General features: G+C 37.2%; 1 protein-coding gene and 1 long non-coding RNA gene across 51 annotated transcripts; one reads left to right on the top strand and one right to left on the bottom strand.

Moving 5' to 3' along the window:
- Nucleotides 1-4,909: 4,909 nt before the first annotated feature.
- Nucleotides 4,910-125,982, bottom strand: CNOT2 (CCR4-NOT transcription complex subunit 2). 50 transcript variants are annotated; one of them, XM_081589678.1, is made up of 19 exons: nucleotides 125,935-125,982; nucleotides 80,084-80,226; nucleotides 64,117-64,247; nucleotides 63,931-64,003; nucleotides 44,446-44,568; nucleotides 34,438-34,504; nucleotides 24,970-25,117; nucleotides 24,035-24,217; nucleotides 21,746-21,825; nucleotides 19,053-19,178; nucleotides 17,116-17,240; nucleotides 16,024-16,144; nucleotides 15,771-15,927; nucleotides 14,845-14,906; nucleotides 14,706-14,755; nucleotides 13,859-13,959; nucleotides 11,953-12,097; nucleotides 9,119-9,207; nucleotides 4,910-6,061 (listed from the first exon to the last, which is right to left on the bottom strand). In XM_081589678.1, exons 4-19 carry the CDS (start codon nucleotides 63,931-63,933, stop codon nucleotides 6,034-6,036), a joined length of 1,608 nt encoding a protein of 535 aa, XP_081445804.1. In that variant the 5' UTR covers nucleotides 63,934-64,003; nucleotides 64,117-64,247; nucleotides 80,084-80,226; nucleotides 125,935-125,982; the 3' UTR covers nucleotides 4,910-6,033. The 50 variants fall into 50 exon arrangements, with proteins under 50 accessions (XP_081445804.1, XP_081445799.1, XP_081445807.1 ...); XM_081589673.1 differs by lacking the exons at nucleotides 63,931-64,003; nucleotides 64,117-64,247 and adding exons at nucleotides 55,530-55,587; nucleotides 83,281-83,398 and having other exon boundaries at nucleotides 11,962-12,097; XM_081589681.1 differs by lacking the exons at nucleotides 9,119-9,207; nucleotides 63,931-64,003; nucleotides 64,117-64,247 and adding exons at nucleotides 55,530-55,587; nucleotides 83,281-83,398; nucleotides 87,863-87,945.
- A 77-nt stretch (nucleotides 125,983-126,059) lies between these two features.
- LOC145545359 (uncharacterized) lies at nucleotides 126,060-128,335 on the top strand. Its single transcript, XR_014082022.1, has 3 exons — nucleotides 126,060-126,105; nucleotides 126,497-126,594; nucleotides 127,393-128,335. It is a non-coding gene; the product is annotated as an uncharacterized LOC145545359 (long non-coding RNA).
- The last annotated feature ends 160,023 nt before the right edge of the window (nucleotides 128,336-288,358 follow it).

A 288,358-nucleotide genomic window follows, 5' to 3' on the forward strand; every position in this document is an offset into this window, starting at 1 on the left:
ATACAAATGCATGTCAGCAGAACATTATGTTTCAGGGTATGCTTATGAAAATTCAGAGACTAGCTCTGATTCATAGTAAAAATGTGTTTTCCTCAGCTAGTATCCTCAGTTGTTGCTTAAAGGAACTACCATGTGGGGCACAGGCTATTTTATCTCACCTTCTCTAACAAAAATGTCAAAATATATTTGTGGTGTTGTAGATGCCTACTCAGGCCTTAGAAATGAAAACTTAGTTTCGCTATAGAGAAGATAAGTAGTTTATTAGCTAAAGTATTAAATATTTTGGCAAATGCCAAGTGGTGGCCATAAGCTGTTAAGACTATGCAATAATTTGGGTTTTCAACAGATACAAAATTATGACAGTGAAAACTACCATTGACTTCTTGGCATTTTCAAGAAGTTAAATGACTGGATTAAAAAAAATTTTTCAGTTGATGGACATAGAGTTGATAGTGCACCTAACTGCCCTTAGCAGTTTTTACGCATATAAGTTAAAGTGGCAATCTAAGATCTAGCAAAAATATCCCAAGGAAATAGCTGAGGCTGAAAAAAAAGAGAAAAAGCATCTTTGCTGTGTTGTACTTGGAAATGGATTTAACTCCCCTCGTACTCTGCTCTGATAAACACTATTGTTAACAATGCAGTGTCTGTACTAGAACACTGGTTGATGCCCCCAATACACAATAATACATTAACCCAAGATCAACTTAGTTTGAGTTTCACCAGGATCTGAGGATTTTATTCTAGTTAATACTTATACAGTAGGCATAGTATAGTATAAGTGGTAGTTCACTAACGTCAGAAATGACTTGTGGTACTTAACTAAATTTTGTCTTGTCCTCTCCGTAGATATTCAAAAATCAGAGTATGTAAACATGAGACCTAAAATATATTTTTTAATATGTTCCCCAGTTGATTCTTGTGCCCATCCAGTTTGAGAATTACCTAACTAGATAACTGGTGAGTTCCTGCAGCTGTCTCAATCCAAATTAAGCTTTCCATAATCAAATGTAATGATCAGTTTTATGAATAAAAAATAGGATTATTGCTTAATCAAATTTTTGTGATCACCAATGTGACAGAAACAGGAAATTGTACGCTAATATGATGTATAATTACAGGCTGAAATTCACCTCAAAATTTTAAAACTCTTTTCCAGAACTAAATACAAACATAAATAAATCTGGGGAATATACACATACACATGATTTACTAGTTCTTGGGCTTTATTGTTTCATGTTCCTACTCCAAAACTAAAAAAGTTGTCTTTTTTGATTAAATCTTTCCAAAGATATTGCAGTAATTTAAAGTAAACCTTACCTATGACTAAGAGCAGAGCACATTTTAGACTAGATCAGTGTTTTCAGTATGTAATTTTTAGCCCTGATGACATCATGTTCTTTGACTTCAGATCAAGAAGAGTATCAACATATGAAAAGAGCTGAGGTTATCAAATCCAACGTTTTACTCAAAAAGATAGTTGCCTCAACAGCAATTCTGACAGTCATCTAGTTTCTGTTTCGACGTTTCTGTTGATGGAAACCTCACTTCATGAAGCATTTACTACTGTGGGGATAGGCACCTTAATATAGAGAACAAAAATGTGTCTCAACTTCCACCTGCTGGTTTGAGACTTGCCATCTTCTTCATTTAAATCCTTCTTCTATTTGAAGACAGCTATCATGTCTCCCCATCGTTGTCTGCTCTCTCCTCCGAGGGCTGCATCTGATCAACTCAGTTTTTCCCACACATGACACCTTTGAAACTGCCAGGCATTTTGAAATTTGTGATTTCTCTAATTGAACTACTTTTGTTCCTTTGTGAATACAAAATAATGGTACCTTAAAATTGTTGGCAATTAGGTTTGCTGAAATACAGTACTTATCCCACTTAAACATGTTTTCAGTCAATGACAGAAACTCAGTCATCCAGTTCAATTCCTTACCTTTTACACAGAACACTGTCCAGCCAGTCTCTCCTTGGTTACATCATGTGAAGTTTAATTTAATGCCTTACAAATCAACTCTTTTCAAAATCTCGTCTCAGTTACATTTTAATATTGTGCTGAAATCTCTATCGGTTGTAGTTCTGCCCTTCAGTTACACAAACGAAATTTGTCTTTCACTGACAGCTCAAGTTTGATACCTGAAGACAGATTATTGGTTCCAAAGTTTATTCTCTAATGCTAAACACTCCTTCTTCCTGGTGGGTTTTTTTTTAATGATATTTTAACATATGAGGATACTCAAAAACCTTACCTCTGATGCTATGCTTAAGACGAACATATTAATCCATGTAAAACACTTAAGTGTGTTGCTTGGTAGCTAGAATGCACATCACATTTTCTCCTGCCTTACCTAGTCATGGTAGCTCTTTGAATACATCAAACTCTCCTATCTTGTTCTGAGCACTGTACTTGTGTTAACGTAGTTGAAGATTACATTAGTATTTTTGGGAATAAAATAACAATTTGATCTACATATGAACTTTTAAGCTGTGGTATATCCCACCAGCCTTTATTCTTTTAATAGCAACCAAAGTGCAAAACTAAGTAATTTTTCTGGTGCAATGTAACCTATTTGATGTAATTTTAAAAGAGTACTGGGTTAGACTGAGATTCCAATTTTGACTTTTAATGTGTTTATTTGCTTCATCTCCTAGATTTGTCATTTATTCCTGGTATGATCTAATTCATTAGTGATGCTGTAACACTAGCAGCAAAGAGAGAAACTTGACATGCCACTATGATCTACGTTTTAAAGACATTGAGATATGTCTGGCTTATATCATTTTCCAGAGACTGTTTTAGAACCAGTTACCAGGTATTCCTGTATCTTCTGTGTTAACTCACAGACAAACCATGGTTAAGAGAACGTTAAAGACTGACATCCCCTTTCTTTACACATAAACACATTTCGTTTTTCAGCAATTTTTTTGCAAGATTGATGCTATTAAGCAAATTTAAGTTAAATAAGTGAGTCCTCCTTTGCAGCCATGCTCAGGTGCAAAAGAATGGAAGATCTATGGTTTTGGAATGAAGGAAGATTCAGAAGGATTAGCTAGAGTGGGAAAAATTTGAAACTTTTGAGAATTAATTGAAAATGCTTAAAAAGATTCTTTTTAAAATGGAACTACAGCAGAAAAGTTATTTCAAAAGCCCACTGCTTTATTTTCAAATTGGAATCGATTTATACCAATCAACATGTATTTATCAAGCACCTACTGTGTCCCAAGTTCAGTGGCAAAAAGGAAAAGACCAGACAAATGGAAACTGGAAAAATTTACATACTGTGAGAATTAAAAATTTCATTTCTTAATTAAAATGTTGTATCCAGTGAAAACTATCTGTGCAGTGAAAAATCTCTAAAGGTGAAATTTATCATATTAAAGTATTACCACAAGCAGCACAGAATATATCTGAAACTCAACAGCTGAAAGGACTTTCTTTTGCAAGTAAGTAGCTTTTGTTTCAGAAAGCCAATTACAGTATAATCACAAAACTTATTTAACAAATGTACGTGTCACTTGTTATAGAGGGAAAAGTTAATAGATTTAAATCTAAGGCAACTGGAAATATTAGTTTAGGTCAACTTCTGTCCATATGTAACCACAAATTATAAAACCAAGGAATATAACAGTGTGTTATATTAAAGAGTTTAATATAGTATTTTAAAGATTTCAGATAGAATTTTAAAACTTGAATTTGAAGAACATGGTAATTACTGCTATCAACAAGTTATAAAAAGTTTGTTTACATGTAAGAATTTTCTCATTTTGATGATTCAGAGTAAAAAGGAACTCAAACTGGAAAAATATGCACTTAAAACTTTGCATATGGCAGTTAAAACACGCAGAGAGCCAACAAACCACTTGATGAGCTATCTTGTTTTTGTGAGTTATTCACACAGTCCCAATCGTGATAGTGGTTAACACTTGTTATGTTTACACTTGTAAGAATAAAGATCCCCTTCCATTTTTTTCTACCTGTTTCTTTTGATTATGTAGGAAAAGTTACATTTTACATAGTATATTATTATGAAAAAATGTAATCCACTTTTAAGAAATTGATTTCTGGATTTAATTCTTATTTATGTCAAGTTAGGTATGTGTTCTGTGCAGTTTTTTTTGCACAAAAGTTAAATTACATAAATACCATTTTCCGACAGAAGAGATGCTTTGGTTTAAATCTAAATATTATAAAATCTTGATATTTTTATGTCAGTTTCTCATATCTCAAAATACATAGAAAAAGGTAAATCTTGAGTCATTTTATATTCCTGATATACAAATAAGTTTATATGTTTCATTTTCAAACATGATTTAGTAAATGTCAATAAACTTTCATTCTTCATAGAAAAACACAGGTTATAAATGAAAATTTTAAAGAATAAAAACTCATTGCTTTAAAAAAAAATTTCCATCTCTAGTTCTGCTTTCATGACTTCAATATTTATCTTTAAATGGAAAAGAATCCATCAATGTGTATGTGAAATAACCAGGCAAGCAAACTGAAGGGAAAGATGATTCCACTCCTCTTTGGCTTAATTTGTACATTATTTAAGATATATCTCAAAGGTCTATTAAATTTCTTATACACTTCTCACAAAAGCAAAGTGTTTTGATTGGGTGTCTGGAGTGTTCAGAAGTTTTATTTCTAATGCTGTTATTATTCACTTAAAAAATGGTTTTCTTTGTTTAGACTTGGTTAACACCAAGAATGTCTACATTTTTAACCTGCAAATGAAATGGTATATGGTTCCATTAAATGAGCTGTCAAAAGCAAAAAAGAAAAAAAAAACCTGCATTTTAAATTGTTCAGTCATACCATTCAGTTGTAAAACTTTTTCTTCTCTGTTTTTTCATGTTGAAGAAATAAGTTCACAATTTCAAATCAAAGTCAACACTGCAGTGAGGAGAGCTTTTCTACTTTATTACAAAGAGAAGAAGCCTTTATGTGGTCAGAAAATACAAGATTGATCTTTTTTTTCTCTTCCTATGAAACGCTGCTGTTCAAACAGCCAGAGTGAATTGTCTCAGTTCACTTCTTTAAGTCCCATCACATTCACTTGGGTATGGATGTCCTTGGCTGCTGAAAATCTGGCCCTTTAGTGCACAGGGCGACAAAGTCCCCTGACCAGCAGTTCCAGAATGTCCCATTTTCATATATTGCATCCATGCACACCTCCTAAAAATGAGGTACAGCAGGGCAAACATTTTCCAAAATAGATGTCATATATATAATATATACACATTCGTACATACATACCTTTATTCATGTGATGTCCAAAAATTTAAAAAAAATGTACACATTTATTACAAAATCGTAACAAAGACTGGACAGTGTTTTGCTCATTCTGGAAAGATGAAGCTCAGTAATAACACAACCCTGGAAACCATCCAGAGATTGTGGCAATATCTTTCTTCTAAACAGTCAGATATTCTTGCGTTAAGCTTGGCGAAACTGCCTTTCAAAAACAGAAGGGGAAGTAAAATGAAGGAAGCAGACCTTGCTCATCTTTCCAAATGAAATACGAGAAGGATCTTCACATAAAAATGCACAAACATTTGTTATTTTATTACCAATAGTGCTACAATGAACAATGCAAATTTTGTGGTCTAATTCTGTTGAGTCTCTTGTGGGTTTTCTTTTTTTACATTTTAGAAACTAAATGGTAAACTTCTGTCAGTGTACTTGCTTGTCTTTACAGACCCAAGTCTGTCTGCTGGCAAAAAAAAAAAGAAACTAAATGAAAAAAAATTCAGACCCTGCTCGAACTAGAGAAAAACAAATTACAAATTTAGTTGTTGGGCAGCACATAATTAGTAAGGCAGGACCTCAAATGGTGACCCTTTGCGTAAGCCAATTGCCAGATCCTCAAGAATTAAAACCAGGGTGCCTGAGCCACATCAGTTCTGCAGTTATGTTGAGTATTGTGCTGAGACAGCCATACCCCAAGAAAAGGGAAGTCTTTTTTTAGAAGGCTTGCTGAGCAGGGTTGTAGTTGAAGGTGGATGGCAGGTGAGGCCGTTCTTCTAATTTGTCATATTCCAGATGGAACTCCTATAAAACCAAATTTAAAAATTTAGATGATTTCCTCTCCCTCTAATCTCAAATTTTTGTCAAAATATATTTTATTTACTATATGAACAAATAAAATACCTACAAGGTATGTGAATGAAGAGATATACCAACTCTTTTTTTCCCCAGTAAGTAAAATATAGCTTGAAGAAAAATAATGTGCTGTAGTTTCTATCTGATAAAGACAAAAATGTAGACTTTCTGCATAAAAGTCAGAGACTAGTCATGAGCATCTATTTTATGACACAGAAATTTTATGCATTTTTTTTGCTCAAAAATAAAATTTGAAGGGAGCAATTACTGTATTGCTAATAAAAAGTATTAAAAATTATAATTTAAAGTAAAGCTACCTTCAATGAAGTATAAAACTTAAAAATCTTTTTTTCATGAAAAAAGTTTAGAAATAAAGGATTTCTCAATTTGTCTTATCACATGCTTTTTAAAAAACAAACATTAAAGTTATTTTAAGCTCATTATCTGGGGAAAACTCACACCTCTCCAGACTTTTCATTTCACAATCCTCAAATCCTGAAAAGATGTAACTGCCACCCCAAAACTGACAGTGCTTTTGCTACAGGCACATCTGAAGATGAACTATATATAGTTCATTTTAATTAAACTTTCAAAACACTACATGAGCTTTAAAATTTAAGAATTATATAGCAAATTCTTCATACTTCCCCAAGATCAAGAGAGATGAAGAATATAACTTTGTATATTAAAAAACAAAACAAAACACCTTTTTAAACCAAAAGGCCAGAGGTTCTAAAATTATTAATTCTACAACCTGCATTCAGGTAGCACAAACCATCTCAGTTAATCCCATTTAAAACATTATGAACCATTATATGTACCACACACTAAAGAAAGCCAAGTAATGTCAGTACCATGGCTTAATATATTTTACCTATTTTATTTCAAATTAATTCCATGATAGATATTTCCATTATTAAGTGAAAATTTCATTATTACAATGAAAACCTAGGTCATGAGTTATAAAACCAAAGATTTAAAATTTTGGGATATTACAATAAGAATTATAGAAATAGCAGGTATCAGAAGCCTAGTCTGTGTCAAAACTAGAGACAGAACTAATTTTGTTCTCATCTTCATAACTGTAAAGTAGACATCATTATCTTCATATTTGCAATGGAGGAAAATGAAGCTCCCAAGTAAGCTGCCCAAGTCATACAATAACTGGCAGATTAAGGATTAGGACCCAGACCTGTAGGACACCCAAGCCCATGATTATTCTAGTATAACACATTATTTTTAGCCCAAGACCCCAAACTAGTTACACTCCTATCCAGAAATAATGTTGAAAAAATTCAGTCCAGTGACAAACGTCTGTAAGGAAGGCACACTGTGATGACTTTTTTAAAAAGTTCACTTTAGAGTTAACTAAGGCACAGAGCTTATCTGCTTATCAGTAAAACTTAAGCAAACACCAGCATCATCATCACAATCAACATAGCCTCCCTAATGCTTTGTGTAGGCACCTCTCCCTCTCTCGATACCCTGTTTTAAAATAATTTATTGCCTGGCTAAAGATAAGTATCTAAATTAGTGGAGAAAGTATCTTCCTGTTGTATCATTCTTTAGAAATTAAACTTGGCTAACTTTAGTTCCAAAATATGTGTAGTTATTGGGTAAAAAGTGTATTTGTAGCTGACAAATCATATACTCCACTATCTAAGATATAGAAATTAAAATTTTGTTCCATTGTCCTGTCCTCATCATTGTACACTGGTGAATTACACTGTATTATCAGAATTTAAACTAGAGTAACTTCATCATATTAGAAGATCAGTCTAAACCTAGGGAGTAAATATGATAATTAAAATCTCAAAGACTTTATATATCAGAGATTCAGAAATTAAAAAGATCAAATTTGGTCTCATTTTTAAAATCTTTTTGTCTTCTATGTATTTTTATTTTTCTTAAAAGACATAAAGAGTTCACACTTTTTCTTTGTTCCCTAACTTTACTGATATCTTTTTTACATGTTTATCTTACATGTACATACGTACCACACACCACACACACACTTTTGTATAATCTGTAGGGGCAAGAAGTGTGTCTGTTTTGTGTATCACTATCTGCTGCCCAGAATACCGAGAATACTACTGAGTTGCCAGGCTCCCAGCAGGTGTATAATTAATGGCTAATGAATAAATGAACATACATTTTCATTTGTTTTAGGAACAGAACACTTAAAAATTTTTAAATATTCAAAGATTAAGTATCCGAAGGTCTATGTATATAATTGCTTTAATGGAAAAAAAGATTTGTAGATGACAGTTAAATGGTTTAAAGACTAGAAAGAGTTCTAGGTACTAAAAATCACATTTATAGTAGGTTATGATATGATAAAGGATCCTAAACATTAAAAATCCTACTCAGTGTTGGACCCATAAGGTAAAGTCAGCCTGAAAGAATTCTGACACTAAGTCTTTATAGTTTGAGAAAGCTATTTTCACCTAACAATTCTCCGTGGATAAAATTATTTTAAAAATCTTACTCATTGAGACTATATATACTATAACAAATTTTTAAATTAATAGGATATTTAATAATTCCAACTTAATTACACAGGACAGATCACACAGTGTGTCAACAAATAGATTATCTAAAAAAGAATAAGCAAATATGGTGTCAAATTTTTTTTGCGTGTGTTCTTTTTTTTGGTTACAGTGTCAAAATTTTTATGAAAATACATTATTGACATATAGGAAATTCTTTATATAAATAATGGGGCTGTATCCTAGAACTCACAGAAAATTTTAGGGGAGAAAGTATACTTCTGATTTAAATAATCTAATCTCTTACTTGAAATTATAGTTCTTCAGTTCTCTGAAAATATTAAGTGATTTGCAGAAGTGAAAGAGAGAACCTCATACAAGTATGACTGAAAACCTGATTATGGTCTCGATCAGGTCAATACTTTTCAATAATACCATGATAACATCAAGCTATTATAATATTAATTCATACAGAAGGCTTCTTATCAGTTGATGCTATTAAATTCATGTTCTTTACCTGTGAATAATAAACCACAACCACTTTACAGATGGGGACTGTGACTTGGGACATGGCACATCAATGGATTTTCTGTAGTTTGATGAAGTCTGTTAATAAATATACTATGAGATTCTTAATTCCTAATCCAATTTCTAGAAAAACAGTGAAAACATCCTTAAAAAAAGAAAACCCAGAAGCCTTTGTGAAAAGTTTATTCTGTGAATATAACATAGTTTTAAGTCCATGAATTTTTTAAATAGAATCAAAAGAAGAGAGCTGCATATTAATACTTGATAGAAACCAGTATTTCTGCTTATTTTCATCACTATGAAAATAATTTTGTTGAAGAATATCAGTGCAAGCGGCCAACAAATTACTTTAAGAAAGATTTCTCAAAAATAGTTTAATAATGATATTTCTCAAATTTTATTTTTCAACTTCACAGCTAAAAATTTTAAAGGTAAAAGTTAAGGCAAATGCTTAACTTACACAGGAGAGATCAGACAAACTGGGTAAAATTATTACTTTACATACACACACACACATATATAATTTTCTTTAAAATGACATTTACCTGAGGAATTGCTTTTGTGGGAAATTAGGGGACTTATTAATGTTCAAGTTGTTTCTGAATATTTCTCTTCTGGAAAACTGATTTTTTTTTCATGTAAGTTGATTTCCTCACAGATTTCAAACTAATATTCAACTCAAGTTACACATCTACTGATGCAAATATCTATTTCTTTTTGCATATGTTTGGAATAATTTATGATCTTGAGCAAAAAGCTTCAAATGAATAGAACAAACTTCAGTTATTTACTATTAGAATTTTTCCCTTCCAAAGATACTCCTCCCATAGAACCAGGTTCTCTAACTATGGTGCCAAGGACCAACACTATCATTGGCATCACTTGGGAATTTGTTAGCAAAGCAACTTCTCATGTCCCATCCACAGACCTACTTGAACCAGAAACAAAGCTGGTTGGCCCAGCAACCTGCCAGATGATAAAACAAGGCCTCCAGATAATTCTGAAGTAAGCTAGAACTGCTGACCTAACAACAATCAGAATTTCTCCATCTTGGAATTACGGTAATAATCTGTAATAGTAACACTGATAAAAACAACAACAACAAACTACCACAACTACTCTCCTACATCAAATACCTAATGTATGCCAAGCAGTACACTCAGTGTATATGTGTGCCTGTGTAATCTCAATTAATCTACATGATAATCAGAAGCAAAAATCATTTTGATTTAAAAGATAAGGAAGAGAGAGAGAGAGAGAAGTCGCTCAGTCATGTCTGACTCTTTGCGACCCCCATGGACTGTAGCCTACCAGGCTCCTCCGTCCATGGGATTTTTCAGGCAAGAGTACTCAAGTGGGTTGCCATTTCCTTCTCCAAGGGATCTTCCTGACCCAGGTATCGAACCCAGGTCTCCCACATTGCAGGCAGACGCTTTACCGTCTGAGCCACCAGGGAAAGGAAGCAGGTATGGAAAGGCATCTAGTACAAGGTCAAAGTATAAACAGCAGAAAGAGGAGTTAAATTCAAATCCTGATACAAGAGTTATGGTTTTCTACTTCACTGTATTTATTAAAGAACAGGTAGTATACATAATGTCCTGTATACTATTTATAATTAATTATTTGTATTTAACTAAAAGGTTAGGTCATGAATCTACCTTTTAAAGTTAATAGGTGCATATTAGAATTGTTAAAATTACTCAAGTACAGTGTAGAGTGGTATCTTGACTTGGACTAAGAAGCAATGACATTTACCATTAGAGAAATACCCCAAAATAATAATAATGAGAAAAGGTTTAACCTTTTGTATGTGTAGTCGTCTTTTTTTTTTCTTGAGCTCACTTTTTCTATTTTTTGTTTCATGTTTTATATGAAGTCTTTTAGAGATGTAAAATTTTGTAATAATTATCTGGTAAGCATCTTCTACTATCTTTTAAAAATGTTTTACTCTTCAGTTTAGTAAAGTTGGTTAAAAAAAAAACAGTAAAAGATTATCCAATGAACAGTCAAGAAATAGTTTTTTCTGTTTAAATTTAATAAAAGCAACAAAACTAACTTTAGTTTTTAATCCTTAGATTCATCAGTGGAAAGAACATTCAGAGAAATCCTGAAGTTATGAAATCAGACACTGTGAACTATATTTTCTACTAGGTCGAGTAAGTACATACATAAGGAACTAAACACAAATGTGTAATATGCTACAGCACTGATGAAAATTGCATGCGGGACAGTTAGAAAGGTGTTTTTGTGAGGAAAAGTTGCAAACCAAAACAACTTTTTCCATTGGCCTCTTTCCCCCAGTTATTTCACATACTAGTCACAGGAACAATCATGACTAATGCTTGCAATTTTCTTTCTTTATATTTACTTGCAAATAAAAACTCAACTATATTTCCTGCAATGAGTGCAACCGTTTAAAAAGTCTATGTCTATTTATATACTGGTTTTAGGAAAAAAAATCTCATATTTGCTTACTTTAAAGTAATAATAATGTAAGAATACATGACCGGGATTGCAAGAGGGTCTCTTTATTTTACAACTGAGCAGACACAAAAATATTTCAAATGTCACCAAGGCTTGTGAAAAATTACAAAATTTCTTACCAAGTTCAATCATTTTCCTAAACTACAGGTAAAATGAACTACTTCCAGATACTCTCCCAGAATTTAAAACAAGCCAAGGAGGTGGAGACAACGGACTCAGCAAATATCGGGCACATTATTAGAATGGATGTACTGGTACATATAAACAGATAAAAGAGGACACTTCTTATTAAAATCTAGATTTATACATTTACACATTTGCACATGGAAAAAAATATACCTTAGCTACTTTCCTCCAGTTAAGACAGTCAAAGAAGTAATATGTTCCCCTCTCATATGTATTGGTTTTCATTGTTGGCTCCATGCCTGGTGCCCTGGTAATCCATACTCGTTCTTCTTTGTGGTATCTCCAATCACGGTTAAAACTTCAATTTTTAAGAGAAAAAGACAATTAATTTTTTCCTGTGGCTCACATCAAACATTTTCTACATCTTGTAAAACACTTTTCAGAAAATAATCAACACAATAACTATATGAATATTGATGCTTCTTTACCCTGATTTTTATTGTTATTAAATACAAACCTAGTAAAATAAATATAGGGAAAGACTTTTTAAATTTCTCCCAAAACCTCACTCTTTAATTAATACACACATCTTTATTTAACTGGAGAAATTTTTTATGCAAACAAAATGAGATCTTAAAAGCTCTATGAGCAATGTGATAAAAACTTTGGCAGACCAAATAAAGATCCAGTGTTCCAGAAACTTCACTCCTTTTTCATTCTTAATATTCAATAGAAATTGAGATATCTATTAAAACAAACAAAAATCTCAAATATTTGTGTTATTTTGTAAGAAACTAAATGCAAAGCTTATTTGAATTAACTAAATTCACATAAAATTTGTAACTAATTTCAAATTTAAAAATATTTAGAAAATTCTTAATGAGTATATTACTTTTATTTTTTATTCAGATCTCATTGATCCTAAATTCTCAATAGCCCAAAGGATATCCATTAATATTCACATAAGAATCAATGACAGTTTACACCACCTGTAAACCAGGGAAGTAACATCCAAAGGAGGTAAATGTACCACAAAAAATGTCTCTGGTAGGACAAACCTCCATGCAAACAAATTCCTTCCTATCAATACAATGAGGAGTTATTTTAGACATATATTTTATATATGTTTATATATTTTTAGACATAAATAAGATATGAGACAGAATTGCCAGTGATGGATGAATGAATGACTGATGAATTTATTTACGTATGGAGTAAATCAAAAAGAACAAGTAACAAATGCTATCTTACAAAATATGAGGGAAAACATGGAAAAAAACCAAATTCTCAATTGAGAAATTAAAAACAATTTATTACCAATACAGTGAATTTTACATTTTAAAAGTATCTGATCCAATGCCATTTATAGAAATATTAATAATGTTAAATAATATGTTAAATAAAATGTTAATAATATAAAATAATTAACTCTATAAAAAGGTCTCCTAATCATTACGTCGTAAGTTTTTGGTAACAATTCACTTTATAGTAAACACGATTAATAGAACAGTCTATTGCTAACAAAATGTTACCAACTGGACATATAAAAAAATGACACAAAATTTTTATTCTTAGAGCATCAGGTAAAAACAGAAATGCTCAGAAAAAGAATATATTCAATGGACCAATTTCTCAATACTAGTTTATTTAAGTTGGCCAATAGGCTTCTGATACTAACTATGGAGTTCATTTTATCAATACTTCAAAATACACAGGAAATATGCACAGTGCCTTGCCCTTGTAATGCTCAATATGATGATAATATATAATATAATATAATAAATGATGAAATTCACTGTCATTAGCATTAAGTGGTTCCACAAGGAGAAAGATGACCCACAGTTATGAACCATATCTTATACTTCATTTATTTATAAAAATCAGATTTATCAAATGCACGAATCAAGCTGATCCTGACTTCTTACAAATTTAGGGTTATTTAAGTTTGAAAATGCTTTTTATGTTTACAGCTGAAAGCAAAACAACTTAAATTTCTTGATGAATATTTCCATTCTAAAAACAAAGAGAAAAACTACAGCCATTGTCATTTAAAAAAAAAATCTTTTAGAATAAACAAGGTCTACCATAATACAAGTTTTTAAAAATACTTTGAACATACAGCTCTACTGCAGCTAAAAGTTGTAATACGTCTCCTCCGTTCATGTAATAGAGATAGAAAAGAAGGTCTTCTCCGTATCGGCCAAGTTTTATTGCAGCCAGCTGGAAAAGATAAATTATTCTGAAATGTAAAATGAGTTTGAAAATCTTAACATATAACTGATTCCATTAAAGTAAAAATGTAAAGATAAAACAGAACTCCTCTCTGCAGCAGATAACTGCCATTACATGATTACAGAGGTAAGTTATATAATTTTAAAGGGGAGTTTCATCATTTGAATGCCTAAAGTCACTGAACAATTCTTTCTGATATATCTATTTTACCTATCAACAGGAAGAAAAAGCTAAATAAAACTTCTGAGCAAGCTCTAACGCTCTAATTTAGGTAATTAGAAAATGAACCAAAAAAGTCAAAGATAATAGCTTTAAAATGTATCTTTTTCATTAAAAACATTGTATCTGTAGTATTCATAAAGAAAAATCTTTCTTATTGATACATACATAAAATGAAAATATCAGGAGGAAATTTATCAAATTTTCCATGTTACTTTGTTCCCATCAACTGTGGTTATGGTTACACCCTGTTATTAACAACTATAAAAAAGATTTTACTGGTCCTAACATTGTTTCTAAAGTATTTTAAAAATATAACTCAGACCTCATCAAAAGACAAGATTATAAACAAAAATAGAAATTAAATTGTTACATATAACAAAATGGACATACAAAAACATACCCCTGAGATCACTGCTAATTATTTCAAAAAACTATGCTGTCAGAATTGAAAACCAGCACTTAAAAATAGATAAATTCATGCTGACTGAGTAGAATAATAAAACTACACTCACCTTATCCCTAATGTGAATGTTCGTTAAGTACTCAGATGGAACATGGAAGTCTGGATAATAAAATGAAAAAAGCCTTATTAACTGATTCTCAGTTACAAATACATTTTTTAAACGTCTAAACAAAAACAGATTATCCTACCTATGTCTTGAGGTCGACAAGGTGAAGATGCCCAGGGTGATGCAAATTTGGGGTAGAGATTTCTGAATAAGGGGAAAAAAAACCATTCTGAAGTCCAAAGTAGAAAAAGAGATTTCTAATTTTATTTTAGGAAATCAAGAAAACCAATGACTTAATACATTAAGATGCGCATTCTCAAACTTTCAATTTCTTTTCTTGGTTTTACTATGACTTACATAGCAGGAAACTGAAGCAAGGTTAAAAAATATACACCCATATATGCACATTTGCATATATAAATTACTACTTCAACTCAGAATGCTTTAAATTCATTAATACTATGTCTTCAAGTAAAATTACTTTCCCATTTTTATAGCCAGAAAAAAAGTAATTATTACAAACAAAAGTTCAAATTCAGCAAACATTTACAAAGTATCTATTATTATATACCTGGCACTAGGTGCTTATACATTAGCAAGCATAACAAAGATCATCAACAACATGAAACTTATTTTCTGATTGAGGATGGTAGATTGGAAGGGAGACAGACAAAAACAACTGAGAAATGAAAAACATGAAGTGGCATGGCAGCACAGACAATCTTACAGACAAACTGAGGTTATCAAAAATGACAAAGTCAAAGGGATGACTAGAGGTGAGCAGCTGAGGTATCATGAAGGGTAAAATTTCTGGAGGAGAGAAATTCAAGAAGCTGGGATTTCAGGGTTTAGGAAACACTATATATAGTGTATATAGAAACTGCCAAATTATAAGAGGAATATTACTATAAAGTGAGAGTGATCCAGCAACTAACATAAGAGGAGATGACCCAGAGTCAGCAGATACCAGCAACTATGAGTGGTAGAAGATGATACAATTTGAACACATACATTAAAAACCGTAGGGAGGTATTATACACAAATATAGAAGAAAAGAAAAAAACTTACTCGGGAGAGTTCAGATTGAGGCCTAATGTTGTTAAGTCACTTCCTAATGCAAGATGTACCATTCCTGGGTCTGTCTCTGCTGCCCTGATAAATGTTAACAGGCCAATCATTCCAAATTGGTCCGTCACCATCCCTTGGGGAATGTTAGTAACCCGACCTGGATAAGAAAAACACAGTCGTTTCTATCTTTTAGGAAAAAGGAAATAAATAAATAAAATCTATAGTATCTTTGATATATTCTATAGAGTCTCACCATCAGGTAACACCTGGATCCCTTTTTTCTGCTGGTTATTATTTTGTGTCGTTGAACTTTTATCTCCAGGGAATTTGGGTCCATCTGTACTTGAAGTTGTCTTGCCAGATGTATTCAAATTCTAACATGAAAAAAAGAATTAAATGTGACGTTAAAAATCTGTTAAGTGTAAAAATTTCAAGTTCATATAGTAATACTTTTTTACTCATTTATTATATTTAAGTTGGCAGTAAATTATTACCTGTTTATCAAGTTCTACATGAAATTTTTTGTCTCCACAACTGTCCCACGGTATACAAATAAACCCTGTATTATATACACCTTTGAGTATTTAAAGGACAAGAAATATATGGAAAATATTCTTATTTATCTCAGATATTCAGTCACAGACCAAAAAATCCATCTCTCTATCTTAGAACTGTTTGTTACAGGATACACTTGAAGTTATATTTCTTAATATGTTCATTTAGAAGACAAACTAAACATAGTATATTACCTAAAATAGCACCAAAAAAACCTCCGAGGTAAATCAGAATACATGAATCTTTAAAATTCATATCTATTTTAATTCTTACCCAATAATCTTCTTTATCAATTATTTAACAATATACACCTTCCATCACACACACACACACAAAAAAGCACTATTTTCATTGAAATGTGGAAGAAATAAACACAATAGTTAAGTCAGAAACAGGAAGCTGAGTTGGTTGAATCAACACAGGAATAAAAATGTGTATAAAGATTCTTCAAGGAGAAAACTTACTTAAGAAAAACACAGCTCCTTAGAAGGCTATAATATCAAACTTCATGGGATCCAGCTGACAGGGACTACAATAAAAGTCTACATTAACTCTGAGAAGTTCAACAGAAATTTGCAAACCTATATGAAATAGGAGAAAAATAGGCTATCTTCTAAGTTACAACGGTTTTCCACAGTTTTCAGAAGTTAGATTACTACAGATATTCAAAATAAATAATTTTCTAATAGTATTTAATATGTCCTTAATATAGACTATAAAACTATTAATATAAGAGAAATCTAAAGGGAATAAACTATGTAACTCACATAGATAATTCTCAGTTACTTACAGATTTACTGTCATCATTACTTGATGTTGGATCTTTATAACTGGAACCAGGCAATGCTGGAAAATCTTCATTGTGTATTGAGAAGTCCTGGGATTGCTCATTTGCTGGTTTTGTTACCATTCCAACTACATAATGAAAATAATCCAGAGAATTGCAATTGATATTTATGATATTTTGCTACAAATTATAAAAAGTTAACTTTCCTCATGATAATATACCAAAAGGAATTTTTTTTTATTATGCTATGAAAACACACTTCAAAAAATTAGTATTCTGGATAACAATGAATAACTAAATTCTTATATAATTGATTAATAACTAAAATATACAAAATAATACAAGGGAAATAAGTGGCAATCCCATAATTCTAATCTAACGTCACACATAGATGCTGAAAAAACATAATCTGATATTGGTAACAATTATTAAAATTTTTTGTTTAAAAGCTTGCTTTAAATATTTGACTAGTTACTATGAATACCAGTTAATTGTCAAATAACAAATGAACAGAATAAATTTTAAAGAAAATGTCAGTATTCTACTTGAAAGTGACTTACAGAGTGAGCAAATTGCAATCAATTATAAAACAACTCCATATTATTTCAGATTTTCTTGGACTCCATGTAATAGATGTAAAACATGCAAGAACTGGGAAGTAATCCTCCCACTATACTTGGCATTAGTCAGGCCCTTATTGGAGAACAATATCCAGTTTGGGGCTCCACAATTCAAGAACGATATGGAGAAACTAGAGATGGTCCAAGGAGAGCAACGGGAATGATTAAAGGGATGAAAAAATGGACCTATGAGGAAAGGTTAAAAACATTAGAGTCTGAACTGAGAATCAAGTAGCTAGGTACTCAACTTCCAGGGCAGATCATTTTTGCTTTTTTGGTGGGGAGGAAGGCTAATTAGGAAACATTTGAAAGTGAATAATAAAGTTTTCCCTTCTTCACATATTATTATTTGTATTCATATTCTGAAAGCAACATAAACCCATGTTGGTTGAAAATGGGGAAAACAGGTATCTTAGAACTGATGAAATGATCCCTTTAAGTTCATTGTTTTTGCTATTAGTCTTTATCACATTCTACCAAAAGGAAACAATTATGTGCAAAGGATACAAAAAAATATGGTTACACTGCTATTACATAATTTCCATGTCTAGTTCATTTAGCCTCTGTTAGCTAAATCTCTCACTTATTAAAGATAGTGAAAAAGGGTATTAGTGGTGACCAAGAGCCTACATAAACTATATATACATGACCCATAAGCAGTTCTCAACAGGAGGCGATTTTTTGTTCCCATGAGACGTGTCAACATCTGGGGTTGTCACAATGGCTGGGGGGTGGGGGGGGAGCCGCGGGTGAGCAGAAAGGGTGGGAGTAGGGGTGGGGGTGCTACTGGGCATTCAGTAGGCAAAGGGCAGGAATGGTGATAAACATTCTGTAATGCACAGGACAGCCTCTCATTTACAAGAAACTATCTATTCATATGTCAGTAGTGTGGAGGTTGAGAAACTGGCTTAGAAAAAATCATCAGTGTCTGGTTAGTCATTATTAATTTATACTAGGAATGTGAGAATGTATTCTTTAAAAAAAAAAGTGTGATGAACTGAACAAAGGCAAACCATAGATAAATATTAAGGTGCACTAAGGCAGAAAAGCCAGAAGAAAGTAACTTCTGAATACCAATGAAGACTTCCTTTTGGGGTTTCTATACAAATTTAAGTTTTCCCATTTAACTCTGCTATCATGGTATTCTGGGGAGAAAAAGCACTTTGCATTTATCGACTCTGACAAAGCTACATTACTCTGATTAGAAAACACATATATACAAGTGTGTACACACACATGCATGCAAATATACACATATATGTGTGAGTGTGTGTAACAGAAAATTTTCACTAGCCATCAATAAAAAGCTTAATTAATTACCATAAGGAGCTCTTCCAGCCAAGGGGTTTATTAATGGAGTTGGGTTACCACTTCCTTCCCTTCTGTTTCGGTCTGCTAATGCTGGAAAATCTGAAAGGTCCAATCCTGTCACATTTTCACTTCCATCTAAAGAAGAAGAAACAAACTAGTTACTGCTCTACAAACATTTTAAAGAGATTATTACTAACTATAAAAAAATTTGAAATGACAGTGTCTTCTTCCTAAACAATGTACAGCACTGTACTTGGTATATGTAAATGTACAATAAATATCTGTGGATTGACTTCATGTGAAAGAATTTATGAACAACTCAGCAAAGCAGTATGTACCTACTACGTAATAAAAATCCCAAATCCTAGAGACTTAAGATAGATAATAAGGAGTAAAGTGGTACATTATTTCCCCTGTGAAAGACGGTACTCAAGTTATAGGTTGCTGATTAGTAAGAGGGGAGACTGTTGTGATAAAATTGCTCTTTTCACTATATTAAAAAACAGAGGTTGTACCTGGAATGCTTGGAGCTTCATTTATAACACTGGTGTGATATGACAGTGCCTCCTGCAAATGGTCTGAATCATATTTGAGGCACAAGCAATGGGAACACAATCCCTAAGGATATTTTTGGTTTATTTGGCCTATTCCATACACAAATGTGTATACATGTGAGTATGTGAGTGTGTGTGTTTTGCAGTTGAGAGTATAAGTAGGGTGGAGAACGTAGGATACATGTAGAACTCCCATGTCTGGTGAGTGAATTGTATGAGAATATGACATAAAGCCCAGAAGTTTATATTACCTATTACACAGTAGGCGCTCAATAAATTGAATAAATAAAATATCTGTTCATTTTGAATTTTAAAATATCAGTTCCTTTCCTTTTAAAAACTAAAATTTAATCCAACATTTCTACTTTGCCTATTTTAATTATTACGTTGATCTCTTCTCAATGTGTTAATTATTCTAATATTCTAATAATCTTACATTCTTAATTTTTGAAGAATTTATTTTCTACCTGACTGTTAGTATGCACTATAGTTTTTCTTTGTCTCATCTAGTGTATTATAACCATTTTCAATTTATTTGTCCCCTCTTTTAGTTTATTTTAATTTTTCTCTAATTTTCATAACTAGAAGGATCTCAGAAAGAAACAACTCAAGATTACTCTGTTCATGGAAAACAGTTACATTCCAAGTCAGGTGACAATTAAAGTTATGAAGGGTAAAAGATAAAAAATTCAAACCCATTGCTTTTAAAGAAACTGCAGCTTATGAATTCTGAATTCTAGACAGGCATATATAAAAAGGCAACAATACATATCAATAGCTTATATAGTATTTAAAAAGTAATCTCTCTTGAATTACTTGATTATGAATTCTAACTATAAACTTACAGTAAGCACCAACTTTTAATACACTTCTTCAGGTCCTCTAAGATGGAGTTTAAAATTGGCACATATTATTTAAGAATACCTAAAAACAGAATAACTCACAAATTTTTATTTTTAGGGTAAGACTTGGAAACAACTTTCCTAGTGTAAAATATATTTAGTTAAAAATGACTTAAAAAAATTGTAAAATTTATGGAAGTGTATAAATCATATTTCAGAATATAAGATGGCACTGTGAGACACACTGTCAACTCTACAGTTCATTTAGGAGGGAAAAAAACCTCGCTAATTAAATTATGATATGCATCCTAATTTCAGAGATATTTAAATATGAAAAAAATATGCATTTGAGAAACAATGGAATATGGTACTTCATATCAGAACACAAAACTTTAAGTGCAAAAAACTGAAATTCTGAGGTGTCACTTGGTCAATCCAGGCTGCTACTAAACATACAATAATGTTGAAAAATTAAAAACTGATAGCCAGAACTATCATTTCAATTGCTAATCTTCTCATGCTTCCACATACACCCCGTTTCACTGATCATTCTTTCACCTTCCACTTCCTTTACTGTATTTCTCTCTCAACAATCATACTCATTTTTGCTCCTATGACTATAACAACATCCTTCATTTACTTTCTCAGGAAAGGGTCTGGAGGCAAGGGTGGAAGAAGGTAAAACCTGAAGCAGAATGGTAACAAAGCCTCCTGTTCTCTTTTGTCTGAAGCCAGCTGATAAAAGAAACCAATAGACGGCAAAAATTCATTACTGTCAAAATCAGAATTGGCTTTCCATGTACTTAAATTTTGAATTTTACACATAAAACTGGATTAAAAATTTATGTTAAATGCAAAAATTAGTATTATTAAAACTATTAAGAAAAAACTGTAAGTGCTCCATATAGTTTTAAAGGTTTCTTCAATCTGGGTCTCTATAGCCAGAATGCCACAACGCTCAACCTAGTTTAGACTATAGTGAAAGGACTGAGGATAAGAAAAGCTCTTGAAGCAAAAAGATTCTGAGGCACAAATATAGACTAAGTTAACGTTCATGCTTTCTCCAGGTGTTAAGAAAACAAATCTGAGGTTATAACACTGCTATTACCATGCCAAGTGAAAAAATAACTATCTTTTAACTACTGACTGAATTAAATCCTATTTCCTGTCAAATTCTCCCCTAAATTAAGTTCTATCATTTAAACACAAAAATTCCTTTAATTATTTTAAGACTAGTATGTTGAACTGCTTTATATGTCAAGATCTATCATATTTTTATAGGGTACTAGCTCCAGAATAAGCTTACCTGTTCCATTAAAAATGTTACTTGATAAGGAGTTATTCATTCCAAATGCCTGATTCCTGTTCATTCCAAATCCAGACATACTGGGTACATAGAAAATAATTTTAGATATACAGTAAGAACACTAACAAAAGTGTTTACTTTTGATCTCCTCATATAAAACAACATGTCTAAAAACAAACACTAGTTTTATTTTTGAGTTGAATATTTTTATTTAAAGGTTCCCTAAAATCCTTCCATGAACAACTGAGAACCAAAACGATCAGTTAAAAAACAAAAAGCAAAGAATTTATATAAGGCTTGAGGAAAACAGATTAAAGGTATCATTCTGTGTACTTGGCAAGTCAACTTACTGAATATACTGAAAGAAGTAACTAAAATCAAAATAGGTGATTTAGTTTAAGACTATTCTTGAGTATTTGTTTTTCTTTCACTACTGGTAAAATGTGCTATTATTATTTTTCATAAAAGATCTTCATTCATACAGTTTGTCTTTTCCCAACTAGAATGGACAGAGTTCATGTCAGACACACCTTTGCATCTCTTTGCCCTTAGCATTCAGGAGGATACAAAAGGCACTCAATAAATGTTTAGCTGACCTGAATTAAATGGTGCTTTTCTTTAACCTAATTCAGTGTTCTAAAACACATGATTCTTATCAAGTGTATCTTTTAGTTAATTTTTAAAAATCTCTCCATAGTTCCCTTAATTCTAAATTAAGGTACTTGGTAAATAGTTATCAAAGCCTCCCTTTTTTGCACAAGCCTAAAGATGGGAAAACAAACAAAAAATAAGGCTGAATTTAAAGTGAGGTCAGAGTAATTAAACACATCAAAAAGAACTGTTAATGCAAGTTCTACAATGAAAGAATGCATTTTTAACATCAAATAGTCTGATAAAAGACAGTTGTATTAGTGTTATGAGTAAGGTTAAATTGAAGATGACAGGAGTTTTTTTTGCCTAGATTTGGAAAACTAACTATAGCCAAAGCCAAACAATATATTCATAAAATAATGCAGCTGGTGAAACAATACTCTAGAGAAGAGCAGAAAAGTCAACAGAAAGTTTTGTTTAATAGCATGTTAGAACTGCTGACGATAGAGGTACCCTCAAATATTGAATAAGCAGTAAGAGATGAAAACATTCCATAATACATACATCTTATCAATAGTACTAAGCAGGGCTTTAGAGACCCACACTTCATTGACAATTTGTAAGAAAATTTACAAGTATTTACAACTAGAATGTGAAAAAACATGGGAAAGCAAAAATTTAAATATACATTCAATGACATACTACAAGAATGCAAAAAGATGTGTTAAAGCCCAAGAAGTATTACATGATTAGGAAACTGTCAAGGAGATGAGTCTTGAGAACCCTTTATAGAAATAACTTTGGTAAAAGTTAAGAGCAGACAAAATTATAAAAGAAATGCTCATACAAGTCTTAAAAGTAAGAACTGGAGGTTATGGGATGAACATTAAATTGGAAATGTGCTAATAACCTATTTTTATTCAGAATTTACAAGTACTAAATAAGAGAAGGTAAATTAAATGGGTATCATGATAGCACCTACATCCTTTACCCACTATGCTGCCCATTAAAAAGAAGATCAAACTAAAATATCACTTTCACAGTAAAGAAAGCCCTGTATTACAGACATAACTGACATATAAATTATCTGAACAGCTTTAAAATCCTAATAAAATATGTAACTTTTTCATATTGTTAACTATTATTTGCATAGCAGTATAACAGTGCAAAAAAAGGAGTGAAAAGCACAAATTCTTCTTTTTGTTTTAAATCCCAAGACATGACACTATTTCAAATACCACAGAGGTAGTCTTCAAAAAGTCTCTGGTCAGTAAGTTTCCAAAGAACAAAACAGAAATTCGGTTGAAAAGGAACTTAACCAAAGGATAAATGAAGCAAGGCAGTAATAATCATATTTCCAGTGCTATTCGTAAATATGGAGCTCTTACCACACAGGTGACCAGCCTCATTTAATAGAGGAAGGACATTTCAACAAAAATTTTGCTGGTTGGCAACCTAACAACAATCCTTTTCTAACAACAGCAACAAAAAGCAAACTGATTCTCAAAAGAGTAAGTCTTTAAGTTTGGGAGTTTAAATTGCTATGTGTAACAAAAAGAGAAGCTTTGGTCAAAATATATGATGAAACACATTTATGAAACAGAAGCCAAGACTAAAGAAAAGAATGTTGAATATGAAAAGGCAAATTTGAAAATACCCAGAAAGAACAATTATACACAGTATCAATAAATATCTTACCTGTTCACAGTAAAAGGTTGTCGAGAAGGCTGCTGCTTTGGCATACATATTATGCTTGGCGAGCTTCTGTTGGGGCTACCTAACCCTGAACTGCTCATGCTATTTGTCCTGCTAGGAATTCCAATGCCCTGACCAACCTGGGAGTGGTTCATCATATTCCTAGGATTCATAGGCAAAATACCCCTGAAAAAGAAGTCCAGTATACTAAATAAGGTCTCTATAATCACTCATTAAAATTCTCTGTAAATAATCGATTGACCTAACCCTAGAATTTCAGATATACGTTCAAATTGCATTGTAAATTTGTATTCATTTAATTCTTTTGTCCGGTCATTTGAAAAGAAAAAAAGCTTTCTGAAAAGTCAAAGTAAACACACCAACAAGAAAGGGCAAATTATAGAAGAATATATGGTGATAGCAAAGATGAGAGAACTATTGGTGTGACTATCACATAAAATACAAACATATTTCACATATATATTTTGAATAATTTCATTCCAAATGTATGTCATTCTATCTTCTTAATACTAATATGCATCATTTTTGTGATCTGCTTTATTTTATTCTCACTAGAACAATGGATGTGTGGTGAGGGAGCAATAAATAGAATTATCTGAGGAGTGATTTGAAATTGCACATTCTCCTTTGAGGAAGAGAGTTTGCTTTTCTGAAAAAAGCTCCCCAGGTGGTGATTAATCCTTGATACCCATCCCAGCTGATAACCAGTATGCTAGCTGCAAGATAAAAGCATCTTACACTATACTTATCAATTTGCAATGAAATTAAATGAGCATAGGGCATCAACTTTCTTTTCCTCAGTGAAAGGCACTGAACCAGAAAATCAAATAAATAGTTACTTTATTAAAAAATTAAAAAGCTTGCTTACTCTACAAAGATACATTTTGAGAAATATTCTGGTCCATCAATATAAATACCTGCTTGGAGATGGAGGCGTGTGAAGTGACATTGTTGGTACCCCTGTTGTTGGCGTGACGTGGCTCGGTAACTGAGTGCCTTGTGATAAGCTGCGATTTAACTGAGGGGTATTGTTGCTCATCCCCCTCATTGGAAGGCCTAGTGCACCTATTAAAAAAATTCAGAAGAAGGAAATTCATTGCCATCAGGAATGAAATTGCTATCCATCTTCTGGAGTTGGTAATTTAAAGCATTTAAAAATGACCTAATGTAAAATAATATGCAAATTTTAAATGGAAATATTCAATTCACTCCAAATGGACTCTAATCTGATTTTAACAAAAATGTTTGTCTGAAATTTAATATTATGAATTTTCATATTGCTTCCATTTTTCTACTTTTTCTTCTTTGCTTTCATCTATCTTCTTTTCATATTTCTATTTTACAATAAACTACGTCTGCCAATAACAAATTAGATGACTTGTTTCAATAAAAACATTTTGTACAAATATGCCTTTAAGAAATTTGCAATCTTGTGTTTTTATGTTTTAAATCATAACTGAGTTACACAGACATTTAATCCCCACTTTGCTGAAGTAGTTTAAATTTTTATTTGATCCTTTCTAAATGCATTTAAGAAGTAGTTTATTTACTACTATTTACACATACATATTTCTCAACATTACAGTTTTTATAAACACAATATGTCAGCAACTGTTAAAAACTCAACCTGATATAGCTATGAGACAAGAATGCATAATATTGCAAAAGATTTCAAAGTACGGTGACCTTCTATTTATCTACCATTTATGGGGCCAGATGTGAGGTTAGATGTGTTCAAATATGTGTACTTTTAAAAAACTATCGAGTTTACCACTCAGAAACAAAACATTAAAGTAAAAATCAACCAACTGGGATAAATCGTTTCCTGCCTTGTGTTAATATAAAATGATATCAATTATTATTTTCTGAATAATTCAGAATTATCATAGATATTTAATGTCCTAGATGCTTTCCTCCCCTTTTATCCCTCAAAAGTAAGGATGTTCAGCTATCAGTTATTTTGTCATCACACCTGCCTATGAAAGCCAATATGCCTCCTTTCCTCTATCCTCATACTTTTTGATGCCTTCTGTTTGTAGTCTGTTGTGGAATGGCCTATCAGTCAACCACACTTGTTCTGAACTGGAGATTAAATAAAAATGGCAAGATAGAATGAAAGTTAATGAATAAGAGGATTTTAGCACAAAGCATTAGACTCCCTCCCCCTCTTTCTGGTCTAACTTTGGGTTCAAGAATTTCAAAGACCTGAATATTTTGAAACTATGACTTCCAAAAAATTGGAATATATTGTATATGTTCTGAATATTTTCCTTCAAATATCTCTGCAAATTTATCTTCTGGCATAACAGTGTACCACTTTGTAATTTGGGATACCAGTGAATCCCGAAGATTAAGCTGGAATCTGTCAGCTTCAGTACTCAGCTTGTAGCCGAACTGCTTCTCAGCTGAATGAAGCCAACAAATCCAATTTAATATAAGTACTACATTCTATATATACTTATATTCCATGAAGACCTGAGCTTGATCCTGTTATTCTTTAAGTCACATACATAAAGGGAACTGAACTAGATTATATGTTGGTTTAGTCATTATATGTCTGGTTACTACAAGTTTTGTGACCTTGAGTATACCACTAGCTACAGCCACTTCCTCTAAATTTAGGATAAAATAAGGAGGAACAAGAGATTAAAAACCAGCCTACACAAAATTTCTTCACAAGTCGTAAGTCTGTGCCTTTTCTCAAGTACACTAGCTTTCCTCTAGATGCTTCTCCCATAATGAACCACCAATGTGACACTTTTCACATCACTTACTGAACAACCATCTATTGAGTGCCTAATGTGTCAAGCACTGTGTGAGCTGCTGGTGATAATGGCAGTGAAAAAAACAGAAAAAGCTCACATCCTTTTCCCTAAATATGCTGTCCTAAAGTCAGCTATAGCGGCAAATTTCCCACAGGAATGTGTTTCTCACAGTTACTGACCACCAAGAAACATACAATTTTAGAACCTAAAGGGACCTTAGAGATCACCTAATCCAATGTTCACATTTTACAGATGAGGAACCTGAGCCTCCGATAAGTTAACTGACTTCTCCAAGGTGACTCAAAGAACTAAGATGAGAATTTAGATTTCTTAGCTCCTGGTGTTCTTAATTGGAACCCTATGGGAACCCAATTAAACAGTAAATGAGCACCCTTGTGAGTACTTACTGACTTGTAACACCCTTTATCTATTCTATTTTTTTTCTCTTGCTTTCTTTTCCTGAACATGTTTACTTCTCTTCAAACTTTTTCTAAACCAACGTATCTTATCTCTCCCCTCCATTTGCTTTCTCATCCTCTCTGTATCTGTCAAGTTTCCTTTTCCTCTAGATTTACTTTCCCTTCCTATTTCATTCTCTTTATACCTTCATCATTATAAATACCCATACATGTTCAAAAGAACTGCACCCTTTTGGCTCTTCAGGAAGCTCTTCTAAAGACTCATGAGATTTGTTTACTTCAACCCTTCATATACTATGCTGTACTATGAAAATATACAACTTGAGAAACATTGTAGAGACTGCAGATTATCTGACCATTATCAAACTAACTTCTGGAGAAGGAAACAAGAATGGGTAAAGTCATTTATTCAATTAATTTTAGATATGCACACTTGAATTAACCTATAGTGAAGAAAGCAGAGGAAGACAGTATGAAATAAAGAACTCAAAGATTAGCATTTAATTTTATTTCTTCCTGTAACATTTTGATGTCATGAAAACAGCTAATAAATTCAAATAGTCTGAGCTGCATTTTATTGAGCCAGGTGGGTAGGGGAAGAAAATCAAGAGAAAAGAGAGGCATGCATCAATTTGAAACTGGATCAATAATCCCTGAATACTTAATAACTGAGTTACTTTAAATTCAACTGATTTCCTTTAAAACACATAGAATTAATACCACTGACTAGAAACAGAGATTTATTTTTAGGAACAAAATACACAGTCATTAAATTTGAGTTGCTTGAGTCAAACTAATAATATTACAACGGGGTAGGGTCAAGGTAGGGAAAATTTTACTTTTACTAGTAAAATTAGAAACATCACAAAAAATCATCTCTGTCCATGAATCTCCAGGCAAGAATTTTGGAGTGGGTAGTCATTCCCTTCTCCAGGGAATCTTCCCCATCAGGGATCGAACCTGGATCTCCCACATTGCAGGCAGATTCTTTATGAACTGAGCCACCAGGGAAGCCCAAAATGTTATACTGGAAGACATATAAGCTGAAAGGGGAATAAAATATCCAGCTCATTAAAAAAAAAAAAATCTGACATGAAATAACTACAAGTAGAAAATGTTAAATATGTATACATAAGCTTGTATATTGGAAGGACAGCAGAATTAAATAAAATATATCAAGCACCTAAGAACTACGTGAAGCACTATGCTACTTCATCTCCTTATAAAGGATTATACTGAAGGTATTTATCCCTTTTTTACAGATAAGAAATAAAAGAACGAACTCCTCCCCCCACAAAAAAATACCAGTTAAAAAGCAGTTTAAAAGGTTATAGATCTGAAGCAAATTTTTCTTTAATCTGACAGAGATAATAAAGCATAATACTGTATTAGAAGAAATACATGAACATATTCTAAGTAGATTCCTATTATTTGGCAGGGTGCTAAACAAAAAATGAATTGAATTCTTTATTGATCATTTTTCAGAAATCCAAAATATCACCTAAGAAATGTTTCCATGAACTACTTCCACTGCACAAACTGGTTAACAGCATATTCCTTAAATAGTTATGGCATGATATGTCACACTTTATTCAATCTTTTGCTAAAAATTAATAATATTAATGACATAAGTAATAAGAAAAAAGGTAATAGCAACCAAATTCTTGAATACTCATACTTAAATAGAGTCTCCTGAAATCTTTAAAGAAAAGGGAGAAAACTTAATTGATGCAAGAGGTCTTCAAGTATCCCCTTTCCATTCCCAAAGCAACTGGCTTCCTTAACTCACTGTCCTGCCCACACATAAAGGGCAACCATCTTCTTACCTCCTACCTGTCCCCATATCCTCTTACCTCTAACTTGTCCTGCACGTAGCTGGTTAATCTTCTCTGTATACTATTTCATTATGCCATTTCCTTCATTAAAATCAAAGAATTTTAGAGATAGAAAAGTCTCCAGAGTATCCAGTTAAATTACAGATGAAGGTCATTCAACTTAATTTATAGATGAACTAACATTAGGCATTAAGTGACTTGCCCAAGATCACAAACAATGAATAAATATACTGATTCAATTTGTCTCTAATTTCAACCAATCACACTTTCTGCTTCCTATAGTAGTTGCTAACCTTTGCATCATATGGGAAACTTTAACATCCGCGTCCCTGCCCAGAAACTGTGACTTAGTCTGGGTCTAGCAATTCATAGGCAGTGGGACTTTTTTTTAACTCTGTGGGTGTTTCCAGGGGGGAGCAGTAAGGGTTGAGAAAGACTGTTGTATAGTTAAATCCAATCTCAGTTTGTTTACTCTTTAAAGTGCTCTGTCAAGACCAAAAAAATTCTTCCAGTCTTTATTTTTCCCAGCTTTACTGAGATATAACTGACATAATACTTTTCCAATCAACTTAGTATTTTACTCACCCAACACAAACTTTAGTTTCTAGACACCACATACTGACTTACACTCTTCTTCATAATTTCCCTAGTCTTATCAAAATTTACCCCATATTTTTACTCATATCCTTCTCCCCACCTAGAATTCTTTCCCTCCTATTGTTCTACAGAGATAAAAGATTATTTAAATCAAAAACCCAAAACCCAAACTGCTATGATCAAGGTGTTTATATGCAGTATATGTACAGTGTACTTGGGCATATACAGAAGGTGCCTCTAACTCAAGACATGAAAGCAGAATGAATTTGGGATCAGAAAATGTTTGCTAGAGAATAGTATACATTAGCTGAATAAAGAAAGAGCCCTAGTCAGGCATTTGGTAGTGGTGCTAGGAGTTGGGATGGGGTGGGGGGTGATGTAAAAATGTCACAGCAGTTCAATCTGAGAAAACTGCAAGATGTGTGAAAGTGAGGACAAGAGATATATGCCTGGTGGAAGAGTGGGCTTGCTTCTGAGCACTAGATATATGAGAGAGGCATGGATGAAGTTAATCTGGCTTCAACATCCTCAACTATGAGAAGCTGCTATGTTAGAACCCAGCCACAATTCTCAAACAATATTTGTCTGGATCTTCACAGCAGGTGGCACTCTATCTGTGGAATAAACTGTGTCAATCTCCTACAGATACCTTACACTCCTCCTCAACCCAAGTTTGCACAACAGATTAGTGGCATGTTTTCACAAAGTAATGCAGGTCTTAAACCTTAGAGATCACCCTTGATCCTTCTCTGTTCATATTCCATATCCCCAAATCATATTAGCTCTATGTCCAAAATATCCCAAATCTAACTACCTCTCAACATCTCCATCACTAACCCAAGCCACCCTATTTTCTTGCCTGGACTGCTGCAGTAATTGCCCTTTCTTTTTTTCTTATCACATGGCCCACTTCCACTCAGTCCATTTTCTACATAGCAAGGTGATCTTTTAAAAAGGAAACTATCTTAAATTCCCTCCCACTAAACTTAGAATAAAATCCAAATTCTTTATCAAACCTTTACAAGACTCCATGATCTGACATCTGCTACCCATTAACCTTCCACTTTCTTTGTTCATTATACTGGCTCTCTCATTCATCCTTTAACACATGAGGTTCATTCTTACATTGTCATGAATTAAGAACGTTTGCATTCACTGTTATCTGTACCTGAAAAATCTCTTACCCAGATTTTTCCAAGGACTTCCACTTCTCAACAGTCTGGTTTGCATTCAAGTATTACCTTGTCAGAGATACTCTTTGCCTACTTGAACACTGTTAATCCTATCCACTCATCCACTAATATGGTTAATTTTTATAGTACTTATTACCAGAATATTATCAGTTTACTAAATGTCTGCATGCTTATTCTATGTCTTCCTTCATTAAAAGAAAAGCTCCATGAAAGCAGGAACTTTGTTATTTGCCACACTCTTCAATCCTGGGATAATTCTTCACTCATGGTATAACACAATAAATAAATAACTGCTATCATAATTCCTTAGTCAGCGGACTCTTGGAGTCTGTGGATTTAACATTTATAGTTTCTACTATGTGTAAATTGCCCTCCAGGTTCATGACATTCAGTAAGTAATATGTGGCACCCAGGTTTCAAAGAAACTCATGTTCGAAAAGTTAAACGTATAAAGTAAGGCAATCTTGGCTCTACCACTTACTATCTTAGGCCAGTCCCTTAACCTTTAATAGGGTTATTGAATATCTTAAAATAGGGAAATTAATTTCTGGTTCCCTGTTCATTCCAATCCAGTACACAGCTTCAGGGAGCCCAGGGGTCTTTAAACCTAGACAATGTACCTAAAATATCACACACTGGTAGAGAACATCATGTAACTTTAATACAAGATTCCATTCACCAGCTTCTACAGTTACCACTTGTTGCACAGCAGTCACACAAACCCTTGGATAAAAAGTTAATTACATATTTGTACACATTTATACTAAACTAGAACCCATGATCTCACTAGCCCCAAGTCCAGCGTTTTCTGGGTACCGTTATGTACTACACAATCACTTCCACCCAAATCTGGCAAAATGTGCCTTTAAGCAGCTCTGTATCCATTCTCTTGTTTAAACTCAGTGAGTCTGAGGTTTGGAGAGGACACTCTACCTTCTTCACCTTTACTACCTCTAATCTCTCTAATGACCAAGAACAAAAACAGACAATAGACCTTCATTTTAATGGCTCAAATTCCTACTGAACTTTGCCCATCTGAATAAAGAGTTAATAGTGGTACTCAATCCACTTGGGAGGCAAAAGAACTGCGTTGTATCAAGTCCAATGCACAATTAAAATTAGCTGCCATAAGAATAGCATCATCAATCTATTCCTACCTACTTATTCTATCTCCCCATCCTTTATTAAGGTCAGCCCCTCAAGTTTTCTCTTTCTGACTTACTTGTACTACCGAAGCTGTGATCCTCAAGTCCTAAATGGCAGCTGGTGTTCTCTCTGACAAGGTGTATGTTCAAACTACTTTGGCCCTGCTAGGTCTATCTTAACAGATAGAGCCCAGGAATTCAGGCTCTGTTTTATTTTACTTTACTAGTTGTAGCTTCCAGGCCTGTGCAATAGAAAGAAATAACTGTACCCTGACTCGAGACACGTCAGTTCCAGGTGACCTATGGTTCACTTTTTTATAAGCTAATACCTGCAATGTCAGTTAAAAGAATAAGCCATGCATTGAAAATGCTGGTTCTTCATTGCTACAGTAATATAGCCATTTATTATTTTAAGCTCCAACAGGAAATATTTGTCATATATGACTTCTTTTCAAATTAATAAGTACCTTAAAATACTTTCCTAATGAAAATAACTTTCCACATTTATTAATCTTTGTAAAACTTTAACTATCAGCACAATCATGTACACAAATTAAGAAGTCAATAAATGTTTATCATACTAATGAAATAACTATATTCCATACCTAGTCCCAGAGAAGGCAATGGCACCCCACTCCAGTACTCTTGCCTGGAAAATCCCATGGACGGAGGAGCCTGGTAGGCTATAGTCCATGGGGTCGCTAAGAGTCGGACATGACTGAGCGACTTCACTTTAACTTTTCCCTTTCATGCACTGGAGAAGGAAATGGCAACCCACTCCAGTATTCTTGCCTGGAGAATCCTAGGGACGGCGGAGCCTGGTGGGCTGCCGTCTATAGGGTCGCACAGAGTCGGACACGACTGAAGCGACTTAGCAGTATACCTAGTCCAGGCTCTAACTTAGCTCAATTACAATTTCACATTTGCAGGTTAAAAAAATTAGGTCAGATTTTCAAAGTCCATACAGCTGATAACGCTGTAAAATAACTGACAATCTCCTTCATTAAATAATCTTGGCTTCTCAAATTTAACTTTTTCCTTTCCATTATCTACTTTCTGCCGTGATAAACTGTGGGCTTTAAAAGGAAAACAATTTAAGTTCTTTGTAGTGATTCTATAGAAATAAAGGGCAGCTTTAAAATAACTAGATATTTCCAATGTAAGGGCTACCAGAAAAGTGAAAGTAGTAGATTTCAAACAAAAACAGTCCACACAAAACAAAACAGCTAGCTAATAATATTCCCTTAATAATGAGAATGAATATTTGCTGATAAATAAGCAACATCTTTTTTGTGTAATAAAAGGTTTTAAAAATGTTTTCTACTTAACTAGAGGAAAACTGTTAATACCAGTAAGTGATTAATAATTTTCCTTACTAATTCTATATTAACAAAAGTAGGCCTATGAAACAAAAGATGGAAAGAAAAAAATAAGATGGAAATTATATTTTTCTAACAAAATATGCTATTTCCCCCTACTGAATTTCAATATAAAATTGAAGGGTCAAGTGGTATGACAAACTACTCTGATATCTATCAAAATTTGCCTTTTATTGGGAAAGAGTTCAAAATGAAATATCTGAGTTTTATTTGAAGTTGGTTAAATTACTTGGTCATCATATTATCTGCTTCAGTTACTCTATTATTCTGTAATTTTTCATGGGAATTTATATCCCTTTTAACACTCCCCTCCCACTAAAGAGATGAGAAATCAGCAGTCTCTGACATAAAGAGAGATGATATACCTTTTTAATATATAACAGTTTGGAAAATTAATTTGAAAAATTGGTGAAAATTTTTAATTTAGTTTTATAAAAATTTTATGTCATAATAATAGGTAACATTTATTGAGCGCTTACTATGCGCTAGGCACTGTGCTAAGCACTATAAAAGTTATTATAACACAAAATAAGAAATAAAATCTTGTATATGGAAAAAGTATTGAACTATGAGTCAAAAACAGAGATTATATATACCTAGACTGGGCTACAGTAAAGAAGTATTTGCTAAACAAAGAGAGCATTTCACAAACTGCTAGGTATGGGCTTACATTAATAATAAGGCCAAAAAACATAAGCAAAACAACCCACTTAACTGGCCAATCAAAAATCCTTTAACTTCCTCTAATAGAAAACACAGAGGATATCTATTTTTAATTTGTTTAGCAAATCTTCTCCAAAACTAGTGCAAAGGAACATACAGATATGAAAGATGCAGAAATAAATTTTGATCTACCCTATATCCAAATGATTTTGAATTAGAAAGGTCTGAAATAATGAGGTTTTGCTAACTAAGTAAAATAAGGAAAACTGAAAATTAAATATCCTTCCTTTTAAATCCTAGAATAAACCCACAAGGGCAGTATTATTCTTTATTTGATAGTTACTTTTTTCTTTAAATAAAGTATCCCAGAATAAATACAAAATTCTTACTTTGTTGCCCGTATAAACTTGCCCCAAACTGAGACAGCTGACCTGATGTAGATGGTGATGCCAGCATCTAGAAACAAATTAATTATATTAGAGCATAAAGAAAGTACACAGAACATTGCATTGACACTTTACATACAACATATCATAGAATGTGAGTCAAATCCACATTTCTTCTCAATCTTCAGAAAAACATAAACATTGCATAGTGAATTCCACGTTAATTAAGAGCATATCACACTGGATGACATCCAACTATGCAAATAAAATCAATTTTTGATCACTACAAAGTGTTTTTCCTCCAAATTACTCTAAATAAAACTATGACAGCATCATTACTTAAAGAACACAAAAGCAAACTAGGCTAATAAACACATGAAGATAGTACCTTAAGTCAATCTCTATAAATTTAACTCAAATTACCTGATTCTTACATAATATATTAAGCTAAGTTCTAAATTCAGTTTATTAAAGTTTATTATTTTATTTATTGAAAATAAAATTATCTAAATAGAAAAGCTTTGTATTTTATAATAGCTACTGATTTTTATAGAGAAATAATTGATGTGTATTAAGTGGGTAGAAAAATCTAACAGTCATACACACACAATCATATACATAGAGACATGGTACAACACCAAAGGACAAACCCAAAATACTTACAAAAATATTTATACGTGGTATAAAATGTACATTGTATGTACATGCATGGCATTGTACACAATGCCCTTCAATCTACTGCATCATCTTTTCCCCCCCCAGAATAAAATTCTTTGAAGGCATGTTATATTCATGGAACATGTCATATTCATTTTTTATTTCCTCATAGAGACTAGCACTGCATGTAGCAGTGCTATAAAAAAGCTAGATGCTTAAACTGAGTAAATGATAATGTGTATGCATAAGTGTATGTTTGTGTATTCCCTGTCTTATATTAAGCAACCATAAAAACACCTTAATTAAATAACATGAGTCATGTCATAAAAAGGGTTATAATCTAGTGGAAGAACAGAATGAATTACATTAATACAACTAATTATGTTCCAAGGCACAGTGCGGTAAATGCTCTAAAGGAAGTATAAAGCATCACTGGAGGGAAGTATTTCTAAAAAAGGGTCGAATACTTTGTCGAGTGTTAACATCTGATGTGGGTACAGATGAGGGGTCTTCCAGGGAAAGAATATGCAGCGAGTGTGATAAAAGCTAGTGACATGATTAGAAAACAAAATACAAGAAACAACAGAGACGGAACAATAGAGTAATTAGGGAAAGGAAGTAAGGCCCACCCTATGCACACTGGGGCACAGAAGAATGGGAAATAAAAAGAGTATGATGGGGCCAAATGTAAATGGTCTTCTTAAATGCTGTGCAAAGATGGCTACTAACTATGGCAATAAAGAGAAAAAATAATTTTTAACACTTTCTTCGGGACCACACTGCGTGGCATGTAGGATCCTACTTCCTCGAGCAAGGATCAAACCCAGGCTCCCTGCTTTGGAAGCCTGGAGTCTTAACCACTGGCGTACCAGAGATATCCCCGCAAAAATAGTTTTAAGCCGGGAAGTGACATGATCAAACTGTGTGCTTTGGGAAGATAATTCCAATAGCATAACTCGATGGAAATAAGATACTAAGTTAGAACAGAAGCAGGACTAAAAGGGAGCCCTACTGAAATGGCTGAGGTAAAGGGGAAAGGAGGTGGATGGAGACTCATCAGACAGGGAAGTATCAGAGGCCACTCTGGTTTCCAGTGAAGAACGGGGTCGACACTGACCACATTAAGAAAGCCAGGAGGAGAAATATTTTAACAGTAGAGTCTTATACAATATACATTTCCTGCTGTCTTCATGCTGAAATTCTGAATTGTTTTAATTATTCTGAAATTCAGGAAAGTTTTTATACAAAAGTAGTTTTAAACTAATGACACACAGGAGACTCTTCTGGGGTATAGCTAAGTTCACACTAAACACTGTATTTAAATACAGCAACACATTTTCTAAAGAAGCATCAAACCTTATAAATTTCCTTCTGAAATCTGAAGGGTAAACAATATAAACAATTAAACTAAAAGAATATGCATTTTATGCCTGACCAAGTTCTTTTGTTATGTACAATTATTGTTACTATTACCAGATAGCCGCAAATATTTTAGCACATTAAAAGTTTGTTTCCAACTTGCAAGAAAAAGATCAAAGAAAATGTATAATGAAGCTTTAGTTGGTGACAGAAGGCCTTAATAATCATGATTTTCTGTTATCATTATAATTTATAAAGAAAGGAAAAGAGAATAGTTTCTGCAGGCTTCACATATAAGATGCTGGCCAACATGAACCCATGACTTAGACTGATACATAATGTAAATATTCTAGAATGGACCACTGAAATTTTACTTTTCCCAGAAATGTATATGCTTACTGTGTACATAACTCCAAAGAACAGACATTTTATCTACTTTCTCACAAAGGTTACACATTCACAAGTGAGTTACAGGTATCACTCCTCTCAGCACTGAGAGATAGAGGAGGAGATACACCATGAAGGTAAAGGAAGAATAGATCCCTGGGCCAAAAATACTTGAGTCAAAGAGCAGTAGGGTGACCCAACTACCAGTGTGACACATTAAATATTATAATTTTCTCTATGTATGAGTACATGAGGAATGTTAGTAAATGCTGCTTTACAGAAATATGCAGCTGCTGCTGCTAAGTCGCTTCAGTCGTGTCCGACTCTGTGCAACCCCATAGACGGAAGCCCACCTGGCTCCCCCGTCCCTGGGATTCTCCAGGCAAGAACACTGGAGTGGGTTGCCATTTCCTTCTCCAGTGCATGAAGGTGAAAAGTGAAAGTGAAGTCACTCAGTCGTGTCTGACTCTTAGCGACCCCATGGACTGCAGCCTACCAGGCTCCTCTGTCCATGGGACTTCCCAGGCAAGAGTACTGGAGTGGGGTGCCATTGCCTTCTCCTCAGAAATATGAAAGCAGTTTAATAGTTTATAACCTTACAACCATCCAAGTAAAATAAGCATTGATCAGCTAAACATATATTAAAATGACTTCAAAATGTGTCAAAAATGCAAATATATAATTTCTTATGAAATCAATCCTATTGGTCTGTGTTAGTCGCTTGGTTGTGTCCGACTCTTTGCGATCCCATGGGCTGTGGCCCACCAGGCTCCTCTGTCCATGGAATTCTCTAGGCAAGAATACTGGAGTGGGCAGCCATTCCCTTCTCCAGGGGACCTTCCCAATCCAGGAATCAAATCCAGGTCTCCTTCATTGCAGGCAGGTTCCTTACCGTCTGAGACACCAGGGAAGCCCAAGTGGTATGTATTTTTAAACTCTGAAAGCATGCTTCATGAAACATATTAGTGGTAAAAACAGATTTTAAAATAGATTTAACACACAATGAAGGAATATGGGGTAGAAATGGTATTTGTAAGAACAAAAAAATGTTCAAGAAATGTACACTGGCACAAATAACTATAACTAGCAGACAACAGAAAATTTACATAATTTTTTTAAACGTTGAAAGTTAACTATATACAGATAAATGTCTTAAAAAAACATAGAACTTTAGATCAAGTGACATACTTTGCTGTTGTTTAGTTGCTAAGTTGAGTCCAACTCTTGTGACCTCATAGACTGAAGCCCGCCAGGCTCCTCTGTCCGTGGGATTTCCCAGGCAAGAATACTGGAGTGGATTGCTATTTCCTTCTCCAGGGGATCTTTCTGACTCAGGAATTGAACCTGCCCCTTCTGCATTAGCAGGCAGGTTTTTTGCCACTGAGCAATCACTAGTACCCTAGTCACTTTTGCCTAAGAAGAAAAGTTTACCAAACTAATTCTAGTTAAAATGTCACATAATCAACCAGTAAGTACGTTACTGTGTTCCCAGTCTAAAACCATCATAACAATTATATTCTTCTTCATTTCTCAGTCTACAACACACATTTCAGTCAAAAAACAACACTAAAAACCAGGAACAACTAGGGGAAATAGTAATGTAATTCAAATCATTTCCCTCACTCAACAAAGAGCTCCTTTATCCTTTTGCTCAATATACAGAAAGCCAAGGAAATCAATAAGTTAGAAACTGTGTTTTTAAGTCATTTCCACTGTTACTAGATATAATTCTGAAAATCATGACCAAAAAAGTCTAAAATTATTTTGTTTTACAAAATGTGCATTTGAAAACTTTATAATAGGCAAATCTGGCTCCTTTGCCTACTAATAGGCAAAACTGCTCCAGCAATCCATAACAGCAAAGAAGTGTTAATTATTCTGTCCCCCTCATGCTTCCCAACAGTGACCACCTCTCACAAATATTCCCTCCAATAAATGTACCTTCAGTCACAAAACCTATTTTAAGAAACATTAAAATGAATTTGGTCAAGAAATAATTTTCTTCATAACAAATGACTTCAAAATGCAGCAAAGTTTTATTAAATAAAAACTCCATGACCACAAAAGCAATTTAAAAGTGAAATAAATTTTTAAGCGTTCCTTAAAAATCCATTGTACAATAAACTTAAAGGTATGGTGACAATATAATTCTATCATTGTCATTTTTTTCTAGGACAAAAACAGCAAAGATATATGACTCTGACTATATAATATCTACAAACAGAAAAAGAAACAAAGGGACAGAAAGTTTTAAATCTAGAGAGAATCTGAACAATATTTTAAAATTAAAAACAGTATACTTAAAAAATAAGAAACCACTGAATCAGAATGAAATCTAGCAAACAAAAAGAAAGACTATGAGAAAACAATATATTAAAACAAAAAGAAGAACGGGACAAAGGAGGATGCAGGCAGAAAATTAAGTCACAGGGCCTCGGTAGTTTATAAACCACAAACCAATAATTATGAGTTTACCAGGCATTTCAAGCAATTTTGATTAAAACATTAAGTTTTCAAGTATAACATTTTTAAAAAGTATAATATATGCTGAAATAGTCAATGTAATACATTCCAATGGAACATTTAACACTTAAAATCTTTACTAAAAAGAGTATGGTAATGAACATCTTTATATTGTCTAAATTTTACGTGAGAGTCAAAGCACAAATTTATAGAAAGGCATGATAAAGGCTCTTAATATATGTACCGCTAAACCGTTTTCTACAAAGTTTGTATTCATTATGCTTCCACAGCAAGTTACTTCAATGTTCCCTTACAGACAATGACTACTCTTACACTTAAAAGCAAACAAAGAAAAAAAATCAAAAAACAACAAAAGACCCTCTCTACCACTATGACAGAATGAAATGGTATTTTCTGACTATGGATTTTTATGATTGTTATTAATGAATAAACATATTGCAATTATTTTTGTAGATATCTCAAAGTTTGTTACACCTTTTAAGTGTATCATTTTAACTCCCTTTTATAAAAAGAACTTTATCTTTAAAATACAGTCTGAAGATTATTTAAATGTCAATGAAATTGAGATTTTAGAACATTCCCTTCAAATGATTTGATATTTAATTCTAATTTCTTTAGAGTCTGATTTATTTACATTTAACTCTATTAGGTTACTGCTGTCATATAAAATTCTGACATATTTATATACATTCAAATTTTCTATTAAGGTTTTAAAGGTTATTTTGAAAGATTTTTAGGTAAACAATCATATCATCCGCAAATAACATTAACTTTGTTATTTTCAGTATCAACTCATTTCCTTCCCTTTCTCCAACAAAGACTCAGTAAGAGCCTACTATCTCCTAGGCCTTATTGTAAGTTCTAAGAACACAGCAGTAAACAAGAGAGGCAAGCTCCCTGCCTTTGTTAAACGAATTCTACTGCAGTAGACAGGATAACAAATAATTAATAAACACATACATGAGGTAGAGATTGGTGTTATAACTGTTAAAGTGCAAGAAAGAAGTTAGAAGGTACAGCAAGAGTAGTACTGATATTGTACAAGACTACTTAGGAAAAGAGTGATCAGAGAGGCTTCTCATGTGAAATATTTCAGCAGGTACATGGATGGAGTGAGAAAAAACTATGTGAAAAGTGCAAGCTCCTGAGACAGAAACAAATTCAAAGAGCTGGAGAGTGAGCCAGCATGACTCCATATGTAATGAAATACTAATCATGAAGATGACAACAATAATGGTGATAGACTGTATCCTTATTTTAGGCTAGATTTTAATAAACTATCAATTATTAATTGGCCCGAGAGAAATCGTAGGCAATGCCACCCCACTCCAGTACTCTTGCCTGGAAAACCCCATGGACAGAGGAGCCTGGTGGGCTGCAGTCCACGGGGTCTCGAAGAGTCGGACATGACTGAGCGACTTCACTTTCACTTTTCACTTTCATGCATTGGAGAAGGAAATGGCAACCCACTCCAATGTTCTTGACTGGAGAATCCCAGGGACGGGGGAGCTTGGTGGGCTGCCGGCTATGGGGTCGCACAGAGTCGGACACGACTGAAGCGACTTAGCAGCAGCAGCAACACAAGTATGAAAGGTAGGAGTTCAAAATGGTTGCTGTTTGTCAAAGTGGGAAGTAGCTTACTCTAATAGGTTTTAAGAGTTACTTTTTTAAAAGTAAGGATGGATAGGTGCTACATTTTGTATGTCTCTACAGTACATATTAAAACAAGGAAAAAGGGGTTCCCTCAAGTTTGTGCTTCCAAAATGCTTATGCTTAAGTTATCAAATGAGTGCAACAAAGACTTAGATTAGAAAATGTGAGCAGTTTATTACACTTATTACAGATACATTTTTAAAGAAACCCTAAATTGCTTAGATTATATTGTCCCCAAAGAGTTGTCTATTATGTCTTATATGAATATTTTTCATTTTCTGTAAGTTCCCCCTGCCACAACTGCCGAAAGCCCCAGAGCTAATAAATGGCAGCACTAAAATTCAAAAAAGGGAAAGGGAAAAATCAAGCTCGCATCTGCCTATGATTTACTTAATCTTGTGAAAACATTTAAGTAATGTGTCTACAATATTTATAAAATTACTTTTATACCTAAAAACCAGGAAATTCAGCATTCTATAAAAGGACACATACACGTACAGGCATCTCTTGAAATAAGAGATCTTGGAAAATATGAAGTAGTCCTAAGGAAATACTTAGCAATTTAATCAGCACACAATCTTACAAAGAACAGTTTCCCAAATACTTCTACAATCATGCATATGATGAAGAAACAACCTGCATTCCAATTAGCCTAAATGAATAGTCTAACTCAGGGGTGGGCAATTTACTGAATGCAGGCCAAATCCAGTACAGTGCTTATATTTATAGGATGCATAAATTAAGAATGGTTTTCCATGTTTTAAATGGTTGAATAAATACCTACATATTATCCTTTATTTAGCCTCTAGGAGAATGAACTGGCAATCCACTCCAGTATTCTTGCCTGGAGAATTCCAGGACAGAGGAGCCTGATGGGCTGCCGTCTATGGGGTTGCACAAAGTCGGACACGACTGAAGCAACTTAGCAGCAGCAGGCCCACAAAGCCTAAAATATTTACTATCTGGCTCTTTATGGAAAAGTCTTCTAACTTGTGACTTAAACTATAAAAAAATGTTTTGGGACAACTGAATACCAGATACCCTTAGTGAGTATGGGCAGCAAGAGGGTAATCTGGCACCACAAATTCACATCTCTATACCAAATACATTTCTAATGAAGTTATATGTGAAGAACTAAGCACAAAAGTGCTAGAAGAAAGTAGTTGGGAAAAGTCTTCCGGAGGTATGGCCTCTAATACAGAAATCATTAAAACCATAAAGTCACCCAAAATGTATGAGTCAAATGCAATAAAAATGATAAATATTCTTATATTTAAAAAAAACACAGTCTGAAAGCAAAAAACTGAAAAAAAAATTTGTGACAAATAACAGAAGGTTATAATCTTAATACATGGGCAACACTAACAAATAAATAAGACCTATCATTTCAATAGAGAAATAGAAAATGGCATAAAAGCAGTAATCCACAAAGGAAGAAATGAAAATGGCCAATTACACAGAAAAAAAATACCACTGGTGTGTGTGTGTGTGTAAATTCAGCAATATTTTAATGCACATTATATTAAAACAATAAGTTTCTTTTGTCTACTGGCAAAATTTAAAGGTAACAGATGGTATTCTTAAGGGCACAGAGAGTGCTGATGACAGTAAAAATTTGTACAAACTTTCTAGTGAAAAATATGTCAATATGGCTCAGAGATTCAACTAAATATATTTTTAAATAAAAATATTTGAAGTATAAAATCAAAAAGTTTAGCAGTAAATTACTCCCAACTGGCACCATTACAGGTAATTTCTCCTCTTCCTGCTCCATGCATATTTTCTAAAATTTGTGCAGTATCTCTGTATTGTTTTGAAATGAAAAAAGATTCAGCAATAGCAGACATTCATAAGTAGCCTACAGTATTATTATCTCCATTTTCAGATGAGAAAACTGAGGCTTAAAGAAGTTTTTGCTAATAGGCAAAGCCAAGACCCAAACTCATATCTGTAATGTGTTAGAGCCCAAATTCTTAATCCCTATGTCTTACTACCTTCTTTATTAATTTTTAAAAGACGTTTTTTTGAAGCAAATCATTCTGTTATTTCCGTGACAAACAAGTAATCTGGAGTAGTAACCAACATATATATATATGCATGTATATAATAATTCTGACTAAAAAATTTTGACATACAGTATTTCTGTTCCTTAGAAGACAAACATCTCCGTCATTCATTCTCTGCAAATGCTTTAATAATTTCAGTTAGACAGCTTCTTATCTTCCTGATCAGAATGAATGCTTTTTATCAATAAGCAATAGTGCACCACCATTTTTGCATCAATCTTAACTTGTACTGTACAATCACAGTAACACACCACACAAATCAGTTTCTGCAATGATGCTACCAGAAAGACATCCCAAATTATTAATTGTAATATCAAAACTTAACCTTAGAAATTTATGTAAAAAAAATTTAATTATAATTTACATCAAATAGCAAATAGCTAGAAAGGCAGTAAAATAACAGAAAATTAATCAGATGACACTATTCTGTGAGCTACTCAACTACACAAAGAAAACCACCAAACACTGAATTTGAAGAGTCCTAATAATGCATTTAATGGTTAGTTGCCAAAATGACACAACTGTCAAATAAACAAAAAGGAGTAACATCAAAATAGAAAAACAAAACCAAACCCCATCAAAATTCTAGCTTAAACCTTGAGTAAGCCTATTTGTAAAATTCTAAAAGATATAGGAAGTAATTCACTAATGATTAACTTTAATGAAAAATGAGGGCATTTGTTACATATCTTAGAATTTTGTAAGTGTTTTAAAACATCAGTAAGAATCTCATTAGGTTAAAACCTAGAGTAAATTGCTATACTGATAGGGAAATTAGAAATAACAAGTTTACAAAAGTCTGAAAGGGGAGGAAAAAATTTGGCAAGTACAAAATGCAAGAATGGGTTCGACTACAGTATACAGTATATAATTTAAAGTAGCTTACCAGAATTTGAAAATAACAATGGATTTTATTTTTAAAACTTTATCAACTTGCTAATTATGGCTTGGCTGTGTTCAGATAGGAAGAGATGTCTTCCTATCTGAGGTCTAGGATTATAACCAGAATATTACAAAGCAAAGGAAGTTTCACTGAAGCCTGCCATTAAAGCTTTATATCTGTACAAATCAGCTTTCTGCTCTTTATAAAAGTGCTGCTTTTAATAGGAAAACTTATTTCACAAATTTTAAAAATCAATGATCCAGAAGTAATATCATGTTTACCTCATGTCTTGAACACTTCCTAGCACAGTATTACCATATCCCAACCTGAGAATCATATGACATTTTGTCTCCAATTAGAATGTTAGAAAGTTCATCATCCTGGTATCCCAAGGGCCTACCACTGTGCCTAAAACAGAGTCACTCAACCAAAGACGGTACCCTGCAGTTCATAAACTGCTTTCCAGGAATCGGAAAGAAACAGACATACACTATGTAAATACAGCTTAACCAGTTAACTTACATCTTTTTCTGACCGATGTGGAAACATAGAAGACTGGCTGTAGTACATGTTTTCGTCATGGTAGTCACTGTCGACCCCCTCTACAAACTTCTTTCTTGAAGCACCAAACATGCTGTTTGTCACCTAAACAAAAATATTACTTTTATCAAGAATAATATTTTGGAAAATGTCAAGCTTTACCTTACTCCTATGCAAAAAACATAAAATGAAGGGAGTATTGCTAACATAAAGAAACAGGTCAACTAAGGATTAAGGGGACAGGTGAGAAACTCGCAACAATGTAGTAGTAAATGTTTACTTGCAGGTCCTGAAAGTAAGAGGAGAAACTTAAAGCTCTGTTGTATGCAAAGATTCCAATTCCTTTAAAAGAAAAAACATTACTATTCTTGAAAAACAGCAACCCAAAATATTTTCCCATACAAAGATTTTTTAAAACATGTTTGGGTTTAAACATTCAAAATCTTCACATGCATCTTCAATATTATTCAATATGAATAATTACTATTCAGTATGAATAATCCTCAAGTATCTGAGGATTCTTATTCATATCCAGGAGTGTCTCTGACATCACTATATCTACTTTCTAAACTAGCTGTTTTCCAGAGTATATCATCTTCACTGATAAGCTAAGTTTATTGAGATAAAGCACTTTTTGAGCCCATGAATAGCATACTGGAAATTTTATCTCAAGTCACAAGCTCTCACTCATGTTAACAGTAGGATAAATTTTTCATTCATCATCCTAGTGTAAATTTATGATCTTCACTAAATAACCTGCTTACTCTTGTGTTTTAAGTCTTTATCACATCCAATATTAGTAATTTTGAGCACTCATCAAGGTAATTGCTAAATCTGTGCTAATTTTTCCCCCCAACATGATCTCGATAAAACTTCCAAAACTGACAGGTTATTTACTTAAGGTCAATGTGTCTATCTATCCCTAGTAGTACACTTTGTAATTCAGAGTCAACTGAAATGTCACGACAGGAGAGATTTGTAAAGACTTGAACACACAGGAACTACATGCTTTCACCAAAAAATTGAGGGGAAAATTCATCAAATACAACATCCATCTGGTACACTATGAATAAGTGTATTTTTTTGCCACTGTAAGTAAGAATAAACAATTTCTTCTCATTTCAGAATAAAGACTGTAGTTACTACCATTTACCAGTAGATAGGGTAAACTGATAGACTGCAGGCTTTAAAGGCCAAATGTGATGTGCAAGCCTGTTGAAATCACCCAAGCTATTTAATAATCACTTAATATGTCAAGTTCCTTGTTAAATTTGTAGGAAACTGAGATGCTACATATTTGTGTTTTTTCTCCCTCTGGCAAACACCCAGGGAATCTGGGCAAATTTGGTATTGAAGGAAGAGGAACATTTTTGTCTTCTTCTGTCTAGGCATTTTACACGTTTAGTTTTGCTTTCAAAAGAGTAAAACCTCTTTGTACAAAATTCAGTTAGGTTCAGTTCAGTCGCTCAGTCGTATCCAACTCTGCAACCCCATGGACTGCAGCATGCCATCACCAACTCCCGGATCTTGCTCAAACTCACGTCCATCGACTCAGTAATGCCATCCAACCATCTCATCCTCCCTCTCATCCCGTTCTCCTCCTGCCTTCAATCTTTCCCAGCATCAGGGTCTTTTCCATTAAGTCAGTTCTTCGCATCAGGTGGCCAAAGTACTGGAGCTTCAGCTTCAGCATCAGTCCTTCCAATGAATATTCAGAGCTGATTTCCTTTAGGATGGACTGATTGGATCTCCTTGCAGTCCAAGGGACTCTCAAGAGTCTTCTCCAACACCACAGTTCAAAAGCATCAATTCTTCAGCACTCAGCCATGTTTATGGTCCAACTCTCACATCCATACATGACTACTGGAAAAACCATAGCTTTGACTAGACAGAACTTTGTTGGCAAAGTAATGTCTCTGCTTTTTAATATGCTGTCTAGGTTGGTCAGAGCTTTTCTTCCAAGAAGCAAGCATCTTTTAATTTCTTGGCTGCAGTCACCGTCTGCAGTGATTTTGGAGCCCAAGAAAATAAAGTCTTTCCATTGTTTCCCCATCTAGTTGCCATGAAGTGGTGGGACTTGATGCCATGATCTTTGTTTTTTGAATGTTGAGTTTTAAGCCAGCTTTTTCACTCTCTTCTTTCACTTTCATCAAGAGGCTCTTTAGTTCTTCTTTGCTTTCTGCCATAAGGGTGGTGTTATCTGCATATCTGAGGTTATTGATATTTCTCCCGGCAATCTTGACTCCAGCTCGTGCTTCATCCAGCCTGGCATTTCACACGATATACTCTACATATAAGTTAAATAAGCAGGGTGACAATATACAGCCTTGACATACTCCTTTTACAATTTGGAACCATTCTATTGTAGAATGAGGTTTTTTTATTCTGTACAATTAATTTTAGAATTCTAAGAGTCTATTAGTTGGTTTTTATAACAAATGTTATATCAGAATTGTCAAAAGAAGAGTTCACTCTGCCTCCATTTGAGTTAACTTATGTATGTAAAATTGATGAGAGATATCCTGGTACTCTCCTGAATTTTTTTTGAATTCTGTAAGTTTCATGCCATTTTCCTGTGTTTTTCCTTTTTTAGAATTAGATCTCAGTAGTAATTGTGATTTAAAGGGAATTAAATGTATCCTTAAGTTTTTCAAAACAAATCTTTTAAATCTCATGTGTAAAGAGTCTTAATTTGCAGACTATAAAGTGTTTTTTTCCACTGTCACCTTGCTGAAACAAAACTCATCTAAAAAAAAAATTTCTTTTTCCTGTTGGGACTATTTAGGCGGTTGGTGGATAGGTGTATGGGATTCTAGCCCTTAAAATTACATTCAGAGTTACAGAATAACTTCATCAGGGAGTCTGCTGCCCAAAGAAGATTAAGTATATTTTAACAAATTAATAGTTTCTTTAAAAGTATCTTTCTATATTTCACACGTCAAGAGATTTATTCCCTAAAAACATACAACAAAGCAGAAGTCATCTTCAGACTGTAGTTCATATTTAGCTGAGTAGCTTTTGCTCAGACTTTAACAGGAAGTAGTAAGGTCAGCTAATTAAACTATCAGGCTTGTACACCGAAAATGTTGGTTCATGTCCTTCCCTAACTAATAAACCCAATCATCTTCATTATTATTTTATCAACTATAATACTAGGAACTATCATTGCTATAATTAGCTCCCATTGACTACTCATCTGAATTGGATTTGAAACCCAGGTTCAGTCCCTGGTCGGGGAACTAAAATCCTGCAAGCCTCACAGTATGGCTTAAAAAAAAAAAAAAAAAAAGAAGAGGATTTGGGGTGCGGTTTAAGAGTGACATAATTTGGCATATTTTCTGTAAGTATACATTTAATATAACTGCAGCTAAGCTGTAAGGAATGGACAAGAGGGGACAAGAGGAGGACAAGAGTGGAAGCAGGGAAACAGGTTGGTGAGAGACGATGGTGGCTCACAATACAGTGGTATGGTAGAAGTGATGGAGAAATAGTTAAAGGGTGTATTTTGAGAGAGTGCTGACACTAATGAATATAAGAATGGATGGATATGAAAGGGTAAGATATTCACATTACCCCCTGGAAGAGAACAAGGAAGAATCAAAGGAACCTAGAAATCTACTTTTTTAACAAAGGGGATATGTCAACACTAGGCCAAAATATATTAAAATTACTGGTTATACCATATATATAGAAGTCAACTCAGTAAACAGAAATTTTAAAAACTAACTTAAAAACAATATCATGCTTCACTATACATTACATATAAAATTTGTTCAAATATTTGGTACATATAATTTTCAGCTTTCTTCAAGCAAACATACAAAGGGTTTACATCCATTTTACCTGACCACCTTCTTCCTCAACTGTCATACTAGATATTTTAACAAAGGAGAAGCAAAAGTTGAGATTTCACCAAGAAAAACACATGAAATACGTAACTACCAAAAGCAATGTTTCTTAAGCCTTTTTGAACTCAGATCTAAAACAGGTAACTAAGACATTTTTTATTTGCTTTGATTCCATAAGCGCTAATCAGAATATATATATACACACATACATACATACATATATTACATAGGTTAGCATACACTAATTCTATCAGCCTGACACTCACCCCACTGCAAGAAAAAAAGAGAGAGAGTTGGCCTCAAAATGTAGTACAGAGGAATTAAACTGAGAAGCGGAAGAGAAGCACTAAGTTGGCTGGATCTTTCCAGTAAATATATTCATTACTTAATTAGGACTGGCCATGAATTCCTAAGGTCTAACATTCCTAACATCTAAATATAATATTTCAAAGCCAAACGCAGTTAAGTCAAAATAATCATAGAAGAATTCACAAAACCTCAAACTCGAGATAATCTTAACCAACAAACAACTTCAAAGACTGGTAAAGTGGCCCCTGATCCAGGTGGGATGAATGGTAATTACAAAAGGGAAGGAAAAGGAGAAAAGGCCTGGAGCTTTTTAAATGGTCACAGAAACAACACTAGAACAATTTACAAGTGAAACTTTAAAAATAAAATTTAGATAGATGAGAAACAGTAAAAAACAGACCATATCCAAGGTAGGTCAGATGATATTTAATCTTGCACAGTTTTCTTTCACCAAGACCTCTGGGAGGAACTTACTCTAAAATCATTTACTGTCCGTACGCTGGAAATGTTGGCTCAGGCATGGAATCCTATTCCCAGGGAATAGAAACACAATCCATGGCAGAGTGGTCCTTTTCCTGATAGCAAACAAATGTAGTTTGATTTTGAAATCTGTCTCCCAAGGTTCCAGCCGCATATTTTAAAGTGCAGCTAGGACATTTCTATCTGAGGAGAAGCACATTTTAATCAACAATATTTAAAACTGACTTTCCAAGTTGTTCTCTCCTTTGTGCATATCATCACGTTCCATCCATTTTTCACATGGTTTTCACGTTTTCTGCCATTCTTCCTATCATCTTCTTAGTTTAAGCTTCGGACTAGTTTTTTTTAGGCCCCTGACTGATCTCTCTTTACATTTCAGTGAACATGCTAAGGATTTACTATATGAATTATGCCAAAAATTGTGCTAATGAACACAAAAGCTGAGTAAACAGCTCCAAGTCTTGAACAAGCTTACATACAGTCTAGCTAGGAAAAACACCTGTAAACAAAAAATTGTTCTAAGAAAACCTGTATAGGTGCTTTGGGAACACAAATAAGGAAATATCTAACTTAAACTGAGGGAAACAGACTGAAAGATCTTATTATAAAGTAATATGTGAGCATATATTTAAATTTGTTAATTTTTTTTTAATTACAAAAAACACAAAGTGTGTGGGGTGGGTGATGCAGCAAACTCTGGCATCAGAGACAGCATGGATAAATGCTCGGAAATGAGAGAAAGTCCAAGAAACAAAAAACTTTTAATATAATCAACAAGGAGGATGCCTGGAAGGACAATGATAGGTGGTAAAGAAAAGTAGGTTAACTTCCATTGCCAGGTTAAGAGGGCAAGCATACAGACAGGAAAATCAGGTATAAAAATCTAGGTGAAGACTTCCCTCAACCAATATTTTACTATGATGTCACATTCATAACCACTACACTGAATCTGTTACTTTCTTACTCTCATATCTCTTTTTAATTTTCCTGTATCCTAAAGGATACAGACCAAGATTCCAGAGATCATGACCTTAACACACAATTTTGCTGTAGTAATTTTCTCAAAATTCAACACAAACCTTATGCCTCAGCTTGATTTGGTTCCTCTTTCCTTTCTGCCATTAATGGGTAGATATGTGGGTATCATCCACATATCTGAGGTTGTTGATGTTTCTCCCACCTATCTTGATTTCAGCTTGTAATTCATCCAGCCCAGCATTTCTCATGATGTGCTCAGCAAATAGGTTAAACAAACAGGGTGACAGCAGACAGCCCCGTTGTGTTCCTTTCTCAATCTTGAACCAATCATTTGTTCCATACAGGGTTCTAACTGTTGCTTCTTGATCTGCACACAGATTTCTCAGGAGATAGGTAAGGTGTGGTATTTCCATCTCTCTAAGAGCTTCCCACAGTTTGTCAGAATCCACACAAAGGCTCTAGCATAATTGATGAAACAGAGATAGATGTTTTTCTGAAATTCCCTTCCTTTCTCTATAATCCAGTGCATGTTGGCAAATTGATCTCTGGTTCCTCTTCCTTTTCTAAACCCAGCTTGGACATCTGTAAGTTCTTGGTTCGCATAATGCTGAAGCTTAGCATGCAAGATTTTAAGCATAGCTTTACTAGCATGGGAGACGAGTGCAACTGTCCAATGGTTAGCACATTCTTTGGTACTACTTTTCTCAGGGATTGGGATGAGGACTGACCTTTTCCAATCCTGTGGCCACTGCTGGGTCTTCCAGATTTGCTGGCATAATGAAAGAAAAAACCTTGATGGGATCATCCTTTAGGGACTGAATAGTTCTGCTGGAATTTCGTCACACCCACTAGTTTTACTAATAGCAATGCTTCTTAAGGCCCTCCAGAATGTCTGACTCTGGCTGACTAACCATTAAGATCTTTTTTATATACAGGTCTTCTGTGTATTCTTTCTGTCTCTTCTTGATCACTTCAGCATCTACTAGTTCTCTACCATTTTTATCCTTTACTGTGCCCATCTTTGGGTGGAATGCGCCCTTGATGTTTCCAATTTTCCTTAAGAGCTTTCTAGTCTTTCCCCTTTTGTTGTTTTCTTCTATTATTAAGCACTGTTCATTGACGAAGGCCCTCTTGTCTCTTCTGGCTGTTTTTTGGAACTCAGAGTTTAATTGGATGTACCTTTCCCTCTCTCCCTTGCTTTTTGCTTCTCTTTGTTCTTCCGCTATTTGTGAAGCCTCCTCAGATAACCACTTAGCCTTCTTGCTTTTCTTTTTCTTTGGGACGGTTCCACCTCTGGACCTCTGTATAAGATGATACCTCTGCTTAGAATGCTCTTTCTCCCATTCTCTGAAACTCTCACACCAAATCAGGACCCCTGGTTCACACAGTCACTGAAAATACTTTATCGTAACTATAATTACATAACTTTTATTGACCACTTACTATATGTCAGGAAATACATTCTAAATGCTTTAAAATGTATTTATATAATCTTCATAGTTTACTTAGTAGTAACTATGTAACATGTATGTAATCCTCACATATTCACTTATTTAGTCTTCATTTTTAGATGAGAAAACTGAGAACTGCAGAAGTTGGGTAATTTGCCCAAGGTCATGTATCTGATGCGTCCAAGGTTTTATATCTGATAAGTGCCAAAGAACGGCCATGAACCCATATAATTTGCTAGAGTCCCCCATTTTAACCATGATAGTACACTGACTCTCAGACATACAACTAATAATTTAATGTGTGTATTCTCCCAAAACTATAGCTGCATTATGGGAGAAGCAGTAAAGGGCAAAAGAGGGTAACGGACTTCCTTTGCAGTAAACAATGGTAAGTAGAGGGTGCCACATCAAATATGTGTGCAAGTCAAAAAGATCCCTTCAGCAGAAGAATGACAATGAACTGACTAGAGGTATGCGAAACAAAAGCTAGTCTCTATCAGACTGATCTCTTTAGAGAAAGAGACAATTTTAGAATAAAATTATGCTTAAGAGAACATTACTACACCAATTAAAAAGTAATTACTGTTTCATATTCCAAATTAATATTTTTACTTACTTTCAAAATATAATGAACATAATTCAATCATTCAAGGAATTAAAATGGTTATATAAAACTTTATATTTTTATTATAAGCTACTAAAATAGACACTGTAGCATTAAACAAGTAGAATACATTTACCAACTAGGTTAAAATAAGAACAAATACCTAATGGCAACATTTTCTTGGGGATTTCATTTCTAAAGAAGCTAGGAGTTTTACTGTTAACATGCTGATACTTGTGACCCATCACAAAATTAACTATTTGACAATATTAAAGTATGAAGACTTTTCTACAGCCAACAAATTTTCACCTTTAGCAACAGAGTCTGTACTCACCTTATATTATAAAGGACAAAGAGAGCCAAGTATAGGTAGTGGGTGTGAGTAACAAGAATGTTTTTTACTCCTGATTCCCTAATGGAGACTTTACTAATTCATTCTGATTGCTGAACACAGAATTTGATTTCTAGCCTATTTTGCCCTCCCAATTTCATATTCACTATCAGAAAACATTTCACACACATGCATATACACTGAAGTTCTTTGTTATCTATAAAGTAGGCAGAAAATTACTTTAAAAAAACACAGTCAATTGCAATTAACATTTATCTGCCTTTATCAAGATGTAGTAAACCAAACTGAAAACAATCACAAGAAGCTAAGATATCTGAAATCTAGTTATCTTCAATACTGGCCTTCAGGAAAAGTTGATAGGTCAAACCCATTAAGACACTGTCCAAATTCTACGAAACCAGAATACTGTGCACCTATATCAAATGTATACTACCACCTAGAAATATTTATAACCCAAGGAACTTCTGTTCTAGTGGTATTTTTTGGTAATAGGATTCTGAGCTACCAATCCTACTTCACAACTGTAATAAATAATACTAATTTTCATTCCTAGAAAACACTAAAAAAAATTGAAATGGGATTAACTAAAAGGAGAGAGAGGCACTAACATTGGAAAAAAAAAATCTAGCTTCTCAAAGAACAAAGAATTTAATATCTGGAAGTCCTTAGGAAAAAAACAAATGATCTTTCCTTCTATTAAAAAAAATAAACTACTCTCAAAGTCCTACTAGCTCTAGAACACTGTGGCTTGATACTATAATATAAATAAATGTATAATGAATAGTTTAATAATCTGCTTAGGATAGATCCAAGAAAAGTGAAGATTTAGATAAATTTTAAATTAATAATTTCTAAAACCATCAACTTAAATTGATATGGAAATAAATAAAAGCAATTCATTTCACAGTTTTAGTAAATGCAAAAGGCCTGATACTGATAAATGAGCAATAAAAGCCTTAATGAATTCTGAAAAGGCAGCACAGGAAACTCTGGCTGGAAACATGATTCAGCAGAAAACCAGAGACTTATATGAACATATCCACAATCATTATCTTGGAGAGTAGTTAAATATTCTGGCACAAGATTTTTTACAGGGGTTACAGGAACACTTTGTAAGAGGTGCCATCCCCCACAAAACAGGGTAGCTCACATTTCATAGAAAGACAGAGAGGGCATCAAGGGGAGATGAATACACATCACTCTTCCTAATCCAACACCTGTTACTGAAATCTGGTATCTGAAGCTGCCTGAGATGACATCTCATGTCTGGTATGTACACCATATCTTAAGATGTGCCCCTCCCCCAAACCTACAAATTCTGTAGACTATTACCAAAAAGTCTGTATAAATGCTCCTATTGGTCTGACTTTGATCTAGGGAGGTTATGTTGTGTATGCTTCAACTTGAAGAAAAACCGATTTTGTGGTTTTCCAAAATCTTAGTCGCTTGTATCAATATGCCTCATACAGATTCAAACTTTAACCATCAACATATAAGCTTTAAAAGATAATTGTATCATCCTAAAATCAAAACTCTCCAATTACTCAAAAAGTGCTAACCATTAAAAAAAAGCACACAATCATATATTATATTAACTAAAGAACCAACTATAACTGGTAATGCCTTACCAGCAATAAGATTTGAGAACTCACACAATATGGACTAAAATTAAAATAAGCATTATTTTATCCTTGAATACAACTGGAAGAACATATAACAGTAAGCCTGTTAAGTTCAGAATATAAAACAAATATGAAGGAAAGTTTTCAAATGAAGGTGGATATCTTAAACCAATGTTAAACATGGGATTGGATGTAGGGAGCTCTAATAAAGGGGAGAGGAAGGGAATTCAGAAGATACTGGACATATGGTCTGCTTTGCTGGGAGATAGGGATGTCTATAAGCCTCCTAGTAGATTTAAGAAACCCTGGAACTTGAGACATACTGTTGAGGATTCTGTATTTCAAGACCCTGCTCTGAGATGCGAAATGCCAAATACTTGGTGCCCCAACCTTTTTAAACCTGACACACTTGCTTTGAAGAAATGTTAGCAATCACAGGCCAAATTAATTTTATTTTTCCTGGGTATAATTTTGCACGTCTTAGCATGTGCAAAAGAATTTAGAAATCACGTAAATAAAAATCATGTGGTATAGATATGAGAGAACTAAAGAACAATTTTTGAAGGCTTTCTGAGAAGCAAAAGCCCAAAATGATAATCAAGTGCAGACCCAGGGCTATACTGCCACAGAACTATTTCTAAAAAGTATGCATTAAGAAAAAAACCTGCATTGTTAGATCATGATTTTAGATACAAGAAAGACAAGTAGAGAATGTCAAGAGTGTTGGCATTTTATACACACACACACACAAACACACAAAATTTGGTGGACTTGCTCACTCAAGTGTTGGCTAAATTTTGTTCTAAGTATTGTGCTGCTTCTATACTTATTTTTATTAACCTCAAACCTAGAGATGGGTAGAAAAGTTTCAGTCTTCCTGTCTAGATTTCAAGGAAAAAGATGTTTCAAGTTTCTATTCCTGCAAATTTTAAAAATATACAGCTACCTGACTAAAACTATGGGAAAGGGAAGGACAGCATGTCTTACAGCTACCAGAAGGAAACTAAAATTTGCCTTCTTCTGATACCAAGCTAAACATGGCAAAATTTTAACTCTGTGGATTTATGCTTTCCCTGACTTCTCTTAGCTTCTTTTCTGAAAACCAGTTTTTTGGTCCTGCAATACTTTGTGAGAATATGAAGTTTAAAACAATCTAACACCGTTCCTTTGCATTATAATATTTATGATTTATTCAGTTTAAGGTTTTCCCTCTTTCACATCCAATAAGAAAAAATTATTTCTTAGAACACATTAGGATTTTATTTAATAATTTATGAGGTAATTTCATGAAAAATAATTTATAAGAAGCATCGTATTTTTAAACTAACAAAATGACTCATTGGTAAAATGGCCCAACATCCACCCTTAAAATACTGATGACAGTACCATTTTTTCCCCCAGCCTTTCCCACCACATACTTACCTGTGCAACTTCTTTCAACATTTGCTACTCTGGGGATTGGAAAGCTCAGAGCTGGAGGCTGAAGTGAAGAAGGAAAGGTTGGAGGGTGAGCCATGGCACCAGCCCCACACTAGGAGCTCCCCTGAGATACTACAGCAGGGTTGACACCATAGCTCTGAAGTTCAAACTCCAGCAAACGATAAGAAAGGAGTCCAACCAGAACATGATAAACGATGGGATTCTTCTGCTCTTTGAAAAATAAGGAAATCATGCTATAAAGATCTGAATGTCCAGTTTCAACATTATGACTCCCTGTTCACATCTTCATTATTCCCCAACCCCAGATTCACCTCTCAGACTGATTCAAAGTGCTCATCAAAACAGAGGGTGGGAGGCGAAGTCCTACAAACTTGTACACAGAAAATGAGGATAGGGCTTACCTGGCCAGCATAAAAACATCCAAGACAATATGTTAAAATACTCTGCCTACCTGCCCCTTGAATACTTTCTTGCTCTCCTAAGCGTTCAACATTTAAGGCTCTCAAACACATTAACACCATCAACCAGCAATATGACAGCCGGGCTACTTAGATGTATTTAAATTCCTAAAAGTAGACTAGTGACCTTTTTAAAACCCAGGGATAACTTTTGGTATAAGGATATTCCTTGGAGGAATTTCCTGGCAGTCCAGTGTTTAAGGAGTCTGACTTCCACTGCCGGGGCCCCAGTTCTAGCTCTAGTTGTAGAACTAAGATTTTACAAGTAGTGCAGAGTGGCAAAAAAAAAATTCCTGGGAGGAAACTAAGTTCTTAAAAGTGTTCCACTCTGATAAAAGCAAATAAGGATCCCCCTTAACTAATATAACTCTAATCAAACGAGATGATAAAAAATTAGACTTTTAGAGAAATAAATCTAAATATAGGACTTAAATGTGACTTTTATGAGAATATGAATCCTCATTTTATAATATAGAAAGTAAACTATCAATTCAAAGGAAACTAGACTCTGATTATTATGACTAATAAAGCTAATAAAAGAAGATATTCATTTAAGTTATTTAAAGATAACATCTATTTAGTAACATAAATATTACTGAAGGTGGCAAATACTATAAAACCGTAAACCAGAAGGAAATGGCAAAACACTCCAGTATTTTTGCCTAGAGAACCCCATGGACAAAAGAGCCTGGGGGGGAGGGGAACCCAAAATTGTAAACTAAATTCACTGAAGTATCAGAATCCCAAATTATTTTATATGAAGCAATTAAAAATGAAAAGTATCCCTTTAACAAAGGAACACAGGACCTTTAAAATACTTCTTGCTTGCAATATAAATTAACTCAGTAAACATTATCCAGTAAACATCTACTATGTGCTAAATATTTACATTTATACCCTTATATACTTTATCCATTAGATGCTCAGAACAGAGAACATCATAAATCAAAGTGAGTAAAGAAGAAAACACATTTATAGTGCTCCTGTACTACTCTGGCCTCCAGGCCTTAGTGAACTTACCCTTCATTACCTCTAACCTCCCACCATTCCGCCACACTGCCCTGCTCCCCTTGATATTTCTCAAACTCAAGGGCATACTGCTGACTTCAGGCTTTTGTATTGGTATACTCCAGGAAAGCTTTCTTCTTAGGTAGCTACATGGCTTCGGCTCACTTTATTTCGGATACTGAGCCATCCTAGTGAGGACTTCACTGTCTACTCTATTTTAGATTATACTATCTCTTGCCCTAATCCCTTGGCACCCTTTACCCCTTTTCCTGTATGTGTCAACATATAACATACAATGCATTTTATCTATTTTGTTTAATGTCTTCCTATGCTCTAAAATATCACCTCCCTGAGAATAGAATTTATTTTATCTCTTTGTTCACTTCTGTCTCCGCAGAATCTGGAACAGTGCCTGGCACTGAATAGGCCAATACCATGCACGTGTCCTCTTACTCCACACATGCTGTTACCTGTGTTATTTGACAGGAATCCATCAATGCAGTGCTTACAGCACATGTGAAAATTTTATGAGGACAACAATTATTTTAAAAAGTAATGGAATTATGTCAAAAATTAATTTTTATATTTCTGACACATACGAATAAAATGGTTTTATGCCTTTTTCCACTGAAATTGACAACCACTTCCAAAATACCTAATAGACACCTTCAGTGGTTAGAATGCCATACCATGAGAAGTAAATAAAAATTTCAGCATTTAAAATTATTTTTCTATTTCTTAAACTTTTTCTCAAGTTAGATTATCTTCTTAAAAAAAGTTGCTTCATGAGTATTTCAGATTTATCAGTTTAATATGATGAGACACATCTCTTTTCTAAAAAAAAAATAAAAAATAAAATTCCCCTAGAAGAATTATACTACTCAGAGCCACTGGGTTGCACTGTAGTCCATGGGAATATATACTCCCTAAAGTTAGCTGAACCATTTACTGCTAGAACAGTCTAACACAGTGGGCCTGGTACAAATATGCACTAACATGTACTGAGTGTTTACTAAATGGTAAGTACTGCTCAAAGCACTTTATACGTATTACCTCATTTAATCATAACAAAACCTCTATAAGATGTACTCTTACCTCAAATTGAGGCACAGAAGGATAGGGTCTACATACTCTCATCAGACTGAAAATATTTCTCTATCACAGTTATTATGAATACCCAGTTCTTGCAACTCAAATAAGACATGAAAGGCTTATTTTCCAGAAAAACCCAAGTGGATAGACTCCGAATTTTAGAAGCTAGCCAAAGTATAGGTAAGGGCGAGGCACTGGCTTAAAAATTGAGAGATGAAGTAAAGACCCACATTCTGAACTGTGGGATCCTCAGCTTTCTTTCCTTAACTTGCTTACAGAACACTGTCAGATGTAAGAATCACCCCATCCACTGCACCTTGATACTACCTGTGGAAAAACTGAATTGCTACAGAGAAACAAATGCCACACACTAACAAAGTGAGGTCCTTCCCAATGAAAAGGTTAACTCAACTACATGTTAACACACTGTCCACAAACATCGTAATCACTTCACTTTTTTAGAAATAATTTTAGACTCACAAAAGAGCTCTAAAAGTAGGACAGAGTTCCCATATGCCCCATTTTCCTCCAGAGGTAACATCTTGTTAGGACAAGTATCAAAACTACTATTAGCTATTAACTAACAACTTCACACAGATTTCACCAGTTTCCCACTAATGTCCTTTTTCTGTACCAGGGTAGACATTATATTTAGTTTTATGCTTCCTTAGTCTTCTGCAACCTCGGACTTTACGTCAGTCTTTCACAACACTGATGTCTTCAGTCATACCAGTGTAGCTACAGTACAGAATGTCCTGCAACTTGAGTAGGTCTGATGTTTTGTCATGACTAGATTGACGTCATGCATTTTTAAAGTCACGTTACCACAAATGTGACATGTCCTCAAACGCACCATATATGATGGATATACTCCAATACATGCATGCATGTGATGATAAAATGTCTTATTACAAGTGATACTAACCTTGATCTTGGTTAAAATGGTGTATCTGCCAGTTTTCTCCATTGTAACTCACTATTTTCCTTTTTAAAACAGTAAATATCTGAAAAAAGTACTTTTAGAGCATGCAAATATCTGTCCTTAAATTTTTGGCTAACTAATTTGAGCATTCATCCATGGATATTACCTACAGCACCTATTACTATGATGGTTTAATGATGATTTTCTATTTTCTTCATTTCTTTTACACTGTATTTGTTCATCAAAATGTTTCTGTAAGTAGACAAATCACCTTTTAAAGATCTCATTCTCAAACATGAATAAAAGTGTCAAAGATACAACCTAACTGACCCAAAGTGATATAGACAGAAAGTGAAAAATAATGTCTTAAAACCAAGAGTCTTTTAATCTATAACAATACATTCTTTCAGTTTCATTATACTACTCTTATCCCAGTAGAAAAGAGCACTTTTAAAATTTCATATGCCCCCAACAGTCTCTATCAGTACTTCCAGCCCTAAATAAGAAAAATCTTTTCTTTTTCCTAAGAAAAAAAAAATCTTCCTATTTTCATTACTATACATGATTATACACATTTACTGTAATACCTTTAATCTACTGAGGTAGGTTAAACAATGAAGAGATAATGTAATATTCTATGTGACAAAATAAGGAATACTAATTAGTAAAATTATTACCTCAGTTGAGAAGATAAATGGTCATTGTATTTACAAGTCTATTGGGCTTCCCTGGTGGCTCAGTGGTGAAGAATTCACCTGCCAATGCAGGAGATGCAAGAGACTTGAGTTTGATCCCTGGGTCAGGAAGATCTCCTGAAGTAGAAAATGGCAACCACTCCAGTATTCTTGCCTGGAAAATTCCACGGACAGAAGAGTCTGACAGGCTATGGTCCATGGAATTGCAAACAGTCAGACAAGACTGTGAGACTAAGGACAACAACAATATTTATAAGGCTACTAGATTCCAGGGAATCTTAAGGGAGGGAACTGACGGGGAAATCGTTCAATTTTTAGATTTAGGTAAAATAGAATTGCAGCTCTGATGACTCCATATATGAATTGGAAGTTATTTACTGACTTGTACGGTTTGATGTTTCTTCACAAATGACGCTAAGTGCTGAGAACAAGCCTGGTATTTCTTTGGATTGCATTTCACATAGTGTCTTACACAATAAAAAGTATTCAAGCCTTGACTGAACACTAACTTAAAAGCTTATTTTCTCAGTCTCAAGAATGATTTTTCATCCATCTTCTCAACCAAAATAAAAATTTTTAAAAGATGCAACCTTTTAAGATTTAGTAGGACTTCTACTTCCAACCAAGATGGAAGAGTAGGGCTCCCCTTCCTCCCATGTCACCTGAGACAACTTTTAAAATGGCTTTTAAAAAATGGGTAAAATATATTTACCAATGGTTTTCAGACACAGGACATAAAGTGGTACAAAACAAGAACCCCTAAAAGAAGAGAAAGAACTGATATGACCCCTACAACTGATCCTGCTTATTGAATGGGGGAGTTTCCAAGTTATAATACCAAGTTGCAATACAAGGAGAGGGAGTCGTGGTGAAGGCCAGAAATTTCTGTGAAATGAGGAAGTGTAGCTGAGAAGGCAGCTAGAGCACCAAGTAAGAGAGAGGGGCAAAGAGAAATTAGAGAAATCTGGAAAGGGTTCCTCTTTGGTCGTCTGTGCATATGCATGTATGCAGAGGCTGGGAAAAGAGAGAGCACAAATAATTTCTAGGCTCACATAACTGTTCCCTAAGCCAAAATAGAAAAGCATAATTCACAGGGTATCAGATAGAGTACTCAGAAGAGTACAGTCTCAATATTTGGGAAAAATTAACCCTAGACTAGAAGTCCTTTGTAACAAAACTTACAATTAAAAGGGGGGTGGGGAAGGGAGAGAGGAAGAATGTCTCAAAGGGCTCAAAAAGCTTCTAAGTAACTAAGAAAGCTCAAGAATACTAACAGAAATACAAAAAAAAATTAAAAATGTATAGCACTGAACAGATTAAAATTCTAAGAACTGGCATCCAAGCAGAAGTTTCCTGGCTATGCAAAGAAATAATAAAATACATAATGGGGAACCATGGAGAAGGAAATGGCAACCCACTCCAGTATTCTTGCCTAGAGAATCCTGTGGACAGAGGAGCCTGGTGGGCTGCTGTCCATAGGGTCACACAGAGTCAGACACGACTGAAGTGACTTAGCATGCATGCAATGGGGAACCAACAAGAGAATGGACCCAGAAATGGTACAGGTAACAGAATTAACAATGACATTATAGAGCTGTTATGTTTTGTATATAAAGGGAAGAATAGCTGGCATGATGAAGAAAAGACTGGTGAACTTTTAAAAACACAGATATAAAACACCATCCTAAATACATGGAGAAAAAAAAACATTTTAAAAACTGAACAGAGCAACAGTAAGTTGTGGGACTTCAAGTGATTTAATATATGTATAATTGGAGTCCCCAAGGTTGAACAGGAACAGAGTAAATATATACAAAAATAGAATAAAAATCTCAACTGATTCACTTTGCTATACACCTGAAACTAACACAACACTGAAAGTCAATTGTACTCCAATAAAAATTCTTAATAAAAATCCCAAATTTGATTCAAAGACTTATAAATTCACAAATTTAGAAGGTTCAATGAATCTCAAGCATGAGACATGAAAACTATACCAAGATATATCATAGTTAAATGTGCAAAACCAATGACCAAAAAAATGTTAATAGTAGCAAGAGAAAAAGTTACAGTGTGCAAAGAGAGCCAAAGATAAAACAACAGCAGGTTTTTTGCAGAAATGGTCTAAATTAGAAAACAGTGGAGCAAAATCTACAAAGCATTAAAACAAAAATCTGTCAACTTTGAATTCCACATCCAGCAAAAATTTTATCAAAAATAAAAGTGAAATAAAAATTTTTTCAGATAAACAAAACCTAAAAGAATTTATCACCATCAGAAATGTATTACAAAGTCTATCCATTGGGACAGACTTTGACTTTTTTAGGTCAACGTCTATCCCAATGGAGTTTTTCTATAGATTTACATTGCTGGAAAATCCTTATAGTATAAATATGTGGTTTGTTTTACTGATTTGTAGGAAAGAATTATAAGACGAGATGCTACTAAAAGTATGAAAGATGCGGTAGTCAAATTTTTTTATCTTAGATATTGGAATATCCCAAAGGTCTACCCTATGATAGGATGTGATTAGGGTGAATATGACTTGAATTTATACTTAGAGGGCATGGGAAATTAATAACCAGGTCGATCTATCGATTCTGACCCTAAAAGTTGCCCTAAAGTAAACTGCTTAAGAGTCCCTTGCACAGCAAGGAGATCAAAGCAGTCAATCCTAACGGAAATCAGCCCTGAATATTCACTGGAAGGACTGATGCTGAAGCTCCAATACTCTGGCCACCTGATGCAAAGAGCTGGCTCACTGGAAAAGACCCTGATTCTGAGAAAGACTGACGACAGGAGGAGATGGGGGCAACAGAGGATGAGATGGCTGGATGGTCATCACTGACTCAATGGACATGAGTTTGAGCAAACTGCAGGAGACAGTGAAGGACAGGAAAGCCTGGCATGTTCATGGGGTCACAAACAGCAGGATACACTCAGTGACTGAACAACAAACTGTTTGAAGAAATTAGATCATAAAGATTATAGGTAGGGAATTTTTGAAGTCATCAGTATGTTAATATTCAACTGGAGATCAAAGAAGCTCAACTGAAAGAACTGTGAACTAACATGACAACTGTGGGTTAGGTGAACATTCTTTTAAAATGCAAACTTTCAAGGAACTAAGGTAAGATGAAAGGCAGTAGAAGGAATCACAACATGCAAAATTCCTAAAAACAAAAGTTTAATGACTTTAATTTTGCCTGTGTTACACAAAACTTAAAAAGCTTTAAAAATTTTTTAAGTCCTTCAATTAGAAGGAAAATAATACTAGAAAGAAGTGAAGGAAAAAGAATAGAAAAGGAGTCAAGGAAGGAGGCAAGCAAGGGAAGGAACTGGAAGGAAAAGGAGAGGGCAGAAAAAAAAAAGGGAGAAGGAATGGAAAGAGAAAGAACACGATGAAAATGGATCAACAAACTGGTAATAATAAGAAGCAGAAGTAACGCTAACCCCTTCCCACCAAATTACAGTAAACCATGAGAATATGTCATAGAAATTGAAACAAGAATTGTTTCTCTTAAGAAGTGAAATTTCCACTGAGACCTAGAGAATGGTAAAGAAATATGCTTCTGGCAGTAGAGCAGACTATTTAAAAAAAAAAAAATGCTCCCCTCAAAACCAACTAAAAATGCTCCACAAAATACTCAGCCAACAACAAGTATTTATTAAGCATATACCAAGCATTATTCTCAGGTAGGAATACAGTGTAAAGAAAATATTAGTGAAAACTAAAACAGAGATTACATTCTGATTTTTAAGTGAACTTTGAATGTGGAAGATGGGGAAGAGGGAAATTCAGCACCCTAAAACAAAATGCTTACATTTCCAAAAAGGAATTCCCTCAAGGTAGAAAGCTATTAAAAGACTTCTCATAAATCAGGCAACTTAAAACCCCTTAGTGAAGAATGCATCAAAAATTCTTGATGGTCCTAAATCTGATGCTGGTAGAAACAGGTAAAGGAAATCTCTTCTGAGAATCTATAGCCAAAGCAGCCCAAATTCACATTACCTGTGTGGACTACAATTTCAAACCAACATTTTATCGTGAATTGGGCCTGGATCTGGTAGTGCCTTAGGCACTGACAGAAGCAAATGCAAATCCTCTTAGGAAAAATGTTTTTTCACCCATTCCTCAAAGAAATCCCACAGATTTTTAAGGAACATAAAATGGTAACTTACATACAAATACAAAGAATCAAGGTTACCATAAGTGAGAACCAGCAGAAACAAGAAACATTAGCGTGTTCTGTGTCAACTTTCAACTGCTGGAGTCAAAATCTAAACAAAAGAAAAAATAATGGTAAAAATGTTAATAATGATGATAAATACGCAGGTACAAAAGATATGGACAAGATTAACAAACTTGGTCTCATGGAAACAGAGCAATATACCTGCCAACTGGTCAATATGCATTTTGTTCAAGTGTATCAGTTCAGTTCAGTTGCTCAGTCGTGTCCAGCTCTTTGCGACCCCATGAATCGTAGCATGCCAGGCCTCCATGTCCATCACCAACTCCCGGAATCTACCCAAACACATGTCCGTAGAGTCAGTGATGCCATCCAGCCATCTCATGCTCTGTCGTCCCCTTCTCCTCCTGCCCCCAATCCTTCCCAACATTAGGGTCTTTTCCAATGAGTCAACCCTTCGCATGAGGTGGCCAAAGTATCGGAGTTTCAGCTTCAGCTTCAGTCCTTCCAATGAACACCCAGGACTGATCTCCTTTAGGATGGACTGGTTGGATATCCTTGCAGTCCTAGGGACTCTCAAGAGTCTTCTCCAACACCACAGTTCAAAAGCATCAATTCTTCGGCACTCAGCTTTCTCTATAGTCCAACTCTCACATCCATGCATGACCACTGGAAAAACCATAGCCTTGACTAGATGGACCTTTGTTGGCAAAGTAATGTCTCTGCTTTTAAATATGCTAGCTAGGTTGGTCATAACTTGCCTTCCAAGGAGTAAGCGTCTTTTAATTTCATGGCTGCAATCACCATCTGCAGTGATTTTGGAGCCCCGATAAATAAAAGTCTGACACCGTTTCCACTGTTTCCCCATCTATTTGCCATGAAGTGATGGGACCAGATGCCATGATCTTAGTTTTCTGAATGTTAAGCTTTGAGCCAACTTTTTCACTCTCCTCTTTCACCTTCATCAAGAGGCTCTTTAGTTCTTCTTCACTTTCTGCCATAAGGGTGGTGTCATCTGCATATCTGAGGTTATTGATATTTCTCCCGGCAATCTTGATTCCAGCTTGTGCTTCTTCAAGCCCAGCGTTTCTCATGATGTACTCTGCATAGAAGTTAAATAAGCAGGGTGACAATATACAGCCTTGACGTACTCCTTTTCCTATTTGGAACCAGTCTGTTGTTCCATGTCCAGTTCTAACTGTTGCTTCCTGACCTGCATACAGGTTTCTCAAGAGACAGGTCAGGTGGTCTGGTATTCCCATCTCTTTTAGAATTTTCCACAGTTTATTGTGATCCACACAGTCAAAGGCTTTGGCATAGTCAATAAAGCAGAAATACATGTTTTTCTGGAACTCTCTTGCTTTTTCAATGATCCAGCGGATGTTGGCAATTTGATCTCTGGTTCTAGTATACAAATAATTGATATTATACTGAACACATTCTCTAGCTACAGTGGAATACATGAGAAATCAGCAATAGGAAGATAATAAGAAAAATCTTGTAAGTTTGGAAAATTAAAAACACTTAAGATTAAAGAACAGTAAAACAAGCCCTAAAAGAATAAAAATAAATAACTTAGGAAAGAGCATAAACTGATGAATATAAAACAAAAAATAAATTTAAAAAACAGGTAAATGAAGCTAGAAGTTGATTACAAAGTTACAAACCCCTAGTAAGGGTGACAAATTAAGAGGAAAAGGCACACAATAAAAAATCTTAAGGATAAAAAAGGTGTTAAAGAGAAAAAATTTAAATAAGAAGGTAGCATTATGAGTAATTTCTTAATCCTAATAAAGCATATCTACAAAAAAAAAATCCTGCACCAAATAACTTACTTACTGACAACTTAAAGCTTGTAAGACAAGTAACAAGAGAAAAGATTTCTACTGTTAACACTTCTATTCAATATTGTATCAGAAATATAAGTGAGTTCTGAAAAGATATCTAAGTCATAAAAAATACAAAGTATCAAAAATGTAACCTACAGATGATATATTTATTTACACGAAAACCCCCCAAAGAACCTACAGATAAATGATAAGAATAAAATTTCAGTAACATTAATGTTTACAATAATCAAGTTTAAAAGTCAAATGTATGTAAATATAACAGTAACATCTATAAAACATAATTCGAAAATATAATTTACCAAAAAAACAACAAAAAATACTTATGTATAACCCTGACTAAAGATTTATAAGTCCGTTGCTTAAAAAAATTCTTTTAAGAGAAATAAAAATTTACTGAGAGAAAATATAGAAGACCTCAGTGTATGAATTCAGAGAGGAAGAGTATCATAAATATATCAATTTTGCCCCAAATAAAAATGAAGGTAATAAAATTCCACTTGTAAACACAACACTTTTCTTTTTAATTCTAAATCTGTCATTAAACAAAGGCTAAGAAAATTAAGACAATAATAAAAACCAAAGTGGAGAGACAGACACGAAGATCTGATGCAAAGCTATAGTAAGTAGTTAAGAAAATGGGATACTGGTGCATGCAGAGACAAACACATCAAAGGAACCAAATAAAGATATAAGACACAGATCCATGAATATAATCAAACTGATTTATAGCAAAGCACTGCTGATTAGGAGGAAGGCAGAACAAAATCACTACATGATGTTAATATAACTGATTATCTTTATGCTAACAAAAGGAATTTGGTCTCCTCACACCATATACCAAAAAAAAATCAATCTCAGAAGAATATGGAAGACAAAACTAAAAATCTTTAAAAAGATATGACAATATCTTCATTTACTTAATTTCAATAAGGAAATATGTCCCCAACACAATCTCAATAAATTTGAAAATTTTTAAATTTGACTTTGTTAAACGTTAGATCAATATAAACACTGTTGATGGGACTCAAAAGTTGGTATAAGTACACCTAAACATATTGCTAGAAGATCTTTTGTGAATCTAATTTTCATAAAATTCAAGACTATGACATGGTTCAGAAAACTTCTCTAACTTCCTAAAGCTCCTTCTATTTTTATGCAGTCTCTAAAAGTACAATGGCATGTCTTGTAAGATTTTCTTTTACCTCCCTCTCCCACTCTGTTCCCCTCTCCCACTTTTATATCGTCCTTCTCTTTCCACTGTCTCTGTTGCCCCTATGCTGCTCAATTTTGGTTCCACTCCCAGAAACTTCTCAATGGGTCCTGGAAGCTAGCATTAGCAGTTAAGTCTTGAGAGTTCAGAGCTGGGCAACTCAAGTCACTGCAGGCCTCAGAACAGGTCCTTTACACTGATCTAATCAAGCAGGCAAAAATTCCCCAATATCAAAAGGCCTAATTACACTTACACTTTCAAACGGGTTGTTCACCACTTTTGAGGTGCTGCTATACTGAGGTCCAGACATCCCAATGCTTCTCTCTACTTTCTTATGCATAAAAACTGATAAATTTAAGTCTTTGCTAATCTTTCATCTGCTTGTATTTTGAGGTTCATGGAGATACTTCATTTCTAGTTTTTGTTACAGATGTTTTCATGTGTATTGATTTTCTATCTAGTTGTTCTATTTTTATGTGGGAATTCAGAAAGATAAAAAGCAAAAAACTTTAAGTTTCACCCTCAGTGTAATCACCCTAGAACCTAAGTGAGGTTTGAGACTATATTTTATTTATATATTTTTTATTTTAATTGGAGGCTAATTACTTTACAATATTGTGGTGGTTTCTGACATACATTCACATGAATTAGCCATGGGTATACATGTGTTCCCCATCCTGACCCTCCCTCCCACCTCCCCATTCCATCCCTCAGGGTCATCCCAGTGCACCAGCCCTGAGCACCCTGCCTCATGCATCGAACCTGGACTGGTAATCTATTTCACATATGATAATACACGTTTCAATGCTATTCTCTCAAATCATCCCACCCTCACCTTCTCCCACAGAGTCCAACAGTCTGTTCTTTACATCTGTGTCTCCTTTGCTGTCTCACATATACGGTCATCGTTACCATCTTTCTAAATTCCATATATATGCGTTAATAAACTATATTGGTGTTTTTCTTTCTGACTTACTTCGGATCCAGTTTCATCCACCTCATTAGAACTGACTCAAATGTATTCTGTTTAATAGCTGAGTAAGATTCCATTGTGTATATGTACCACAGCTTCCTTATCCATTCATCTGCCAATGGACATCTAGGTTGCTTCCATGTCCTGGCTATTGTAAACAGTGCTGCGATGAACATTGGGGTACACGTGTCTCTTTCAATTCTGGTTTCCTCGGTGTGTATGCCCAGCAGTGGGATTGCTGGGTCGTACGGCAGTTCTATTTCCAGTTTTTTAAGGGATCTCCACACTGTTATCCATAGTGGCTGTACTAGTTTGCATTCCCACCAACAGTGTAAGAGGGTTCCCTTTTCTCCACACCCTCTCCAGCATTTATTGTTTGTAGACTTTTAGATAGCAGCCATTCTGACCGGCGTGAGATGGTACATCATTGTGGTTTTGATTTGCATTTCTCTGATATTGAGTGATGTTGAGCATCTTTTCATGTGTTTGTTAGCCATCTGTATGTCTTCTTTAAAGAACTGTCTGTTTAGTTCTTTGGCCCATTTTTTGATTGGGTCACTTATTTTTCTGGAATTGAGCTGCAGGAGTTGCTTGTATATTTTTGAGATTAATTCTTTGTCCGTTGCTTCGTTTGCTATTACTTTCTCCCATTCTGAAGGCTGTCTTTTCACCTTGCTTATAGTTTCCTTCGTTGTGCAAAAACTTTTAAGTTTAATTGGTGCCATTTGTTTATTTTTGCTTTTATTTCCATTACTCTGGGAGGTGAGTCATAGAGAATACTGCTATGATTTATGTCAGAGAGTGTTTTGCCTATGTTTTCCTCTAGGAGTTTTATAGTTTCTGGTCTTACATTTAGATCTTTAATCCATTTTGAGTTTATTTTTGTGTATGGTGTTAGAAAGTGTTCTAGTTTCATTCTTTTACAAGTGGTTGACCAGTTTTCCCACCACCACTTGTTAAAGACACTGTCTTTTCTCCACTGTATATTCTTGCCTCCTTTGTCAAAGATAAGGTGTCCACAGGTGTGTGGACTTATCTCTGGGCTTTCTATTTTGTTCCATTAATCTATGTTTCTGTCTTTGTGCCAGTACCATACTGTATTGATGACTGTTGCTTTGTAGTATAGCCTGAAGTCAGGCAGGTTGATTCTTTCAGTTCCATTCTTTTTTCTCAAGATGGCTTTGGCTACTCGAGGTTTTTCTGTTAATTCCATACAAACTGTGAAATTATTTGTTCTAATTCTCTGAAAAATACCATTGGTACCTTGATAGGGATTGCACTGAATCTATAGATTGCTTTGGGTAGTATACTCATTTTCACTATACTGATTCTTCTGATCCATGAACATGGTACACTTCTCCATCTATTTGTGTCATCTTTGATTTCTTTCATCAGTGTTTTATAGTTTTCTATATACAGGTCTTTTGTTTCTTTAGATAGATTTATTCCTAAGTATTTTATTCTTTTCATTGCAATCGTGAATGGAATTGTTTCCTTAATTTCTCTTTCTGTTTTCTCATTGTTAGTGTATAGGAATGCAAGGGATTTCTGTGTTATATCCTGCAACTTTACTGTATTCATTGATTAGCTCTAGTAATTTTCTGGTGGAGTCTTGAGGGTTTCCTGTGTAGAGGATCGGGAGAAGGCAATGGCACCCCACTCCAGTACTCTTGCCTGGAATATCCCATGGACAGAGGAGCCTGGTAGGCTACAGTCCGTGGGGTCGCTAAGAGTCGGACATGACTGAGCGACTTCACTTTCACTTTTCCCTTTCATGCACTGGAGAAGGAAATGGCAACCCACTCCAGTATTCTTGCCTGGAGAATCCTAGGGACGGCAGAGCCTGGTGGGCTGCCATCTATGGGGTCGCACAGAGTCAGGCACGACTAAAGCAACTTAGCAGCAGCAGCAGCAGCATGTAGAAGATCATGTCATCTGCAAACAATGAGCTTTACTTCTTCTTTTCCAATCTGGATTCCTTTTATTTCTTTTTCTGCTCTGACTGCTGTGGCCAAAACTTCCAAAACTATTTTGCATAGTAGTGGTGAGAGTGCACATCCTTGTCTTGTTCCTGACTTTAGGGGAAATGCTTTCAATTTTTCACCACTGCGGATAATGTTTGCTGTGGGTTTATCATATATGGCTTTTATTATGTTGAGGTATGTTCCTTCTATGCCTGCTTTCTGGAGGATTTTTTATCATAAATGGATGTTGAATTTTGTCAAAGACTTTCTCTGCATCTATTGAGATAATCATGTGGTTTTTATCTTTTAATTTGTTAATGTGGTGTATCACATTGATTGATTTGTGGATATTAAAGAATCCTTGCAGCCCTGGGATAAAGCCCACTTGGTCATGATGTATGATCTTTTTAATATGTTGTTGCATTCTGTTTGCTAACATTTTGTTAAGGATTTTTGCATCTATGTTCATCAGTGATATTGGCCTGTATTTTTCTTTTTTTGTGGGATCTTTGTCTGGTTTTGGTATTAGGGTGATGGTGGCCTCACAGAATGAGTTTGGAAGTTTACCTTCCTCTGCAATTTTCTGGAAGAGTCTGAATAGGATAGGTGTTAGCTTTTCTTTAAACTTTTGGTAGAATTCAGCTGTGAAGCCATCTTGTCCTGGGCTTTTGTTTGTTGGAAGATTTCTGATTACAGTTTCAATTTCTCTGCTTGTGATAGGTCCGTTAAGATTTTCTATTTCTTCCTGTTTCAGTTTTGGAAAGTTATATTTTTCTAAGAATTTGTCCATTTCTTCCAAGTTCTCCATTTTATTGACATATAGTTGCTGATACTAGTCTCTTATGATCCTTTGTATTTCTGTGTTGTCTGTTGTGATTTCTCCATTTTCATTTCTAATTTTGTTGATTTGAATCTTCTCCCTTTGTTTCTTGATGAGTCTGGCTAATAATTTGTCTATTTTATTTATCTTCTCAAAGAACCAGCTTTTAGCTTTGCTGATTTTTGCTATGGTCTCTTTTGTTTCTTTTGCATTTATTTCTGCTCTAATTTTTGTGATTTCTTTCCTTCTACTAACCCTGGGGTTGTTCATTTCTTCCCTTTCTAGTTGCTTTAGGTATAGAGTTATTTACTTGATTTCTCACCTGTTTCTTGAGATAGGCTTGTATTGCTATAAACCTTCCCCTTAGCACTGCTTTTACTGAATCCCATAGGTTTTGGGTTGTTGTGTTTTCATTTTCATTCGTTTCTATGCACATTTTGATTTGTCTTTTGATTTCTTCTGTGATTTGTTGGTTATTCAGAAGTGTGTTGTTTAGCTTCCATATGTTTGTATTTTTAACAGTTTTTTTCCTGTAGTTGACGTCTAATCTTACCACATTGTGATCAGAAAAGATGCTTGAGATGATTTCAATTTCTTTGAATTTACCAAGGCTAGATTTATGGCCCAGGATGTGATCTATCCTGGGGAAGGTTCAGTGTGCACTTGAGAAAAAGGGGAAATTCATTGTTTTCAGGTGAAATGTCCTATAGATTTCACTTAGGTCTAACTGGTCCACTGTATAATTTAACGTTTGTGTTTCCTTGCTAATTTTTTGTTTAGTTTATCTATCCATAGGTGTGAGTGGGATATTAAAGTCTCCCACTATTTTTGTGTTGCTGTTAATTTCTTCTTTCATATTTGTTAGCATTTGCCTTACATATTGCAGTGCTCCTATGCTGGGTGCATATGTATTTATAATTGTTTTATCTTCTTCTTGGATTGATCCTTTGATCATTATGTAGTGTCTTCCTTTGTCTCTTTTCATGGCTTTTATTTCAAAGTCTATTTTATCTGATGAGTATGCTATTCCTGCTTTCTTTTGGTCTGCGTTTGCGTGAAATATCTTTTTCCAGCCCTTCACTTTCAGTCTGTATGTGTCCCTAGGTTTGAGGTGGATCTGTTGTAGACAGCATATATAGGGGTCTTGATTTTGTATCCATTCAGCCAGTCTTTGTTTTTTGGTTCAGGCATTCAACCCATTTACATTTAAGGTAATTATTGATAAGTATGATCTCGTTGCCATTTACTTTGTTGTTTTGGGTTCCAGTTTATACACCTTTTCTGTGTTTCCTGTCTAGAGAAGATCCTTTAGCATTTGTTGGAGAGCTGGTTTGGTGGTGCTGTAGTCTCTGAGCTTTTGCTTGTCTGTAAAGCTTTTGATTTCTCCTTCATATTTGAATGAGATCCTTGCTGGTTACAGTAATCTGGGTTGTAGGTTTTTCTCTTTCATCACTTTAAGTATGTCTTGCCATTCCCTTCTTGACTGAGAGTTTCTATTGAAAGATCAGCTGTTATCCTTATGGGGATCCCCTTGTGGGTTATTTGTTGTTTTTCCCTTGCTGCTTTTAATATTTGTTCTTTGTGTTTGATCTTCATTAATTTGATTAATATGTGTCATGGGGTGTTTCGCCTTCGGTTTATACTGTTTGGGACTCTCTGGGTTTCTTGGACTTGGGTGGCTATTTCCTTCCCCATTTTGGGGAAGTTTTCAACTATTATCTCAACTATTTTCTCATGGCCTTCCTTTTTGTCTTCTTCTTCTGGGACTCCTATGATTCGAATGTTGGGGCGTTTAACATGGTCCCAGAGGTCTCTGAGGTTGTCCTCATTTCTTTTAATTCTTTTTTCTTTTCTCCTCTCTGCTTCATTTATTTCCATCATTCTATCTTCCACCTCACTTATCCTATCTTCTGCCTCAGTTATTCTACTGTTGGTCCCCGCCAGAGTGCTTTTGATTCATTATTGATTAACTCTTTTTTATTTCTTCTAGGTCCTTGTTAAACTTTTCATGTATCTCCTCAATCCTTGCTGAGACTATATTTTAACAAGTAACTTTGCACCATCGTTTTCTTAGGTCAGTCTCCCAAAGCAAAATGAGACCTAATCAAGCTTATAAGCTTTTACATAGCAAAGGAAACCATAAACAAAACAAAAAGACAACCTAGAGGCTGGGAGAAAATATTTGCAAATGATGCAACTGACAAGGGCTTAATTTCCAAAATACACAAACAGCTCATACAATTCAACAACAAAACAATCCAATCAAAAAATGGGCAAAAGAACTAGACAGACATTTCTCCAAAGAAGACATACAGATGGACAATAGGCACATGAAAAGATGCTCAACATCACTAATTATCACAATAAGGTACTTTCTCACTCTAGTCAGAATGGCAATCGTTAAAAAGTCTACAAATAAATGATAGGGATTCCCTGGTGGCTCAGTGGTAAAGAATCTGCCTGCCAATGCAGGAGACATAGGTTCAATCCTTGATTTGGAAAGATCCCACATGTGGTGAAACAACTAAGCCCGTGAGCCACAACTATTGAGCCCACATGTTGCAATTACTGAAGCCTACGGGCCTTAGAACCCGTGCTCCACAACAAGAGAAGCCACCACAATGAGAAGCCCGCCACTACAACTAGAGAGTAGCCCCCATTTGCTGCAGCCTAGCCTAAGACCTAAGAAAAACCGTCCAGCAACAAAGACCTAGCACACCCATAAATGAATAAAAATATATGTGTGTGTGTGTGTGTGTGTGTATATATATATATATATATATATATATATATATAAAAGAGTCTGCAAACTCTAAAAACAAAAATAATCAATGCTGAAGAGGGTGCAGAGAACAGGGAACCAACCCTCTCACACTGTTGGTGAAAATATAAACTGGTGTACTCACTATGGAAAACACTACAGAGGTTCCTCAAAAAACTAAAACTAGAGTTACCATATGATCCTACTGCTGGGCACATACCCAGACAAAACTGCAATTCAAATAGATACATGCACCCCCATGTTCACAGCAGCACTATTTACAACGGCCAAGACATGGAAACATCTGCCCATCAACAGATAAATGGATAAAATGGGGTACATATACATAAAAGAATACTACTCAGCCATAAAAAAAGAATGAAATAATGCCATTTGCAGCAACATGGACGCAACTAGAGATTATCATACTAAATAAATCAGAAAGAAAAGACAAACACTACAAGGTATTTCTTGTATATGGAATATAAAATATGACACAAATGAACCTATCTATGAAACAGAATCACAGATACGAGAACAGACTGGTGGTTGCCAAGTGGGGGTGGTTAGGGAGGGATGGAAGGGAAGGTTGGAATTGGTAGATGTAAGCTTTTATACACAGAATGGATAAAGAATAAGATCCTACTGTATAGCACAGAGAACTATATTCACTATCCTATGATATGCTAATGCTATGCTAAGTCGCTTCAGTCGTGTCCGACTCTGTGCGACCCCATAGATGGCAGCTCACCAGGCTCCGCCGTCCCTAGGATTCTCCAGGCAAGAACACTGGAGTGGGTTGCCATTTCCTTCTCCAATCCTATGATAAACCATGGTTAAAAAGAATATTTTAAAAAAGAATGTATATATGTAAAACTGAATCACTTTGTTGTTCAGCAATAATTAACACAACATTGTAAATCAACCATATTTATATTTCATTTAAAAAAGGTAACTGCTTCTATATTTTCTCTGATTGACAGAAATATCTACTTTAATGTTTTAACTTGCCATTTAATCATGAACACATTTCATATTCATGACTGGGGCAAATTATGTAAATGTAAAATATATTTCTGAAAGAGAACACAATTATTTCATATGCAAAAGCCTAGAACTAAGTTCCCAACAGAGCACCACAGTGAACACACAGGGATGCTGCCAGGTATTTTAAATCTTCTTGGGAAACAAGGCAGAATCTGTCAGATACCATATGAACTATGTAAGTGGTTAGACCTAGTTATTTAATTTAATGAAACTTTTAACATTTCTGTTGGCCAGGGGGCACTGTGAAAAAATTACTAAGGTACCATAGGTGCCATAAAACCACGTATCTTGGCTGATTCATGTCAATATAAGGCAAAACCCACTACAATATGGTAAAGTAATTAGCCCCCAACTAAAACAAATAAATTTAAAAAAAAATTAAAAATAGAACTACCCTATAAAAAAATAAATAAATAAATTTAAAGTGTTTGACTTGGAAAAAAAAAAAACCACATATCTTAATGAAACTTGGTTTTTGGAAAGCAAATTTCACCTCATTTGATGATTTCATAAGATGAGTTAAAGAGTATCAGAATATACACATTCAAAGAAAGAGCAACACTGTTAGCATCATGTAATAAGCCAACCAATGAGGAACTTGGGAATTCATTTAATTTGATGTCTTTGGTTGGCCAGAGGAAGAAGGGGAGCCATAAATGACAAATAAATGTCAAAAATTTAAACAAATAATTAGGCCATGGAGTCAAAATAACTTTTGTGGCTGTTAATATGATCATGAAATGAGCAGAAGCATTGCATTTTAAATGCAACTTTGAAAGCAATCTCATTTTAGCAGGAATTATGTAACTGCAAATGAAGAGAACTTAACAGTCATGCAATTTGAGGTTTTTTTACTCCCCTTCCTTCATCTGTGGCTACAGCCATTCGTTTCCAAGATTTTCAAGAGCAATGAACTGTGAACCAGTTCACTGGCTTCAGGTATTTTATTTATTTTTGAATGAATTCCTTCCTCAGCTCACTCTTGCTCACCTCAACCCAATGCCAAAGAGCAACAATGACTGAAACCTTCATCCTTCTGCTCTATGTACTATATCTATTCTGACAATTCTTCACTAAATATATTCATTTTTCAAAAATTCTTTTTCATTTTAAGTGTTCTTAATGTTATGTATCTGTAACATTAACATATCAGATTCTAAAATGCTTTGATGCTAGTGCTGTTTTCAATCATATAAGAAGTTATCAAGAAAAGGTTATAAGCTACTAGATGGCTCTAAGACACTATCCGTTCTAAGATGCATCCTGATAGCAGAAAGACAAAAATTTCCAATACTGTGTTATAACTTACAATAAAAGGAATGGAGTACATCACTGCTTATTTACATTACATTTTCACTGCAGTAAATAAAAAGAAAAAAATTAATTTGTATTCAGTATTGTACAATACTCTTGTATACTGAATGGAAGCTCACCTACTACATGCATTTGTATGTGCACCATCAATTGTTAAATAATTAGGTAACTTGTGTTTTAAATGCTTTCCTTATGCAGAATTGTCAGATATCTGAAATGCTGATCTGAACTGTCAGATAGGTGTTGAGTGTTTTCACAACATCTGGGAAATTGTTTACTGTTTGAGGTTGGCTGGAAATTTATTACCTTTTTTCTATTCAAAATAACAGAATATAGGGTACCACTTCCTAAAAAACTGACACATAATAAAGATACACCTGTATACTGAACTATGTATGTAACAAAAATATAAAAACAAAAAGAAGGAAACAAAATTCAAACTAGTAAGTACTTACAGGGAAGGAGGCAAGTTGAAGGGTGGGGCATGGAAACATCTACATTAGGTACAATATGCAAGCCGCCAAAATATGTATATTTGTCAAAAACAATAACAAATCATATTTGCACCTATATAATTACTAGAAAAAAAATACACACTAAATTGTTAAGAGTAAAATTACAAACTTTTACATTCTATAGCTCTGTAATTAAAAAATAATAATAAAACGTAAATAAAATATTTAATGGAAGGGGGAAAGAGGAGGCAGCAATACAATCACTGCCATTGTTTGTTCTGACATGATATATTTCAGAATGTTAATGTGGTATTTTAGATTATGAGGTTACTCTTAAGGGACATATAGACTGGGATGCATTAGATCTAGTTTATACATAATATACATTGAACTAACAAACATATGACATGATCAGTAAGCTCAAATTAAAAAAAAGTAATATCCTAAAAATATTGGATATATATATGCAGCACTTCCCTCAGCACACTGCAATTTCTGTAACCTCCTTCTTTAACTTTATTACAACAATATGTCTAAATCATGCTAAACCAGTACCAAAATATCAATAAATATGGCTCCAGTTTTCAAGAAGCTTAACATACAGAAACACTGTCCAATACAACTTTCTACAATAATGGAAACGTTCTATATCTGCACTGTTCAATATGGTGGCCATTAATAGCATGCAACTATTGAGCATTTGCAACATGGCTGACATGACTAAGAATTTAAATTATTTTATTTACTTGAGTTTAAATACCACTTATGCGGCTAGTACCTATGGTATTGGGCAGCATGGGGCTACAGCAAGACAAGGAAAAAATAAACAGAACTTCAGTTTGACACGGTACACCCTAAACTAGAAATAGGTACAAAGGTTATGAAAGCAAGGGAAAGGAATGCTGAAGGCCATCACTTTGAATGGCTTCTGAAAGTACTGATGGAAGAAAAGGAATCACACAAAGAGGAACCCAAACAAGTAAAGGCATACATGTAAAAGTGCATTGCAAGGAGATTTAAAAGTAGTTTTATATTACTCATGGCAAAACTCACTATAAACAGAGAACACAATGGAAATAAAGGCATGTGGGATCACAATGTACAAAGATTATATGTAAGGTTTAGGAGCTCATCTTTATTGTATCAGAAAGGGGAATAGGCACTGGTAAGCTAACCTGGTAATTAATATGATTAGATCTGTGCTCATAGTTGGAATAAATTAGTGTAAATTAGAGGAAGATAAGAAATTCTAGCCAAAAATTGGAGTTACATTTCCTTAGAAGAAGCTTGACAATTCTTCTAAAAGAATAAACTGTAAACCATTTATATAATAAAATTGTCCTGTCTGAACTAATATAGCAGTCTGTCCATTTAAATAAACTTCAAATACTCTATTCAAACTTTAGTAAGAAATAAAACACAAAAAGTAGATAGCAGTAGAAAAATCAATACTTCAACCAACGCCCATTTGAAAGTCACTAAGTTTTAGCAAAAAGCTGAGGAAATGCACCTTCCCAAATGAGTTCTTAAGTCTTTAATCAAGTCCACAATGAAATAAGAATTGGCAAAGTATTACCCTTTTTATTAAATTCTGGAACATTAGCTTATTATTATCAGAAAGCTTAAATATCACTATAAGACATCAACTGCACTCCAAAAATAAAAGGCCTCAAAGATAAATTAAAACAAGATAAACTAAAATAGGTATAAACATGAATACAAAAAATCCTACTTTATCCGTGAAAAACAACAAACAAAATTCCACAAACATGGAATTTTTAAAAATCCAAATCATTTCATCTCAGCATACATATACAGACTCCAAATGCTACCAATATATTAGTAATTTATCTACTATTCCTTTGAATTTCCCACATGTAATTAGTATATCATCATAATTATCAGACCAGAAATTATATTTCTATACGTGTACTTTTCAGAAGAGGCTTTTAAAAATAAAATAATTTTACAACAGAAATTTAAACACTTGTTTCCAAGAATATTCCAACATGCATTGACTGTCACTAAGTAAAAAGAAAGGGGAAAATATTTTCAGGCAGAAAAACCCTAACTAAAAATGAATTTTCTGGTAAGCTAAAAAGCCTGGATTATTTATAATAATGTGACTGAAACAGTGTGACTCTAAACAATTTTTTTTAGAGCAGAATGAATAGAAACTAGGAAATCTCTTCATGTATAAAATATAATCTGATTTTATTCTTAAGTGTAAAATTTGAAATTCTCTATTAATATGATTTCATAAACTAAATTAATCACACTGTGTGATGATACAAAACTTCTACACTTACACTTTACAAACTGGCTTATGAATACTGAAAAGCCACACAATCTAGAATTATGATATCCTTAAAAAAAAAAACTTAGCATAATCTATCAAAATACTGAACAACCCAAGTAGTGTAACCAGTGAGTCAAGGTAGTTGGAAGTGGTTGTGAGGCAGGAGGAGTTGCAGCTAGTATAAGTAATGAACAAAGGCCATGTTGATCAAGTCTGTAAAAGCAATTCAGAACAGCAAAGGTTACAGGGAGAACTGATTCTGCATAACCACAGCTTACTCTGGCTAATTAAATTATAAAAATCTAGCAAGAAACTTCAGACATAAAATTGGGTCAAATTCTAGAAAGGTTAAATATGACTCTCTATTTTTCATTATGTCTAGGACCTAAGTCTTGTGTTCAAAGGCTCTTTGTTATTTCACCATGAATTTTCTCCACTGTTCACTTTTCCAATCTGAGGGAAGAAAAGACTAACCAGACTAAAATTAATGATTAGAAGATAAATGGTTAGTTAACAAAGCTGCTGTTATCACACTAGTTGCCTTCACAGCCTGCAGAGAATAACACCTGGTGGTAAGGGGCAGAGGGAGGTTGGATATGTATTTGTGAAAGAAGACTAAAGCTTATTCCTACTTGAGTTATGAACTATTGCTTATTCTGAATCACTACATAATTTGACATTGAATTATTAGCAAATTAATAAAACATTTTCTTTGAGAAAATTAAATTAAAATGTTATGGGTTTTAAAAAAAATCACTATTTAATAGTACTATATTTAAAATTCACCTTCTTTTAAAAGCTCAGAAAGAAACAGGAATATTACACTTCAACTATCCTTTCAGCATCCTTACATATTTAATAGAGGATGGATATTATTAACTACCTAAATAAATAAGAGAGCAAGAATCCAGTATTGTAAGGAAAGCAAGCTAATGACAATAGATAAACTGATTCAATACAATTTGAGTGTCTGAGTACCCTGATCTGTATTTCTTTTATACTCTAACCAAATGTGTCTACATCTCTGTGATGCTACAGTACCCTGAATATAGCCCAAGACTTCAGGTTTAGTCTTACAGGAATAATATGTGTAAAGGAATCAACATTTTGTTTTATGGAATACTAACTCTGAATCCAGCCATGAAGTCATAAATTGTGTATTAGATAATCTAAGTTTTGACATATATATACACACCAGGAAATTTATGCTCTCACACTAAAAGAAAATATACATATTTATTATATAAATATATGTACATCATTTGTAATAATATACATTTATTATAAGCACGGTTTGGTCTGAAAAATGTTCCCAACTATTTCAACTGTCTAAACCAACATGCATATTTTTAAAATTATAACCCCAATTTTTCAAACTCAGGTGTATCCAACCTGCTGATTCCAATTAAATACAACATATTAAGCAGTTCATGTAACTATATGACCAATAGAAAAAAAGAAAAAAAAATTGATCTTACCTGGTAGTTTCTTTTCTCAGATAATGTATGTCCATCAGTCCTCACCATAGAGTCGTGTCCTTTCCTCACAGTACTGGAGGCAATCAAATAGAACTGTCACTCAAGGGTCGTGTCACAGGAAGGACCGCCCACCAGTTCTCCCTCTAGAGTGGAATTATCCAAAAGCCGTCATAATTACTAACATGTAAACATATGAACAGCAGCAAAATATCCAATATGATACATAGAAAACAAAACCAAAAGTACTTTTAATATTCTAATTGATCTTTCTCTTAACCATCTAGGAAGGGCTGGACTGGCAGACATACTTTATTTGAGATAGAATTTATTAAATATGAAAACCTTTTCCCTTGCAATTAAAACTGTCCGCCAGACCGCACACATAGGAAGAAAGTTATAATGAATAAAAATGGAGTGGACAAATAAATGCAGCCCTGAATTGACATATTTTTTCTTTTAAATAAACATTCTCCTATTAAGTCTCAGAAATGTTCAGTTAATTTAGAGCCAGTCATTTAAGTTCAAACTCCTCTCCTCCAAATGCTTATTTATATAGTTGCTATTTATTCTGTTTATGAGGTTTATTCCTATGCCATAGGATGTGAATACATCATATAATCTTAGAATTGTAAACAGATGCAAACCTAACTCAATAGCCCATTAAAATTTACCCCAATGACCAGTAGCAACAAATGTCAACTTTCTGGATGTCTTGGTCCTTCAGCCCTCCAATTTCACGCATGCTCTAACAATTTGCATTAGGGCAAAAAATTAACAGAGCTTATTTCTTAACCTGGCTAGAGATAAACAAGTCCAAAAATGACTAAGCACTGTAAACCTCAGGCACATTGAAAAAAAAAAAAAAAAATCACTGAGGCAGAAGTACTAATTGCCAGAGATGCTAACTCAAAAATGTAAATTGAATATGAAAGACCAAAAATTCAAAAGCGGTATCTACAAAGAGTTTGTAAACAGCCATTTTCAAAACACAAGTTTTACTTTTACCTAATTTTTAGTAAAATGTTTAATGCTCGCAATGTGAGGCACCCGGGTTTGAGCCCTGGATTGGGAAGATCCCCTGGAGAAGGAAATGGCAACCCACTCCAGTACTCTCGCCTGGAAAATTCCATGGATGGAGGAGCCTCGTAGGCTACCGTCCATGGGGTCCCAAAGAGTAGGACACGACTGAGCTACTTCTTTTACTTTCACTTTACCCTAGGAAAGTAGTAAGTAGCATACGTACAGAAGTAACAACAGTTGCTAACCACTAAAAATTATATTCAAATTTAGAGCAATTATTTAACATTAGACAAAATTCACTTTGGAAGAGGATGATAAAAACTTCTAATTTAAATTCATAAGAAGTATGAATCAATTTTATTAAAACCAATAAACATGCATATACACATACATATGGATTACCCCTAAAAAGCAATCTAGTAAGAAGAGCAGAATATTTTTCAAGGAAAACATTAAAATTAGTATTATTAGGTTTACATTTTAAAAAGAATTCATGTAGTAAAAACCTATACTCCACATCCCATTTTATGTTTGGTAACAAGTTAGTGGGTACTTAATTGTGACCATCTTACATTGTAAATGTTTTGCTAAAATACTTCAAAGATGCCTGGCTCTATGGCAAAAATGTAACTGTGCATTACCAAATTTATATGTACTACTGGAATTAAACATCTCTTTTAAAAGTAACAAAGGAGAAAAGTTTTTAAAAGAATAATTATATTTATCGCTATAAATATAATCCTAGCAAGGACCCGGATTATTCATAAAGAAAAATGATCTAGTGAATTGTGGGGGTCAAGAACAGTTCGAGTGACACACATTTAGCTCCAATTTAAACGTTCATGACAGTCACAAAATGAGAAGAAAAGTATTTATTATGCATCCCACATCCCCAAAACAACATTAACCCTGTTTCAATGTGTTTCACAATATTAATAGATTAAAACAGCACTTGCCTAATTAACATATTTATGACAATTCTGAATTCAGTGAACAGTAAGTGTAAAATTTCAGTTTTTTCTTAGGAAATCAGCATGTTTTCCTTCTTAAATCAGTTTAAAAATAAGTTGATGCACTATCTTCCATTTGTACTAGTTTAATAAAAGATATGTCAGAAATCTCAAGTCAGGCAAGGCTATCCCATTTTCAACAGCATAACATTATACATATAAAAGAGATGATTAGGACTTTTTATACTAAATAATATTACAATTAAATAAAAGTGAATATTTAATCTGTACATTCACCAGATAAAAGAAAGATACTAACTTCGGAGTACTACAGATTAGTACAAAAGTAAAACTCGTTTCTTTCGTTTCCCCAGCGTGGGTAATGTTAAGTATTTCATGGTTTAGGGTTTCAAATAACAGCCACTACAGGCACACCCCCGAGAACTGCAGGTTCAGTTCCAGATCACAGCAATAAAGCAAATATCACAGTGAAGCAAGTCATACAAATCTTTCGGTTCCCCAATGCATAGAAGTATTTGTTTACACTATACTAAAGCCTATTAAGTGTACAACAGCATGATGTCTTAAAAAAAAAAAAAAAAACAATGTACATCCCTTAACTTAAAAAAAAAATTTATTGCTAAAAAATATTAACCATCTCTGGAGCCTCCAGTGAGTCACCATCTTTCTGAAATACTAACATCAAAGATCACTGATCACAGATCACCAAAATAAATACAAGAATGAGAAAGTCTGAAATAATCTGAGAATTCCAAAATGGGATAAAGACATAAAGTGAGCAAATGTTGGAAAAACACCACCAACACTTGCTTGATGCAGGATGACCACAAACCTTCAATTTGTAAAAACACAATAGAATTAAGCACAATGAAACGAAGTGCAGTTGTTAGGGGAACCACTGACTGAAACCACTCACCCTGGCCAGACATGCGAGTAACCACTTAACAGGAGGTTTTGGTAAGGAACACAGAACTAACAAGCTACCACCAATTGGAATAATCTGGGAGAGAGAAGAAACCAGTCTACATGTCCCATCAATCTCTCAGAATCCTCCCTGGCTGAGTGACAGGTGCCACCAGGAAGTACCCTGAGTCAGAATGATTGGCCTGAGACAACCCTGAAACTAATCGCATTTCCGTAAAAGCCAAGACTGCGAGCCATGTGGCAGAGCAGTCCTCCTGGGTTCCCTAGCTATGCCACTCTTACCTGGACACCCCTTCTCAGTAAAGTCTCTTGCTTTGTCAGCACATGTGTCTCCTCGGACAATTCACTTCTGAGTGTTAGACAAGAGCCCACTCTTGGGCCCTGGAAGGGGTCCCCTCTCCTGCAACACAATGAGACAATAAGTGTGCCTGAATATGTCCTAACCAATATAGGAATCAATATTCTATACTGAACAATAAGTAAGAATCATTATCTTCTTTTAGTAATCAAAGGAAAAAAGAAATGAAGGTACTCACTCCATTTTGACAGATAACATCTGTCAAAATTATCTTATGTTAAACTAACATTTGTCACCACTATCTTATATTAAGTAAAAATGCTCAATAATAGACTGTGTTGATGCTCATATTAGGAATGGAAGGACAGTGAACAGAGAAAAGAAAGTATGAATAGATATGTGAGACAGAGAATATGTGAGAGGAAGTAAACATAAGAAAGAACATGTACCGTAGGTGCCTAAATTTACTAAAGTTTATGCACTGTTTTCCCAGTAAATTTTAAACAGTCATAAAAGACAAATATTTATAAAACTAAAATGAAGTTTTCTATAAGGCAGTGATGCCTTCCAAGACAGCAAAACAGATTGTATTTACCTTTCTACCTTAAATAACTAAAAAACTAGGAAAAAATATATCAAACAATGATTTTCAGAAACTGAACATCATCTCAGGCCAGAGATCATCAAGAGAAAAAACCAAGTGAAGTTAAGCTTTATTGCCTATAGAGTTATAAGGCTGAAACACAGGGAGGGGGTTAGGAGTTGGAACCCAATCTGAGCCCCCAAAGTCTCTACGAGTTAAGGAAACAGAGAGTTGAGTTAGGGGAACCACCAAAACAGCGAGAATTTCGAGGGCAAATGGAGAGAAGGAAGCTGCAGACAAAGGGCTCCAAAGGTCTAGAGAGAGATTCTCCTCAATGTTTTCGCTAAATCTGTGCGTACATGTGAAAAAAGTTGGTGAGTCTGAAGAAAAAGTCTCTGAAAAGGAGTAGAGTAGTCAGAATAATCCCCTCAAATGCATGTTCCCATAAACCAGTTAAAGGCACTCAGTTGTGTCTGACATTTTGCAGCCCCATGGACTGAAGCCTGCCAGCCTCCTGTGTCCATGGAATTCTCCAGGCCAGAAGACTGGAGTGGGTAGCTTATCTCTTCTCCAGGGGATCTTCACACCCAGGGAGCAAACCCAAGTCTCCCGAATTGCAGGCGGATTCTTTACCTTCTGAGCTACCAGGGAAGTCCCTCCCATTAACCAGAGGAGACCTTTTAACACAGGGGTTACTGAATAAAGTTCAGAAAATAATGAAACTTCAGTAATGAAACCAAAAGAGCTTTAAACCAAAGAATGTTCTTGACCAGCACTAACATAGCTTAAAACCAAGCCTCAAAAAGATCAAAACAATTATAAATAACATTATACCGCAAAATAAAGCCCCAAAATATTTAAAATAATACAATACCAGCATTAAATAATGTAAAATTAAATGTTTGGCATCCAGTCAGAAACACTAGCTACGCAAAGAAGCTGGAAATACAATCCACAACAAGGTGAAATATAAAAATGGAAAGAAAAAACCAACAGTGATACAGATGATAGAATTAGTGGACAAGGAGGCTAAAAGGTATTGTAGATGTTTTCTATACATTCAAGCAAATAAAGAAAAATACGAACATAATAACAGAAATGCAAAGTATCAAACTGTATCATGCTTCTGGTGGTGGCGGTTATATGACTCTATACATGTGAAAAATACCACAGAATGATAAAAACATGAAAAGGTGAATGCATGAGGAGAATGGTGAAGTGAGTTAATCTGCATATCTAGTCAGTTATATTGACTTCTGGTTTTGATAATTAAGGCACTATAGTTATGTAAGATGACATCACTGAAAGAAGACAGGTAATGGGTATCTGTACTATTTTTGCGTCTTATGAATTTATAATTATTTGAAAGTCCAAAGATTCTTTAAAGGCTCAAACTGATCATCTAGAGATAAAAATTTATAACTAACCATGCACTGGAATTCTTCTGGAGTAAAAAACATCTTAATGAACTTGAAAGGAAAGGCTTAATGAACTTGAAGATATAGCAATATGAAAAAATCTAAAATTAAACACAGTGAGAAAACAGGCTGGGGGGGGGGAACCATGGGACAATGAACCGTGAGTTAATATCAAGAGTGGCAGTGAACTGCTAAGCAATATCACAGTCTAAAATTAATGTAACAGTATCCCAGAAAGAGTACAAGAGCAAGAAGGACATAAAAAAAAAAAAAAAGAAAGAAAAGCCAAATTCTTCCGAATTTCATAAGAACTATAAACTCAAAGATCCAGTAACTTCAACAACCTCTAAGGAGAACCAAAAAACAAGATTATCATTTGAGAGTCAAACTACCGAAAAATAGTAATAAGGAAATCATAAAGCAGTCAGAAGGAGAAAAAAAGAATATACATAGAGAAACAGAGACATAAATGATGGCCAATTTGTCATCAGAAACAAGAAGAGAAAAATTAACTTTTTTTGGGGGATAGGGTGGGGTGAGGCTTGTGAGATCTCAGTTCCCAGATCAGGAGGGACTGAACCCAAGCCATGGCAGTGAAAGCCCAGATTCCTAACCTCCAGGTCATCAGGGAATTCCTCTCAACATTTTTAAACTATAGAAAGAAAGAGGAAAATAAAACATTCAACCAAGAGCTCTAAATCTATCTAAAATATCTTTCAAAAATGAAAACAAATACAGTCACTATGGAAGCATTTGGCAGTTTTTGTTTTTTTTAATAAAGTTAAACATACACTTAACATATATATAGCCCAGCAACTGTGCCCCCGGGTATTTATCAAAGTGTACTGAAAATTAATGCTCATACCAACCTACATGTTAATGTTTATACCAAGAAAGGTGTCCCTCAGTATGTGTCTGACTCTTCGCAACCCCATGGACTGTAGCCCGCCAGGCTCCTCTGTACGTGGGGATTCTCCAGGCAAGAATACTGGAGTGGGTTGTCATGCCCTCCTCCAGGGGATCTCCCCAACCCAGGGATAGAACCCAGGTCTCCTGCATTGCACGCAGATTCTTTACCATCTGAATCACAAGCGAAGGGATAAGTAAAACGGTATATCTATACAACAGAATTAACAATTTTTAAAAAGCTATTAATTCATGCAACATGGATGAATATTAAAAGCACTTCCTAAGGGAAAGAATTCAGACCAAAAACGGCATATAGTGTTTCCATTCATATGACATTCTGGAAAGGCAAAACTACAGAGACAGACAATAGATCAAAGGTTGCCAGGGAACTGGAAAAGGGTGGAGGAGTGACTGATTACAGAGGAGACAAAGAGGGAACTTGCATGCCCTGAAATCCATAGAACTTAACAACATGAAGAGTAAAGCTGAATGTATGCAAATTTAAAAACTCAACCAGGAGTCTAGAAATACAAAACTGGCAAGAGAGTAACTGTATCACAAATGTTTGGCATATCCACACTGAAGAGGGTATGGAAAATGGTGCTGACCTTAATAACTTTGGTAGACAGTATTCTGACTGGTAACTGTAGCAGAAAAAAAAGAACTGTATATGAACACTGTTCTGGTTGGTAAAGTGATTCCTTACAAGGCTACAGATTAGTAGTAATGCTGAAACAACTATACATGTCTACTGAAGACAAGCAATAAGTAAAATAGATGGTGGCTGGTGGGAGCCAGATTTTCCACTTCAGGGAAGTTACAAGTAAGGAAGGAGGAACAGCTAGAACAAACTATGTAGTACTGGAATAGAGTCAGAGATACCTCTACTGGTACCAGTTTGTTGTCAACTATAAAACACTTTAAATAAGGTAGCCATTCAGATTATTAGAGATGGATCATTTTACTGATATGTTGTATGTTGCTTGAAAATAAATCTGTAAAATGCTACATATATCAAGCTTGATAAAGTAATATTTAAAAGATTTGTAAGCAATGTAAACAAAGCTGATTTTCTAAAGCCTCCATATTGTACTAAATATTTCCAAATAACTAAGTTGAATAAGGATCTCCAATCATTTTAACAGACTGATAACAGAATTAAATTTCAAAAATGCAAAGCATGTAATACATTTATCACTTGGGTCTACTCATGCAATAACTTCTATCATATTCAAGATACTTTTAGAATAAAGTTACTGAATATACCAGTAGAAATGATAAACATTTTATGCCTTAACTCCGTTAAAAACCCTTAAAATAGATGTAGTCACGCTATCTGCTCAAATTTGACAAGAAGCCAGTAAAAGGGAAACTATAAACCAAATCTTACATAAGAAAAAAAAATAGCAGGCTTATTCATCCTACACATTTCCCTAAAATGAGGCTAACAAAAATTAAGCACATAATATTCTCTAAATAAATGCAAACTGAACCCTGATTTTTATTTCAAAAATAGATTTCTCAAAACAAGAAATCAGTTAATCATGAGCAAAATTTCTAAAAAATTTACTTTATTAGAGAGGAGAAATAATCATTAACTTTATTCTCCATATTCTACTAAGTTCTATATATCATTATCATACAAAAATATTGTACCTTGAATAGTACAAGAACCAGACAGCCTGAATTCTAGTTAGTATCAGCCTGACCAATCTCTTCTCTGTCTTCAGTTTCCTAGTCTGTAAAATAAAGGGATCAATTTACATGAATTTTTTTTAACATGTGCAGCTCCAATGTTCTGTGTCAAAGCAATCCATTTAGGAAAGTGGACAATTACAGTTGATTTTTTTCCCATATTTTTTTCCTCCCACTTTATTTCTCAGTAGTATGTTATAACACTGCCCAAACATTATGGAGGTTGGGAATGATATCTAAAAGATTTAAATTTGGTAGTTATTACCACATTCAACTAAGCTACAATGTGAATTTGGTCCGGTTAAAAGAGTTGAACTTGTCAGGCAGGTTTTATTTTCTGATATAGAGGATATTTATATTCCAAATAAGCTATTAATTAGAACACATTACTGGATGTAACCAATTTCTCTGAAGCTCAACAAAAGCTGAAGTACATGCACACAGCTGTTATTTTTAAAATCTTAGGTTTCTCAAATTCCAGAACTGTTTCAAAGAAACATTTTCTTGTTAGTAGGTAGGCTGTAGTTACAAAGATTTTATAAACTATTTTCTGACCTAATTTTTGGTTCGATCACATAGATAAATGTTTTCAAAATCCTGAATTGATGACTTATGTTATACACAAGAAATGTGGGCAGGCAAAATAAAAATAAATAAAACTCAGGAATTTCTGTTTCATACCAAACTTAGTCTGGGAAAATGTCACATTAACTAAAAATAGTTTTCCTGAATGTTTCAATAATACAGGCTTCATGGGTCTATGATTAACATGCAAAGTGAAAGGTCACCAACAAAGAAAAACAAAATATATCATTAATAAATAATAACCATTCTTTTAAAATCCGCTTACTCCTGGTTGTCGTAATTTAATGCTTCATAACTTAATTTTGTGTGTCTTCTATTTTCTCCACTGGCACCATTCCTGATACACTACTTCTAACGTATCTGTGTAGTTATGTCACATACATTTCAAGGAGGTTTCTAAGTACCTGACACATGTGCTGTGCAGTGCTTAGTCACTCAGTCACGTCTGACTCTTTGCGACCCCATGGACTGTAGCCCGCCAGGCTCCTCTGTTCATGGGGATTCTCCAAGCAAGAATACTGGAGTGGGTTGCCATGCCCTCCTCCAGGGGATCTTAGCAAGCCAGGGATGGATAAGTTAAAAAATCAACAGTCTAAAGGCCCAGCATCCCAAGACAGAAAATATCTACTACCAAGTCTTAAAAGTTCCAAATAAAATGAAACACAATACAGTCCTACTGAAAGCAAATGACAAAAGTTCAATAATTTCTGAACCACATGCTTTCAAATTAAATGCTCCTCATTTGTTTTAGTCTTAAACGAAATTGGGGCCCCAAATTAAAACAATCAGGGGGTCTTCCTCTGCCTGAAACTTACATATATGTTTAGATAAGTTGTTTAACCTCTGTGTGATTCAATTACTTCATATTAAGGTAGTAATATCTACACAGTCTAGCTCACGAGTAAGATCAAAAAGTTTGAAATCAATTTACAATACAAAACCTCACTTCAGTAAATAGCTGTTTAATTAGATCAGACTACCAGATGCGTTTAACAATCTGAATGTGTAAATGGCCAAACTATCAGTACTTACTAATTTTCTGTGAAGAACTGAAGCATTGGAAAAGACACTGATGCTGCGAAAGATTGAAGACAGGAGAAGAAGGGGATGACAGAGGATGAGGTGGTTGGATGGCATCACTGACTCAAAACAGACATGAGTTTGAGCAAACTCCGAGAAATAGTGAAGGACAGGGAAGCCAGGCCTGCTGCAGTCCATGCGGTTGCAGAGTCACACAACTCAGCAACTGAACAACAATTTTCTGCAAGTTTACAGCTAAAGAAAGTTATCAGAATTAATGAAATGTTTTTGTACCATTCATTGCAGTTAGTTACAAATCCACAAAGGTTTCCAAGGAGAAAGCAGCTACCACCAAAGCAGTCCCTCTAAAATAAGACCAGGTAATATTAGTCTCGGGACCTCTCTGGTGGTCCAGTAGTTAAGATTCCACAGTACTAATGCAGGGGACACAGGCTCAATCCCTGGTGGGGGAACTAAAATCCCACATGCCACATGTACAGTCAAAAAATTAGGGGAAAAAAAAAAAAACCCAACAACTTAGTTTCACAATTTACTAGAAGGGACTTACTGGTTCTATTGATTCAACAACAAAATCTGTGTAAGTTATAATCTGTAAGTCAAATTCTTTAGAATATATAAGAGCTCCTTTCTTAATACTCTCCCTTGCAAAATGGCTGCACATTCAACAAATAATTGTATTTTATACCAGCAACTGAATATAGCACATGGGACCAGAAATCTGAAAACTGCAACTTTAATACTAACAATTTTTATAGGTAATACATACATATTTTTCTCACAATTTATATAAGCTGTTCATTCTGATAGGGTGATATTAAAAACTAACTAGTTCATATCAACTATTTAGACTTAATTACCAAATTCGTCACAATTAAGCTCACCAAATTACCTCATTAAGATGCTGCTCTTAACATAAATCTAGACCAGCCAGTTATATATTAAAGCATGTATCTGAAACCTCAAAACTGATTTTTTCCAGGTTTCATAAGAATATTAAAACAAAGCTTAAGTAGAAAGCAGAGAAGAATAATCACAGCTCTCCATTTAAAGATAACATAATCAGTAAACACTAACAGATATTCTGCCAACTCCTCAAAGTTTATTTTTTGTAAAACACAGAGTGTCAGCTACTGGTACACTACTTTTTGCATTAAATACAAGGGAATAGCTACAGATGCTCTTCAAGGCACCGGTACATGACTGTCTAGGGCACTAACACAGACAGGAAGAGATAACAGGCCTATTTATACAGGACAGAAACAGGCTGAAGGATTTACACTGTTTTTAATCACAGAATGCACATCAGAATCACCGAAGGTTTTGGGGGTTTTTCCATTATTGTTGTTTTTTAAGAAATATTGATATACCCTTGCCCCTATCTTTGGAACCTGGTCACCAGTTGTTGGTTTTTTTTTTAAGTGCTCCAGATGATTCTAATATATAGCCAGGGTTAAGACTTCATAGCAGAGTGAAATTCAAAAATGTTTTCAACTCAGTGTAAGTACTAAGCAAAAAGAAACATTATATATATTGAGAGTAATGTATAAGAGCTCTTTACATTTCCTATGCATGCCAATGCACCATTTTCCTTGCCTCTTACTCTACCTCTGAGAAATAATGGTGGGCCTAAAAGATTAATTTTTAAACTGCTTTTTAAAAGCACAAGATTTCTTTTGTTAAAATACATACAATGCAAGTGCAGAAGCAAATAATCAGAAGTAGATGAAAAATTCCAGTAAAACTTCGTTATGAGAAATTTCTAATAAAAAAGTTCTTCTAATATATTCAATCAGTTCAGCTGCTCAGTCATGTCAGACTCTTTGTGACCCCATGAACCACAGCACGCCCGGCCTCCCTGTCCATTACCAACTCACAGAGTTTACCCAAACTCATGTCCATTGAGTCGGTGATGCCACCCAACCATCTCATCCTCTGTCGTCCCCTTCTCCTCCTGCCCTCAATCATTCCCAGCATCAGGGTCTTTTCAAATGAGTCAGCTCTTCGCATCAGGTGGCCAAAGTATTGGAGTTTCAATACTTTAGATTTAAAAATACGTCCACTATCCTAACATTTCTTCCTAGAAATGCAATATTAAGTATCATTTGCGAGGCATGAGGTACTGTGCACTTCAATCCTCAAAATAATTCTATAAGGTAGATATTACTGTCTACCTTTTTTACAGATGAGAAAAAACCTCTGACAATAAGAAAATTACACAAGGTCAAGAGGTAGTTAAGTAAGCTGGATAACTGCGATAATTTGAGCTCATGTTCACTTGACGTGAATCCAGTCTTTACATATCTATATATGTATATACACACACAAAAATATAAGTGAAAGTGAAAGCCGCTCAGTTGTATCCAACTCTTTGCAACCCCATGGACTCTGCAGTCCACGGAATCCTCCAGACCAGAATACTGGAATGTGTAGCCTTCCTCTTCTCCAGGGGATCTTCCCAACCCAGGGTTCAAACCCAGGTTTCCCACATTTCAGAGGGATTCTTTACCAGCTGAGCCACAAGGGAAGCCCCAAAGACATAAACGTACACGTATATATCTCATACCAATTACAGTTTCATGAAGAAAAGGTGATGTTTCTTCATGAAATGTAATTGGTATGATGGATATCATATAAATATCATAGATATAACATATATCTATCATACCAATTATGGTTTCAAGAAAAATGAAATCATTTTGGGAAATCCCAGCTGTCAAAAGTTCTACTGAAGTCTCACTATGATTCTAGAAGAAGGAAATCAGCAACAGGGTGACAAGTGACAGACATTAATCAGCTGGAGTTTCAAAGTTCTAGAATCAGGAAATAAAGTACCCATAATATCCTTTCAGACACAGCTTCAGACAACTAAGAGAAAAAAACAGGTACTACGTCACAAGGCAAACTGCTAAATTGTTAAGTTTTAAAGCTAGATTACTATTGTCAATCTATGCTTTTGTGTCAACCTGTTTACACAGAATTTAGTAAATTCAATGTACCTTATCTTCATACAATTCTCTAAGGAAGCATCAAAATTCCTTAAGCAGTCCATTTTCTATGCCTTTCTGAATTTCTGCAAATGCTTTCTACCTTTTAAATTGTCTCTCTATAGCAGACACTCCTGGGTGACTCCTTAACAGTCTTCCCTGTGATTGCCATGGTTGTTCAGTGGTTCAACCTTACTCACATGATTTAAGGGGAAATTCTGATTGGTCTAAGTTAATATAATACAATGCCCCCTCCCAGCCCCATTCAGTAAATGATTTATGTAAGGGAATTAGAACCAACTCTGGCCAGTGAAATACAAGGAGAAATCTGAATGTAGGGTTTTAGGAAAGGTGAGAGGGACAGCCTCCTTTGTTCCCCTAAAAGTTATATCAGGCTATCACATTTAGAACTACTTACCGTAACCATCTTTCAACCATAATGAGAGCTAGCTTGGGGAATTCTCTGGCAATCCAGTAGTTAGGACTCCGCTCTCACTGCCAAGGGACTGGGTTCAATCCCTGATCAGAGAACTAAGATCCCACAAGTTGTGGGTAGTGTGGTCAGAACCAACCAACCCACCCTGTAGAGAGCTAGCTTAAAGAGAATCTCACACTTAAAATAATGGCAGAACTGAAAGATGAAAAGAATTTTGCTCAGGCATTAATCCCAACTTGCAAACGGCCATTATTCCAGATATGAGAGAAAATGCATTTTATGCAGTTGAACCAAAATCTTCCTAAACCTTGAGGCTTATCCACACTTAATCCTTTAGTAATTTTTAAATCATTTTATGTGAAGTCTTTTCAATGCATCCACCCTATTTTTCCAGAGCATATACACAAACAGCTTAAATAACAGTTCTTTCTAACTCATTATTTCATTAGCTTATATATACTTAAGCTAAAAGTTGCATTAACACTGGCATAAAAACAGATGATTCTTAGCATATATCTAGCCCAATATGGCAAACGGTACATAAGTAAGCTAGAATGGTTCTTTAGCTGTAAGTGTTCAGAACACTCTAGACTACAGGAATTGAAAGCAATGGTTTAAGAGCATGTCAGTTAAGTGGAATTTTGTTAAGGACACCTGTCACAAACACATTTCTGTATATGACTGATTATGTATTTAACAAAAAATATATTCTTTTTCTATGTGAAGTGGGGGATGGGGTGGGGAGGCAACTAAGAAATCCTACCAAAAAAAAACCTTGGACAAATGTTTCTAGGAGAGAAAATTGAAGTAAACCCACAGTCAAAGAAGTAGGAGTATGAATCTATTTAGTCTCAACTCTAGCCAAGCAGCACTGCAGTAAGAGAACAGAAACTATAAAGAACCTTTACAACCTTTAGTTGTTCTACTGCTAATGAATTAAAAATGACAAAATCCCACAATTCAAAAAGTTCAGGCAATACAGACAAAATGTATTATTGCTTAATCTGCATAACAGCTAAATTCATTTTATCATATGTCATATCAAGGCTAACTATAGCAGTGTTCCACTGACAAAAAATATTTGTTTTCTCTTTTAAGAAATATTAGCTGGATAAATTATTTCAAGTAGAAATTTATCAGAGATTCTGGAACATTCATTATTAAAACAGGCAAATACTCTTGATATTAATAAGCACGTTATTTTCTACTTCCTAGCAAAAATATTTAACAAGCTTTACTGTATTCCAACACTTCCCAGGTAGCTCAGCGGGTAAAGAATCCGCTTGCAATGCGGGAGACCTGGGTTCAATCCCTGGGTTGGGAAGATCTCCTGGAGAAGGGAATGGGTACCCACTCCGGTATTCTGGCCTAGAGAATTCCATGGACAGAGGAGCCTGGCAGGCTACTGTTCATGGGGTCTCAAAGAGTCAGACATGACTAAGTGACTTTCACTCACTATATCCCAGGTAGTAAATGGAGGTTTCAACTAGAAATCCCCATATGAAGGACTTCACTGCGGTCTAGTAGTTAAGAATCTGCCTGCCAAAGCAGGGGACACAAGTCCGATTCTTGGTTCGGGAAGATCCCACACACTGCAGGGCAACTAGGCCCACATGCTCTAGAGTCTGCAGCTCTAAATAAATAAATCTTTAAAAACAAAAAAACAAAGAAAAGAAGAACCCATAAGAAGCACAGAACTAGAGAATTTATTTCTGGAATAAAAACTCCAATTTGTACAGATCTTGGGGTCATCAACTATGTTTCCAAATTATTCTCCATAGAATTATAAAGCAATGAACAACACAAAGTTACAAATGGCAATAATATTCACATCTTTAACAGTAATATTCATTAAGAAAAGCACTTAATATTTATTAAACACAATTTATGTTCACCTAACACACTAAAATTAAATGTCTTGGCAGACTAATAACAGCAAGAGTTTTTAATCTGGATTCTAAAAATATTTAGTTTGTTGGAAATTCCCTGGCAGTGCAGTGGTTAGGACTCAGTGCTTTCACTGCTGTGGCCCAGGTGCAACTCCTGTAACTAAGAGCCTACAAGCTGTGCACTACAGCAATAATAATAATTATTATTATTAATTATTAATAATTAATAATAATTATTATTATCTAAAAAATTTTTAATGCCGAGTTTGCTGATCAAACACAGTGGGTATGAAATTGGATGGGAAAAAGTTACATCTTTATTCTACTAATCTCTAATTGATATTTAGCATATCTTTAATTAAAAATATAAACAATAATCATCAAAAAGACCACAAATAACAAGTGTTGGCAAGGATGTGGAGAAAATAGAATCCTTGTGCTCTGTTGGTGGGAATGTAAATTTGACAGCTACTGTGAAAAACAGTATGGAATTTCCTCAAAAAAAACTAAAAAGAGAACTACCAATGATCTACCAATTCCATTCTTGGGTATTTATCTGAAAAAAATGAAAACACTAATTTGCATTGATACACGCACTCTCATGTTTACAGCAGCGTTACTTATCAGAGCCAAAATAAGGAAGCAACAAAAGCGTCCATCAACAGATGACTGGATGAAGATGAAGTGGTGTGAGGATATACAATAGAGCACTATTCAGCCATAAAAAAGGATGAAATTTTGCCACTGGCAATAACATGAATGATGAACCTGGAGGGTATTATGGTTACTGAAGTAAGTCAGAGGAAGACAAATGCTATATCATATCACTTATTGTGGAACCTAAAAATAAAGGAATGAATACAGCAATATAGAAAAAGACACAGAGAAGAAATTAGTGGTTACCATGCAACTCTATGGCAAGAGAGAAGGGAGGAACAAGAAAAGGACAGGGAATTAGAAGGTACAAACTACTATATATAGAAAACTAAAGGATATACTGTATAGCACAGGAAATATAACCATTATTTTAAATTTAAATGAAGTATAATCTATAAAAATTTAGAATCACTATGCTATATAACTGAAACTAATATTATAGATCAATTACACCCCAATTTTTAAAAAGTGTCCAAAAAAATTAAAAAAGGTAAGTAGCAAGCCACAGTGGGATTATCTACAGCTGTGATTTTGTTATCATTAGAAAATACAGATATTTTCAAAACACTTCAGCTGCTTCAAGTCTCAAATTCTCCTTTATGTGCATTACTAGCCTAAAAATTACTCTATACCACTGGACACTGTTGATATGCACATCACTGAATTTAAGTAAAAATTTATTTTTTTTAACTTTTGTTTTAAAGTTTTACTTAAAAATCATATTCTAACTGGTATCCTCATCAGCATGTATACTTAATTTTGCACAATTAAAATATTGTTTTAAGAAAGGGTCCACATGTGTCAACAGAGAACCAAAGGCATTCATGACCCAAAAAAGGATAAGAACACCTGAGAGAGAATTTCAGAGCAAGAATAAGACTTGGCAGAGGATAACAAAGCATAGCAATTTAAGAACAAGAAAAAGCCTCAGAGCATATTTGGTTGAAACTCCTTGTTTTAGAGATAAAGAAATTGTGGTCTGGTGATAGCATCCCTGTTCAAGGTCACACACACAACTAATTACTGACAGAACCAGAGAAAACAGAACCTACTGTTTTCTGGCTCAGGATTCAAGGCTAAATTAACCTTGATGTGACTTGGCTATAACAAAGCAAGACAGGGCAAAGACGACTCTGCAAATACATGCGAAAAAGTTATTACAGAAAGATGAGCTAGTTTGCAAAAGAAAAGGATGGGTTGAGGTGTGAAAGCACATTGAAGATAAAGTCTACTACAGGGCATGCCAACACAAACGTTGAAAAAGACAAGAAAACAAAAAGGTGACAACCTCTTTGCACAGAACGCATAGGCATAGTTCAAATACCTGAATATTCCAAACATTATTAAGATATATTGTCTCTCCCACTTTTCCTGAAACATATACTTCTTGGTCGTTTATGCCACTTTATACAGCGACACAGGCAAAGAGAAAGTTTTACTTTCCTCCTTATCTATGATAATAAGTACAACAGCATAAGCACAACAGCAAAAATCAAATAACAGCATCAATACCAAGGAAACAACAGAAAGAAGGTAGTTGCTACTACTCAACTCTAGCTAAATGCTACCAAGAAAAGAACTGTCACCTTAGAATTCTAGATGGAACAAAAGTATCCCTCAAAAAATGAAGGTGAAATACATTTTCAAAGGAAAAAAAAAAGACAAGATCAAGAGACAACTTGTTCTAAAAACAGGAAGTTTCTTTGTGCAAAGGTAAATAATGAAGCTTTCTTTAATGAAAAACAACAAAAATAGTTGGTAATGTATAATCGACCAGGAGATAGCAAACTTTTCTGTAAAGGAGATGGAAAACTTTTCTGATGGTAACAGCAGGTTAAGAAGCAGCAGTTAGAACCTGACACGGAAAAAAAAAAAAAAGAACCTGACACGGAACAACATGCTGGTTCAAAATTAGGAAAAGAGTACGTCAAGGCTGCATATAGTCAACCTGCTTATTTAACTTATATGCAGAGTACATCATGCAAAATGCTAGGCTGGATGAAGCACAAGCTGGAATCAAGACTGCCAGGAGAAATATCAATAAGGTCAGATATGCAGATTACACCACCCTAATGGCAGAAAGACTTCCCTGGTGGTACAGATGGTAAAGCAACTGCCTACAATGCGGGAGACTCAGGTTCGATCCCTGGGTTGGGAAGATCCCCTGGAGAAGGAAATGGCAACCTACTCCAGTACTCTTGCCTGGAAAATTCCATGGACTGAGGAGCACAGTAGGCTACAGTCCAGGGGGTCACAAAGAGTCAGACACGACTGAGCGACTTCTCTCTTTCTTTCACTTATGGCAGAAAGCAAAGAGGAACTAAAGGGCCTCTTGATGAAGGTGAAAGAGGAGTGAAAAAGCTGGCTTAAAACACAACATTCAGAAAACAAAGATCATGGCATCCAGTCCCATCACTTCATAGCAAATAGATGGGTTAACAATGGAAACACTGACAGACTTTATTTTCTTAGGCTCCAAAATCACTGCAGATGGTGACTGCAGCCATGAAATTAAAAGGCGCTTGCTCCTTGGAAGAAAAGCTATGACAAACCTAGACAGCATATTTAAAAGCAGAGACATTACTTTGCCAACAAAGGTCCGTCTAGTCAAAGCTATGGTTTTTCCAGTAGTCATGTACAGATGTGAGAGTTGGACCATGAACATGGCTGAGGGCTGAAGAATTGATGCTTTTGAACTGTGGGGTTGGAGAAGACTCTTGAGAGCTCCTTGGACTGCAAAGAGATCAAACCAGTCAATCCTAAAGAAAATCAGTCCTGAATATTCACTGGAAGGACTGATGCTGATGCTGAAGCTCCAATACTTTGGCCACCTGATGCGAAACACTGACTCATTAGAAAAGACAGTGATGCTGGGAAAGATTGAGGGTGGGAGGAGAAGGGGATGACAGAGGACAAGATGGTTGGATGGCATCACCAACTCAATGGACATGAGTTTGAGCAAACTCCGAGACATGGTGAAGGACAGGGAAGCCTGGCATGCTGCAACCCATGGGGTCGCAGAGAGTTGGACAAAACTGAGCAACTGAACAACAACAGACCAGGAGACGGAAACTCTTCTATAAAGGGCCACCCTAATGATAAATGTTTTAGGCTTGCAGGCCCCAAAAATCTGTTGTAAATAACCAATTCTGCACTTGCAGCACAAGAGAACCAACAGACAAAACATAAACTAACAGGTGTGGCTGTATCTCAGCAAAATTTTCTTTATAAAAGCGGGTGGCAAGTGTATTTGGCCTGTAGTCATAGTCTAACAAGCTTCCCAGTTGGCATAAGTGGTAAGGAACCTGCCTACCAGTGCAGGAGACATAAGAGACAGGGTTCAATACCCTGGAGGAGGAAACGGCAACCCACTTCAGTATTCTTGGCTGGAGAATCCCATGGACAGAGGAGCCTTGAGGGCTACAGTCCACAGGGTTACAAAGAGTCGGACACAGCTGAAGCGACTTAGCACGCACAGTTTAACAATCCCTATTCTTTTCTTCTCAAATTCTTTAAAAGATGTGTGATAATTTAAAGCAAAATTTGCATCACCGTCTGAAGGGGTATGTGAACCATGCAGATACACAACTACAGCATAGATGAGTGTAAGGAAAGGGAACTACATGGTGACAAGATTATATACTGTAATATGTATAGTGGGTTGAGTTGTGTACCAATAAAGATATATTCACATTCTAACCCCTGGTATCTCTGAATGTAATTATATTTGGAAATAAAGTCCTCACCGAGGCAGTCAAATCAAAAGAAGATAATTCTCGGTTTGTGGGGGCCCCAAATCCGATGACTAGTATCTTTTTAAGAAAAAGAAGAGACAGACATAGATATATACAGAAAAGAAAGATGACCAAATGAAAATGAAGGCAAAAATATGAATGACATAGCTGTAAGTCAAGGAACATCAAGGATTTCTGACAACGATCAGAAGGTAGAAAAGGCAATAAAAGATTCTCTCCTAGAGCCCTGAGAAGAAGCATGGACCCGCTGCTACCATGACTTCAGACTTCCAATCTCTAAAACTAAGACACAACATGAAAAGTCTTAAATCTATTGAAAAAATTGAATTCACACTTAAATTCCTCCAGGTTCAGATAGTTTCACCAGTAAATCTTTCAAAGATTTCTAAAGAAAGAATGCCAATCTGACACAATGTCTTCCAAAAAAATAGAAAACTGATAGGAAATAATACTTCCTATCATTTTTATGACACTACCATTACATGGATACCAAAACCAAAGACAATGAAGAAAAAAAAACTTGTAAGACCAATATCCCTCAAAAAAATTGAGTAAAAATCCTCAACAAAATATTAGCAAATCAAATTCAAGAAAATAAAGATAAATGACAAATAAGCCTTATTCTGAGACTATATTTGCTCACCCTTCTCTCAGTTTCTTGAATAAGATAAAAACATATGAAATAATAACAACATACTGTTGAGTTTGTAAAATACTTAGCTGTGATATGTATAACAGCACAAAAAGGGAGGAGAGAGAGCTGTATAGGAATAAAATTTCTATATCTCACTAGAATTAAACTAGTGTGTCTGAAGTAAATTCTAGTAAGAATACAGTAAGCCTGAGTGCAACTCCTAAGAAAATAATACAAAAGAATATGGTGAAAATAACATTAGAGGATCTAAAATGTTATTCTAGCAAAACACCATTTGATGTAAAATTAGAAAGCAGTAGAGGAGGAACAAAACATCAGGCAAGACACAAAAACATACAGACAACACAGCAAACTGACAGATTTTATATCTTACTACATCAGTAACAATATTCAGTTCAGTTCAGTCGCTCAGTCGTGTCCGACTCTCTGCGACCCCATGAATTGCAGCACGCCAGGCCTCTCTGTCCATCACCAACTCCCGGAGTCCACCCAAACCCATGTTCATCAAGTCGGTGATGCCATCCAACCATCTCATCCTCTGTCGTCCCCTTCTCCTCCCGCCCCCAATCCTACCCAGCATTAGGGTCTTTTCCAATGAGTCAACCATTCGCATGAGGTGCCCAAAGTATTGGAGCTTCAGCTTCAACATCAGACCTTCCAATGAACATCCAGGATTGATCTCTTTTAGGATGGATTGATTGGATCTCCTTGCAGTCCAAGGGACTCTCAAGAGTCTTCTCCAACACCACAGTTCAAAAGCATCAATTCTGCGGCGCTCAGCTTTCTTCACCGTCCAACTCTCACATCCATGCATGACCACTGGAAAAACCATAGCCTTGACTAGACGGACTTTTGTTGGCAAAGTAACGTCTCTGCTTTTAAATATGCTATCTAGGTTGGCCATAACCTTCCTTCCAAGGAGTAAGCGTCTTTTAATTTCATGGCTGCAGTCACCATCAGCAGTGATTCTGGAGCCCAAAAAAGTAAAGTCTGACACTGTTTCCACTGTTTCCCCATCTATTTCCCATGGAGTGATGGGACCAGATGCCATGATCTTGGTTTTCTGAACGTTGAGCTTTAAGCCAACTTTTTCACTCTCCTCCTTCACCTTCATCAAGAGGCTCTTTAGTTCTTCTTCACTCTCCGCCATAAGGGTGGTGTCATCTGCATATCTGAGGTTATTGATATTTCTCCCGGCAATCTTGATTCCAGCTTGTGTTTCTTCCAGCCCAGCGTTCCTCATGATGTACTCTGCATATAAGTTAAATAAGCAGGGTGACAATATACAGCCTTGACGTACTCCTTTTCCTATTTGGAACCAGTCTGTTGTTCCATGTCCAGTTCTAACTGTTGCTTCCTCACCTGCATACAGGTTTCTCAAGAGACAGGTCAGATGGTCTGGTATTCCCATCTCTTTCAGAATTTTCCACAGTAAATGTAAACAATTAAAGAATCCAGTCAAAAGGCAGTGTCAGACTGCAAAAATATAAATAACACAATCTAAATGTCCATCAACAGAAGAATGGATAAAGATGTGGTGTATATACTTATATATATATGGGGTTTGTGTGTGTGTATATATACATATACATACATATATATACATATATATATATACACATACACTCACACGTACACCCTTCAAGATGTACAAGTTGGATTTAGAAAAGGCAGAAGAACCAGAGATCAAATTGCCAACATTCACTGGATGAGAGAGAAAGCAGGGAATTCCAGAAAAACATCTAATTCTGCTTTATTGATTACGCTAAAGTTGTGGATCACGACAAACTGTGGAAAATTCTTAAAGAGATGGGAATACCAGACCACCTGACCCGCCTTCTGAGAAACCTGTATGCAGGTCAAGAAGCAACAGTTAGAACTGCTGACATGAAACAACAGACTGGTTCAAAACTGGGAAAGGAGTACGTCAAGGCTGTACACTGTCACCCTCTTATTTAACTTATATGCAGAGTATATTATGTGAAATGCCGGGCTGGATGAATCACAGCTGGAATCAAGATTGCTGGGAGAAACAGCAACAGCCTCAGTTATCCAGATGACACTACTATAATGGCAGAAAGCGAAGAGGAATTAACAAGCCTCCTGATGAAGGTGAAGGAGGAAAGTGAAAAAGCTGACTGAAAACTCAACACTCAAAAACTAAGATCATGACATCCCATTTCATCACTTCATGGCAAATAGATGGGGAAAAGTGGAAACGGTGGCAGATTTTATTTTCTTGGGCTCCAAAATTACTGTGGATGGTGACTGCGGCCACAAAATAAAAAGATGCTTGCTCCTTGCAAGAAAAGCCATGACAAACAGACAGCATATTAAAAGGCAGAGACGTCACTTTGCCAACAAAGGTCCATCTAGTCAAAGCTAGACTACTGGTTTTTCCAGTAGTCATGTACAGATGTGAGAGATGGACCATAAAGAAGGCTGAGCACCCAAGAATTGATGCCTTTGAATTGTGGTACTGCAGAACTGTTGAGAGTCCCTTGGACTGCAAGTTCAAACTAGTCAATCCTAAAGGAAATCAACCCCAAATATTTACTGGAAGGACTAACACTGCAACTGAAGCTCCAATACTTTCACCACCTAATGCGAAGAGCCAACTCACTGGAAACGACCAAAAGATCGTGATGCTGCAAAAGACTGCAGGTGAGAGAAGGGGGTGATAAAGGATGAGATGGTTGGATGGCATCACCGACTCAATGGAAATATAGTTGTTGTTCAGTCACTCAGTCGTATCCGCCTCTTTGCGACACCAGGGACTGCAGCACACCAGGCTTCCCTGTCCTTCACTATATCCCAGAGTTTGCTCAAATTCATGTCCACTGAGTGATCAAATTCATGTCCACACACACACACCTGAGTCACTTCGCTGTACACCTGAAATTAATACAACATTGTAAATCAATTTGATTTCAATTAATACTTTATTGCTAAAAAATGCTAACCATCAGAGGCTTCAGTGTCATAATCTTTTGGCAATAGTATCATAAAAGATCACAGTTAACAGATCACATAACAAATACAATAACAACAAAAAAAAGTTTAAAATATTGTAAGAATTATTGAAGTCTGACACAGAGACACAAAGTGAACAAACGTTGGAAAAATTGGCACCAACAGATTTACTTAACATAGAGTTGCAACAAACTTTCAATTTGTAAAACACAAAATATCTTCAAAGCACAATAAAAAAGGTATGTCTGTATTGGTTGTTCCCCCTCAAGATCAAGTGGCTGACAGGGAGCTGTTGGTTTGCCGTTCCTGCTGCCCAGCATCACTAGTTTCCTACTAAATATCGCTAGCCTGGGAAAAGATCAAAATTCAAAACTGTAAATACAGTTTCTGCTTGATTGCTTTTGCACCATTGCAAAGTTGAAAACTCAAACTGAACAATCATAAGTTGGAGACTTTCTGTAATAGATTTTATAACAGTTTAGTAAATGAGTTCAGTAAGTTTGCAGAGTACAAAATAAATGTGCAAAAATCAATTGCATTTCTAATCTGAAAATGAAATTAAGAAAACAATTCCATTTATGAAGCATCAAAGAGAATGAATTACTTGGTAATGAGTTCAACAAAAGAATTACAAGACTTACCTTCTGAAAACTACAAAACATTGTCAAAAATCCTAAAGATCAACTATGTAAATGGAAACGACAGTACACAGATCAGAACAAGTAAGATGGCAATACTCCCCAAACTGATCTACTAATTCAAAATAATCTGGCTTCTTGGAAGAAAATGCCAAACTACTTCAAAAATTTACATGGAAATTCAATGGACTCAGACTAATAAAAACTATCCTGAAAAAAGAACAAAGGTGAAGGATTCATTCTTCCAGACTTGAAAATTTCACAATGCAACAGACATACTGGCATAATGATAGATATAGCAACAAAGAAGAATTTAGTCTAGAAAAACCCTCACATTTTATAGTCATTTTGTTTTAGATGGGATGCCAAGATAATTCAATGGGGAAAAGTACAGTCTTTTCAACAAATAGTGCTGAGACAACTTAATACCCACATGTAGAAGAATCAAGCTGGACCCATTTTCTTATATCACATACAAAATGTACTCATATGGCCCATAAACATAAATATATGAGCTGAAACTCTGAGAAAACATAGGGATAAATCTTCAAGACTTGAAGTTCTCAACATGAAAGAACGAATAACAAGGTAATATGCTGTATTTCATCAAAATTTAAAACTTTTCTGATGAAAATTTTGCCATTTAACAAGAAAAAAGAAAACCCAGAGGATGGGAGAAATACTAGAAAAATTACATACCTAGTAAGGAATTTGTACCTAAAGTAAAGAACTGCTACAACTGGTTAATAAAAAGACAAACTGGTTTAAAACTAATTTAAAAATAGACAAAGGATCTGGATCTGAATAGACATTTTTTCCAAAGAAGATACACATATTTGTGGCCAAATATATACAAACACACACACAAAATTTGATGTCATTAACCACCAGGATAATTTTTAAGTGAAGTATCTAGATCATACAGAGGAGGATGAGAATAAAAACACAAAAAATAACAAGCATTTGCCAGAATTTTTAGACACTGAAACCCTCACATATTGCTGGTGGAAATATATAATGGTACAGCAGCTTTGGATAACAATCTGACAATTCAAGAAGTTAAACACAGTATCATCATTTGACCAAACAATTCTACTATGTGTGTAGCCAAGAGAATTATATATACGTACACAAAAACTTGCACATGTTGTTCACAGCACCATTATTCATAACAGTCAAAAAGGAGAAACAATCAAAATGTCCATTAACTGATAAACGCATAAATAAAACGGGATATACCCATTCTATGACATATTCTACAGAAATAAAAGGATTAAGATGCTAATAAATAAATGGCACCCCACTCCAGTACTCTTGTCTGGAAAATCCCATGGATGGAGAAGCCTGGTAGGCTGCAGTCCATGGGGTCGCCAAGAGTAAGACACGACTGAGCGACTTCACTTTCACTTTTCACTTTCATGCATTGGAGGAGGAAATGGCAACCCACTCCAGTGTTCTTGCCTGGAGAATCCCAGGGATGGCGGGGTCTGGTGAGCTGCCGTCTATGGGGTCGCAGAGAGTCGGACACGACTGAAGCGACTTAGCAGCAGCAGCAGCAGCATGTATGATCATTGAAAACATTATGCCAAGTGAAAGAAGCCAGTCACAAACGATCGCGTATTCCATTTACGTGCAATGTATAGGACAGGAAAATGTAGAGAGACAGGAAGTAGATCTGTGGCTGCCTAAGTTGGTGGAGGTGGGGGCTGGAAAGAAACAGGGAGGGCCATCTAAAGGGTATGAGTTCTTCCAAGGTGAGAAAAATGTTCTAAAATTAACTGTAGTGGTGATTACAAAGCTGTAAGAAAATACTAAAAACCACTGAATTGCACAATCTTAAATGGGTGAGTTAAAACATGGTAGGTGAATTGTAACTCTGTGAAGCTGTTTACTGCAGATGGTGACTGCAACCATGAAGTTAAAAGACGCTTACTCCTTGGAAGGAAAGTTATGACCAACCTAGACAGCATATTAAAAAGCAGAGACATTACTTTGCCAACAAAGGTCCATCTAGTCAAGGCTATGGTTTTTCCAGTGGTCATGTATGGATGTGAGAGTTGGACTGTAAGGAAAGCTGAGCACCGAAGAATTGATGCTTTTGAACTGTGGTGTTGGAGAAGTCCCTTGGACTGCAAGGAGATCCAACCAGTCCATCCTAAAGGAGATCAGTCTTGGGTGTTCATTGGAAGGACTCATGTTGAAGCTGAAACTCCAATACTTTGGCCACCTTATGCGAAGAGCTGACTCACTGGAAAAGACCCTGATGCTGGCAAAGATTGAGGGCAGGAGGAGAAGGGGACAACAGAGGATGAGATGGCTGGATGGCATCACTGCCTCGATGGACATGGGTTTGGGTGGACTCAGGGAGTTGGTGATGGACAGGGAGGCCTGGCATGCTGCGATTCATGAGGTCGCAAAGAGCCGGACATGACTGAGCAACTGAACTGAACTGAAGCTGTTTACACTTTAAGACTGCAAATCAGGCAAGCATGTTCCAAAGAACAAACAAACAACACAAATGGGAAAAATAGAAAAAAATAAACCTTCCCTGTCTGGAGAGACATGGACTGCCTGAGCAAAATACGCTAAACCATCTATAAAAAAGCTCCTAGAATTACTATGTAAGTTTTGCAAGGTCAAAAGCATGATCAAAGTATGAACAAAATCCTATTTCTATATGGAAGTGAAAGTGAAGTGAAAGTGTTAGTTGCCCAGTTGTGTCCAACTCTTTGGGACTGTAGCCTACCAGGCTCCTTTGTCCATGGGACTCTCCAGGCAAGAATACTGGAATGGGTAGCCATTTCCTTCTCCAGGGGGTCTTCCGAGTAGATACTATATTATAGCTCCAAATAGTTTTCCCCAAATTAGACATTCAGGTATAAATATAAAATACATAGTTATAAATTTAACAAAAGGTGTAAATTCTATATGCTGAAAGCAATAAAACTTTTATGAGATAAATCAAAGACATACTATGTCTAAGGATTGGAAAGCAGTATAATCAAGATGTCAACTCTCTCCTAATTCATCAACAGATCAATTAAATACAATGCCAATCAAAATCCCCAAAGGATTTTTTTAATAAAGAGAAACAGATTTCCATCAGTCATTAGGAAAATCCAAATAAGAACCACAATGAGCTCAAACACACAAGAATGGCTATATTCACACAAATAGACAAGTATTGGCAAGGAAATGGAAAAACTGGATCCCTTACACATTGCTGGCAGAATGTTTAACACTGCTCCAGGTGCTAGAAATACAGTCAAGATACTACGTAGCAATGAGGCAGGGAGATACCTGCTCTCACAGAATTTTCTTCTAGCTAACAAATAATGATCAGAAATGACTTTTTAAAAAATATTTATTAAATTATTTGGCTGCACCTGGTCTTATAGTTGAGGCATTGCAGGATCTTCAATCTTTGTTGCAGCATTCAGGTTCTTCAGTTATGACATGTGAACTCTTAGTTGCAGCATATGGGATCTAGTTACCGGATCAGGGATGGAACCCGGGACCCTGGCATTGAGAGCGTGGAGTCTTAGCTCCACATGACCATCAGAGAAGTCTCCAGAAATGATTTTTGATACTGATAAATGTTAAGCCAAACAGAGAGTATTATAATATTGCAAAAGGTAAACTGGATAAAAGTAATCAGGAATTCCCTGTGGCTCAGATGGTAAAGCGTCTGCCTGCAATGCAGGAGACCCAGGTTCGATCCCTGGGTCGGGAAGATCCCCTGGAGAAGGAAATGGCAACCCACTCCAGTACTCTTGCCTGAAAAACTCCATGGACTGTCGCCTGAGGAGCCTGGTAGGCAACAGTCTATGGAGTCGCAGAGAGTCAGACTTGACTGAGCGACTTCACTTTAATCGGGAATTACTTTTTGAGATTACAACTGATAAGTCATTCAAAGGATGAGGGTATTATGTGTATGTGTGTACATATAAAAAAAGCTCACCAATTCAGTAAGGACTCAAAAATATTTTCTATTTATCATCCGATTAAATAAAATAGCTTTTCTCTCTTTAATAAACACATGTTACTAACCAAGGTATTTTAATCTACAGAAAATGATCACTATTATCATAAATTGATATGCTGTTTATGAGAACCCAAGAAGACTGATTTTAATTAGGCTTGATTTTTTAAACAATGAAGTAAAAAACACACTCCTATCTTCATTGACCCCGTGGCGTATAAAGCACTCTGCATTAAGAACCACAAGCCTAAATGAAAATGTTTCTAGTCTAACTTAATGCCTAAAAACTAATACTAGTTTTTAAGGATCTTAACTCATTTTTTTTCTATCTTCAAAGGCACAGTTTAGTATCTGTCCCACTTTCATCATCATGTGTATTTCTACTTTGTACCTGTTCTATTAACTTCTTTCTTCTACATTACATGTTTTCAGAATGAACATCCTGCTTCGTTTTCATCTAGTATCTTTTCTCCTATTGATTATACAGTTAACAAGTTATCAATATTTGGTTTAAACAATTACCAACAAGACAATAAATCAACTAGACTTACTCTGTAAAAATTGTTTTTAAAAAATGTGACATTGGCAAACTAAAATTTTGTAGTGAAAATAAAAAAACCACCAAAAGATATCCTTCAAAATTTGGCATCCTTGTTCCAAAGTTTCTACATACTATATACAATCAGCACAATTTACTATTATTCCTCTACCATTTTAATTTTTTCTTTCCAAAGATCAAGCCTAATTTGATATAAGCATAATCACTGTTTATGGTCAAATTATAAGTTATATTAGCCTTTTAATTATTTAGGTAAATTTAAAATTATCTTTGGCCACAAATGCACACTACTGATTTAATTTGCTAAAAGCCACATTAACTCCTCAGTTCCAAGGCCAAATAAAAATATTATTGCATTCAACAAACATACAGGGGAATTAAAAATTAATAATCCACAAAGTGAATTATGTCTTAGAAAAGTATATGGTACCTAGTAGGCATTAATTAAAATTTGCTGAATGAATAAACTGTGTGTGAAAAGCACTGCTGCTGCTGCTGCTGCTAAGTCGCTTCAGTTGTGTCTGACTCTGAGCGACCCCACAGACGGCAGCCCACCAGGCTCCTCCCTCCCTGGGATTCTCCAGGCAAGAACACTGGAGTGGGTTGCCATTTCCTTCTCCAATGCATGAAAGTGAAAAGTGAAAGTGAAGTCGCTCAGTCATGTCTGACTCTTAGTGACCCCATGGACTGCAACCTACCAGGTTCCTCCGTCCGTGGGGTTTTCCAGGCAAGAGTACTGGAGTGGGGTGCCATTGCCTTCTCCGTGAAAAGCACTAAACATGACTAAAAAAATACTAGTTTCCTGACTGCTTACTCCCCAAGAGCATACTACTCTTTGAAAAAATTATCCACAATAAGGAAGAGTTGATCTTACTGGTTTTTCCCCCTTCCTTATATTTTACTAGGCTTTCCAAGCTGTTAAAAAAAGTTTTAAGAATTGTCATTTTTATTACAACTTTAATTAGCAGAAACCTACAATTTTGTAACCTAAAGTAAACTAATCAAGACTTTAATCATTTTTACTATATGAAACTTTTTGCAAGCATAAACATGTGTTTCTTCAAGCCACTAATGAAGACTAATAAAAAATACAAAACTGCAACTCTATGGGTAGGCACAATTGTTAGTAGATAAAAAGCAGATGTTAGACATCACCACCCAAGAATCATCACTTGAGTCACTACTACCATTTTTACAAAAGCCAACATACAGTGTTTACATATAACACCCTAAATACAACAGCAATATTGAAGTATAATTACATCCACTTTAGAAAAAAAAGAAAACTGAACTTCAGAAAGCTTAAGTAACTTGCCTATACTTACAGGGTGGGAGAACAAAAACAAGGTTCCATGTCAAAGTCATTTAGCTCTAAACTCTGTACATTTTTCACTATTAAATCACACCTTCACATAATCTACACATAAATTTAAGTCTAGCAATACACACAATCTGGAAGAGATTTTAGCATCCTCAGGATAGAAGATGGAAAAGGAAATGGCAACCCACTCCAGTATATTTGCCTGGAGAATCCCAGGGACTGAGGAGCCTGGTGGGCTGCCGTCTATGGGGTCGCAGAGTCGGACACGACTGAAGCAACTTAGCAGCAGCAGCAGCATGATAGAAGAAGAAATGCAGCAAAATTGTGGAGGAAGGGATACTCACTATACTAAATATCCATTCATTCAATCAATGAATTCAATCAACGTTTTTAGGCCCAGTTAGCACAACAGAAAACCATCCAAAAAAAATGAGTGATTGATACATGAAACACCACCAAAAAAATCAAAATGTTATGCTGAGCAAAATATGTCAGACACAAAAAGAATACATATTGTACAATTCCATTTGTTCAAACCTCTAAAAACAATTCTAATCTACAAGGACAAAAAGCAGATTAGTGGTTTGTCTGTGGCTACAAATAAGGACTGCCTGGAATAATGAACTCTGGGTATGATGGGCATGTTTGTATCTGGACTGTGGTGATGGTTACACAGGTATATAAATTTGTTAAAACTCACTGTGGAAAAAAAAAAACTTAAATGGTGTGCCTTGTATTACATGTAAACTTCCTTGACAAAGTTGACTGAAAAATACAAACAGCAAGAAAAAACCTGAAATTAAAAAATGGTAGTAGTTCCTACAGATATCAAAATGAATATCTTGCCCTGAAAAGGAGCAAAATCTTAATAGGAGATACATGTATACATACACATTTTAAATCTTCCTAAAATGTTTAAGCATGTTTAAGCATTAACATGCTTTAAAAAAATCTTAGTACAATAAACATTTGACAGAAATTAGTTGTAGTAGAACCAGCATCATTAGCTGCCTGGTCGTAACTGTCCTGTCCTCTTACTACAAGATTTATTTTCAGCCAACTAAAGTTTCCTTACTAAGTTATAGTTTTTCTACAAGGAATTTAAATCACACATGAGCCTTCAAATGCCACATATATATTTTTATACTCTACTAACTATATTACATCTTGCTTCCCAATTTAAGAGCTAGTTCTAATACAAGGGCTTGCTTCCCTGGTGGCTCAGACTTTAAAGAATCTACCTGCAATGCAGGGGACACAGGTTTGATTCCTGGGTCGGGAAGATCTCCTGGAGAATCCAGTATTCCTGCCTGGAGAATCCCAAGGACAAATAAGCCTGATGGGCTATAGTCCATGGGGTCTCAAAGAGTTGGACACAACTAAGCAACTAATTCAGACTTAAATTGAAGAAAGTAGGGAAAACCACTAGACCATTCAGGTATGACCTAGAGCAAATCCCTTATGAGTATACAGTGGAAGTGACAAATAGATTTAAGGGACTAGACCTGATAGACAGAGTGCCTGATGAACTATGGACAGAGGTTCGTGACATTGTACAGGAGACAGGGATCAAGAAAATCTCCATGAAAAAGAAATGCAAAAAAGCAAAAAGGCTGTCTGAGGAGGCCTTACAGATAGCTGGGAAGAGAAGAGAAGCGAAAAGCAAAGGAGAAAAGGAAAGATATTACCATCTGAATGCAGAGCTCCCAAGAATAGCAAGGAGAGATAAGAAGCCTTTCCTCAGTGATCAGTGCAAAGAAATAGAGGAAAACAACAGATTGGGAAAGACTAGAGATCTCTTCAAGAAAATTAGAGATACCAAAGGAACATTTCATGCAAAGATAGGCTCGATAAAGGACAGAAATGGTATGGACCTAACAGAAGCAGAAGATATTAAGAAGAGGTGGCAAGAATACACAGAAAAACTGTACAAAAAAGATCTTCATGACCCAGATAACCACGATGGTGTGATCACTCACCTAGAGCCAGACATCCTGGAATGTGAAGTCAAGTGGGCCTTAGAAAGCATCACTACGAACAAAGCTAGTGGAGGTGATGGAATTCCAGTTGAGCTATTTCAAATCCTCGAAGGTGATGCTGTGAAAGTGCTGCACTCGATATGCCAGCAAATCTGGAAAACTCAGCAGTGGCCACAGGACTGGAAAAGGTCAGTTTTCGTTCCAATCCCAAAGAAAGGCGATGCCAAAGAATGCTCAAACTACTGCACAATTGCACTCATCTCACATGCTAGTAAAGTAATGCTCAAAATTCTCCAAGCCAGGCTTCAGCAATACGTGAACCGTGAACTTCCAGATGTTCAAGCTGGTTTTAGAAAAGGCAGAGGAACCAGAGATCAAATTGCCAATATCCGCTGGATCACCGAAAAAGCAAGAGAGTTCCAGAAAAACATCTATTTCTGCTTTATTGACTATGCCAAAGCCTTTGACTGTGTGGATCACAATAAACTGTGGAAAATTCTGAAAGAGATGGGAATACCAGACCATCTGACCTGTCTCTTGAGAAACCTGTATGCAGGTCAGGAAGCAACAGTTAGAACTGGACATGGAACAACAGACTGGTTCCAAATAAGAAAAGGAGTCCGTCAAGGCTGTATATTGTCACCCTGCTTATTTAACTTATATGCAGAGTACATCATGAGAAATGCTGGGCTGGAAGAAACACAAGCTGGAGTCAAGATTGCGGGGAGAAATATCAATAACCTCAGATATGCGGATGACACCACCCTTATGGCAGAGAGTGAAGAAGAACTGAAGAGCCTCTTGATGAAGGTGAAGGAGGAAAGTGAAAAAGTTGGCTTAAAGCTCAACATTCAGAAAACTAAGATCATGGCATCTGGTCCCATCACTCCATGGGAAACAGATGGGGAAACAGTGGAAACAGTGTCAGACTTTACTTTTTTGGGCTCCAGAATCACTGCTGATGGTGACTGCAGCCATGAAATTAAAAGACGCTTACTCCTTGGAAGGAAGGTTATGGCCAACCTAGATAGCATATTTAAAAGCAGAGACATTACTTTGCCAACAAAAGTCCGTTTAGTCAAGGCTATGGTTTTTCCAGTGGTCATGGATGGATGTGAGATTTGGACGGTGAAGAAAGCTGAGCGCCGCAGAATTGATGCTTTTGAACTGTGGTGTTGGAGAAGACTCTTGAGAGTCCCTTGGACTGCAAGGAGATCCAATCAATCCATCCTAAAAGAGATCAATCCTGGGTGTTCATTGGAAGGTCTGATGTTTAAGCTGAAACTCCAATACTTTGGCCACCTCATGCGAATGGTTGACTCATTGGAAAAGACCCTGATGCTGGGTAGGATTGGGGACGGGAGGAGAAGGGGATGACAGAGGATGAGATGGTTGGATGGCATCACCGACTCGATGAACATGGGTTTGGATAGACTCCAGGAGTTGGTGATGGACAGGGAGGCCTGGCGTGCTGCAATTCATGGGGTCGCAGAGAGTCGGGACACGACTGAGTGACTGAACTGAACTGAACTGAACTGAGGCAACTAATACTTTCACTTATTCACTTTCTATAGATATAACAAATGCTTCTTAAGTAAACATAGCAGCTACTCTTAGCATAATTCAGAGCCAGAGAAACATGAACTTCTGGCATTCCAAAAAGACATGGTGCTGTGATTTTAAACTATGTACTCCAACAGTGGGCCATGAAATCAATTCATTGAGGCAAAACTACCATGTTTAAAGATATGATATATAATAGAAAACATCTGAATGCACCTTGCAGTAAGGAAAATATTTTCTGAGATGTGTTGTTCTTTTTTTCTTTCAGTCACATACAGATGCATAAACACTCAACCTGAATCCACACTACCGATACTGGTTTGAGGCGGCAAAAAAGTGAATGCCTCTAGAAATATGGTAGAGCAAGAATAATAGTGTAATGAAAAAGTAGTAAGCTTTGAAGCAAAAAAAACCCAAAAAAAACTCCTAAGTTTTTAATCTTAGTTCTGCTACTCATTACCTATATAAACTTGGAGAAGTGAATTATAGGTTGTCTTATAGAATCTTTATTTAATCAACTATAAAATGAGAAGTATTCAACTAATTTTGTATATATAATAATTGTGAAGAGTACAGATAAGATCATTGTACGGAAAGTAAAAGCCAAAGAACTTTTGATGGCTTTACTAATCTTCCCTGACTTACCTTTAAATAAGTTATCCATCTACCTTTTCTCCATCTGGCTACCTTTCTCCTTTCCCACCACACCCCAGTCACATACACCTCTTGTAATTTTCAATCGTAAGACATCAAATCATAAAACATCCTCTCCCAGGGCATTTACTCCTGTTTTTGTCCCTTCCTGGAACCCCTTTCTCTTGAACATGCATAAGACTGCTCCCCCACTCACATCACCTTCTAGGGGAGGACTTCCATGACCAGGCACTTTAAATATGCATCCCATACATATATATAGTCCAAAGCTCCAATACTTTGGTCACCTGATGAGAAGAGCTGACTCATCAGAAAAGACTCTGACACTGGGAAAGATTGAGGGCAGGAGGACAAGGGAGCAACAGATGATGAGATAGTTGGATGGCATCACCGACTCAATGGACATGATTCTGAGCAAACTCTGGGAGATGGTGAAGGACGGGGAAGCCTGCTGCAGTCCATGGGGTCACAAGAGTCAGACATGACTGAGCGACTGAACAACATATGTTATAGGCTTCAATTTGATATCCATGGATGAATTTGAAAATAATAGGTGGTTTGCTAGTGGAGGGTATGCAAAGTACCATTATATGTTTGCTAACTTTATTTCTGGAAGAAATATCAACAACTTTTATTTGCCAGAAGAAATATCAACAACCTCAGATATGTAGATGATACCACTTTAATGGCAGAAAATGAAGAGCAACTTAAGAGCCTCTTAATGAAGGTGAAAGAGGAAAGTGAAAAAGCTGGCTTAAAACTCAACATTCAAAAAATTAAGATCATGGCATCTGATCCCATCACTTCACAGCAAATAGATGAGGAAAAAGTAGAAACAGTGGCAGATTTTATTATCTTAGGTTCCAAAATCACTGTGGATGGTGACTGCAGCCACAAAATTAAGACACTTGCTCCTTGGAAGAAAAGCTATGGCAAACCTAGATAATATATTGAAGAACAAAGGCATCACTTTGACAACAAGTCTGTCTAGTCAAAGATACGGTTTTCCCAGTAGTCATGTACAGATGTGAGAGTTGGACCATAAAGAAGGCTGAGAGCCCAAGAACTGATGCTTTTCAACTGTGGTGCTGGAGAAGACTCTTGAGAGTCCCTTGGACAGCAAAGAGATCAAACCAGTCAATCCTAAAGGAACTAAACCCCGAGTATTCACTGGAAGGACTGATGAAGCTCAAATATTTTGGCCATCTGATGGGAAGAGCTGACTCACTGGAAAAGACCCTGATGCTGAGAAAGACTAAAGGCAGGAGGAGAAAAGGGTGACAGAGGATGAGATGGTTGGATGACATCATCAACTCAATGGACACAAATCTGAGCAAACTCCAGGAGATAGTAAAGGACAGGAAAGGCTGGTATGCTGTAGTCTATGGGGCTGCAAAGAGTCAAACAAAACATAGTGACTGAACACACAACTTTGTTTCATATTTGTGTAATAATTATTTACTGAAACTATCTCTTAATCACATTTTGAATAAATACTAGACAACTGACAATGTTTATTACATAAATTCTTTAAAAAGAGATTACAAATCAGTAATAGCCCAATTTCCCTGTAACAAAAATGGGAAGAGTGATTGTCTCTAGATGGTTTTTCTCTTTTTATATACTTCTCCAGATTTTCTAAAATTTTCACACTCACTTGTGTTACTTTAATAATAGGGAGTAAACGCAAAAAAAAATTGGAGTGCTTTTTAACACACACACAAACACAGTGAGTGGAAACAACAGATAATGTTCCCCTTCAACACACAATCATTTTCCAAATTCATTACTCTGTGATTCACTTTCCTTACTTTGCTACTTCAGCTACTTAGTACTATTCACTTTCCTTATATGGTATTTATTTTAATACTTCCAAACGCTAAGTACCCAATAGATCTTTAATATTACTCATACACATTACATAATGCAGAGAATATACACCAGTTTCAAGCTACTGCACTGACTTCTTAATGCTCTTAATTATAAATTACAAATGAATTTCATTTATAGGAAAAAACAGCATGATGTTCACAAAGATTTGTTTGGCTAACAATGATAAGGAGAAAACACACAGATTACAAAACCTAAGGGAAAAATATTCTAATTCAAAATCTTTCATCCTTAATGAAGAGGGAATGATGAGAATGGTAGACTTTCTGTCATATATACGTACACTGATGAGAAAGGTAGACTTTCTGTCATATATACGTACACACAGAAAGTATTAGTAATTCAGCATGCAAAAAATATCCAAGTATTAACTGGCCTACTCTGAAACACAGCAGAATCATTTTTGCCCCACTCTTTCAACTCCCCAGTCCGATAGCCAAGTATTTAATTAAATAAAAATAAAGGACAAACCACATGAATACCGAAGTACCACAAGGTAAAACAAGTGAATAAATGAGTAACTGAACCACACAACTTAAGAAACTAGTTTCATTACAACCACTATTAATCAGAACTTTACACTTTCACATGCTTTATAGTTAGCCAAACATTTTTGCTTTTAACATCTCAGTTCTCATCAGCAACATTAGGAGGTAAGTGACTAAAAAGTTGAAGTTATTGAATATTAATCTGCACAGGCACATAGCTAACAAATTCATGGAACCCAGCTAGAATCCATCTTCTGAATCCAAGTGTTGTAGTCTGTTGAAACTAACATATTATCCCTCCATTAAAGATGAGCACATACTCAAACCTTTCTCTACTTCTAAAGAGTAAATGATAGGTGCTATGTTAAGTATTTCTTCTGAACTTCCTCCAGATTTCTGACATAGGAACCAACATTGCTAAGAACCTATTGTCATATGTTTTGCACTGTATTTAACCTTCTGCTGCTGTTGCTGCTAAGTTGCTTCAGTCGTGTCTGACTCTGTGCGACCCCACAGACAGCAGCCCACCAGGCTCCTCTGTCCCTGGGATTCTCTAGGCAAGAATACTGGAGTGGTGTGCCATTTCCTTCTCCATTTAACTTTCTAAATAAGTCTAAAAGAAGATATTTTATTCATTTTAAGGAGATGAAAACTGAAGCACAAAGAAACTTGTTATAGATAACCTGACATAATTCAAGTCCTAAGTGACAGACACAGTATGAGTCCTAAGTCAGTGCTCTCCCTGTTAGACTTATCCCCTTTAGCAAAAGAAATTACTAAATAACTATTATGTGCCATGCACCGTGCCAAATGCTTCAGACAGAGAAATGCTAAGATGGATTTATGTTACCCAAAATATTACATATAACCCTTAACACAATGTCATCTAAACAAAATTCTTGGTAGAAAAAACGTGTAAGAACAAAACTGCACTCTTCTAGTTTACATTTATGAATTCAATACAAAAAGAGCACAGTGCACTCTATGAAATAAATTGTGGCTAATTCTCATTTGCTTCAGAAGCTTATCTTTAACTTGCAACCTCACTCCAAAAAAACAAACAAAAACCCCAAGAGCCTTTATTCATTATATCAACCTTATGAGGTAAATACAGTTTACCAATCCACATTTTCCCAAAGAGAAACCTGAACTTTAGAGAGGATAAGTCACACAGCTAATTAAAAACGTAACTGGTCATTCCAATTCAGGCTGGTGAGTACCAGAGACTTTAACAAAATCATGTAAAATTCCAGCACAATATAACTCTAATAGGAAATAGTTATGATCAGTTCCATTTTATTCAGTCAAAAACTCAACGACAATTAGGCAACCTGGGCAGCTCCAGGCCATCATGTAGAATAACATACCTCTGCTGTGGAAAAAAAAATAAAAAGGTACATAATGCATCCTATCAAAGTAGGAATTTGCTCAAATCGCATTCTTAGGGAATCTTTTTTATTTAAAAACAGTTCATTTGGGCTGTTTTTTAAGATGTCAGAATTAATAATGTTAGCAATCTAAAATAAATTCATAATTTATGTATAGTATTTTGAAAATCACACACACATTACCATTGTAAAATAGGTACTGCTAGAAATACAATATAGGTATAAGTTCCTAAGAATGATTATATCACTAATTTAGACTTTTTTGGTATTCTAATTTACTGAAGTAATGTTAAATTTCATGCCTGCAAACAGAATCAAATAACAACATTCAAACTCTGCCTGCCCTAAAACTTACATAACAAATCCCATTCCATTCATTAACATAAAACTTTTCATTATGGACATTGGTTTATATATATAACAAGTTCTCTGGAAAATAACAAACTACAGAATTTCAAAGTTCTTAATAATTAAAAAATCCTGCCAATATAAATACAGAATACGTTGTATTTAACAGAGAAAAAAAAATCCTTCAAAAACTTCAGAAATACACTGAAACATCAAGTTTGTAATTTAACTATAAATCACCTGTGGAATCTAATATTTCTCCCTGAAGTACAAATTTGATTTTCACTCACATTATTCAAAAAAACTGATTAATTATTCCTCATCATGTAAAAAAAAGTCTCTCACACTATGGCAAATTCATTCCTTCAGTCAACTTCCCATGAGGTCCCAAGATTCAATCAAGTACTACAGATTACTTTGTCATTCTCTAAATCCAGTCTATCCTTCCAGAGGCTTCCTTTTGCAGTGCTGATTCCGTATCCCCCTCCCCCACCTAACTGAACTCCAAATCACCCTTCAGAACCCAGTTCAAACATCACTGACCTGAAACCAACTCTTTCCTTTCCTCAGACAAGGTTGTTCTACTCTAGCATGTATCCACAGCATTCACTACAAAAACTGAACTTCAAGAATTAATTTATTACACCTCTAACAGTTCATGGCACATGGTAATATTTATTGAACTGAACAAGGAAATTTAAGTAAACATGAAAATCATTACTGATTAGTTTCTAAGAAAAGTCTATCAAAATACTGCAACGTCAGAATCTCTTAAATGTTTTGATTATCCTATCCAAACACAAAGTTTTAAGTTTGTTCTCCTTTACAATTTTCCACTAATACAGAGAGATACCCCTCATTCCACCAGGCCCAGAAAACATTATCATGACCTCTTAAATGAAAAGTAATTCCTCATCTCTATAGTTCTTCATAAAATATAAGCTACCGGGTCTATCAAAACATTTTCAGCAGGTGGAAGACAAAGATTTACGTCTGAATCATCACTTTTTCCCTTTCGAGTTTTCCCCTATTTATGCAGAAAGCACCAAGTAACTACTGATGAAATTCCTTGTTTTCATCAAACATGAAAAACTTGACTCTATTTCAGGGTCTTCTTTCTGCATGGAAAAATGTTGCCCAGATTTTTGCATGGCTGTCTCCTTTCTCACTTTCTGTTCAAAAGCTACCATCAGAGGTCTTCCCCTCATTACCCTACTTACTCAAAATAGTCTCCTCCTTCCATCCATAACCAATTGCTGTAACTGCACCCCCCTTTATCTTCTTCATCATAATTGCCATCCTCTGAAATTGTGTTTGTTTACTATCTGTCTCCCCACCTAAGATGTTAGTTCCATGAAGGCAGAGACTTGTCCTGTTTACCATCATATATTACCCAGCACTTACTGTAATATGTAGAAGAGAATAAACACTCAAAATTATTAAAGGATTTAGTTGAAAATGTCTACTCAAAAACAAGCAAAAGCAAATTCTATGAGAGAGGACAAAGTCTTGATTTTTTAAAAATATATAATTGTAGGTTGGAAGTGACTGTACATCAAGTTCAGCGGTTTTCAAACTATGCTTGAAACATCTTAATACAATCAGAGGACAAATTTCCTGACACGCTGGACTATGTATAACTATTCTACACATATATATCTATTTTAGGATGTGTGACTCATAAACATACATAACATACAGAACACAAAAGTGCATCAAGTATCAAATTTGAAATTTGGTGACTGTAATCTGTTCTGTCCGGTTAAATAGTTTTGCTATAGACCTCAAAGTTTGGCCTGGCATGTCAATGAATATATGTACAATTTCTCTTAAGTGTGCATAGATTAGAAAGGTTCTATGGCTCTGAAATTTTTCTAACGTAAGGCCAGACATGCTCACTCATAAAATTATAAAAACAATACCTTTAAAGCACTATTTCGTGTATTACTAAATCAAGACAACATTCAACACACGATCTCCTCAAAAAATAATTGTGCAATAATAAGTAAACTTGTAAAATGTGGTGTCTGTGATACAGTATTATTACTTACTCTCATTATAACACAGGATTATTATTAAAAGTTTTGGTGCTTCTTGAATATGTTTATCATTTTTTAAAATGTGAGCAGCTACTGTGTTCTGCCAAAAAGTCACTTGAAACACAAATTTCCTAATACTTCTCTTTCAAATTTCCATATTAAATGATCCTGAATCTTCAGGATGATCAGTTAAAAACAAAAACAAACCTTCTACTTACACCTACTTGATTTGATAAATCAGGATTTTCCCTATAGAGCAGCATTAAATTAAGTGAGAGAGATATTAGATGCTAGGTTCAATCTAAGGATAAAATGGCCTTCAAAATTCCCAATTACTAATTTTCATGCTAATCAAAACAATTTGACTGTTCTATCATTAAGGTAATGTTAAAATTTAACCTTATTAAAAAGTTTAAACTTATTTTAACACTTAACATTAAAATGACACTATAAAATTACAGTGGTGTATTATTAAAGTGCTTTGCAGACTACCAAGTATTTTTTTTTTTTACGTACATATTAAGTAGTAAAACAAAGTCAAAAGGAATGAGGTCCTTTGAACAGCATGGTAAATTTAGTGATTATTATTATTTTACCAACCTATGAAGGACTCTTACAAACAGAAAATTAAGTACAAAACTTGTATGAATAGCATCATAATCTATAATGTAAAAAGTTAATATAAAAACACACTCTTGCCAGATATGACACAAAACCAAATGTTCCTCTCCCAAACACACTGTATTATTAATACTTGATCAGTCATTACATTTTGTCCAGATGTTGATACAAAATGGTTATGTTTCAACATCCAAAAATATAAATGGAAAACGATATATCAATATGTTTGAAAACAGGCAAACTATTCACTGTTACCTAAACTGCCAGAACACAAATTTTTCTCTTATTTTATCATTTCTTGGCAAAGTAAATATGTACTGTGTGTGCATTCTCATCTACTTTAACATAAGGAAAGACATTTCAATTCAGTAAAAGAACAGAAAAAACTGGTGTCACAAGTACTAGAACAAATTCTCTCTCTCTGTATCTTTCATAGCTTTTTGTCATTAAAAAGTCAATGAAAAATACATAGGCAAATGAGACATTTCTAAGATCTTGAGTCAAATGTTAACATCTCCAGTAAATGCAATTCTGGAAGTCATTTACTGTTTTGATTTCTATAGCTCAAAAAATGGACACAAAATTGGTGCACAATCTCTTATTCAAACCCTTAAAGGCCAGATATTTCTCAGAACTGGAATTTGTCAGATCTTAGAAAGTTAAGATAGCATATATATCATATATGACCTAAAACTTCACAGGGTTGCCTAGGCAGCACTTGCAATCAAATACATTAATATTTCTACATAAAAATGGAAAATCAGGTTAAGACAGATAGACTATGATTAGGCTACTAGTTTCAGTTGGAATTTGCCATCACGTTTGCTTTTTTTAAAAAGTCCGTTTTTAGAGCTTTTTGAAATTTAGACAGCCAATAAAAATACATTAAATCATCTCACCCAATTTTCATAAGGAGAATGGTATTCAAAAACTAGAGAACTCTTATTTTGTACTAGGCACTGGGCCAGGCATTAGGAGTAAAAAGGTGGAGAAAGGGGAGGACATAGAATCTAACTTCAAAAAGCCCAAATCTAACAGTATCTCACAGTTAAGCAACTGTAAATATATATTATGGGGTAAATACAAAATATCTCCCTCAAGCACTGACCTTAATCATACAATACAGCAAGACATGTAGACCTAGATACCATAAGAAACATTCTGCTACTTTTTAAGTCCTGTTCTTACTCCACACACATTTCTCTTAGAAGCTTGTTATCTAGTTTCCCATAGGTTATTACGAAGCAAAACTGTAAGAAACAATTCAAGGAAGCAAAGGAATACAGGATGCCCTTCTTCCCCATCCCCTTTTCCAATCTTCTTCCAACGTGTGGACTGGGAAACGGCACAATGACAGCACTAAATGTCAAGTGACAATCTGGCACCAGTTCAGTTTATTGTATATTTATTGATAAGGAAGTATTACACACTTAGAAGGTACTAGAGATGTAAACATAAGTAAGACAAAGCCCTCTCAGGTGCTTACAATCCAGTGGAGGTTATTATGGATGGTGGGGATGGACAGTAAATTACAATACAGTGTGACACACTCAATAATAGAAATCTGAGGAATAAAAGCAGTACAGCAGAAGGATTGGGAAATCAGGAAAGATTTCATTAAGAAAGTGACACTATAGGTTCATTAAGAAAGTGGCACTATGTAGTTTTGAAAAATAAAGTTTGTCAAACAACAGAGAAGTGATAGTAAAAATATCACCACCACTATCCCATTCAAGCCCCACATAAAAACATAAGCATGAAAGCAAAAAAAAAAAAAGCACAAGGAAGTTGGGGAGGGTGAGGGTAGGGGGGACACCTTCAGGGTAAGTGGCAAATATGTCCAAAATATCAAGCTATATCTAAACAGACTTAGATCCCCAGTCTAAATATATACAAACCATTAAAGTGTATCTAGAAAAATTTTTTGTTTTTTTTTTCCTTAGATAATTTATTTTGCATCTCATGATTATATAAGCTATGAGGTCTTACCAAAAAACAAAACACTATAAAACATTTTATTAATTCATAGTATAGCATACCCCCATGCGATAATACCAAGAGATTATCATCTGTATTTCAGAGAACTATCAGAAAAAATAAACCACTAGGAATTTTTTCCAGGTCATTTCTAATAGTACAGACAAAGTAAATAAATAAACAAGCCATATCAGCACGAGCTGTATCAGATTTGTCACGAGAGGAGTTTTAAGAGTTTAAAAAAGGATGTCAAACAGAAAAACTAAAGCAAAGAAGGAAAAAAATATATATAAATATATATATATAAAAATCAAAGAAAGAAAAGTTCAATGAAAAAAACCAAGGTAAAAATTATATAATTTTTACAACTCATTAGTCTATTCTATTTGTTTTCAAAAGTAGACTTCCTAAACAGACACCGATTTTATTACAGATATTTCAAAAAAAAATCTAGTGAAAGTCACAAGGAAATTCTATTCCTTTAAGCATTAGGGGTAGAAATCATCCATAGTTAAGGAAGAACAATCACACCTATCATCAACCAGAATGATTCCTTTATCATCAATACTATGATATCAGTAGTATGTGTGATTCTATTCCAACATTACAGTGCAACTCAGTTTAACTCTGTCTCTAAAGCTGCCCTACCTGGTACCTTGGTTTCTTTTGCTTCCTGTCAGTCACAACATCTACTAGAAGTCTAAGTAACAAACAAAATCTTAGTAGTATCGTTTCCTAAGATTGTATCACTATTTGCATAAGTTGTTCTCAAATGCCTATTAAGCAAGTACATGGAAAGTTTGCTTTTAAATATGTAATTATAATAGAATGAACTTTCTACAGTTAAAAATGTTAAGACAATTAAAAAATACTGTTTAACACAGCTTTTAAAGAGCAAAAAAAAAAAAAGTTGACTTATTTTTACCTATCTAGTAATGTCTAGTATTATTTCACATGTAAACATGAAGCATACTTATTTTCCCACATTATTAGAAAATCTTATGAAGCATATTTTTGAGTGAAAAGGTAAACTTATAATTTCCCAGAGGTTGCAAGATTCTGCAAATGGGGCTTCCCTTGTGGCTCAGCTGGTAAAGATTCTGCAAAGGTCTTTCAAAATACAAATACTTTTAATACCAGTATCTACTGAAGAGATTAAAAACCAAAACAACTGGGTTAGAAGCACTTCTAATAAAATCTACTCATAAATCTAGGTATTTAATTACTTTTGAACAAAGAATTTTCAGATTATAACTAACTGTGAAGTATCTCTGAGAAATCAGAGAGTAAATTAAATATCCAAAATTATTAAGTAAAAACATAGATAACTAGCTCTCTTGGGGAGGAATATCATTCTGAAGTTTATTTTATCTTCAAGATCAAGTAATTCAAAATGGAACGGAACATAAATCACTCATGCATTATGCCCTCATTTTTCTGCCACATAAATTTACTTTAAAACTAAAGTATTACAGAAACTAAAAATCTTTAAAAGGTTGTATCTGTTGGTTGGTTAAATATATAAGCAATTCTAATTCCCCAAGAGTATCAGATTAGGTTACAGATATCTTTATACAGTATACTTATAATAAAAGAGTTCTGCCAAACAATGATGCACACATTATTTTTATTGATGCAGCATTAATCAAGATGCCAAAATGTGAGTTTCTCAATTTCTATCTAAAATACAAAGTAATCACAGAAGTCACTGCACTTCAAGCCCTCAAGCGGGGAAAAAATGAGAGAAAAGAACCTTTTTAAAACTAAATGAAGATCTTACAAAGTCAAGAAACAAGTGGGGCACAAGTTGTCTTCTTTTTACATGTATCTTGTATTTTTCCTTTAGGTTTAATATTACACAAGAACTACAAACTGAAGAGATGTTCAACATGACAAAGTTAACTAAAGATCTTGATCCACTAAGAAGTATTTCAGGAAAAGAGATCTGAATGTACACATCAAACCGTCTGAATGCAGCCATTTAGTCATTTCAGACCACTGCTATCCTTAACCAACTCCTTACACCTAGGATAAAGTTATCTTCCAAAGTTGCAAGAGAGACGGTTCACCGGTAACACGTTTGAGAAATAACTTGTCAAATATACTAAGTATTTCCAAACAACATAAACCCAGTATGTAAACAAATATTTTCAAATTTCTATCCTCTGCCTCCATATTTATTACTCCCACTTAAGTTGTTTTAAGGGGTAAATAAAGCTGCACTTACGATTCCAGAGGTCTAGAAATTCCTAATATCAAGCATGACAGAAAATTTGTTCAGCTTTGAACTCTAAATTCAAGCAAGGCCTCCCTCGTGACAGATTCTAACTAGGTACTTCCTACCATTTCACCAAGAATCCAAGGGTTGCTATCAATGTATTTAATTATTAGAAAACGACCAGAAGATTAAGAAAGGAGTAGGATTCTCTGACCAAGAGTTTTATGAAACAAAATGTATTGCATTCGGTCTTCTGGATGTTAAAAACTGAAGCCATCTGCTCGGATTCTAAGGGAGTTGATGCTTAGTTTCTTTTCAAGAGGGTGGCACCCGCATGTAAGACTTTTATGGTTGTAATATCGTACCCACAGGGCCTGGGATAAATGCAAATTCTAAGACCTTGGAAATGTTCTCATTAAAAACAAAAACAAAAAAACTCATATTCGCTAGGGACCACAGTTACCAAGAGTTAGAGGCTTTCTCTCCTAAACGGACCAGAGTCTGAATTAAGAACTAAGTTTTAACCCTACTCACTTCTTCCGTGAAACTTTTCAGTTAGACTCAAGACAGCCAAAGGTGGAGAGGCCCCAGCGGAAGTAGAAACCTAGGGCCAGCAACTTCACAGACCGAGGCGTTTCGGGTTCCTCCGCCGCCCCAGGACTCTCCGCACTCAGTCACTACCAGACTACGGAAGCTTCACCCTCCGGGTGCGGAAGCAGAGGAAGCATCACAGTTGCACTCCTCCTTCCACCATCCACAGCCTTCAGTACCCCAGGGCCTGGCAGCTCCTGAGACCCGTTAGCCAGTCCAGGGTCCCCCATCTTTCACATATACATACACAGAAACACACACAAGTTGCAGATGATGTACGTGTATTGAGAGAATGTGAACTGCCAAAGACCGGGGCAACTGCTGGGAAGGCGGCAGAGCCGTCGAAAGCGGGCCCAGGGTCCTTGGCCACCGCCGCTGTCGCCTTCTCTTCTTCCCCAAGAAGCAGCGCGGCGGAGGCTTCTCCGTGCTGGCGGGAGCCCGGGGAAGAGGAGTCTGGGGGGAGCCCCAGAGCCAGCCGAAGGGACCGGGCCTAGGATCTAGAACTGCCGCTGCAGCTACCCGACTACAGCGACGCTTTACGTCCCGTCCACCACCCTCCCCATACACACCCCCTCCCTCCCTCCACCGCCACCACCCCCCCTTCCCCGCCCGCTCCGCTCTCCCTCTCTCGATTGGAGCCGAGACAAAAGCAACGGGAAGCGGCGGGCCGGGACGCTGCCCGCGGACACCGGGCGCGACCGGCCCGGCCCCGAGGCATTCCCCCGCCTTGCGAGGGCCCCGAATCCGCCGCTCCCGCCGCGCGCCCCGCTGCCAGACTTCCGAAAATTTGCCAAAAACTCACCGCATGAATTTTCTTGTCCCGCGGATCCAAGATGGCGACGTATCCACCGCGGAGGCTGCTGGGAGCAAGACCTTTACCCTCTGACCCCCGCCGTGACCCCCGCCGTTCCGACTTCCCTCCAGGCTGCGGCGGAAGGTGGGAGCGGCGATTGCGTACCGGACAGAGTTGGGGGTGGGTAGACTGCTTCTCGCGCTTTGGAGAGGGGACTCGGAGGGGCCCTTCACCCCCTCGCTTTCCTGCTTGCGGCCCACACCTTCTCTCTCACCGACTCACCGGGAGGCTCGTAGCTTCTCCGCAGCCGTTACAGCGAGTAGGAACTCTGCTGTCGCTAGACTCCCCTGGGTCAGGTTGCTTCGCGCAGGCCACGGGCCCTAGGTCCGGGGAGGATCGCGGGGTCCAGGGGCGGGGAATGGTGAGGTGGCGTCGGTCCGCCCTTCCCGGGGACTCGGAACGTGTTTGTGTTTGTGTTCCGCCCCCCGCCCCCGTCGTCTACCTCGTACCGGCCCTCCCTCCCTCCGCTCCCTGAAACGCCTCTGATCGCTGTCCAGTTTTCTTCCTTCAGACCCCGAAACCTCCGGTGCTTGTGCACGCACTTCCAGGGACCAGCAGCACGTCACCATCACTTTTTGAGAAGTGAGTGATCGTCAGCCGAAACCGTTGGTATTGTAACTCATCACGCTTCCTATTTTATTATTTTTTTTTCACTTGTTAGGAGGGAGCATATTGGGGGATGGGGCAGGTTTTTAAAACTCTGTTGGGTGAGCTTTCCTGAATCAGATTTATAGCATTTTCTCACTCTCACTCCCCAATGCCCACGTAAGCTGGAGTGACTGCCTGGGCTATCAGCAAGACCATCTGAAATTACGGTGGCTTTTTTGGAAACTTCAGCAGAGTCTCTGCTTCCCAGAAAAATAATTGTTACTCAAAGTAAAATTAGTTTTATTTTCTTTGAAATAATAACTCTCTCTCTATTCGTTTGTATTTTGCTCAACTCGTCCCTTTTGCTTGATATTTTTGGACCTGAAAAAGAGCCTCTGCATGTGTATTAGGAATCGTATAGTTTCATAAAGTGAAAATTGTTACTTCCTTTCTAGTTGAGTAATAGAATTTACTAATGTAAAGTACACGTCATTTGGAGTAAATAAAGTTTCTACTTTCCTTGTTTTGTTTCTTTTATAAAATCATCCTTCCAAAAACTCACTGTAATCCAATTTAAAATTTATAACTGAAGGGAAAGGGACATCTTTCAGTCAAAAATATCAGGAAAAATAAGCGTACTGTGAAATGATAGATGACTTCTATGTTCATAAGGTACCAAGTGTTTCGATGAATTAGTAGATACTGTGTGAGTTTATTTAAACTCTTAGGTGATGGCTGATGATGTAGCCAGTAGAAAATATTTTGCCTGGTTGTTCATTTTATTAAACACTCTGCTTCATTGTGTTTTTTTTACTTCAGGAAAATTCAAGAAGGAGCAAAGCTTCTTACGTCCTTCCCTCCCTTTTTCCTCCCTTTCCCCTAACAGTTCCTTCCTGCCTCTTCAGCTTTCTCTTCAACTATGTAAGATGGTGTGTTAAAAGATTAAATACCTTTAAGTATATGTGATACACATTAATACATATGTCTGAGCTTTTTAATTTAGCTATTCATAAATTGAAAGTCTAACTGATATTTGGAATTGCAAGATAAAATGAGAAAAGTTGGATGGATATGTGTATGGTAACATAAGTATCAGTTTGATTTATATAGTAAATATTGTTGTTAAGTCGTACTGACTCTTGTGATCTCAAGGACTGTAGCCTGTTAGGCTCCTCTGTTCCTGGGATTTCCCAGGCAGGAATACTGGAATTGGTTCCCATTTCCTTCTCCAGGGGATCTTCCTGACTCGGGGATCGAATCCGCATCTCCTGAATGGGCAGGCTGATTCTTTACCACTGAGCCACCAGGGAAGCCCAGTAAAGAGCATGTGTGTGCACATACATATGTGCATAGGACTTTGTTAAAGCCAAAAAATGACCCTTATTTGTATCATCCCATATTTACTCAAAGCACAAGTTTTAAATGGTATAAACTTTGGGTGAAATTGAAGAAATCACTTACAAAAGGAGGCAGGTCTAATTTGAGGGTTTTATTACCTTGGATATTTTACTGGCAAATATAGAATAACAGACATTTTCATCTTAAATGTGTATGGTAGCAGTGTTAGGGGAAAATACCTTGATACTATTGTTTTCTTGAGAACATATTTGTTTATGATAAATCTGCTTTAAGCCTTGCTGAAGAACCAGTTTAAAATTGTTCTATTAGTGCTGTCCAATCTTTTATTGATAAATTTGTAAAATTTGTGTAATACCTACCTCAGGGGTCAGTTCTAGATAATAAATAAGCCAACGTTTGCCAAGGGCTTGTATTTATGGCTTTCTAATAAGCACTCTTAAGTGGTACATTTTTAACATTGTCCTGTTGCTTCCAAAAGTTTTGTCTTTATTGCTAATGTTGATAAATTCTGCCCACTTGGTAGGTTGTGAGGTGTTTTTTTTTTTAAAACTATTCACTTTGATAGATTGTCTTACTTGAAAAATAGCCCATACTGAGTGTGTGTTTTGTGTGTTTTTGAAACATAAGATGCATCATATAGAAAAATTGCTGATTTGGATTGAGAAAAAAGTTCCTTAAGGGAAGAATGTATGCATGCATGCTAAGTTGCTTCAGTCGTGGCCAGCTTTTTGATCCCATTGACTGTAGCCCGCCAGTCTCCTTTGTCCATCGGATTCTCCAGGCAAGAATACTGGAGTGGGTTGCCATGCCCTCCTCTAGGAGATCTTCCCGACCCAGGAACTGAATCCACGTCTCCTGTCTTGCCTCCTGCATTACCCCTTGCGCCATCTGGGAAACCCTATACATGACCATTAATAGTTGTCCCTCATAGTTCAGTTGGTAAAGAATCTGCCTGTGCAATGCAGGAGACCCTGGTTTGATTCCTGGATTGGGAATATCCGCTGGAGAAGGAATAGGCTACCCGCTCCAGTATTCTTGAGCTTACCTTGTGGCTCAGCTGATAAAGAATATGCCTGCGATGCGGGTGACCTGGGTTTGATCCTTGGGTTGGGAAGATCCCTTGGAGAAGGGAAAGGCTACCCACTTCAGTCTTCTGGCCTGGAGAATTCCATGGATTATATAGTCTATGGGGTCACAAAGAGTCAGACACGACTGAGCAACTTTCGCTTTCACATTAATAGTTGTAGAAAAGGGAGACCTCCGATTGTTTAAAAGGTATAGACATTACTGAAAATCTTACCGTGGCAAAAAAATAAGAAAGACGGGTATCTCAAAATTAACATGTGCTGAAGCAAAGCATTTGAATCCAAGCTTTTCCTGTAGTCTTCCTGATTTCCACAAACAGTATTCCCAACAGTTCACTCACTTGCTCGAGCGAAATAGTAGGAATCTTCTGTGATTCCTCTCACTCTACTTATCAGTCAGTATCATTTCAGCTCTTCCTTGTATTTATTGTGCCTTCAACCACATCACGTGTGATGCTACCACCCTGTCCGAGCCACCATCATCGCTTACACAGCAATATCCAACTGTTTCTGATTCCATTTTTCCTTGTACTTTTAAACCATTCTCTAGAAACCAACCAGAGTGACCATTTTAAAAAACTTGATTCGATTATGTTACTCACTTGTTTAAAAGCCTCCAATGATTTCCCTGAAATAGAATAAAGTCCAATTTCCTTACCATGGCCTTTAAAACTGCATAATCTGACTAATTCTCCAAACTCGTCTTATCCTCACCCTTCTCATTGCCTCCTTTCTGTTTCTGTCATGTACCAAGCTTTTTCCAGTCTGTAGCAAAGACTGTTGTCCCCTAAAATTTCTTTTTTTTTTTTATAGTTAATAGACATGGACATAATGGGCGTCTGGAATAAAGACTTATTTTCTAGCCTCGTGTAGCTGTGTGGTAGTTCTGGCCAATAGAGTATAAGCAGGTATATGTGACTCCCTTCCAAAACTGTTCTTAAAAGGTAGCTGCTGCACACCTTCAGTCCTTTTCTTTCTTTTTATATCCTGCATCCTGGAATATAGATGTGACAGCCATTTGGCATATGCAAGCTCCCTTTTCCTAGAGGGATGGCAGGACCTCAGCCGGGTGAAAATGTGGGTCCTTGAGATCTTTGTAGAGTACTATATCAGCCCTTACTCCTTATGTACAGGTACTGATGTGAGGAAAATGTAAACTTTTCTTGCTAAAGCCACTATTTCAGTTTAGTCACTCAGTCGTGTCCAACTCTGCGACCCCATGGACTGTAGCATGCCACGTTTCCCTGTCCATCACCAACTCCCCCAGCTTGCTCAAACTCATATCCATCGAGTCAATGAGGCCATCCAACCATCTCATCTTCTGTTGCCCCTTCTGTCTTCAATCTTTCCCAGCATCAGGGTCTTTGCTAAAGAGTTAGTTCTTCGCATCAGGTGGCCTAAGTATTAGAGTTTCAGCTTCAGCATCAGTCCTTCCAGTGAATATTCAGGACTGATTTCCTTTAGGATCTCCTTGCAGTCCAAGGGACTCACTCAAGAGTCTTCTCCAACACTATAATTCAAAAGCCACTATTTAGGGCATCTTATTCTCAGTTGAACTGATACTCCATCTCAAAACCTGTGCACTTCGAATTTTTTTTCTGTCTGAGGTGTGTTTTCTGTATGTCTGTCTGGCTAACTCATTCTCATCCATCAACTTTTAATTCAGATATCATTTCTGACCAGCATTCCCTGGCCTCTGTATCTAAAGTAGCTCCTTTTCCCATTTTTCTCACACATGGCCCACTGTTTTCATAACAGCATTTGTAATTGTATCATTATCTTCTTTACTACTGCTTATATGTTTCCTTTCACCCTGTAAAAAATGTAAATTCTGTGGGAGCAGAGACTTATTTCCCTATTGTTTGCTGCTTTATTCTCTATAAACAGTATGCATTATGTAAGTACTGTTGAATGAATGAGACAGTGAATAAAGGAATCATTGAATGAAATAGATCCTTATCCAAGATTAGGTAGACTTTTTAAAAATAGATGTCATAAATTTTCCTTCAACAGTTAATGTATAAAATCCAAGATAGGAAGCAGCTAGGAGAAATAGTCTAAATTAATGGTATAGGCCCTTAATAATAAAGATATATGCCTTTTTTCTGGTATACATAATAAAGTTGGGCTTCCCTGATGGCTCAGATGGTAAAGAGTCTGCCTGCAATGCGGGAGACCTGAGTTCAATCCCTGGGTCGGGAAGATCCCCTGGAGAAGGAAATGGCAACCCACTCCAGTGGTCTTGCCTAGAATATCCTATGGACAGAGGAACCTGGCAGGCTATATAGTCCATGGGGTCGCAAAGAGTCCGACACGACTGAGTGACTAACACTAATAAGGTTATTACAGAAAAAGCTTAGTTGGTGAACCATACTGGCAAATCAAAAAGCACTGCAAAATAATAACCTGGGGCAGAAGCTCCCACTACATAGTGGTCTGATTTACGCTGTAACTTACTGGACCTCAGATTTTTCATCTAAAATATATGGAAGAATCTTAAGCTTTGAATGGTAATATTATAAAAGTTTAATTGTAAGTCCAATTTAGGAGTGACCTGACATGTTAAACATTAATTTGGTCTTCAGGTATTATTTTAACAGGTGATTATGTCTTGACAATACTGGCAAGGGATCAGAGAAACAGGACTTGTTACACTGCTGGGAGTGTAAATTGGCATATCTCTAGTGTGCAGTTTGGTAATATGTATCAAAAGCCTTGAAGGCCTAGTATGCAGTTTGGCAGTATGTATCAAAAGCCTTGAACGTATGCGTTTGATCCTGCAGTTCCTCTTTTAGAAATGTATCATAGAAAATAAGGATATGTGTAATAATTGGATTGCAAGAATACTCATTATTGCATTGTTTATTAGGATATTAGTTAAATTAAGCTCCATGCATACAACAGAACAGGATTCAGTTATTAAAAATGATGTGGAAGAAATTTTATTGACCTGATATATAAAGTATGAAGGGAAAGTTTTTAAAAATATCCAATTTTGTAAAAAAAAGTTTGTAAGTCTCACAAAGGCCCAACAGAATATGTACAAATTATTAATTCAGTCCTTTAGAAGTAACTTAATTATTTTTGTTTCCTTATTTGTATTTCATAGTTTTTATTAACTTTCATAGAATATATGTTTATACTAATTAAAATTATACCTTTATCTTTAAAGAAAAAAGTGGATGATTTGGGAAATAGTATCATACACATACCTGATACACAAGCCTGATATCTAATATCCTTTCTTCGTCCCATGCCCCACAACTAATCTCCATTTCTTGTATGGTTTACCTTCTAAATACTTCTAGGATTCTCCCTTAGCTCTCCGTTCCTTCAGCCATTCTCTTAATCATTTCCTCATCATCTCTCATCTGAACTGTGAAAGAGATTTTGTTTAAATTGGTCTTCTGTAAGTTTTACCCCTCCTTAGTCTTCCAGACTACCACCAGATTTTACAGTACACATCTTAGGAGACCCCCCTGCCTAAAATCTTTATAATGATATACCTCATCCACCACAAGTTAAAAGTGCAAACTCCTTTCCATGAGGCATAAAGCTCTTCATGTTATAACACCTTCCTATATTTGTAGCCTTAGGTACTACTTTGGGTCTATCCTAATACATGATGCTACATGCTTTGAACCTTGCAGTTTTCCTTCTGCCTTGAGTGACCACTTCCTCCCCTCAAAATACGTTAAACTAATATTGTCATCTATGCTGGTTTTAAAAATATGTCCATAAGGGAATTCCCTGGCAATCCAGTGGTTAGAACTCTGCACTTTCACTTCTGAGAGCATGAGTTCCATCCCTGGTCAAGCAGGTTACTAAGATGCCAAAAGCTGTGTAGCATGGCCAAAAAAAAAATATGCAAAAGATTTGATACTTCATTTTTTGGGATGTAGAACTACTTAATTCTCCTCCTTCTAAGTGTGAGTTGAACATTGTGAATTTCTTCTTGTAAACAGAATAAGATAGAAGAGACTTTAACTCTGAGACTAGGTCATAAAAGGCATTGAGACTTCTTCCTCTTGCATATTCTCTTGAGTCACTCCAAGGGAAGCCCGCTGCCTTGTCATGGGACATTCAGACAGCCTATGGAGAAGCCTGTGTGCCTAGAAATAAATTATCCCAGCCAACAAGGAACCAAAGCCTGTGGGCCACTGTGAGTGAACTCAAAAGCTAATCTTTGGGCCCCTTTGAGGTGACTCCAGCCCTAGCCAGCAGCTTAACTATTACTTCATAAGAGACCTGAACAAGAACCACCTAGCTAAGCCCCTCCTGAATCTGAGCTATTTGTTGTTTGAAGCTGCTATGGTTTGGATTGATTTGTTATTCAGTAGTAGAACCCATAAAGCTTCCTTTGGGACTCATCTTCTATGAAAATTTTCTGAACCCACTTTTTTCTTCACTTCCTATAAAATTGGGTTTTGCCCAACTAGATGGTGAGCTGCTTATAGGCAAGAACTATATTTGCTTTATCCTTTTTTCCCTTTTGCTAGCACAGTATTGACAAATGTTAAGTCCTCAAAAATATTTTGCCAGAAGGAAGTGTAAAATTCTTTGACCAATTGTAAGCAACTTGAGGGTAGAAATAGAAACCCTGTATTTTTATCATTTTATCTTCCTTTACACAGTATAGGAAAGCAGTTAAGCAGGTGCCCCAGAAAAATCTATGTGATAAATAAGGTTAGACCAAAGAATTTTCTGCATCAGGTGTTTTTAGTATTAATATGCCCAGCGTTGTACTAAAAAGAGTCTCATGAGTAACATGATTTGATCAGAGAAAAATATAACTAGGAAATAGTAATAGCAGCAACAGATAAAGCAAATGCTTATACCCACAGGCACTGTTTTAAGCATTTTACCTGTATTAACTCATGAAATCCTTTATGATTTCTACTTTATGTGCTAGAAATTGCTAAAATCTGTGGTAGAGTCTATATAAACTCTCTGCTACATCAGTAAAGGGAAGTGAGGACAGACCTGGCGTGTGAGGGATAGCTTCACCATGTGGCTGCATAAGTTTCATGTTCGGCGACATAGTTGGGATAGATGTGGATGAAAGGAAGAGACATTTTCAGTGAGAAAGAACATGACAAAAGGCAGATTGCCACAACAGAGTACCAATGACTAGATGACTTGAACACATTTATTTTCCCTGTGAGTCTGTCTCCAAATTTCCCTTTTTTGTAAGAACACCAGTCATACTGGATTAGTACATAACCTATATGACCTCATTTAACCTTAATTACTTTTTAAAATGGCCTACCTGCAAATACAGTCACATTCTGAACTACCAGGGATAAGTGAAGTGAAGTCACTCAGTTGTGTCCGACTTTTTGCAACCCCATGGACTGTAGCATACCAGGCTCTTCTGTCCATGGGATTTTCCAGGCAAGGGTATTGGAGTGGGTTGCCATTTCCTTCTCCAGAGGATCTTCCCGACCCAGGGATCGAACCCGGGTCTCCCACATTGCAGGCAGACGCTTTACAGTCTGAGCCACCAGGGATAAGTACCTCATAAATTTGGGGGTGGGAACACAATTCAGGCCAACTCAGATGCTGAAAAGAGCATGGACCAGAGGCAAGAACTGGCCTAAGATAAGCAGAGGGATAGTGGAATTTATGTAAATTGGGAGTATTTTAAATGCCAAGCAAAAGAGTTGATATGGATGACTTTCAGTAAGTCACCAATAATCAATCCATTCCCAGGTTTTAGCACTAAAAAATAGTTAAATAGAATCCTTTATGGTGTTTGTTTTCATTTTATCTACTTTATCACTGCCCTTACCTTACCAAGATTAAGATCTTATCTGTGAATCATCCCAAGACTAATGGGATGTAAGTTTTTACCTATTCAAATCTGTCCTAAAATAAAAGCTGATTCTTTTGTATGACGCTTCCCCACACTTGCAAAAGAGTCAACAAAATACAGTTGACCCTTGAAATATAGTTCAACCCTGAAAAGGTTAAATATAAATTTTAATGTTGTTTCTAAGATTACCTCTCGTTACTTTAGAGTGCTTGATAACGTGTAAGTCTGGCATAAAAAATTACACATTTGTTCAATGCATATTAGAAACAGTAGCTGTTGAAGAGTAAGCGTTAGTTTCAAAAAGGAACCCTCTGTCGATTACCTGGTTAAACATGAATAGTTAATTTAGTTCACAAAGACTGCGTTGGTAATAATGTCCGAGAACACATAATACCAGTTTCATTTAAACAAAATAGTTATCTCAAGTCTGTGCAGTTATCTCAAGTCTGTGACAAATATTTCAGTAATACATATACCAAAATGCCATTAAGTTACCAAGATTTAATAAACCCATTACATTACTAGTGTTCAAGTCTGAAATCTTTAAAATATGAAAGGAATAAAGCCATTAGCTTTCCTTCCCAGTCTGACAAATTTAGTAGAATAAAAAGTGTTACTGGATCACAGGTTCAGCTTCTTTACATATTTTTAGAAACTGCATAGATTCATAAATGCATAAGATCTAAAACAAAATTTGAAAAAAAAGCCAGCATACTATACTTTAAATGAAGCATTCACCGTTCTAAAATGAGAGTCATTATGATAAATTTATCATAAGACTGCTATCTTTCTGGGGAGGGGCACATGTTTTATTGTACGTATTCTTCTTAAGATCACTTTTTATGAACTTCCACAGAGATTAGGGTTACTGTTTACTTATAGAAGCATTTTTTAATGCTTGAGAATCTTTATTAAACATTTTGTTTAATCTCGTAATGATGAAAACAGTAACTCTTATCAAACACATAACCAAAATATCTTCAACCTGTCACCTGTATGTTTCATGAAATACTCAGTGCTGGAAAATACTGCAGTGACAATGCAAATAAAGTAAAGTTTGGACAGTTGCTTAGAGTTTGTCATATAAAGGATTTCTATAATTGTGATTTTCTAAAGCTTTGCATTATTTTCATGGCATTCTTTTCTGACTGCTATAAATTTTCTATATCCTTTATGAGTTGTTTTCCAGATATGAGCATAAAAGTATGTTTTTAATATAACCAGTTTTGAAAATAATAGAACAAATGCTTTATCTTAATAGAATGTTCTGTTCTGACTTGGCATTCATTTATCAGTTCAGTCGCTCAGTCGTGTCTGACTTTTTGCGACCCCATGAATCGCAGCACGCCAGGCCTCCCTGTCCATCACCAACTTCCGGAGTTTACCCAAACTCATGTCCATCGAGTCAGTGATGCCATCCAGCCATCTCATCCTCTGTTGTCCCCTTCTCCTCCTTCCCCCAGTCCTTCCCAGCATCAGGGTCTTTTCCAATGAGTCAGCTCTTCACATGAGGTGGCCAAAGTATTGGAGTTTCAGCTTCAACATCAGTCCTTCCAATGAACACCCAGGACTGATCCCCTTTAGGGTGGACTGGTTGGATCTCCTTGCAGTCCAAGGAACTCTCAAGAGTCTTCTCCAACACCACAGTTCAAAAGCATCAATTCTTCGGCATCAGCTTTCTTCACAGTCCAACTCTTACATCCATACATGACTACTGGAAAAACCATAGCCTTGACTAGACGGACCTTTGTTGGCAAAGTAATGTCTCTGCTTTTTAATATGCTGTCTAGGTTGGTCATAACTTTCCTTCCAAGGAGTAAGCGTCATTTAATTTCATGGCTGCAGTCGCCATCTGCAGTGATTTTGGAGCCCCCCAAAATAAAGTCTGACACTGTTTCCACTGTTTCCCTATCTATTTGCCATGAAGTGATGGGACCAGATGCCGTGATCTTAGTTTTCTGAATGTTCAGCTTTAAGCCAACTTTTTCACTCCCCTCTTTCACTTTCATCAAGAGGCTTTTTAGTTTCTCTTCACTTTCTGCCTTAAGGGTGGTGTCATCTGCATATCTGAGGTTATTGATATTTCTCCCAGCAATCTTGATTCCAGCTTGTGCTTCATCCAGCGCAGAATTTCTCATGATGTACTCTGCATGTAAGTTAAATAAGCAGGGTGACAATATACAGCCTTGACGTACTCCTTTTCCTATTTGGAACCAGTCTGTTGTTCCATGTCCAGTTCTAACTGTTGCTTCCTGACCTGCATACAGGTTTCTCAAGAGGCAGGTCAGGTGGTCTGATATTCCCATCTCTTTCAGAATTTTCCACAGTTTATTGTGATCCACACAGTCAAAGGCTTTGGCGTAGTCAATAAAGCAGAAATACATGTTTTTCTGGAACTCTGTTGCTTTTTTGATGAGCCAGCGGATGTTGGCAATTTGATCTCTGGTTCCTCTGCCTTTTCTAAAACCAGCTTGAACATCTGAAAGTTCACGGTTCATGTATTGCTGAAGCCTGGCTTGGAGATGAGTGAGAGATGCGTGTGAGATGAGTGCAATTGTGGGATAGTTTGAGCATTCTTTGGCATTGCCTTTCTTTGGGATTGGAATGAAAATTGACCTTTTCCAGTCCTGTGGCCACTGCTGAGTTTTCCAAATTTTCTGACATATTGAGTGCAGCACTTTCACAGCATCACTTTTCAGGATTTGAAATAGCTCAACTGTACTGATAGCTCTTTTTAACTCTTAATTTGGAAAAAATGGTAATTATGCTAAAATATTTTAAGTTAATTACATTGATTTAAATGTATTGTTTTGCTGAGCCTAAAATCATTGGAAATTCATACAACACATATTTGGTTTTGGGGGGGATACTTGTATGCTACATGGTAACTCAATTTTCCCAGCCAGTTTTTAAGGCTTTGTTCCAGAAACAAGCAGTCACAGCTTTTGACCTTTTCCTGGCATGTATGTACCATTCATTTGTTCGTTTCTATTTCTTACTGTATAGCTCAGGGTGATTTAAGTTTTATAACTTGGCTCCAACTTATAAACACAAATGAAAATATGGCATTTAAATCAGGCAAAAGTATTTTATAAATTAATCTTCCCTGTGATCCAAAGTGTAGTTATTAATTTTTAAGTCATTTTTGAAATGAAATTTCAAAACCAAGCATTTTTGATGAGAAATCAAAGATATTTAAGAATGTGTTAGTGAATTGTCAAGGAAGAGCTTAGGGTTTTAGAATAGCTCAGAACTGGAATTATATCCAGCTAAGACACAAGCAAGCTAAGTGGCCTTGGGCAAGGTGCTAACCTCACTGAGCCTCAATTTTGTTACCTAAAAATTGCTTGTAGAAATACCATGCCTTTTCAGAATTAAAATTTAATTTTAAGAGATGATCTATATAAATGCTTAGCATAATATATGGAATGAACCAAACATTCAAAAAATAGTAGTTGCTATAATGTGAAATACCATATAACTTAAGAATGTCAAAGAGAGAAGCATAATGTAACATCTGAAAGGAAAAATGAAAGAAAAGATTGAAAAAACAGACACATTTGCAGCAACATGGATGCAACTATAGATTCTCATACTAAGTAAAGTAAGTCAGAAAGAGAGAGACAAATACCTTATGATATCCCTTCTCTGTGGAATCTAAAATATGTCACAAGACTTCCCTAGCAATGATTAAGAATCCACACTTCCGCTGCAGTTAATCGCTAGTCAGGGAAGTAAAATCCCACAGGCCTCACAGTGCGGCCAAATAAAATATGTCAGAAATGAACCTACCTACAAAACAGCAGTAGACTCACAGATGTAGACATCAGACTCATGGTTGCTGAGGCAATGTAGCGGGAGAGAGAGGGATGGACTGGGAGTTTGGAGTTGGTAAATGCAAACTATTACATTCAGAATGGATAAATAGCAGGGTTCTACTGTATGGTACAGGAAACTATCCAATCTCCTGAGATAAACCATAATGGAAAAAAAAATATTTTTTAAAATGTATATATTGGGTTGGCCAAAAGGTTCATTTGGTTTTTTTCATAAGAGAGCTTTAATAGTGTCTTCATTTGAAACAATTCTTATTGTGACAGCTGTCATAGCAGCGTGCATTTTTTTTTAAATCAAAACTTTGATGTTTGTGTAGCCATTTTAATATGAAAGATGGAAGAAAAACTTTCTTCATATTGTGCTTCATTATTTCAAGAATGGTAAAAACACAACTGAAGCAGAAAAAGATTTGTGCAGTGTTTGGAGATGTGCTGTGACTGATCAAACGTCTCAGAAGTGGTTTGCAAAGTTTTGTGCTGGAGATTTCTTGTTGGAGGATGTTCTGTAGTCAGGTAGACCAGTTGAAGTTGATAGCGCAATCAAATCAAGACATTAATTGAGAACAATCAACGTACCACAAGGTAGATAGCCAATACCCTCAAAATATCCAAATCAAGTGCTGAAAATCATTTACACTAGCCTGCTTATGTTCATTGCTTTGATGTTTAGGTTCCACATAAATTAAGTGAAAAAAAAAAAAAAACTTGACTGTATTTCCACGTGTGATTCTCTCCTGAAACATAATGACAACATTCTGTTTTTAAAACAAATTGAAGTGGATGATGAAAAGTGGATATTGTACAGTAATGTGGCATGGAAGAGAGATCGTGGGGCAAGTGTAATGAACCACTGGGCTGGTCTTCACACAAAGAAGGTGGTGATGTGTATATGGTGGGATTTGAAGGGAGTCCTCTATTACGAGCTCCTTCTGGAAAACCAAACAGTTCCAACAAGTACTGTTCCCAATTCGACCAATTGAAAGTGACACTTGAAAATTACAGAATTAGTCGAGAAAAAAATCTTCCATCAGGATAACACAAGATCACATGTTTCTTTGATGACCAGGCAAAAACTATTACAGCTTGACTTGAAAGTTTTGATTCATCTGTTGTGTTCACCAGACATGGCACCTTTGGATTTCCATTTATTTCGATCTTTACCAAATTCTCTTAATGGAAAAAAAATTTCAATTCCCTGGATAAGAAGCACCAGGAATGATTCTTTGCTTAAAAAGATTAGTTTTGGGATGATGAAATCGAAGTTACCTGAAAAATGGCAGAAGGTAGTGGAACAAAACAGTTAATACATTGTTCAATAAAGTTCGTGAAAATGAAAAATTTGTCTTTTATGTTAAAAAATTGAAGGAACTTTTTGGCCTACCTAGTATGTGTATAACTGAGTCACTTTGCTGTACAGCAAGGTTGACACAACATTGTCAATCAAATACTATATTTCAATTAAAAAAAAATTTTTTTAAGGCCACTTGAAAAAACAACAGAAACATAAATGTGCTAGCTGGCTGACAAATATTTTCTGTTAAATAAAAATCAGGTCAAGTAAGAAAGTGAAACATATTCTTAAATGATTTTATTTCATTGTAGCAACTTAGTTACTATGTTTTGTTTTTATAAGAATATTTTTTGATAGTGGGTTTTTAAAAATAAACTATTAGCTAATGGTTAGCTTTTCATTTCTTGTGATATTAGATTTATATTCCTTCTACAGTTACTAATAGAATTTTGAAAGAACCATCATTTTTAAAAGACATTGTTTACGCGCTCCCTGGTGGCTCAATGGTAAAGAATTCTGCCAGTTCAGGAGACATGGGTTAAATTCCTGGTCCAGAAAAATCCTACCTGCCATGGAGTAACTATGCTCATGGGCCATAACCACTGAGCCTGTGCTCTGGAGCCCATATTTCACAAGAGAAGCCACAGCAATGAAAAACCCTTCCACTGCAATGAAGACTAGTCCATGCTGTTTGTAACTGTAGAAAAGGCCGTACAGCAACAAAGACCCAGCACAGCCACAAATAAATAATTTTTTTAAAAAGACATTGCTTACAAGATAATTACAATTCTCAAATAATTTTACCTTTTTAACGTGGTTTTCAATTCTTAAACGAAGTAGAACTTTTTGTCATAATTCAGGTATTTTAAAAACATTACCTAAAATATAGGTAAGCACAGTATTTCATAAAATGCTTGTATTTTGATATGAGTAAAATTAGTTCCTTTTGGCTTCTTGATTTTAAAAGTTGCTACATCTGCTCTAGCTTTGACTGGTGAAGGTGGTCCTGAAGGTATGTTATCCTCAGACCTTCTCTTATCCTTTTAATGACGCAGCCTATATAATTAGGAACAAACTTTTCATAAACATAACATATGTAAGTGGGCACAGAAGAGTTAAATGGCAGGACCCAGAAAAACAGTCAGTTGACCACTTACAAATTCAGAAGCTACCCCAAGGAGATACTTTATAATGTAGTGCAAAAATATAAGATATCACACTTTTAATAATAAGAAAGACCTTTTCTGTTAGCCTCATGCCTAAAGCTAGTTTTTCCTGCTAAAAGCCATGAAACCTTATTTTAAAAAACAAAATAAAAACCTCTTAACTATAGCAGCAGAAGGAAGAGAAAACCTCTATTTTGAATGAAATGATACCAAATATATTATTATACTTCTTTAAGCTGAAGAACTTGCATGTATCTCTGTTGTTCCTTATGGAAACAAGAATTACAAAAAGGAGAAAGAGGAGGGAGAAAGGATCCAAGCCAGGTTCCTCAGACCACTTCTGTGAGATATTGGTAAATATTTTGTGGAAAAACGTTGCGTTGTATAGTAGAAGTAGGAGTTAGTTAAAGCGAGTAAAAGAAGTTTTATGGCTGCAGTGTTTGTTGAGATTTTTAATATGCAAATATATGTTCCTAAATGCCTTAGTCCTTTTTTATTGACCACTTCAGTTAATACCTCACAAAACCATGAACTATCTACATCTAAGGAAATACTGTGCTTGGAAGGTTGAATTTTGAGTTCCTGTAAACAGACTGAGCATTCTCTACTATCAACTTTGTTGGGATTTGAATGGGCTGTTATAGATGTTTGAACCGAACCAAATAAGAGATACTTATCATATTCACTTAGACTAAGTTTTACCAGTACTTTGAGCAAGGACTGGCAGCATTTAAAACCAATACTATAGTTAGAGCTGAATATTTTTGTAGACATATAGTGTATTGAATGGGAGTTTTCCTATAATTGTCCTATAGTTATGCCTCAAAACTGAAGATGAAATGCATGAATTCATCACATTGTAAGTTAAAATAACTTTAACCTCACGGTATTAAATGAGTAGGTCACAAGCAGTCCTGTCACCACCGCCACAGCCACTCCTGTCCACTCTTCATCAAAAAAAAAATAAGAGATACAGAGGAGACCTGTTAAGAGAAAGCAGTGTTTTTAGATAAGCTATTTCAAATATGTAACTGGGGTGGAGGATGCTCAATGAGATTTGTTTCTGAAGATTGGATTTATAAAAGAAGTGGAGACATTTTCTTTGTTGGATGTTTGCTTGGCCATAGAACTTGCTGATCTCTTGAAGCTGAGGAAAGAGAATTTGAAGGATGATAGAGAGGCCAGGATCAGGGGAATAGCCTTCATGGCCACCATTTAGTGTGGCGAGAATAATAGAGTCCCCAGGGATGATGTGAGTACTGGAGAGGGTAAGTGGGCTTGAGCCCTTTTGTCAGTATGAGAGCTGACAACAAAAAGAAGGAAGCACTGAAGGTAGAGGAATGAAACGTCTGGTAAGCTGGAACCCCGATAACCACCATCAGGAAAGTAGGTAGTGGTAAACCCCTGTAGACTCCCTGAAGACTCACTGAAGATCTAGCTTTTGGATACTGTCATAGAGAGATCTCAAAAATCAGTCAATGAAGATTGTGTCCTCAACCACTCAAGTAAGGAAGAATTTGCCCTCTTCTTTTTCATATAAAGAAGCATTTACCCTTTTTTCACTCTATTCCCTCTGCCACAGACCACGAGCACTAAGCCTGGAAGTGAAGTGGGAGGAAAAGGAGTTGTCGGAGAGCCAGATTTTCCCCCACCTCCAAATACTAGCGCTTTACCTGTACTGGGGATGGCTAAATGGGGGGAGCAGATGGAAAGAGTTTTGAACTGAGTAGAGATCAAAGCTTTCAAGTTGGTGGCTCCTTTTCGTTTTTTTTTTTTTAAGACTGATTCTTTAATGTTAGATTGTAACTGTTCTAGTAAAATGACTAGAAATCATAGAGCGTAAGTGGGAAACCATTAAAGGAGCCACCATTCTGAGAAATGGAAAGTTCTACCTTATATTATTGAGGATAGTTATTGAAAGAAAATAAGGATGTTTCTTGTCACTCAACAGTCTGAAACATTTTAGTAAATAAATACTTAAAACATTTTTATGCTTAAATTATCTAGTTGTGTGGGTTGTTTTTTTTTTTTTGACTGAGCAGCATGACTTGAGGGGTCTTAGTTCCTTGACCAGGGATTGACCACAGCCACGGCAATGAAAGTGCTGAATCCTAGCCACTAGACCACCAGGGAACTCCCTATCTAGTTCCTTTCAAAGTATGGTTTCCATAATTCATCCATTTCTTTTGTGAAGTTTATAAAGTTTTGAAATGTAAAACATCTTTGCAAGTATCTTAAGTTTTGCTGAAGATTCTGGGGCCCGGGCAAAGTAAGCAACACCCTTTACGGATAGTATTTTCACAACTCCTTTTTGCATTTGCTAAGTCGGAAGAATTGGACACGACTTAGTGACTAAACAACAGTGACAACCCATCACAATGATGAGCAGCTATGCCATTCAATCTTGATAGCTACTCAGTCCAGATTTTAAACAGAAAAGCAGAATTTAAAAGCAAAGCAGTATGAACTACTTCCACGTTCACGTTGGCCTTGCTCACGTTCTTAAATGAATTCCATAGAATTTTAAATGTGTCTTTACTTCTAATTTTATCAAATTATAGTTCCACCCAGAAAAGGGCAGAGTAAATCTAAAACTTTAATATGATTTAAGATTTAATCTTCCAGGTCAATATTAAATTTCATTGATATTTGGTGGAAAAATATCTAGAACATATCTACTCAAACCTTTTAACTATCTTACTTGTGGTTTAAAGCATGAAGAACAATTGCTATTTGGTTGTTTGTTTATTAGTGAGGAACTAATACAATACAAATGATTGCTGCGCAACTTTGAATCTGGAGGCAAACAATTGGATCATTCTCATATGAAGAACAATATGAACACATGCAAATTCCCAGTGCATTCAATGCTGACAAGTATTTACTGTGTGCCAGGCACTGATCCAAAGACAGGGAAATAGAGCAGTGAGGAAAGTGTGTAATTCCCTGTTTTCCTGGAGAATATAGATAATAAATGAATATTCAACATAATATTATGCAATTATAATAATTATGAAGGGAATGAGGCAAGATAAGGGCTAGAGAATGATGAGGGGATGGGCTGCTCTTTTAGATAAGGTGGTCAGTTGACTAAGGAGGTAACAGAGCAAGATATCTGCAGGAAATGAAGTTGCATCACATTTACTCGATAGACTTATGATTTAGATGTCAGGCTATGAATTTAGTATCCCTTGTGCATGAGTGTTCAATCACATCTGACTCTTTGTGACCCCATGGACTGTAGCCCACCAGGCTCCTCTGTCCATGGGATTTCCCAGGCAAGAATATTGGAGTGGGTTGCCATGTCCTACTCCAGGGTATCTTCCTAACCCAGGGATCAAATCCAAGTCTCACATCTCCTGTGTTGTCAGATGGATTCTTTACCACTGTGCCACCTGGGAACCATGTAGTATTCCTTAGAGACATATATATATATATTTTTTGAACCAACAACCCTGTCCAAGAAACACAACTTTTTACAATGAGCAACGTTAGGGATTTCCCTGGCAGTCCAGTGGTTAAGACTCCCAGCTTCCACTGCAGCTGGGTTTGATCCTTCCTCAGGGAAATAAGATCCCACATGCCACACAGTGGGACCAAAACAAAAAATACAAAAGGTAGCATATTGCTTTGTACAGTTACATCTTCATAGAAACTAATTTTTGTTTTTGATGCTGTTGCTTCTGGTCTCATTTCATTATTAATTTTTAAAATTTTATTTTTGGCTGCACTGGATCTTCTTTGCTGCACATAGGCTTTCTCTAGTTGTGGCAAGCAGGCTTCTCATTGCAGTGGCTTCTCTTGTTGCAGAGCATAGGCTCTAAAGCTCGCGGGCTTCAGTAGTTGTGGCACATGAGCTAAGTTGCCCTGCAGAATGTAGAATCTTCCTGGATCAGGAATCAAACCGGTGTGCCCTGTATTGGCAGGCAGATTCTTAACCACTGGACCACCAGGGAAGTCCATTTCATTTCACTTTAATTCAGCATATCTTTTTTGCCTGATTGCTATATCCCAGGCTTTATTCTAGGCTCTTTCAGTATGCCAGTGAATAAAACACAAAAAGATTCCTGACTATATGGATATTACATTCTAGCAGGGAAAGGCAGACAATAAATAATGTAATATTAATATACAAATATAATAAATTACATACTGTGATAGAAGGTGATTTGTAATATAAAGTAGACCAGAGACAGAGAGATACATAAATACTGAGAAGAAGATAGGTTTCATTAGTAAATAGGCTAGTCAGGGTAGGTCTCGAGATTAGACCAGAGCAAACATCTGAAGAGTTGAGGGAGTTAGCTAAGTGCCTATCAGGGGGAGCAGCTCTCATTGACACATACATACATAACATACACACATGACACACATACATATGCTTTTGCCTTCAAGGAAGTTACTATCTTCAACATGTAATTTTTAGCTTATAAAAATAGAGTAGCTATATACAACTACTTAAAAGTGTGCATGTTATCTTTTATTTACTTAAAAGATAGCCACTTTTATAGAAAGATATGTTGATTTTTTTTGTGATCAGATTATGAGTCACTAGCATTTTAAAAAGCACTGAAAAATAACATGATTAAAAATGTACATAATTTTAGACTTCTCTGGCGGTCCAGTAGTTAAGACTCCTTGTTTCCATTGCAGGTGATGTGGGTTCAATCCCTGGTCAGGGAACTAAGATCCCACATGCTGAGTGGCATGGCAAAAAAAATATGTACATATTTTTATGTACTGGCATGTGTAGGTTACACAGCAATTATACTATATCTTTTATTTTTTTAAATTGAAGTATCAAGTGTAAGTGTTAGTTGCTCAGTCATGTCTGACTTTGTGACCTCATGGAGTGTAGCCTGCCAGGCTCCTCTCTCCATGGAATTCTCCAGACAAGAATAGTGGAGTGGGTTGCCAGTCCCTTCTCCAGGGGATCTTCCTGACCCAGGGATCAAACCCAGATCTCCTGCATTGCAGGCACATTCTTTACCATCTGAGCCACCACGGAAGTCTAGTTGATGTACAATATTATGTTTGTTTTGGGTATACAACATAATGATTCAATTTTTAAATATATTACAAAATGGTCAATAAGTTTAGTAATCATCTGTCTTCACATAAAATTATTACAATACTCTTGACCATATTTCCTATGTTATATAGTGTATCCCTGTGACTTACTTATGTATGACTAGAAGTTTGTACTTCTTGATGCCTTTTGCATATTTTGTCCAACCTCCCATCTTCCTCTGCTCTGGCAACTACCTCTGTTCTCTATATCTATCAGTCTGTTTTCATTTTTTAGTTTGTCTATTCATCTGTTTTCTTTTCTAGATTTCACATATAACTGAGATGATACAGTATCTGTCTGTCAGACTTAGCTAATACTCTCTAGATCCATTCGTGTTGTCACTAATGGCAAGATTTCACTCTTTTTTTTGTGGCTAATATTCCATTGTGTATACATACCAAATATATCCACCTATATATGTATATGTATGTACATATATGTGGGTTCTCCAGTGGCTCAGTGGTAAAGAATCCACCTGAAATGCAAGAGACACGGGTTCAACCCCTGGGTCAGAAAGATCCCCTGAAGGCAGGCATGGCAACCCACTCCAGTATTCTTGCCTAGAGAGTCCCATGGACAGAGGAGCCTGGTGGGCTGTAGTCCATGGAGTCACAAAGAGTCGGATATGACTGAAGCAACTGAGCACACACGTCAATATGCATGCCACATCATCTTTAGCCATTTATCTATCAATGGACACTAAGATTGCTTCTGTATCTTAGCTATAATAAATAATGCTTTAATGAACATAAGGGTGCAAATGTCTTTTCAAATTACTGTTTTTGTTTTCTTTGGGTAAATACCTAGAAGTAGAATTTCTGGATGGTATGGTAGTTTTGTTTTTAATTTTTTGAAGAACTTCCATGTTATTTTTACTAGTGGCTACACTACTGTATCCTTTCTCTTTTGTTCAAGGGTAATGATATTCTCAAAGATGTATTAGAAACCCAAAATAATTTAAAATAAATTGGAAAACCTGGTGGATTAATTACTTCATGCTGTAAATTGAGTGCTTGTAAATTAGCAAGCAAAATTATTTGTCAATATGAGTAGTTAGAAAGATGTACCTTTATGAGTTCTTTCAATAAAATTAGAACAATTTATAGTCTTTTATTTTTGCTTCATTCCATCTGTTTTCCAGTTATCACTTTATTATAAATCTATTTAAAGTCAACCCTCATCAATTTGCCTATAATATCTGTTGTTCTGCAGAATTAAATAAAATCTTCTAATCTTTGTGTTTTTGATGCATAACTTTTTAAAAAAAGAACTAGACAATTACAACTAGCCATAGAAAAATAGTAACTAAATTTCTTTTTTATTTTAAAGTTGCTTTCTGTTTTAATTCTGTAAGAACAAAATTACATTTTACCTCCTTGGTTTGTACTTTTGAATCAGTATTGAATAACAGGTGACTTTTTATTTTTATTATTTATTTATTTATTTATTGGCCAAACTATGCAGGTTGTGGGATCTTAGTTCCCTGACCGAGGATGGAACACACACCGTTGTCAGTGAAAGTGCAGAGCCCTAACCACTGGACCATCAAGGAATTCCCAGCAGTCAATTTTTTATAACTTCTGGTACAGTGTCTTATTGAAAAGGGCACAAATGTCTTATGAGCTTAAACATTTTGTATACTTCTTTTACTAATATGAAATAATATGTTTGATTTGCTGAAATTTTTTAAACTTTTTTTCATAAAATCCTTCCTTTCCAGTCCAGTCTACAGTGTTCTTCTCACTCTTCAGGATGGATTTTTCTATACCACTGATATCACCCTTTATACAAGCAGTCTTGTGTCTGTTTTAGCTTCTAGAAATAGACTATACATTTTCCAAGGACAAAGATTCAGTTCTTATCAGTTAGCATAATGATTTTTCAAAAAGTAACTGTTCCACTAACATTTTTTCTTCAATACAAGTATAACTTATGTAACTCAGAGTTACTAATGTGATATTGTGATTTTTAATCAGAAATATAATTTGGTTTTCATCCTCATTTTGGCATAGATTTTGTGAAACCCATGGACTTTCTTAAGTGATGAGAGATAAAAAGGTACAATTCATAACAAGCTCTAGTCAACCACACCTGAGTTGATGTTAACACTATGACTTTTAGACAGTCTCAAAGAATGGAGGCTTGTTGCCAAGGGTATCACCCACATTACTGAAGGACTGAAGTTTTCAGCTCACCACCCAGCCTCTAGGGAGAGGAGAGGGGCTGGATGTTGAACCAATCACCAGTGACCAATGATTCAATCAATCAATAGTGCCTGCTATAATGAAACTTCCATAAAACTTAAAAGACAGGATTGGAAGAGCTTTCTGGTTGGTAAACATATAGAAGTGCTGGGAGGGTGGTACACCAGGAGGGGCATGGAAGCCCCATGCTTCTTCCCCCCCATACCTTCCCTGAGTCATATATTATTTTATGACAAACCAGTAATCTATTAAATAAACTTTTTCTGAGTACTGTGAGTAATTTTAGCAAATTAATCACGAGGAAGGCTTGTGGGAACCCCTAATTTATAGCCAGTAGGTAACAAACTGTACTTCTGATTGGCCTCTGAAGTAAGGACAGTCTTCTGGGTCTGAGCCCTTACCTTGTGAGATCTGATGTTGTGTCCAGGTAGATAGTGGCAGAATTGAATTGAATTGCAGGATACCCAGCTTGTGTTTGCAGAGAATTGGAGAATTGCTTGGTGTGGGAAAAAATTCCACACATTAGGTGAGTAGAATTGTCAGAAATGACATGCGAGTGAAAAATATATGACATACTGTAGTATACAAAGTTATACTCAAATTGGAGTCTGTGAGTTTCAAAGTGTTTTTGTAGTATGCCTCCCTAAGCTAAGGAAAGAGTCGAGTTTTCCGCTATTCCTCATTTTTCTGTGGCAGTTGGAATTCTATTATCAAAAATAATTGTGTACCCAAATTTGTACTTGCCAGCTTCTAGATGTAAACAGTTGGTCATGAGCAGTGTTAGAAATAGTTTAGCTCCCAAATGTTTTTGTTTTATATTGACACCAAAATGTTTTTCTTTTATAGCAACACAGCCTGAAGATATAAAAGTTAAGGAAATGGGAGGGCAGAGTTCCATGTTTTCCACCTCTAACCTTCACAGATGTTAAATATAGCAGTGGAAACATTCTTGCCATTAAACTATGAGCAGTATATTTTAAAACCAGCCATGAGAGTCCTGCCATCTGATACACTTAATCTTTTAATAACTAACGTGACATGGTCCCTGGTTCTACCCAGATATACATGTCCTCAACTACTGATGCTAAACTGGACCATGTATGAGAATCAGTTTTGTCTAAGATGTCTTTGTCACTTCCCTGGTGGTTCAGTTGGTAAAGAATCTGCCTGGAATGCAGAAGGCTGCCTACAATGCAGGAGACCCTGATTCAATCCCTGAGTTAGGAAGATCCCCTAAGAGAGGAGAAGGAAATGCCAATTCGCCCCAGTATTCTTGCCTGGGAGATTCCATGGACAGAGGAGTCTGGCAGGCTTCCATCTATGCAGTCACAGAGTCAGACATGACTGAGCACACACACAGCAGCAGCAAGATGTCCTTAGGAAAACAAGTTAATCTTTGATACCTACCCCTTACTCACTTTAGATCCTCATCCCTGATGAGTACCTTTTTCCCGAAAGCAGTGCTCCAATTCCAGAGTAGATTGGGGAAAGGGGAAGATAGACTCCAATCTTAGAAAAATCGGGTACTGCACAAGTTATCAAGGCCTAGGAACCCAACCACTTTTACTAGAAGGTTGGAGAAAGATTAGCCAGTTAACCTAATGAAGAGAAAAGTGAGGTATGGACATTGTGCTTCCTAAATTTTTCTTGACAAAGGACAACATTGACCTATTAGCTTTGGACAAAGCTGAAGCTTCACATGAACTTCTAAGTTCACATCTGTAGGTTTAGTGAAGAGACTGAACAATCCACACTGACTTCCAGTTTCCCAGAATTTTTTGATTCCCTATTTCTCCATACCCTACCTTCCCTCTACCTGTACACATTCTGCATGGAAATTTACTTGTTCTGTGTATGATCTCCTCATACACAAAAAGTAGAGTCAAGGGATCTCTACTTTTAAGGGCTATCAAGTAGTTAATCTGATAGAAGAGCCAAGCACAGAACCGTATGGCCCTGCACAGAATGCATGCCCATGAAGCTGGCCCTCTACATCAGTGTGAGTCATACAGTAAAAATCCTTGAAGTCTGCTGTGACTAGCCCAACTGCTGATCCTGTCTTCTGTAAGAGTCCTTAAGAGTACCTGTGCTTGGGACTTCCCTGGCAGTCCAGTGGTTAGATCTCCACACTTCCACTGCAGGAGTTTCAATCCCTAGTCAGGGAACCGAGATCACATGTGCCTGGTGGCATGGCAAAAAAAAAAAAAAGTACTTGTGCTTTTTAAGATTTTATTTGGAAAATTATTTGATATCATAATTGTAAAGAGTTGTCATTAGCATATTTTCTCATAGTCCAAATTAAAATGTCTAGTTATGTTAAAAATTCAGAAATCAGTATTGGTTAAACGATAGTTTTTGTTATTTTTCTGAATGGTTATAAAGTCAGATTTTCTAAGGAGAAAAAAAGTTATTTTTCAGTTCTGATAAAAAGTGTGAAAAAATTTTAATAAGCAGTCTTAGGTCTTATTTTCTGTAAGTTGATAACATCAGCTTAAATTACCATAGTTTCAATAGAATATTTTTTGGCCTCATTAATCAAAAGTTATACTTTGGTGAAGGAACCCTAGTATTATGCCAAATAACTGCTTCATTAGCTTGATCATCAATAATCACTAGAAAAATAGCTAGGGGGTGGAAAAACACATTTGTCAGACAAGCTTATGACTTTAGAACTTAAAAAGTTCAGCAATTAAATTGCAATGTACTTAATCAAACTTGCTTAGTTTACATATTCCTATAATGTGGAAAGTGGAATTTGACCAAGAACCTGTCAACATATTCTATTACAACAGATGTAATACCCTTTCTTTCCTTAAAAACTACAACAGTTAAGAAAGTCAAACTGACTTGATTTTTTGTTAATTTTGGCTTGAATTTTTAGGATGGCTACCTGATTAGTGGATGAAATTGATAAATAGGCATTATTAATTCTCACTATGACAGTACTTTGTAAAAGAAAGTTGTGGCTATATAAATACAGAACTTACGTTTCAACCCTTCTAACTTGCTGTGTTGAATTTTACAACTTATTCTGGGCTTTTAGAGATTGGATCACTGAATGAAACCTCTTCTTACACTACCCTCTCTAGCAATCTTTGTGCCAGATGAAGATAAAGCAGACCAAAATCCCTGCCTCATGGAACTGAAACAGTAGAGACGGTGAGGCAGGCAATAGATGAAAATAACATCAGTAAAATTTTGGTATGTTAGATGTGGTTAAATACTAGGGAGAAAGAAAAAGCCAGGAAGGAATATAGGAAGTAAACAGTAGAGTTAGGGGTAGGAAAGGATTGTAATGCTAAACAGGATGAAAGGAGGTCCTCTCTGAAAAGGTGACTACAGAGAAACCCAGAGAAAGAATTAGTACGAGTCTTTGAATTTTGAATATTGTGGCAAGAGCATTGCAGGCAAGTGCATGGGTACTCAGTCACATCCAGCTCTTTGTGACCCCATGGACTGTAGCCTGCCAGGCCCTTCTGTTCATGGAATTTTCCAGGCGAGAATACTGGAGTTGGCATTTCCTACACCAGAGGATCTTCCTGACCCAAAGATCGAACCCCCCATCTCTAGCGTCTCTTGCGTCTCCTGTAGCTCCTGCATCAGTAGGCAAATTTGTTACCACTGCGCCAGCTGGGAAGCCCCAGAAGGGAACTGCAAATGCAAAGTCCTGATGTGTTCAAGGTTCAGCAAGAAAAACTAAAAGACTAGAAAGAAGTGAGCAGGTGGGAGTACAATAGGAGACAAGGTAAGAGAATGAGGTGAGGGCGGAGAGAGTCCTATGGGGAAGGGTACAGATTTCAATCACTTAGGTCATTGTAAGCTCTTTTGCTAACTTTTACTCTAAGTGAGCTAACAATCCACTGGAGCAGAGGTGTGACATGATCTCTTTTATTAAGATCTGACAGAAGTGGGACAGGAAGCAGAAGAAAGAAGACCAGTTAGAATGCAATAGCAATAGTCCAGATGAAAGAAAATGATGGGTTGGACAAGATTCTGAATACAGAATAAAGAGGTCCCAAATATATTTAGTTTGTCATTGATTGAAGTATTTTTTATAATCATTTGTGTTATACATTTCCGTGGTAAAATACTGTGATCATTTCCTATTTCTTTAAATATTCTCTTACCACATAATACTAGTGGCTGCATGGTATAGTTTGGATATAGCATAATTTAGCCATTGTAGAGGTAGAATAATGTATTAACTCTCCTTTGCCTAAGCACTTTCCAATATTTCTCTATTATAAATACCACTAAAATGAACATCTACATCGTTATATCTTTGCTAATATAATTACTACATAATTTAGAAATCTCTACTGATTTTAGGAATGACTGCTTAAACTGTGCTAGAAAGGCAGAAACTGGAAAAACAGACATATTACTATAAACCAGCAACCTAGATTGGTATTTTTTCAGACATAACCATAGAAAGATTGTCTCTATCAGATGCAATTGATCTTAACACTGATAGAGTTTAAAGGAGACCAAAAATATTTGAATATGAAATATTTATAAATTCTTACTCAAGATTGAATAAACAGTCTTGTATTTTAGAATTTGTTTTCTATTTCTGATAACCTTAATTATAACTAGGAAGAGATGACCAATTAAAAGAACTGTCGCCATTTTAACATTCTACATGAACTGTGGCCACAAGGATTTCTGGCACCTGAGCATTCACATGCATCTGTTTTTAGGGCACTCTGCCCATTCATGCGATTTATGCCAGTATCCAAAAGTCAGGTGTAAATCAAGATAGGCAATGTGTATTTTTAAGGTATAAATCATCTATTATTTAACCTCTTTAAATTATGTTTTTAGAAAGAACTTTAGCTACTTACTGATTTGAGATAACTTTCAATTAGGCATGTATAGAAAGCAAAATATAAGTAAAAATTTAACCTTACTAAGTAATAAATAGAATACTAGACTTCTTCAGCATGAAAAAGTTGAAATTAGAAAAGTTGTTATAACAAATCTGTGAAAAGAGTTTTTTGAATATATTAATATTTGAGGCAAAGAAACTTTACATTTATTTGGTCATGCTGTGTGCAAGGTGCTTTTGCATAATTTGTTTATATAACTCATAATAACCCTGTGAAATAGGGATCATTATCCCTGTTTTGCAGATAAGAAACTGAAAGAAATGACTTACCTAAGATCACACATAAGAAATACCAAGATCATTTCAAGCCAGTTCTATCTCACTCCTAAACTCATGTTTTCTCAGCTCTACCATACTATGTAAATGGTTGGAATCCAAATAGTAGGGCAAATTTACAAATCTGTGATGTTGATTGAAGATGGTTTTTAGGAGTTAAAAGAAACAAACAAACAAATTATTGCTTTACTCTTAAAACTCAACTAAATATTCTTAAGTAAGTACTATAAATTAGCTCTCATTATCAGGAGGGCAAAACCAAAGAGCAATTATTTTTTGCTGTAAGAGAATACTTACTTAGATACAATATTTAAGAAAAAAAATCTAATGATCTGTTTGCTCAACTGTAGGTCAGTGATTTTCAAACTTAAAAAAAATTTAAAAACTATTTCTTTTCCCCAAACAAAACTATATAAAACAAATGAAAAGGGTTGAAGCAAAGGTGCAAGTGGGAGGTGGTAGCTGCTTGTTACCTGCCCAGTTTCCTCCCCCCATTTCCTCTTGTAACCTCTGATGGAATACTTATAAATCCGAGGATGTCATTTAAAGCCCATCTTTGGCTGGAACACTTGGTTAATTGGCTTACTTTCCCAATATTTAACTGATTTATTTTGGTTATCTACTGATTACAATAAAAATGTAACTCAAAAGTGATGGGAAATTTCCTGCAGCAGTAGCTAAAAACATTTTATTTTAAACAGAGTTTTCTTTCTTTCAGTCAGAAGCAACTAATTCATCTTTCAAATGTGTTTTGAACATCAACTGAGTGCTAAACACTAGAGCTGGTTTTTACCTTCAGGAAGCTTAGATTCTAGTTGAGAGAGACAGATAACAAAGAAGTTAAAAAAAATTAATTTGTGCTGTAAAGGAAATATGTATTTTTAATAAAGAATTGTTATAGTCTATTAAACTACTTTATTTTTGTCTTATTGATAAGAGTTATTTGTATTGGCTTGAATGTGTTCCCCAAAAGTTCATGTGCACCCAGAACCTCAGATTGTGACTTTTGTGGAAATAGAGTCATTGAAGATATAATTAGTTAAGATGAAATCATATTGGTTTAGAGTGAGCCTAATTAGTGTCTTTCTGTGAAAAGAGAATGTGGATGAACAGAGATACACAGGAAATTCATATGAGGGACGCAAAATTGAAGTGTTTTATCTACAAGCCAAAACCAACATTTACCAGCAATCACCAGAAGCTAGGAGAAGCAAGGAAGGATTCTTCCTTAGTGTCTTGGGAGAGAGCAAGGCCCTGCCAATGCCTTGATTTTTGATTTCTAGATTCCAGAACTATGAGAAAGTAAATTTCTGTTGTTTTAAGAAGCCCAGTATATGTTAGTTTGTTATGGCAGCCCTAGGAAACTAAAATACTATTTTAGATACAGCATGCAGGAAGGCTTCTGTTAGTAGTTGTAAAACATTCATTATTTTCTCCTTCACTCCAAATGCGTTTCCTTTGCCAAAAAAAAAAAAGGTATGAAATAGATAGTATTATCCCTACTTTTCGTATACAGCCTAAGGAACCTGGGCAAGGTCACACACCTAGTGAGTGGCAGCATCTAGATTCAAACTCAGGTGATCTAGCTTCAAGAGCCTAAACTTAGCAGATCATACTGGCACTAACTTTCAAGTTTCAAGCACCATGCTTTCATTCTGTCTGCAGGCTTCAGGGTTGCCCTTTTGTGATACTTCACTTTAATCAAGTCTTTTACATGGAATGTAGCTTCTCTCTTTTGTCTCATACTCTTCATCTTCTTCTTTAAAATAACAGTAATAGTGATGACAATCATGATCGCTAACTTCATTGAGCACTAAGTATGCCAGCTCACCTAATCCAAGCAACAACCCCATGAGGTAGATACTGTTGTCCCAATTTTTTTTTAATATTTGTAAACCAAGGTATAACATATATAGTAAAATGCATAGTGCTTACATAGAGAGTTCCATGAATTTTCTGGTGTCTTGTTTCCTGGAGTCCTCAATTTTAGTGACCAAGTCCAACAAAATTGCCAGGTTCTCTGTCTTACTTCCCTAGGCTTTTATTAAGTAATTAATGTTGATGATTTAATAAACTATTCTTTCTGAAATATTAATGAGTGAATGTTGTTTGTTAGTTTTTTCCAGATAACTTATTAGTATTATAACTGGCATTAAGCCTAGAAGAATAACTATTATGGAAATTCTAAGCAGAGTCAGAGAGACTTTTTGGAAGGAGAATAGAGAGAAGATTTTGTTTTTTTCTTAAATCAGAACACAAATTTTTTAATGAGTACACTAATTGTGTACCTGTCAGTCTTTCTTCTAAAATGTAAATGCTGTGTCTATGATTAGAGTTGAAATACTACAGAAGAAATCTTAGATGCACAAAAAGAAAAGTTAATATGATATAGACAAATAAGCATTGAAGTTGTTAAAAATTTGAGATTCTGTTCCCTGCTCTGCAATTTACTAGCTCACTTAAATCACTGAATTTTTCTGACTCATCATAAAAACATTTGCCATGCCTGACAGGATTGGTGTGAAGATCAAACATGAAATAAGCTAATGCATATTAAAGTACTTTATAAAATCTCATATATGATCAGTTCAGTTCAGTTCAGTCGCTCAGTCGTGTCCGACTCTCTGCGACCCCATGAATTGCAGCACGCCAGGCCTCTCTGTCCATCACCAACTCCCGGAGTCTACCCAAACCCATGTCCATCGAGTCGGTGATGCCATCCAACCATCTCATCCTCTGTCGTCCCCTTCTCCTCCCGCCCCCAATCCTACCCAGCATTAGGGTCTTTTCCAATGAGTCAACCCTTCGCATGAGGTGCCCAAAGTATTGGAGCTTCAGCTTCAACATCAAACCTTCCAATGAACACCCAGGATTGATCTCTTTCAGGATGGATTGATTGGATCTCCTTGCAGTCCAAGGGACTCTCAAGAGTCTTCTCCAACACCACAGTTCAAAAGCATCAATTCTGCGGCGCTCAGCCTTCTTCACCGTCCAACTCTCACATCCATACATGACCACTGGAAAAACCATAGCCTTGACTAGACGGACTTTTGTTGGCAAAGTAATGTCTCTGCTTTTAAACATGCTATCTAGGTTGGCCATAACCTTCCTTCCAAGGAGTAAGCGTCTTTTAATTTCATGGCTGCAGTCACCATCAGCAGTGATTCTGGAGCCCAAAAACGTAAAGTCTGACACTGTTTCCACTGTTTCCCCATCTATTTCCCATGAAGTGATGGGACCAGATGCCATGATCTTAGTTTTCTGAACGTTGAGCTTTAAGCCAACTTTTTCACTCTCCTCCTTCACCTTCATCAAGAGGCTCTTTAGTTCTTCTTCACTTTCTGCCATAAGGGTGGTGTCATCCGCATATCTGAGGTTATTGATATTTCTCCCGGCAATCTTGATTCCAGCTTGTGTTTCTTCCAGCCCAGTGTTTCTCATGATGTACTCTGCATATAAGTTAAATAAGCAGGGTGACAATATACAGCCTTGACGTACTCCTTTTCCTATTTGGAACCAGTCTGTTGTTCCATGTCCAGTTCTAACTGTTGCTTCCTGACCTGCATACAGGTTTCTCAAGAGACAGGTCAGATGGTCTGGTATTCCCATCTCTTTCAGAATTTTCCACAGTTTATTGTGATCCACACAGTCAAAGGCTTTGGCATAGTCAATAAAGCAGAAATAGATGTTTTTCTGGAACTCTCTTGCTTTTTCGATGATCCAGCGGATATTGGCAATTTGATCTCTGGTTCCTCTGCCTTTTCTAAAACCATCTTGAACATCTGGAAGTTCACGGTTCACGTATTGCTGAAGCCTGGCTTGGAGAATTTTGAGCATTACTTTGCTAGCATGTGAGATGAGTGCAATTGTGCGGTAGTTTGAGCATTCTTTGGCATTGCCTTTCTTTGGGATTGGAACGAAAACTGACCTTTTCCAGTCCTGTGGCCACTGCTGAGTTTTCCAAATTTGCTGGCATATCGAGTGCAGCACTTTCACAGCATCATCTTTGAGGATTTGAAATAGCTCAACTGGAATTCCATCACCTCCACTAGCTTTGTTCGTAGTGATGCTTTCTAAGGCCCACTTGACTTCACATTCCAGGATGTCTGGCTCTAGGTGAGTGATCACACCATCGTGATTATCTGGGTCGTGAAGATCTTTTTTGTACAGTTCTTCTGTGTATTCTTGCCACCTCTTCTTAATATCTTCTGCTTCTGTTAGGTCCATACCATTTCTGTCCTTTATCGAGCCTATCTTTGCATGAAATGTTCCTTTGGTATCTCTAATTTTCTTGAAGAGATCTCTAGTCTTTCCCAATCTGTTGTTTTCCTCTATTTGTTTGCACTGATTGCTGAGGAAGGCTTTCTTATCTCTCCTTGCTATTCTTTGGAACTCTGCATTCAGATGAGAATATCTTTCCTTTTCTCCTTTGCTTTTTGCTTCTCTTCTCTTCCAAGCTATCTGTAAGGCCTCCTCAGATATTGCCATATATATAAGAAAACTTTACAATCACATTTCCATAAAGCATAATGGGTATACATAAAAGTGAATATTTGGACCATCTGGTATGTAAGAGGTGACAGGGAAATTGTTTTTGAAGAACTTTTAATTTAATAACCCAAACTGCCAATTGCATGGTTCCAGTTTGTCAGATCTCTAAATGATTTGATTTTGGAAAACACAGTGATGTATGGGGGCTTCCAAGGTGGCACTGGTGGTAAAGGACCCACCTGCCAATGCAGGAGACGTAAGAGATGCAGGTTCGATCCCTGCATTGGGAAAATCCCATGGAGGAGGGCATGGCAATCGACTTAAGTATTCTTGCCTGGAGAATCCCATGGACAGGGGTGCCTGGCAGGCTACATTCCATAAGGTCACAAAGAGTCAGACATGACTGAAGCGACTTATCATGCAGTCACGCATGGATGTGAGAGTTGCAACATAAAGAAGGCTGAGCACCAAAGAATTGATGCCTTCAGATTGTAGTGCTAGAGAAGACTCTTGAGAGTCCCTTGGACTGCAAGGAGATCCAACCAGTCAATCCTAAAGGAAATCAGTCCTGAATATTCATTGGAAGGACTGATGCTGAAGCTGAAGCTACAGTACTTTGACTACCTGATGCAAAGAGCTAACTCTTTGGAAAAGACCCTGATCCTGGGAAAGGGTGAAGGCAAAAGGAGAAGGAGGCAGCAGATGAATGAGATGGTTAGCAACACTAACTCAATGGACGTGAATTTCCAGGAGATGGACAGGGAAGCCTGGCATGCTGTAGTTCACGCGTTTGCACGGAATTGGAATTGACTTGGTAACTGAACAACAATAACTATTTCCTTTTTTATTTTCTTAGATCTTGTCTTTATATTTTACCTCTCCTTGGTTCTAAATTTCATTGAATAGCAACACTGTTTTTTACTTTTAACTCTTTCCTTAGAATTTCTTGCACATTACATAGATTTGTCTAGGGATTCTCCTTTAACAAGAATTATCTAAATGCCATGTAAAAGTGTGAAGAATTTATTAGAAAAATGTGGAAGACTTTTCTCACTGAAAACCACTTACCAAGTATTCTATAACCAATGAAAGCAAGTTGTGGGAGGGAGTTGAATAGGAGAGGGTGGGTAGTAGTAGCCTGTTCAGCTTTATTTTGGAGTGCCACCTGCTGGTAAATGAAGTCCAGTAGAGTCTGACAAACAAAAATAAGAACTATGTTGGAAGATTAGAACAATCAAATTGTTTTATATAAAGTATATCTAATTATTTGAATCACTGTGGAAAATGCTGATTTGATTTAGTAACTGAATAATTCAATTATTAAAGATATTTTTCTCAAAGCTTTTTGTGGGGTAATTTCTTTATTTTAAAGTCTGAACTCTAATCAGAAAACTGAAAATATATTTTGAAGGTACATTATGTTAACTAATTCATCAAATATTTAAGTATTTAAGTGTAATATTTTGCTAGACATGAGCTGTGGTGGTGAAAGGAGCAGATAGAATCTCCCTGCCTTCATGGGACTTAGAGTTCAGAGTAAAGAGAAGTAAAATGACAGATTGCTAAAAGAGGATATGAATAAAACAAATAAGGAGCAGAGTGAGAGAGAAAGAGAGAGAGAGAATAGTGAGTGGCTGAAGGAAACAACTTTGGACGGGACTTTGAGGATAGGTGTTTCTGATAAGACTTTTAAGCACTTGTTTTTTTGCTATATTCCCAGCACTGAACACAATGCCTGGTACGTAGTCAATGTTCCGTGAATATTTGTTGAATGAAAGGGTAGATGACTCTGGATGATAACCTTGAACAGAGTTGAAACATCATTAGCTTTTCTTTTTGTTCTGGTCATATATTCATGGGTCAGGTTGGTCTAATAGTATAAAAATGTGGTAGAAAGAGAGTGGAGGAAAACTGCTGAAAATGTATGTAGCATACTCTTTTCCCCTTTGAGCTGGGCCAGTTGATAAAATCCAATCCAGGTTCAAAGATTGATGAGAATGATAACTCAGTTCAAGGCTACTTTCACTTTAGTTTACTGCTGAGCTACCAAACAAGCAGTGCTAGGGATACAAGAAGTATTATGTGATATTTTTGGAAATTCTTTAAAAAAAGGAGTATGTGTGTATTCTTTCCCTTCTTCCATCTTGCTTCTTGGAATACAGTTGTGGTGACTGGTGCTCCAAAACTGATAATGGGTCAAGAGTTCAAGGGCTACAGAAATAAACCCATGTACCTATGGTCAATTAATCTATGACAAAAGAGGCAAGATTACACAATGTAGGAAAGACAGCCTCTTCAACAAATGGTGCTTGGAAAACTGGACAGCTACATGTAAAAAATGAAACTAGATCACTCTTTAACACCATACCCAAAAATAAGCTCAAAATGTTTTAAAGACCTAAATGTGAGACTGGACACTATAAAACTCCTAGAGGAAAACATATGTTGAACACTCTCTGACATAAATCGTAGCAATATCTTTTTTGACCCATTTTCCAGAATAATGGAAATAAAAACGAAAATAAATGGGATCTACTTAAACTCAAATGCTTTTGCACAGCAAAGGAAACAACAAGCAAAATGAAAAGACAACCACAGACTAGGAGAAAATATTTGCAAATAACTTGACCAGAAAGGGATTAGTCTCCAAAATCTACAAAGAGCTCATGAAGTACAACATAATCAAAACAATCCAATCAAAAAATGGGCAGAAGACCTAAATAGACATTTCTCCAAAGAAGACATACAGATGGCCAAGGGGCATGTGAAAAGCTGTTCAACATCACTCATTATTAGAGAAATGCAAATCAAAACTACAATGAGATGTCACTTCATATCAATCAGAATGGCTATTATCAAAAAATCCACAAACAATAAATGCTGGAGAGGGAGTGGAGAGAAGGGAACCCTCCTACATTATTGGTGGGAATGTAAATTGGTGCAGCCGCTATGGAGAACAATATGGTGGTTCCTTAAACTAAAGCTAAAGCTATCACGTGACCCTGCAATCCCACTCCTGGGCATGTATCCAGAGAAAAACGTGGTCCAAAGGGATACATGAACCCAAGTGTTCCCTGCAGCACTGTTTACAATAGATAAGACATGAAAGCAGCCTAAGTGTCTGAATGGATAAAGAAGACGGGGTTCATATACCTCCTGCCACAATTTGCCTTCTCACATTCTATGCTCCAGAGCTGTCAAACTAAAGAATGTGAGAAGGCAAAGTGGCAAGAGGTATATGAATTTATATATTATTCAATATTTTAAAACTTATTCTATTGTAGGCTTTCCTTTGATAGTGTGACTTAAAGATTTCTACAGATCCCTAAATGCCTCAAAGTATCTCCTTCATTGGTTGCATCAGCCCTTAAAATTCCTATGAAGCAACCTCTTTTGTTTAAAGTTCTTTTGTCTTTCTTTCTATGAAACTTACCTTATTTTATCGAGAAAGTTAGTGTCCACTGACCATAATCATCAGAAATTGTATCAGACTCAGGATATTCTGATGAAGAATATTTTGGCAGCTTTGGTAAAGACTACAGCTTTAGGGACTAAAGGCAGGTCTAGGAAGGATTCTGTGGTGGGGTATCCTGGAAAATCCAGTGGCAAGGTGAGCGTAGTAAAACTTTGTAGGGTTAGTAGGTGGATAGAAGAGAGAAGGCTTCCCTGGTGGCTCAGTGGTAAACTGCCCACCAAAGCAGGAAATGCAGGAAGGGCAAAAAGTTGAAGCACTGAGACATTTTATTTTCTTGGGCCCCCAAATCACTGCAGACAGTGATTGCAGCCATGAAATTAAAAGGCATTTGCTGCTTGAAAGGAAACTATGACAAACCTCAGTTCAGTTCAGTTCAGTTGCTCAGTCATGTCCTACTCTTTGTAACCCTATGAATCGCAGCATGCCACGTTTCCCTGTCCATCACCAACTCCCGTAGTTTACTCAAACTCACGTCCATTGAGTCGGTGATGCCATCCAACTGTCTCATCCTCTGTCATCCCCTTCTCCTCCCTCCTTCAATCTTTCCCAGCATCAAGTTCTTTTCCAATGAGTCAGTTCTTCGCATCAGGTGGCCAAAGGATTGGAATTTCAGGTTCAGCATCAGTCCTTCCAGTGAATATTCAGGACTGATTTCCTTTAGGATGGACTGGTTGGATCTCCTTGCAGTCCAAGGGACTCTCAAGAGTCTTCTCCAACACCACAGTTCAAAAGCATCAATTCTTCAGTGCTCAGCTTTCTTTTTAGTCCAACTCTCACATCCATACATGACTACTGGAAAAACCATAGCCTTGACTAGATGGACCTTTGTTGGCAAAGTAATAATGTCTCTGCTTTTTAATATGCTGTCTAGGTTGGTCATAACTTTTCTTCCAAGGAGTAAGCATCTTTTAATTTCAAAGCTGCAGTCACCACCTGTAGTGATTTTGGAGCCCAAGAAAATAAAGTCTGTCACTGTTGCCACTGCTTCCCCATCTATTTGCCATGAAGTGATGGGACCAGATGCCATGATATTAGTTTTCTGAATGTTGAGCTTTAAGCCAACTTTTTCACTTTCCTCTTTCACTTTCATCAAGAGGCTCTTCAGTTCTTCTAATGACAAACCTAGACAGCATATTAAAAAGCAGAGATATCACTTTGCTGACAAAGGTCCACATCAAAGCTATGGTTTTTCCAGTAGTCATGTATGGATATGAGAGTTTTACCACAAAGAATGTTGAGCTGCAATCCCTATCAAGCTACCAACAGTATTTTTCACAGAACTAGAACAAATAATTTCACAATTTGTATGGAAATATAAAAAACCTTGAATAGCCAAAGCAACCTTGAGAAAGAAGAATGGAACTGGAGGAATTAACCTGCCTGACTTCAGGCTATACTGCAAAGCCACAGTCATCAGTACAGTATGGTATTGGCACAAAGACAGAAACATAGATCAATGAAACAAAATAGAAAGCCTAGAGATAAGTCCACGCACCTGTGTACACCTTATCTTTGACAAAGGAGGTAATAATATACAATGGAGAAAGGACAGTCTCTTTAACAAGTGGTGCTGGGAAAACTGGTCAACTACTTGTAAAAGAATGAAACTAGAACACTTTCTAACACCATACACAAAAATAAACTCAAAATGGATTAAAGATCTAAATGTAAGACCAGAAACTATAAAACTCCTAGAAGAAAACATAGGCAGAACACTCTCTGACATAAATCATAGCAGGATTCTCTATGACCCACCTCCTAGAGTAATGGAAATAAAAGCAAAAATAAACAAATGGGACCAAATTGAAGTTAAACGCTTTTGCACAATGGAGGAAACTATAAGCAAGGTGAAAAGACAGCCTTCAGAATGGGAGAAAATAATAGCAAACGAAGCAATGGACAAAGAATTAATCTCAAAAATATACAAGCAACTCCTGCAGCTCAATTCCAGAAAAATAAATGACCCAATCAAAAAATGGGCCAAAGAACTAAACAGACAGTTCTCCAAAGAAGACATACAGATGGCTAACAAATACATGAAAAGATGCTCAACATCACTCAGTATCAGAGAAATGCAAATCAAAACCACCATGAGGTACCATCTCACGCTGGTCAGAATGGCTGCTATCCAAATGTCTACAAACAATAAATGCTGGAGAGGGTGTGGAGAAAACGGAACCCTCTTACACTATTGGTGGGAATGCAAACTAGTACAGCCACTATGGATAACAGTGTGGAGATCCCTTAAAAAACTGGAAATAGAACTGCCATATGACCCAGCAATCCCACTGCTGGGCACACACACAAAGGAAACCAGAATTGAAAGAGACACGTGTACCCCAATGTTCATCGCAGCACTGTTTACAATAGCTAGGACATGGAAGCAACCTAGATGTCCATCGGCAGATGAATGGATAAGGAAGCTGTGGTACATATACACAATGGAATCTTACTCAGCCATTAAAAAAAATACATTTGAATCAGTTCTAATGAGGTGGATGAAACTGGAGCCTATTATACAGAGCGAAGTAAGTCAGAAAGAAAAACACCAATACAGTATACTAACACCTATATATGAAATTTAGAAAGATGGTAACGATGACCCTATATGTGAGACAGCAAAAGAGACACAGATGTAAAGAACAGACTGTTGGACTCTGTGGGAGAAGGCGAGGGTGGGATGATTTGAGAGAATAGTATTGAAACATGTATATTATCATATGTGAAACAGATCGCCAGTCCAGGTTCATGCATGAGGCAGGCTGTTCAGGGCTGGTGCACTAGGATGACCCTGAGGGATGGGATAGGGAGGGAGGTGGGTGGGGGGTTCAGGATGGGGAACACGTGTACAGCCATGGCTGATTCATGTGAATGTATGGCAAAAACCACCACATTATTGTAAAGTAATTAGCCTTCAATTAAAATTTAAAAAAAAATTTAAAAAATAAAAGAATGAATATCCCACACACCCTCACCTCCGCCATTCTACAGCAAGTCAGCTCATAACTAATAATGGATGCTTTTGAACCGTGGTTCTGGAGAAGACTCTTGACAGTCCCTTGGACTGCAAGGAAATCAAACCAGTCCATCCTAAAGGAAATCAACCCTGAATATTCATTGGAAGGACTGATGCTGAAGCTCCAATCCTTTGGCCACCTGATGCGAAGAACTGACTCATTGGAAAAGACCCTGGTGCTGGGAAAGAATGAAGGAGGGAGGAGAAGGGGACAACAGAGGATGAGATGGTTGGATGGCATCACCAACTCGCTGGACATGAGTTTGAGTAAACTCCAGAAGTTGGTGATGGACAGGGAAGCCTGGCATGCTGCAGTCTGTGGGGTCGCAATGAGTCAGACATGACTGAGAGACTGAATTGAACTGAATTGAAGTGATGCTGGCAAAGATTGAAGGTAAAAGAGACGGGAGTGGCAGAGAATGAGATGGCTCAATACCATCACCGACACTTTGGACATGAATTTGAGCAAACTCCGGGAGTTAGCAGAGGACAGAGGAGCCTGGCGCGCTGCAGTCCATTGTGTCGCAAAGAGTTGCACACGACTTAGCGACTGAATGATGAGGGAGAGATAAAGGAGAGAGAATGTAAAATGTTGATAAAAGAATCGTTCAAGATGTATTTATTAAATGGGCTTGTGTTTTGGTTAGTAAGCTTGAATTTTCTTTTAAGTGGCATTTATCAGTGACCATTTACTCCCATGGTCCTGTCCTGCTTGCTGCTTCATTGAGAGAGACATCAAAGTCCTTTGTAAAATGTACAGTCCTTTACCTAGGCAACATATGTGTGTTATTTTGCCTTCAAATTCCCAAGCGTTGCCTCAGTAATTAAAGAAATTAATACCCACCCAATAAAAGAACACAGTGAATGAACCAAACCCACAAAAAATATATATACTAGTTAACCAGAGCCTTTTGGAAATTGTACCTCTTCTTCCTTGACTGTCACACATGCTGACAACTATTTATGATGGAATCTAAAGCCAGATCATTGTGGATGTTTGTGCTAGATGGACCTTTCAGGGACCTTTAAGTCAAGTTGTATTGGAAGCCTCTGTTCAGTCTTCCATAAGACCAGTCCAAAGGAAGGAAGTCTTAAACATACACACACACACACACAAAGTCAGAGATTCAGAATATGTAGAGATCTGATAAATTTAACTCTCTCATTGTACAGATTAAAAAACTCAAGTCTTGACAACTTGGTTGTCTTACCCTGTATTATCACTAATTAATAGCAGAGCCAGGATTAGAACCCAGGTCTCTTAGCTGTAAAACTAATGGACTTCCCACAGTATCTAGTTGCCTCAAATCTAGGTGTTAGATACACACTTTAAGAGCCCACAAAAACATCAAACAAAGCAAGGCAAAATGCTAAAAACAAGATCCTGCAAGTCTGACATCAAACACTGGGAGAAAAGGTATAAGTATTAGGCGGAATAGAATCTCAAGCCATTTTGTCTTTCGTAGAACGTAGATTGCATCAACTGTACTAAATGATTTTTTTCCTACTAAAACTGCTAAACAAAACAACAGAATATGGGTTGCTACTTATTTGGGACTTGAAACATTTTCTGATATAATATGATGTGTGTCATTTGAAATTTGGCTTCAATAATTTGTGCAATCATTATTAGCTATAGACAAAGAGTAAGAATGAGGCTATTGTGTGAAGATGCCTGACTGAATGCAAAAGGAGTCAGAATTAAGGTCATGTTTATTCTACTGGACATTTTACTCCTTATCTAGACACTAGGAAGGCAAAAAGCATGGTAATAAGGCATATTGGTGACCTAATTTGGGAGGCATTGTCAATGTGAATGAGGAAAGAAAAGTAAAATACATATATACAAGTTTAGACATATATGCCAGGGAAGATACAAGCAGGACTTCATTTCAAAGGAAACCTGACAACAGCTTGAAATGAAATTGTGTTCCAGAAACTCTAAGGATAGGAAAGACGTAGAAGATGATAATGACTAAAAAAGAAACAGGGAATTTTAACAGTTTGCAAGATGATAGAACATTATAATACAGAAGAGAGAAAAATATACCCTAAACAAAGAAGTGCAACTATGAATTTATACACATTTACATAAATTTTTCATCTCAAAACCTATGATTAAAAATATTTCTGTTATATTGGAGATAAAAACATTTTTAGTGTGGAAATGGACATGGTATCAAAATAGCCAAGTAAAGGGATGGGTTGCATAGAAAAGGGACTGCGAGTACAATGTGAAGGTGTTGGTAACATCCTCACGATCCCATTTAAATTAAAGACAAGAGTAAAGAGCAAAAAGGAAGTTGCTGTGTCTACCTTATCTTGTGTATTATGCTCTTTTTTCTCTGCTGCTTCATGGAGAAAAAATTAAACAAAATTTTTCTCTTGTCCTTGTCAATTTCTAGGTCTAGAAAAGAGTAGCCAGGTGGCTGTTACAACACATTGCAAGGTGGTGAAGCTGAGGCTCCTGCTATAATCCTAGGAGCACTCTTGATATCTCAGCAGACTAGAGCCAGTATTGCTCAATATTCATCATTCTCTCACATTTTTGGAATTTACAGGGTTAGAATCCTTTCAAAACCCTTTATCAGAGCATACAACAGTCTGTTCCCCACTATATGAAAGTGTCCAACTCTTTGCAACCCCTTGGACTGTAGCCCTCCAGGCTCCTCTGTCCATGGGATTTCCCAGGCAAGATTACTGGAGTGGGTAGCCATTCTTTCTCCAGGGGATCTTCCTGACACAGTGTATAAGTAATGTTATAATGAAATTCAGCACATGTGATTGCTATGTAGTGAGATTCTTTCAAAAATTATACGCCATTGGACCAGAAATGGATCCTTCCTACTCAGCTGGATGAAGTACTAGGGTGCCCTTTTGGCAGATGGCTCTATTTCATGATAGAAGGAATCCATGAAAGATTGTGAGAGATTTAAACTGAAGGCTGACTTAACCAGAAATATCAAGTGATCCAAATACACAAATTCTCACCAATCTACAGGTATGCAGGGGTTTAATTGTTCTGCAAAAGTATAAGAGAAATGATAGATGATATATGATAAGTAAAAAAGAGACAGACTTATAAGAAAGAAAAGATACTTTAGCATGAATTTTAGTAAACATCCATCTAGCCTTCAGTTCTAAGAGGAAAATCTGCCCGACAACAAAGTAGTCATTATTTACCAGTCAGGACTTCTGGGAGCCCAAAAACAACTTCAGATCATCTCCCAGAAGAGCTTTAGGAATGATCTGGATACCAGCTTTCTCCTTTCTCTATTCTGAAATTCTGCCTGTTTAAAAATTTCAAATGTAGCACAGCCATCAGCGATGCTCTACTCTTCCTCAGCCAGAACATAAGCTGCTTGGGGTCATTTTCTTAGACAGGCACACTATTTTGACAAAGGGCCCTGTGTCAGCATTACTTTACCTCATTATATCCTTTCATGAATCAATTCAGGGACTCCTAAACAACATCCTCTTTCTTTTGCCTACTCAGTTCTGTGTATCTGAAAGGTTCAGCTTTTAAAAAAACAAACTAAAAGAAAGGCTGCAACTCTTCAGATTTCTGAAACAATATCATATGCGCTGACAGAGCATATGCTCTGACCTCTTTTTGTGCTCATCACCGTGTCTGTGACGCCACAGTGATGATTATAAAGAATTTATTGAATGCATCAGATAAAAGTTATCATTGACAGAACTGATTTACATTCAAGGACCTTAAAATAAGTGCTTCATGGCTGAGGGAAACCTGTTTCTGCTACAACTAATATTTACGAGATGTATTTATGAGTACCTGCTACATGAGTCAGGCACTATTTACTTCATTTCAATCTTACTAAATGAAAAAGAAAAAAAAAATCTCACTGAATGCCAACTATTGTGTTTATGCTAGGAACACAGAGATTAATGAAATATAATCATTGTTTTCAAGAGGCTCACAGTCTGGTAGGGAGAGAGATTCCAAATGAATATTAAATAGTCACATTCAGTAATGATACAGTAAGTATAAGGAAAGAAGCAAGCATGGAGGGCTGCAGAAGTAAGTAGGAGGCCTTAAGCAAGGTTTTCTGCAGAAGTGACTTTTGAAAAGTCTTGAAGAAGACTAGAAAGAAGAAGCAGCTTGAACTAGGGCCAAGGGCTGAGAACCAATGCTTGAGTGGTACTAGAGAATAGAGTAGGATGTGAGGAGTTGAGGGGCAAATGATGGCCGAAGAGTCAGGCAGAGTCCAGATCATTCAAAGCTTCATGTGACATGCTCAGGAGCTTTCCTAGCAGATACTGGATGGAATGTTTTATTCCTAGAGGAGAATTTTATGGGGGTGGAAAAAGAAACTTTGAAAAACATTAGATCACAAAGACTTCTTTAAAGTAGAGTCTCAACTTAAATATGTTAATGTGTATTATGACTCTCTGAAACAAGGATATACTATACAGTTTTTTTAAATGTAACACTTATAAAACATCATTATTGGGGACTAGAGTTCTGAAAAGCACACTTTGGGAAGAAATGTACAAATCTTTGGGGGAACCATTAAGAATTTTAAATAGACTGATATTATGGATAGGTTTGCATTGTGGAACTCACTGGCAGCACTTCAGGCCTCTCCAGCAGGTAGTGTAGTCAACAATTGTAAGGGGACAAAATTGATGGCAGAGAGAGAGTTTAGGAGACCATTGTTCAAAGGGAGCAAAAAACAAGGGTCTGCAGTTAGGTAGTTGAAGGAAGATGAGGATTTTTTAAATGTTTAGGAGGCTGGAGTGACAAACTTGATCACAGATTGAATTAAAGAGAGTGAGGGATAGGAAATACTCAAAATTTCTAATATGGGTGATTGAGTGAATGGGATGCCAAGAATTAAGTATTTATAAGAGGGGGAGTTGGGCTAGAAAAGATACCATGAGTTTAGTTTTAGGCAAATTGACATTGAGGAAGTCTATGTCATACCTGATGGCATTTTTAGGAGATAAGTGGATATGAATATGAAGCTCTGTTAAATATACAGATTTGATAGTCAACAGTATATCGGTGTAGCTAAAATTATGACAATATTAAAAATCAAGTAGAATTAGGGAAACTATGGACTAAGGTTGGGAACCAGGGAGAATTCTAACAAGAGTGTTTGCATACATAACAATTTCAAAAAAAAAAAGAAAAAAAAAAAACAATTTCAAAACTTTGAGTCAACTCAAACCATAAACTCACATTGCTATATAAAACACCAACAACACATATTAGGTCTATTTCAATGATGACTTTGTTGTTGTTGTTGTTCAGTTACTCAGACATGTCTGACTCTTTATAATGCCACAGACTGCAGCATGCCAGGCTTCCCTGTCCATCACCAACTCCCAGAGTTTGCTCAAACTCATGTCCATTGAGTCAGTGATGCCATCCTACCATGTTACCCCCTGTCATACCCTTCTCCTCCTGCTTTCAATCTTTCCCAGCATCAGGGTGATTTCCAATGAGTCGGCTCTTTGCATCAGGTGGCCAAAGGATTGGAATTTCAGCTTCAACATTTGTCCTTCCAATGAACACCCAGGAATGATCTCCTTTAGGATGGACTGGTTGGATGTCCTTGCAGTCCAAGGAACTCTCAAGAGTCTCTTCCAGCACCACAGTTCAAAAGCATCAATTCTTTGGCACTCAGCTTTCTTTATAGTCCAACTCTCACATCCATACATGACTACTGGAAAAACCATAGCTTTGACTAGATGGACCTTTGTTGGAAAAGTAATGTCTCTGCTTTTTAATATGCCATCTAGGTTGGTCATAGCTTTTCTTCCAAGGAGCAAGCGTCTTTTAATTAAAGTCTGTCAGTGTTTCCATTGTTTCCCCATCTATTTGCCATGAAGTGATGGGACCAGATGCCATGATCTTAGTTTTCTGAATGTTGAGTTTTAAGCCAGCTTTTTCACTCTCCTGTTTCACTTTCATCAGGAGGCTCTTTAGTTCTTCTTTGCTTTCTGCCATACGGGTGGTGACATCTGCGTATCTGAGGTTATTGATATTTCTCATGCGAGTCTTAATTCCAGGCTTCCCTGGTTGGCTCCACGGTAAAGAACCTGCCTGCAATGCAGGAGCCGCAAGAGATGTGGGTTCGATCCCTGGGTCAGGAAGATGCCCTGGTGGCGGGCATGGCAACCCACTCTGGTATTCTTGTCTGGAGAATCCCATGGATGGAGGAGCCCGGTGGGCTACGGTCCAAGGGTCGTAAAGAGTCAGACATGACTGAAGTGACAGCACACTCGAAATCTTGATTCCAGCTTATGCTTTATCCAGCCCAGCGTTTCGCGTGATGTATTCTGCATATAAGTTAAATAAGCAGGGTGACAATATACAACCTTGACGTACTCCTTTCCCAATTTTAAACAAGTCTGTTGTTCCAGTGATGATTTTGGTTCGACAGTAAGTTCGTGTCTTTTCTTACTTAAACTTTATCTATATCAAATATTTTCACAGCATTCTCCATTCCCACTCCAATTAAATTACCAGAGTTTTATTTTATTTTTTAACTCAGAAGTGCTTTGTCTCTTTTAGTCACTCTTTGACAATAAGTTCAGTAGCAAATAGAGACTTAAACTGAAGCTGTCCAAAGAAGACATATACATGGCCAACAGGTGCACGAAAAGCTGCTCAACCTCACTAGTTAGGAGAGAAACGCAAATCAAAACTACAATGAGGTCCCATCTCACAGCAGTCAGAATGGCCATCATTAAAAAGTCTATAGATAACAAATAATGGAGTGAGTGTGGAGAAAAGGGACTATTGCTGTATTGGTGGGAATGCAAATTGGTGCAGCCACTATGGAAAACAGTATGAAGGTTCTTCAAAGAAAACTAAAAATAGAGTTGCCACATGTTGCTCATGTAATAGCAGTAAACTTCCGTTTACTACTAAGTAGCATTCCATTGTTTGGACATTCAACAATTCATGTTCATCACTTATCAGTGGACATTTGGACTGTTTGCCAATGCTTATGATTACTGCAAATGAAACTGAAATGAACATTTGTGTATATAAAAAATAATAAACTGCGGCTGTCATATTCAAATCCATGATTTTGCAGGTTGCTAGTGGTGGCTCCAAAATTTCTATATAGGAAGGGCTTGGGGAGGCAATCTGGTTGAAAAGTGCTAAGGTAGGGCTTACATAAGACTTTTTTTTTCTTTTTTACTAAGATTAAACCTTTCTTTGAGGAAATTAGGGGTTTATGAAAATTATGCATGGAGTAGAGGGAGCTATATTTTCCAGAGAGCCTCCACTTGGCCCCATGACTGCTCTTTCACATAATTAAATATGTGGTAATTAATATTTCAAGCTGATACTGAAATTGACCCTCTAAGTAGCTAACAATATGTTAATCTGGAAAATGTCTCCAGCAATTAAATTGTGCTATGCCGTATCTTTATCATATTTCTATTAATTTAATTTACACTTTTGATTAAATAACCTATCAGCATTCTATTCTTTAATACATTGAAGTTGCTTTTTAAGAGCACTGTGATCGAACTTTAAAATACAGTCATCGGGACTTCATTGGTGGCTAAGACTTCACAATCCTGAAGCAAGCGGCCTGGGTTCCAACCTTGGTCAGGGAACTAGATCCCACATGCTGCAACTAAGAGTTCTCAAGTCATAACTAAAGATCCTGTTTCTATTTATGTTTTTTTTGTTTTGTTTGGTTTCTTTTTGGCTGCACTGCACAGCATGCGAGATCTTTGTTCCCAACCAGGATAGAACCTATGCCATCTGCAGGTAAAGCGTAGATTCTTAAACCACTGGACCACCAGAGAAGTCCCTCAATTTATGTCTTCTTATCCTCTTAAAATGTCAGTCTTCACATGTTTTATAATGTACATATTTTCATAATATCTTAGGCTAGTAGGACATGTGTATAGAGCAGAATTCCCCCACCTCCCCCCCCCAACAAAGCTTTGATGATGATTGAAATTGCATTTTAAAGTTGTTTTTTTCTTTTGTTTTTCAGTTTGGTTTGTGCTGACCCAATGTTCAGTCACTTGATTCAGAGAACCCTCACAGAACCTAAGTAGAAAGATGCCTGGATAATAGTTTTTTTATATGGTCACTATAGAGTTCTAAGAGGAAGGGATGAAAAGAGACTCTGAACGCTTATGACAATTGATGTGACATCAGACTTTTATTTCAGTCAATATGTGACTTAGCATAAATGTATTTTAGAGAAACAGATAATGAAAATCAGATTCAATGAAATATTCATAAAAGGCCTAACATGCTCAACAAAAATATATTAAGTACCTTTTATGTACAAGACATCACAAAATTCTCAAAATGAAGTAGAAGGAGATGAAAAATAATGGGATATATAGATGAATAAGATATGATCTTTCTCACCAGGGAAATTCCAGTCTGGTAAAAGAGATATACAAAGTAAGCATGTAAAATACGAAGAAAGCTGTGAGATGGTAGAAAGAAGACTAGTAGAATTGTATCTCAGATGTGAAGAATTGTATTTTCTACTTCCTGGTTTAGACTAAACTGACACCCAGCTAAAATGGAATTTTAAGTAAATAAGGAATAATTATTCATTTTAAATATACCCCATTACATGGAACATACTTACACTAAAAATTTACTTTTTAAAAAACTATGAAATTCAAATTTAACAGGGTATCCAGTGTTATTACTCCCTAAGTTTGGCAACCTTATTTTAGGCAAGCGTGCTGGTTATTTATAGTCTGCCAGATTCACCCACCCTCTTCTGCCCTACTGGATATCCCTCCTGGAGACCGACTCCTGAGATCTCTGTTTCCTGTGTTTCCTTGCCAGTTGGCTTCTTGTTGAAATCAGTCAGTGGGAGGGGCTGGGAGCAGAATAGACATCAGGAACAGGGAGAGGTCAGGTCTTCTTCCTTGCCTCTTCCATGCCTCAGTGAAGCTTCTCCGGTGGTGCCAATATTCCTTTATAGCAACAACTATTGCATGACAGTTCTGCCTACATGCCTTTAGCTCTCCTGCAGCATTGGTCACACTTTTTTCCTCCTATGGATCTTTCAGGTTTGGAAGTAGCAACAAACTACTCCCTTTGTTGCTAAAATCTGGATGTCTCAGCATTCTTTTTGGTTTCCCTAACTTTGCGTATATCTCTGTAGGTAGTCTATTATAATCTTCTATTGAACTGAGTTTCCTTCCTGGTCCCTGGTTGGTAAAGCCAGTCTCTTTTTCTTTGAGTCATATCTCTTTATTTATGAGATGGGGAAAATAATATCTCTTTTATAAATATATATATATATACATATAGAGAGAGTAAGGAGATTATATACATGGATATCATGGAGTGGGGGAGGGCTCTCACATTTGAATTCATACTTAGCACACATTTTACAGCTCTGGTATAGCTGAGTGTTGTTCAGTTGCTAAGTAATGTCTGATTCTGTGACTCCGTGGGCTGCCATATACCAGACTTCCCTATCCTCACCATCTCCCAGAGTTTGCTCAAACTCATGTCCATTGAGTCAGTGATGCCATCCAACCATCTCATCCTCTGTCATCCCCTTCTCTTCCTGCCCTCAATCGTTCCCAACATCAGGGTCTTTTCCAATGAGTTGCCTCTTTGCATCAGGTGGCCAAAGTATTAGAGCTTCAGCTTCAGCATCAGTCCTTCTAATGAATATTCATGGTTGATTTCCTTTAGGGTTGACTCATTTGATCTCCTTGCAGTCCAAGGGACTCTCGAGAGTCTTCTCCAGCACCACAATTCAAAAGCATCAATTCTTTGGGACTCAGCCTTCTATATGGTCCAACTCTCACATCAGTACAGGACTACTGGAAAAACCATAGCTTTGACTATATGTTCTTTTGTCAGCAAAGTGACATCTCTGCTTTTTAATATGCTTTTCATCCAAGGAGCAAGTGTCTTTTAATTTCGTGGCTACAGTCACCGTCCAAAGTGATTTTGGAAACCAAGGAAATAAAATCTGCCACTGATTCCACTTTTTCCCCATCTACTTGCCATGAAATGATGGGAAAGGATGCCATGATCTTAGTTTTTTGAATGTTGTGTTTCAAGCCAGCTTTTTTACTCCTCTTTCACCTTCATCAAGGGGCTCTTTAGTTCCTTTTCACTTAGTGCCATTAAAAATGGAGTTGTTGTTATAGTCACTTGAATGCAAACCCTTTCACCTCCCTCTCTTCCCACCATGAGCTAATTATATACCATTGCTGGTATTCCATTTAATCTCTTTGAGTCTCAATTTCTTCATGTGTTAAATTGAGATTTTACTTATCTCACCTGCCAAACAGGATTTTTATGTTAAGACCATTTTTGTTGAAGCACTTGTAAAACACTACAAATATTAGTTAGCATTATTGTTCATTTTGCAGGTTACTTTCTTATGTTATTTATATTTCTATCTCAAATGGCTTAGATAACACTCAATTTTTTCTGCAAGAAAACAGAGATGAAACTTCCACTCACATATAAACTACTTTCTAAAAGTAGGTGTGCATTTTCTAGACATTATTGATAGATTCTGTGATTGCAGGTGTGGTGTAAGGTCTCACTAGCCCACTGATCTTTCTTCTCTTCTGTGCTGAGCTGCTATCCTACTTTAACTGAAGTTTCTCAATGAGGGTTTCTAGTAGGATAGACAAGAGGGTTCTAACTTCTGAAAACATGTTCATATTTTACCTGGACAGGTAAGGCTAACTTAGGGGTTGAGAGAGGAGATTATCTTCTGAACTTCAGTTAGCACAAATCAATTGATTAGATTAACCCAGAGTTAGCTAAAAATATCCAGATAGTAAGATGGGCACATTTCAGTGGAGGAGCAACGCATGATCATAAACATCTAAGAATAAATAGCTCAACAAGCTTTCATTCTATTTATACCCAACAGAAGGTGGCTGCTTCCCTAAGATGCCTCCCACCAGATGGTGACTTCTCAGTTCATTTTTTTAACTACCTGTAAAATAATAACACATGGCTCTGACTTCTTTTCATTTTACAATTCACCTTTCAGCACTAGATTACTATAGTTTCTGATTTCCATCTGGGCAAAAAAATTCCTTAAAAGGCAGGAGGTCAAAGTCACAGGCAAACACATATGCACACAAATATATTTAGTTTTATAAATAGAATCTTCATTCTCCATCTGTAATTATTGACAACTGATTTCTTGTTTCAGACCATGTTATCTTCTCTACCTACATAACAGCAGTTACCTCTGTTGACTCGAGAAATGAAAGCTGATTTTAAATTATCCTAGAGAAAATGTAATTACAAAGGATATTGAAAGTTTTCCATATATAGTGCATTCTAAACTCAATATAAAAGTCCTTGAATTATCTATATCAATCCTCATTCCCCAAATCTCCTTTTGTTAGTATTTATGATTGAGAATTGACAGCAGTTATACTAAGCCTCTGAGATAATGAGGGTAAGACTTTCTAGTAATGAGGTGTCACTAGAGCTTAGCTACTACTCTGATCAATTACTTTGTTTTGCCTGAATTTATGACCACATATTGCTCTCTTAAATTTAGCTGAAAGTGAAAAGAAAGTGAAGTCGCTCAGTCGTGTCCAACTTGTAGCGACCCCATGGACTGCAGCCTACCAGGCTCCTCCATCCATGGGATTTTCCAGGCGAGAGTACTAGAGTGGGTTGCCATTGCCTTCTCCGAAGCAGGCAAATAGATACTGCTGGTAGAAAGAGGTATGGAGCCAGTAGAAGGATTAGGATCTGCTCATCATCACTACTGGGAAAATAATTCACAATAACTCAAGGGTGGGCTAGTTTATCATTCTCTTAAGTGCAATTTAGCAAATGTTGTTTTGGAGAAATGAAATGATGTCCTGCTCTGCCACCAAGTATAAATTCATCTCAGCTGTTTTGATCTTTATTTCCCAGGGTGAGCTGATTATTGTACTGGGTACAATAAATGTGCTGTGTGCTTAGTTGCTCAGTCATGCCCAACTCCTCGTGACCCCATGGACAGTAGCCCACCAGGCTCCTCTGTCCATAGGGGTTCTTCAGGCAAGAACACTGGAGTGGGTTGCTATGTGCTCCTCCAGGGGACCTTCCCAACCCAGGGATTGAACCCAGGTCTCCTACATTGCAGACAGATTCTTTACCATCTGAGCCACCAGGGAAGTACAGATACAATAAATAGGTTATGGGAAAAAGTCATATGTGAGTATGAAAAATAATATTCATTTAAAAGACACAATGAAATTAAAATAATTTTTAAGAGCAGTTGAATATTCACAGCAAATTTGAGAGGAAGTTACAGAGAATTCCTATATATCCCCAAAACTGACACGTGCATAACCTTCTTATTATCACCATCCCCCTTCAGAGTGGTACATTTGTTACAACTGATGAACCTACATTCATATCATTACCACCCAAAGTCCATAGTTTACATCGTGGTTCACTCTTAGTGTTATACGTTCTTTGTCTATGTTTGCACAAATACATAATGACATATATCCATCATTGTGGTATCAAAAAAAAAACAATAAAAATATTTATAGTCACTAAATAAACAATGATAATAATCACTCTCAACATCATATAGAGAACTTTCTCTTGTTACATAATTTTTAAAATTTTAGATTTTATAGCATAGGATGTTATAGCTATTACCCCCCAAAAAACCATGAAGTTAGAACATTTGAGAATGACTAGTCCAGCATCCTAATTTTACATAGAAAACTAAAGCCCATATAAATTAGGTGACTTTCCCAAAGACACAAAGCTGGCTCATGGCAGAAGATTGTACCAGACATGATCCCACATCTTCTGACTTTTAGTTTTGCCTTCTTTCCACTACTTTGCACACAGATATTTACTTCTATGTTAAAATTAAATTTATCCTTATAGTTAATAATTTTATTTTAAAAGGTGGTCCTCATCTTAGACACAATAAAATCGCCTGGACTGATGTTTAAACTACCAATGCCAGACTACATCCCAGATCAATTTCATTACAACATGTATATATGTGTGTGTGTGCTCAGTCACTCAGTTGTGCCCATCCTATGTGTTTACAGTTAAGTGTAAATAAAGAAGCTATATGCTGTTTGGGAAAATTTTTTTTTTTTCTACGTGTGTGGGTGGAATGGGGGGGTGGACAAATTATGGGTGTGAGAATTTCATATATCTTCTCAATGCTTTGTAATAGATCAAGTTATGGGAAATAAAAAATTAAACATTTATGCAGTGAATACTTACTATGCATTGTGAAGATATAGAAATAGAATATGTGAACTTCCTGTCCTGTGAAAATTCGCAAATTTCTATAGGAGATAAAACATGTACACACATTACACTGAAAGGAAAAACCAAGTTCGATTATATGTAGAAACTAGTATTATAAGCACCTTAGAAATTCAGAGAGAAAGGGAGAGAATGCACCATTCTCTAATCAGAAACACTCTATAGAGAAGTCAGGATTTGAGTTAGGATTTAGAATATGGGTGATGTTTTCTTGTGTGAAGACTAGATGGAGAATTTTTAGATTGAGGTAACAGAACAGCAAAGTATGGAAGCAAAGAAGTATAATGCCAATTTAAAGAGAATATGGACTAGGACAATTTGATATACCAAAATTGTGTCACAGATTAGCAGTAAGTAATATGAAAAGGTGGCTGGATTTTAACCGATGTTGAACTTCTATTGGATTGATTGCTTTTTCTTATTGATTCAATTGACTCTTTGTATACTATGAGCAATAATAATAGCTCTCAGCTAACCCTATTATTATCTCCATTTTATAGATGAATAAATTTGAGGCCCAAAGGAGTTAAATAACTTGCCGAAGATCGAAAGACTAGAATATGGTGTAGCTAGTATCTGTATATGACAATCTCATTCCTGAGCCTGTGCTCTTAAACATCACCTATACTGGTTTTATGTGTCTATCATATGTGTTGCAAATATTTTCTCCATTTCCATTTATCATCTTAACTTTTTGTATGATGTCTTTCACTGTTTAGACATTTAAATTTTTATATAGTCAAATTTTTAATATTTTTAAAAATGTACTCAGTTTTGTTTTAATGTGAAGAATAATAAAAATTCTACTGTATTTTAGTCTGAAGTTTTATGATTTTTATTTTCAACTTCATGATAATTAATCTTGAATCTCTTACTATGTGTGTCTATCATCTGAGATAGGGGTCTAATTTCACTTTTCCCCCAGATGGCTATCCATTTATTTCCAAAATATATCTTTTCTCTAATGAGTTGATATCCCACCTGATACAGTAGATGTTCAGAAATTTGCTAAATTACTGGACATTCTATCAATTAGTGTTTCATTCTGGTTAAAAAGAATTCTTATAAAAATTCAACCTTGGAAGGGTTACTAATTAGAAATACTACAGTGCAAGTTAGATAATATTGAGTTCTTAATACATAGCTGAGATCAATGTAGCAAAGAACAGTAATTTTGGCTCTGGAAGTCAAATCTTCATGAAGAAGAAAGATGATGAAAGAAAAAATTTTAATTTTAATTTAGGTTATGGTGAAAGAAACTATTGCCTTCTTCACAATTTTGTCTTTTATAAGCAAAATTCTCACATTTTTTGATGACGATAATTTAAGGACACCTGGCAACAACTGAAGTAATGAGGACTTATAACCTGACATTTTTAGTAAGCAAGTATCTCCAAAGTGTTCTATTATCTCCCAGCCTTCGACCAATGCAAAAGCCATCAAACAGGACGACCATAATGATAAATAATCTAGTGAAGACCTTTTCTCTGGAAATGTGAAACTAAGATGTGCTTTTGGGGGAAATGCCAAAACTTTTAATTTCTTCCAGGAAAACATCATACATGTGTATCAGCGATTCTTCTCTGTAGAGTATTGGGAAATTCACATGCAATATATTGAATAGTTTCCCCCCATTTCACTATGTGCATGCTCTGGACAATTAATGTCCCTACTTGCCTTCATAATGGTTCAGAGTGATCTAACACAGATTCAACCATCTGTCCATGTTTTGTTCCATTTGCAACATTTGTTCTTCCTGCTGATCTGACTGCTTCTTTTCTCTGCTTCCTGATTCAGATAGAGCAAGCTGTTCCAGAAATGCATTTGTTAGCCAAAAGCAAGTCCCTTTGACTATAGAAATATAAAATTCACCCCAGCTAGTAATGTTTAAGAAAACCATTGAGTTTTTCTTTTTTCTTTTTAAAAAACATATTGCTTAGAAAGCATTCCAGGTCTTTATGACAGAGGCTCTTGAATCTGTTGGCAAAATCAAATACAGGTAAATCTAAAACCATGGTTGGAAGAAATAAACAGTGTTTTCTTTATATGTGGCTCTGAAGATCACTGGTGTCCTCTTTCAGTAAAGTTTCCACTTTCCTGCTTGATAGGTGCATCTCAGCACATCTTACTGGAATCACTTACCTTCTTATTGGGGTACATTCTTGAGTTGTTCCCTCAGTGAGAATCATTTAGTGGTAAATTCTCTTGGTTTTATTATTATTTTTTTGAATAGTGTATTTCATTTTCAGAAGATCATTCTGATATGGCATTAAGGCATTAGCTGCCAGTTTATCTATGTCTCCCTTGTGGGTAATCTATCTTTTCTTTCTAGTTGCTTTTAAGACCTTCTTCCTGTCTTTGCTGTTCTGCAGCTTTATTCTGTATGTAGGTATGGGTTTCTTTTTATTTATACAGTTTGGCATTTATTGGACTTCCTGAATGTGGTTATGTCTTTAATTGATTTTAGAAAATTCTTAGCCATTGTTTTTTTTTTCTTTCTTTTTGGCTGTGCCACACAGCTTGTGGGATCTTAGTTCCACAACCAGGGATTGAACCCAAGACCCTGGCAGTGGAAGCACAGTGTCCTAACCAATGGACCACCAGGGAATTCCCTTAGTCATTATTTCTTTTCATATTGTCTTTCCTTATCTCAATTGCCTTTTGAGGAATTCTCATTAGCCCTTCTCACTCTGTACTTTATGTCTTCAAAACTCACTTTGGTGTTTTACATCAATTTGTCCCCTCAATCTGCAATCTGAAAATTTTTTCAGTTCTATAACTCATTCATTCTAGTCAGCTGTATCTAATCTGCTTTCTAATTCTTTGGTTGAGTTTTACATTTATTACATTTTCATTCTTATGAGTTAAATGTATTAGCTTTCAAATCTTCCTGATCAGTTCCTAATACCTTTTTCTCATTCTCAGATATTTCAATCTCTGTTATATTCCTGGAAATATATCAGAGTAATTTTGTATGTTTATCTGATAATTTCAGTATCTATAGTCTGTTAAGGTCTGGTTCTCTAGTATATTATTTATTCTATTTCCGATTTTTTTTTCCTTTTGTGTTTGTAATTTTTAAATTATTATTAAATAATTGGATTATTTAATTGTGTATTATTAAATAATTGGAACTCTATCTGTAGACATTAAGGCTAACATAAGAGTATACTCTTCCAAGGAGGGTTTGTTTTCTTCTTCCAGGGGCCTTCCAGGAAACACAACATACCAATGCCACTTAAATCTCAACACTCAATTACAGCAGATTTAGACTCCAAACCCTTGTGAAGATAGCATAATGACCAAAATTTTGTGGAGAGACTTCTTTTTTAACTTCTGCCCAGAGCCAATTCTGAGACTGTGCATCTACTTTACTATTAACACGGTCAAATTTCTTTTTTTATATTTTGCTCTTTTTCTGAGACTATAGGTCTTAAAGCATTTCACTTTCATAAAGTATGAGTTCTGGTTTACTTAAGTAAAAAGGTGTTTTTTAGAAGGATATTGAGAATCAAAGCAGCTCTGGGCATCAATTAACAAGAATGATAGGAGAAGTTATATTAGCACTATTTTAGTTAGGACACCTCCATTGAGATGAATGTATTTCAACTATTTTCAGTACCTTTACTAAATCTGCTCAAGATTCAAATTTCAGGAGTTCTGGGAAGAAGGTGGCAGAGTGGCAGCAGAATTTTCTTGAATCTTTACATGAAAGTAGAGTGAGAAGCTAGATAACAAAACCATCTGGAGAGCATTTATAAGAGAATTAAATGAATAAGATGTCCCTCCCAGCCCCAAAACCCTGGTATCCACAGGCTTGTATGTTATCACTGTCTCGGCAGAAGAAACCTGGAAGAAGCACTAAGGCATCTGACAGACCTAAGAACAAAATAACACCCAGAAATTTCCACTGGGATTAAAAAAATAGTTTTCATTTTTCTACTGATATTTCTCTACTGGTATATCCCTTAGTTAATCCATTATGACTAAATTTCTATAGCTGTTTTAAAACCCTTGTCTGCTAATTCCAACATTTAGGCCATTCAGGACTGCTTTCTCTTAATTGTTTTTTCTCTTGTCCATGGGTCATATTTTTCTGTTTCTTTGCAAATTAATTATTTTGATTGTATGCATGTGTGCTCAGTCATGTCTGACTCCTTGCGACCCCATGGACTATAGCCCACCAGGCTTCTTTGTCCATGGGATTTTTCAAGCAAGAATACTGGAGTGGGTTGTCATTTCCTACTCCAGGGGATCTTCCCCACCCAGGGATGGTACTCACATCTCCTGCTTCTCCTGCATCGGCAGGTGAATTCTTTACCACTGCACCACATTTTTGTTGTATACTGGACATTATAGGGACACTGAATTTTGCTATTTTCCTCAGAAGAATGTTAGTTGTTTTTTCAGCAGTAGTTAACTTGACTGGATACAAGCTCAGTTCAGTCTCCCCTGTGATAGACAGTAATTGAAATGTGTTAAATTCCTTCCCTCTTTCCACTGTTGTTTTCTATGTGGTTCCATAGAGTTTCCTACAAGGGTATAGTTCTGTGATCAGCCAAAGATTTGGATGGAATTTTTATGCAGATTTTCAGACTTCTTTATTCTCAGGGTTCCCCATTTCAGGTGTTCCAGCAGCTCTACACTCAGTCTTATGATTCCTCATGCCACTAAGATCTCAGTTTTCTACTTGAGTTCTAGCTACCATATGTCTCACAGACAAGGGATTTCCCTCAAGTGAAAAGCCTTCGGAACACAAATATCACACAGTACATCCCTTATTTCAAGAGTCAACATTCCTTTAGTTTTTGCCTGTCGTTTTCATTCTCCAGAACCTTCAACTGGTTGGCTTAAACAAATTCTTTTTTTTAACAAATGTTGTCCAGATTTTAAATATATCATGTGCAGGAGTGTTAGCCTGATACATGCCACTCTATTGTTACTGGAAGCAGAACTCATTCTAGTAGTCTTTGATTTCTCCTGAGTGGGTCTAAAAGCAATGAATGCTAGTAGCAGTGAGCATGTCTGAGCCTAGGTTTAATTGTAAATACCATTCTTTACATTTTTACCACTTCTATGGTGTTTCTGCCAAAAATGCATAACCTGAATCTAATCATAAGAAAAGATCAGACACATAAATTGATGAAGGTCTCTGAGTTGACCTGGATTTATTAATCGACATAATTCCAGGAGTGCAGTTGAGTGAAATAGTATGAACTGCATGAATGCTGCAGATTTTCCCAACTCTGTCTCTTTGTTATGCTGTGGTTCTCACTGAATTATGACCATTAACATCTAATCACCAATAATATGATGCTTCCCCCTCGAGGAGTAGCTCAAAACAAAAACATATGCTAGACTATAAAATATACAACTTACGTGCTGAAAATAAAATATCTTCTTTCTAGAAAAAAAAATTTGTGCCAACAGAATACAGGAATCAACTGGAGTAAGCTTATATTGCCCAAACATGACATAATTTGAGCTTCAGTGAGGATAAGAGGGCTTCCCAGAAGGTGCTAGTGGTAAAAAACTTGTCTGCCAATGTAGGAGACCTAAGAGACTCAAGTTCGATCCCTGGGTCAGGAAGATCCTCTGTAGGAGGGCACAGCAACTCATGCCAATATTCTTACCTGGAAAATCCCACAGGCAGAGGAGCTTGGCAGGCTACAGTCCATAAGGTCACAAAGAATTAGACACTACTGAAACGACTTAGCATAAAAGATAAGAGTTACAATGGATCAAAGTCCATTAGATAAGTTTAAATGTGTGATAATGAATTATCATAATGACATTGAGGGAAAAAAACAATTGGTTACCTTTTGAGGGTAGTCAGTTCAGTTGCTCAGTTGTGTTCGACTCTTTGTGACCCCATGGACTGCAGCATGCCAGGCTTCCCTGTCCATCACCAACTCCCAGAACTTACTCAAATTCATGTCCATCGAGTCGGTGATACCATCCAACTGTCTCATCCTCTGTCATCCCCTTCTTCTCCCGGCTTCAATCTTTCTCAGCATCAGGGTCTTTTCAAATGAGTCAGTTCTTCGCATCAGATGGCCAAAATATTGGAGTTTCAGCTTCAACATCAGTCCTTCCAATGAATATTCAGGACTGATTTCCTTTAGGATGGACTGGTTGGATCTCCTTGCAGTCCAAGGGACTCTCGAGAGTCTTCTCCAACACCACAGTTCAAAAACATCAATTCTTTGGCACTCAGTTTTCCTTATAGTCCAACTCTCATATCCATACATGACTACTGGAAAAACCATAGCCTCGACTAGATGGACCTTTGTTGGCAAAGTAATGTCTCTGCATTTTAGTATGCTGTCTAGGTCGGTCAGAGCTTTTCTTCCAAGAAGCAAGCGTCTTTTAGTTTCATTGCTGCAGTCACCATCTGCAGTGATTTTGGAGTGATTTTTGAGGGTAACAGGGAACCAATTGATTTTCTTGAAAAGTATTGAAAGAAAAGAATCATATGTTTAACCTGCCTTTCCTATATAAACTGTACCATGGAGTAGCCAAGTAACATAAAATTATATCAGCAAGTAAATGAAAATAAAATGATAAAATTAAAATGTAAGAATTTTTGCAATCTTCAGTGAATTAATGGAGCTAAGCATTGAGCATCAATGGCTGCTAGTATCAAAAAAGTGAGAAAACTGGACATTATGTGCTTCCTAACACATTTGATTAAGTGTCTGGATTTCAACTGCTACTTCATAAGAAATAGGAAAGAGGAGAATTTTACCTATACCATGAGTGTGTAATCAGCAAAATCCAGACTTTGGAATACTCTTTGGTCAAACGGTTTTAGATTCTTCAAAAAAAGTATTTTAAGAAAGAAGAATAATGGAGAGTCTGCAGATTAAATGATTCTTAAAAGACATATTAGGTTTGTTTTTTAAAAATTCTTTATTGAATTTGCTGCAATATTGCTTCTGTGTTCTATTTTGGTTTTTGGCCATGAGGCATGTGGGATCTTAGGTCCCTGACCAGGGATCTAACAGCACCTCTGCATTGAAAGGTGAAGTCTTAACCACTAGACCACCAGGGTAGTCCCTATAGACTTTTAAAAAATGAGGCAAGACTAAACTGCAATACCTAGAGACACTTACATGATTAAATCACAAAGAAATGTAAAAAGCAATCATTGTAAGAGTCATGATGGTGATTATTTTCCAGAAACGGAATAGCCTTTGGGATGGGCAACATGAAGGGACTTCTGGAGTAGTTGCAAAGTTTCTTTTTCATAATGTGGGTGGTGGTTACAGGGGTGTTGGCTTTTAATAATTCACTTTTATACATTTATTTTGTGTCACTTTCTGTATCTGTGCTTTATTTAATAATAAAAAGGTTATTTATTATTATTTTTTTAAAATAACATTCTAGAAAAGAAGTTTATAACTGCCCTAGTATGGTGAACAAGGATACCTGTTGTTTAGGGAAATTACAGTCCCACCATATTGTATTTATAGGATTAAAAGTTATTCCCCAAAAGGTAATGGAATTGCTGTAAGGATTGGGCAAAAGCAGCTAGGCAGCCTAAGCCCACTACCTTTTATTACAGTACAGTTACCTCAAAAATCATTCTGATTGCTTATGAGCCTTTGAACAGGGAAATGAAGATAGATTAGAATCAAGATAACTCCTGGCTCCTGGTTCCCCAAATGGTGTAAGCCAGTCATCCCTTCTGACAATTGATTTTCTTATAGCTCCTTGACTTTTTCGTCTCTCTTTCTTTTTTTTTTTCCTCCCCCCAGAAAGGTTTTATTATGCACAGAGGGAAAAGGCTCCGTCTTCTTCGCTACCACTTTCCTCTTGGTGGCCAGAACATTGCTCAGCTCCTCATTCTTCCTCTTGGCAGGAAAGTGTGAAAAAGATAAAGAAGGCAAGTTAGTGCTATGTTTATGGATATTATTATTTTCAGAACTCAATTTAAAATTTCAGTATTTCAGATCATAAACAATACATAATATTTTTTTTCTTTATAAAATGGTCAAACATAACAGGTATAACTCAGAGGTCATCTTGATTCTCTGGGGCCACCAAAGACATGGATGAGGTTGACTCAATCCATCACTATTCTATGGATTGTAGATGTCCGTTTTCCTAGAGTTTTGTATGTGTCCCTTGAGGTCTTGAGACCTCATAATAATTTCTGGCTCTGAGTTCCTGCTTCCATCTACTTAGTCTAGTTTACAAGTTTTGCATCATCCTGTTCATGTTACCTGTTTTGTAACATGTTAACCCAGCTGTAGACTTTGGTCTTTTCCCCAATAGCCATTTAAAACATTCAAAGATTTTATATGTAGAGATGACTTTAATGAAGGTGGTAATGTGCAGGGATGCTCATCATTTCACAATAACAGAAAACAGCCCAACTTGATGTCAGCCTCCTGTATTTTTCTTACTCTTGTGACTTTTCTTGTCCTCTCCTTTAAGGAACAAAACTTCAATTTCTCCAACTCTATAGTGATAAAGTAACTTAGGTCTCCATGTCCCCTACTCCCAAACTCAGTTTTATACATCTTGGCCTATCCAAGGCTGTGAAATGCTCACAGAATAAATGGGTCTTCTTTAGAAGTCTTTTTTTGCATCCCTCACGTTAGTATTTAACCAGTTTCATTGGATTCCCTTTTGTATAACTGTCATTGTCTATAAAACATCTCAGGCTTTCAAAGCAGACCATATTTTTCACAAAGGCACCAAAGTCACACATAGCTTCTTCAGTGTTTAATTTCAGCTGTGATATCATTGAGTTTTGTTTAGTTGCTCAGTCATGTCTGACTATTTTGTGACCCCTATGGACTGTAGCCCACCAGGCTCCTGTGTCTTTCTCCAGTGATCATCTATGGATGTGAGAGTTGGACTATAAAGAAAGCTGAGCGCAGAAGAATTGATGCTTTTGAACTGTGGTGTTGGAGAAGACTCTTGAGAGTCCCTTGGACTGCAAGGAGATCCAATCAGTCCATCCTAAAGGAGATCAGTCCTGGGTGTTCATTGGAAGGACTGATGTTGGAGCTGAAACTCCAATACTTTGGCCATCTGATGCGAAGAGCTGACTCATTGGAAAAGACCCCGATGCTGGGAAAGCTTGAGAGCAGGAGAAGAAGGGAACGACAGAGGATGAGATGGTTTGATGGCATCACCGACTCGATGGACATGGATTTGGATGGATCTGGGAGTTGGTGATGGACAGGGAGGCCTGGCATGGTGCAGTTCATGGGGTTGCAAAGAGTTGGACATGACTGAGCGACTGAACTGAACTGAACTGAGTCTCCTGTGTCTGTGGGATTTTCCAGGCCAGAATACTGGAGTGGGCTGCCATTTCTTATTCCAGGGGACCTTCCCTACCCAGGGATCAAACGTGCATCTTCTGCATTGCAGGCAGGTTCTTTATAGCCTGAGCCACCAAGGAAACAGGAGTGTCTAATTGACTATCATGGCACACCATCATTACATATTCTTTAGGATCCCTATGCCAGATTTACTAATCCTCTTTACCAAGAGAGACAAAAAAACAGAATTTGCTTTGGTAACAGCTATACACCAGTTTTCTTAGATTAATGCAGCTTTCCTCTGACAGCTAACAAGGTCCTATCTCTTTTCCTGAGGGAGGGTAGTTTTGAGCTGTGTGGGCTTTTGTCATTAAACCAACCACTACCTGTTCATGTCAGCTAAGTGACATAACTGAATCTAATTGTTTGTTTATTGCCTCCTCACAGAGATGAATAAAGAAGGAAAGGGTACTATTGGAGAACAATTGAGAAATGTAAAGTAAAATCTTTCTTATAATATATGAAAACAATGAAGTGGCCCAGTGAGTCCAAGGTAGTGCTCTGGGTATCCAGAAGGAAGGACGGTGACAAGTACATAATTACAAGCTGTCCTCTCCAGTGGATCGGTATCTAACATACCAACAAGAGTAAACAGGAAGTAGTTAACAGGGGATGAGAGGAAACCCATAATTTGAGCAAGCCAGTGTTCTTATTACAGAGGAAAACACCCTCTTAAGACTTTTCAGATTCAGGGTGGTTCAGCTGTTATATTAATGCAGTTTTACTTAATAAAAAATATTTCACTCTATGACTACAGAATATGGCTAGAAATTGTTACAATAACATTAATGAAAGTAAGACAATAAAATGTCTGAGGTGTTACTATGAGCAGTTATCTACTGCTGTAATATGGAGTTGTAAGGCCTAGAGAAAGTGGAGAGATCACCACCTGGATGAGCAGCTTAAGCTTAAGTGAAAGAGTCCTTGGGTTTTGTGAGGGGAAAGGGCCAGCTAGAACATCAGAAGATCAGGAAACCTGGGGAGACTGCTCAGCAGGCAATAATACCAATGGCCACATATGTAAAAACATCTTAACTGATACTCCCATGTGTTATTTTGACTCTGTGAATGCCAGTAGCATTGTATTTCTGTTGTGGACACTGCAAATTGTAAACATCAATGATCAGACTTTTTCTAGAACCTTCTGAGGAGTAAGAGAACACTTCAGAAACAGAAGACTGGAATTGATAATTGAAAACAAAAAACAAATGGAATATTGATTGAGCTTGAGATATGTGGAAGTCCAGTTAGTCACAGCTGAATTCTGGATAATAATGATAGTAGCTTCAATTTATTATCTACCTTATGCCAGGTACTGCACTATATATTTTACAAATGGAAACTCATTTCATTCACATAATAAATGAGGTGAGTATTTTCTCATGTTTACAAATGAAAAAAATTTAGGTTAAATAGATATGTTTCGAGGACTAGAATCTGTAAGATAAATGGAAAGTTCCAAGAAGACATGTTTGTATAGGAAAAGCTTAATAAGTTCTAAGCCCAGGGATGGATTAGATGGCATTATCTACTTTGTTGTAGCAGAGATTGATTTGAACCAAATTTGGGATATTAGTGGAGAAGTCATTAGTAAAATCCCTTCCTTGCCTTGCTATCTTCTCAAGCACTCATCACTCACTGATATTACTGTGCTAAACAAATTAATAGACTCTCAAATCCCATGGAATTACATTCTAGTGAAGGAAGCCGATCATAAACAATAAACAAATATTAAAGTAATTTCAGATTATGGTATTGTATAAAGAAAATGTGATGGTGAAATGGGGGTGGTTAACTTTAATTAGGGTGGTACCTGAGGAGGCAGAATTTGAGTTTATCCTCAAATAATTGAAGAAGTTGGCTATCTGAAGATCTGGCAGGAAAACATTTCAGATGAAGTAAATATTTGGGAAATCCTAAACTGTTTCAATATTTTGGTGAATAAAAAGAGCTTCAGTTGGTTTTGGTGTTTCCTCTAAATCTTTTAGTATTCAAGCACTCAGTGGTCTAGTCTGCGTCTAGGATCCCACTATAAATATATTTGGTGGCCTCCTAATGGAGGCCTCTTGTGACATTCTCAGCTTATGTCGCAGCTTCTAGAAAAGAAAGGCTTTTAAATAATACATAGCTGAGGTAATTGTTTATAAAAACAACTGCAGTGATTCCTTCCATCTGTGTACAAGTGTTTTTTTGCAACTGTGACCTTGATATTTCTCTTATCAAGAGGTGAATTTATTTCTCCAGATCCTTGAATCTGGGCTGACCTTGCCTTCTTTACTTACAGTGGAACTTAACACTGTGGCACTTCTGAGTGTAGGCTTCAAGAGGGCCTTGAAGCTTCTATTCTTGTCTTCTTGGAACACTGACACTATCGTACAAAAAAGTCTCAGTCTCCTTGAGAATGAAAGATCACATGGAGACAGAGAGACCTAATCAAAGCCATCACTGACCACCAGACTTCTCAATTAAAAATAGTTTGGACCATGCATACCCAATGGCCTCTAGACGATAATTTCTACAACAAGTGACCATCAGCAGAATGAATGAGACTAGCAGAGGAACCACTCTGCTCAAATTTCTGACCCATAGAATTATAAGCAAATTGAAATGATTATCATTGTTTGTTATGCAGCAGTAAATCATTAAGAAACTAGCTAGACTCAGGCTTTGCTGCAAGGGCAGAGTGGAAAGACTAAGACCCTGAGCTCACTTCCTCTCATGGGCACACCAAAATTACAACTATTTACAGAGCAACTGTGGATGCGAAAGACAGGGCTCTATCAGAAAAGATCTTCTACGACTAAAGATATAAAGAAGGAACCACAATGACATGGGTAGAAGGAGTAGAGTCACAGTATAGTTAAGATCTACACCCCCCACATAGGCAGCTCACAAACAGGAGAATAATTACAATCACAGATGTTCTCCCCAAAGAATAAGGCAGCTGAAGTTCACATCAGGTTCTCCAGCTCAGGTGTCCTGCATCAGGAAGATGGACTCCCAGAATATTCGACTCTGAAGGCCAGTGGGGCTTACTTTGAGGAGACCCAGAAGGCTGTGGGAAATAGAGACTCCACTCTTAAGGGTGCACACAGACTCTCCAGGACCCAGGGTAGAAGCAGTAATTTGAAAGGAGGCTGGGTCATAATTACCTACTGAGAGTCTTCCAGAGAGGTAGAAGGCAACTGGATCTCACACTAGGGATGTAGACAATGGTGGCAGCCATTTTTGGAAGCTCATTCTACTGCGTGGATGCTGGTGCTAGCAAGCACCATTTTGGAATTCTCCCTCTAGCTTATTAGCTTTGGGACTTAACCCTGACCCTGCCCATCAGCCTGTAGGTACCAGTACTGGGATACCTCAGATTAAGCAGCTAGCCAGGTGGTTACACAGTTCCCACTACCAGAAGGCAGGTTGCCTTAAGACCCCCTGAGCCACAGCCACTCCTGGACATGGCCCTGCCCAACAGCAGATGGATACCAGCTACAGGAAAACCATAGCCCCATAGCCTGCCATGGCAGGACCCAACCCAAGCACTAGCAGGCCAGCACCAGCCCTTGGACATACTGGGCCCCAAGCCCAGCCAAAACAATCTCAAGAGTGAAAAACAGAGATGGAGGTGTCACGCTCCCTGACTGCAGATTATACTACAAAGCTACAGTCATCGAAACAGTATGGTACTGGTACAAAAACAGATGCATAGGTCTGTGAACAGAATAGAGATCCCAGAAATAAACCCATGCACTTATGGCCAATTAATCTATGTCAAAGGAAGCAATAATATCAAATGGGGAAAAGGCATCCTCTTCAATATATGATTCTGAGAAATGTAAAAGCTACATGTAAAATAATGAAATTAGAAATTCTGTAACACCATATACAAAAATAAACTCAAAATGAATTGAAGACCTAAATGTAAGACTGGAAACCATAAAACTCCTAGAGGAAAAAAGGCAGAACACTCTCTGACATAAAGCAGTATTTTTTTGGATCTGTCTCCTAAAGCAAAGGAAATAAAAGCAAAAATAAACAAATAAGACCTAATTAAACATAAAAGTTTTTCACAGTGAACTATTGACAAAATGAGTAAACAATCTACTGACTAAGAGAAAATATTTGCAAATGATATGACCAATAAGGGGCTAATATTCCAAACATAAAAACAGCTCATAGAACTCAATATCAAGAAAACAAACAACCTGTTTTGGAAATGGACAGAAGACTTGAATAGATACTTTTTTAAAAAGAACACATGTACACTCATGGCTGATTCATGTCAATGTATGGCAAAAACCACTTCAATATTGTAAAGTAATTAGCCTCCAATTAAAATAAATTAATTAATTAAAAAAAGAACTTGGAAAAAAAAAAGAAGATATGAAGATAGCCAAAAGGCACATGAAAAGATGCTCAACATCACTAATCATCAGAGAAATGCAAATTAAAACCACAATAAGATATCACCTCACACCTGTCAGAATGGCTGTTATGAAAAAGACAAAAAATAACAAGTGTTAGTGAGGATGTGCAGAGAAGGCAATGGCAACCCACTCCAGTACTCTTGCCTGGAAAATCCCATGGATGGAGGAGCCTGGTAGGCTGTAGTCTGTGGAGTTGCTAAGAGTCGGACACGACTGAGCGACTTCACTTTCACTTTTCTCTTTCATGCATTGGAGAAGGAAATGGCAACCCACTCCAGTGTTCTTGCCTGGAGAATCCCGGGGACGGGGGGAGCCTGGTGGGCTGCCATCTATGGGGTCGCACAGAGTTGGACACGACTGAAGTGACTTAGCAGCAGCAGTAGCAGTGAGAATGTGGCAAAAAACCTTCAGGCACTGTTGGTGGGGATGCAAATTGGTGCAGCCACTATGAACAGCAGTATGGAAATTCCTCAAAAAACTAAAAATAGAACTACTATATGATCCAGCAATTCCACTCCTGGGACTATATCTGAAAAAAAAAATGAAAACATTAATTTGAGTAGATATATGTACCCCCATGTTTATAGCAGCATTACTTACAATAGCCAAGATAAGGAAGTAACCAAAGTGTCCATCAAGAGATGAGTGGATAAAGAAGAAGTGATATATTCATATTGTTGTTGTTGTTGTTTAGTTGCTAAGTCATGTCTGACTCTTTTGCAACCCCATAGACTGTAGCCTGCCAGGCTCCTCTGTTCATGGGATTTCCCAGGCAAGACTCCTGGAGTGGATTGCCATTTCCTACTCCAGGGATCTTCCCAATCCAGGGATAGAACCCATGCCTCCTGCATTGGCAGGTGGCTTCTTTACTACTGAGCCAACAGAAGAAAAGCTATGACAAATCTAGACAGCATATTAAAAAGCAGAGACAATCACTTTGCCAACAAAGGTCTGTATAGTCAAAGCTATGGTTTTTCCAGTAGTCACATACAGATGTGAGAGTTGGACCATAAAGAAAGCTGAGCACCAAAGAACTGATGATTTCAGATTGTGGTGTTGGAAAAGACTCTTGAGAGTCCCTTGGACTGCAAGAAGATCAAACCAGTCAGTTCTAAAGGAAGCCAACCCTGAATATTCATTGGAAGGACTGATGCTGAAGTTCCAATACTTTGGCCACCTAATGTGAAGAGCCAACTCATTGGAAAAGACCCTGATGCTGGGAAAAATTGAAGGCAGGAGGAAAAGGGGACAACAGAGCTGGGTAGCTCAACTGGTAAAGAATATGCCTGCAATGCTGGAGATCCCAGTTCAATTCCTGGGTTGGGAATTTCCCCTAGAGATGGGATAGGCTACCTACTCCAGTATTCTTGGGCTTCCCTGGTAGCTCAATCAGTAAAGAATCTGCCTGCAATGCGAGAGACCTGGGTTCGATCCCTGGGTTGGGAAAATCCCCTGGAGGAGGGCATGGCAACCCACTTCAGTATTCTTGCCTGGAGAATCCGTATGGACAGAGGAGCCTGACGGGCTATAGTTCATGGGGTTGCAAAGAGTTAGACATGACTGAGTGACTAAGGACAGCACAGCAGCATATATATGTACATGTTTGTATGTACACACACACACACACACACACACACACACACAGCAATGGAATACTATTAAGCCATGAAAAGGATGAAAATTTTGCAATTTGCAACAACATGTATGGACCTAGAAGGTTTTATACTTAGTGAAATAAGGTATTATAGTGAAATAAGTCATTTAGTGAAATAAGTCAGAGAAAGACAAATACTGTATGTTATCATCTATATACGGAGAAGGCAATGGCAACCCATTCCAGTACTCTTGCCTGGAAACTCCCATGGATGGAGGAGCCTGGTAGGCTGCAGTCCATGCAGTCGCGAAGAGTCAGACGCGACTGAGCGGCTTCACTTTCACTTTTCTCTCTCATGCATTGGAGAAGGAAATGGCAACCCACTCCAGTGTTCTTGCCTGGAGAATCCCAGGGACGGAAGAGCCTGGTGGGCTGCCGTCTATGGGGTCGCACAGAGTCGGACACGACTGAAGCGACTTAGCAGCAGCAGCAGCATCTATATATGGAATCTAAAAAGTAAACAAATGAATATAACAAAATAGAAACCGACACACACATATGTGTATCTAGTGGTTACCTGTGGAGAGAGAAGGGGTGAGGAATGCAACAAGGGTAGGCAATTAAGAGATTCAACCTACTATGCATAAAATAAATAAACTTATAAAGATATACTGTACTACACAGGAAACATAACCAATATTTTGTAATAACCTTAAATGGAGCACAATCTGTAAAAATTTTGAATCACTATGTTGTATATCTGCAATTTCTATAATATTGTACATCAGCTATGCCTCAATTTTAAAAAAAATCACCCTTAGGTTTTACAGGTCTTCCAGTTTACAGATGAGCCTTGTAGGTGTGGGTCTTTGCTACTAAGAATAAATCACCAAGATTCTGTATCCCATCCACATTTTGGAAGATGAAAAGCAGTGAATTATTAGTCTTGAGGACTCGCCTTTATTCACTTCCCACCTTTAGTTTCTCATTGGAAACTTGAGAAAATGTGGATTTCTTTACATATGTTGGGGCCTTTCCTTAATGAGGAGGTAACTAGGAAAAAACTAAAATTGGGCCAAAGGGGAGGAAAAAAACTCCACCTAGTTAGACTCCAGAGCCCTCTTTACAGGTTTATATCACCTTGCTTTGACCTTGAAGTAGCTGACTGAAAGCTTCTTAAAGAGGTCTCTTGAAAGGTACCAGAATGTATTATGTCAAGCTTTCTCCATTTTTCAAATTACTTCATTTATAAGTATATATCAGCAGATTTGAAAGATTATTTTTACTTTCAGTTAGAGCAAGGATTCTTTGCTTATTATTCTGAACATATGACAGACATGACACTCCTAAACCTGAACAGATGGATTGAGTCCCTTTCTCACTGTTCCAAACTTCTGCTTTCTTTTAGCACATGCTCTTAATTCCTAGTTTAAGAACATTTTATATATCATGCTACTCACCAAGAATAAGTATCAAGTGTCGTAAGCACTAGGTCTTGACTACTGTCTGCTTTTTGATTCCAGGTGTTTCAAGCTCCTACCATTAGTGATCAAAAGGGCAATTTTGATTTGAGGTGCTATAAAGATACAGCTGAGAATAATGGAGCTCATTTAATAAAGGAATGTATGTGTTTCTAGTGTAACATGTAGCTCTGGCCTTAATTACTGCTTCATCCCCACTAAGATGGGGACGAAGAGTGGTTACCATGTCTTTATGATTTTTCCATTGTTCTGGCTGTATTTATTCTTTTTTGCTGCTGAACAGATCCAGGCTGAATAATTCTTTAATCATAGTAGGATGCCTGCTACAGCTTCAAATAACTTCTATTTATTTATTTATTCTATTATGGTAGTTTTAAAGGATCCATGGTGTTTGATGAACAGTCAGATTCTGACATGAGTGTTTGCTGAAAACTCTTCCTGTTACTTATAATCCCACCACTTTATGGTTATTTTGTGCATAATTTAATCAATACCTCTTTTGTATTTTTCCATTAGCATCAGCTGTGGTGAAAGCTCTCCATTTATTGACCACTAGGGTCTATGTGGTTTATCCATGCAGTGGCACTTACATGTAGATTATACTTGTCTCTCAAATGATTTTCTCTATTGCCTGTGAAATACCTTGACTAGTTTCATTTTTAACTCTTAACTTTTCTTCATGGTGTCATATTTCTCTTAGTCCATGCTTTTTCTGTTTCCAGGCTTATGTTCCCTTCCTACTTCCTGTTGGAAGAATAGTTTTCCATTTACAGTAGAAATAAATGGGATTTCCTGAGCTCAATCAGTTATTGGGACTATACTCCTATCAGTTCCTGGATTACGTATCCAGCTCTGCACATTGCACATGCCCATATTCTTTCTGGAGTTTAACGCATGTTTTTTAAGAGATAATGTTTCTGTATGTCCCTTAGTTATAGCATTATAGTGCTTAAGACTTCAAACACTTTAAGATGAGAGATAGATACATCCCATTAATGCTCTTTTTTTGAGAGAATAGCAGGTTTATAAATTGCAGCTTTTTCTAGGCTTATAAATCGACAAAATTCCACATCAGGAATATTTTTCTATGATTCTACTTTATCAGTTTCTAAATGTGAAAGACCAAGAGCAGAATGAGTTGGAAATATTTGTTGATCTCTGGATCTAAGCTTGAGAGATTTAAAAGAGTATGAAGCATGAAGTGTTTATTAAATACAAGGTTCTTTTAGAAAAAGCTTCCCAGGTGGCTTAGTGTTAAAGAATCCACCTGCTGATGCAAGAGACGTGGGTTTGATCCCTGGGTTGGGAAGATCCCCTGGAGAAGGAAATGGCAACCCAATCCAATATTCTTTCCTGGGAAATCCCATGGACAGATGAGCCTGGTGGGTTCCAGTCCATGGGGTTGCAAAGAGTTGCACATGACTGAGCGATTGAGCATGCATTCACACACTCTTATAAAAACAAAACCTAAAATCCTGAAACAATATTCCAGATTCACAGGTGTGATTTGGCCAGGGTGAAAATTTTTAATTATATTTTTAAATGACACAAGTCCTACACGAATATATCATTATTGTGAAAAATTAACATTATACAGAAGCTTATGGAGTAAAAACTTAAGTATCTCTTATCTTAGTTTGGTGTCCCAAAAGCAGGTTCTGAGAAAATGACTTGAGTGTAGGTACATCAAGGCCACATATTATCACCCTGCTTATTTAACTTATATGCAGAGTACATCATGTGAAATGCCAGGTTGGATGAAGCACAAGCTGGAATCAAGATTGCCAGGAGAAATATCAATAACCTCAGCTCTGCAGATGACACCACCCTTATGGCAGAAAGTGAAGAAGAACTAAAGAGCCTCTTGATGAAAGTGAATGAGGAGAGTGAAAAAGTTGACTTAAAACTCAACGTTCAGAAAACTAAGATTGTGGCATCCGGTCCCATCGCTTCATGGCAAAGAGATGGGGAAACAATGGAAACACTGACAGACTTTATTTTCCAAAATCACTGCAGATGGTGACTGCAGCCATGAAGTTGAAAGGCACTTGCTTCTTGGAAGACAAGCTATGAGCAACCTAGACAGCATATTAAAAAGCAGAGACATTACTTTTCCAACAAAGGTCCATCTAGTCAAAGCTATGGTTTTTCGAAGTCATGTATGGATGTGAGAATTGGACTATAAAGAAAGTTGAGCACCGAAGAATTGATGCTTTTGAACTGTGGTGTTGGAGAAGACTCTTGAGAGTCCCTTGGACTGCAAGGAGATCCAATCAGTCCATCCTAAAGGAAATCAGTCCTGAATATTCATTGGACGAAGTGATACTGAAGCTGAAACTCCAATCCTTTGGCCACCTGATGCGAAGAACTGACTCATTGGAAAAGACCCTGATGCTGGGAAAAATTGAAGGCAGGAGGAGAAGGAGATGACAGAGGATGAGTTGGTTGGATGGCATCACCAACTCAGTGGACATGAGTTTGAGTAAGCTCCAGGAGTTGGTGATGGACAAGGTAGCCTGGCATGCTGCAGTCCATGGGGTTGCAAAGAGTCAGACAGGACTGAGTGACTGAAGTGAACTGATAGGTGTTATGGGAAGCTCCTTGTTTTCGTCCGCTTCGCCACTCATTGAATACTTCTGTACTCCAATGTGTGTGGGTTTTCCCAAACCAGCAATTCTCCAATTCTCTGCAGATACCAGATGTTTCATAATTCAACTCAATTCTGATATTATCTTCCTGGAGGTAAGTAGCACCAAATCCCACAAATTAAGGACTCAATCTCACAAGACTGCTATCCCACTGCACATGCTAGTTGCCAAGTCCAGGTTGCTACCAGGGCTTCTGACTGGCTGTAAAGCAGAGGTTCCCACAACCCACTCCTCAGGTTTGATAATTTGCTAGAATGGCTCACAGAACTCAGGACAAAAAGGAGTTTATGTACTAGATTACTAGTTTATTACAAAGGATACAACTCATGAAGAGTCAGATGGAAGAGAAGCATAGGGTAAGATATGCAGGAAGGAGTGTGGAGCTTTCATGCCCTTTCAAGGCATGCCACTCTGTCAGCACCTCCACGTGTTCAACAACACAGAAGCTCTCTGCATCCTGTCCTTTTGAGTTTTCAACTTCTGCCCCTCTACTTTCCCCAGGTTATTTCTGCTTTTTTTAATGGTTGAGTAATTCATTACTCAACCATTATATATATTTACACACCTATATATATATGCATATATATATACATATATATATATATGTACACACACACAACATCTTCTTTATCTATTCATCTATCAGTGGACATTTAGGTTGCTTCCATGTCTTGGCTCTGATGGGTGCATGTTTCATTTTGAGTTATAGACTTCTCTGAATATATGCCCAGGAGTGAAATTGCTGGACCATATGATAGCTCTACTTTCAGTTTCTTAAGGAACTTCCATACTGTTCTCCATAGTGGTTGCACCAGTTTACATTTTCACCAACAGTGTAGGAAGGATCCATTTCCCCACACCCTCTTCAGCATTTATTTATAGACTTTCTGATGATGGCCATTCTGACTGGTATCAGGTAATTGTAGCTTTGATTTGTATTTCTCTAGTAATTAGTGATGTTGAGCATTTTTTTTTCAAGTGCCTATTGGCCACCTATACGTCTTCTTTGGAGAAACGTCTACTTAGATCTTCTGGCCAGTTTGTTTTGATTGTGGTTTTCTTTTTGTATATTGAGCTGTATTACCTGTTTCTGTATTTTGGAAATCAACCCCTTGTTGGTTGCATCCTTTGCAAATATTTTCTCCCATTCAGTAGGTTGTCTTTTCATTTTGTTTATGGTTTCCTTTGTTGTATAAAAGCACTATTGTAACTCTTTTCGAAGCCTAATAATGTTTATAATTTTTTTTTCTTCTGTGTAATTTTTAGAATAAGCTAATCACAGTCCACTTTAAAAAAATCCCGAGGGGATTTGGACCACAATTACTTTGCTTTGGAATATTAAGTCTTCCTATTCAGGAACATGGTGTGTCTCCATTTAACTGGTTGTTTTGTATGTTTGTAAAGTTTCGTTTTTTTCACATAGATTTTGTGCATTTGTTATTTCATTTATTCCTCAAAACTTTATAGTTCTTGTTGCTGCTGTGATTGGAATCTCGAAAAACATGTTATCAGCAGTGTATAAGAAAGATACCCATTTTAGCAGGTTGATATGTATATATAGCCATTTTTCTAGTCATTGACAGTCTCTTGCTTTCAAAGTTTGTTGTTAGCAATTGGAGACAGAAGTTGGCTGCTCTTTTCCTGGAGAAAAATCTCATCTCTTACTCATCTCTTATTCCTGGAGATGAAAGGCAAGACTTTATTTTTATGTTTTAACTAGATTTTACTTCTTTGGGGATTGTGATTATTGTTGTTCAGTCACTGGGTAGTGTCTGACTCTTCACAACCCCACAGATTACAGCACGCCAGGCTCCTCTATCCTTCACTATCCCCCAGAGTTTGCTCAAATTCATGTCCTTTGAGTCGATAATACAGCTAACCATGCAGTCCTCTGCTGCCTTCTTTTCCTTTTGCCTTCAATGTTTCCCAGCATCAGGGTCTCTTTCAGTGAGTTGACTTTTTGTATCAGGTGGCCAAAGTATTGGAGATTAAGCATCAGTTCAGTCGCTCAGTCCTGTCTGACTCTTTGCAACTCCATGGACTGCAGTATGCCAGGCCTCCCTGTCCATCACCAATGCCCAAAGTTTACTCAAACTCATGTCCACTGAGTCAGTGATGCCATCCAACCGTTTAATCCTCTGTCATCCCCTTCTCCTCCTGCCTTCAATCTTGCCTGGCATCAGGGTCTTTTCAAATAAGTCAATTCTTCGCATCAGATGGCCAAAGGATTGGAGTTTCAGCTTCAACATCAGTCCTTCTAATGAATATTCAGGGCTGATCTCCTTTACGATGGACTGGTTGGATCTCCTTGCAGTCCAAGGGACTCTCAAGAGTCTCCTCCAACACCACAGTTCAAAAGCATCAATTCTTTGGTGCTCAGCTGTCTTTATAGTCCAACTCTCACATCCATACATGACTACTGGAAAAACCAAAGCTTTGACTAAATGGACCTTTGCTGGCAAAGTAATGTCTCTGCTTTTTAATATGCTGTTTAGGTTGGTCGGAGCTTTTCTTCCAAGGAGCAAGCATGTTTTAACTTCATGGCTGCAGTCACCCTCTGCAGTGATTTTGGAGCCCAAGAAAATAAAGTCTGTCAGTGTTTCCATTGTTTCCCCATCTATTTGCCATGAAGTGATGGGACCAGATGCAATGATCTTGGTTTTCTGAATGGTGAGTTTCAAGCCAGCTTTTCACTCTCCTCTTTCACATTCATCAAGGGGCTCTTTAGTTCCTCTTTACTTTCTGCCATTAAAGTGGTATTATCTGCATATCTAAGGTTGTTGATATTTCTCCCAGCAATCTTGATTCCAGCTTGTGATTCATCCAGCCTTGTATTTCACATGATGTATTCTGCATATTTTAAATAAGCAGGGTGATGATATACAGCCTTTTTGTACTTCTCTCCCAATTTTGGCCCACTCAGTTGTTCTGTGTCTGATTCTAATTGTTGCTTCTTGACCTACATACAGGTTTCTCAGGAGACAGATAAGGTGGTCCGGTATATCCATCTCCTTAACAATTTTCCACAGTTTGTTGTTATCCATACAGTCAAAGGCTTTAGTGTAGTCAATGAATCAGAAGTAGATGTTTTTCTGGAATTCCCTTGCTTTCTCTATGAACCAACGAATGTTGGCAATTTGATATCTGATTCCTTCCTTTTCTAGCTTGTACCTAAGTCCACAAGAAACCTTAGGTTTAACCCAGGTTAAATCCATATATGAATGCCTGAAATGTTTATCACTGTAGTTACTTTAATATGATATATAAGAGAGATGGAAGCTTAGTAAGAACTGAGACGGGCTTGAATATGCTGGCTAAGATAGCTTTATTTCTTATTCTTTGATTTTATCTCTGTTTTTTCAATGTTACAACAATTACAAAATAGCAGTTTGATAGTAGTGAACACTATAATTTTGGGGATCTTATAATTTTCCAGTGGGAACCCTGAGTACAGCATTAACGTGATTTTCAGTAATGTGCCTCAATCTGGCTCAGTTCAGTTAGTTCAGTTGCTCAGTCATGTCTGACTCTTTGTGACCTCATGGACCGCAGCATACCAGGCTTCCCTGTCCATCACCAACTCCCTGAGCTTGCTCAAACTCCATCATGTCCATCGAGTCAGTGATTCCATCCAACCATCTCATCCTCTGTTGTCCCCTTCTCTTCCTGCTTTCAATCTTTCCCAGCATCGGGGTCTTTTCCAATGAGTCAGTTCTTCACATCAGGTGGCCAAAGGATTGGAGTTTCAGCTTCAACATCAGTCCTTCCAATGAATATTCAGGGCTGATTATTATTTATCATTACATTATTTTCCATTTACTATTGTACATAATCAGGAAAATTAAGTTATATAAGCTTGAGTACTACAATTGCCCATATGCCATGACTATATTAGTGGAATGTGAGCAGAAGCATGCCTATGTGTTCATACTAGATATTTTGTAACTTACTGCAAAGCATGTAGTTAGATTGACTATGTAACCACTCACTCCAATGTGTCATACAATAATTATTTTGTATATTTGGATTTAATCTATATGGGAAAAATATCACCAAGGTAAAGTTGTGTCTAAAATATGATTTTTATAGTTTATTCATTTAACTATCACTTCTCACTTTTGTCCTTGTTTCACTATCGCTTGAACTGTAAGTTGAAGTGCTCAGAATTACCACTGAGTTCATATCACATGACTCCAGCTGCACATGAGAAAGCATACTACCCTATACTACTCTATATAAGCAGTAAATGTGGTTTTTAAGGATTTAATGTAAAGATTTTAAATCCAAATTTTCCATTGCTTCCATTAACAAACAGATGTGTCCACAGAAAATATGTTGGCCCCAAGGAATAATAAAATCACTTTTAGGAAAACAGCAAATCCTTTAAAGTAACCATTTTAAAGGAAAATGTCATTGTGAACATATCCCTGAGAAAATAAAATAAATTTTCCACACTATCATTAGTGAATTACTTTGCAGACAGATATTTTCAAAGCTTTCCCATAAACATCTAAACATTTATTGTATGATATCTTTGTATTAACTTACAGCTTCCTCTTCACTATTCTCCCCCATGAAATCTCTGCTCAAGTATTACGTTTTTCTTCCCATTTTCTGAAGATACCATGAGCTCTTGCCTCACAGGACGTTTGACTTCAAACTTTCCTCCCTCTATGCTTAGCAAGCTTCCATCGACTCTTCCTCTCCCCCATCTCTGCTCTTACTACTGTTTTGTTTTTATTCAATCTGATTCCACAGGGTGTTCTGACATACAAATTATACCATAGAATAAATTCTTACATTGAGCTGAGCAGACTGGTTCTGACACCTACATGTCAAGCAGTTGTTACCTGTGGGAACCCCTGGAAGGGATGGTGGAAGGCAGTTTGTGAGGGGTGTGGAGTAAATCTTTGCAGGCTGGGCAGTTTCTGCCAGCTTAGGACAATTCTCTGGAGAATAGGACAGCTGTGTTGGCACCTTATTAGGTGGATCTGGTTGAGGCACCAACTGTATCCACTATAAAAGTGATTGCTAAAATATGTTCTGTCTAACAGGGTCAGCAAAACAATAACATGGTAGCAAAACAACAACATAACTTCTACAATAGCATCATGAGTTACTGGATTTTATTCATTTCTGTGTATCAGAAACTGAATTTAATTAACAAACTGATTAAAGAAAACTGTAGATTAAGAATTACTATAAAGGCTTAATAATCTGTGAAATAATGAACTAATTTTAGCACCCAACAACTTCCATTCAACCAGTACTTATTGAAATCTTACTCTGTGTCAGTTCCCATACTTGGCACTGGTGCCACCCTCCTTCCCTCCTTCCAACAAGAAACCTAAAATATAGTGAACTGATTAAATATTGCACATCTAAAACACACAGATCTTGCATGATAGTTGGACATTTTGTCAGATTCAAACTGACTCCCTTGCTATATGCTTTCAGTATTCTATGATAAGAAAATTCTCTTATAATTTTCAACTCCTGCATTGAAGTTTTTTTGTGTGTTTAGGTTTAATGGATAGGACAATGACATAATGGAAAAAACATACATGCTGTGATTAAACAGATATGTATTTAAATTCCAGAGCAGGACTCATTCTTCAATTTAAACTTTTGCAAGTTACAGAATAACTTTGAATCTTTGTCTCTTTCTCTCTCAAGAAAATGGCAATAAAATACTCATTGTGCGGGGTTAATGTGTGGTCTTTAAACAGTGTCAGTTCTTTCCTCCTTCCAGAAACTGTATGTTGAATATAAATTTCAAAATAGAGGAAAACGAAATAGAGAGACTGCTCCCATTTACTCTAGGATTACCTAACAATGGAAAACTCTGAATCTGTACAATTTCTATCCTGAATCTTAGTTACTGTGGCAGATTTTTGGCATGTGCAAAAGTTTTGGAAAGCAAGCCTTCTTTTTGGTAAATTGAAAAATATCAATCAACTTTTACTTTTCCTATTCAAGAGCTATCTGAAGGAAAAGGGCTTCCCCCATGGCTCAGTGGTAAAGAATCCACCTGCCAAGCCAGAGACACAGGTTCAATTCTTGAGTCAGGAAGATCCCCTAGAGGAGGGAATCGCAATCCACTCCAGTGTTCTTGCTTGGGAAATCCCATGGACAGAGGAGCCTGGTGGGGCTACAGTCCATGGGGTCCAAAGAGTCAGGCATGACTGAGCAACTGAGCACATCTGAGGGAAAAGAAAGTCACTTTTATACAGATTTTCTTTTTCTTTAACTTTCTATGGATCTTTCTATATTCACCATGAAGAGAGAAAAACTGGCTCACCTGACTAAGGGCCCTGTAGAAAAGAACTAATCTTCAATTGCTTAGTAAATTCTTACAAGTTAGACGATCTAGGCGAAAGGCAATAGGACAAAAATGAAAAGTTTTATAAGCCGTATAGTTGGGTCAAGACTAGACAAAAATATGAAGGGGGAGTGTTTGTCTTTGGTGTTCCTGATCTCTCTTTTCACTCCTTCATCTTGAGTACACAGGGCTCTCCAGTGCTTCCCCCTTTCTCCTTTTATTGGAGGTTCTGTTGAATTAACTCTAATTTGTAAATGTATTACCTCCCTCCGGGGTATTTTCCAGTCAACAAGGAGGCAGGACAAAGTCAGAGGAATATATGAGAAATATATAAATCTGTAAGCAGCGTAAGGAATGTGTTTAATGAACTCAAGGATTTCTACACCTAAATGAGACAGTTGGATGTGGTAAAATGAGCACTGGACAAGCATACTGGGCATAGGAGGTTTGTTTTCATCCAGTCTCCCTTTTTGGGCAATAGCATAATAGTATTACAATTTCCTTTTGTGGAATTACCTCTCCCCTATTAAATAAAAACTTCCTGATACCACAAATCAAGGTGTGTGTCTCACTGACTGAGGAACAGATAGGTGACCCAAGAGCCAATCTGATTTTTTCTTACTAGTCCTTGGGCTCATTAACAGATTGATCCAGAATAAAGATAACTTATTGGTTCCTCATGTTCTATGATTGCTCTCTGTCAAAACATTGAATACTTTCTGTGACTGTAGCTACCTGGTTTTGTACTTTCTCACTTTGGCACGTGAGACTTTGCCTTATCTGTGAGATCTCCATTATCTCCCAGTCCTTCCATTATCTCCTAGTCCTTCATTCTTAGGATAGCCGGGGAGGCTTCTGTTTCTTACAACCAAAGACTGACATCCAGCTTAAGATATTAGGAGACATGATGGCTCTGTATAAAATACTAAGCATCTCTGGTTTTATTTTTCTCCTGTGTGAAAAGGAAGTGGTTGAACTACATGATTTCTAATTTCTTCTCTAACTCTAAAAAGAAATAAATATATAAGGCCAGCCCTCCTTAGAAGTCTTTAATAATTCTGAGCATATGCTTATTCCTAGATGAATAGATTGAGGGATAATGCACTTTTTCATTAACTGTGACTTCTCATTTGGTCTCTTAGCATGCCTTCAGCCTCCTGGCCCTGAAGTCCATTTAAGGTCATTTAAGCAGAGGCCACATCTGTGGTATCTGAATTATCTGGCTAAGCATCCTGAACTTGTTGGATATTTGCCAACCATATGCTAGATCAGGGCCTGTCAGAATGGCCTCATTTTGAAGGGCTATTTAAATGGCAAGAGAAATTACATCTGAGAGAAAAAAAAGCATGGGTAAAGAGTACAAGGAATTGGCACAGCTGGGTATCATTAGCAATAATCAAACCTTATCTAAGATAAAAAGCAACAGGAAGTAAGATGGGGACAATGTGTATATGTATGTGTATGAATATTTATGTATGTATTTATGTATATGTTCGTATATATGTATGTCTGTGTAAGAAAGTAAATGTGTAAACATTTTAAAAAATTTTTATTTCTTCTGCCTGCTTTGCCCCCTCATTCCTGACTTGACTCTTTCTACTGTGTTCCTGTGAGAGTGTTTGATGTATGAAATCATCTCAGAATTTTACAGCCTTTGAGGCAGTGACTTTGATGCTACAGACTCAGAGGAGGATTAAATAATTATATCGTTAACAAGAAAAAAAGTGCAAATATTAAACAGCTTCAGGAGAATTGAAGCAATGTGAAAAACATATCCATGAAAGATCCATATCTTTTTTCCTCCAATTATTGCATATATTATAGTAATTAATTTTCAAATTGTGAAATAAAACTTTTATTATAGAACACAATAACTTGGAAAATAAATGAAGTATATATAAAGAAGCAAACAAATATTATCTACACTTTTATCATCCAGATATATCCACTAATAATATAGTGATGTATTTCCTTTCATTTGCAGAAAATGTTTTTTAATGAAATAATCCAAATTTCAGCCTTACTGAGTCTGTAGTTTGGGAATCTTCTAATTCTGAACTTGCATTTAGTTAGCAATTTGCTAAACAGAGACAAGAGTTCCCTTAGCAGCTCTAAATTTAGCTTTAAAAATTTCTTTGAAAATGATTATTCTGCAGATTTTATTTTTGAAGCTTAAATTTGACATTACATTTGCCCCTCCCCCAATCCCAGTCCCTTTCAGTCTATTGTGCTAATCCTTACTCACCTTCAAGTGTAAGCCAAAACCCCTGCCCCACATTCACACAAATCCATAGGATACGTCAAAATGGGAAGAGAGAGTCAACAAAAATCATTGAACACGTGTCAGGTTCCTTACCAATGACTTTTTGTGGGTCATCTCATTTAATCCTCACAAAGCCTTATGATAAAGATAGTATTAATATGCTTATTTTATTGATGAGAAAACTAAATCCCAGGAAAATTAAATGACTTGCTCAAGATGACTTGCTTAACTACTCATAAAGTAGTTAGTGGCAAAATTAACATTTCTGTTCAGGTCAACCTGATCTCAAAGCTGCTATGTTACTGAGGCATGTAAGGGCAAAGAAAACCCACACCTAGACAAAATTGTGAAGACAGAAGTCTATGATTAGTGCCCTTAATTCCTATCCAGTAGGAGCCCTTTTTAAAAAGTAGTCTTTGACAGGAAGAAGGGTATTCATTAAGGGTTTTCTGTATTAAGGCAGATGAGATACTTTGAACGTTATGATGTTCACAGGGAACACTGACCTCTAGACTATTAGAGCTGACATCTAGAGCTCTACTAAGTGTATCTAGCTATACTAAGTATGTGTGCATGCATGCTAAGTTGCTTCAGTGTCCAACTCTTCATGACCCCATGGACTGTAGCCCACCAAACTCCTCTGTCCATGGGATTCTCCAGGCAAGAATAGGAATGGGTTGCCATGACCTTCTCCAGGGGATCTTCCCAACCCAGGGATCGAACCTACGCCTCTTCCATCTCCTGCACTGGCAGGTGGGTTCTTTACCACTAGTATCACCTGGGAAGCCCATGAATTAATTTAATTCCTTCAATTTACAGATAAAAAACAGAGGTCTGGAGAGGTGGGACTATAATTTCTTAGAAATAATAGGGTATGGCCTAGAATCAATGTCTCTTAATTTTTCAGTCTAAAGCTTTCTGGTCACACCAAGGCTTCTTTCTTTCACAATGTAGATGAATCTGATGAAACAAAATGATTTTGAATGGACTTTGAAGAGTATTGTTTTTCCACCTGCTAGATGATTTTCTCTAGGTTCAAATTTCTAAGGCCAAGGCCACATAGTGGCTAATATTTACTCTCAAGACTCTGTGTCTTTCTGATTTTATCAACAGAATCACATGAGATTCAACCATATTTCTAAGTTTTAAAATGCCCTTGTGAAACTTTTTCTGTACCATCTGTCCTATGTGTTGTTTTAATTTATATGGAACCACATAAGGCAGTAGTTATGTCTGAAATGGTTTCATGTCGCAATGTGTGTTCTTTTTCTCTTTTTGGCTCTTTGTTGTAATTTTTTAAATGGAAAAACATGTCAAACACAAAAAGTAACCAAATGAAACAAAAGTATAAAACACAGTTCTTCGTGTAGTTTAACAGAAATAGCTTAGAAAATAAAAGGATAAATTAATGCATATAGAATCATTTCTGTTTGAATTCTTATGATTGGTCTTAAGTCTACTAGCCTTGGAAGAGTCCATTCTGAATTTTTGCATCATGAAATTCAGTGCTTCTCTTCAATCCAGAACTCAAGGCCATTATTGAAGCCCCTTTATCTTCAGTTTGGAAGACAGTTTCTTTCCCACTGGTTTTGAACTTAAGCTTGATCTTGAGCCTTTGAGTTTGACTATTTAAAATAATTAGATAGCAGAAATAACAAGAATATTTCTTATTAGATAGAAATGATGAAAACAGAATGTCTACTTTGTTTTATTCTGATAAAGCCTGAGCTGAAATTCCCAGAAGCCTGAATAAGAGTAAATAGTGAGGGCAGATGTTATCAGATTTGTAGACTTATGAAGCAATTCTGTGAAATGTCATTTGAATAAGTAAATGTTTTTCAAAACTAAGCTCCATCAGCACCACACCCAGGACGTTTACTACAGTATGTGTTTCAAATAAGCGCATACGGATTTTCTATATTGATGCTTTTTCTTTGAGTTTGCTAAAGGCTTGAGTTATGTTAAAGGAAACAGAGAAGCAGAGGAGGATATCTAAATGCTGGATGACAAGTGGGGGTGATTGATGCCTATAATTTATACATCTAGAAATCTAATCTATCGTTATTTTGGGAAGAAAAGCATTTTATATGGTTAAGGATTGACTACCTTTACAAATCTCTTTCATTTCAGAATTTCCATAAGTTAAAGTACCATTTATATTTAGATATGTAATACAAAATGAATATTTGTACATTTTTAAATAGAAAAATATTTGGCATATAACATTGTAAAATTTAAAGGATACAACATGCTAATCTTAATATATTTATATATTGCAGTATGATTGTTATTTTATTGATAATTAGCACCTCTATCACTCTAACTATCATTTCTTATGGATGGCTAGACAAATTAAATTCTAGTCTTTTAGCAAGTTTGATGATTACAATACAATATTGTTGTCTATATTCACCATAATGAGCATTATTAGATTTCTAAACTACTCACTGCAAGTTTGTACCTTTAAACAAAATATGTCTGATTCTATTCCTTCCCTCACATCCCTGGTAACCACCATTTTACTCTGTTTCTACGAGTTTGATTTTTTAGATTCCACATAATGAGTGAATCATATAGTACTTATCTTTCTGTCTGATTTACCTCACCCAGGTTTTCACAAATGACAGCATATCCTTTTTTGTCATGACTGAACAATATTCGATTGTGTATATACACCACAACTTCTTAATGATTCATCTGTTGGTGGGCACTTACGTTGTTTCCATATCCTGGCTATTGTGAATAATGCTGCAATAAACATGGGACTGCATGTATCTCTTCAATATCCTGTTTTCATTTCCTTTAGATATATACCCAGAAGTAGCATTGATGGGTCAAATGGTAGATCTGTTTTTAATATTTTAAGGAATTTCCATATTGTTTTCCATAGTGACTGGACCAATTTACATTTCCACTAACAGTGTATATGCTTTCCCTTTTCTTCATATCCTTGCTAGACAGTTGTTATCAATTGTCTTCTTGATGATAACTATTTAATATGTATGAGATGGTATATCATTGTGGTTTTTCTAATTTTAATTTTTTGGCTGTTACAGCTTTTTGTTTATTTTTAGATCTCACTAGAACATCAAACTCCTGTACTTTCACTGTGGTTTAATTTGCATTTCCCTGCATTAGTGATATTGAGCATCTTTTCATGTACCTGTTGGTCATTTGGTTGTCTTTGGGAAAATGTTTATTTATTTGTTCTACTTATTTTTAATTAATTTATTTGGGTTTTTTGTTGTTGTATGAATTTGTACCTTTTAATGTTCACAATTATACGGTATTTAAAAATATCCCATATCCTTATATACTGTACCTTTGGCACATGACTAAAAGAAAATTTATGCATCCAGAAATCATTGGATTCTGGATGAAATTTCAATTCCCTGACAGTGGCAAAGACTGAAGGAAAAATACAGTTTCCACATTTTTTATGACAAGCCCAATGTTGGGTAATGCTGCCTAATATGGGGCTTAGATTAATATATTATCAAGTATTTTCTAAATGTCTACTCTATGCAGGCACTGGGCTACATTCTGGATACATAGTGGTGAATGATATACACATTACCCCTGCTTCCTGAAACTTTCAGTCCCATGGTCAAGACAGAAAAGATAAATAAATAACTACAAACTGTAAAAAGACTATAAAAGAAACAAACAAGGAGCTCTGGTAGGGAATATCTGGGATGAAGGAGATGGGCAAAGAGGACCTCCATGAAGAGATGACCTTTAAATAGAATGCATGGTGAAGTGGGGTAGCAGTGAGGTGTTCTTTTCATTGCTACCACTTTTTTGAGCTGTAAATCTAAGCTAAATTTTAAAATGTATTACCTCTCACCTCTATAATATGATGCACACATTAAAGATAAGCAAACTTAGGCTTTAATTACCAAGGTCACAAGGCCAGTAGTAAGTGGAAAGGTCAGTCAGTTCAGTTCAGTAGCTCAGTCATGTCTGACTCTTTGCGACCCCATGGACTGCAGAACGCCAGGCCTCCATGTCCATCACCAACTCCTGGAGTTTACTCAGACTCATGGCCATTGAGTTGGTGATGCCATCCAGCCATCTCATCCTCTGTCATCCCTTTCTCCTCCTGCCTTCAATCTTTCCAAGCATCAGGGTCTTTTCCAATGAGTCAGCTCTTCTCATCAGGTGGCCAAAAGATTGGAGTTTCAGCTTCAGCATCAGTCCTTCCAATGAATATTCAGGACTGATTTCCTTTAGGATGGACTGATTGGATCTCCTTGCAGTTCAAGGGACTCTCAAGAGTCTTCTCCAGCACCACAGTTCAAAAGCATCAATTGTTTGGTGCTCAGTTTTCTTTATGTGAGTCCAACTCTCACATCCATACATGACTACTGGAAAAACCATAGCCTTGACTAGATGGACCTTTGTTGGCAAAATAATGTCTCTGCTTTTTAATATGCTGTCTAGGTTGGTCATAACTTTTCTTCCAAGGAGCAATCATCTTTTAATTTCATGGCTGCAGTCACCATCTGCACTGATTTTGGAGCCCCCAAAATAAAGTATGTCACTGTTTTCGCTGTAGGTTCCCAATATGCTACTGGAGATCAGTGGAGAAATAACTCCAGAAAGAATGAAGAGATGGAACCAAAGCAAAAACAACACCCAGTCATGGATGCGACTGGTGATGGAAGTCAGGTACAATGCTGTAAAGAGCAATATTGCATAGGAACCTGGAATGTTAAGTCCATGAATCAAGGCAAATTGGAAGTAGTCAAACAGGAGATGGCAAGAGTAAACATAAACATTTTAGGAATCAGCGAACTAAAATGGACTGGGTGAATTTAACTCAGATGACCATTATATCGACTACTGTGGGCAAGAATCCCTTATAAGAAATAGAGTAACCACCATAGTCAACAGAAGAGTCTGGAATGCAGTACTTGGATGCAATCTCAAAAATGACAGAATGATCTCTGTTTGTTTCCAAGGCAAACCATTCAATATCACAGTAATCCAAGTCTATGCCCCGACCAGTAATGCTGAAGAAGCTGAAGCTGAATGGTTCTATAAAGACCTACAAGACCTTCTAGAACTAACACCTAGAAAAGATGTCCTTTTCATTATAGGGGACTGGAATGCAAAAGTAGGAAGTCAGGAAAGACCTGGAGTAACAGGAAAATTTGGCCTTGCAGTACAGAATGAAGCAAGGCAAAGGCTAATAGAGTTTTGCCAAGAGAACGCACTGGTCATAGCAAACACCCTCTTCCAACAACACAAGAGAAGACTCTACACATGGATATCACCAGATGGTCAATACTGAAATCATGTTGATTATATTCTTTGGAGTCAAAGATGGAGAAGTTCTATACAGTCAGCAAAAACAAGACCGGGAGCTGACTGTGGCACAGAGCATGAACTCCTTATTGCCAAATTCAGACTTGAACTGAAGACAGTGGAGAAAACCACTAGACCATTCAGGTATGACCTAAATCAAATCCCTTACAATTATACAGTGGAAGTGACAAATAGATTCAAGGGATTAGGTCTGATAGAGTGCCTGAAGAACTATCAACGGAGGTTCGTGACATAGTAGAGGAGGCAGGGATCAAGACCATTCCTAAGAAAAAGAAATGCAAAAAGGCAAGAGGCTTGTCTGAGGAGGCCTTACAAATAACTATGAAAAGAAGAGATGTGAAAAGCAAAGGAGAAAAGGAGAGATATATCCATTTGAATGCAGAGTTCCAAAGAATAGCAAGGAAAGACAAGAAAGCCTTCCTCAGCGATGAATGCAAGGAAATAGAGGAAAACAATAGAATGGGAAAGTCTAGTGATCTCGTCAAGAAAATTAGAGGTACCAAGGGAACATTTCATGCAAAGATGGGCACAATAAAGGACAGAAATGGTATGGACCTAACAGAAGTAGAAGATGTTAAGAAAGACAGCAAGAACACACAGAAGAGCTATACAAAAAAGATCTTCACAACCCAGATAATCATGGTGGTGTGATCACCAACCTAGGGCCAGACATCCTGGAATGCAAAGTCAAGTGGGCCTTAGGAAGCATCACTACAAACAAAGCTAGTGGAGGTGATGGAATTCCAGTTGAGCTATTTCAAATCCTGAAAGATGATGCTGTGAAAGTGCTGCACTCAATATGGCAGCACATATGGAAAACTCAGCAGTGGCCACAGGACTGGAAAAGGTCAGTTTTAATTCCAATCCCAAAGAAAGGCAATGTCAAAGAATGCTCAAACCAGCACACAATTGCACTCATCTCACAGGCTAGTAAAGTAATACTTAAAATTCTCCAAGCCAGGCTTCAACAGTACGTGAACCGAGAACTTCCAGATGTTCAAGCTGGTTTTAGAAAAGGCAGAGGAACCAGAGATCAAATTGCCAACATCCACTGGATCATCGAAAAGCAAGAGAGTTGCAGAAAAACATCTACTTCTGCTTTATTTACTATGCCAAAGCCTTTTACTGTGTGTACCACAGCAAACTCTGGACAAAAAGTGGAAGGGTAGAGGGAACTAAATCCTAGGTCTGACTCCAGGGTTCATAGCCTTTGAAATTCTAATTCCATTTCCAGAAAAACTATGACAAAGGAATAACCAGAGATTCAAATACAAATTTGTGTAAAAGGATGATTCTCTCAACACATTGTTTTCCAAATTCCCACTAGTCTTTGATTTGGAGGATGAGGAGGGATTTCAGATGAAGTTATAATATCATTTAATCATACTCTTTATCTTTCATTTTAAAATGGTTTATATATTATAGGCGATCAAACAGGTAACCATCAAAATTCTAGAAAAGTGGTCAGATGTTATCAGGTTGTACTCGGAAAAAGGCAAAGAAATAGAGAGGGAAGGGCAAATATAAAGTGAAAAGGCAAGGAATAACCACAAGAGGAGTTGGGTTTTCAGTCAATCTTTCATTTAGTGGTTAGCTTGAAAGATACTGTTTTCACCCCACTATCTGAAGCTAATGATAACTCTAGGGTTACTGTAAATATAATTATAAAAGTCACTCTCAGACACTTTTCGGGAAGTTTTAACAGAGAGTATTCACTTATAACATGCACATCTCCATTACTCCCTTAATTCCATAAATTTGTAAATTAAATAGAAACAGAAAGCCTAGGGCAACAGAAAATATATTTATGGAATTTATATAGTTGAGTTTGAAAGTTATTGCACTTTTGATGACTGAGTACTAAATAAAGCAAACATAGAACAAGAATCAACAACTCTCTTGGTCAATTAGAATTTTCATCCTGATCCATGAACTGGTTTGGTCTCACCTAGATTATAGTTCTATAGAAGTAAGTAATAACATGACATGCCAGAAAATTTACCCAAAACTTGGAAATAAGTCCAGAAAAAAAAAAAAAAAAGGTGGACACTCTTCCACCTTTTATAAAGCAGGGGCCAAGGCCACCCAAGGATTGTGTAGGGAAGGTACTCAGTTCATAACAATACTTAGTACTGATTAAACACCCAGCCTTTAGTGACACGTCTCACTAACTCAGAGACTTTGTCAAGTCGAGATAGTGATGGAGTCTGCTAGAAAACATAACCCCAGAGATTTATGGCCTATTGGTCATTACCAGTTTACGTCTTAACCCAGGAATCTCATTCTAATATTTCTTTGTTAAATTTCCCGTAAATACCTCATCTTCTTAAATTCTTTTTGAACTTATCTTCCTGGCTTTCTTGTTAGTTAAAGAGTTAAAGAAAATCTTTTACATGTGTTAATTTTATATTTGCTTGAGAGTCATGATTTTACTTTTTGAAAATTATACTTTAACCTGAAGGATAAAGAATCTCTCTTTATAACTTGGTTTTATTGATGCTTGTGAAATGGGATTATTTTTAATTTGCTATGAATATTTATTCCTATTACTTGATTTATAATTCTCTGGGCTTCCCTGGTGGCTCAGATGGTAAAGAATATGCCTGCAATGTGGGAGACCCAGGTTTGATCCCTGGGTCAGGAAAATCCCCTGGAGAAGGGAATGGCAACCCACTCCAGTATTCTTGCCTGGAGAATTCCATGAACAGAAACTACAATCCATGGGGTTGCAAACAGTTGGACACGATTGAGCGACTGAATGTTCGTGTGTATATTTATGCCTGAAACCTCCATAGAGGAGGTTTTATTCTTTTAAATTAGTGCTTTTGCAAGCAAATCCTCAAAAATTTTCAATTAGGTGAAATATCTAAACTTAGTGGACCCAATTAGTATTTGCAGTAAGAGCCTAATGCCCAGAATAGATGAAGTAAGCTGAGGCCAATCTGATGCTACAGCTAAAATGGAGATGACATCATCATAGATCCTTCTGTACCTGATTTCCTTCTTTGCCTCATTTTCCATTTATCCTCTTGTACATACTTTGCAGGATATGTTGAGATAGGTATTTTAAAGAGCAATTAAGTGGGCCAGTATTTCATATCTGTTTGCCTGCCTTTGTTATTTGCCATTCAGTAAGGTGAATGGATACCCAATTGCTAAGAGCATTGTTTATGCTTGGATTCTATGCCTACAGTGTTCCACTGATTTAAAAGAATATAGATTCCAATTTGACAAGCAGTGCTCATTAATGAATTTCTCCATTTCTTTCACTGGAAGTTACTGACAGACAGTTAAAATTGCTTTGAATTAAGAGGAAACTCTCTGATATGAATAAAATGGACTGATAACGAAGCACTCACTTTACTGACCACATCTCATTTGTCTGCATTCCATTAATTCTACATAACTCCATGCTCATTGACTTAAGGTGTTTTGTTGTGTTATGCTGATATGCTGTGGAAATAACACCTTTTAAAATTTCCAGCTCAAAGTATCCTACATAACAGTTGAAAGTGATAACTTGAGCTTTGAGGGAGAGGGATGCCGTATCACACCACCACCATCTACTTTTCAGTTTTGTAGAAAACAACAATGACAAAGTAGTTGAAATGTAAATGATCCAACTCTGCCTGATTATTATGTCAGGAGATTTCCATTACTGATAACTGTTATATATAAACCAATTAGTCATCTCTGTGCAATTTTAGACCAGGGAATTGCCACACTATTGAAAAAGAAACTAGAGGCTTTCTTTGTGTTTCATGTTCACTTGCTGTAGACAAGTTAAACTGTTATGAGGTCCTGGATGTTAAAGTTCCAAATAAGTCTCATTGTGTCCTGAAACTTTAAACTTTTCTAAAACAATCATCTTGCTTTTACACTAATTGGTGAAGTGATGTTTGGCAAGGCAGTTAACTTCTCTCTTCTAGGTTTCCTTATGGTGAAAAGGTGGTTATTGAAGCAGATGACTGGAAAGATTTCTTTAAGTGTTTTTGAGTCTTTAATTTGGGCCTATAAACTCAGGCATTTATAGGCTATTACTAATTGGTGAATTTTCTTTTAAAATGACACTCTACATTAGTGTTTACAGTTTACATACGACTCACAGAAACAGATTTGTCCCCTCAAAACTAATAGCTTGTTGTAGTAAGTGCTTAGTAAATATATTTTTTGTGAATTAATACATTCTACTACAAATGTTTAAGCCTTCTTAGTGAAGGTTTGTGTTTTTTTTCAAGTATTACAATAATAACAGGGCTTCCCTGGTGGATCACACAGTAAAGAATCTGCTTGCAATGCAGAAGACCTGGGTTCAATCCCTGGGTTGGGAAGATCACCTGGTGAAGGAAATAACAATCCACTCCAGTATGCTTGCCTGGGAAATCCCACGGACAGAGAAGCCTGGTGGACTACAGTCCCCTGGAGTAGGAAATCCCCTGGAGTAGGAAATGGCACTCCACTCCAGTATTCTTGTCTAGAAAATTCCATGGAGAGAGAAGCCTGGCAGGCTCCAGTCCATGGAGTCGCAGAGTCGGACACGATTGAGTGACTGAACTGACTGTTTATAATAGAAGGTAAATATTTTCTTAAGTGATTTGCAATAGTCAAAATGTGGAAAGAGCACTGGATTTGTAGATAGAAGAACTTGTTTCTAGTCTGGTTCTACAACTCAGTTGGACAATTCATATCTCTTATCTATAAAGTGGGAATAATGTCTCACAGAGTTGAGATATATAGTACTTCATCTGTGAAGTGCTTTGCAAATCTGAGAAAGACTCATTTTTTGATTAACTTATACAACTCTACATAGTAGATTGCATGCATGCTTATTTGCTCAGTTGTGTCTGACTCTTTGAGACCCCATGGACTGTAGCCTGCCAGGCTTCTCTGTCCATGGAGTTTTCCAGGCAAGAATATCAGAGTGGGTTGCCATTTCCTGCTCCAGGGGATCTTTCCCACTTAGAGATCGACCCCGTGTCTCTTGAATTTCCTGCATTCACAGATGGATTCTTTACCACTCTGCCATCTGGGAAGCTCCATATACTAGATTAAGACCTCTTGATTCTTTTCCCCCAGGGTTGAAATGGAAAACTGGAAAGGTTGATGAATTTATGCTCACAAAACCAAGTTGAAAAGCCAAGGCAGCTATGACAAGGTTGAAGTTGAGAGAATAGCATTGAAACATGTATATTATCATATGTGAAACAGAACACCAATCCAGGTTCGATGCTTGAGACAAGTGCTCAGGGCTGGTGCAATGGGATGACCCAGAGGGATGGGATGGGGAAGGAGGTGGGAGCGGGGTTCAGGATGGGGAACACATGTAAACCCATGGCTGATTCATGTCAATGTATGGCAAAAACCACTACAATATTGTAAAGTAATTAGCCTCCAACTAAAATAAATAAATTAATTAAAAAAAAAGAAGTGAATGAAACAGAAGAGAAAGCTTCCTAATCATTTGATCACCAGGATAATGATGACCGACCAATTAAATTTGTCATTATATCCAGCATAAAAAATGGCCATAAAGATGTGATTATCCACACTGTAATTTAATGGAAAACAACAATCATTAATAACACAAGACTGGAGGTAAGGAAACCTGGATTTAGACTCCCACCAATAATGAAGAATATGATCTAAAGTTAATCACTCAATCTTTCTGAGCCCTAGTTTCCACTTCTGTGATACTGTGCTTGGCAGTAAATGACTTTCATGTTTCCTATTTGGCATCATTGCTGATTCCTGTTCCAGCCATGCCTTCCAGTGATAGAGTTGAGGTAGATATTTTCTTTTTGCTACATTTCTATATCTTCTCAAGTTTATCTGGAATGGCATGTTAAACTATTCTTGATTTTGTGCCTACCGATCGTTGCATTTAGATTAGTCAAAACATCTGTCTTGGCTTTTACAATTTGAAGTTTGGAAAGGATATTTCCAAAGGAAATTTAAAGAGGTTGATAATTAAATTTATCCATTCACAATTCAGAGAATAAATTAGGCAGGCTCTTTTAATACCAAAAATTATTTTCTCAACACAGTCCAAATTAATAAAATGATTGCAGTCTAAGATTATGTATATCTAAATCATAAAATGGAGCTTCTAATTTTTTAAAAATCAGATCAAATAAGATTTTTCTTCAATGGCACATTATCACTCAAGCTTAAAAATGTTTTGAATATAAGTAAAGCAATATTCTAAGCTCATATTTACAATGAGAAATTTTTCTCAAGAGAACTAAACAAGTACATTGCATCATGACATTGAGACTGATAAGGCTGGTAATCAGTCAATCCTAAAGGAAAATCAACCCTGAATATTCATTGGAAGGACTAATGCTGAAGCTGAAGCTCCAGTACTTTGACCATCTGATGGGAAAAGCCGACTCACTAGAAAAGACCCTGATGCTGGGAAAGATTGAGGGCAAAAGGAAAAGAGGGCGACAGAGGATGAGATGGTTGGATGGCATCACTGACTCAGTGGACATGAACTTGGGCAAACTCCAGAGGATAGTAAGGAACAGGGAGGCCTGGTGTGCTGCAATCTATGCTGTGCTGCAGACAAAGAACTGTACATGATTTAGCAACTAAACAACAAAGGCTGGTAAACTGTCTTCCAAGGAAACTAAAGAAAGTAGTCTCCCTTGAGACACATAAATGTGAATCAACCTGGTGAGGCAATTCATGAATCAACTTAAACAACTAAAATGAAACAAAGCCTCTTTATGATACCACATACCTTGTCAACATTTGTTCATTTGCCTGTCAACCTTATTTGGCTGTTATAAAGGCCAACTAAGTAGGAAGTGAAAACGCATAGAAATGACTGAGGACTGTAAGATTTTCTTGAGGTAGGATCAAGCAGGATGGGGTCTAAGCCCTGGGTCTCTGTAGCTGGCAAGTCTTTACCTCTTTGTTAGGGCCTACTACACTGGGGACATTGTTGCTTTTACAAAATCAGGGTTTTGTGCATGAAGGGGAGGAAACAGCTGTCTTCCATGCATATTGTCCAGTATACTCACATCTGATTGACTTCCTCTAAGTGAGTACCTATTCAATCAGGATTTCCAACTTTCACTCCTTTTCTTTTAAGCTATGGAGCTGCTAGAAAAGAAAAAAAGAAACCCATGCAAAATAGAAAAACAAAACTAATAACTTTTTCTGTGTAAGCATTGCTGAGGTAACTGCCATGGAACCACAGAACTCTGAAGGACAGTTTGTAAACCACTGTACAAGTTTGTCAATTTTTTAAAAGTTGTGACATCCAAAAATGAAGACATAATTCAGGGCATGCACGAAGTTTGGCATGCATGAAATTGATCTGTCAGCTCACTTGCTTATATCTGGTAGATGTTTTTTTAAACCATTTTCTGTTTAACTATATATCAGAGTAGCCAAGTATTTCTGTTCTGTCAGTAAAACTTACCCACTGAAATCTACAGTGCTGAAAACTCAAGGCTAGGGAGGCTATTCTCTAGTATACTCTGTGTCCTCTCTCCCAGTTGAGTGGTACACTTACCAAGACTCAGTTGAGCTTTTCTAAGTTGTTTATATAGTTGTACTTGTTACTGCAATAATGTAATTTGAATATTATATAACCAAAGAAATATGAATGCAAAAATAAAAGTGCTATCTTCTGTTTACAATAGTTTACAATACAAGACATGAAAGCAACCTAAATGTCCATCAACAGAAGAATGGATAAAGAAGATGCAGTAGATATATACGATGGACTCTTACTCAGCCACAAAAAAGAACAAAAGAATGCCATTTGCAGCAATATGGATGGGCCTAGAGATTGTCAGGGAGAAGGCAATGGCACCCCACTCCAGTACTCTTGCCTGGGAAATCCCATGGACAGAGGAGCCTGGTAGGCTACAGTCCATGGGATCGCTAAGAGTCTGACATGACTGAGCAACTTCACTTTCACTTTTCCCTTTCATGCACTGGAGAAGGAAATGGCAACCCACTCCAGTATTCTTGCCTGGAGAATCCCAGGGACGGGGGAGCCTGGTGGGCTGCCATCTATGGGGTTGCACAGAGTCGGCCACGACTGAAGCGACTTAGCAGCAGCAGCAGAGATTGTCATACTGAGTGACTTAAGTCAGACAGAGAAGAAGAAATATCATATGACATCCTTTACATGTGGGATTTAAAAAGAAATGATACAAATGAACTTACTCACAAAACAGAAAGAGATTCACAGACTTAGAGAATGAGCCTATGGTTGCCAAAGGGAAGGATACAGAGAGGGGATAGTTAAGGAGTTTGGGATGGGCATGTACACACCACTATATTTAAAATGGATGACCAACAAGGATAGCACATGGAACTCTTCTCAGTGTTACGTGGCAGTCTGGATGGGAGGGGAATTTGGTGGAGAATGGATACATGTGTATGTATGGCTGAGTCCTTTTGCTGTTCACCTGTAACTATCACAACATTGTTTATTAATCAGCTATACCCCAATACAAAATAAAAAAAAATTTTTTTAAATAAAAGTGCTACCTTGTGAAAACTAGATTGACAAAAATTAACTCAAAGAAGAAAACATTGGAGACAATCTTTGAAACCTTGGCTTAAGCCGAGCCAAAATTTCTTAGATGGAACACAAAAAACACAGACTATGAAAAAAAAAAATCAATAAATCGGACTTCGTTGAAATGAAAACATTTTGATCTTTGAAAGAAAATGAGAAGAAAAGCTTGAACTGGGAGAAAACATTTGCAACACATATACTTGATAAAAGACATATTCACAATAATAAAGGATAAATAAAGAACTCTTACAATTCAATAAGATTACATACACATATGTGTGTGTATATATATGTGTGTGTGTGTGTGTCTATATATATATATATAACCCAATTTAAAAATGATCCAAAGAGTTGAACAAATAAGTAATGGGTGGTGGATGAGAAGAGCCAGGTTTCTCCCTGTTGGAGAGGGAAGTTACAGATGAGCAAGAAGAGAAGGCTAGAATGAACCCTCTGATATTGGATTAGAGCCTGAGACATCTTTTGAATTCACTAAGTAATCTTCCCAGGTGGCTCAGTGGTAAAGAATCCACCTGGCAAGCAGGAAATGTGGGTTTGATCCCTGGGTAGGGAAGATCCCTGGAGGAGGAAGTGGCACCCCACTCCAGTATTCTTGCCTGGGAAATCCCATGGACAGAGGAGCCTGGCGGGCTACAGTCTTTGGGTCACAAAGAGTTGAACACGCTTAGCAACTAAACAACAACAACAATGTAGTTAGTACATGCAAGAACCTATTTCTATCTAAGAGGGCATAGGGATTTCAAGTATAGCTGGGCCTCATGAGAACAGGAAAGAGGTCTCCATAATGCAGCCTCCCGAGGGCTCACTCCTTGTCTCTCTCTGATGCTCTCTGTGGTCACAAGGTGTCTTGGTTATCTCGCCTAAAGCTTCTACTTTCTCCAGTTCTTCTTATAACTGGCCTTTTCCACCTTTGAAACTGCATGCACATGGTTGCAACTTGCCACCAGCTTAAAGTCTGCATTAACTATGCTCAGTGCTCACCACCATTGAACTAAGTTAATCTCTGTCTCTTAGATTTAGTTCTTCAGAGAGGATATCATTGGGCCAGCTTGGGTCACCTGTGTCTGGGGAGCAGGGTTACTTGTGTAAACATGGCTGCTGGGCAAGCAACTTCATTGGCGTGCAAGCTGTGCAATCACATGGGGTCCTGGGCTCCAAAGGACTCTCCACACTCACTTTAAGGTTCCACTGTCACTATCATAAAATTCTTTATATATACATGTATATATATATAATTTCATTTATTTATTTATGGCTGTGCTGTATCTTCATTGCTGCTTGAGCTTTTCTCTAGTTGTGGTACGCAGGCTTTTCATTACAGTGGCTTCTCTTGTTGTGGAGCATGGGCTCGAAGGTGCATGGGCTTTAGTAGTTGCAGCGCATGGGCTTTAGTAGTTGCAGCACATGGGCTTAGTAGTTGTGGTTCCCAGGCTCCAGAGCACAGGTCAACAGTTGCGGTGCATGGGCTTAGTTGCTCCCAGGCATGTGGGATCTTCCTGGACCAGGGATCGAACCCATGTCTCCTGCATAGGCAGGCAGATTCTTAATCACTAAGCCACCAGGGAAGCCCTATCATGAAATTCTTAATTTTCAAATGAGGGCCCTGTAAATGGTTTTGCCAGTTCTGCTGCTGGGCTCAGCCATGGGACAAGATTTGGTGGTTTGGATAGAATCTCTTATAAGCAGATACTGGCAGATAGGAAATATTTGGTGTACTTAGAGTCTTGATTTTCAAAACTAGGCTTCTTCCTTCTTTGTAGTCACATCCCTGCTTAGTGTCTCATTCATTTCATCAGAAAATTGTTGTTGTGTCCCTAAGTCATGTCTGACATTTTTGCAACCCCCTGGGCTGTCCATGGGATTTTTTCCAGGCAAGAATACTGGAGTGGGTTGCCATTTCCTTCCGCATGGAATCTTTTCGACCCAGGAATTAAATCCATGGCCCCTGCCACATCTCCTGCATTGTACTGGGTTCTTTATCGCTGAGCCACTGGGGAAGCCCATATATATTGGCTCCTAATGTACTATTCTGTGCTAGGTACTGAAAACACTCAGGAAACAAGATAGATTTAGTTCTTTGTCATGGAACTTAGTGTCAAGCCAAGTTGACCCCAGTCCTTGAGTTACTGCCTTGTTCAGTTCTTTCTCAAGGAACTGAGATTCTGGTGGTAAGTAACCTCTGACCTTCCCATCCTGAAGCTTCCTGTCTGCTCTCGTCATAACTCGGACAAGTATAATTGAAAGGTATGCAGGGACTTTAGTGGCAGAGACTGGTAGGGAAAAGAAGCCAGTGGTAAGATTTGTAGATTTGCCAGGCTGAAATTTCCTTTATTGCCCCACTTCAAGCACACTGAGTCCCGAGAGACTGATAGTCGGCAGCCTAATATGGCAAGTCCAAAGGGCATACTAAGTTTGCCCCCAGCTGCCATTAATATAAAGGTTAGTCTTATCTGATAGGAAACGGGAGTGTAAGGCATCAGGGAGTTGTAAAACTCAGATGGGTAGCAACATTGTTGTTTTAAGTCCTGGATTTATTTTATAGCAAGATAGTTAGCTAGCAGCTGGAAACATAAGGAAACACAGCCTTCCTAGTGGAAAGTGCTGGAAGAAGTAGGGAGGAGGTATGACATGTCAAGTATATAGATGCTCAGATATTAATAAAGATCTACTAAGGAAGCCAATGCAGAATACACCATAGAAAGTCTTAAGAGGAGACTGAGATCCTTGGACTCCTCACAAATCATGGTCAACACACCAGCACAACCATTTACAGATCCAACCAACTGCTGACTCTTCCTTGTACTGTGCAGAAGTGACTCAGGAACCAAGTGTGGCTGATTCTGTGGGTTGAAGATATCCGGATCTACAGCTGATCAGATTTGCTTAAATGCATAAATTTGTGAATGTTGTTAACTCTGCAATTATTCTATGCTGAAGATAGCTCAGAGGTAAAGAATCCACCTGCAAGTGCAGGAGACGGGGGTTGGATCCCGGGTTGAAAAGATCCCCTGAAGAGGAAAATGGCAGCCCACTCCACTCCAGTATTCTTGCGGGATAATCCCATGGACAGCTACCATAATCCCTTGGCAGGCTGCAGTCCTTGGGGTCGCACACAGTCAGACATGACTGAGTGACTGAGCACACGAGAGTAAACCACATTTTGAGGTACTCATCTACTTTGTGGTATACTTCTCTTATTCTAACAGCTTCACTAGAACATGCTTTATGATGTGTCCTGCAATAAAGCCATTTTGCTATGGCAAACATTGCTAACCCTTCTTCCTGTTAGTAAGAGAACACATGAATTTGGCTGACCACATAACTGTGCAACTTTATTTCTCAGCACCCTAGGAGCAAGATGTGGCTTATAGAAGACTAAGCTTTGCCTGTGTGATGTGACTGGAGATGATGCGTGCAACTTCAGCATCATTTCCTTAAGAATAAAACTGCTCACTTGGAACTCCTACTTTCCCTTTTTCCGCTGGCTGGATTTCCAGGCTATAACTGCAGCAGTGTCCTTGATCTGAAGTGTGGCAGAAATAGTAATCTTGGCTCCGAGATGACCCCACCAAATTAAGCACCCCCACCAACTTGGGACTGTTAAGTGATAGAAAAATGACTTTTTAACCCACTGTTTTGGGATTCTCTTTACTGCAATTATTGTAGCCTATACTCTAATTTGGGCTTCCCCATGGCACAACAGTAAAGAATCTGCCTTTGGTGCAAGAGCTGCAGGGACTTGGGTTCGATCCCTGGGCCAGGAAGAACCCCTGGAGAAGGGCATGGCAACCCACTCCAGTATTCTTGCCTGGAGAGTCCCATGGACAGAGGAGCCTGGCAGGGTGGGATCCATGGGGTCGCAAAAGTCTGACACAACTGAAGCAACTTAGCACATACTCTAATTCACCCATTTATCGAGGACTCCTTTGTGGCAGACACTGTGCTGTAAGCATGTGTATGTATTATCTCATTCAGTTCTCCCAATCATGCTGTCAAGACAGTAGTAATAGCCCTATTTTATAGATTGCTAAGTTGAGGTTCAGAGGAGTTAAGCTACTTACTCAAAATTTCTTAGCTACTAAATGGCACAGGATTCAAATTCAGGGCTGCTTGACTACATAGTCCTTTTTGTATCTCCCACGATGCTACTGAGCCTTCTAGGAATTTTGTTTCCTCTTCTAATGTGATATTGTAGAAATGTTGCCGCAGATAGTAAAACATTCTCCTCTCCATATCCCACTTCATCCACACAAAAATGCAGACAGTTTAATACACATTATTATTAAAGGTAATAAAAACAAGTGGGCTGGGCCATTTCCAGTTATCTTGTTTACCCCTTTCATTCTATCTTCATTTTCTCCTTGTAACATTACTAATGAGGTTATGACTCTATGTACCCCGGGAGTCATTGTCTGTAATAAGTTTCCTTTCCTGATATACAATTGAAGAGAAGCTCTGAGACTATTAGAAGAATTACCCTTTCAACTATATGAGTCTTATTGCTTGTATATATTTTTTAATTATAGGAGAATGTCATCAGTAGATAAAATGTAGTCTCTACCTCCATGTGCAACATAGTGGTGAGTATATTGCTTTTTTAAAAATTTAGTCTGGGGAAGCCTCAGTTGCAGGAAGGGTATGAGTTAGGGTAGAACTGAACTCTAGCAAAATCTTACTTTAGGATTTAAAACCAGGAAATGCTGAGATTAAAAGCACACTGATATCTTCAGGAAACAGTTGTGAGTATGTGGTATGGGAGAGAGGATGCGGTCTAAGTCATATAAATAACAAATATTTGAGTTCACTAATTGTCAGGCACTACAGGCATACCTCATTTATTGCACTTCACTTTATTGTGCTTCACAGATACTGTGTTTTTTCACAAGTCAAAGACTTGTGGAAACCCTGTGTCAAGCAAACCTTTCAGTGCCATTTTTCCAACAGCATTTGCTCACTTTGTGTCCCTGTGTCCCATTTTGGTAATTCTTACACCATTCCAGACTTTTTCATTACTATTGTATTTGCTATCATGATCTATGATCAGTGATCTTTGATGTTACTATTGTAATTGTTTTGGGGCACTATGAACCATGCCCATGTAAGACAGTGAACTTAATCCATAAATATATGTAATCTGACTGCTCCATTGACTGACTGTTCCCTCAAGCTTCAATATCTGTGTGTGTGTGTGTGTGTCTGTCTGTCTGTTTATCTCTCTCCTTGGGCCTCCCTATTCCCTGAGACACATCAGTATTGAAATTAAACCAATTAATGATCCTATAATATTCTGTAAGTGTTCAAATGAAAGGAAGTGTTGTATCTCTCTCACTTTAAATCAAAAGCTAGGAATGATTAAACTTAATGAGGAAGACATGTTGAAAGTTGAGACAGTCCAAAAGCTAGATCTCTTGGGTCAAACAGTTAGCCAAGATGCAAATACAAATGCTCATTGACAGTACACCTGGTCAGCCAAGAGCTTTGATGAAGATGTGCAATGAGATTCATGTTGTTTTCATGCTTGCTAACCTAACATCCATCCAGCCACCCATGAATCGAGGAGTCATTTTGACTTTCAAGTCTTATGATTTAAGAAATACATTTTGTAAGGTCATAGCTGCCACAGATGATGATCCCTCTGATGGATCCAGGCAAAGTAACTTGAAAACCTCTGCAAAGCATTCATCATTTTAGATACAATTAATAATATTCATAATTCACAGGAAGAGGTCAAGATATCAGCATAAACAGGAGTTTGGGAGAAGTTGATTTTAACCCTCATGGATGGCTCTGAAGGCTTCATGACTTTGGGGAAGAAATAGCTATAGATGTAGAAATAGCAAGTGAACTGGAAGTAGAAGTGGAGACTGAAGATGTGACTGAATTGCTGCACTCTCATTCTAAAACTTGAATGGATGAGGAGTTGCTTCTTATGGATGAGCAAAGAAACTGATTTCTTGAGATGGAATCTAATCCTGGTGAAGATGCTGTGAAGACTGTTGAAACGACCATAAAGGATTTAGAATATTTCATCAATTTAGTTGAATAAAGCAGCAGCAGGATTTGAGAAGACTGACTTCAGCTTTGAAAGAAGTTGTATTGTGGGTAAAATTTTACCAAACGGCATTGCATGCTACAGACACAGAAAGGAAGAATCAACCAACACAGCAGATGTCATTGTTTAAGAAATTGCCACAACCACCCCAGTCTTCAGCAACCACCACCTTGATCCATCAGCAGCCATAAACATCGAGGAAAGACCCTCCACCAGCAAAAAGATTAAGACTTGCTGAAGCCTCCAATGATGGTTAGTGTTTTTTGGCAATAAAGTATTTTTTATATGTGTCCATTTTTTTAGACATAGTGCTATTATGGGCTTAATATTACAATTATTATGGGCTTAATATTACAATTTAGTGTAAGCATAACTTTTATATGCACCAGAAAACCAAAAAATTAGTGACTTTCTTTATTGCAATACTTACTTTGATGAGGTAGTCTGGAACCAAACCTACAGTATTCCTGAACTATGCCTATATACTCTGCAACAGGGATACAAAGCTAAATAAGACATGGGTTTAATGTACATGGGATTTTGCTTTTTCTTTTTAATTCATTTGAGTTATTATAAGTTTATTCCTTGGGTTTTCTGTATTGTACTCTATAGAAAATGAAATTTGCTTTTAAAAGACAGGATTTCAAGATATAATGATGTTCTGACCTAGGACCAGCTCATCCCTCATTAATATCACTATTCAAAACTACAGTTTCTTCATGGATGATTCAGAAGACAATAAAAAGAGTCATAGGGTCAGGAGAAAGGGACAAATGGACCTCAAAGTGTTTGGGGGGGAGGAGACAGGGTTTTGTTTCACAACCTAGAATGAAATGGAATCTGAAACAGATTTCCTGAGTCAGAAAATTTGGGTTAGAACCTTGCCCTTGCTCTATAACTTCAGGCAAATTACTTCAATATTCAACACTTATTTATTGGAAACTGTTGCTGTTGTTGTTTAATCGCTAAGTCATGTTCAACGCTTTTGTGACCCCATAGACTATAGCCCACCAGTCTCCTCTGTCCATGGGATTTCCCAGGCAAATATACTGGAGTGGGTTGCCATATTGAAAACTGACTATGGGTCAAACACTGAACTAGGTGTATATTGTAGTGAACATCATAGACAAAGTTCCTGTCTTTGTGTTAGTTTAATGGTATGTATTTGACAAAATAAAGCCCATAAAGGAATAGACAAGTACTATTTTAGAAAGGGTGATCAGGAAAGACCTCTCTAAGAGGGTGTCATTTGAGGTGAGGCTTAAATGAAGCAAAGATATTATCTCCTCTGAGCTTTGGCTTTCTCATCTATAAAATGAAAAATATTAAAGGTCTACCTTATGGGGCTGTTAAAAATAGACTGAGACAGCATATGGGGTTAGTAAACCATAATCACTAATCCAAAGTGAGGTATTCTTACTTTTACTGTTACAGTTGTGTTTCTCTTTGAAAATAATGTTCTAGGCATTTACAGAGGTTGAGAAGGAGAAAGGAACAGATTATAGAAAATATGAAAGAGCATAAAAAGAAATTTAAGGACTTTCTTGGTGATACAGTGGATAAGAATCCAGCTGCCTATGCAGGGGACATGAGTTCAATCCCTGGTCCAGGAAGATTCCACATGCCACAGGGCATCTAAGCCCATGAGCTACAACTACTGAAGCCTGCACACCTAGAGCCCATGCTCTGCAACAAAGAGGAGCCCCCATTTGCCGTAACTAGAGAAAGCCCACGCACAACAATGAAGACTCAGTGTAACCAAAAAATAAATAAAGAAGTTTAATCTATTTAATAATTTAGTATAGAGCATCTGTGGTACTTATTCATTCTTTTTTATAATCCAGTCTTTAAAATCACAATTCTGTAAACAATTCATTTTTTGAAAGTAACATTTTTCCTCCAAATTTAAAAATAACCTTTATTGAAGTATACTTTGCATATAATAAAATGCACTTATTGTATACATAGGGCTTCCCTGGTAGCTCAACTGGTAAAGAATCCACCTGCAATGCAGGAGACCCCGGTTTGATTCTCGGGTCGGGAAGATCTGCTGGAGAAAGGATAGGTTACCCACTCCAGTATTCTTGGGCTTTCCTGGTGACTCAGCTGGTTGGGAAGATCCCCAGGAGAAGGGAACAGCTACTCACTTCAGCATTATGGGCTTCCCTGGTGGCTCAGATGGTAAAGAATCTGCCTACAATGCAGAAGACCCAGGTTCAACCCCTGGGTTGGGAAGCTCCCCCTGGAGAAGAGAATGGCAACCCACTCCAGTATTCTTGCCTGGAGAATTCCACTGACAGAGGAGCCTGGTAGGTTACAGTCCATGGAATTGCAAAGAGTCAGACATGACTAACTGACTAACACTTTTTCCCTATATTGTATACTTACAGTTCAATGCATTTTGAGAAATGAATGCAACTATGTAACCAATACCACAAACAAGATTTAGAACGTTTCTATCACTCTTTGTATCCTTTCCAGTTTAATCCTCTCCACCCTTGATCCCAGGAAACTATTGATCTGCTTTCTGTCACTATTGATAAATTTGCCTGTTCTAAATTTTATGCAAATGAAAACATACAGTATGAAATCTTCTGAGTCTTTTCTGTTTTTATTCAACATGTTTTCAAGACTCGCATGTATTGTTGCATGCATCTGAAATTTTTTTCGTTTTATTGCTGAGTAGTATTCCTTGCCATGGATTTAGAGCAATTTGTTTATCTAGTCACCTGTTGATGGACATTTAGGATGCTTCTAGTTGTGGGTTTTTATTAATAAAGCTGGTATATTTACTCAAGTACAGACTTCCAGTGGACATGTTTTCATTTCTCTTGAGTAAATATCTGAAAGTAGGATTACTAGGTTGTATGTATTTAACTTTATAGGAAAATGACAAATTGTTTTCCAAAGTAGTTGTACTATTTAGAATTTCCACAGGTAATATATGAGTACTCCAGTTGCTCTGTATTTTCACTAACACTTTGTATTATCAGTCTTTCTAATTTTAGCCATTCTAGTAGGTTTAAAGTGGTATCTCATTGTTCTGTTTTATTGTGTATACCTACAATGACTAATGATGTTGAACTTTTTTCATGTACCTATTGGATATTAATACATTTTATTTTGTGAGTTATTTATAATATTAATATTTAAATCTTTTGCCCATTAAATATTTTCTTTTTATTTTTTGCTGTAAAAGTGCTTTGTATATTTTGGATACAAGTTTTTTGTCTGATGTAAGTATAGTGAATATTTTTTACCCCATCTTTGGCTTGCTCTTTTTATTTTTTAATTTTTTACTGTTTTGATTTTTTAAAAGAATCTTTTTGAAGAGTAAGATTTGAATATTTATTAAGTACAATTTATCAATATTTTTCTTTGATGGTTAGTTTTATTTTTTCTACATCTATGAAACATTTATGTAACACAAGTACATAAATACTTTCTTCTGTTTTCTTCTAGAAATATTTGTATATAATTAGAATTTTAGGAATCAGTGAACTAAATACATTTTAGGAATCAGTGAACTAAAATGGACTGGAATGGATGAATTTAACTCAGATGATCATTATATCTACTACTGTAGGCAATAATCCCTTAAAAGAAATGGAGTAGCCATTATATTCAGCAAAAGAGTCCAAAATGCAGTACTTGGGTGCAATCTCAAAAACAACAGAATGATCTCTGTTCATTTTCAAGGCAAGCCGTTCAATATCACAGTAATCCAAGTCTATGCCCCAACCAGTAATGTCGAAGAAGCTGAAGCTGAATGATTCTATGAAGACCTATAAGACCATCTAGTACTAACACCTCAAAAAGATGTCCTTTTCATCCAGGGGACTGGAATGCAAAAGTAGGAAGTCAAGAAATACCTGGAGTAACAGGCAAGTTTGGCCTTGGAGTACAAAATGAAGCAGGGCAAAGGCTAACAGAGTTTTGCCAAGAGAATGCACTGGTCATAGCAAACACCCTCTTCCAACAACACCAGAGACAACTACACATGGACATCATCAGATGGTCAATACCAAAATCATATTGATTATATTCTTTGCAACCAAAGATGGAGAAGTTCTTAACAGTCAGTAAAAACAAGACCAGGAGCTGATTGTGGCTCAGATCATGAACTCCTTATCGCAAATTTCAGACTTAAATTGAAGAAAGTAGGGAAGACCACTAGACCATTCAGGTATGACTCAAACCATATCCCTAATGTTTATACAGTGGAAGTGACAAATAGATTCAAGGGATTAGACCTGAGAATGCCTGAAGAACTATGGATGGAGGTTCATGACATTGTACAGGAGGCAGTGATCAAGACCATCCCCAAGGAAAACAAATACAAAAAGGCAAAATGGTTTTCTGAGGAGAACTTACAAATAGCTGAGAAAAGAAGAGAAGTGAAAAGCAAAGGAGAAAAGGAAAGATATACCCATTTGAATGCAGAGTTCCAAAGAATAGCAAGGAGAGAAAAGAAGCCTTCTTCAGTGATCAATACAAAGAAATAGAGGAAAACAGTAGAATGGGAAAGACTAGAGATCTCTTCAAGAAAATTAGAGATACCAAGGAAATATTTCATGCAAAGATGGGCTCAATAAAGGACAGAAATGGTATGGACCTAACAGAAGCAGAAGATATTAAGAAGAGGTGGCAAGAATACACAGAGGAACTATACAAAATGATCCTAATGACTCAGATAACCATGATGGTGTGACCACTCACCTAGAGCCAGACATCCTGGAATGTGAAGTCAAGTGGGCCTTAGGAAGCATCACTACAAACAAATCTAGTGGAAGTTATGGAATTCCAGTTGAGCTATTCAAATCCTAGATGATGATGTTGTGAAAGAGCTGCATTCAATATGCCAGCAAATTTGGAAAACTCAGCAGTGGCCACAGGACTGGAAAAGGTCAGATTTCATCCCAATCCCAAAGAAAGGCAATGCCAAAGAATTTTCAAACTACCGCACAATTGCACTCATCTCAGAGGGTAGTAAAGTAATGCTCAAAATTCTCCAAGCCAGGCTTCAACAGTATGTGAACTGTAAACTTCCAGATGTTCACTGTGGATTTAGAAAAGGCAGAGGAACCAGAGATCAAATTGCCAACATCCGTTGGATCATCGAAAAGGCAACAGAACTCTAGAAAAGTATCTACTTTTGCTTTATTGACTACGCCAAAGCCTTTGATTGTGTGGATCACAACAAACTGTGGAAAATTCTTAAAGCAATGGGAATACCAAACCACCTTACCTGCCTCCAGAAAAATCTGTGTGCAGGTCAAGAAGCAACAGTTAGAACTGGACAAGAAACAATAGACTGGTTCCAAATAGGGAAAGGAGTATGTCAAGGCTGTATATTGTCATCCTGCATCTTTAACTTATATGCAGAGTACATCATGTGAAATGCCAGGCTGGATGAAGCACAAGCTGGAATCAAGATTGCCAGGAGAAATATCAATAACCTCAGATGTGCAGATGATACCACCCTTAGGGCAGAAAGTGAAGAAGTGAAAAAGTGATGATTTCATCATCACTTTGATGAAAGTGAAAGAGGAGAGTGAAAAAGTTGGCTTAAAACTCAACATTCAAAAAAACTAAGATCATGGTATCTGGTCCCATCACTTCATTGCAAATAGATGGGGAAACAATGGAAACAGGGACAGACTTTCTTTTCTTGAGCTTCAAAATCACTGTGGATGGTGACCACAGCCATGAAATTAAAAGATGCTTGCTCGTTAGAAGAAAAGCTATGACCAACCTAGATAGCATATTAAAAAGCAGAGACATTACTTTGCTGACAAGGTCCATCTAGTCAAAGCTATGGTTTTTCCAGTAGTCATGTATGGATGTGAGAGTTGGACCCTAAAGAAGACTGAATGCCAAAGAATTGATGCTTTTGAACTGTAGTATTGGAGAAGACTCTTGAGAGCCCCTTGGACTGCAAGGAGATCCAACGAGTCCATCCTAAAGGAAATCAGTCCTGAATATTCATTGGAAGGACTGATGCTGAAGCTGAAGCTCCAATACTTTGGCCACCTGATGCAAAGAACTGACACCTTAGGAAAGATCCTGTTGCTGGGAAAGATTGAAGGCAAGAGGAGAAGGGTATGACAGAGGATGAGATGGTTGGATGGCATCACTGACTCGATGGACATGAGTTTGAGTAAGCTCCAGGAGTTGGCAATGAACAGGGAGGCCTGGCGTGCTACAATCCACGGGGTCTCATAGAGTCGAACATGAGTGAGAAATTGAACTGAATTGAACTGATATGAATTTTTTATATTTACCTAGTATTCTGTGGCCTTGATAGACTCACATTTATTTTAATAGATTTTTGGAGATTAGTTTGGATTTTCTGTGTTAGCTACCATATTAATGAGGGCAAAAAGAGTTTTATATTTCCAGTCTGTATGTTTTTTGATTTCTTTTTCTTGGCTTATTTTACACTGGCTATATCAAATATAGGTTGTGTGAGTGAACATCCTTCCTTGTTCTCAGTTACAAAGGGAAATGTTCAATCTTTCACCTTTAAGTATGATGTTATCTTTAGGTTGTCCATATATATCATGGATGATTTTTTTTTATCATGACAGATCTTGAATTTTATTAACAGCTTATTCAGCATCTATTATAATGGTTATGTGCTTTTGCTACTTTAGTTTAGTGAACTACATTGATTCATTTTTGAATATTAAACCGTCTTTGCATTTGTAGGACAAATCTCATTGTCAAGATTCATTAAATTTTTTATATGTTGCTAGATTTGAGTTCATAATATTTTATTTTAAATTTTTAACTTTTGTCTTCCTGTATTACCTAGCTGATTTTGGTGCCAAAATAGTGCGGCCTCATAAAAAGATTTGTGAAGTGTTCTCCTGATTTTTATTTCCTGTATTGTGTGGGATTACCTCTTTTCCATCCTTAAATGCATGATATTATTCATCAGAAGTTTCTCACCTCTGATCTCACCTTTTGTATTATTGTCACAGTTACACTTCTAACTTGAATTATTTTGAGTATTAACTACTTAACCAAAGAGTGCTGATAAACAGATGCTGCCTGGAACTGATAAGTTAAAAGCTAGTTATAACTAGATTAGAAAAATGAGAATTTAGCTCACTTACATTATTCCTGTCCTTTTTTCTCTCCTCCATATGTTTGATATTTGTATTATGTTTAGTTCTTCTACTGTACATCTTTATAGCTCTAATGTATATTCTTAACCCTTTATTTCTTGTTCCATAAAGTTTCAACAATCTCTTTTAACTCCCATTTCTTCTAAGTTTATAGTATGAATGCATCTATTTTATTTTTTACTTTTCTTCCTGTTTCCATATCCTACCTCCTGTCAACTAAACTTAAAATTTTTGCTGTCAGGGAAGTTGAAATTTGCATTTGGTCTTAGAAACACAACTAGGTCGTCTGTATTTTGCCATAAGTTAACTCTTAAAGTTAAAAAGCACTAGATGGTCTTTATTATCATGGTAACATTTATTCAATGCCAGCTCAATTTACTGTGCCAAGACTGTCTTTCTTTGTTTATAGATTCAAAGTAAAACTGGCCTTTTTGAAGAAAAATATTGCTTGTTTTTTTAAAATTAATTATTAATTTATGTCTATGCTGGATCTTCATTGCTGTGCCTGGGCTTTTCTATAGTCACCGTGAGCGGGGGATACCCTCTAGTTGCAGGGTGCAGGCTTCTCATTGTGATGGTTTCTCTTGTTGCAGAGCTTGGGCTCTAGGCACATGGTTCAGTAGTTGTGGCACACCAGCTCAGTTGCTCCACAGCATGTGGGATCGTCCCAGACCAGGGATCAAACCCATGTCCCCTGCATTGGCAGGCATATTCTTCACCACTGGACCACCAGGGAAGCCCCCAAATATTACATTTTATGATCGAGGGTATATTCTTTGTTACGCTTTTATTAACCAGTAGCTTCATTTTAATTTTTTTCTTAATTAGACCTTGTGTTTCATGTGTTTGATTTTGTTTTTCCCGGGTTTCTACTCTTTTTCTCTTGCATTATCTGTCTCTGTCATGTATTGGTTTTCTCTGGGTGCTATAACACATTACCATAAACTTGGTGCCCTATAATAATATACATTTATTATCTTACAGTTCACTAGGTAAGAAGTTTAAAATGGACTAGTAGGGCTGCATTACTTCTGGGTGTTCTAGGAGAGAATTTGTCTGCTTGCCTTTTCCAGTTTCTAGACACTACACTCATGTTCCTATCCCCCTGAGCCTGCACTACTCCAGCTTCTGTTTCTATTGTAACACCCCCTTCTCTCACTCTGGTCCCCCTGTCTCCCTCTTCTAAGGACTTTTGTAATTACAATGGATCTACCTGGCTAATCCAGTATAATATTCTCATTTCAAGATCCTTAATTTAATCACATCTGCAGAGCCTCTATCGCCAAGTAAAATAACACACTCACAGGTTCTAGGGACTAGGATGTGGATGTCCTTGGGGAGCCATATTCATATGTACAGTATTTTATAACTTATCAATCATATTTTACTCTAGCAAAAAATAAACATATAAGAGTACCCTGGGAATCAAGTTTTTTCTAGAATTAATTTCCAGTTAGTTCTTTCCTCCATGCTTTTCCTGGCACTAACCTTATATAGAGTAGGAATTTGTATTTTTCCATCAGATTACTAGACTGTCATCCATCTTGCTTATTAGAAAGCAAAAACCTTTTGAACGAAGATATATGTGCTTCTTTGCCCATTTCTAATTCAACTGAAAGTTGTCCCCTTTTTGGAGAAAACTGCCTGAGGCCTCAAAGAAAAGTCAACAGATTATAACATCCAGGTTTGTCCTTCCAAGGCTCTGAATGTTGCATTTTTATTAAGTACACTGTCTGAATCACAAGATTCAACAGACAATTAACTAGCTGTGTGCTACAACATAATAAAGTAGCACTTGACTTTTTAGTTACAAGCAAAAGCCACTCAGTGTATATCACACCTAGTCACTGTGCTAATTCCATTGATGGGTATAATGATGAATATCATGGTTCCATGATGGTTTAATGAAACTCAATCTTGGGGTTTTATATGGACAATTAAAAATAGATTTTTTTTCTCTAAGGTTTTTGTACTGGTAGAGATGTCCTTTGGAGCTGCTGGTAGCCTTCTTGGTATCATAAAGGGAGAGTTTATGTGAAAGAAAAACCCACAAAAAGAATAAGTAGAGCTGTGAGTTGGAAAGACAGATAAATGGTGAGTCCCAGTGACAGTTGCTAAGCCCTTTGATCTAGTTACGGCTAAATCCAACTGTACATCTCCATTGTCTGAGATAATGAATTCTCTTTTATTTTAAGCTAATAGGTCTTAGTTTTTTTATATTCTTTTTTAAAAATTGGAATACAGTTGATGTAAAATATTATGTTAGTTTCAGGCATACTACATAGTGATTTGACATGTGCATTATAAAACGCTAACCATGAAAAGTCTTGTAAACATATGTTCCCATATAAAGCTATTACAATGTTATTGACCATATTTTTATGCTGTATATTACCTCCACATAGCTTATTTACTTTATAACTGGAAGTTTTGTAACTCTCAATCCCCTCCTCCTATTTTGCCCCCCGGGTTCCTCCCTTCTGGCAACCATCTGTTTACCTTGTCTATGAAACTATTTTCATTTTGCTTTGTTTGTCGGTTCGTTTTGTTTTTCACATTTGTGAGATTTTGTGTGTGCCCTTTAGGAGCAGAGTTGCTGTTTCCTGTAGCTCTCCACCTCTCTGCCTCTCCCGAACATAAGCCCTGCTGGTTTTTAAAGCCAGATGTTCTGGGGGTTTATTTTCCATGTTAGGACCTCTGGGTGAGAAGCCCAATGTGGGTTTCAGACACCTCACTCTTTAGGGAGGACCTCTACAGTTGTGATATTCCTCTCATTTGTGGGTCACTAACCCAGGGATGTGGGTCCTGACTGTACTGCTTCTCTACCCTTCCTACCAATCTATTTGTGCTTTCTTCTTTATGTCTTTAGTTGTGGGGAATCTTTTCTACTAGTCTTCAGGTCATTCTCACAGATAGTTACCCTGTAAGTAGTTAGAATTTTCATCTGTGGAAGGAGGTGAGTTCAGAGTGTTTCTATTAATACTCCTCCATCTTGGCCCTTTCTAATAGTCTTCATTTTCTTCACAAGTTAAAAATAGCTATCTAGGTAAGAAATTTGTGAGGACAGAAATATGGATCAATAATTTACTCATTTGAAAATTCCCCTGAGACAACGTGAAACTCTGATCTAAAGCTCTTGTATTTGCAGTCTATATTCTCTTTTCTCAAAAGGAGCAGTAGAAAACACAGAATATTGTTCCCTAATGGTAATTTCTGTTACATGTTTATTTACTCATTTCTCAGAATAAAACTTTGTAGTGGAAATTGAGTGGCTATGACTTTCTCATAGAGGAAAACAAAGTCATTTAAGCTCTCTGAAATTCCCAATTATTGGGCTTCCCCAGTGGCTCAGTGGTAGAGAATCCACCTGCAATGCAGGAGCCCCAGGAGTTGGGGTTTGATTCCTGGAGCAGGAAGATCCCCTGGAGCAGGACATGGCAACCCCCACCAGTATTCTTGCCTGGAGAATTCCACAGACGCAGGAGCCTGGAAGGCTACAGTCCATGGGTTCGCAGAGTTGGATGCAACTTAGCATGCACACTAGCTTTTGGGCTTCTCAGGTGGTGCTAGTTGTAAAGAACCCGCCTGTTGACACAGGAGACATAAGAGATGCAGGTTCAATCCCTGGGTCGGGAAGACCCATGGAGGAGTCCAGGGCACCCCACTCCAGTATTCTTGCCTGAAGTATCCCATGGACAGAGGAGTCTGGCAGTTTACAGTCCATAGAGTAGCAAAGAGTTGGACACAACTGAAGCGACTTAGCATGTGCATGCACATTAGTTTTTATCTCTTGCACGTATAGACAGACAGACAGAAAGACAGACAGATAAATACACACACACCTCAGAAAGAAACTAAAATACTCCACAGAATGTTTTAATAGCAAGGTTAAATCTATGTGCTTTTACTGATCAATCCTCTTTCATGTACATAATTACTTACAAGGACAAAAAAAATTCTCATCCCAAACATCTGTATTTTTAACACATAATCCCTCTGCTGGATTTACTTTGGATTTGGTTCTCAAAGATAGACTCTAATGTCTTTAGCTGAAGCTTTAAAAAATAGATTTTAGGTACCCAGGCTCGCATCTGAATTCTAGGGAGAAGCCTCCTCGGTGCGTATCAGATTTTAACAAGAACCATCTGATCTTCCAATATCCACTTTAAAAAATATTTTCCATGCTCTTTCTGTTATCTGCTTACAAAATATTGGACTGGTTTGTCTAATGTTATTTGCAAAGGAGTGACTTTTGTGTTGCCCTCCCCCAAATCCCAGGATAATCCTCTCTGAAGGTCTCATAGACTTTATAGAATTAATATGACGTTCAGAGTGCGCTCAGGGCTCTGAGCCACACAAAGTATTTTTCCAGTATAATTTATCTGTGATCTTTTTACTGCCGCGTCCTCTAAAATACTCAGGAAGACAAAGTCAACATGGATTATTCTCTAGTACTTTTTGTTTTGTTATAGGAAGACAATTTTTGAATGTGAAAGGTAGATAAGTACATTCATAGTTTCTTCTTTGGAAGTGAAAAGTATCATTGTTTTTTCACCAATGGATTTAATGGCTTTGGATACACATAACTTAGCTAGATCCTTTGTCACTCTCACAGTAACATGTACCCATTTCCCAGTATTGGGGGGATATGTGGGGTATCCAGGTGTATAAGCAGAATAACCTTCACACTAGGTTTGATAAAGGACTCTTAGCTCTGAGTTTTGTTCTGAAATTGCTTCATAACCCTGCAGTATCTCAGGTTCCTGAATTGTCCACTTCTCAGGAGAGATGGGTGTGTGTGTGTCGGCCCATAGAATCATCCTAATCATTAGCAGTTTAGTGGGGAATTGCTTTATTCCAGAGCTATCATCTCAGAGCCCAGCACTGGAGAAATAGGATTCTGATGTGTCGGGGGTAAGAAGTATCATTTTGAAGCCCTGATCATTGCCCAAGTCTACATAGAGAACTATGAAGGGCAGTGCTAGATGCTGTGGAAATCTGAGTTACAAGCGATCAGGAGAGAGGAGAAAGGCTTGGAATTCAGGTAAGTTTGTCTGTCTCAGTTTTGCCAAATGGTGGCTCTGTTTCAGAGCTCAACTTCAAGGGTTGAGGGAAACAAAAACTTTGAGTTTATTCTCCTCCCCACTTTGATGCTTGTTTTAAATTTTTTCCTTTGTGGTCACATCTGAGTTTTCCTGACTTCTACACTCCCAGAAACAATTTCATGCTGAGAATTGCTACAAAGCAGATCAGTGAATAAAAAATAAGCCAAATGTTCTCTTCTAAGGTCAAAACATTTATACTGCTCTGGTAAAGACACCCAGTAATTTTCTCATTATTTAAATGGAACTCATGTCTATAAGACATTCCAAGAAACAATCTTCCGTGTAACTACAGATAAAGGATTTCTTTGACCACTAGCTCTCTACAAAACCTCTATTAACAGAGCACAAAGTAATTATATTGTCTGGTTGTTTGGTAATATTTGGAAAAAGTAATTGTTTAAAAAAGGAGAATATGCAGACAGACTGATTTAATAATTTATATATCAATTTTGCCCTTTGGGTGGTGCTTATTAACATATAAATTAACTTATAAAGCATGTTCTGAACAGTGCATAAATTCTGGAACAATTAGATAAAAGAAAACCAGGCTCATAAAGTTTCCCTTTACACTCTAGAATTTCTCATAGTTCAAACTGGAAAAATAACTCAAAATTCTGAAAACATGTGAGACTGCCTCACTGTGCTATAGAATTTTGAATTGCTTCCAAAAAAGGCTTTCTTTAATATTTGGGCATAGATCTCTCGCCAAACAGGGCAGCAAAACATAGAAAATGCAAGCATTGGAAGCTCTTCCTATATGTCCCATTCAGTTATTGAATATTCATACCCTATTTGTATGTTCAAAAAAGGTACGAGGGTTCAGGGTGCAGATTCTGCCAAAAGTCCACTAGACTTTTTTTAAAATTTATTAATTATTTGAAAGATAATTGCCTTACAGAATTTTGTTGTTTTCTGTCAAACCTCAACATCAATAAGCCATAAGTATACATATATCCCCTCCCTTTTGAAGTTCCCTCCCATCTCCCTCCCCATCCTACCCTTCTAGGTTTATACAGAGCCCCGAACAGACTTTTAAAATTTACTCTACTAAAGCCCAGAAATCATTGCAGCAGTTTATGCCATCTAGTCTTAAATACTTTTGAAGCCCAGGAAACGGATCATGCCTAAAAGGCCCAGGATAGGGTATTTAAGGATATTGTAGTATTTCTAAAAATATTATAAATGGCCATGTGCACTAGATGGTAATTGATTCAGTAATCATTGAAGACATCTTTATAATTATTGTCCCCTAAGATCCTTCTTTCTGATCAATGAGATCCCCTTCTGAATTCATTTATATTTGGGAAGAAATCTCAACATAGAGAAAATGGAATGAACATCTTTTTGCCTTTTCATACTGTTCATGGGGTTCTCAACAAAAGATCTTCATGACCCAGATGACCACGATGGTGTGATCACCCACCTAGAGCCAGACATCCTGGAATGTGAAGCATCACTACAAACAAAGCTAGTGGAGGTGATGGAATTCCAGTTGAGCTATTTCAAATCCTGAAAGATGACACTGTGAAAGTGCTGCACTCAACATGCCAGCGAATTTGGAAAACTCAGCAGTGGCCACAGGACTGGAAAAGGTCAGTTTTCATTCCAATCCCAAAGAAAGGCAATGCCAAAGAATTTCCAAACTACCACACAATTGCACTCATCTCGCAGGCTAGCAAAGTAATGCTCAAAATTGTCCAAGCCAGGCTTCAACAGTATGTGAACTGCGAACTTCCAGATGTTCAAGCTGGATTTAGAAAAGGCAGAGGAACCATAGATCAAATTGCCAACATCCACTGGATCATTGAAAAGGTAAGAGCTCCAGAAAAACACCTACTTTTGCTTTATTGACTATGTCAAAACCTTTGACTATGTGGATCATGACAAACTGTGGAAAATTCTAAAAGAGATGGGAATACCAGATCATTTTACCTGCCATGGGGCTTCCCTTGTGGCTCAGCTGGTAAAGAATCCACCTACAATGCGGAAGACCTGGGTACGATCCCTGGGTTGGGAAGATTCCCTGGAGAAGGCAAAGGCTACTCACTCCAATATTATGATCTGGAGAATTCCATGGACTGTATAGTCCATGGGGTCGCAAAGAGTCAGACATGACTGAGCAACTTTCACTTTCACATTTTACTTGCCTCATGAGAAATCTGTATGCAGGTCAAGAAGCAACAGTTAGAACTGGACATGGAACAACAGACTGGTTCCAAATCAGGAAAGGAGTACGTCAAGACTGTATATTGTCACCTTGCTTCTTTAACTTATATGCATCATGAGAAATGATGAGTACATCATGAGAAATCCCAGGCTGGATGAAGCACAGGCTGGAATCAAGATGGCTGGGAGAAATATCAATAACCTCAGATATGCAGATGACACCACCCTTATGGCAGAAAGGGAAGAAGAACTAAAAAGCCTCTTGATGAAAGTGAAAGAGGAGAGTGAAAAAGTTGGCTTAAAACTCAACATTCAGCAACTAAGATTATGGCATCTGGTCCCATCACTTCATGTCAAATAGATGGGGAAACAATGGCAACAGTGACAAACTTCCTTTTCTTGGGCTCCAAAATCACTGTGGATGGTGACTACAGCCATGACATTAAAAGACACTCCTTGGAAGAAAAGCTATGACCAACCTAGGCATCATATTAAAAAGCAGAGACATTACTTTGCCAACAAAGATCTGTCTAGTCAAAGCTTTGGTTTTTCCAGTAGTCATGTATGGATGTGAGAGTTGGAGTATAAAGAAAGCTGAGCGCCAAAGAATTGATGCTTTTGAACTGTGGTGTTGGAGAAGACTCTTGAGAGTCCCTTAGACTGCAAGGTGATCCAACCAGTCCATCCTAAAGAAAATCAGTCCTGAATATTCATTGGAAGGACTGATGCTGAAGCTAAAACTCCAATACTTTGGCCACCTGATGCAAAGAACTGATTCATTGGAAAAGACCCTGATGCTGGGAAAAACTGAAGGCAAGAGGAGAAGGGGACAACAGAGAATGAGATGGTTGGATGGCATCACTGACTTGATGGACATGAGTTTGAGCAAGCTCCAGGAGTTGGTGATGGACAGAGAAGCCTGGCATGCTGCAGTCCATGGGGTCACAAATAGTCAGGCATGACTGAGTGACTGAACTGAACTGAATTGAATGAACATCTATGATATTCACCTTCAAAACAAACAAGTATTAACTTTCATTCCCTTCAGTTGTTTTTTCTTCTTTAAATAAAGCGTTAACATCTCTCTGTTTCCTTTGTCCTGGCCCATTCTCTTTTCTTTCCAAAGGTCAGTGTCATTTGTGTATGTATCCCAATTGTATTTTGTACCATATTAATGTTACGTTCTTTAACATAGTTTTTGTGATATTCTCCATAAATGTCTTAATTAAAAAATTTGAATTGTATTTCCTATTTGTTATTGCTAGTGTTTAAATTGCTATTGCCTTTTGTCTGTCAATCTCAAGTCAAATAATCTGAATTCTCTTAATTTTACAAGTTATCTGAAGGTTCTTTTGAATATTTTAGGAAGATAATAATATGGTTTACCAGTTAAAATTTTGCATCTTCTTTTCTAGCTCTGATATCTCTTTTCTTTTATTCCTTTGATTAGGAATTCCAGTTTGATTTTGCAGACATCCTCATCTCCTCATGTTACCAGATATGTTACCATTTAGACTAATGTTTATTGCTAGTGTTTGATACATTCCCTTGATTAGGTAGAAGAAGTTATCTTCCCGCACAGGCTGTGTGACCTTGGACAAGTTACTTAATCTCTCTTCATCATAATTTTCTCACCTATAAAATGAAAATAATTATAATTGTATCTACTTCATGGGATCATTGTGAGGTGGTTTATTATTGTCAATAATTGTCAATTTTGATTATAATTAGAATGATTATTATTAGATTATTATTATTGATTATTATTAGAATGATTCTTTGTGAAGGTACTGTGCTAAGTGCGCCCATGTTTCCTCCAGTTTCCCAGCTTCCCAGGTGGTAGTATCATTACTTAGGAATGGTGGAGCTATGCTTGAATCCTCTGACTCTAACGCCCATATTCTTAATCACCACCTTCCTGTGACTGGAGGTTTATGAGAGGATAAATCCAAGAAAGAGTTCATAAATTCTGGCATCATTCTACAATATCAAGTATCTGAGAGTGAAGAACAAGAGGACTTAGGATGCCGTGTGATGATTCTCATGTTGTCAGCAATGTTGCTGCTATTTAGACCACTCAATCCTAATTGCAGCCTACAAGACATCCCACAAACGTCACTGAAAACACTTCAAGAATGTCATGCCTATTTTCCTTACCATGAAAAGGCCAACATAAGTTAAACAGTTTTGTTTGGAAAAAGGATGTTTTTTGGCATTGAACCATTTAGCATGAAGATATCTTATGGAACATCAAACATTCGATGATAGCTAACGATGTTGGTTTTTCTTAAATGAAAGCCAGCATGAAACAACCAAATTGTTGCACCTAGCCAAGAGCCACAAAACTCATTAAGCCATGGGGGCATCTGTATCAAAGGGAAAGATTTTCCAGCTACTACTTAACCAGAATGTTAACCTCTTTCTGGAAAAAAAGCAAGGTAGAGGGACAATGAGAAAAAAGAAAGAAAAAAGGAAGTTCTAATTATTGGGAACTAGCAAAACAAATACTCCAAGTGCCTTCATTTCATGAATAACAAGTTAGAAGTAGCACTGCTTAGAGGTATAAAATAGCATTGATAAGGATTCTGTAATTAAAGTTTGAATTCTGAGTAATTATATTAGCATAAGTAATACTGTGTAAACCATTCTCCAGTAGAGAATGGGAAGCTTCAAACAGGGCCACCAAGCAAAGAAGAATAAGATAAATAAAGAAGAACATCTAGACAGGAGAGCTCAAGGACTCTTACTGTGATCCTCTCATTCAGGATTTACCTATGCTTTAATTTTTATTTTTTCTTAAACTTTTATTTTGTATTGGAGTAGAGCTGAATAACAAACAATGTTGTGATAGTTTCAGGTGAACAGCAAAGGGACCGAGCCATACATACACATGTATCCATTCTCCCTCAAACTCCCCTTCCATCCAGGTTGCCACACAACCTTGAGCAGAGTTCCGTGTGCTACATTATTACCTGTCCCTTTACAAGAAAGGATTAGAGCAAATACCAGAAGCATCCTCTATATTATTTGTAGTCTGTGGTGTTATGAATGGTTGCTTAGATTGAAAGTGGAGTAGCAATATACAATATAGCATTTATCCTGTTACATCAACATAAAGTCCTGAATAAAATACCTCCATCTCAGGCATTGCTATGGAACTATGGAGGATTCAGCTGATAATGGCGGTGTAGGCTTGTTACTCATGCAATTTTCTCAGGGGAGAAAGGAAAAAACAGAGAGAAAAACAGAGTGAGAAAGAGAGAGAGAGAGAGAGCTGAGAAACTAGCCCTAATGCCCTAAGGCATTCATTGTATGTAATGAATAACTTCCCTCCTTTGCATCTAAAATGTTACTAGTTATTCTATGCCACCATCCTTGGAAGAAATAAGAATATAATATTCAAATCACTTTTTGGTAGAGTCTAATTTTCTTGTGGAAGCTGCATTGAAAGAGGCTGCTAGAAAATGTTTTCAGAGGAGGCCTTGGCCCATCTGGATGTGTCAGAGGTTTCACTGATGTGTTGAGAGATGTTGAACTATTATTTCTTGTTACTGACACATCACCCAATGGCATTAAAATACCCTTTAAGTACTGACTTTAGAGTCTAGCAGACATGGATTCAAAATTTAGGTCTTGCATCTCTAGGCTGTCTGATTTCAGGAAATTTATTTATCTACACCTGTGACATGTATGATACGTAACATAATAATAGTGTCTACCTTACAGGTTGTTGTGATTTCAGGAGACGATGCACATAAAACAGGCTTCAGCGCACTGTGAACACTCACCAGTGCTATTGTTAATCACTCGTTGTGACAATCCTGAGTACCCCCCACTGCATAGCGCTCCTCTGGGGGAGATGGAGAACAACATAGAACCATTAGACCTGTCTCCTACTGAGCCATCTGGCATCGATTTTTCAGCTGCACATCCTGGGGACAAGCTGCATCTCACTATGGCCATAAAATAAAGGAAGCAATAATTTTCCTCTGACCACTCAACTGCTAAAATGAAGGGACCTGGAATTTTACACCCTCTAGTTTAACAGAGAAAGCCTTGTAATAGATTACCCTGTTGCTGGTTTCAAGAATGTTAGCTAAGGGGGAAGGGATATTTTGTATGCTAGAAGACCTTCCATTATCCATTAACATTGTGGTCTCTTTGAGTTCTTGTCATAACCTGCAGTGGTATTTTATGAAAGAATTAACCCCAAGTATCTTTGGAACCAATAAAATTATATTCTGTAGAAGGCTTATTCATCTTCTGCCTATATTTTACTGCTACGTAAAACATAGGGAGTGAGAAAATGGCAGAGAAAATGCATGAGGAGAGGCAGAGAGATGAGCAAAGAGAAAAGGAAGAAGTATGTATTGATCCTATTCTTTTTCACTTTGACTAAATATGTATTTTCTATTTTAAATTGGAGTATAGTTGCTTTACACTGCTATATCAGTTTCTGCTGTACATCTAAGTGAATCAGTCATACATATACATATATGTCCTCTTTTTTTTTGGATTTCCTTCCCATTTGGATCACCACAGAACTCTAAGTAGAGTTCCCGGTGCTATACAGTAAGTTCTCATTATTTATCTATTTTATACATAGAAGTGTATATATGTCAATATGTATATATGTATATATGTCAGACAAGGGATTAATCTCAAAGATATACAGCTTATGCAAATCAATGTCAAAAAAACACAAACAGCCTAATCAAAAAATGAGCAGAAGACCTAAATAGATATTTCCCCAAAGAAGAAAACAAACACATGAAAAGATGCTAATAAAAACATCACTAATTATTAGGGAAATGCAAATGTATATAGTGTATATATGTCATGCCCTCCTCCCTTCCCGCCTTGGTATCCATACGTTTGTTCTCTATGTCTGTGTCTCTATTTCTGCTTTGCAAATAGGATCATCTATACCATTTTTTCCCTAGATTCCACATACATGTGTCAATATATGATATTTGTTTTTCTCTTTCTGACTTACTTCACTCTTTTTGACAGTCTCTAGGCCCATCCATGTGTCTGCAAATGACATTATTTCACTCCTTCTTATGGTTGAGTAACTTCCCTGGTGGCTCAGGCTGTAAAGCGTCTGCCTGCAATGCGGGAGATCCGGGTTCAGTCGCTGGGACAGGAAGATCCCCTGGAGAAGGAAATGGCAACCCACTCCAGTATTCTTGCCTGGAAAATCTCGTGGACAGAGGAGCCTGGTGGGTTACAGACCATGGGGTCGCAAAGAGTTAGACACGACTGAGCAACTTCACTTTCACTTTATGGTTGAGTAATATTCCATTGTATATCTGTACTAAAACCAAAAATAAACAAATGGGACCTAATTAAACTTAAAAGACTTTGCATAACAACGGAAACCATAAACAAGATGAAACAACAACCCTCAGACAGAGAGAAAATATTTGTTCATGAAACAACTGACAAGGGATTAATCTCCAAAATATACAAACAGCTCATGCAACTCAACGTCAAAAAAACATGACCAGCCTAATCAAAAAATGGGCAGAAGACCTAAACAGATATTTCCTCAAAGCAGACAAACAAACACATGAAAAGATGCTAATAAAAACATCACTAATTATTAGGGAAGTGCAAATCAAAACTACAATGGGGTATCACTTCACACTGGTCAGAATGGCTATCAAAAAAATCTACAAACAATAAATGCTGGAGAGGGTGTGGAGAAAAGGGAACCCTCTTATACCATTGGCTTCCGGGGTAGCTCAGTGGTGAAGAATCCGCCTGCAATGTAGGAAAATTGCAGGAGATGTGGGTTCTATCCCTGGGTCGAGAAGATTCCCTGGAATAGGAAGTGGCAATCCACTCCAGTATTTTTGCCTAGGAAATCCCATGGACAGAGGAGACTGGTGTGCTACAGCCCATGGGGTCTCACAAGAGTCGGACACTACCGAGAGACTAAACAACAGTAATAAAAGCTTACACTGTTGGTGGGAACGTAATTAAATATATTTTTTCTAAGTCTCTTTTTCAGACTACAAAGTAAAAAGCAGAGCCAAGTTTTATCTTTTTAAAATTAAAAACCATGTTCTGCTTTTCTTTCTGGTTATAAATATTCATTGGGCTTCCCAGGTAGTGCTAGTAGTAAAAAACCCGCCTGCCAATGCAGGAGACATGAGACCCAGTTTCGATCCCTGGGTCAGGAAGATCCTCTGGAGAAGGGAATGGCAACCCACTCCAGCATTCTTGACTGGAGAAGCCCATGGAGAGAGGAGATTGGCAGGCTACAGTCACAAGGAGTCAAACACGACTGAAGTGACTTAGCACACACGCATAAATATTCATTATAGAAAATATAAAAAGGATATTGAAAATAATACTTTAAATTTCCCATAATGCTATTAATCATATGTAAACATTTATTACATTTTAGTGCATTTCCTTTCTAGTATATTTTCTGTGTATATTTGTGAGGGTCATATTGAACGTATAATTTTTATCCTCCCTTTTTTATCCTAAAGGAAATCAGTCCTGAATATTCGTTGTAACTACTGATGCTGAAGCTGAAGCTCCAATTCTTTGGCCACCTGATGAGAAGAGCTGACTCACTGGAAAAGACCCCGATGCTGGGAAACATGGAAAGTGAAAGAAGAGGGCAGCAGAGGATGAGATAGAGCATCACCGACTCAATGGACATGAATCTGAGCCAGCTCTGGGAGACAGTGACAGACAGGGAAGCCTGGGGTGCTGCAGTCCATGGAGTCAGACACGACTCTTAGTGACTGAACAACAGTAACAAACAGATTCCTAGAAGCTGAATTACTGAGATAACACGTGCAGCACTTTTTAAACACTTTTAGTGTGGGATAACACTTTTAAAACATTTGATGACATATACTGTCAAAAAGCTTCTATACATTTATTCAGTTATTCACTTATTTCACCCATGTATTCATACCAATTCATACAGTATTTTGCATGCTCACATCCCTCAATACTGAAAATAAATTTTCTTAATATTTCTAGATGTATAGGAATTTTATTACATTTTTGTTACTGTATACATTGTATTAGAAAAAACATTTTAATAGACTTGGTTTGGTTTAGTCACAAAGTCATGTCTGACTCTTGCGACCCCATGGACTGTAGCCCGCCAGGATCCTCTGTCTATGGGATTTTCCAGGCAAGAATACTGGAGTGGGTTGCCATTTCCTTATAGGCTTACTAGCCATTTACTTGTTCTTCTAGGAATTTTCTATGTTTTCTGCTTATTTTTAAGGATGTTGTGGGTTATTAATTGATAAGTATAATTTCTTTATGTAGAAGATAACACTTGGCTGCATTTATTGCAAAAGAGGATGAATGGCTTAGCTTCTTGACTTTTAACTACACAGCCCTGGCCCTAATGTGCAGAGGAAGACTTAGCAGGAAACACTGAAGGTGCTAGTAGGCTGCAAAAGTCCTGGTAAGTGGGGCTAGCTGAGTGAAGAATTAGATTATAGAGGGAAAAAAAGAACTTTTAAATAAACATGAGGATAGGGGAAAACCTTCCCAGGAAGCTATAGTTCACTGGCCTAATTAACTTCATGGCAAGAGGCAGTGGGAGCAGCCCCTGGCATACTGGGCTGAAAGGGCTCCCTCCCAAAAGACAGTGCAAGGCCTGTCTAGGTGGGACCTACTCTCCTTGTGGCATCTGGGTACCAGATGTGTGAGCACTGAGAGGCTTTGAATAGGCAAAATGGCAAATTTTATCAGTTATGAAGGTAAGAACACAGCATTATCTCAAATGCCATTCTCTGAGATAGGAGACAGTTTGTATAGGTAAATTTCACCATTCACCTCCATCTCTAATTCCAGCAGATGTGCAATTTATTTGCACAGGTAATAGATAACCAAATCTGACTGGCATTCTGGTGAGACTGAGATCAAGTTTCCTTCTAAGGCTTATTCCATCTTAGACGATATTGCTGCGAGTCTGCTATGATCTTTGTCAATATCAAATTTTGAGACCTTGGGATTTTTCTTTTTTCTGGAATAATGGCTTTATGTACTAGGTGATTACTTTTTTATTTCTTCAGCCGGGTTTGGGGAGATTTTGTGTCAATATAGTATATTCTGTTAACTCTTCAGGAGGCTCATGATAAAGTGGGTCCCACAAGAGGCTTCTTTAGCTTCTGAGGCCCTGAAAGAAACTTTCCTAACCCAGGAAAGACAGCCGAGGCTGCTGCAAACCAGGAAACGTCGATTCTTTCTTGGCATTCCAAATGGTAGACTGAGCAGAATACAAAATTAGAGCATAATTTAATTTTTTTTGAACTTTAACTCATAAGAACAAGAGAATCTGATTTCAGACTTAAAGTCCTCTGGATAGTTATATCTTTGGATTCTAATATGCAAAGAATTTTAACCTTTAGGCTTAAATTTCTTCCCAGGAATTTGCAATGGAATGTTAGTTTATACAGCAGTATTGGGCATCTCTATACTGGTATTTTATTCTTGGAGTACTTCAGTTGGCTAATCTCATTGCAAAGCCTCTGCTGGGCTGTGATGAGCAATGTGGCTGGATATAATTTGGAATAGGAAATAGAATGAGAATTTTCTTCTTCTATGAGATTCATGAAAAATAGCAATGCCCAGAATGACTGGGCTCTTCCAGTCTCTTCCTTCACCTGCATCACAGTCTAGGCTAGGTTATACTGCAGTAAAGATCAGTCCTAAAAACTCAGTGTTTTAATACAAGAAAACTTTTTTCCCCTAACTCATCCTATACATCTAGTGCAGGTCAGTGAGCACTGCTTAACTTAAAACTTACTCAGGAACCCAAGCTGATGAGTGCTCCTTCTTGACCTGAGCTTTTTTCAGCATCATGGAAGAGAGAGGAGAACATGGTGAATCATAAACAGGCTTTTTAGCTTCTGCACTAAGTGATACATATCACCTCAGCTTGCATCTCATCAACCAAGAAAGCTGCACTCCAAAGAGGGTGAGATAATGCAATCCTACTATGTGCCTAAGAGAAGAGAACTGAAATAGTTGTCAACAGCTCTTCCACAAACACTTTATAAAAATCCCACCTCCAAGTGTGTATCAACACACCACTATTGATTCCTCTCACTTAATACAGTCAAGAAATTGAGTTTCTAAATGAATATGGAAAATTAGACATCAGTTTGCACGAGTGAATGGTGCATAATCATCTGGACGTGTTAAAAGCCATAGCCTGTGGCCGTACATTTTACTTATGGGTCAAGACCCTGAATAGAATAGCCTAGAGACAATCAAGGGCCGGGGGTGGGAGCGGGAAATGAAGTGGCTTCTCACTTCTGATCAGGCCAACAGTTTCCTCTGTGTCAGAAAGGAATGTATTTATAGACCATTGAAAATAGTTTCTCAGTCTAGTTCCATCAACTTGTGGTTTGTGTCTATACTTGATTTTGGCAAACATTGACTGCAGTCTTAGATTTTAGTATTACTGTTATTGTCATTTTTTTTTCTAAATTGCTTATAATTGTTTTAATGGGAAATTGGTAAAAGTTGCATCGGAAGCCATATAAAAATGTTAACTATTGAAATTTTATAGTATTGTTCTATGAAGTCTCATAAAGGATTTATTTTCATTTATATTGTTGATTTTAAGTAATGTCTATGGATAAGCTGTTGACTTCCCTTGATTTTGATTGAAGAATTTAATTTTTAAATAAGTTAAAGTTTAATAAGTATAAAATCTAAAGCCTCCAAGCTAGAAGACTTAGAGAACGAACTTACAGTTGCTGGGGTCGGGGAAAGAATCGGGGGAAGGGATAGTTAGGAAGTTTGAAATGGACATGTACACACTACTACATTTAAAATGGATAACCAATAAGGTCCTACTGTATGTATAGCACAGGGAACTCTCCTCAACGTTATGTGGCAGCCTGGATAGGAGGGGAGTTTGGGGGAGAATGGATACAAGTATATGTATAGCTCAGTTCCTTTGCTGTTCACTTGAAACTATTACAACAGTGCTAATTGGCTATACCTCAATACAAAATAAAAAGTTAATAAATAAGTAAAACAAATCTCCCAACTAAACATTTCAGAGAAAGCTTTAGTCCTCATTATTTTCTATATTAGCTTGCTGGGATTACAGTATCAAAGTGCCAAAAAACTAGATGGTTTAAAGAACAGAAACTTATGTCTCATAGTCCTGGAAGCTAGAAATCCCAAATCAAGGTGCTAATAGAGTTTATTCTTTCTGGGGGCTATTAGAGAGAATCTGTTCTAAGCTCCTGCCTAGCCTCTGGTGGTTTGCTGGCAATCTTTGGCATTCCTTGGCTTGTAGAAGCATCACCCCAGTCTCTGGATTAATTTTCACATGGTGTTCTCCCTGTGAGCATGTCTGTGTCCAGACTTTTCCTTTTTATAAGGACACTTGTCATACTGGATTAGAGGCCCACCCCACCCCAGTATGAGTTTTATTAACTACAATAGTGCATCCTTATCTTACTGGGAGATGCAATCCAAGACTGCCAGTGAATGCCTGAAAATGCACAGAGCACTGAACGCTATATATACCATGTTTTTTCTTATGCATACATACCTAAGATAAAGTTTACAAATTAGGCACAGTAAAAGATGAACAACAATAGCAAATAATAAAATAGAACAATTATAACAATATACTGTAATAAAAGTTATGTGAATGTGCTCTGTCTCTTGCTACCTATCTTGTTCTCTCTCTCAAAATATCTTACACAGATTTAGTGTCTTTTCCATTTCAACTAATCACTTGTGGCACGATGACCATAAATTTTGCAATCTGAGGGATGACAACAAAACTGTATGATTTTCTTTTTCCTTCTTCATGGTTTGTTCTTACAGTAGACCTTAGCAACCTCAGCATATGAGATTTTTCTTATGAAGTCAAGAACTTTCTCCTTTTCACTTAAAGGAAGCACTTTATGGCTTCTCTTTGGCATATCCGAATTGCCAGTAGCACTTCACCTGTGCTTTGGAGCCAGCATTAAGTAAAATAAGGGCTGAACACAAGCACCGCAATACCGTGACAGTCAGTCTTGTAACCCAGACAGCTGCTAAGTGACTACTGGGCATGATGTGGTGGACAAAGGGGTGATTTATGTCCAGGGCAGGACTGAGTAAGATGGTGTGTGAGTTCATCATCCTATTCAGAACAATATGCAATTTGAAACGTGTGAATTATTTCTGAAATTTTCTATTTAATAATTTTGGACCATGGTTTACCACGTAAAACTGAAAATGTGGCAAGTGAAACTATGGATAATGGAAGAGGGGGCCTGTCGTAAGCACATTTGCAATAACTCTTTCCAAATAGGTTCACATCCTAAGGGGCTTCCCACATAGCTCAGTCGGTAAAGCATCTGCCTACAATGTGGAAGACCTGGGTTTAGTTCCTAGTTCGGGAAGTTCCCCTGGAGAAGGAAATGGCAGCCCACTCTAGTATTCTTACCTAGAGAATCCCATGGACAGAGAAGCCTGGCAGGCTACAGTTCATGGGATCACCAGAGTTGGACATAATTTGGCACTATCTTTTTTTTTCACATTCTGAGGTATGGAACATCAACATGGAAATTTGGTTAACTCATAATATATAGGAATATGAAAACATAATTTAACCCATAACATTTACTATATAATAAAGATCTATAAAAATAAAAATGTCCCCCACAAATTCATTTGGCCATCTTTGTAAGGAAAACATAATTGTAAGGGACAAAGGTAAGAAAGTGAAATAACTTTCACTGAACTCTTGTAATGTGTCAGTAAATACTTAGGCATTTGAAGCATATATCATTTAATCTGATATCAATAGTATTAGGGAGATAAGTTAAGTGACAAAAACCAAGTTTCAGTAATTAAATTACTTTCCTAGGATAAGTTAGCAACTGGACTCACACTTGGATACGTCTGACTGCAGAGCCCAGGCCTCTACCTTTTCCTTGGCTCTCTGAAAAACCAAACTGTCAATAATAATGATATAGTAATAATAATAACAAGCTCAACACATGGGAAAGTCTCACTAAAGCAATCATTTCTTAAATTAAAATGATTAAAACAATCAATGTTACCTCTGACAGGGTGATAACACTCAAAGCTTCAATTCCCCCTAAACATTCCCAGCAGAATTTTCCTTCCTACAGCTGAATAGAGGCTAATTTCTAAGAAAAAAGAGGGAAAAAGAACAACAGGACACAATTGAAATATTTATGAATGCCAGAAATTAAAAAACCCTTTTTCACATCTGATTTTTAAATCTTCAGGCTAATCATAAAGCCAATATATCCTGAGAATTTCACGATCACAATAGCTAGCAGTTATTAAAGTTTCCTAGGTGCCAAGCACGTTTGCTTGTCACGTATTAACTCATTTAAATCTCACAACCATCTTGTGGGTTAGGGATAAGATCATCTCCATTTTACGGATAATGGAGCAGAGGAACACAGCCCAAATTCAAACCCTGGTTCTCAAACACTATGCCCAACTCTTTCTCACTGAATAGAAATGTTAAACCATAAATGAGAGCTCTGTATGATCAAAATTCTGCTTTGTAGCCAAATCTTTCCTAATGGAGGATTTACAGTGGTTAGAGCAAGAGGTTTGGAATCAGTCACACCTGAATTCGAATTCTGGTTCACCTTTTATTAGGTACCTGACCTTACGCAAGTAGCTTAGCCCTCCAGGGCCTCATTTATCATTTTCAGAATTAGGATAATAACATTTTTGCCACAGGTTATTATCAAAATTAAATGAGGTAATGTATGCAGAGCACAATCACTGGAGCTTAGGTAATAACTATAAATTTATTATTATTATACATATGCTTTTGAATTATATTCAGGTACATTTTCATGTCTTATAAATCTTGTCAACTGGCAACTTATCACCATTTGAAAAAGGGAGTTCAAGTGCTTCAGGAGAAGGATAGATACCTGTTAAATCAAAGAGATTATGGCTAATGTATTTGCTTGAGATCAAAGCAAAGCAATAGTTTTAAAAGCCTGATTTTGCCAAAGAAGAAATGATTTAAAATTTTCTTTTACCCTTATTAGCATGCTGAAAATTGAGCCTGAATTTCTAAAATGTAAATGTATTTCCTTGAGTAGGGCAAAGACTTCTGAAGTCTCTCTTGGCTGGCTTTCTGTCTAGACTGTGATGAGAACGGAGCATAGAGGAAGCAGGAATTACAGTCACTGAGCATTGCACAAGTAGATTAAGGAAGTCAGCTAGCAGAGTCCTTCTAGTAGCCCTTTCTGCTTAGGACTGGGAGCACCAGAAAGCACCTCAAGAAAGTTAGTAGAAGGATGCATTTTCAGAAACACCCAGAGAATTTAGGAAGCATCCGGAAACATCAAGGTTTATGGCCAGCTTTTCTGGTCTGGGTATAATGTGGGAAGGCTGGAGGCATCTGGGAGAAACCTAGCTTAGGACTAAGTGTTACATCCACGTGGTGTGGGAGCAAGATCATGGAGGTGATGGTAAGAGAACACCAGGTCAATGGGGCTTAGCTGCACTGCTGGTTCCCTGGAGCTCACGGGTGGCAAATGTATGCAGGAAAGTAAGCAGGAGCACTAAGGAGGCCACAGATTAGCAGAAGCCTAGGTTAGAGTGAAGAGCAGTAAGTCCCCTTCTTGGAACTGGTAACAGAAAATACAGATTTCAGTAGTGGGTGCTGGTATGTACGTGCTTACTTAGTTGCTTTAGTCATGTCCCACTCTTTGAGACTCCATGGACTGTAGCCCTCCAGGCTCCTCTGTCCATTGGATTCTCCAGACAAGAATAATAGAGTGGGTAGCCAATTCTCTTCTCCAGGGGATTTTCCCAACCCAGGAATCGAACCTGTGTCTCCCGCATTGGCAGGCAGATTGTTTATCACTGAGCTCCTGGGTGGGTGCTAGTATGCCTCCTTACGAACTGTGAAAGTTCGAGCTACACCTCAGTGACCACCAGGCCAAGGAGTAACCTGAATCAGAAACTGCACAGCAGCGACTGGCCAGGGCTTTCCAACTAACTTTCCTCATAGCTAAATGTTAGCCTGTAGACCCTTTTCTCTTAGTACCAGCTTGGAAAGAGCAGAAGAAAAAAGCAAAACTCTGAGTGACTGGAAAATTTCCTGAGGCATCCAAGCAGAGATTATAGAAATTAAACCATAGGTCACACAGATATCACTGGATTGTTCTAAAATGTAGTATATTTTCTTCTGCTGCCTGGTGGGTTGAGTCTCCTGGGTTAGAACGGATAAGGCATAGGAGACAGGAAGTCCAGTTCCTTTGCACATCTTGCCTCATGTAAGAGCCTGTGAGGATACTTAAAAATCAGTGTATAGCTGTTTTCACACCAAGAATTGATTATAACTCCTACTAAAGTTAGAATGCTATGGTTTTTCCTGTAGTCATGTACGGATCTGAGAGTTGGACCATAAAGAAGGTTGAGAGCCAAGGAACTGATGCTTTTGAATTGTGGTGCTGGAGAAGACTCTTGAGAGTCCCTTGGACAGCAAGGAGATCAAATTAGTCAATCCTAAAGGAAATCAACCCTGAATATTTATTGGAGGTACTGATGCTCAAGGTGAAGCTCCAATACTTCAGACACCTGATGCAAAGAGCGAACTCATTGGAAAAGACCCTGATGCTGGGAAAGGAGGGCTGAGGGCAGGAGAACAAGGGGGCGACAGATGATGAGATGGTTGGATGGCATCATCAACTCAATGGACATGAGTCTGAGCAAACTCCAGGAGATGGTAAAAGACAGGGAAGCCTGGAGTACTGCAGTCCATGGGGTCACAAAGAGTCAGACACAACTTAGTAGCTGAACAAGATTAGAATGAAAAGTTTTCTTAAGGACCAGGCCATGAACTTATGAGAAAAACACAGGAGGAATTCAGACTGTCATATAGACAGAGAGAAAGAAAGACCTAGTATATAGTTTCTGGTGTTCAAAATAGGCTTTTTGGATATGTAGCATGATACTGAATTTGAGAGTCACTCATTTAAAGAAAGCCTTTGGAAATAGCCTACACAAGCTAATTTCTATGTTGGAAAAAAATGGCATGGAAGGTAGTGACAGATGACAAGTGAAAGGATGAGTGTTGAAAGTTGGCTTCTCTGGAAATAGATGCTGAGACAGAGTTTGGGGGCAAGATGTTTTTAAGGATCAGTACTTGTGAGAAAGGGGAAAGCAGTATTGGACAGAAAGAGAAATTGATGAGGTTGTGATGAGACTCAACAAAGCCTCAGCTAACCCAAAGGGAAACTCTAGAGTGAGAATTGCCTATTAGCATTGTTTTGCAATCTGCTGAATTGGTCAGGTCTTTACACCCCACCTCACTTAGGGTTGCCCTGGGAAGGGCATGACCTTGGCTGAGATGCCTTTTTATAACTGAAGGAGATCCTGAAGGAACTGTAAGCCCGGACGCTATCTGCTGACCACTCTTTCAGCTGCCAAGGCAGCCAATCTTTTCTAGAAGGGGGATCTGAGCAGTGAACCTTAGGTCTACCATCTGGGGCTGGAGACAGAGTTCCCAATATCCCTTTCCTGAAGGACTCTGAAGTATCTGTTAGTCACAAAGCGGCACCCTCTGAGTACTGGCGGAGGGGACAATCCAATAAAATCCTGAGGTTATGATGGAGAGGCTGCTGGGAAGACTTGCAGAAAAATAAGGCTGGCAGCCCCTTGATGAGTGTCACATGAAGGGGCATCCCTTTCCAGCCCCTGTAGATCTAACACCAGGAAGATTCTGAGACCACAATAGAGCTGAGGATCCCTGTCTTACCAGCTAAACTACACCTATATTATTCTGTACAAGCAGACACCACCTTGGAGTGGAACAAAAGGAGCAACAAAGCATTTAGTGACCAGAAATTGAATCCCCTAAAGAGATTTCAAATGAGTGGACCAGACTAAGGTTCCATATTTAGACTAAAACTTAGTTTTTAATTTTCCATTAGCTACAAGGCTGAGAGACCATCAGAGAGAGAACATCAGTTGGGAAGTGCTCAGGGCTTCCCTGGTGGCTCAGTGGTAAAGAATCTGTCTGCAATGCAGGAGATGCAGGTTCAATCCCTGGGTCAGGAAGATCCCCTGGAATAGGAAATGGCAACCCACTTCACTCTTCTTGCCTGGAAAATCCCATGGACAGTGGAGCCTGACGGGCTACAGTCCGTTGGGTTGCAAAGAGTCAGACACAACAGTGACTGAGCACGCACACATGCAAGGAAACCACATCTGCTCTGCACATTTGGGTGTAGTGTGAGGGACACTTTAAATTTGCTGCTTTACCAAAGGAAAACAAGCACCAAAAGTTCACTCCAGACTTGGAGGGCAAAAATGACACTGGAAGAGGGATCAGGATTATGTTTTCTGAGAAAGTACATTATGCAATTGCTAGCTTTGGTGGGTGGAAAGTGTAATTTTTCATTCTGGCTTACTTCCTATATGAAGTTCTGAAATATTAGGACCTTACTCATTCTCACTGGCCATAAAAGTTATATGTTAAACAAAGCCCAAGATTTAGTAACCTACAAATCACTTCTGACTTCCCACTACTGCGAAAATCTACACCCAGCAAAAAAAAAAAAAAAAAAGGTTGTTATTGATCTAGTTGCCTATGAACATTATAAACGCCAAAGTCAGCAGCCAGAGACTAAAGAAAATTAAATTCACATAAATTTCTTCATCAGCAAGTAAAACCCCAAAACAACACAACTAAACCTCTGGAATCAAAGGATGGCAAGATGTGAGAAGCAGGCGGTATACTATCAGAAACCCAAGGCACAGCACAAAATTAATGAACAGAGCTTCAGATGAGAGAAGCCTGGCCGTCCCTCGGCTGTGCCAGCCCCTTGAACGAGAAGCCACAGATGAAAATGTCAAACAAAGCCTGCAACAACTGGGGTCTTAATTCAGTCTAAATTTACTAATCCCTTGAAAATGCTCAAACGCTCAAAATGATCACTTTTATTATGGCCACAAAAGTCTAACTCTGGAAGGAGTTTTAGCCCCATTTCTAAACCTTTTTTTTTGGACAATGGAATAGAACCTTGAGGCTTTATTGTGTAATATCATTATGTGTACTCAGAGGTATGCCCACATATCTTTCCAACCTTGCTAAAATATCTGCAAATGAACCTCCTTTCCTTTTTCCATCTCCCCTAGAGCTCCATCACGTTGCAAATAGGACTGATTTTTATCACAATAACAACAACTGACATTTATTGAGCATTCACTATAGTCCAAGCACTATACTCAGTGATGCATTTTAAAATTTTAATTACAATCATTTTAAAATTTTAATTCCTCCCACTCTTCACAAGATAACCATTATTATTATCTCCATATTACCCTGAGAATAGGAGGCTCAGAGAAATTAATTAATTTTTTCAAAGTCTCACATTTAGGATACAGCTGAGCGAAAAGCCAGAAAAGTGTCCCTACGTGAGAAAAGCCAAAATTGGTGGTGAAATCGGCATAGTTTTGTCCATGGATCCTGCGGTGTTGTCTCAGCCTGTGTTACCCAGACAGCAGAGCTGGAGGCACGGAGCTTAGAATACTTCTGCTTGATTAGGGAGTGCCTCTCCAGCTTGGGGGACAAGAGGCATGAAGCAGAAAAGCTGGAGCCGATATAAGACCACATTACCAGACTGGCAGCTGTCAAGTGAGACTGACTGTTCAGAGCCACAGAATCATGCTTCAGGAAGTCGCATAAACAGCATCTCAAACGAGACCATCCAGAGGGAGAAAGAGAGATGAGACTATTTATGAGCTGTCTCCTTCTGCAAAAGTTTGCCTCATGGGGCACCCACCCCCTGCACTTCAGGGCTTTCCGAGCAGAATCCTGTAGCACTCTTAATCTTGGCATTAACACCTCCCTGGGGCTGGAGATGAGAGGCGCATGGTGCAGCCTAGTGTGAGGCACTGTCAGCAGGAGCCCATATAGAACTGGTAGTATTAAAGCAAGAGACAGGTAAGTCTGAGAGGCTCTGACACCTCTGAGGTGTCTGAGATGTGTGTCCTTCTTTTTTGCAGGATAGAACTCAGTTCTAGAATGTTACAAGTGGTTGGGATGCTTAATAATGACTGAAATATAGGAAGTTAGTTTGTAATCTCAGGTAGACACTGAAGTGCATTCTTACGCTCTAGTCCAGAAAGCAGAGTCTTGAGGCATCTGGACAAACAGCAGTTATAAAGCACAAAAAGGGTCAAGGGTAGAGAAGAGGAATATAAGAAAAGCCACCTAGTCATGAATTCTTTCCAGAAAACTAACCAATGGGGTCCAAATACATACACGGAGGATCTCAAGAAGTGCACCCTCTTTCCTGGAGGAAACAACCAACTGTGGTGTGATTCTATCTGGGTTGGACCATCTGGGATGAGACCATTGGAGTGCTTAGAATACCATTGCACAGTTCCCTGACCTAGAGTCTGATACAGCATTTTGCTCTTACGCAATGACTTTAGAAAACAAAATCCCCTTTGTTTTGGACTTAACAAGATAATAGCCATAAGCTCACCTGGAGTCTGTGACAGTTAAAATTTGTTTTAGTTAAAATTTAGGTCTTTAGCTAAAATTAATGGTAAAAGCCCTTTGTGGATAACTCTCTATGTGCTAGAAGAGAATCCTCATAGTTCTAAGCAAAGTGGACCATGACGAGGAAGGTACTTCTGATTGCTGGAGCCTAGGCCACCTGACTTTACTGAGCTACAAGGGCAAAAGGGAAGGCATGTCATTTTCAACTAATATAGTGGGTGGCAAACTTTGCCTCACAAATTATAAAAATTACCCAAACATAGAAAGGAGGTTCAGGGCTCCCCAGGTGGTGTTAGTCGTAAAGAACCTGCTTGCCAATGGAGGAGACACAAGAGACATGGGTTCATCCCTGGGTCAGGAAGATCCCCTGGAGTAGGATATGGCAACCCACTCCAGTGTTCTTGCCTGGAAAATTCCATGGACAGAGGAGCCGGGCAGGCTACAGTCCAAGGGACTGCAAAGATTCGGACACATCTGAGCAACTGAGCACACAGGAAGGAGATTCAGATTCTAGGTAACCAAAGAGAATGTCAAATGTCTATTTTTGTCCCCATTCCCTTTTCTGTTAACTGATTCTTTGCCTGATACCAATGTTCTCCTTGTAGCTAGGTCCCTGATATTTTCTGCTAGACTTCCTTGACAGCTAGTAAAAGTCAAAGAAACAAAATAATGCCAGACATAACTCAGCAAGTCTGCTCAACACTCCCTGACTGGCCTTCCTCGTTTTTCCTGGTCCAACAGCTGGCCAAGCCCAGAATATAATGCTTTCATTACAAATCTGTCAGAAAACCCTGCCACATGGACTCTGAATGTTGGAACCACTAGTGGAAACAACCATGTTACACAATGTAATCCAACTTCCCAGTAGAGTTAAGGCTGATATATTGTGATATAAGAGACCTGGATGTCAGCCCTTGCTCTCACATTAACCAATTATGTGACCTCAAAGAAGTGACTTAAATACATTGTTATTTAAGTTACAGCTTTTTGTTTTGTTTTTGTTTGTTGTTCTGCTGCCTCAACACATAGCCTGTGGGATCTTAGTTTCCCAACCAGGGATTGAACCTGGGGCCCAAGGCAATGAAAGCATCAAGTCCTAACCAGTGGACCACCAGGGGACTCCCCCTAATCTGCTTTTTTTGTTTGTTTGTTTGTTTTATTCAAAGGTTTTCAATTTTTTTTTTTTTTTAACAAACATACATGGGATTCAGTAAAGGTTACTAACTGTAGGAGATCTAACACACAGATGCTCTGTGGCTTTGACACAACTTCTACATGATCAGCTAGCTAGTTAGGACTGTACACTTGGTTTTTGTTGTTGTTCAGTCATTCAACCATGTCCAGCTCTTCACCACCCCATGGACTGTAGCCCACCAGGCTCCTCTGTCCATGGGGTTTTCTAGGCAAGAATACTAGAGTGGGTTGCCACTTCCTTCTCCGACTCTAATCTGTTTTGTAAAAAGTTTTTTTTTAAAGAAAGACAGAAAAAGCCATTGGACTTGGGATAGGGAAAAGAAAACTAATAAATGGGAGTACTGGTAATCTACAAGGAGTTTTATTTTCAGTCTTTACAGTAAGTTTCCTTGGACTAGCAGCCTTCTTCCCTGCTCATGTCATCATATATAACCACTCTTACCATTTCAGTGTACCTCCTGCCAGAGTTTTTCTATGCATTTAAACACTACACATTAACCTTAGAAATCATATAATAGTGCTTATATATATATATGTATATATATATATATGTTCATGTGTATACTTTTCTACAAAAAATGATGGCATCTTTGTGCAGCTTGTTTTTTCCTTTAACAATAGGTCTTGGAGAGCTTTGGTTTTCCCAATGGTTCAGCAGTAAAGAATCTGCCTGCAATGCAGGAGATGCAGGTTGGATCTCTGGGTCAGGAAGATGACTTGGAGGAGGAAATGGCAACCTGTACCAGTATTCTTGCCTGGAAAATCCCATGGACAGGGAAACCTGGTGGACCATAGTTCAAAGGGTCACAAAGAGTTGGACATGACTGAGACACACACACACACACTTGGATACCTACATATATGAGTACCTTGAGAGCTATCTCATTCCTCTTCGCTCCTGCATAGTATTTCATAGTATGGAGATAACTGGTTTATTTATCCATTCCCCTGCTGGTGGATATTTCATGTGTTTGCTGTTAGCCCATGTTTCTATTCCCATCTTCTATAGATGAGTTCCCTCATGGCTCAAATGGTAAAGAATCTGCCTGCAAGGCAAGAGACTCGGGTTTGATCACTGGGTCAGGATTCCCCTAGAGAAGGTAATGGCTACCCACTCCAGTAGTCTTGCCTGGAGAATCCTTTGGACAGAGGAGCGTGGTGGGCTACAGTCTATGGGGTCACAAGGAATCAGACACAACTGAGAGACTCTTACTTTCACTCACAGACTCTTCTAACTCAAAAATTCTGTGCCATGAAGGAAATGAAAATGTCTAAGGACATCATAATTCACTTCCAAACAACTCATTTATTAAGCAGTGAATTAACACCAAATTGTGAGATATATGTTACTATTAAAATGAAAGAGCTAAAGAGACCAAACAAAAGAATCTAAACAGGTCCAGGCAACAATAATGTCTCTTTGGTAACTAGAGACAAACCGGTCTACTCTGTGTTCCTTCAACCCTGTGACTCAAGGCTTTGCATGGATAATCTTGATTATAACAGTTTATTCCAAAATACTTGAGGCTTAACAAGATACCATGCAATATACTGGATAGTACAAACCTTATCTTTTTAATCCTTGATAATAATCCTTTAGAGAAGATATAATTATCTTTGTTTTATTGGTGAAACCCCTGAGGTTTAGAAAAGCTAAGTAATTTTGCCCAAAGTCACCAACAAGTGACAGGACAAAGTTTCCAGCCTAAATTCCCTGACTCCAGAAGTCTGCCTTCTTTCCACTGTCTATCATCAATTCCTTCTCTCTAGAGTCAGTTCAGAAAGACCTGCTCCTAAAGAATGGGTTCTCAAAAAAATAAAAGAATATGTCCTTAACGGGTGTAACAGCTGTCAACACCCTGTCCTGTGCTTACCTTCTCAGTTCATCTCCCACTCTCTTCCCTGCCCTGGCCCTAGATTACTTAGAGTCTCCCTGAACACATTATTATGAACTTTTACACATATTATTTTTCTTTTCCTGGAACACTTCTACTCTTCGTCCGGGCAACTCCTGCTTATCTTTCAGCTAAAACATCACTTCCTCCAAGAAACATTCCTTGTAGCATCTCCAAGATTAGGTTAGGACCTTTTCTTAGGTTCCTAGGTTTCTAGGACCTATGCTTTGTGTTTACTTTTCATAGAGTGTTTGACATAATTATTGCACTCATCTCACATGCTAGTAAAGTAATGCTCAAAATTCTCCAAGCCAGGCTTCAGCAATACGTGAACCGTGAACTTCCAGATGTTCAAGCTGGTTTTATAAAAGGCAGAAGAACCAGAGATCAAATTGCCAACATCCGCTGGATCATCGAAAAAGCAACAGAGTTCCAGAAAAACATCTATTTCTGCATTATTGACTATGTCAAAGCCTTTGACTGTGCGGATCACAATAAACTGTGGAAAGTTCTGAAAGAGACGGGAATACCAGACCATCTGATCTGTCTCTTGAGAAACCTGTATGCAGGTCAGGAAGCAACAGTTAGAACTAGACATGGAACAACAGACTGGTTCCAAATAGGAAAAGGAGTACGTCAAGGCTGTATATTGTCACCCTGCTTATTTAACTTATATGTACATGATGAGAAATGCTGGGCTGGAAGAAGCACAAGCTGGAATCAAGATTGCCAGGAGAAATATCAATAACCTCAGATATGCAGATGACACTACCCTTATGGCAGAAAGTGAAGAAGAACTAAAGAGCCTCTTGATGAAAGTGAGAGAGGAGAGTGAAAAAGTTGGCTTAAAGCTCAACGTTCAGAAAACTAAGATCATGGCATCTGGTCCCATCACTTCATGGGAAATAGATGGGGAAACAGTGTCAGACTTTATTTTTTTGGGCTCCAAAATCACTGCTGATGGTGATTGCAGCCATGAAATTAAAAGACGCTTACTCCTTGGAAGGAAGGTTATGACCAACCTAGATAGCATATTTAAAAGCAGAGACGTTACTTTGCCAACAAAGATCCATCTAGTCAAGGCTATGGTTTTTCCAGTGGTCATGTATGAATGTGAGAGTTGGACAGTGAAGAAAGCTGAGGGCCGAAGAATCGATGCTTTTGAACTGTGGTGTTGGAGAAGACTCTTGAGAGTCCCTTGGACTGCAAGAAGATCCAACCAGTCCATCCTAAAGGAGATCAGTCCTGGGTGTTCATTGGAAGGACTGATGTTGAAGCTGAAACTCCAATACTTTGGCCACCTGATGTGAAGAGTTGACTCATTGGAAAAGACCCTAATGCTGGGAAGGATTGGGTGCAGGAGGAGAAGGGGACGACAGAGGATGAGATGGTTGGATGGCATCACTAACTCGATGGACATGGGTTTGGGTAAACTCCGAGAGTTGGTGATGGACAGGGAGGCCTGGCGTACTGCGATTCATGGGGTCACAAAGAGTCAGACACGACTGAGCGACTGAACTGAACTGATACATATTTGTTACCTGCCTGTCTCCCTATATTACACAGTGAACTCCTGTGGCATTGGCAGGCGGATTCTTTACCACTAGTGCTATCTGGGAAGCCTTGAGAACAGACACCACAGTTTATTCATAATTAAATCTCTAACTCTAGCACAGTGTATATTACACAGTTGTTTAAGTCACTAAGTCATGTCCAACTCTTGCCACCCTATGGATTGTAGCCTGCCAGGCTCCTATGTCCATGAGCTTTCCCAGGCAAGAATATTGGAGTGTGTTGCCATTTCCTTCTCCAGGGTATCTTCCCAGGGATCTAACCCACATCTCTTAATGTCTCCTGCATTGGCAGGTGGGTTCTTTACCAATGAGTCACATAATGCACAATAGGCATTCAATAATGTTTGAAAACTAAATCTCATAGTGTTGACAAAAGTGAACCCAAAAGTGGACTTTTTAGCACCACTTGTGCTGATGGCCTCAAGGCAGTCACCTTAGTCTCCCCAATGCCAGACTGACCTTTCTGAGCTTTCAAAAATTTTTTTCTGTATATGATAACAAGGGAATATTTGGGGTCAGGAGGCCCGGGTTTAAGAAAGCTTGGGAATCTGAGAGATGAAGTCTGTAAAGACAAAGCAGCCCTTCCTTATGTGGAGTCCAGATTTATCTACAAAAGATGGTGCATTCCTCTACTCTACATGAAGAAAGAAAAGAGAGCTGAATTCTACCGAAGAAAAAATAAATTGTAGAAGAAAAATAATGAAGATCCCTTGGGAAATGTCATGGAAAATATATCGTTCAATAGCTTTAAAGGACAAGCATCAAAAAATCCAAACCAGAATATGTGAAACATAAACAGATTTTGCAGATGGTAAATTGGTCTCCTGCGCACATTTTTCTCTTTTCAGTTACAGATCATTTGATGAAAAGAATTTGTTTAGTCCAAGTTTGCCAACAGAGTTTTTGTTTTGACAGTTCAAGGAATGTATCCACTTTCTCTAAGTGCCTTTGAGCCCTCAAGATGTAGAAATTTTGTGTTCTAGACAATGTTTAAAAAGTATTCATGGAACTGGAACTTACAACTTGGGTTAACTAAATATTTGGAAGAAAAAATAGAATGTGGCACCAGAAAGAAACTGACCTACACTCCAGAAAGAGTTGACATCTTTGTTTTATTATTCAACTGTCCTTAAAAATAATAGGTAGTAATAATTATGGCTACCTTGTACTGAGTGCTGACTATGCCAGTGTGTGTTTATATGTGTGTGTGTGTAGCTTGTGTGCTCACTTGCTCAGTTGTTGTTGTTCAGTCACTCAATCATGTCCAACTCTTTGCAACCCCATGGACTGTAGCCCATCAGGATCCTCTGTCCATGGGATTTTCCAGGCAAGAATACTGAAATGGATTGCCATTTCCTCCTCCAGGGGGGCTCTTCCATAGCCAGGGATCAAACCTGTGGCTTCTGCATTGGCAGGCAGGTTCTTTACCACTAGTGCCACCTGGGAAGCCCCCACTATATGCTAGGCATGGTGCCAAATTATGGCAATGCAGTAGGAAGCAAAACAGATATGTCTTGTCCCTGGATAAGTAGATAGTAGACAGATCATTACACATATACATATATAATTCTGAAGGTTAGTAAAAAGAGATTTTTAAAGAAAGAATAATAGAGGAAGACCTACTCTATATTGATAATCAGGGGAGACCACTTCAAGGAGACAATGTTTAAGCTGAGACATGAAGAATCAGTCAGCCAGGTAGAGTTGTAGGGAAATAATTGTAGGCAGAGGTCAGAAAATATGTAAATATCTTGACACTGGGAAGAGCTTGGCCTTTCCAAGAAACTGAAAGAAGGCTGTTGTTTTCCTGTTAGTGCCCAGATCAATTCCTTCTCCTGCCCCAGGAATGCTGGCATCACAAAGACCTGACTCTGCAGGTTGTTTTAGGCTGTCTTGTCAGATGACCGCTGAACAGAGCTGACAGGAGGGACTGGTAGGAGACTGAGGTGAGCAAAAGGGAGAAACCAGGATACTTCTACCTCTTTTCCCTGTCTCAGGAAACCCTCTCCAGCAATGATGGTATCTTCTCTGTGGCTTTAGAGGGTTTTGGCTTTGGGGAAAACATGATGATGACCCCTTTCCTTTGTTTTAGGACTAGAATAGTTGGCTGGGGACACAATTCTTATAGTTTAATGGTACCTCCTTGTGCACAAGGGTGTAGTTGTGGTTACAATCACCCAGTTGCTTCTGTTAGGAAGGTAATAAGTTTATAAGAAATGAAAAGGCTAAAACATTGCAGCACTCGCACATTAAAACCCCATCTTTCCATTTTCCCTCTGAAAGAGAGAAGAAAAATACTGTGACCCATTTCTGGAACATCTTGCAAAGTTATCAGAATTTTGGTCAGGGCAGCCAAGGTTTAGAACCTTGATTCACATGATCAGTAATCCACATGGAAGCAGCTGTCTGAATTTCTTTTTTTTCTTTTTTGGCTAACAGTAGTAAGTAGAAAAGTCTACCCTTGCACAGGAAAATTGCATGTGACCCAGAGTGAGTTGAGTGTGCATTTATAGTATACATTTATACATTTATAGTAGTAGTTACCAGTAATTGGACATTAATTCTGCTCTAGCATCTACATTCTTTACATATAATGATATGTTTTCATGATAGATCAAAATTACCCTTAAGATTGTTAGTATTATTACCTCCATTCTATAGAAGAGAAACTGAATGTTGAGACTATTAGGAAATTTATTTAAGGTCAAAGAGATGGTAATCTGACACAAATTTGCATCTGTTTGACTTTAAAATCCACAATGCTGTACTACAATAGTATCTCCTTTTTTTCAGTAATCTCACAATAGCTCAGTTTCATGGTAGAGATGAGTATTAAAAAAATGTGGCTTGAATTGTATTCAGCTTTAAATACCACAAGTAACTGAGCCAGGACTGCAAATATGTAAATGGTGGCAATGAGGTAAAAGCAACAAGGCTGTCAGATCCTATCGGGCTATGCTTTTATTGAGGAAGTGAATAGACCTTCAAAAACTGTTTTGCTGTAGCTGTTGTTTTAAATAAAAATTTGAGATGTGTTGCACTGGCTCCCAGCCAGTCTTGGATGCCCAGGACTCCTCCCCTTTGAGTATGATGATCAATGCCTTCTTTATCACAGCAGGCATGTATGAGGATGTTTGGTGCTAACTCTAACTAACTGCAGGGGTTTTCCGGAGTGTTGTGCAAAAACCTCTAGGAGTAAATCAGTAGAAAAGAGGGCCTTGACACCTCTGGAGTACTCTGGGGTACGATGGATGCATAGGGAAATTTATACTTGCCATTTCTGCCTTAGCGACCTATTGCTGGTGTCGAAAAATGTCTTAATGCTTTGGGTTTCCTTCTTCTACAGGGCTTCCCAGGCCAGTTCCTCAAACCCTTTCAAAACAAGTCGTTATAAGACGTGATACTGGATATATGGTTAGGGGAAAAGGCATCTTATTTTTTTTCCTTTTTGTTCTCGAAATTTGAGGCTAAGAAGGCTAAGAAGAAGAAAAGAGGGGAGTTTGGTAATGTTTGCTGATAGAGCACACATGGGCTGAATGACCTGATACCACACACACTAGACCTGGGCCAGCATTTATTCAGAGAAATTCCCAGAACAAGGAAGCAAGCAGATGTACAGTTCCTCACTTGCCAGTTGCTCTCTGGGACAAAGAAAAGCCATCACCAGGACTGCCATCTACACTTTGGGCTGATAAGCTGGATGCTTAAGGAAGTGCCTGCATCAGCTTCGATGTGATGAGGGCCTTAGGTTCAAGCCTTGTGTTCTTTGGTCTCAGAATTTGTGGCTGGGGCAGCCATTGGCATGAACAGCAGTTCGAGTACAAGCCTTGCAGTTTCACGTGTCTGTATGTGGAACCTTGGCCTCCTGTCCTATTCCTCCACCTCAGTATTCTCTCAGGATATTTGCCAAATGGCCCCACCCTGCAGGAAGACAACTCTTGCTCTGGGAGGCCTGCCAGAGGAAGGCCAGATAAATTAACCCTTACTTCTCACTGAAGCATAAACCTGAAGCTCTCTGAGGACCAGGTAGAATTGAGACCATTTTGTTAGCATGCTTTGTTGAGTCTTTATCAATGCATCAAGTGTCTCAGCCTGTAGTATTTCTATTATCATCCTAATTGATCAAAAGAAATCGATCAAACCAAAAGCCTTCATTTTTTGGGTCAGAGTCATTCCCTCCAACACTTCTCCTGTCCAAATTCTTGGTCATTTCATTATAAGCAAAGATGATTTTTCCAATAGCTTGATCCATCTGTTTCTTTGAATTCTTATTCTCTAGTGATTTTTTTTTCCTCCATCCTACCTCCCCGACACTCCCACAGTCCTATTGTAAATCTTGTCATTACCAATAACTGCCACTCCTTTGTTACCTCAATTTCACATCCCCACCTTTTATCTTTCCAGTTCATGCCTTTTAAAGTTCAACTTTAACCATCCTTTGACCTCATCAGGGCTTCTAGTGCATCGATCCCTGTATCATTTTCCTGTCCCTCACCCTGCTTTCACATCCTTCGTTTCTATCTTAAAGTCTATGACAACCCCATCATCATTTCTGTGCATGTAGAGAAGTGCCTCTCTCTCATATTAACTTGGAGAAACCCAACCCTGATTAAATCTAACTCTCCGCCTACTCTGTATAATATGCAGCTGAAGGAAGCCACACTACCCTTTGATTAGCCCTGTTTAAAATTCATAACTACAAACATCAAGTGGGTCTAATGCTGCCTGGCAATATCACTGTATTTACCTGGTCCATTTACCATTCAACTTTCCCAAACAACTATTTTCCACCTTCTCTTCAAACTCTCTCTTTTTTTTAATGCATGACTTTCTGCTTCCTTTGTTTCAGGTTTCTGCTCAAATGTCACCTCATCAGAGAAGCCTGCTGTCATCAATAGTAATTGCTTTTACTCTTCGTCTCTTTGCACTGCTGCCTGCTCCCAGAGCACTAAAAACCATATGAGAGACATCATTTAGTTTATGTGTTTGTCGTCTGTCTTCTGTCTTCAGCTAGATGGTGACCTACTTGAGGACCAGGACCTTGTTTTTGTTTTGTTTAATATTTATCTATTTATTTGGCTGTGCTGGGTCATAGCTGTGGCACATGGGATCTTCGATCTTCATTGTGATATGCAGAATCTTTAGTTGCAGCATGTGGGATCTAGTTTCCTGACCAGGGGTCAAAACTGGGCCCACTGCATTTTGAGTGTGGAGCCTTAGCCACTGGACTGCCAGGGAAGTCCCCCCAAACTCGTCTTAAACTCCCTCCTCCATCTTTGCCCTCAGATAATAACCTTCCTGCCTGCTGCCTTAAGAAAACTGAGGTGCTCAGAAGAGTCTTTCTTTAGACCTTTGCTACGCATCCACCCTGTAGTAGCATCTGTACCATGTACACTGCCTTTCTGCCTCTTCCCAGGGATGAGCTGTTCATGCACCTAGCTAAGGCTAGCACCTCCAATCCCTTTCATATGCATGCAAAGATTTTACTCTAATAAATTTTTTCTAGTAAATTTCTTCTCCTTCTTCAGCATTATATTTTTCTTCCTCTCAGGGTTATTGCCATAAGCTGCTAAACATTATACTGTTTCTCTCATTGAAAACAAACAAGTCTCTTGATTGCAGTCACTCCTACAGTTACTGTCCCATTTCTCTGTTACTTTTAACAGCAAAATTCTTCAAAAGAATTGTCTCTACCTGCTCTCTCTAATCGGAGAAGGCAATGGCACCCCACTCCAGTACTCTTGCCTGGAAAATCCCATGGATGGAGAAGCCTGGTAGTCTGCAGTCCATGGGGTCGCTAAGAGTCGGACATGACTGAGCGACTTCACTTTCACTTTTCACTTTCATGCATTGGAGAAGAACATGGCAACCCAATCCATTGTTCTTGCCTGGAAAATCCCAGGGACGGGGGAGCCTGGTGGGCTGCCATCTATGGGGTCGCACAGAGTTGGACACGACTGAAGCGACTTAGCAGCAGCAGCAGCTCTCTCTAATTCTTCTCTTCACCTGTCCTGAATAAGCCACTGCACTCAGGCTCTTACCCCTGTGATTCCATTCTAACTGCTCTTATCAACTTCTCCAACGACTTTTACTTGATTGAATTCAGTGGTCAATCCCAGGAGCATTTGCCATCCTCTCATTTTTCTCCCTAATATACATTCTTCACTTAACCTCCAGGACACTACATACTCTTGCTTTCTTCACATCTCACTGGTTACTTCTTATTTCCCCCCACTGATTCCATCTTTTTCTTCCCCCAGATGTTTAAAAAAATATTTATTTACTTACTTATTTGGCTGCATCAGGTCTTAGTTCTGTTATGTGGGAACTAGTTCCCTGACCAGTGATGGATCCCAGACACCCTGCACTGGGAGCATGGAGTCTTAGCCACTAGACCACCAGGGAAGTCTCCCAGACTTCTCAACATTTGCTATTGACAGGGTTCAGTCTTTGGAGAGCTTCTCTTTTCTATCTACATTTACTACCCTGGTAATCTCATCTAGTCTCTGTAAGCTTCGTCAGCATGGATCTGGGTTGACTTATACTCTAAGTCTAGTTTAGTCCTTAAAAAGTAGATATTTTGAAGTCTTGACTGAATTCTCCCAGTGTCCACTCTGCCTCTCCATCTCAGTTAATTGGAACTTGAACATTTCCCAGCCAAGTGCAAGCTTTGGTAATTGTTCAGTTTGCGTGTGTGTGTGTGTGTGTGTGTGTGTGTGTCGAGTTGCTCAGGTGTGTCTGACTCTTTGCAGCCCCATGGTCTAGAACCCACCAGCCTCCTCTGTCCATGGAGTTTTCCAGGCAAGAATACTGGAGCAGGTTTCCACTTCCTGCTCCAGGGGATCTTCCTGATCCAGGGATCGAGCCTGAGTCTTTTGCATCTCCTGCATTGGCAGGTGGGTTCTTTACCACTACACCATCTGGGAAGCAGTTTATTCTCCAGTAATTAGAGTTGCCAGATAAAATACAATAAGTACACGTTGATACTCAACACTTATTGTTATTCACCTAAAATGAAAATATAACTGTGCATCCTATGTTTATATTTGTTAAATCTGGCAGGTCTAGCAGCATTTGGTTGTTGCCCTTCCTGTGGAATCTTACCCTGCATATGTATAACTTAGAGTTCGGTCAAGGACTCAAGGGACATCTCTGAAGATTAATGGAGATCTAGTTCTATAGGTAGTTTTTCATCTATACTACTCTGTCCTACAAATTCCTTAAATTCCAATCTCTGTTTCTTCAACCATAAAGACCTAGCTCTATCTGGACGACCTCTCTTTTCCACAGTCCTGAAAGGGTGCCAAAGTAGGAAGCTGGGAGAATTGTAGGGCTCATTTCATTTGCTTTCCTTCTCCCAGGAATTCCAGTTTTAAACTGCCTATTGTCCAGTGTCTGAAGACAGTTGTTTATTTTAGTAGTGATAGTGAAGTACCACCTGCTCCTTCACAGACAGAAGCAAAAACCCATCTTTTGTCTTTGAATTTTCTGGTGGTTTTCGTTCTTTATTGTCCAGAAATTTAAGAATTGTATAAAAAGTCAAATTTAGCAAATTTTTTGGTATCATTTGATGCTGGAAAAGATCAGTTTTCATTCCAATTCCAAAGAAAGGCAATGCCAAAGAATGCTCGAACTACCGTACAATTGCACTCATCTCACACACTAGTAAAGTAATGCTCAAAATTCTCCAAGCCAGGCTTCAGCAATATGTAATTGTGAACTTCCAGATGTTCAAGCTGGCTTTAGCAAAGGCAGAGGAACCAGAGATCAAATTGCCAATATCTGCTGGATCATCGAAAAAGCAAGAGAGTTCCAGAAAAACATCTATTTCCGTCTTATTGACTATGCCAAAGCCTTTGACTGTGTGGATCACAATAAACTGTGGAAAATTCTGAAAGAGTTGGGAATATCAGACCATCTGACCTGTCTCTTGAGAAACCTGTATTCAGGTCAGGAAGCAACAGTTAGAACTGGACATGGAACAACAGACTGGTTCCAAACAGGAAAAGGAGTACGTCAAGGCTGTATATTGTCACCCTGCTTATTTAACTTATATGCAGAGTACATCATGAGAAACACTGGGCTGGAGGAAGCACAAGCTGGGATCAAGATTGCCAGGAGAAATATCAATAACCTCAGCTATGCAGATGACACCACCTTTATGGCAGAAAGCGAAGAAGAACTAAAGAGCCTCTTGATGAATGTGAAGGAGAGTGAAAAAGTTGGCTTAAAGCTCAACATTCAGAAAACTAAGATCATGGCATCTGGTCCCATCACTTCATGGCAAATAGATGGGGTAACAGTGGGAACAGTGTCAGACTTTATCTTTCTGGGCTCCAAAATCACTGCAGATGGGGGTTGCAGCCATGAAATCAAAAGACACTTACTCCTTGGAAGGAAAGTTATGACCAACCTATACAGCATATTTAAAAGCAGAGACATTACTTTGCCAACAAAAGTCCATCTAGTCAAGGCTATGGTTTTTCCAGTGGTCATGTATGGATGTGAGAGTTGGACAGTGAAGAAAGCTGAGGGCCGAAGAATTGATGCTTTTGAACTGTGGTGTTGGAGAAGACTCTTGAGAGTCCCTTGGACTGCAAGGAGGTCCAATCAATCCATCCTAAAAGAGATCAATCCTGGGTGTTCAACTGAACTGAAGGAGTGAAGGTTCAGTCAGTTCTGTTCAGTCGCTCAGTTGTGTCCGACTCTTTGTGACCCCATGGACTGTAGCACGCCAGGCTTCCCTGTCCATCACCAACTCTCACAGCTTGCTCAAACTCATGTCCATCGAGTCGGTGATGCCATACAACCACCTCATCCTCTGTCATCCCCTATACAGGTTTGTTGTTGTTGTTGTTGTTGTTTTCAGCTACCTAGAGTAGAAGATTAAGTTCAGTTCAGTTCAGTTCAGTTACTCAGTCGTGTCTGACTCTCTGCGACCCCATGAATTGCAGCACGCCAGGCCTCTCCCTCCATCACCAACTCCCGGAGTCCACCCAAACCCATGTCCATCGAGTCGGTGATGCCATCCAACCATCTCATCCTCTGTCGTCCCCTTCTCCTCCCGCCCCCAATCCTACCCAGCATTAGGGTCTTTTCCAATGAGTCAACCCTTCGCATGAGGTGGCCAAAGTGTTGGAGCTTCAGCTTCAACATCAGACCTTCCAATGAACACCCAGGATTGATCTCTTTTAGGATGGATTGATTGGATCTCCTTGCAGTCCAAGGGACTCTCAAGAGTCTTCTCCAACACCACAGTTCAAAAGAATCAATTCTGCGGCACTCAGCTTTCTTCACCATCCAACTCTCACATCCATACATGACCACTGGAAAAACCATAGCCTTGACTAGACGGACTTTTGTTGGCAAAGTAATGTCTCTGCTTTTAAACATGCTATCTAGGTTGGCCATAACCTTCCTTCCAAGGAGTAAGCGTCTTTTAATTTCATGGCTGCAGTCACCATCAGCAGTGATTCTGGAGCCCAAAAAAGTAAAGTCTGACACTGTTTCCACTGTTTCCCCATCTATTTCCCATGGAGTGATGGGACCAGATGCCATGATCTTAGTTTTCTGAACGTTGAGCTTTAAGCCAACTTTTTCACTCTCCTCCTTCACCTTCATCAAGAGGCTCTTTAGTTCTTCTTCACTTTCTGTAGAAGATTAAAGACATTGATAAATTCATAAATTTGTGGACCGCATTCCCAATGAGAGGTGGATTCTACTCCCCCTCTCCATGAATCTGATCTGTCTTAGTGATTGCCATGGCCAGTTGAGAACAGCAGAGGTAATGCTTGCCAGTTTGGGGCTTAATATTTGACAGCAGTGATAACTTCCACCTTAGTTTCTTGGAGCTCTAAGTTGCCATGTCAGAGGATATTGCCATGCCTGTGGGAGAAGTTGTATGGAGGGGCTCTGGGTCTAGCTGGAGAGAGAGAGGGGGGCCAAGAAGAACCCAGTCTTCTAGCTGTTTCTGCCAAAGTTCCAGGCATATGAGTGATGCTTTCTTGGACATTCTAGACTAACTCAGCTATAGCTGAATATCACTAAGTGACATAGTGACCCCCATGGGGAGCAAAAGAATCTCCTAGCCAGATCCTACCCAAATTCCTGCCCCCCAAATTACAAGATATAATCAGTGGTCTTGTTTGAGCCATGAGTTTTAGGGTAATCCATTATGTAACAAATTTTTAGTTGTCCCAACAAGATTTTTAATTAATCTATTTTTTTCTATTCATGTGAATTGTCACCTTTATCAAAGATTAAATTTTCTTTTGTAGATTTTTTTTCTCAATTTTTGATTATGCTTCAGTGATCTTCTCTTTATTATTCCTTTACCAGTTCTGCAGTGGTTTACTATATAGCCTTATGATATATGTGCAATGTGGTAGAGCTAACACTCTCTCATCTCTCTTATTTTTCAGAATGCCTCTGCAATTTGTGCATTTTCAGGTGAGGTTTTATATACTCTTGACATGTAACAAAAAGTTCACTATTAGTATTTTTATTGGTACTAATTATACTTCAATCTAAATTTTGAAAAAATTAACATGAAATTTAGAGAAAATTTTCATTTATTTACTTTCTTTTATGAACCTCATTGGTTTAAAGTTTTTTAAGTATGTAAGCCCTCTGCTTCTTCTTGTAAATTTTTACATGAATATTTTATCATTTTTGCTATCCTAAATAAAAATTAGTATTCTATAATTTTCCAGTTTATTATTGCTTGAATATAGAAAAAATTTATTTGTATATTAATTAGAAACTATTCAATGGCTGAGAGTTCTTGTTTCTCATAATTTGCATTTGAAATTTGGGATTTTCTATATATATAGTTATTCACATGGAATCATAATTTTGCCTTTCTTTCCAAAATCAGTCTTTACTGGTTTTATTTCTGTATTGTAAGCTCCATGAGGGCAGGGATTTTGTCTTTTATGTGCTGCTATATCTCTAGTGCCCGTAAGTCTGATACATGGTAGACATCCAATACACGTTTGTAAATTAAAATTAAGAGTGCAATAATTTCGAGCTGGAGTCAGAGTGCCTGGGTTTGAATCCCAGCTCTACTATTATTGATGTTAATCAAAATTTCATAAATGGAGACCTGATTAAAGTAGAAAAGTGTTTATTTGGGGTTTGTTAGGACTGCAGCTTGGGAGACACAGATTCAATAAGCACTTGAATTGTGCTCCGCCAGCCTCCAAAATGGAGGAAACTTATAAAGGCAAAAAGCTGCAAGGCCAGTCAATTACGTAAGTTGTTTGTCAAGAATTATAATTGGAGCTGGCAAGCAGTGACGGTGCCTAGTAAGCAAGGACTGGTTGGGGTTTGCAATGGTTGCATAGTTACAAGAGGAGACCATAAAGTTGCAACTGGCAGGTGTTGTTCTGAATATGCCTGGTGGTGTCCTTGGGTTTGGTACAGTTCAAAGAAAGTTCAAGTTCTCAGTGGTGCAGGGACACACCTCAGACCAGAACCTCAATAGCCACCCTACTCCATTTTTGTGTGCCTGAACTGTGATTACTCCATTATAATTTCAATTTTCCATTCTTGGATATGTTACTACATCTTTGAGTTAAATTTTCTTAGCCTCAGTTTCCTTTTTCAACAGCAATTTGGTGTTGCAATAGCATCTATCTTATAAAATTGTGAAGATTAAATGAATAATCATAAAAACATCTTAATGGAATACTTGACACATAGTAGGTTCTTGATATATTTTGATCTTTCCAATTATTTCTCGTGTCTAACTGTTCTTAGTTATAGAATACAATAAAGTAATAGTAATTATAGTAAATCACTTTTGCACAATTAGGAATGCTTATAGAGTTTCACCATTAATCATAATGTCAGTTGTTGGTTTGACACAGAGATTTCTTAAATATGTTAAGGAAAATTAGATATACAAAATCCTATTATTAAGGTTTTGATTTAGAATATTTGTAAGATTTGGTTAAATTATTTATTGAAATAATCATGTTATTTCTTCTTTAACCATTTAATAGAGTTTAAAATTTTTAATAGAGTTTATATCACTATATTTTTTACTATTGAAAAATTATATTCTTTAGGCATTAGGAATCCAAATAGCATTTCAGGACTAAGGTTTTAAAAAAATACACTTATCACAGAAACATGATTCTATATTCTTCCTTAAAAAGTAATAATCAGTTCTCACAATAACAAGATCTTTGAACTGGCCTATTTGTGATGCTTCTTGAGATTTCAGAGTTCTGGTGCAGATTCACAGGTCATGTAAAGAATCTGAAGTTACCACAACATTTATCTCAAAGAGGAGATTTTTAGAGGCAAGAGCTTGGACTTTCTGCATTTCCACAACAGAACTGACTATAGAGCTTATTATTTGTCCCAGATATTTCATATATCTTTCTCCCAGTATTTTATTCTGGAAATAATTCAAACTAAAATAATTTGAAAATCCTTTCAAAAATTGTATAGCAGCAATGTATATTTAATGAATGATGAGTATGTATTTTATCTTTTGAAAAAATTCAGTTCTACTGAGATATAATTGATGTATAACATTGTATGTTTCAAGTGTATAACAATGATTTGATATTTATATTTATTACAAAATGATTACCACAATGAGTTTGGTTAACATAATTCACCTCACATAATTATAATGTTTTCTTGTGATGAGAACTTTTAAGATCTACTCTCTTAGCAACTTTCAAATATACTACATAGTATTGTTAACTATAGTCACCATACTGTATATTATACCCCCAGAACTTATATTATATATATGCATATACATATATAACTTATAAAACTGGAAGTTTGTACATTTTGACCACCTTCACATAAACCCTTCTTTTGTATAGACCATTCCTTCTTAGCAGTTTTGCTTGCTGTTTCACTTTATTTTCCAACTGAAACTGCTAGTGTCAGCCTACCCATCTCATTAGTAGTAAAAGGATCAACATTTATAACATACAGAGGACAGAGGTCATTAAAATGCCTTCCTGCTGATTTGGGTTCTTACTAAGGTCCTTAGAAGAATCAAATCAAAGAACCACATTTTCCCCCAAATCTCAACCCTTTAGCCTGATAAAAGTATTTTCCCCTAAATTTGTGAATTTATTTACATTAAAAAGTTTCATAAAAATCAAATCATATTAAAAAAGAGTAAACTACATGAAATTGGGACTATCTCAGGAAACTTCCAATCCCCTCACTAAAGTTTGAAATGTGCTTTTTCAATTTATCCCTGGCTGAATTTCCATGTATATATTGGCCTTTTATACTTTTGAGTATATTAAAAAAATTTATACCTTGAATAGAAATATACCTCAGTGCCCTTGGATTTGGAATTTCAAAGATCATCTTTTTTCCCCATAATTTCCCTTACGTTTATGAGTTTTTCCACCTGGATGCAGTGGATACTTGATCTTTTTTTGTGTATACGTCCTTCATTTTACAAATGTTCATTCCAGGACCTGAGATGATTGCACTCCTGTATTGCTGAAGCCAGAGTTCCAAACATGTTAGGGGATCATTCTGAGGGCCAGTATATTGTTTCACCAAAGCCCCACATTCTGTGACTATTACTGCCCATCTGCTGAAGCTAACGGTGCTTTCTCCTCACTGATATCCCCAGTCAACCTAAAGCTACCATCCAGAAAGCAGCAATAAAAGCTGGGTGGTTTATGGGCTTATATATTTGCTTTGCAAGTGTTCTCCAGTGCCACATTTCTGGGCTAGTAATTTTCAAACATTAATTTGTTATGGTAGTATAAGACTCTTCAAATATTGTCTTACATGGTAGTCCACAAGGTAAACTAGATGAAAAGGTTGTTGCTCTGGTTGATATAAGGAAGGAGAGGGCCTGGAGTCCTGTGAGCTCAGAGTTCTGCATCTCCTGCTTGCTGACGTAGAACAGCACCTACAGGTCTCGGTAGAAGTCCTCGTGTGAAGGTCTCAAGATGGCAAAGTCACAAATAATAGACCTTAAGAGAAATGCTTCTGTTAATGTGTTTTGTTTGACCTCTATAGTGTTCTTATTTTCAAAGAAATCACAATGAACTCTTTCAGCTGTTTAACTTGATACTTTACCTCTACACTTCTAAATATTATGTGTTTACTGCCATTTTTTTCTTTACTTTTTATTTTTTTACTGGTTAGTATTTATAAACATACCAAGAAGGTTGGTATTTGGAGACACAAAATCCAGAATCTAAACTACATAGCAACCAAGAGGTGGAAGGGTGTGTTTTACTATAACTTACCATCAACCAATTCCTTTTCACCCCTTAACTGAGAGACCCAGAGATTTGAGAATGTCTTCTACAGCGCCCCTGCAGATTTTCTTTGACCAGAGGACCCTAAAATGGTTTCAAAAAAGACAAATTGCTGTATCTTCCTGACCTTAGCAATTTCACAATTAAATTTTCATATCAATTAATTTTGACCAAAGGGCAACCATCCCCTACTTAAGTATACATTTATTACATTGTGCCTTGTGCTCAGTTGTGTCTGACTCTTTGAGACCCCATGGAATGTAGCCCGCCAGGCTCCTCTGTCCATGAAATTTTCCAGGCAAGGATACTGGAGTGACTATTCATTTCCTCCTCCAGAAGATCTTCCCAACCCAGGGATCAAACCCATGTCTCCTGTGTCTCCTGTCTCCTGCATTGCAGGCAAATTCTTTACTGGCTGAGCCATCAGGAAAGCCCCTTCTTAAGTATACTTCAGGTTTTTTCCTCAATATTTTCATTGTTACTGACTGCAGTTTACTTTCTTTTAATATATATTCTATTATCATTTGTGTATATTGAAAGTATAATAAAATTTTCTGTAATAATTTCAATTGAATAAATTTGGGTTTTTTTGTTATACAGGTAAATATTGTAAGTTTATTTGTATAAAATATGGATTATTTTGCCAATTTCCTTTTCTTATTTTCCTGTATTTGTATTGGAAAATTTGTATCTCCCATTTTTTTGTTTTTTTGGTCTTTATGCCTTGGCTAGCACTTTCAGAACAATAATGATACATAAATTTGATTGTGGCCACCCTTTGGTTGCTCCAGCCCTAGTAGGAATTCTTTAATAGCTTGGGCTTCCCTGGTAGTTCAGCTGGTAAAGAATCTACCTGCAATGCAGGAGACTCAGGTTCAGTTCCTGGGTTGGGAATATCCACTGGAGAAGGGAATAGGCTACCCACTACAGTATTCTTGGACTTCCCTGGTGGCTCAGCTGGTAAAGAATCTGCCTGAAATGCGGGAGATCTGGATTCAATCCCTGGGTTGGGAAGATCACCTGGAGAAGGGAATGGCTACCCACTCCAGTATTCTGGACTGGAGAATTCCATGAACTGTATAGTCCACGGGGTTGCAAAGAGTTGAACATGACTGAACAATTTTCACAATAAAGGCAGTGAGTTTTATTCCTGGTCTATGATCTAAGACTCCCCACATACCATGTGGTGAGGCCAAAAGATTTTTTAAAAATTGTTTCAGGTATATTCACAATTGCTTGTTAAAGTATTTTTGTGATGGCTGTTTACAAATCCTGTGAGGTAACTCCAAAGTCTGTGTCATCTCATTGTTGACACTTGTTGACTGCTTTTTCTAATTCAAGTTGAGATTCTCCTGGTTTTCTGTAGGATATGTGATTTCATTTGTATCCTGGAGATTACTCTGTTTCCTCTTTACCTTCTTTTGTGCAGGTATTCATCTTGTGTGGGTTTGCATTTGTTCAAAGTGGACAATTATAATACACTACACTTGTTGAAATGCTGCCTTGGCATTTCACTTTTCATACAAAGAGCCTCTCTGAGAAACTCCACATACTTTGGCCAAATTCACTGTTCAATTTATAATTACAATTTTTTTCTTACTGCTGCTATTTAACTTTTAACATCTCTTACTTTTAAAGTCCATTAATGTTCATTTTTTAAAGAATATTTTATTATTTATCTTCTCCCACAGAGGGTTGCCCCAGGCTATTTCCATCTGTCCCACCTTTTCCAGCCATGTTCTCAGCAGCTAATTAGAATACAGGTATTTAGCTTGCTGTTTTTGTTATTCAGTCATTAAGTTGTGTCTGACTCTTTTTGACCCCATGGACTGCAGCGCGCCAGGCTTCCCTGTGCTTCTCTGTCTCCTGGAGTTTGCTCAAATTCATGTCCATTGAGTTGGTGATGCTATCTAACCACTTTGTCTTCTGCCACCCCCCTGTCCTCTTGCCTTTAATCTTTCCTAGCATCAGGGTCTTTTCCAACGTGTTGGTGCTTCACATCAGGTGACCAAAGTATTGGAGCTTCAGCTTCAGCCTCAATCCTTCCAGTGAACATTCAGGGTTGATTTCCTTTAGGATTGAGTTTGATCTTCTTGCTGTCCAAGGGACTCTCAAGAGTCTTCTCCAGCACCACGGTTCGAAATGATAAATTCTTTGGTGCTGAGTATTTAATATTCCTCAGATCTTTCTGAGATATGAAATTTTGCAGGGTTGTCAGGCTTTCTCACTCTCAACTTTCATAGACAGCCTGGGATTCTGACTTCCTTTCCCAGTCATTTCTTTCTCGTAGTCCCACCATCCTTCCTTCTCTAGGGCACCTGAACTGCCTTCCAGAGAGCATATTTGTACCCACACTCAGTTTAGCAACAACTGTTGCTAATTAACTTATTCAGATTATTTCTTCTGGAAGAGTGTTGTGAAAGTGAAACTTGCTCAGTCATGTCCGACTCTTTGCAACCCCATGGACTATACAGTCCATGGAATTCTCCAGTCCATGGAATCTCCCCAGAATACTGGAGTGGGTGGCCGTTCCCTTCTCCAGGGTATCTTCCCAACCCAGGGATTGAACCCAGGTCTCCTGCATTGCAGGTGGATTCTTTACCAGCTGAGCCACAAGAGAAGCCCTAGAAGAGTGATGTAATGGCTTCTAAATATTGGACAGAACTTCTGCTTTTGATCAATGTGAAATTATTCAACTGGCAAAGTAAGCACTAAAATCAAAGTTAAATCACTTTCTCACCTACACTTAGGCTCTAGACTCTGGAGGAGGAAGGCCAGTAGGGCTACAGGAAGAGAGGGTGGGAAGAGAGACTCAGAGAGACTCCAGATTGTCCCTGGAGTGAGAGCCCAAAGGCCCCTGGAAAGCTCCACATCTCAGAAAGATTCAGTTCAGTTCAGTTCAGTTGCTCAGTCGTGTCCGACTCTTTGCGACCGCATGAACTGCAGCACGCCAGGCCTCTCCGTCCATCACCAACTCCCGGAGTCCACCCAAACCCATGTCCATCGAGTCGGTGATGCCATCCAACCATCTCATCCTCTGTCGTCCCCTTCTCCTCCCGCCCCCAATCCTACCCAGCATTAGGGTCTTTTCCAATGAGTCAATCCTTCGCATAAGGTGCCCAAAGTATTGGAGTTTCAGCTTCAACATCAGACCTTCCAATGAACACCCAGGATTGATCTCTTTTAGGATGGATTGATTGGATCTCCTTGCAGTCCAAGGGACTCTCAAGAGTCTTCTCCAACACCACAGTTCAAAAGCATTAATTCTTCAGCGCTCAGCTTTCTTCACCGTCCAACTCTCACATCCATACATGACCACTGGAAAAACCATAGCCTTGACTAGATGGACCTTTGTTGGCAAAGTAATGTCTCTGCTTTTAAATATGCTATCTAGGTTGGCCATAACCTTCCTTCCAAGGAGTAAGCGTCTTTTAATTTCATGGCTGCAATCAAGAAAGATTCAGGGAGTATTAAAAAGTTAGTAAAATATGTATATTCTAATCAACAATTGGACCTAGCTGGACTAGGTGGGATGTGAAAATGACCTGACAGCAAAGGCAGGAAAAGAAAAATAGTAAAACAATTGCAGAACTTGCAAAACAGAAGAGATGCTAAAAATTCAGTGATATAAATAGTAAGCAGGTCTTCCCTCTTAGTCCAGTGCTTAAGAACCTGCCTGGCAATGCAGGGGACACAGGTTCGATACCCAGTCCAGGAAGATCCCACATGCTGTAGAGGAACTAAGCCTGTGTGCCACTACTACCGAAGCCTGAGTCCTCTAGAGCCTGTGCTACACAATAAGAGAAGCAACCACAATGAGAAACTCACACACTACAACTGAAGAGTAGCCCCCACTCACCACAGCTAGAGAAAGCCTGCATTCAGCAATGAAGACCCAGCACAGCCAAATAAAGAAAGAGTAAGCAAACGGACAATCTCCTTGCTGTCCTAATTTCAATTTTTCTTATTTTATTCATATCCAGGATGTAGTATTCTCATTTTAAAGTGTGTGACGAATACCCTTCTTGCAGACCAGATAGTGGTGTCTTTGGATTTGAATGTGTAAACTTGATAGGAAATGGAGGACTTTTACATGGAAACATTGTGCCAGAGAGGGCCTCCTCCTATCTAACTGGGCTGGTGAGTAATGTGTTGAGCAAGGTGAGCCTGCTCTTCACTGTTATTCATGCAGGAACTTGTTTTAACTGTGCTTCCCTCATTAGGCAGATCAGTGGCCTGCAGGTGGCTGAGTGCATGAGTAAATAAACCTATAATAATATGGAGCACTTGGCCTACCACCTCAAACCTATTTTCAGGCTGACTACATGATGGGTGATAGAGGGGCGGTAGGAATGGGAGGAGAGGAAAGTACTTGGCTGGGAGGAGGAAAAAAGGGTATAGGTCCCTAACAGATTGACAGAATGAGGTCCCTGGACTGTAGACTGATGGATGGGCTGCTCTACTGGGCCTGTGCCTCCCAGACAGGTGTGCGATTGTGTGCATGCATTATGTTCATATGCTAGTATTGCAGCTGTCTGTGTTTCTCTAGCCTTGTGCCTTCAGCTTCTTATCTCTGTTCCACATGGCATCTCAATGTCTGGCCTCTGCCCAGCTCAGTCTGCTTTTTTTTTTCCTTTTTTAAAAAAAGAAGCCATTTACAATTTAAAAATATATTTTGATTTATTTATTTGGCTGCGCTGGGACTTAGTTACTACAGGTGGGATCTTTAGTCTCATCATGTGAACTGTGTGTTGCTGCATGGGTGATCCAATTCCCTCACCCGGGGTGGAACCCAGGTCCCTTTATTGAGAGCGTGGAGTCTCAGCCACTGGACCACCAGGGGAGCCCCTTAGTCTGCTCTCTAGCCATCTTCCCGCTCCCCCATCTTGATTCTGTTAGTGGGCCTGGATATTTGATTAAGGAGTTCTGAGGACAATCCTCTTCTTTACCCATCAACCCCCCACCAATTCCTCTCATTATCTCCAGCCTGCTTATCAAACCTGGTCCCAGAAGACCTGAGAAGCTGACTTCCCCTGAGGAGGCACAGTCCAAAAATGTTTGCATTTTTAGAGGCAACCAAGTGAAAGTGCTAGTTGCTCAGTCCTGTCAGACTCTTTGCGACAACCCCGTGGACTGTAGCCTACCAGGGTCCTCTGTCCGTGGGATTTTTCAGACAAGAATTCTGGAGTGGGTAGCCATTCCCTTTTCCAGGAAATCTTCCCAGCCTGAGAACTGAACCAGGGTCTCCTGCATTACAGGCAGGTTCTTTACCATCTGAGCCACCAGGGAAACCCCTAAGAGGCAACAAACTTCATGTCAAACAAAGCAATCTCTAATTATATTGCTTTAGGCATCAGTAGAAAGAAAAATACTGTCTGGAGAAGATTGCAGGGAGAGATCCTATGGGTGATTAGAATTTGACTTAATAACTAAGTCACCATTTTTCTGTCTATAAAATGCAGATTATAATAATATGTAACGGAATTTTTGAGGTCTAAAGTGAGAGTGCCTATATCAAGTCCCATGTCACATACAAAAATAAGTGTTTGATAAATGTTTGCTACTGCTTCTGTGACTGCAACTATTCAGCTATGTCTCTGTACCAAGCACTGGGCCAGGCAGTGGGGAGACCACCAAATACAATAATAACAAGATCATTCTCCAGACCCCTAGGAGCTCAACCCAAGAAGAGATCATTAGCATTTTGACTGCCTAGTTCATTCTTCCCTAAAATGTTCTCATACATGTTACCTCACTTAACTCTCATTTTTTGCCAGGTATGTGTAATTTTCTTGGTTTCCAAGAGACTAGAAGATTCCAAATGACTTTCCCAAGTTCCACACCTAATCTGGAGCAGACTTTTTTTTAAGTGAACATGACTCAAAGCTATGTATATCACAGCAAAATACATTTATTACAAATAACCCTTACCACATTACTAAACTCAGGACCATGGGAGGGGAGGACCCATGAAACCAAGAGAAAGTTCTGCAAATTTTTTTACTCAAAGCATGCATCAGAGTTATGGCTCAGAAAATATGACCAATGTAAATGGAACATGATGCTAGGAAATCATCAAAAATGCTTCTTAAAACAGATTTTATTCATGCTGTCACACTGGAAGAGCCACAGGCCAGTTCTCTCTCCTCCTTACTTTCTATACATATGTTTAAATGGGGTAGAAGTTAGTGGAGGGTAGCTTAGCATGAGTAGACAGTCAAATAAGCTCCATGTCGCAGTATATCCTTCATAAAAGTGAGCACTTAATTAATTCAAGAGCACACCTGCCACTTTAATTATGATTCTGTCAATAAATTTTAGTGCCTATGAGAGGTGCTAAAGTGAAATTACATTTCACCTTTCCTACGAAGGAGGACGAACTCTGCAGTCAATGACTCTATCCCCCCCTGCCTCCATAGGGGACCTGGCTACCAAAGCCAAGATCTAATTAAATCTCGTGGTTTGTTCCTATGTATTTCATGGCTTTTGTTGCTACTGTGTATGAGATCTATTTTTCTATTTAATGATTAATGTTAACATATACCATTACATTTTCATGGCTCATTTTGGCAACCCAAAATTTGATTGTCTCTTAAAGATCACTCTATTGCTCTGTCCCCTTGAGGATGGAAAGTTGACTGTGATGGTGATAGAGGAGGAGAATGTTGTGGGGAAAGCAATTTTGCATCAAGTGTGGGGTGGAGGTATCTGAGTCCTTCAGCACAGCATTGGAGGAGCTCTGAGAGTGCAGCCCTGAGCACCATTTGCCTGCAAAATGGTGGCAGTAGGGTCTCCAGTATAGGACCTCCCCCTCCAAAGTCTCACATATAGTGTGAGTGGGCATTCCTGGTTGCGTGGCTTCAGGCTCCACCCTGCTGCCCTTCCACAAATTTTGTGAACTGGCCAATATCCTTTAACATGTTCCTTTCTTATTTAAGCCAAGCCTAGTCCCTTACCCACAATCTGTGGATTGCTTTGTAGCAGGTAAAAAGAATTTGATAGGTTATACACACTGACATGGTTTCCCAGGTGGTGTTAGTGGTAAAGAACCCACCTGCCCATGCAGGAGACATAAGAGACATGGGTTTGATCCCTGGGTTGGGAAGATCCGCTAGAGGAGGAAATGGCAACCCACTCCAGAATTCTTGCTTGGAGAATCCCATGGACAGAGGAGCCTGGTGGGCTACAGTCCATGCTGTTGTTCAGTTGCTCAGTTGTGTCCAACTCTTTGTGACCCCATGGACTGCAGCACACCAGGGTTCTCTGTCCTTCACCATCCCCTGGAACTTGCTCAAACTCACGTCCATTGATACGGTGATACCATCCAACCATCTTGTCCTCTGTCGTCCCCTTCTCCTCTTTCCTTCAATCTTCCCCAGCATCAGGGTCTTTTCTAATGAGTCAGCTCTTTGCATCAGGTGGCCAAAGTACTGGAGCTTCAGCTTCAGCATCAGTCCTTCCAATGCATATTCAGGACTGATTTCCTTTAGGATTGACTGGTTGGACCTCCTTTCAGTCCAAGGGAATCTCAAGAGTCTTCAACACCGCGGTTCAAAAGCATCAATTCTTCAGTGCTCAGCCTTCTTTATGGTCAAACTCTCACATCCATACATGACTACTAGAAAACCCATAGGGTTGCAAAGAGTGAGACATGACTAACACACATTGACAAGGACTTCCCAAAACATTATTATGTGATAAAAGCAAAATGCAGTATCACCAAACAAGGTGGCATATCTCTTCATGTATGTGTATATTTGTAACTGTGTAAAGAACTTCTGAGAGACTACAAAAGCAAATGATAATAGTGGCCACCTCTGGGGAAGGGAGTGGGGGAAGTAAGTGTAGACTTGTGTCTTTCACTCTGTGTACTTTCCCTTGAATTTTTTACAAAAGAAGTGTTTTCAAGTATTGCTTATGTATTCAACACAGCAAAGCAAAACAAACAGAAAAGATAAAATCAGTGGGCCTGAGTATAGCAAATAGAGAACAGGAACCTCCAGCTCATTATCAGCTTGATTCCACTGAACAAATACTATGAGCACTGTGCCATGTACTGTTGTTGTTTAGTCACTGAGCCATGTCCGACTCTTTTGCCACACCATGGACTGTAGCCCGCAGGCTCCTCTGTCCATGGAATTCTCCAGGCAAGAATACTGATGTATGTGTTTAGAATACCGGTGTGGGTTGCCATTTCCTTCTCCAGGCTATCTGCCCGACCCAGTGATTGAACCCTCGCCTCATACATTGGCAAGCAGATTCTTTACCACTGAGCCACCAGGAAGACTGTCAGTGAACCAGACAAACAGATAAATACTATACAGTATTGTAAATGGGAGGATAACAATATGAAGAAGGTTTGTGGGGAGCCCCTGCTCACCCACCCCAGGAAGAACAAAAGAAGTAGAGCAAAAACTTCCTTGAGAAGGTGACACCACTCTCTAAGTCTTGAAGAGTAAGAGAAAAGAAGAGAAGGAAGGGTTCAGAGTAGGTTTGACATTCTATGAAGTACAAGCAGCATTATAATGCCCCTCTAGCTCATCCTCAGCAAAGCTGTTTTTCCCCACCACTGAACAAGACAGCCAAAGCAGACCACATCAGAGAGAACTGTTAACAAGTAGCAGCACATCAGCGGGTTCAATCTGAGCCCAAATAGCCACAGGCAGCACAGGCAGTTTCCAAGGCCAACTTGGAGACAGCTGTCTCCATCACCAAGAGCGATGCAGAAACCAAGAGGCTTCCTTGGGGCAACTTTGTGATAACTATCACCAGCATGTTTTCCAGGCAGTGTGGGGGCATTTACTGAGTGTTTACTGTGTTATAAACTATTGAGTCCTTTATACAAAGATCACAGGATCAGGGTGCATAAGCTCTGATGGATAAATAGCTAATGCTTATCTTCCTCGCCCTGCACCCTAAACCTGTGACCTTGTCCCACTTTCTTGTTAACTATCTCATTCCTTATTCCTTTCACTCATGGCGCCTACTAGTGGCCACCCCGTGCCTTTCAGTAGTCAGGACCTCCCAAACTCTTCTTGGTAACCCTAACTTTCAGCTTCTGTTTGAACATACAGACTTTTCTTTTGCCTCAGCAGCCAATTTTTGACACTCCCAGTATGACTTGTCTAAGTCTAGCTGAGTCTTGGAGCCAGTCTGGTAAAGTCAGCTTTCCAGTGTGATGATGGAAGATGATGACTTGATGAGTAACTCCCTCCAGGTAAGAGATGCATATTTTAATCAAGTCTCTAAAGCAAGCAATCTCTTAAGCCCAAAGAGGAACACCAATACATGGGGAATTTAACCATGGTATTACCCCGCCCCCGCCGCCCCACCATTCTGGTCAGAATAAATCACCTTGGCTGTGCACCTGCTGTTCTAGGTCATCTTCTTGCCCAGCCCAGTTAAGTACCTGTGACTATCCCTACTCTAGTCTGGGAGCTCCCTGAGGGCAGCTCTCAACATGAACCTCCTGTTGTAGAGCACAATGAAAGTCAGCTTGAGCTCACTCATCCAAAGAAGTTTTGAATTCCAACTGTGGGCAAGAAGCTGCTAGCTCTGGGGACAAAAAAAAAAAAAAAAATGCTCTAAAGGAGTCCACTGTGTGTAGAACAGTTCTTTCTTATTCATGAGGGTTTATACCCAACGGCAGAAAAGAGATGGTCCAGGCATAAATAAACCCACTGCAAAGCCAAACACATACAAGTAACAGTGTTTCTCACATCGCAGCAGCAGTTAAGCTGAGTGAAATATATGGACAAGTCTCTGGTATTAGAAGAACAGTCTTACATTCAAATAGAATGGTGGGTTTTTTCCCTTAGTTTTCTATTTTATTATGAAGCATTTTGAATAATAAAGATACCAATATAGAAAATATCTTTACCACTGAGCCACCTGGGAAGCCCAGGAGTTGTTTTAGGTTCTTTTAATTCATTAAATCTCTTAATCTTTACTACAGCCTTTCGAGAGACATAGTATTGAGTTGGCCAAAAGGTTTGTTCTGACTTTTCTGTACCATCTTACCCCAAGCAAACTATTTGGCCAACCCAGCTTTTTGGCCAACTCAGGTTTATATTCTGAGGCTATGGATGCTGGGCTGAAGTAAGTACCCTCGCCAAGATAACAGAGCCAAGACATGGCAGAGGCAGGACTTCAGACCAAATCTCAGGGGCCTCCAGAGCACACAGTGTTACCCAAAGAGAGATGACACCCTCAAGAAAACACACAAAACTAATTTCTGCCAAAAATGGTAACTTGAATCTCATCAAGAAAAAACAAACCAAACTGAGGGACATCCTTCAAAACAATTGAAATACACTCTTCAAAAATATCGATGTCATGAAAGACAAAAACTAAGGAAACATTCCAGATAAAAAAACACTAAAGAGACATAGCAGCTTAATGCAATGTGTTACACTACCAGGGGATAATGTTATACAAAATATTACTGGGGCTACTGGCAAAATTAAGCAGATTGCATTTTAGATGATAGTATTGTTGTTGTTATTGTTCAATCACTAACTTGTGTCCAACTTTTTGCAACCCCGTGAACTGCAGCACGCCAGGCTTCCCTTTCCTTCACTATCTCCTGGAGTTTGCTCAAACTCACGTCCACTGAGATGGTGATGCCATCCAACCATCTCATTCTCTGTCGCCCCTTTTGCTTCCTGCCCTCAATCTTTCC

The sequence above is a fragment of the Giraffa tippelskirchi genome, chromosome 4 (genome assembly GCF_054371585.1).
Source record: "Giraffa tippelskirchi isolate mGirTip1 chromosome 4, T2T-mGirTip1v1.2.pri, whole genome shotgun sequence".
Taxonomy (NCBI): domain Eukaryota; kingdom Metazoa; phylum Chordata; class Mammalia; order Artiodactyla; family Giraffidae; genus Giraffa; species Giraffa tippelskirchi.

Coding starts and splice junctions, on each gene's coding strand:
- CNOT2 (XM_081589658.1), bottom strand. Junction 9,208..11,952: donor ACTGGAGGAAAGTAGCTAAG/GTATATTTTTTT, acceptor ATTTATTAACAG/ACTTCATCAAACTACAGAAA. Junction 6,062..9,118: donor TTGTGGTTTATTATTCACAG/GTAAAGAACATG, acceptor TTGGTTTTATAG/GAGTTCCATCTGGAATATGA.